The sequence below is a fragment of the Pieris napi genome, chromosome 11 (assembly GCF_905475465.1).
Source record: "Pieris napi chromosome 11, ilPieNapi1.2, whole genome shotgun sequence".
Lineage (NCBI taxonomy): Eukaryota > Metazoa > Arthropoda > Insecta > Lepidoptera > Pieridae > Pieris > Pieris napi.
In genome coordinates, this window is record NC_062244.1 from 10734804 (window position 1) to 10977546 (window position 242743).

The 242743-nt window shown below is 33.7% G+C and overlaps 8 protein-coding genes across 13 annotated transcripts; 1 reads left to right on the forward strand and 7 right to left on the reverse strand.

Annotated features, from left to right (window-relative positions):
- Window positions 1-9721: 9721 nt before the first annotated feature.
- LOC125054159 (putative polypeptide N-acetylgalactosaminyltransferase 9) lies at window positions 9722-153181 on the reverse strand. Of its 5 annotated transcripts, none has more exons than XM_047655890.1 (14): window positions 153018-153181; window positions 116988-117035; window positions 35773-35802; window positions 21557-21583; window positions 20545-21069; window positions 19322-19366; window positions 17553-17745; window positions 16549-16718; window positions 15510-15674; window positions 14546-15009; window positions 14288-14470; window positions 12618-12722; window positions 11990-12118; window positions 9722-11392 (listed from the first exon to the last, which is right to left on the reverse strand). In XM_047655890.1, exons 5-14 carry the CDS (start codon window positions 20774-20776, stop codon window positions 11231-11233), a joined length of 1848 nt encoding a protein of 615 aa, XP_047511846.1. In that variant the 5' UTR covers window positions 20777-21069; window positions 21557-21583; window positions 35773-35802; window positions 116988-117035; window positions 153018-153181; the 3' UTR covers window positions 9722-11230. The 5 variants fall into 5 exon arrangements, with proteins under 5 accessions (XP_047511846.1, XP_047511843.1, XP_047511844.1 ...); XM_047655887.1 differs by lacking the exon at window positions 12618-12722 and adding an exon at window positions 13206-13313; XM_047655888.1 differs by lacking the exons at window positions 12618-12722; window positions 116988-117035 and adding an exon at window positions 13206-13313.
- LOC125054160 lies at window positions 71916-73958 on the reverse strand. The gene is made up of 2 exons (XM_047655892.1): window positions 73282-73958; window positions 71916-73003 (listed from the first exon to the last, which is right to left on the reverse strand). The coding sequence occupies exons 1-2, from the start codon at window positions 73640-73642 to the stop codon at window positions 72462-72464; spliced, it is 903 nt and encodes a 300-aa protein (XP_047511848.1). The 5' UTR covers window positions 73643-73958; the 3' UTR covers window positions 71916-72461.
- A 41486-nt stretch (window positions 153182-194667) lies between the features above and the next one.
- LOC125054234 (cuticle protein CP14.6-like) lies at window positions 194668-197336 on the reverse strand. Its single transcript, XM_047656001.1, has 4 exons — window positions 197207-197336; window positions 196366-196560; window positions 195307-195411; window positions 194668-194865 (listed from the first exon to the last, which is right to left on the reverse strand). The coding sequence occupies exons 1-4, from the start codon at window positions 197207-197209 to the stop codon at window positions 194764-194766; spliced, it is 405 nt and encodes a 134-aa protein (XP_047511957.1). The 5' UTR covers window positions 197210-197336; the 3' UTR covers window positions 194668-194763.
- A 6757-nt stretch (window positions 197337-204093) lies between these two features.
- On the reverse strand, window positions 204094-206122 carry LOC125054233 (larval cuticle protein LCP-17-like). The gene is made up of 4 exons (XM_047656000.1): window positions 206058-206122; window positions 205643-205840; window positions 204572-204676; window positions 204094-204276 (listed from the first exon to the last, which is right to left on the reverse strand). The coding sequence occupies exons 1-4, from the start codon at window positions 206058-206060 to the stop codon at window positions 204163-204165; spliced, it is 420 nt and encodes a 139-aa protein (XP_047511956.1). The 5' UTR covers window positions 206061-206122; the 3' UTR covers window positions 204094-204162.
- Window positions 206123-209503: 3381 nt separating this feature from the next.
- Window positions 209504-211691, reverse strand: LOC125054232 (larval cuticle protein LCP-17-like). Its single transcript, XM_047655998.1, has 4 exons — window positions 211563-211691; window positions 211149-211346; window positions 210038-210142; window positions 209504-209734 (listed from the first exon to the last, which is right to left on the reverse strand). The coding sequence occupies exons 1-4, from the start codon at window positions 211563-211565 to the stop codon at window positions 209573-209575; spliced, it is 468 nt and encodes a 155-aa protein (XP_047511954.1). The 5' UTR covers window positions 211566-211691; the 3' UTR covers window positions 209504-209572.
- A 7078-nt stretch (window positions 211692-218769) lies between these two features.
- Window positions 218770-221166, reverse strand: LOC125054235 (larval cuticle protein LCP-17-like). Its single transcript, XM_047656002.1, has 4 exons — window positions 221032-221166; window positions 220651-220848; window positions 219235-219339; window positions 218770-218939 (listed from the first exon to the last, which is right to left on the reverse strand). The coding sequence occupies exons 1-4, from the start codon at window positions 221032-221034 to the stop codon at window positions 218841-218843; spliced, it is 405 nt and encodes a 134-aa protein (XP_047511958.1). The 5' UTR covers window positions 221035-221166; the 3' UTR covers window positions 218770-218840.
- A 2839-nt stretch (window positions 221167-224005) lies between these two features.
- Window positions 224006-227472, reverse strand: LOC125054231 (larval cuticle protein LCP-17-like). The gene is made up of 4 exons (XM_047655997.1): window positions 227404-227472; window positions 226528-226725; window positions 224511-224615; window positions 224006-224241 (listed from the first exon to the last, which is right to left on the reverse strand). Exons 1-4 carry the CDS (start codon window positions 227404-227406, stop codon window positions 224077-224079), a joined length of 471 nt encoding a protein of 156 aa, XP_047511953.1. The 5' UTR covers window positions 227407-227472; the 3' UTR covers window positions 224006-224076.
- Window positions 227473-238676: 11204 nt separating this feature from the next.
- On the forward strand, window positions 238677-241113 carry LOC125053999. 2 transcript variants are annotated; one of them, XM_047655647.1, is made up of 3 exons: window positions 238679-239909; window positions 240108-240137; window positions 240571-240680. In XM_047655647.1, exons 1-2 carry the CDS (start codon window positions 239258-239260, stop codon window positions 240122-240124), a joined length of 669 nt encoding a protein of 222 aa, XP_047511603.1. In that variant the 5' UTR covers window positions 238679-239257; the 3' UTR covers window positions 240125-240137; window positions 240571-240680. The 2 variants fall into 2 exon arrangements, with proteins under 2 accessions (XP_047511602.1, XP_047511603.1); XM_047655646.1 differs by lacking the exon at window positions 240108-240137 and having other exon boundaries at window positions 238677-239909; window positions 240571-241113.
- Window positions 241114-242743: the final 1630 nt, after the last annotated feature.

Below are 242743 nucleotides of genomic sequence, written 5' to 3' on the forward strand. Positions count from 1 at the left end.
TTGTCCAAAAATAAATATTTTAAAAAGGAATAACTTTTCAGGCTGGTTGAAGATCCTTTCCCGTTCTGAGGAAAACGAACCACACATTTTAAATATCAACTTTACTTATATAATATTAAATATTATATAAGTAATTCTTGTAAGAGATTCTTTTTATTTCTTTTAAGAATCATAATTTAATTTAATTCGATTTGTTTTGTTATTATTTAATTGTTTCATAATGTATAATAATAACTCAACGAATAATAGTACCAATACTGTTACGACCAATCAGAGCCGAGCAAATGCCTCGAGTGGAGTCGAGGCGCCATCTTGACTCTGGACAGTGCGTTCAGAGAACGCAGGGTAGTTCTGATTGAGTATTTTTAGTTTAGTTATTTAGTGGTGTTGAGACGTTGGACCGAGTTGGGCCTATGTGATTTATGGTTGAGTAGATTGTGATTAAAATTGTGATCGGTGCCATGAACCCACTGCTCATTATAATTTAAGCTTAAAGTCTTATTTGTAATGTTAAAGAATCAATCTAAATTAAATACTGTACGATCATTATTCGTGTCTGTGCTCGCACTTTACCCACATGACGCCCACTAAGCCCGCTAATGACTATGTACTTATCGATGGAGTGACGATCTCTCCGACATACTTATTAAAGTTAAGATGTTTGAATGAAAAACCATGATTGTCCGATTGTATACCCCTTTTACTCTGAAAAACCAATTTGCAAACTAAATAAGTATTTATTCAAAAATTGTAAATTAAAATTAGTATCACCATTCCCTGACAAAATACCACATCTAATTGATATTTAATGATTGTACGAAAACTGAACGTTATACTTGTTATTGGAAGTTACGTAGTTGCCTTGCTGATGGATTGTACTAATTTAAAATGTATGAGGCTAGAAAATAATATTCCCTGCCGCACTACATCAGATCCTCATTGCCGTGAACCAGAAATCCCTCCGGAGGGTTTGTGAATAAAAATAGCGGAAAAGGAAATACTAAAAACGCTGAATTTCAGGTCAAAGCGGATAACATTAATCCCTAAAGAGCGTACTATGAGTTAATATTAAATCGGCGTACCAGTGATTTTGAAAATATATTTAATATTTTAATATGTCCCAAATAAATTTTACCTCAGTTTTTATGCTGAAAACAGAAGAATTATTTAACTTTGAGAGTTGGCGGTTGAGACATATGACAGGTCAGAATTTGTTGCCCTCAATAATTAAATATGTAGGTTCTATTCTATCATTTTCAAATGTTAATTACCGGATATTCGTAGGCAAGAATTCTTAATTGATTCGCGTCATTATATGTTCGCATCAATATATGTTATTATATCCTTATTAAAACCTAAACATAACAATGAAATATATAGTATTGACAATTTTCTAAACTTACATAGCTATCATAAAATAATTAAAAATTAATAAAAAGAATATAAAAACCAATTTAAAAAGTTTTGTCCCTGTGGCAGTATACCTTTAACGCTGGCAGCATTTCCTCGCTGTATTGCGATAATTATTCGTTGAGCGAGGAAAGCACCAGCTAGGGTCACCTGTACTATCTACCAGGCGCCAACTTAAATCTTTATTTGGCGCCTGTGCATATGAAACCCAAGAGTCTCTACTCCAAAGGGAACAAAATCCAAGTTGGAGGAAAAAAAAATATATTACTTTTAATTTCATATTAAGTATTTATAATTAGTTACTGTCCAACTATAATGACGTAACATATTGTCAAGATACCAAAATAAATTCCCAGCCTGTTTATAAAACAGACTTTTTGTCAAAGCGCACAAGACTAGGTTGACTAAACATTTGTTAATAGAGGCTGGCGTCTTGGCTATTGTTTTCCCATATCGCCCAGTAGTAAAAGCAATTTTCTATCAGATTTCTACCGACTCATAAAACTCATTGTTCTGACAGCGACACGTCGGAACATAAATTTAGGTCCCCCAAGCTATAAAACTTGCTACAAACAAAATTGATTAGCGGGAATCTGCTTATCCTGCTATTTTGAACCCTCATAAATTATGGTGCCTCTGAAGAGTCGAAGTGTTTCCATGGTTTAATTATAATTGCAATATTTGGATGAGGTAAATTAATTTTACAATAACGTTGCAATACCAGATTGTATTAATATCAATATTGTTACGATTTATCACCGATACAAAAAGCTGTTAGATTTTGAAGTGTCTGTGTATAATGTATATGTTTTAGGCATCGTAGCTGGAACGTTTTTTTTTGGCAGAAACTTTACGTCGAGGTAACAATGAACAAAAATTAACACGGATAATGGTTCAATTCTTTAATAGAACACAAGAACAGGGTGTCTTTTAATATAGACTGTAAGTAGTGTTATTGGGCACTTTCTTATGTTAAATATTCTTATTAGTAAGAATAGGTTATAATTAAATTACTTATTACATAATGATTTAAGGTGTTTTTTTGTAATATTTATCTTTGTAAACTTATCTGGCAATAAACTCTCCACCCACTCTTTTTAATCGCCAAGTTTTTTGTTTTCCACAACGTTTGTAAGGAGCTGCAACCATTACACCACGTTCCACATGACATCTTAAGTAATTAATAGTTAATTAATAATAATAAAATAAATTAACAACAAAGATGTGGCCTCTATCCGCAGGAAGCATAATGAAATAGGAGCACACACTTACATTCTCGTGGGAACAACACGCAAATACATTGTCGAAATAACTTACATTACCGCATACACGAATTCAAGTCCGACCAGTCACCACAAGTAGCATCACCTGATGTTAAGTCGCCGCTAATGGACACTCTCAATACCAGAGGGCTCGCGAGTACGTTGCTGGCCTTTGGTCCGCTCTTTTCTTGATGGACCCTAAGTCGTATTGGTTCGGAAGTACTTCAGTGGGCAGCTCGTTCCACATAGTGGTGGTACGCAACAAACACTGTTTTAAAAAACGCTCGACGTCGAGGTGATACGGGTGGAATTTTGTATTCTGCCTCGACGTTCGATGATGAAACTCAGCTGCAGGTATTAATCCAAACAACTCCTCTGAACCCTCTCCATGGTTAATGCAGTAGAAGATGCAGAGTGACTCGTATGTGTTTTGTTCTATATATATAGAAAATTTAACATATAATATCTTTAAAATTTTAGTGAAACATCAATATACATTACTTAAGCTCAAAGTCACACGTAAAAGGTATTTTAGTTTGACTTAAGTATTTAAACGTTTAAAATTAAATTAATTGATCGGTAAAATATTGTTGATATTAATCGAGACTCTCACGCACTTGTTCAATATAATAAACGACGATCGATTCCGGGAGAACTCTTGATTCTGGCTTAAAACGATTTCCTAAAAAAATACTCTTAACCTAAAGTTGTTCTCTTCGTAATTATATATTAATGTCGTCTGAAAGCAGTCTGAACCCATATAAATGCTTCCCGTTTTCTTTCATTTAAAATTAACTGCCTAAATTGCCAAAACTCCGTTGCCCAATTCACCAATTCAAATCTACTAAATAAAAGTGTGTAGTGCTCATGCGTTATTCATGCTTCAAACGATTCTATGAGAGACTGCGGGCTGCATCTATTTAGTGAATTAAATCTATTTTCCGTTTCCAAATTATTTATTCAGATCCATTTGAAAGACATCAATATGCTTTTAAATGGGACTTAAATGCGAATACGATATTGATTTCTACCTAATGAGAACTAATACGCGTTGTGTTGTATAGGTGCAATCTATTTTTAAACTACTGGTTTGGGCCTAGTAGTGCTTTTTTTTATGGCTCTAGCACGAGTTGTGCATTAGCCAGCGTCAAGTATAGGATTTTTTTATAATTCGTGCTTGTCTTTTTAGAAATTCGACCGTGTCCTCCATGTACGGTTTAAGCACTCGCCCGGTACCGCACAATCCTCCCAAAGGCCGAGAACAAATTTAAATTAAATTAAAACTTGCCCTCGAACCGGGAATCGAACCCGGTACCCCTCACCTAGCTGCCACTTAATAAGACCACTAGGCTATGAGGCCCCTAAAGATAATCCCTAGTAGTGCTTATAAATTTATTTATGGTAATTTTTTAACCCCAGAATCCCAGGTCTGCCTAACACGTTAATACCCCGTACGAGAGAATGCTAATAGAACGTTTATTAATGTTTTCCAATGCACAGCCGGGGTTTGAACGCACTCATGATTAAGTATAACACAATTAAAAGTTAGTGATAGGTTAACCCAATCTCGATAGTATTTATAGATTTACTTAATTAACCCACACATAACTGGAGCACGCGATCGTGACAAATGGGGGTATGCCTTCATCCGATATAAGGTCCTTCGTGAAGAGGAAGATTAGAAATAAGAAACATAATATATATAAATTTATATTAAAACAAAACGAAAATTAATTCCACTTAAGGTCCTTCAAGAAAAGAGCGTACAAATTCTTAAAAGGCCGGCAACGGACTCGCGAGCCCTCTGGCATTGAGAGTATCCATGGGCGGCGGTATCACTTAAGATCAGGTAACCCACCTGCCCGTTTGCCCCCTGTTCTATCAAAAAAATTTTTTTTTTAATTTTAGTCCCTCTGGCAGTTTAATGCAGCATTTCCTCGCTGTATTGCGATACTTGTTCGATGAAGCCCTCTATGGAATCATTCAGTCCTTTTACGTGATTTTGATAATCTTTTAAAAACTATTTTAAATGTTTGTTTTGTAAAACGCCTCTTGGAACTTTTTTGGCGTAAAAGGTAAGTTAAGAAAATTATAAATACTCTATTTGATTGTTAAGTTTAGGTTTTAATAAACGATTATTATTAAAGTAATACATGGATATTATAGACTCAGTTAAGTAACAAAATAATGTGAAAGCAAATAACAAAGGTATTTAGTATTTATTTTGTGCTTTAGTAAGTTTTACCCTATATTTTAGATATAATAATTACCACATGCTATTATTAATAGCAGAAATAAATATTTGGCAATAAAACAAATCCTAGTTGTTGAACGGAGCAAATATAATATTACCATACAATACGTAATCAAGCCGTCATTCTACGAAAATCCCTCTAAAGTTAATAAAAGATTTTTTCCAATTCTTCCATAATGTCATTAATTCAGTTGGAAAGCTTAAAAAATCCTTAAAGCCAAAAGGATTCGAATGGATTCCGTGCAGCGTCGACGTTCATATATTATTCAGTCGGCGTCCAAGGGCGTAAATGAAAAAGTTTTCGTATTCAATGACTATTGGAACACCACCAAAATACTCGTAAACTGGGAAGTTCTCAAGTCAATCCCGCCTTACAAGTTTGACAAGTTTCTTTAGCTCATTCAAGCTCTGAACGCTTGCAGATTGCAAAATATTTGTCAACAAAATGCATACAGGAAATACTCATTATTTTTAATTTAGCTTGGAGAAGCCACAACAAACGTGTTGGTAGATTTTTGTTCGAAAGTGAACGTTATGTTTAGTCATTTTACTTATATTGCCCAATATACACCAGAAAAGCGTGGAACAGTTTTTCCATTTTATCCATATAATTAAAAAAAATTCAATTACATTAAGTATTCGGGAGTATGTAATCGTGCTAAAGAGACTAAAACAGTTATGATAATTGTTTATAGCTTTTTCTTTATTAAAAAAAAAACACAGAAATTCCTGTGACGGCGGAATACAAATTGCTCAGAAAATTTCCGTCCACCGAAACATCGACATTCATTACTTATAATACTTAATGAAATAGTGTATTTCCATGGTCTATAATGTTTTTTGTTAATAAACCGATACTAATTTAACATAATATAAGATATGTATTATTATAAAGTGAAGATAACACTGCTCGACTTTCAATATCTTTAAGCCATTTATGATAGGTTACGTCGTTTTTTTAGACTATCAGGTCTAACTATAATTTATTATAAAAGCCTTTTAACCATGTCACCACCTGTGCATCCATAACACAACGCACACAGTTTCAAGAACCTCCGTTCACTGTAACTTTCAATTCGCGGTTGCAATCCGACTTCAAATTTCAGTTTTTGAACCACACGATCTGATGGTGGTGACATCAGCGCTACTGATAACGAGATAACTACATTGAACTTGCATACAAAAACGTCTATTGGAAGTTACAGAGCACTCTGTTACTGGGCGCTGGTCATACTTATCGAACTCGATAGCTCAAAACGTTAATTATACATTTTGTCTCTATACATATCCTACTTCCAATAATTTGCTAAATTTAATACAGCGTTGCTAAGATTATAGCCACTAAAGATTAAATCTATCTAGTTACCAAGTCCGGGTCGAAATCGGTCCGGCAAGGAAATTCATTTTGTCGCTTTCCGTCGCCCCAATTTGATTACCTCTACGTTCGACAAGCGAACATTGTGAAATATATAGTATTTAATCATTGATTTTCTCGTATAGAAAAGGGTATCTGTTCGTGAATGCCTCCACCGATGTTGTACATACAGTTAAGTCAATCAGTAAGGAAGCAAATGGATCTAAGTCGTGATTAAATTAATCTACTTTAATTTCATTAATTTCATTTTTATTCATTTACACACACAATGTACACTTAAGAACGTAAATCATGGAATTCATATTTAATGCTGAATGCTTCTAATTTTACATTTACAGTTCCCAAATCAAGGGCGTAGAACGGAGGAGAAGAACTGGCAATAAACTCTCCGCTACTCGTTTTAATCGCCAAGTTTTTTGTTTTACACAATGTTTGTAAGGAGCTACAACAATTACACCATGTTCCACTAATAAAATCACACAAGAGCCTGTGGCGCTATAACCTCTAAATTGCCCTCAGATTTCATACCTAATTCGTGATAATTCTTCTTATTAGAGACTAGCCGTTTCGCGCCCGCTTTGCTGGACGAATTAAAATAAATTTTATGTTTCATTATTTAATTTTTTTTCATATTTTTATTATTCTTCTTTTTAACTTCCCGCTAAGAAAATTGAAATATTTCGAAAATCGAGTTTTTAACAGATGTTGACGTTTAGAGGTTCTAGGAAGCCTCCCCGAATGTTTCCGCGGTGAAGTCCGTATGGATAAATTATGGAATTTAATAAATAAATAGCCATAAACCATCTAGGAAAAATTTCGCATCGAATGGTGGTAGTTTCATGTCGATACGATCAGTGGTTTAGGCGTGATTGAGCCTCAAACGAAGACCATTTTCATTATATATATATAAAATAAAAAGAAGTAGGTAGTCAGCCTTTTATGCTTGAAATACGCCGTAGATTGTAGCGTCTAAGGTTGGTGTTACTCTTTCATTCACCGTACGAGCGCGTGTTAATGCCCACATAGAAATATTGGTGCGCAGCCGTGATTCGAACGCACGACCTCAAGAAGAAGCCAATGCTCAAGCAACAATGCCAAAACTACTTGCAGCAATAAAACCATATTAACAGTAGATCAAATTAAAATATTTAAGTAAGCTACGACAATCTTCGAGCTCCATTATAAGAGGAGCGCAGTAGTTGGTTGTTTGAAATGTTAAGTCATATATATTTGGAAGTTCCTGCCGCAGCTAATAAAGAGCTGGGTCATCGCCTGAATAGATGTTCTGAAATCTCGCTTCAGTTTTCTGACTTTACAAAACCATTTGGACAGCACGTCAAACTTAAAACACTTTTAATGAAAGTTTGTATGTTTGAGCAAAGACAACTTGCGTACAAAACACGTTCTTATTGTTGGTACATTTGTAACGTTTTATGTATATATAATCCGCTGTTATTTGTTAATCAAAATATATAAATAAGATTTGACTGTTTTTATACTTATTCATCTAATATTATATTTATAAAAAAACAATATGTATGCTAAACAATGCATTGCTTTTGCGTTGCCCTAACAGAGCACGATTCGATTTAAAATAAATAGACCACAGAAAATTGTTTTCATTAGTCTAAAAGCACGTGCGCATTGTTTTTAAAATATGTTTCCTTTCTTGTACCTTTTAGCCTTATTCTATTTTTAAATTAAAACTGTGATGGCGTCACCCTTTAGTCCCACTGAAAGTGTTTTCTGCGTTAGTTTCGCTACTCATTTTTATTAGAGAAGTACATCATAGCGTAACCACCCAGATATATTATGATACACATATCAACATACGTTTGATAGGCGCCAAAATAGGTGCCGAACACATTAGTAGTTACTTGTTTATATTCAAGAAATAAAATTATTTTACATTTTTGAACGCCAATTTAATTAAAAATACTCTAAATTCACTGCCACTTCACTAATCTAGAATGTAGTAAGTACTCTTTGCTAGCCTATTTAGGATTTAAAGATAAAACTATCTTTCAGTGCCGGCAATTCACCTATACTCCTTCAGGCGTTACATGTGTCCATGGGCGATAGTTAGCATGTCTACCCTGCTCGTTTAGGCCTAAGAGAAGTATCATATGCCTTTATGAATGCCAATTTAATGAAAATACTCTAAATTGACTACCACTTCACAAATTGAGGATGTACTCTTCTACCCTTTCTGGGGTTTAAAGATAAGAATTATGTTTGAGTACCGGCAATACATATATACTCCTTTCGACATTGCATGTGTCCATGGGCGATGGTAAGTATGTCTAGTTTAGTCTTAAGGGAAGTTTGTAACTATAACATAGTAGAACCATGTTTATTTATTTTACCAAATGAGACATATTATTATATAACCTTAATAAATATAAGCAATAGTAAAATGTATTAACCTGTTTTATTGACATTATGTTTCATTTTCATCGTTTTTTGAAGGCACGTTTTACATTGGTCATTTATGTTACGGCTTGTCCGAAATTTATGTTCACCATCGTAAAGCTAACGTAATACATAATAAATGTTCCGGATACACTTATTTAATTGGGTTATACTTTAAAAGGCTATATGTAGCTTCAAGCCTTCAAAGGACGATTTTATCACCGTCAATTGACAGTCCTGGGAGAGATGTTATATAAATATTTCTTACGTCTCGAAATTATCGTTTAATATTTTGTATTCGATTTTACAAGTACATACTCTTTTTAAGCGGACAATTTAGAAATTGTGGATGGCAACCATTATATCATAGTGTGTCATTATACAAATTTTAGCTCTTTCAATGGAAATTTCTTATTTCAACTTCTAGTACGTAGAGAGAGGGAGAATCAATCTGATAAGTAATACAATAGAGATTGACAATTCGACAAGCCCTTAGCTAAATTTGGTCTTTCTGAATAGAATTTTAAAAAGTCCTCTGTATAATGTTTAAGTGGGCGTTTATGTAACAATTATATGTCTAGCTCAAAATCAGTCATTCATGAAAAGGTTTTATACAAATATAATTGGACAAGAATATTTTTAAAGACGATATTCTATTTTCATAATATAATAGCTGATCCGGCAAACGTCGTTTTGCCATGTATATAATTTATAATAAAAATAGGGGTTGATCGTAGAGGGATGAAAAAAATTGGGGTTGTATGTACTTTTTAATGCTGTATCATAAAAAAATAAAACCATAAAAATTTATCTAAAAATTAAAAAAAATGGGGTGGACTACCCTTAACATTTAGGGGGATGAAAAATAGATGTTGTCCGATTCTCAGACATACCCAATATGCACACAAAATTTCATGAGAATCGGTCGAGCCGTTTCGGAGGAGTTTAACCACAAACACCGCGACACGAGAATTTTATATATTAGATAATTCAAATAAAACCACAAAATAAAAATCCAACATAATGCTTTATTTTACAAATACTACTACCGCCATCTATCGACAAGATACATTTAGAGTCATTATATACAGAAATTTAACATGAAATACGTTACGTAAATATAAGGCACATTTAATAACATCCTAACTTAAATTTTATACATTTATGCCGTATATCATATTATGTACAGAGTAAAGCTACTTAAAACACTACTTTTAATTAGTTATGGCTAACAAACTATACAACGTCAACAATTTCGAAATTACTACAACAATTTTTCTATGAATTGCAATTGTGTAATAAAAAAATACATAGATGTGAAAACCAAGATATTTCGTGTATATGATAAGTCGTATTCAACAACGTACTATAATCCTAAACTTAATGATTTTTTTGCGTTTGTAATAGTGATATGTTAGTCGGATAAATTTCACACTAAAAAATAAATTCTAAATAGGACCTAGAGTCGTTAAATAACTGTGAGTTAGGCCATTTTGTATATATCACTGCCATAACATTTCTTACGGCTTTGTTAAGTAATCGGGCTGTAAATTTAGTAGCAAACATTTATATATATATATCAATAGATAACTAAATCAATAGGACGAATATAGTATAGAACGTAGATGAATACTTTTCAATCAGGTACGAAAAAAAATAAACACGGCACATTATAATACATAATATACTTATTTAAATATAACAGAATTTATACATTACTGGCAGTATTAAGTATATAAATAAGATATCACAAAGAGGAATGTTTAAGATAAACCACCTTGTTCATAAAAACAAATCAGCACTCTCTCGTCTCTATTACTCAAATTGCGTTTATGCTATGATGAAGAGAGAGATGAGCACAAGCAAAATATATTTCTATGAATAAAGGGTTAAGAGTATCAATTTAATATCAAAAGAGAAATTCCGACGAAATATACCGACTAATTCTTAAAACACTGAAAAGTAGCCGTCTCCTTCCTTCGCAGCCTTAACATAATTTGACAGAAAGTGACCTACTTAGTTGACTTGAATTTAAAATTCTCATTTCTAAAGATGTGGGAATTGATTCAGAAATTCGAAAATAATTAGATTTGTATTCAGTTGAAAAGTGTATGAAGAACTAAAATACAATACTGTACATTGCGACTTTTGCACTTTCAATAGTTACTATATAGTTTTAATAAAAATCCTTAATACAGCAATTACGAAATGTTCACTTCGTTCCAAATCACATACAAATTTCAGTTCAACTAATTTCTATAATAAATCTTCGAAACGACAAAACAAAATAAATTCTTTATAAATATAAAATTTCTGTATTCTGGACATTTATCTAGACAGATAAAATCTAATATGTAGTAGATATGTACACGTTACAACTAAGAATACGATATGCAGTCGTAAAGGAAGTCCCTAAAAAAATATATTTAGCTTAATAGGCCTAACGGGGTCAAGCACAAAGCACGGAACAAAGTTAAAATGTCTTTATATGAATAGCAACTCGTCATAGGCCTCCGGCTACTCGCCCAGGAGTTCTGGACTGAGTCTGTCCGCGTTGAAGTTCTCCATGTTCCACATTTGTCGCGATTCACCCTCTTTACATGACTCCATCACAATTTTGTCTTTATTCCTGTTAATCGCCATGCATTTCTCACTCGAGCCGTGTTTTAGTAACTTTGTCTGTAAACGAAATTTGCACGGTACACATGGAGTAGAAAAATGATGACATTTCAAGTGATTACATTACATTTGAACAACATTCCTATAAGATTTCATTTACATCTGTATTTATGGAACATTAAAAATTTTACACATTAAGTTCCGTAACACGTGAAATTTGAAGTTAATAAAATGTATAACAACAAAACGTAATACATTTTATTAACTTCAAATTTCACGCAAACCTTTGACCAGTGGGTCGAAAACTACAATTTTACTATATTAACATACTATATTTAACAACATTTTAACTGCCTTAACCTATACGCAAGTTAAGCATTCGATTAAAACAAATTTATGTACATGACTAAGAGACATTAATAACTTTACAAGCTATGGATAATATGTGTATACGTGTGTATGTGTGTGTGTGTGTGTGTGTGTGTGTGTGTGTTATACATGACAACTCCACACTTCATTAAATAAGTCCCAATTCTATACCGTAATAACATTTTCGAATTAAAACGTAAAAGGTCGTTGTACTTTATTATTTACGCTTGACAACATCGCAATTTGTCGATGTTATATTGGCATGTTAATAAATACCCATTAACTTACGTTGGGGTCGTACAGCCATAATTGGTTGCCCTTGGCACCATGACACGGATAGAGGACAACATCATGGCCCGAATAGTCGAGGCAGGTTTCGTCACGACGTATTTCACCGTTCTTCGAATACATCCAGTACTGAAATTATTTACGACAAAACACCTTTAGCGCCAACGCTTTCAAGCGAATTCGATTTGAAAGACAGATCAGAATCCCCATAAAGAAATAGAATTGTAAATTAAAACTCTAATCCCGAAAGCTAGTCAAACCGCAATTGAACGGAAAGCTCATCAATTATGAAAAATGTAATGCATAAATACAATGATATTATTAAAATGGAAGCAGAAAGTTCATTACATACAAATACTTATAAACTAGATATTAATATTCGTAGCGGCAGTACCAAGAATACTTTATAAGTAAAGTGAGAGTATCTGAAAATGTAAGTAAAATATCACCCCTATAATGGTTTATAAATTTAATACGATGTATTAAAGCTGTTTCGTTCCAATGCACATGCATTATTATCGAATACATGTTAAAACGATAATGAAATTATGGTTAAAAATAGATGAATTCCATACGATAAAATTACATGATAAAGCAAAAGCAATTTACAGTCTCGGCATTCACAAACCTGATTCCCGTATTCTCCATGACAGGGCCAGACGTTAACGGGCTTTTTCATATCTTCCGGTCCAGCGGCCGAGTCGAGGCACATATCCGAGCCGGAATTCCCGATCTAATGCCATCCAAAGTTAAAACAAACGTGCCACAACAAGCAAGCGTGCAAATATAGTTATCGTTTGAGAAAATTTTAAATCTAAATCTCAAACAACAACTAAAAAGGTGAAAGTGGTTCACTAAATCTAAAAATGGATTAATCAAAGAAGCTGGGAGGTGGAGAGAAGAGGCAACTACCCCGTAGATTTGTCACACGTATCCAATTGTGATACCTGGTTGCCACCACCTCGATGGCATGTGTGCAACATTAACACGCCTGGATCCTCTTGAGTATCATCAAGAACCTCGCCGTCAAGGCAGTAACGGCGGTCGAGCGCTTGATTCCACATCTAGTAATTAGCATTATAAAAACGTTCATAATCGTGCAAGGTGATAATAAATGGGACATCCAATCGTGCTATAATGCGAGTGCAGAGAGATCGAAACAGCCAAAACAAAGATCAAAATGGTACTGCCGCGCGAACTCTAAGATTTTAAAGACCTGGTTTCCTCCTTGCCGATGACACGGATAAATTCCGACTGGTTTATGATGGTCTGACTTGCGCGTCGGCGAATCCAAACAAGTCTTTTGGAAGGCGACATTTCGAATCTGCACGAAAATTGGTACACAATTTTGAAAGATCACATTTTACATGCACTCGTAATGGTATTACTAGACAATCATATTAATTGCTGCTCATAAATTATATAAAAAGTAAAAAATAAATCAGTGGCACTACAACCTCTTTAGGTCTTGGCATCAGATTTCAGAATCTGTTTCATGATCATTTATAAATCTAATAGGCAAGTAGGTGCAATCAGCCTCCAGTGCCTGACACACGCCGTCGACTTTTTGGGTCTAAGACATTTCGGTTTCCTTCACCGTTCGAGCAAATGTTAAATGCGCACATAGAAAGAAAGTCCATTGGTGCACAGCCAGGGATCGTACCTACGACCTCAGGTATGAGAGTCGCACGCTGAAGCCACTAGGCCAACACTGCTCGAAATTATTGCCTTTCATATTTTACTGCCATAAATTATTTAACATCTAAAACATATAAATTAAAAACTTTTTTTGAACGGATTGAAGTTATGTATTATTATAAATTTACAACTATTTAAACATAATTTTAAATTTAACCGACGTTTCGCGTGCTTTACAGCACGTGAATTTTCCAATTTCAATAGAGAAGACGGCCTAAAATTGTCAAACACCTGGGATCCAATAATATCCAAATTAAAATCTCAAAAAGAAAAACAATCCGCGAAAATAGAGGACACCGTGAGCCATTTTTGCCAAAACCCTCCATCTTTTAGTCGATACCAACTCCGGGGAAATAAATACAGATAATGCAACTTTCTCTGCAGCTGTGATACTTTTTGACATTCAACATCTTTTGTCTTCAGTCACCGTGACCACGCACGCTGTAAAGCACGCGAAACGTCGGATAAATTTAAAATTATGTTTAAATAGTTGTAAATTTATAATAATACATGACTTCAATCCGTTCAAAAAAAGTTTTTAATTTAAATGTATAAAAGTTATGTCAATCAAAGACAATACTATCTAAAACATATACATACCTCTCCATGCGCTACAGATTCGCCGGGAATAAATAGCTCGGGGTATATATTCTTCAAATACCACTCAAACGATTTACATCCGAGATTTTCTCGTAGCGCTAATCGGCTGCTAATGTCACCATAATCACCTTTGTCGTTACCTACTCGTTGATAATAATACTTAGCGTAGTCGTCTAGCCAAACCTGTGAAACAAAGATTGAATTTTCCTAAAACTTCTAAAACTTGAATATTTTATGAAAATCATTGAAAGTCCTTACCTCAGCCAACCTAACAGAATTCTTCTTGAGCACATTAACGCCCGTTCGCCATTTATACGGCGATCGTTTTCTGAATATATGACCTACGTGCGAGCACGGAACGATTTCTAAAGTTCCGCCGCACATCCAAGTTTTGAAAGATAATTCTAAATTCTCTCCGCCCCATATATCGAAACCGCTGTCATAGGTTCCGAGTCGTTCGAAAAACTCTTTGTCAATCGCGAACAGGCCTCCTGCCATGGTCGGGGACCAGACAGGTTCTGCTGTGTGTTTGTGTCTCGATCTCTCTTTGGCGGGCACCGGGTGCCAATTGAACTGGAGATTCCAGTCGAAACCACCGACATTGACAGACGTTGAGTCCCTGTAGTGATACTCGAGTGTGTTGTCGTCGATAACGTCAATTACAGGACAGACCACAGTTGTCTTGTTACGAGCAATCCTATCGAGTAAAGGCTCCAACCAACCTGAAAATAGCCATACGGTTTTGTAAACGACTAATGGCTCGAAGGACCAAATTTTCGGGGTAAAATTATAAAGATATTTAAAGAGAGAATTTTTTTAAAAACTGCAATGGACTAAACTGAGGGTGAGGTGAGATTGGGATTACAGTCGCGGCCTGTACGACGTCTGAATGCAAACTAACTTAAGTGAATATAATAAAAATGAATACACTAGCAAATCTAGCAACTATTGCATAGTGGCGTTTACATTGAAATACCTAAACCGTACATATACTACACACTGCAAGTCGACATAACGGAGAAATATGATCAAACTTGTTATAAATTAAAAAAATTGCAGTCAGTAATAAAAGGCTGTTATATAATTGCATATTTAAAAAATAATGAGAAAGAACCAGAAGTATGCAGAAAAAACGGAAAAATCAAAGTTATCATAACGATTCACTGGTGTTGTGAAAGCCACGACCTATTCAATTCATCATATTTATCACAAAACTACATACCTTCTGTACATTCACAATGACTGTCCAGGTAGGTAAGGACGGGCGCAGTGACGTATCGGGCGCCGAGCAGTCTCGCCCGAATTAGACCCTCCCGCCTCGTCGCTCGCACTATACGCACTTTGGGCAATGCTGACATATAGTCATCTAGTTGTTGCATTAGGTGTGCTGTAAAATATTTAACATGACTTCACTATGTTATTAGGCGAGGCTTTATCATTCAGAATCTTAAAAAAACCAACGGAGCTACAGAGGCGGTAATTTTCCAGGAACATTTATGGCTTTCCGACTTTATGGAAATATTTTACCTCCAACATCAAAGCATACTTTTGTACGCGATAAAATGTCCCAATGGTATATCTGATATCAAAGGCATGAATTAATAAAGAGTTCTTTATAAAAACATTTTTTCTTTAATAAATTGAAAATTCCATCAAAATGGTAAAAAACGCCCACTTAGTACGTATAATCATATTACCAAGCAAATCAAAAAGATAACTTACAAGTAACATATTGAAATTAAACTGAATAAATGCGTTACGCCTACATATTGGATATTTATATAAAATTTAATTTCTAATAATTTGATAACACGATGTACTACTTTAAATTTAAATTTTCTAAGTGAATATAATTTTGAAAACTATAGTATACTAGCAGACCGGCCAAGCGTTGCTGTGGCTAAGGTTTTTGATATATTACATAGTAGTAAACTATTCAAGGGAAACGGTAGGAGAACTTATGTGAAAGGTAGATAGCTTATGTGAAACGTTGGTACTTTCAACACAGCGCTATCTGTTAGAATTGTGTCAAATAATAAACAAATAATTTGCAATAAAATTGCATTGCGGGTTTAAATTGAGATGTAAGCTATCCTATCTTTTAAGTTGGATCAAACTACACACGGTGTGCAAATTTGATTGATATCGGTTCAGTAGTTTAGGAGTCCATAGCGGACAAACAACGTGACACGTAATTTATATATATTAAGATGTAAACCGAAATATCAATCTTTACATGCAATTTAAATTTGAATACTAACGCATATCGGAGAAATCGTCTACGAGCACGATCTCCTTTATTAAGTGCGGAGGCGAGCGGTCGATGACTGAATGCACGGTCCTTAGAAGCACAGACCAGGCTTCGTTGTGGAAGCATATCACTACAGCCGTCTGCGGCAGGTCCTCTAGATAACGACCCGGTTGCTTACACCTGTGGGAAATTGCATTTATTAGACATCTTGAATTTTAAAATAACTTTATGTTCGAAGTTTAAATTGTGGGTGGAAATAAGTTCTAGAATTGTATTCTCAGGAATGGGTGGTTGTCAATTGTCAATCCCACAGATTAAGAGTAGATATTGAGCTTAATTCTCTATGAGATTTATATAAAACGATGTCATTTTTGTTAATTTTTTTAATTTGATATTGGTTGATGCAACATATTTTTTTTTTGGTAAGTGAATAGGTATGAACAGTGTTGGCCTAGTGGCTCTCATCCTTGAGCTATTATTTTATAATTATATATTGGATCCAGTCTGTGCACCAATGGACTTTCTGTCTATGAGTGCATTTAATATTCGCTCGAACAGTGAACGAAAATATCGTGAGGAAACCGGCTTGCCCTAGACTTAAATAGTCGACAGTGTGTGTCAAGCGCAGGAGGCTGATGACCTAATCGCCTATTAGATTTAAAATTATCATGAAACAGATACATAAATATGAGGCTCAGACCATTTTGGTCGTAGCGCCAATGATTTTTGTTGAATATGTAATTTTACCTGTAACTTAAAAAAAAAACACTGCCTGAAGAAATGTATAATTAAAATCGGCATACAATCCAATCAGCAATCCGTTGTTTACAGTTAAAACAGTCTCGTTAAAATCAACAAACCTTTCCATTATATAAATTACATCCCTCTACAAATCGACAAAGACATTCATATTCATTTTACGACGTCACATCCACTGAAATCTATCAACCCACGCTATTTCTTATGAAATTCCATCCACAATCCTCCTATTACCCACATATCAAGAGGACTTACCACTCATCCCTCGGGTCGGGTAGTTTCCGCCTAATCGATATCAGGTCACTCACGTACTGATTGAACGCATTCTTTTTCCACCCTTCGGAGACCGCGGTTTTAGCCTCTTCGGTCATATTCTTAGGTAATACAACCGGTTTCCCGAGCTCGCCGGGTGCGTTATCCGATCCTGGCGCGGCAATCACTCCTAACCCTAAGAATTAAAATTTGAGTCTTAATAAAAAGTTAAGGAATGTTATGTCAGGTTAATTTGCGGTCACACATGGACAAACATTCATTAGCTTCTACGGCTGTTCTTTAGAGCTATGCCTTTCACTATCTAACGTTCTTTTGTCTTCAATTATAAAATAAAATATATTTTATATATTTATTACAGGTACTTAACCCATTATTTATAAAGACCTCAATTTGCAGAATGAACACTTCAGTTAAAACAGTGCACTTAGACTCATTTAGTTTTTATGAGCGTGGGGTTACACTTTATTCAAGCAAGATTGTTAAATATATTACATAGTTTATATAAGTTAATATACGCAACTTCGATAACGTGGAATTAATTAACGATAACTGCCCTTCCTTCCTGGACTTTAAACATTAAAATGACTAAATGATTTCAAAGTTGCTAAATAAACTTTCAATCAAAAAAATGTATTTTTATGAGCTTACCTTCATTCAAAGAAAACCTTTACATAATTATCTATATACGTGAATGCACGTCGAACAACATAGCTATTAAGTTAAACCATTAAATCTCATGTAAGTTATTATTTTGAAGATTTGCGATTTAACAAGGTACTCTTTAAGGTCTACGCAACATCTAAATCGATCGAAACTCAATGCTATTTCAATTATTAACGTGCTTCTAATCGTCGCATAGACGTGAAAGTAAATAGCTCGGATGTTGTAATTCAACTGATATGTGTGAACGGCGGGCTTGTAGTAAATATAGACATCCCTTCAATGCATGGGAACTGAGCTATAATATTTAATAAACCTATTAGGTATAATGCTAATCACATTCAGTCATATCAAATGATGTGATTTCTTTTGTGCTAGCTTTATTAAAAATACAAATTTAAATACAGGTGATGCACTTTTGTTTTCTATGCATTCTAAAGGTGCACTGTATGGATAATAAAACAAATTATTTATTTGATTAGATGTGCAACAGTGACAAAGAGTGATTGAATAAATTTGGTACGATAGTCTTAAATACCAGCTTTAATTAAGTTAACGTGTTGACTTAGTAATGACGATTTAGATTTGGGTTACTTTGATTTATAACCCATAATACGTATAGTTTATTTTATAATCCGCACAATGCTCCTAATTTTCTCTATTCGCGTTGGTACGTTATCGGAAGGGCAGTTATCGAGAAGTATTAGTACAATAATAATGAGATATATTCATAAAATATTAGATTTCTCATATATGTATTATAAACTTTACATAATAGACAGACTGTACCCGCGCTGATATTTTCTAAACCTTAATATAGATAGCAATACCGACTTTAACATTGAAATTTTTTCTTTCGATCCCAAGCGCTATCACACCTTGTAAGAACTATATCAGTTAAAAGAAATCAATACGGACAATAAATAATCCCTATTTTTATCGCTTTCAACCGCACAGGTAGAGCTTGGGTCTTAAAATAGCAAATTCAAATAACAACCTTCAGATACTATTATGTACAATCGTGTAGGAAGATTTTACTTATTTTGTAAATGTTCAACAATTAATTAATATACAAATGAAACATGCATTACCTTCGATGCCAGCGATGCGACCGATCCAATCGACCCGAGTTCGTGCTGTGATGGATAAATGTAAGTTATCATGCAATATCACTATACATAGATATACCATTTTGCACTTAACATATAATCAATTTATTCCAAATAAATTGGGACCAAAGTCCTAAAGTAAATAATAAAATTACAACAAGTCTGCCCTGATAATGTTTTATAATTTTGGAACAAAAGATTGTTAACCTTTTCAGTTCTAATTATAAAATAAGAATCATTATTTTGTATGGACTCATTTTACACATTATTACTATTAGTAAGTCTTTTACTTAAAAATTCTTCTTAACTAAAATATCTTGTGAAAATACCTGATGTATTTAACGAGATAAGATCTTTAGTTTAGTGCAAACAGGTATACTGGTTTATCCATACTAATAAATATACTAAGGCATCTTATCACAATTTTATATGCGATAACACTATCCCATCACCATGTATAAAGCTCGCGAAACGTTAGAATAATTTTTGATATTATAATTTATATTATCAAAGCTGTATTTTATTAGTATGTATACATTCTCAAGCCTCAACTAATAAATGTTTTGTCGCGTTTATTTAAAAACACAAGTGATAACGACAAGCCATTCAATATCAATTTGAGGTTGAGCAAAACTTCATTTTGTTATTAAGAAAAATCGAGTGGAATTCTTGAATTTTTCGACCCATAAACACGCTTATAGGCAAACAATTTAAGCATTAAGATAAAATATAATTTGTGTTTTACTAATGCAATCCGTAATTGCGGTCGTGATCAAAACAATGGCATGCAAAGTGGCTAAGACTTCGTCTAATGATCGTATTAGATTCTCAACTCCTAACTAAGAATACAAAGGGGGTTCTCGAATGGAGCCATTATTTACAAGGGTCATAAAATCCCAACAGGCGATGGAGCGTAACGGGAAAACGTGGCATATAAATTTTAAAATAATTGCATATTTTATTACGGAAAATTCACAGCGAACCACTGCGAGGCTGCCACAGTTTTATATCCACATGGGCGAATTCACTTCGATAACGAAATGAAAAAAGAAACATTATTTTCATCGATTTTAATGTGGTTTTCTTGTTCAGGCGTAGCTCGTAAAATCGGAGAGAACGATTATTGGATTTTAAACTGTGGGTATTGTTTAATCATGCAACGTCTTAGTACCAAAGCGCATGCAATTTTATACAAAAAAACGTACCATCAGAGAGATTATTCCCATATGATTCGCTTTTCCTCTTAGTGGCTGTCGGCTTTGCCATTTTTAACGGTTTTGCTTCAGCTTCGTCGTACTCAATGGGCGCAGCGCCTATAGCATTCCTCGTGGCTCCATTCGTACTCAACAGCGCTACCATGAACCACACCGCTGTCAGTATCAATACAGCTTTCAGGATCAGAGTCCTTCTCCGTAAGAAAAACATGCTGTACTTCATCGTCAATCCACTTTCTATATTAATTTCTATCTAGGAATACTTTTTGTAGATTTTGAGCAATATCGTTTACTATCTATAATCACATATAGGTGACTAGCATAATGAGATATGTCCAATGATGATTCTCTGATATGATACAAGATATGATGATTTCAGAGCTTAATATACTTTACATGACTTTGGCTTTTAAAACTAAACTATGGCCTATTTTCGCTAAAAGTTTCTTCCTAGTTCTCAAATTCATCTCTGGCCATTCCTTCGTCTAACGTAGTCCATTTTAGCTTTCATCAAATCTGTAACAATAATAGAACGTAAACACAAATAAAATTACTATTTTGTAATTGCGCTGTCAATAAGATGACGTCATAAAAAGAATTCGAACAGACTAAAATAAGACTCAAAAAACACGCCAAGGGTAGATAATGAACAGATGAAAAGCTATCAATGTTTGTATAGTCACCGATTTTTCGTTAAATTCCCGCCCCCGGGTATATCAGTTAATTGAGTGCTTGTGATGATGAAAAATGGACCATTAACCACCACAATACAGGTCATATTTGCGTGAAGAATAAATTTTCATAGATAGATAGAGTAATAACGGCTAAAATATGAAATTTCTGATAGCATCTGATTGCATCGATGCAGCAATCTTACGCTTTTTGAACACAAAATGCAAAATGATATCAACATTACAATATTGTATTGAAAAACGAAATCTTGCAATGCTTGCTTTTTTTTCATATAAAATCAAAATAAAACGGACAATTTGAACAAACTTACGCTTTGTTTATAGGAGGTTGTTGAAATCTGTAACAAAGAAAATATAGTTTAAAAAATATAATTAGTAGCATTATTTATTTGGTGCAGGTATAATTATATTAATTACAAAATGAAATATTTAGTAATAATAATAATTTGTCCCAATTAATGAAACACTGATCCTTTTTAGTTATTAAGTAATAGGTTTTAGTTTTAGTTTAGTTTTAAGGTTTGTTAATATTAAGAATATCTACAATAGACTGATGACAGATGTAATATAACATCGATACAAATTAAACTATTTTTATATGTAACAGGAGGCAAACGGACAGGAGGCTCACCAAATGTTAAGTGATACCGCCGCCCATAGACAACACCAGGAGGCTCGTAAGTGCGTTGCCGGCCTTTTAAGAAATGGTACGCTCTTTTCTTTAGGGACTCGAAGTCGAATTTGTTTGGATATACCAATTACCGGAAATGTATACCTTACCTAAGAATATTCGAACTGTTATTACGACTTATTTAATACGAAAATTTTAATTAAAATCAGCTATCATTAAAATAAAAAGCCTTTCCATATTTTTAAAATATCTTTCTCGAGTCCAAAACCGCGATCCGCTTTAATTATTAAAGAAAATAGCTTTATAAGCAAAATTCGACAGGTGGACCTCCTTGAATAATTGCTTGATGTCTTTAATAAATTAGAATTTTATTAAAATAACCTGATATTGGAAAGTAAGGTTGGTGTTGAAATTAAAACGCGCTTCCAACCTTCTTTAATTGATTAAAAATAACTGTTTATGTCGTTAAATATTCAATTATAACTGATGAAATAAAAATAAATCAGTGGCGCTACAATCTTTTTAGGTCTGGACCTCAGATTTCTGTATCTGTTTCAATCTAATAGGAAAGTAGGTGATCAGTCTTCTGTGCCTGACACACGCCTTCGACTTTATGGGTCTTAGGAAGCCGAATTCCTCACGATGTTTTCCTTCATCGTTCGAGCAAATGTAAAATGCTCATATAGAATGTAAATTGATGCACAGACGAGGATCGAACCTACGACCTCAGGGATGAGAGTCGCACGATAAAGCGACTAGGCCAACACTGCTCATGTTTTTACATATTTTAAGGAAAAACCTTAACCACTATATTTAGAGTCAATCATTTGTTTGTCAGTCTGTTTACGCCTCACTAAAACAGATATTAATTTCCCAAAACCTTGAAACACTTTTATTCGCCAAACGTTGCGAGTCTACTTAATACTGTCGACAGTTTTTGTCAAACAAAGTATATTTACACCATATTAAAAAGGAAAAGCCGAAAAGTTTAGCAATTTTTTTATGAAAATGTCCTTATTTGTATGCCGCTCACAATTTCGTGAAACCACCCTTTTGATATCAAAGTTTTACCACAAAAATTACGTTCCACCTCTGAATTAGGATACTTCATTTAAAAATCTACCGCAGACGCTAATATAAAACAAAACTTTGGGTCTCTTGGTATTATTGTGTTCTGTAAATATTACAGTACTCTGAATTAAACTTTTCTTTATTAAAGTTTGTTAAAGATACTGCAGTACTCTTACAATACTACCTTAAAATTATGAAAAGTAACAGTAGGTACCTCCGTTACTACTAAAAATTATACACAGCGCTTCATTCTCTCGTGGCCGATGGCTGGCCATACGTCATGCTCGTGAACGGGTGCTACTTGTGGTCGTACTTGAATTCGTGTATGCGGTGATGTTAGTTATTTCGACTATGTATTTGCTTGTTGTTCCCACGAGAATGTAAGTGCGTGCTCCTATTTCACCATGCCTCCTGCTGATAGAGGACACATCTTTGTTTGAATTTATTTTATTATTATTTATTACTTAAGATGTCATGTGGAACATAGTGTAATGGTTTTTGCCTTGGGAGTTTATTGCCAGTTGTTCTCTTCCGTTCTACGCCCTTGATTTGAGAACTGGCAGAAAATGTAAAATTAGAAGCATTTAAAGTTTATTTATTTTTTGACGTTCATAAGTGTATATCGTGTTACTATGAATAAATTATTTTGATTTCTGACTTTTGACTTTTATGACTCAGTACGAAGCTTCAAGAAGAAGCTTTCATGATATCGGCATTCCATATTTTCTAACTGAACGCCTACGCGAGCTGACTGAGCCTTCGCTGTTGGATCTTATGCTGACTTCTCACTTTGACTACTACGAGGTTACTGTTGGAGGAACAATATCAAAGGTCAGTCAACTTTACCAGTTATAAGACGTAGCCTTTGACAATTCATGTCGTTGACGTGACTTTATTTAATTTAATAATAATGATTACAGTTTTAATGTAGAATACTGTACTATTATAATCTATACAAATATAAAAAGTAGTATTTAAATATAATGGACACAATACTCTCTAGTTATTTCTATAGATCCAAAGTTCTTAAATACCAAAGAGATTGCAGGAACGTCTTACTTGTTATCTTTAGTTTCTTTTCACAAGACTTTCGCTCCTACGAGAGCATCTTTTTATAGCAGTTTTTGCATTTATTATCCACGAGCGTACCTGCATATTCCTGCTTTTATTGTATTTTAGTTTCGAAAAGGTAAAAAAAAACCATTTGATTACTCGTTAATTTTTAATCACCAATTAGTCATAATAGTTAAATTTTTAATTACAAAAAGTACATTTACGGACTTTACGACCGTCAGTATAAATTGTTTAAGTTTTTTGACCATACAGTAGGCACACTCCAGTATCTATTTTATAAAAAAAAATTAGGGGAAATAATCAGCCAAACTGTTACAATAAATATTTCGTCGGGAATCGACAAAGTCCTCTGGGAATATTTCTGACAATATAACATGTTAGGGTATTACGTCTTATCTTGTCTTGTAGCGAAATGTCAACAAATAGTCTAGTATCATATACAGTAGCAAATCCAGTATAATCTGTCACGTGACCTTATTGTATGGAACGTTTCTGAGAAAATGCAATATGATAACGATCACGTCTCCGTCGGAGTTTAAACAGAAAACAATAAAATCTCTTAAGTAATATCAATCTTGAAGACATAGATGACTTGAAGAGTTAACAAGTTTTTGAAGTTATACTTCTTTTGGCGCGTTAGGGAAAAATGATGAGAGTAAATTTTTACGATGCGCGCGCACACCGTCACAAGAAACCGACACCCTGAAGTTAGCTATAGTCAACATTTTAGTTTTTTCTATTGTTAGTGTAACATATTTTTATCTTGTTACGCCAAAGAAGTACTTCTTACAACTTCAAAAACTCGTGAAAAAAAAGTGTGTGTAATGATACCAACTGTGTGACGATTACAACCGTCTAGTAGTAATATATATCGAATGTTTCGTTTTTATTATTAGTAGTCACTAGGATAAAAATGCGAGATGAAATTTTGAGCATTCTAAACTACTAGGAGAGCTAGGTTTAGCGTGCGAATCTAACCACTGAACTCCAGCGAACTGGCACGGTAGTTCCTTCTCAAGCAGAAATTAACAATAATGATGAACATTATCAAATACATTCTTAATTTTAAATGAGTAAATGTATATAATTTACATTTTTGACATTAATTTACAACTAATCTAACTAAATAAGAACTTTATTTCTCATTACAAAAAGAATGTATTAATAACGAGATACACGTCGCCATCAGCCGTCCCAATTTTAGTCTACTAGGCTCATTCTGATAGGTATCTCTAATGCCTTGAATTGGTTAAACGCGCGAATATTACGAATTTTAGACAGTAATTGATTAAATAATTGCACACCCTCATGCTTAATTGACTTCTTCAAATAATTTGTACGCGAATTCAGCAAGATGAGCAAACGTGTAGTGGTGTGTTTTATTTTTTTAAATGATAAGCTACTATGGAGAGACTAACTATGGAGAGAATAGACTTGAAACACACATTTTAAAAGATATCATAATCCATTGCGTTTTACCTACTAAAGTGCCGGTATTAAAGCCATCAAATGAAGGTACTAAAGTAATTAAGTTTAATATAAGGGACATTTAAACTTGAGGCTCAACATTAATACGGCCTAATGGTGTTCATTTATTTCGTCGCTCCGAAGGGACGTTCAGTAAATGTTGGGATTTGTGTTACCTATTCTATTAGTTAGACTCATTCCTATGTAGACCCCAATGTAAACAGTATTTTAACTATTTAAGTGGAACAAGTGCTAAAGCCTATTAAATCGTGTGTAATTAATTATTGTTCGTACGTAATAAAAATAATAAAATCGTTTATTTTCTAAGATAGTGTAGTACAATTAGATCGATTAATTATAAAAATCCGCACATCAACCATACATAAATAGTAATGCAAATGTAATATTAATTTTTATAATGTCATATAATAAGAAAATTATCATAATGTCATAATAATAAATCTAATTTATTCTTGAATTGAAATTTTATAAAAAAAACAATCACCACAAGGGTTTAACTACTTTGGCCATATAGCCAAAAGAAAACCGAAGTCTCGACAAACTGGGAGGAGTGGGTACCAGAAGACGTCGAGGTCGATCGCCTAACCTCGTTGGTCTGACCAAATTAAGACAATTATGGGTCTCAATATCCCTAAATCTTTGGGACAAGAAAGAATAGAGTGGACAGAGACAGCAAGACAGGCACGACCTTCATTTTAGTCTACCATTCTATGAACGGCGATACAACTTACAATAATATCATTATTAATATATACACATCTTTTTTTAGCCCGCACATCCGAGAATTGCAGAAGCCTGCAGCGAGTTCAATGCCCTAACACTAATGACATTTGCAAGTATTAATGCCATACACGTCTACTTGTAATCCATTTTATTTGTCTGTTAATCCACTTAGTTGTTGCAGTCCAGTTAATTCCGCAAAGAAAACAACAAAAGCTAAGGATTTTAAGTTTAATCTTATCTTTGCGCAATCTTCACTGTGTACACAATGTTATTGTGTCAGTATTTTATGTTCTTTATAAGAAATACAAAAGATGTTTTTAATATCAAAAGTAGTTAGTAAATATTAATGAATTTGTTAATTAACACCATAATTATTGGTTAGGCTACAGTGTAATTATCAGTGTATGTATCTAGTTATAATTATTACCATCAAAGTGATGAATTTTAAATAGAACTAGTGGACCCCACAGACGTTGTCCTGCATGATATTTCAAGCTATTAGGATATTAAAGTATGAAAGTACCGACTGCAGCGCCACCTGCCGGGCTGATTTGTGAATCTAAACCATTCCCAGATCCCCTTGAACACACACAAAAAATTTCATCAAAATCGGTCCAGTCGTTTGAGAGAAGTTCAGTGACATACACTCACAGAAGAATTATATATATAAAGATAGGCCTACATTTCGACAAATTATCACGGGTACAGTGTTATCTAAGACTATTTATTACCTTGTTTCATTTGTTTTATTAAATTGTTTCGTTATTAATATTTAACTACTAAGTTGTTGTCCGAAGCGTTAATTAAGTAACGAACTTCTGACGGTTCGAGAAAACTTTGCACGATACGAATAATGAAAGATTAACTACAATATTTACAATCTGGATATAATAATTTAGAATTCGTTATAACTAATAAAAATACTAATAAAAACCATCCACGAAAACGTAAAATTTTCCAGTACATTCGCGGTCAACACGTATGACGAGCGCTCCTGGACCTATTGGCTGTTTCTATAGCGGGCCATAGACGGACCGCATGTTGCAGTCAAGACCGACTGCAATATGCGGTTTGCTCAAGAACTGCTCGAGCGGTCCGTGTATTGCGGATATGAATTTAGTATGGAAACTGCAGATCGCCGTGCGGCGACCGCATATTGCAGTCGGTCTTGACTGCAACATCGTCTATAGCCCACTTAGGTTAAAAAGAAATAGGGATGTTGTCGTCGGTCAGACAGTAACGACTGACTTCACCAGACGCAATATGCAGGCTGACTTCATCTGTAATACATTAAATAGGCTGCTAAATATCTACCCGCTCACCGTCGGCAATCTAAATAAAGGACTAGCTTATGAACAAACAACCTTACGCAGAGATGCTCCTGAGACCTAACATGTCACTCACTCATTCACCCACACACTCACTCATGCACTTACGCGTGTTACGCGTCACGTATAAACAAAAAAACAATTGTTAGGAATTAACTATTGAGTTTGTTATGGAAGAGCTGGGACTCGGACGCAGGTATTTTTTACTTAAAAGGATTCCAAAATTTTACACATTATAATGCAGTGTTATGATTAGTATACACTTTTCTTTATTTTTTCTCGATAATTTTATTAAATTTATTTGTATCATTCGATCATTCACATACCTTTGTGGAAATTGTATTCGTTTTTACAACAAACTCCCAAGCGAAATTAGAGAAAAATACTTTTTTACTACTTTTAAAAAAAAATACTTTTTTTTCCTATATGAATAAAGTTATTTTGAGTTTGAGTTTACCATCTATTTTTCTTTATGGATGCTACTCATGTCTAACTTGTAAATCATAGCGGTACAGGAAAAATCTCATTAAAGAAAAAAAATAAGGTGTGAAAGAATATTCATCCCGAGATTACATAAAGCTTTTAACATACGTTAGCTTAATCGACCGTCATATACTACAGAGAAGTTGCGATGCAAGCAAAAATCCACGTCCAAAAATTATTCGCTCTTTCGCAGGAACGTGGAACTTGCATAATTCATACGATTGGAAAGCAAGCGCGATTCTCTTGATTTTTCCAAAGAAGCAGGATGATGTATGGAAACTTATTCATGGTTATCTGATGCTATGACGAGCGGGGTTGAGATACAGTAGTTTTATATGTAGCTTCAATATTCAATGAATAATTCTTTCCCCACTTAGCAATGTTTCTATTAATAAATAGTTATATATGTTACAGTTAAAACCGGTTTTTAGATAGAACGCGTTATTCCTAGTTAGAACGCGTTTTTACTAAACGCCTTTGTTAAAACTAGAATTAACTAATGCTCACAATTGAATATCAGTTAAAACTAGTTATTATTAGACAAAACGCGTTTTTTCGAAGTTAGTCAGTTAAAACTGTTCAGACCAAGACTACTTTATTCTGCGTATGTAAGAAAGGATGTATGTCAAAAAGGTGTCTCTGCAAGAAAAATGGCTACCTTTGTAATTCAAAATGCCACGATAGTTTGTCTTGCAATAACAAGTAGATCGTCATCTTTTTTAATTTTAAGGTTGTTTGATTATTTTTTTATTGTATGTTTACCAATATCCCTTAAGAATATTATTATAATGTTCCTTTTTTAAATTTTATGGTTGTATTCTGTTGATTTGTTTGATTATTTTATTTACTTTTAATTAATGTTGTCACCTTGGCAACTACTTTATGCTGATGTTCCCTAAAATGTTCCTTTAGTGTAAGTTTTTTTTACTAGTACTATGTTTCTATACCCTAGATCTTTTTAATAAATACATATTTTTAAAACTTTATCTTGTTTTCAATCCCAAAATTCAAATTAGTTTCTCTAGTGCTACTTGTAACTAAAGCTCGGAGTGACAACTAGTTTTATCAGAAAATGAATTATATCAGTGGTAAATTCTAGTTTTCACTTGTTATTTCTAGTTTTGACAAAGGCATTTAGTAAAAACTATTTTTAACTAGGGAAAACGAGTTTTAACTAAAAACTAGTGTTAACTGTAACATATATAAATAAAACTTCTATAAAATGTTTTTTTTATATAACTAATGGGCTAATCTATTGTTAAGTGATACAGCCGCCCTAGGACACTTACATTACCAGAAGGCTCGTATATGCGTTGCCGGCCTATTTGTTTTATAAATAAAACTCAGTTATTATATAATCTCGCTGACATGACTGCAATACTGTTTACAAAACTATCATAAAAAGGTAAAAGTTTATCAAGCTTTGAACCATTCGATCCAGTGACTTAATTCTGAAAGAGTAAATTTCTTATGAGACACCATAGAGTATAGACATATCTCTTGTATAAGGTTATCTGTCGTATTCTGCTTTAACGTAAAGAATTTCTGAAAATTCAAGCCAGCGAACTGGAAACAATGCGGCACTGACATGACGGGATCAGAACGCTTAATGAGACCGCAGATGAGCCGCAACGAGTTGAAATTGCCCATGCATTGACTTCAAACTCACCTAAGTTATAATTTATATTTATATCCAACACAAAAGCATACAGTATTATATATTCTTAACCTACATAGTAATAACAAAAATATAAATAAATAATTAAAACAAATTTAAAAAGTTTGGTCTCTGTGGCCTTTAATACTGGCAGCCTTGCTATTATTATTGCGTATCGCGACATCGTTTGCGATATACTCGTATTGCGATACTTATTCGTTGAGCGACAAAAGCACCAGCTCTGCGTACTATCTACCAGGCGCCAACTAAAATCTTTAAGTATATATTCTAACATTCTTTCGTTTGTTGGCAACAAACTGGAGCAACCAATCGCGGACTTAGAAGAGAAATAATAACGACAACTGAACAAAACATTCAATTCTTGAAATCTGTGTTAAGGTTGGGTCAAAAAATTTACTGCATCCAGAAAAAAAAAAGATTTTTTTAATATAACAGTGGAAAACAAGCAGAAGGCTCACCTGATATTACGTGATATCGCCGCTCATCCACACTAACATTGCCAGAAGGGTTACAAGTGCGTTGCCAGCCTTTGGTGGACCCACTAAAACCACCTCGAGTAATTCCTACAAAGCCGTGTTACAAAGGCTCTGAGAGATAAATATAACCTACAGTTTAAACCAACTATCTGCATTAAACTGCTATCAATTGCGATTAAAGTAACAAAGACTTCAGTAGCACAGCTACATCCAAGACGAAATGATCACGTATACAACAAAAGCCATAAATAAAATAAATACTGGATACGCGAGTCTGCGACAGACATTCTCTTAGCATAAAATATTAAACGCCACATATAAATTCTTCAACCCGTAAATTCACCGTGAACTCACCTCTACTTATTTAATTCAAGACTCTACCGCATTTTCTCAATTGTTTTCTACCAAATTGTACAATGTTTTATTGAAATACATAAACATTCACGCCACATAAGTGTTAACATCTGCGGTTTTATCACAGAGTAGAATATAAATTCTTTGACGCAGTGGATAATGTTTGTTACACTTTTCCATACCAAAGTATTATTTTTTGAATATAGAATATTAAAAAAAACATTTTTACCACTTCACAGCACTTATTTAATGTAAGGTTAGTAATGAATTCATAATTCCACTTTAAACTGGAAAAAAATAGTCAACTAAATGTGGAAAAATTCAAGATTACCTATGAAATAGGAAGACCTTTTATACGATTCTATCTATGTAAATATATTATTAGCGCGTTTAACCAATTCAAAAGGGCATTAAAGATACATATCAGAATGAGCGTAGTAGACTTAAATTAGGGCGACTGATGGCGACGTGTATCTCGTTCGTATATATTAAGTTTCTCATGTAAAAAAATTTTTTTTGTAATGAAAATAGAGTTCTTTCAACTTTAAAGAAAGTAAAAAAGTAAGATAATATTTAGATTTTGTCTGAATAGAAACAAATAAACAAAAACAGTATGAATGTCCACGAGTACCTACCTATTATTAAACGAAGTATGAAAGATGATAGCAGGAGTGATGGCCTAGTGGCTCCAGTGTGCGACTCTCATCCCTAGGGTCGTAGCATCGATCCCCGCACCAATGGATTTTCTGTTTATGCGAATTTAACACGCACTCGTATGGTGAAGGAAAACATCGTGAGAAACCCAACATGCCTTAACCCAAACAATCGACGGTGAGTTGACGTCAGACACAGAAGGTTGATCACCAATTAGAAATGATGACAGACCAGATACACAAATCTGAAGCCCCGAATTAAAGGACCACCTAAAAGTACCAATGGCGCTACTGTATATGAATCATATACTATTCTCAGCTAGTGCTAGTTTCAGTGAAAAGGAAAGTGAATTTTACTCTTCGGTCATTCGTCAGTCCCATTTATGTGAAAGCGGTTTATTTGATCTTCGATCAGTCCCCTAGTTTCCCTCATCGCAGATATCCATTACGCGTTCGCTTTCTAGATTAGCCATTAATAAAGTCACGTTTTACATTTGGTTTCTAGAAAAATGTTTTATTGGCTGTCAAGTATAATAACAATCTAGAGGCGGTCTCCTACAGTCTGTAAACAAATCTATACCCTAATCATTTATAATTTTGTAAGTTTTAAGATTGTTTTTGTTGAACCAAACACTAAACGAGGCTTCCAAGACAACCAAACTTTGGGAATTGACATGAGTTGTTTTTTTCACTACGCGTCACTATTTGACAGAATGCAATGCAATATCGCTGCTAGCTAGAAGCAATTTTAGCAACCAACGGCTTGTGGCGAGCGAACAAAATATTATTTCTTTTCACTTGTCATCTTGTCTTATATTACACAAAACCTCATAATTTACAAAATTGTGCTTTTAATAGCATATACCTACTTGACTCTATCAAACAATATTTCCAAATCGATCAACTCAACATCTATCCTTTTTGGATATACCAAAAAGGTCGTATAGAATATTTGTATCATTGCCGAGATGAGAATATAATTTATTAAAGATATTTACATAAAAACAGTAAGACTACATTAAGAAATCATAAAACCGGAAAGTACAGCAAAGTCAACATCCTATCCAACAATACCGGAAATTCGGGAATCTCGGCATCTCTATTTTATTTTTCTTACGTTCGGGGAGAATCGTACTTTCACAAAAGTTAGGTAAAGAAATAGCCCTTTATTTTCCGACTTCGGAATCCTTTATGTCTATATACAGTGAGTTTTTATTTAAGTAAATAAAACTTTATAACCAAAACAATCCAGTTCAAATAAATTATTTATAAAACGTGGTTCGAAAGACAAATTATATAAGTCAATGATGATGTCAGTTATGGGATAAAAGCGCGATTTTGCATTACTGGTGTACATTGGCACCTCGGCCGTTTAATAGTAAGATTATTAAAACAGAATAGGAACTAGAAATCAAAGACCCATAAGGGATTGTAGCACCAGTAGATTAATATTAAATTCAAATAAAACTTCTACGGATATAAATGGTAATTAATTTTATTTACTTCACGTAATGTACTCGACGCTTCGAACGCTTTACTTACTACTAGTAAATAGATATTAAATTAACATGTTTGTATGTATAGGAAAAATTGTAAACAATTTAAAATCAATTAATTAATTGAACGTGACGAGAATCACGATGTAATTTTTATTATAGTTGAGATCATCCGGCGTGTCTAAAAAGACCTTCGTATATAGTGGTTTAAAAAGCAAAAATTTACTAAAACTATTTGTAAGGTTGACCTTTATATTAAAATCTACGCGAGGATATTAAATAAAATAGCACTGATATTAAGACCTTAAAGTCGTGATACCCGCAACATTATTTCGGCTTATAAAGAGCTAAATTTTAAAATCTTTTAAGAGGCGCGGGATAGGAGTAGAGTCAGCTGGGGGAGGCTTATGCCGTAAAAAGGCAAACGGGCACCGATGTTCAATTAATTCAACCAATAATTTGCGTCTAAGTAACGGCTTTTTTAATTTATTAATAAGTTTAAGTACAAATGACAGAGCAGTGTTGGCCTAGTGGATTCAGCGTGCGACTCTCATCCACGAGGTCGTAGGTTCGATCCTCCGCTGTGCACCAATGTACTTCGTATAGTTCCATTTAGTTAGTTATAAAAAAATAAAACACCAGATAGTTTCCCGTCCGTTTGCTCTATAAAAAGCAGATTAGCTTAGATTAGTCAACACTACCGATTGGAGTGCAAATATAAGAATTGTACGCAAAATAGTTAACTGACCTTTTCATATTTTAAAGCTTTAGTAATGAACGTTTAATTGTTGAAGCTTTCAGCCAAAATACATTGAACGAAATATACAAAAGGCAACTCAAATGATCGTGAATAAAATGTTTGTCGATTTTAATATTATTTTAACTTTATGGTTGTTGTTTGAACACAAGCCTGCTTTTGGCAGGATGCAAGCGGTTAATGTATCGTTATTTTAATAATTATAATGCTTTTAAAGCGTCCCTTATTTGTATTCCTAAAATTCGTCTCGATATAAACGAAATTTACATTGTACTTAAAAAATACAATCTGGCACTACAACTTTTTTTAAAGACAATTCACACCAATTGACCTAGTCCCATGCCAAGCTGGTGAAGCTTGTGTTATGGGTACTAGGCAACGGATATACATACATATTGATAGACATATAAATACATATTTAAACATCGAAGACCTAATCGCAACACCAAATGCTCATCACATCGATGTTCGTCTCAGCCGGGGATCGAACCCGGGACCCATGGATTCGCAGTCCTAGTCGCACCACTAGACCAATGAGTCGTCTTTTTGAGTACGGGCTTCGGATTTCCGTATCTGTTTCATGATCATTTGTAAATATTATAGGCAAGTAGGTGATCAGCCTCCGGTGCCTGACACACGCTGTCAACTTTTTGGGTTTAAGACATATCACCACCGTTCATCACCGTTCGTAAATGCGCACATAGAAAGTCCATTGGTGCAGCCGGAGATCGAACCTACGACCTCAGGGCTGAGAGTCGCACGCTGAAGCCACTAGGCCAACATTGCTCGATGTCAAATTAATAATATAACTCGATTGAATATAATACATTTCACCTACATGAAGTTTGAATAAATGACCTAACATTTCTCGTTCCTAATCGCGAACGGCTCATAATTACGCCTTAACTCATTACCAATGGATATCCGATAAATCTATAGGGGTCGCATCGAGACCATTTCCCCATTAGTCCCATGCCCCAACACATTAATATCCTTCTAGTAATTATCCCGAGTTCCGGATTCTACTTTCAAATTGTAAGGCTATTTATACAAAAGTAACTACAGTAAAAATTGTTAGCAAAATGTGGTTTGTACTACGCAACAGTCTTTAATTACGTACAGATATTATAAAGTTACTAGCTGACCCGACAAACATTGTTTTTCCATGTATATTATTTCTAAGAAACATTGTTTTAGTTCAATAAAAATAACTATCTGCTATAATAAAAAAATTGGGGTTGATCGTAGAGGGGTGAAATGAAAATGTAAAAAAAAAAAAAAAATATTTTTCTGGGGTGGACACCCCTCATCACTTAAGGGTTTGAAACATAGATAGTAGCCGATTCTCAGACTTACTGAATATGTATAAAAACATTATAAGAATCGGTTGAACCGTTTCGGAGGAGTATGGGAACGAACATTGTGACACGAGAATTTTATATACACATATATTTAAGAAAATATATATTACCTTTACATAGTATAAAACAAGTAGTTCGCTCTATTTGTACGCAATTTTAAACTGGGTCTAAAAAAATATTTACGAAAGCGACAAAAGCGACAAAATCTCAGGCCGGAAGTTAATCGTGTACTTCAGAATGTTTGTATGTGGGCTTGATAAATACTGATTGAAGTGAGCAATTTACTGTTTAAATAAAAAAGATAAAAAGCGTCTTTTAAATTTCATGACGGAGACGATTTGGCCAAACAAAGTGGAGTTGGCAAAGAATTAATCCTTTTTAATAATGTATAAATTTTGTGTGTACGAGTATAAGAAAACACTTTAAAATCGATTTTTATTTAGTTTTTTGTAATTTTTTTTTGTTGTTTAATAATTGTTTTGTTTAATATTAGTATGACCTTTTCGTGTAGGTCATGTTTGCCTTCAAGTGCTTGTCACATTCATAAAATTTGTATTTTGTGGTTATTTTACCAATGTATCAGCGTGCCGAGCGTTGGCAAGCTTTTATCAATAAAAAAAAGTAAAAAAAATCATAGTTTTAGTTTTTTTTTTAATTAACTAGTTGTATATAAAACGGTTGAGGTCGTCCACATAACGGCTACCCACACCCACACAGAATTTAATCAATCTGTACCGGAACCACTGAATCTAAAATCTGGTAACCCCTAACAGCGGGTCAATTGATTGAGTTCATCGGCCCCGTCAGTCACAATAGGTGAATTAATGGCTGAAAGAAATGACACCAAACAGGCCCCTTTATTGAAAATGTTTAATGGTGTTTTTCTTGAAAATACTTTTCATTCTCTTCCATTAAGTACGATAATGTGTTTTCTCGAAGAGCCGAAAAGCTTACCTTTTTGTTTGAATCGCCGACGCACCGTAACTGTCGACAAAAGAAAAATGTTTATAGACCTTTTGTTCGGAATGAATAATTTATAGATAAGAAATCAGAACGTAAATAAAACATATTGTAGACTAAATTGACTTCATATAGAAATTAGATGAGCCTGAGTCGCTCATGGGTTTTTCGACCTTTTTCCTTTGATATCAGAAAATCAAATACGCGTAATTTAATATCATAAGGGATACAAATCCGGCTTAACCCGATCGCTGAGGCAGGTGGCTAAAAGTCGTGATGCACGAATCACGGTACAAAGGGCCCTTGAGACATAAATTTCCTGTATACTATTTTTATGTTATTTCCTTCTTAATTCAATTTCATTGGTAGATTTAACTTCTAATAAAGAGTGTGAGGAAGCTGTAGTTGGCAACGGGAATTGTTTTGCGCGACGTTAGTAGTAAATAACAACACGCTTTAGTTGTGTTTTTTTTTGGTATGTTTTTGAAGAAATGCATAATATCCCATCAAAAGTGAATGTTTCGTACCGGAGTATTCGCTTTTAGGCTGTAGGTACCAAATATAATGTCCATACTGCAAGCAAATTACGGCAATCCTATCGAACTAAACCAAACAGAGAGAACCATTAATTGGAAAGATATAGCACGAACAACGACCGGAGTCTATTGCTGTATCAAATTCCATCGGGCTGCAATGAGTTGGTAGAGATTATTTTTCTACTAAGAAAAACATAATAGAATAATAAAATTAAGTAAAACTTCTTAGAATTTAATAATAACAATTAAACTCTCGAGATTTCAGTGCTTTTTAGTACGTTCTGTCCTATTTGATAGATACATCAATTAATAATAGCAGTGTCAAACAGGTTTGAGACTAAATTAGTGTTTGTACTAGGTTTTTCCATATGAATAGACTATGCGGAACATTTGTTTGGACGACTGGTTCGACCAATACTTAGACTAAATTCATTGAATAAATATTATGAGGCACTAGTAAGCAACCCAGTCAAATATTCCCGAACCCGCTGCCATGCTTTGTTAATTAAGCTTCGATCAGAACCTTCGCTATGAGGCGTCTTTGTGGGGCACAATATCGCTAATTAATATTTTGCTCTGAATAGATAGATACGTCTAACATACCTATTTGTGATAGGATGTTTATTGACCACCTAAATTTGAATGGCTTTTTCTGAAGCCTCATTCATACGCACATCCTTCAATTATATTGACATAATGAAATATATAATATATGTACATTGTACCTATATGAATTATGTCAAATGAAACGTAATAAAACAATTTACACCCCACTCAACTTGCCCTCTGGCAACTGTCCACGGGCGGTTGTATTACTTAACCTTCTGCCTATGTGTATATAAAAAAAACTCCACATTATATTGAATAAATAATTTTTGACGTCACATGATGTCTCAAAAAATCTTTTTATAAATTCGCAAACACGGTTAGGGTTGAGTGGCACTCAATGATTAACGGATTTGGCAACCCTGTCGATGCAATCTCAAGGGTACTTCGGACCGCTCGTTACCTCGTACGGCCATTAGACCAAGAGAGACCGCGGACCCACTTCCAACCCATCGCGTCCCTAAACACTTACACCGGCCTGGGATGCAGAAAGTACTTTATAGGGTTAACTTGAGGATTTCAATTACATCGATATATTCCGAGTACAGTAAAAATGTAGAAAAAAAGGCAATTCTTAAAAGGCAACGCAGTCGCGAGCATTCTGGCATTGAGTGTCCATGGGCGGCGGCATCACTTAACATCAGGTGAGCCGCCTGCCCGTGTGCCCCTGTTCTAAAAAAATGTCACTCGAAAGCGGCTGTAGAAAATCAAATTCAAAAATTCAACGCGGTTTTCATAAGTGTTAAAACAGACATACGGGTTCTAGATAAGGTTTTGGCCTCTTGGTCCCACCTTGTTAGACATATACGTAAAAATATATGTATTTTTATAATTTTTTTATGTTTTTTTTATTAATTTTTTTTGTATCATTTTAGATTATGTTTGGTGATTCTATAATTCTTTTTTATAAGATTTGGTTATGCACTTCTTGCGCTTTACTCATTATATTTCTTTGTTTTAGTTTTTTCCCTTACCTAATAGCTTTGCCTGGAAGATCTCGCTTGTTAGCGATAAGACCGCTCGTTGCATCCCTTATAATTTTTATGTATTATAATGTTTTATTTTTCTATATATACACTCGGCGTCAAAAAAATCGCACCTTTCTTAAAATTCGTGTCAAGCGATTATAACTTCTGAGATCCTTCCTGTACTCTATCATTATTAGTATCATTTAAAAGCTCAATTAATAAGCTTTCAAAAAAATAATCATATGTTTACGGAAAATCAAAAACCACAAATCGCCAGCACTTTGATTCAAAAGTGGCGATGTACGCGTTTGGAGGCTCACTAATTGTACCACCCTGGACGCGTATAAAACGAAGGGGTAAAAGTCAATTATGGGTTATTCGCTATCCAGAAGTCACAGAGGTCACACCTGAAGAGCTTTGACAAGAAAAAACCCAGTGAAAATGGATACCATGGCAAAGAAGCAGCTCAAGTGGTGGCCGTACTACAAATCGGACTGCGGCAGGTTGAAGTTGCTCGGCAACTGAAAATCAGCCGATTTCGAGTGCAACGGGTATACCAACGGTTCCAAGAGACTGGAGGTTACATCAGGAGACATGGATCCGGGAGACGACGCTGCACTACCGTCAGAGGTGATCGCTCCATTGTGTCGACGTCTTTGCGGAACCGCTTCTCCAACGCTGTGGAGCTGCAGCAGCGGCTTTGAGCTACTCGAAGGACAGCTGACAGCGTCTCCACTATCAGACGAAGGCTGTGAGAGAAGAATTTGCTGCCCCGGAGAGCTGCTACAGGCCCCCAATTGACTGCCATCCACCGGACGAAAAAGAAGCGATTTTACGAAACGCACGTGCCGTGGACATTCGACCAGTGGAGGAATGTCCTGTTCTCCGACGAAACCCGAGTGTGCCTGTACCCAACAACATGCGTAAGAGAGTCTACAGGCGACCAGGGGAGCGTTTCACACCAGCCTGCACCGTGGAAACTGTCGGGTATGGAGGAGGATCCTGCATGCTCTAGGGCGGCATTTCTATCGACGGCAAGACAGACCTCGTGTGCGTCTCCAGAGCAGGAGATGGTCGCGGCCAGGGGTCTCTGACTGCCCACCGGTATATCACCGAGATTTTGGAGGAGCGTGTGGTCCCATGTGCAGGTTATGTCGGCGCCAACTTCGAGTTCATGCAGGACTACGTCCGGTGCCACACAGCCTTGATTGTCAAGGACTACCTACGCCGAGTTGGCATCAAGGTTATGGACTGGCCAGCAAGAAGCCCCGACCTCAATCCTATCGAGCACCTCTGGGACGAGCTGAAACGGCGAGTTCGGGCCCATAATCCAGCTCCTGCCACTCTCGATGAGCTTCGAGATGCCGTCATCGAGGAGTGGGATAACATTCCCCAGGAACACGTCGTGACGCTCATCAGGTCCATGACTGACCGCTTGGAAGCTGGTCGGAGGGCTAGAGGAGGCAAAACTAGGATTTAAAACTAATTTTTAGGGATTGTCATTGTTTATTTTTAATTTTTGTATTGTTCCTTTTCTTTGTAATTTTGATCAGAATACACATTGTTTCACATTTTCCCAGAATTTTCTTTTTTATGGGGGTGGTGGCCAATTTCCTACCGTTTTCAAATAAGGGATTTCATTAGCTTTCAAATGGTACTAATAATGATAGGGTACAGGAAGGATCTTCGGAGTTATAATCTCTTGACACGAATTTTAGGAAAGGTGCGATTTTTTTGACGCCGAGTGTATGTAACAGAATGTAAATAAATAAACTTTTTATTTCTATTAAGTGATACACACAGCAGTGTCAGGGCAAGTTCTATAAAATGTTTGCCCTATTTCTTTAAACAAATGGACTATTGACTCGTCGAGCTTTTCATGACTTTACTAGTTAAATAATTCGCCAAATATTTTAGAAACAATAACTGTTTTAGGAAACAACGATTAAAATTTTTACACTACCCTCTACACAGAGGCCTAACCATTTCCACATTTCCTATACCCCCGAAATAAGGGCCTCGACGCCTAATTGACTTAACATTGAATTAATAACGGTTCCAGCTAAAGTACGCTTAAGTGTACCGAAATATCATTTCCCCAAACGTTTGCGACGACCGCATCTGTAACAATATTTAATTATAAACCTTTATTGCGGGAATGGGCATATGGTGAACTATTTTAATATCTCAAAGAGTCCATTAAACGAATTGGGATACGGTATAGTAATATAAACTTCCGCGGCACTGAAATTAACAGCTGTTTCATAAGTGGGGTATTAATAGCTATAGGGACTTATATTGAACCGATATTACTATTAACGCTGATTTAATAATATTAAATAAAACAGGTGGCCGAATTTACAATTCAATTAAAAAAAAAGAAATTATAGAACAGGATATTTTGCTAAATGGAGAAGGCTTACCGCGGACATGCCGAGTGCGTTGTCGGCCTTTAATGTATTTTATTAGTAAATTTTCAGTACTTACTAAAATTTAATCCTGTTACTTATACCATACTTGTTTATTATTTTATTTATTTATTCACACTTCGTTAAATTAAAACAAATAACATAATACATAAAAATTATAAGGCATGCAACGGGCGGCCTTATCGCTTACAAGCGATCTCTACCAGGCAACCCTAATATTCAATTCCTATTATAATTCCAGAAAACCCTATTATTTAGACCATCATACTATTATTTAATAATTTCTTTATAAATGGAAATGCTACCACGAAGTACACTTAAAAGTGCTCAAAACGTCAGTGCACAAAATTTTAGCAAAATTTCGTGGTTTTTTTTTATGGCTCTAGCACGATTTGTGCATTAGCCAGCGTCAAGTATAGGATTTTTTATAATTCGTGCTTGTCTTTAGAAATTCGACCGTGTCCTCCATGTACGGTTTAGATACTCGCCCGGTACCGCACAACCCTCCCAAAGGCCGAGAACAAATTTAAATTAAATTAAAACTTGCCCTCGAACCGGGAATCGAACCCGGTACCCCTCACCTAGCTGCCACTTAATAAGACCGCTAGGCTATGAGACCCCTGTGTTTTATTTAAATGTCTTACTCACCTAAACCAAAAACAATCCTAGAGCACAGAAAATTGCCAATATTGATATCTATAGTTACTTAACAAGATTGTTACGGCGCCTCCATTTCAAGTATTAAACAAGCTACAATCCACTTGTACAATGTCCATATAATCCCCTTTCTTCAGTTCCCAGACAAAGTTTTAATCACGAAATGCAAGTAGCAAAGCGGTGCAAACTTGGCATCCGGTCTCAGCCTTTCGCTTTTAATAGTCAGACAGTATACTTGGCGCGCGATTGTTAGTTATTGAATGCTAAGCACTTACTCGTACCGGGCGTTTTGAGTTTGGCCGTGAGAAAACTTGGATGAGAGCCTTTTGGAATTCACCTGAGGCTAGTTCCATCGTATTAATATCTTAATAATTGCAGAAAAGGTTTCAAAGCAGAACATTGTCTTAATCTAAACTAATCTATATATTTGTCGGTGTTTAATTTAGAAAAAAAATGCATAAATCTTCGAAGGAACATTTCACAAACATTTAATAACACCATAAGGCAATTTTAATCTAACCTAATCTATCTTTAAAGTTTTTTTTTTAATTCGGAATATTATTTATTCATGCAACTAAACATAACAATCAAATATACAGTACTTACAATTTTCTTAACCTACATAGTAATAATAAAAATGATAATAAAAAATAATTAAATTGTCATTGATAAAAAAAAAACTCTAATAATAAGACTCTCATCCCTGAGATCGTAGATTCGATCCCCGGCTGTGCACCAATGGACTTTCTTTCTATGTGCGCATTTAATAATGGAACGGTGAAGGAAACCGACATGTCTTAGACCCAAAAAGTGGACGGCGTGTGTCAGGGACTGGAGGTTGATCACCTACTTGACTATTACATTTAAAAATTATCATGAAACACATTCAGAAATCTGAGGCCAAGACCTCAAGAGGTTGTAGCACCACTGATTTATTTTTAGCTTATATGTATATTATAGAAATAAAGTTTCTTATGAAACAGCTGGGGACCCTGCCACAGGTATTTTTTACTTAATAGGGTTCCCAAATCGTACATATTATAATGCAATCTTATAATGAATAAACATTTTTATTTTGCAAATCGCTCTTCATTTATAAATTCAAAAACCTTTCATAAAAACGTAAAAACAGTGAGCGTGATACAATCAAAATCGCTCACGTCACGTGATATCCATCTGCAGACTGCCTTCATAGTCGAGTCACGAATGTATCATTACGGGGCTTCCGTGTGATTCCCGCCACTCGAGATAATCTATCGACTGAGATTACCGCGTCCCAATATGTTGCGAATGTTTCTCGATTCATCGACTATCGTTTCATCGCTTTTATTTCTATCAGTTATCCATAAAGAAACAAACACATCCATTTAATTTACGACATAATTATTTATTTACAGTGTCTATTTGCGGACCCATGCGACTTGTGTGCGGACTGCTCGATTGTGTGTCTATCTCCTTTTACTGTCGCTTTTCGTTTCATCGACTTTCAAATCACAACGATGCTAAAGAAGTATTCACTTCAAGAAATTAAAAAATAAAGAATCAATACTTAGTTTTATAAAAATAATTATTGTTAATAGCATAATTATAATAAGAGCAGTGTTGGCCTAGTGGCTTCAGTGTGCGACTCTCATCTTTTAGGTCACAGGTTCGATCCCCGGCTGTGCACCAATTGACTAACTGTCTATGATGTGCGCATTTAACATTCGCTCGAACGGTCAAGGAAAACATCGGGAAACCTGCTTGCGTTAGACTCAAAAAGTCGAAGGCGTCTGTCAGGTGCAGGAGGCTGATCATCTACTTGCCTATGAGATTGACTAATGATCATAAAACAGATACAGAAATCTGAGACCCAGACCTAAAAGCATTGACATAGTTTAAATACGACGTTACATATTATTTACACATTATCGGATCTAATAATAATTTAAGACAAATATTTTTTAAATAACAATTAAATACGGAACATTTTTCATTCATATTGAAAAGGTTATGAAATTAAAAATTATAAACAGCAAGTTTACGTCTTTCATAGAACCGAGCTTCCTAAAAGCAAAAAAAAAAAATATGCCTGTTTACCTATTATATTTCAATTATCCTAATAAGCAATTAATTTAAATATCTTCCAATTAAAATACAATAAGTGAAGAGAACTAAACAAAGACTGCTTATACAATTCAGTTCGCGTTCCCACATTATGCAATCTCCTCTAAGTTTTTGCCAGTAAAAAGTCTGCACCGGTGATAGATTACGACATCCAATGCATTTGCATAATGCAATCAATAACGAAGTACGAGTGTATTTTTGTATATTAAATTAATAAAAAATACCGTTGACATTGGTCGGGATTTTGTGGATATCACTTCATTGTGCTCATACTTCTATTCCTTTTTGAAGTATACGATTTCATATCAGTATCTGATATCAAAAACGCTTCGTTTTCTATATATACTAATTATTTGTTGGTAGTATTCTATTACGTTACTATATTTGTTTTTCCGAGAATTGCGATTTGTGGCATGAGGAGACTGCAATGTATCAAGTGAAATTAAATATTAATAATATCATTAAAATGCAATATAATTGATAATTTTGCAACATTGATCGAACTTGATAATACAATTTTATTAGATTAATGGTGTACAAGGTAATGTTATTATGAAAAAAATTCTTATCTGTGAAACAATTGAAGGACACTTATAAATATGTATATATTTTTTTAAATATTGTATTTGTGATATCTGTCATGTTTTCTTATTGAGAAATAAATAAATAAATTCTAAATAATATATATAACGAACAATTAAACAAATACTTTACTAAAGCCAATTAATATAGAATTACAAAAGAAATGTGTAATCTATAATTTTCTATTAAAAAAGTTAACTTTCTTAAAGTTTCTTACAAATATCTTGATTAAAAGTATATCAAATGGTTACCTATCAATATAATACAGTAGAACCTCGATAACGTAAACCTCGGTAACATAAAAACCTCTGTTACTTCAAAAAATACTATGTTCCCTTCCCATCAGAGCCCAAAACCTCTATAACTTAAAATACGCAACCTCTATAACTTAAATAAATAATCTCTGTATAGGCCCTCAGTAACTAAAAGAAATGTTTCCACAACCTCTATAACATAAAATTGTTTGTGAATTTTTGAAAGAACATTTTGAAGTGAACATTTTGAAAGAGAGTCAAAACAAATGGTTTCGGTATTTATTGCTTGCACGTGTTTACTAATGTATTGTTAACGTAAACAATACATTACCTATTGTTTGCTTTATCTAAATTCTTCAAAGCTTTGCGGCGGTTAGCTTTGTGACAACGACTTACTTGCATAATAAGTGTATGTGTTAATGTATTCTCTTCTCTATTTGTCATTGAAAATCAAATCGATTTAGAAACAGTGAATTTTTTAAAACAAAAGAAAATCACAGATTTTTTTAAGTAGACTAAACCTTTAGTTGTTGTTTTATTTTTATGTAATGTGAATAAATATGATTACATATTTAATTTTCCATCCTTCTGATGCATTCAAGTAAAAATGGGAGCAAGGGTACATAGAAACATGTACATACCTCTATATTAACCTTTACCTAACATAGAACCTTGATAACTTAAAACCTCTATAACATAAAATATTTTGTGTTTCCCTTGGACTTTATCTTATCGAGGTTCTACTGTAATATCAATTGCTCTCACTGAACATGATTTCTGAAAGCACTTGAAACGTACTTTATTTTTAATCACGATAAAGGGTAATAAATACGTTAACAAAGTTCTCACGTAAACGAAAGACAATGAATTTAACCACATTCGTACAAAAGGATAAATATTCTAAGTGGACAAGATTTCCTCAGAAGACGTCATACATACAACATCCTTTCAGAATAGTCGGTACCAACAGAATAGTGATATTCACGTCGACAATGTATTGATAAGGAATCATGGCAAATTACCTGCGACTAACATCAATTCACCAGAGATACAATAGCTCAAACATACTGCTAATCAGTCCGATAGCAATCTCCTTCGACAGCTCCTCTGAATTTATAAACAGTAATAATTTAAGGATATAATATTGACACACACACACATTATTTGTTAAATTATGTGTTTGTAACTAAGTAATCTAATATATAAAATTCTCGTCACAACGAACATTGTGACACGAGAATTTTATACATTAGATAATGTTTATTTAGCATCTATGCGGTAAATAAATAAATAAAACGATTATACATATAAGGTTTATATGTCACCACGCGGGCCGCTATCAAATTATAGGATTTAATTAGCCACACTAATCGATTTCCTAGTTAAATACGTCTCAAATGAGGTAAAAGAAGGGAGGCAATTAAGCTTGTATAGAGGGTGGCGGTATCGAGCATCGGGGCGGGGCCGGAAGCTGATCGCTTGAGAATAATGAGCTCTTTGTAGCTTTCAGTTTCATTATACATTAGCACTTAATAAGCGTGCTTAGAGAATTTTATAATGTACTTCAGGGACTACTTGATACTAAGTAAAAGTTGTTTTACGTGCTATAAAAGTATAACGGGATAACAATGTATTTTTGTTGCCTTTTATTATATTTGTGTAATTTTATAGTAACTTGGAAGACCAGGGAAGAGAAATGTGGGAAGACCACAAAAGTAATGGGCTGACTGAAAAGTTCTAGGGAGAAATAGATGAAAAAAGGAAAAACCAGATGGAGGACGAAAAACCATACTGACAAAACGAACACCATTAAATATAAATTAAAAAAATATATTGTAAAGTGGATTTATTAATTTTATAAAATCTTTTTTTTAAAAGGACGTAGAAAGCGTAGTAAAACGAAGACGAGGCAAAAGTTCTAGTTGCAAAAAAAAAAATTGAATTCATATAATTATATAAACTCTAATTTTAGTCCAAAATCTTGTAAATTAGTTTCTATATAAAATACAAATCTTCCTCTTAATGATGTGTATGGGAGTAAAGAATACCTACATGCGAATAAAAAAGTATATAAAAAATAAATACCTATAATAGTATACCATTTCATATTAAAGTTAAACAATTCGTCCTAGCACGATATTTTCCTTCTTCTAACTACATGACTATTACCTACCAGGGATATACCTACCCCGCATCAAATAAACTTAGTTCGTACCAATACAAATACCTTTTAAAATATCAGTTGATATATTTCGTAACTTTCTGCAGCTTTGAAAAGCAATATAAACGCGGTCAAAAAACCGCACCTGACTACAGCGCAGACGTTCAATTCTTTCAATTTTCATAAGAATTTGCATGGTTTTGGCGGCGTTTTCCGCTGAGTCAATAAATCAAGCGGTTCTGTCGAGTAAGCGCTTTTCATCTTTTGATCCGTTGCGACGATTTAAACTTACTTCCACCTGGCAGAAATATTGTTATGATAAAAATAACATTCTCTTATAGAATTTTTCTGCAAATGTCAAAATCTTGGCAATAGTGTTTGAGTGATGTTTTTTTTCTATTTCCTTTCACCTTGCACGTGTTGCATGAATTTTTTTCATTTAATAAATATATGAAATATACTTTAAGAGTTATAACAGAGGTGTTACACATTTTATAAGTACTCACACTCATTGGATATGAAAATTTGATTGTAAATACATTGATGTAGTATCGAATTAAAGTGGCTTTATTTTTTTATTAATCTGCGCGGTTGTTTCTCGTTTCTAATAGTTTAAAATCAAAGCGTAGTAAAACGAAGACGAAGCAAAAGGTAGTTTCCAAATAAATAATATAAATTATAATTTATCTAAACTTCACTTTCACTTGCTAGTGTTAAATTTAGGTATGTACACTGTCTTGTATTTTTATGAATTAAAGCAAACATCGGCCATGTCCGTACATAAGACCATTTAAAATTTAAAACTCACGAATTATTCTAAGATCAAAATATTATGATTATGATTATATTAACTTAATGTTATAAAGAATAATACTAAAACTAAAAAAATCCATATCTACATCGCCTTACAAAAGTCTTGTCGCAACAGGCAAGAGACCGATCTTATTAGTCACGTCGAGATTTATTGTAGAACCTGATAGTGTTCTATTAAAATTCTATTTCGATAAGGAAACGATTTACGTACGAATCTACCATGATCCCAATTCGGAAACGAACGAGGATTCTTAGCATGAGTCGTCATCGAAACGTTACTATCACGATATTAACAATTAAATAATAAGATTAGACGTTCGTCCACCAAAAATTAAATATGGAAGCGAGTTACAAATAATTTTTAGACATTTCTCTAATGCAATTATTCTGTACCTGTTAGGAAATCTTATCCGTAAAAAAATCCGTATTGTGTCTGAAGAGTGGGTTAACGGGATAGACTCTTATTAAATTAACATTAAGCCAAGTAAGTATTTCTCAAACTATTATAGTTATCCTTATAACTGTAGACACCACGTATTCGAAGTCATGAGAATGGAGTCTAGTAATTGTGGAACATTCTGCTCCTCAGCATAATGCTGAGCCAGGGCCAATTACAACCACAGCACACACGCATTACACACTTGAAACGAACCGAATCTCATTATATTTTATTTTTTCCTTGATTATTGTTACTTGATTCTATCTATGTCTAATTTTGTGTTTGTAAATGAAAGCCTGAAGACTTGTCTCACGCGAAATACTTACCCATTACTGGTAAATTAATAGGTAAGCACATATCGGTACACCGTTACATTTTGTGCCGGAACGTTTGTCATAGAACGCAGAGATTAACTCGCATTGAAACAATACTTTAAAAACCTTCGGTAAACGTTGCGTTCAGCTCGTACTAGGACCGCAATATATCGGATACACGAACATTTTTCTAGCACGCGTGACATTTTAGAGAATTGCATTTGCAAGGCGAATTTCTTTCCTCCCGGGGCTATTAAACCTCTCGCTACGTGGAATGACAAATTGTTTTATCATCCGTATCCAAATTGTAATACAACGTTTCCATATACCACGTTCTATTTAAAACTTGAAATAGGAAGAACTGAATGGCCTATTGTGCTTTGCGATGGCAACATAACTTGCTTATAAAACTCTTTAAATTCTGGTCACGCCATGTACCTGGTAACACAAGGCACTTTAAATTCCAGGAGAAGCCATTATTATTTTTTTCATACAGAACTGGACAGACGATTGGCCACAATTCCACCTGATGTCAAGTGACATATAGCCTATTGGAGGGCACGCGTGTCCAGGGTATACAAAAAAAGGTTCAAAGAAACACGCAGGGATCAGTTTGCCCCACCCCTTGAGGCTAGGACACTAAAAACCGCGAGTCATATAATACTAAACTATGTTGATCAAATAAATAAATAAATGTCCGGAAAATTTACTATATTTAACCAGAATACAACATTTATAATAAACACATTACAACACACAAGAAACAGGTAATAACGAAGATACAGGATTTATTTTAATTCTTGTTTAATAGTCCGTTTATATTGACGAACTGGTTCACTATAGACCTTGTCATAGTTCTAGATCAGTGAATTCCACGGAATCATATATCATAACAAACTCTAACATACGATAGCCGTCCCAGTTTGTTAATCATGTGTTATATTATATCAAGGCCATCTGCGAAAATTATTATTAACAAAACTATTTGTTTAAAGAGCTTTTTAAGAATAACAGTTTAAATTATAGGCCATCTTTAATTATAGTCACATAAAATTCATTAAATGATTATTCGTAGTTAGTAAAATATTATAAATAATCTTTATATAAACAGACTATTTAGTTATCTGCTTATTGCTTAAATTTCCACAACATTTCAGCTGTCTATAATTTCATTACTAGAGTTGCCTGGAAGCGGTCCCTCGGTAGGGCCAAATTGTTTCCTAAAACATTATTAAGAAATAATTAAATAATGGACCCCGGAATATATTTCACGAAAACGTAAAAGTATCAACTTACATTTTCGTAATTGAAAAAAAATAATAACTTTGTTATGGAACTAAGTATTAGGTTTGTTAAGGAAGAGCTGGGAACCATGGCACAAGTATTTTTGCATTGCAATGTTTTAATTAATAAAGACATTTTTATTATTTAACAAATGCGCTTATTTTATTTATGTCATCGCATACAACTTCAACTAAAAACACAAAAATCCATCGTCCTGCCGACGCGACGGATGACATAACCAAGCACTTGACATAATTTGCCGTGTCAACTCTCGCAACAACAAAGCGCCGCCGCCTCACACCAGTTAATATTTTTACAGAGCCGTCACAGCGTTTCAGGAGTCAATAAGGCCGAATTCGTAACTATAATCCTGAATTACAGATCAACAGCGGAATAATACTAATTAGCCGATTATTTAACAAAACAATAAAATGTTAAATAAAAAACATGTGTGTACTCTTATGTACACGCGTTTGAAGTTATACTTTTTGGCATAACAAGATAAAAATCGTTTTAAACATTTTATTCTACGTTTGTAGAAAAAACTAAAATGTCTAGCTATAAGCTAAGCTATAGCTAGTTAGCTTGCAAAAAACCGAAACCCTGAAGTTTCCGGTGTGTGACGGTGTACGCGCGCATCGTAAAAATTTACTCTCATAATTTTTCCCTAACGCGCCAAAAGAATAATAAACTCAAAAATTCCATTTTAAATTTTTGTTACAGTACTATATTTATGACACTCATCAATAGAAAAGTCAAAATTTGTTTTATTGATATGTGATTGAAATTTAGTATAAATTGTGCTAAAAATCTCGTATGAACCTCACAGACACCCTTCATCTCTTTCAACGATATTTTGTTAAGTGATGACCAGCTTGTGACTGACATTTAGTCAATATTGGGGATAAGGACTATTTCCTTTGCCAAGCAAGTGGCGCAAGTCATTCATTTAGCCTGGTCTTGGGTGAAACGTACGACCTCCAAAAGATACCACTTCTTTTACCCATGAAATTTGGAGGACTTCTTAAAAATATCCATAAATAAGGATACACAATGAAGATCTTAAGGGATATAACCACAACTCAGTTACAAAGCCGAGATCCTTACCGCAACACCAAGTTCGGTCCCAAATACGTTACGGCATTAGTAAAGCCAACGGAACGCAAAAGGTAAGCTGTGGCTTATGAAAATGAAAACATATTACGCTAGCTGATTCTATGTGTAATTATTGGGTGCGTTACCAATTTAAAGGACGGCGGCACAATGGTGAACCAGCAAATTAAATGAAATCGAAATTCATTTATTTATATTGGCATGTATACATCAACTGATGCCCAAAGTACAATAAACGCAAAAGAGGAAGACAAATTAAAAGGTGGATAAATTCGATTAAATAAACAGCAGGTAGTAGGTACATGGCAGAAATGGATTTGGATGTCTAGAAGAGATGATATAAATCTTGATGTGAAGTATCGTAAATAAATAATAATTATTATTATTTACTTAAAAAATCTTCTATAATTATAAATTATATATATATATATATATATATATATGTATTTTATTTTTACATACATTTTCATGTGATGTTTCCTAATTGATAAATAAATAAATATCACAAATAGTTTTATCAAATTCGGTAATAAGACTATTAATGTACGAGGAAAATTATAGTATCATAATACATATTCGTGTCAACATTTTTATTAATAAATACTATAAAACAACACAGTAGAAATGGCACATTATCTTACAATTTAATTTGTAAATGCACGGGCGTGATTTGGTAAAAGCCTCCATTTCCAGCCTCCAATATTCTGAATAGAGATCACGATGCCATCGATCGTGAGACTTGATGTTGAAAATAGTTCACAGATATTTTGTTATTATAACTAGAACAATTCAAATAAAGGTCATATTGTCTCTTAGAATTTTCCTCTCATTGTTTTAATAATATTTTTTGTTATTCTTTCGAGTATATTTGTAAACGAATTACGTTCAAAAAATGATTTGAATAAGATTGAATGGCCTTAAATTATTATTTTATTTGAAGAATACGATGTGTAAAAAAATTATAGAAATAACATAATTTTAACAAATTTCAAACATCTCGCATTATTTATTTTTTGTATAATTTGGCATTATATGCTTTTAAGTCCAGAATACAAGTTGTGTTAAGACGTAATTGTTTCTACAGAACGTTTAGGCACTTTAATAGAGTATAGAAGTTTTGTATTTGGATAGCATCTCGACGTAATAACAGAAAACTACGTTACCGTAGACACCATATTGAACTGAAAGTACGATGTGCAAAAGTAATACAGGGAATAAATCATATACAAACCCTCTAGAAAACACATACCCTTGCACATATTTCACTGTGAGCTTAGCGATTACGGAACTTACAAAAAGCGAGAACACGAAACGACTTTTAGTGGATGTTATTCGCTCATAAAAGTTATGAGGACAGAATAAGAATGGTATATAAAGACTGCATAAAACTTGTAAAGATACGCGTCTAAAGTTCTTGATATTTGTGAGGGTACAACCAAAAATACGAATCCTAAGGAGAAGCATAAAAACTGAATTTTATAAGATACATTTTATTTTATAAGAATTTTCTATTATCATGCAATGGATAAATGTTGGATGAAGAAGGGTAGAAGCCGCAATTTCGCTACACTTATACAGCAAGTATGATCTACCGACATTTCACATTAAAATTCACTACGTAGAAAGTAATGGTGAACGAAAGACACTAGTCCCAGAACCAAAATCGACCTTCAAAATCGTATTACCTATTTTATTATATCTCAATCGATCAATATTTAATTTCATTTACAACCATCATGATTTAAGAATATAAAATGACAACGAAGCAAAAAATCAATATTGCAGGCGTAATCACGAAATAATTTAAAAAGACGAAGTTCATAGTGTCATCTAATATTGAAGTAGCGCGGCTATATTTTTTCATAATAATAGCTCCGTCTCCCGCTGAGGCTGTATACACAGCGGTAGCTATAATGCAATAACATGTCTAATGAAATTGAAGGCGAGAGTGCCTTGTTCAGTTCACAGCTTGTAGAGAACAACATATTGCTTATAAGTAGAATTATCAGATACATATTTAATATAATCCTACAAAACACAAGTACTCTTCAGAAATAAAGTGCTTGAATGTAAATATATAAGACAATCAAGTGTATGTAGCATTCAACTTAAAAATTAACATAAATCAGTGGCGCAAAACCGTTTTAGGTCGAGGCCTCAGATTTCTGTATCCGTTTCATGATAATTTTATTTCAGATATTAGGCAAGAAGGTGATCACCCTCTTGTGCCTGTCACACGACTTTTTGGTGCTAAGGCAAGCTGGTTTCCTCACAATGTTTTCCTTCACCGTTCGAGCGTATGTTAAATGCGCACATAGACAGAAAGTCCATTGGTGCACAGCCGGGGATCGAACCTACGACCTCAGGGATGAGAGTCGCCACTAGGAACTAGGCAAACTGTTTGTGTGGAATTGTGTGGAACTGGAGCAATTCATTGTTGTATGTCTATATTGTCCTCCATCAGCTGTCTATAATAATGTTGAAAATGTATTAGAGGAGATATTGTGTAAATTAGTAAAGTGTAATAAAGGGCTAATTGTGTGTGGGGACTTTAATGTCAATTTACTTTGTCATTCTAATTCAAGTGTACGCATACTTAGTCTTTTTCGTTCATACAATTTAATAAATCAATTTCATTCACCCACAAGAATAACAGCTAGCACCGCAACTTGTATAGATAACATATATAGTGACATAGCCCCTTTGAATGTTTGTATTTTCAATAGATTTAAATCTGATCACACTGGTCAATGGTTTGAATTCCAATTAAGGAAACAAAAAACATGTAAAAAGAAGAAAATTGTGATAACTCCTATTACAAATGACCGTTTGGACAGATTTAGAGAAGCATTGGTCTATAGAATGCCATTTCTGTGTGGCAACTCATCCCCTAATAATTTATACAATACTTTTTTTGGATCATTTATTGATGAATTCAAGAAAGTATTTACTCAAAAGACTTTATTGGTCTCTGAGAAAACAAGTTTCTGTGACTGGGCAAATGAGGAGTTACACAGGAAAAGGTTAAAATTATATGAAATCTATGACGAAATGCAATATAACACTAGTGTGGAATTTAGGAAATATGTTAGGTTGTATTCAAATAATTTCAAAAAAGATTGCAAAACTGCAAAGTCTCAATATTTAAGTTCAAAAATAAAAAATAGCATGGATAAAGTAAAAGCTACCTGGAAAATAATAAATGAAGAATCAGGTAAAACGTCTGACAAACGAACTGATTATATGTTAAAAGTTAAAGGGAAGTTAATAAAATCTGACCCAGAGGTAGCTTCTTCTTTTGAAGAGTTCTTTACAAATGTACCACTAAATACGACCAAGTCCCTAGATTCTTCACCTGCTGCTGCGATCTCATTGCTAGAAAAATGTGTACCTGAATGTAATATTAAATTTCAGTTTAAACATATAACTTGTAATGATATCGTTAAAACTTTTAAGCTTATTAATTTAAAAAAAAGTAAAGATATATGGGGTATGTCAACAGTCATTTTAAATTCCGTTATTAATGTAATAAGCTCTGAATTGTCTGTAATTTTTAACAGCTGTATCGATTGTGGAGTCTTTCCGGACGAAATGAAATTAAGTAAGATTACACCGTTGTTCAAGGCAGGTAGTGAGTCTGATCCGTCAAACTTCAGACCTGTTTCCGTGCTCCCTGCGTTGAGCAAAGTTTTTGAAAAGATAATGCTAGACCAGCTTTCTTTACATTTTAATAAAAATAAACTCTTACATAATAAACAGTATGGTTTCACTAAGGGTCGCTCCACAATCGATGCCGGTGTGAAGTTGATTTCGGACATATTTAACGCCTGGGAAGAATCATATGATGGAGTCGGCGTCTTTTGTGACCTGTCAAAGGCCTTTGACTGTGTTCATCCTGATATACTCGTTGGAAAGCTTCAACACTATGGCGTTGATGGCAAAGCTTCCAGCCTGATGAATTCATATTTAAAGGGAAGGATCCAAAGAGTTCATGTCAATGGAGTCACCTCTCCGGGTTCGCAGGTATCAATGGGCATCCCCCAAGGATCGATTCTCGGGCCTTTCTTATTTTTGATTTACATAAATGACCTCCCATTCTTTGTCAGCGAAGTTCATGAGATGGTATTGTTTGCTGATGACACTTCACTTCTATTTAAAGTGAATAGGAATAACGTATTATTGGACGATGTAAACAATTCTATCTCTCGTATAGTTAACTGGTTTAATGTAAATAACTTATTGCTTAATGAGAATAAAACAAAATGTATTAGATTTACAACTACTAGCGTAAAGCGAGATATTGGTAACCTGAAAATTAAGGACAGTGAACTAAACTTTGTTGACAAAACTGTTTTTCTAGGCATAACAATAGATAGTAAACTCCAATGGGGCCCACACATAGAGACTCTTTCGAATAGGCTGAGCTCTGCAGCATATGCAGTAAAGAAAATCCGACAGTTTACTGATGAGGACACGGCTAAAATTGTGTATCATAGCTACTTTCATAGCGTTATGTCGTACGGCATTTTATTGTGGGGTGCTGCTGCAGAGGTTCAATCCATATTTGTGCTGCAGAAGCGGGCTGTTCGGGGTATTTGTTGTGTTTCTCCGAGGGAGTCGGTACGGAATAAGTTTAAGGAATTAAATATTATGACACTATCTGGTCAATATATTCTTGAAGCCTTGTTGTATGTCCAAAAAAATATAAACGATTTTAAAACAAATGGTGACTTTCACCAGTATAATACGCGAAATAGAACTAATTTGAATGTACGACCAACCAGGCTCCAAAAGATAAATCACTCCTGATTTGGAAATTGTATTCGTTTTTACAAGCGCAATTAGAGAATTATCACTAAATAAATTCAAAGTCCTCGTTAAACGAAAACTAATCAACAAAGCTTTTTATAAATTTGAGGACTACTTAAATGATCCTAATCCTTGTGATTGAATTGCTCCAGTTCAAACAATTTGTATGACAATACTTGGCGATTAAAAAGAGTGGCGGAAAGTTTCTTGCCAGTTCTTCTTACCCGCTCTACGCCCTTGACTTGCGAACTGGTAGTAAATGTAAATTTACGATTAATTTAACTTGACTATTCAAAAGTGTACTTAGTTACCTACTTGAATAAAGATATTTTGAGTTTGAGTTTGAGTTTGAAACACTTCTCTGCTATCCACTCAACTCAGTATAGGGAAATTTAAAATATAGTGAACGCTATCTGTCTAGTACAAAGGAAACTGTCAATCTTAACTACTGCTCAATAGCATCGCAGTCGTGAGCAAATGTTGCCTTCTCCTCCGGGGAACTAAAAACCATAATATTACAATAAGCAAGGAATATGATTCATATAGACACGCGCATTTTCTTGTAAAACAGTTTCCAATAGTATTTGTACATTTTCATACGAGTTCCATCAAACAGCTATCGGGTTCTCAAAGAGGCAGTCAACCCCTCACTTTAATAACATACCTTGATGTGATATTTCATCCCTTGAGCTGCAACGCAGCATCTTTGAAACTGAGATTTATGGCACTAAGCACCTTTGGTATCGCGTTCATGTTTCTTCGCAAATCTAATAGTTTTGTTACTTTATACGTTATTTATACTAAATGGCAATTTGCTAATTCTCAATGTTTATTGCTCTGTATCTATTTCAACACAAATTTATCTAGTCTTTATTCAATAATATATAGCACATGTATACGGAAAAAATATGCTTATTTCCGTTGTTATAGTCATTGTTAAGTCAATATTTATTAAAACGTAGTATTATTTTGAGACTTATAATTTGAGAAGATCACGGTCTATTTCCCTTAAAAAATAAAAATAAATCAATGGCTCTACAACCTTTTTAGGTCCGGGCCTCAGATTTCTGAATCTATTTCATGATCATTTGTCAATCTAATAGACAAGTAGGTGATCAGCCTCCTGTGCCTGACACACGCCGTCGAGTTTCTGGGTTTAAGGCAAGCCGGTTTCGTTACGACGTTTTCCTTCACAGTTCGAGCGAATATTAAATGCGCACTATTGAAAGAAAGTCCGTTAGTTTGTAGTTATAGTTGGTGCATAGCCGGGGATTGAACCTACGACACTGAAACGCTGAAGCCACTAGGCCAACACTGTTACTTCCCTTTTACAAAACCTTAAAATGACTACGCAAAATACAGAATAACGTACTAATTGATAAAAAATCGAATCAGAAAACAAAGCACTACTATCTATATAGCAATAACGAAGATTGTTTATATTGCGAGTGAAGTTCGTAGCACCTGGGCCTCAAGTCGTAAATATACGCAAACGGGCAAAGTTGGGAACAACGAGGCCTGTAGAGATTGAAAGTGATAGTAACTTCTGTTCAAGAAACGCACCTCACGTCTTTAGAAGATATATTAGACATTTAACAAACGTAGATTTACAATTATTTCCTGTAAAATTACATAGTTAGCTCTAAGTATTTCTGAAAGTAATTTTATTTTTTTATTTTACGTCTAGTATCTTTGGCAAACTGTGTTTTCTTACTAAGACTAAGTGTTCAATAAATATAATTTAATGTATTTATATATCCACGCCTTTTTCCTGAAGGTGTAGGCCACCACAGATCTCCACTTCTACGCCCCTGACATATGTCTCTCGCTTCATCCACTTTCATGAAATTCACCATGCATTCTCGTCGGTTATGGGTACTTTTAACTTGCCTCTTCTCTAGTACCTCTTGGTATTTGGTCCGACCCAATCCGACCCGACCATTCAATTCCGGAGTCATAAAAGTTATCTTGAATTAACAGGGCTAAAAAGTCTGAGGACCTTGCTAACTTGTCGAAAAGTATCAATGAAATTGGAAACAAGATAAAAATCTCTCAATCATTACCCAAAATGTTGGTGAAAAATTTACGACTTCTTACTTCTAATATAACACATATGCATTTAATAACTTCGGGTATATTTTACAATTCAATATATTTTCTCCAGCAGCACCTGCGTAATAGCTTTAACAAAATGAAATAACATAAATTTTCCTTAAATTCCAAATATTCGCTGACTTGGCCTCCACTTTCTGTCCTTACGTAATTTCATTTCTCAGTCAAAAAGTGTACAATTGGCATACGTAGTCGGTCCCAAAGTTCTGTCATAAATGGAAATAAAGATAAAAACAAAACTACTTATCAGTTTTTAATGAGTGATATATCAATTCATAGTACATTAATTAAGGAATAGAAATAGCATAAAAATATTCGAAATGACCTCCCTTTTTTTTAATACTGGCCCTTAAACGCCGCGGCCAGTCATCTATCGCAACACGCACGATATTCATGTCGATTTCAGTCTCTGATTTTTTTAAATATGACTTCAGAATCTCCAAATTTTTATGTGGTATAGCACAGACCTTCCCCTCTAAGACCTGCTAAAATTTATAGCCCAAAGGATTAAGGTCCGGACTGGAGTAAGGCCAATCCTCATGTATAATTAAGTCGATGTTTTCACGCTCATACCAGGCTTTAGTGGTCTTGGCTTTGTATGCAGGCGAAGAGTCCTGCTGGAACACGAAGTGATGTCCCGCAAATAGGGTGCTGGACAGGTCTTTGACAAGGCGATCCAAAACCGTCTCTTGGTACACTTTAGCACTGGTTTTGAACCCCTTTTCGCAAAAATAAACCTCAGTTAGCCCGGATAGGACATTCCCAACTAGACCATTACTGATGATAGATGATGACCATGTTGCACCCTTGGAAGTTTATTTTCAGCTTCTTCAGAACTCCTAGCGTACACTGTATCATTTTCTTTATTGTACTCGTCTTCAATATCGAAAATTTTTTCGTCCGTAAAGAGGATATCACGGTGTCGGTGTTTCGCGTACCGCTTATATGACACCCGCGATCTCTTAAGCCTTATTGCTTTTAGACGAGCATTAAGTAAGTTCCTACTCTTTTTTTGTATGCTCGTAGACCAAGGTCTTCATTTAAAACCTTTTTCACTGTTTTCCTACTGACTCCCATCTGCATAGCCATCAACTTCTGATTTCGGACAGGATTTCTTACTATCCGCGCCTTGATAGCTTTGATTACTGCTGGTGTTCTTGCGGAGCGTGGCTGACCAGTTCTTTCTCTTGTACTCAACACTGGAGACTTCAAGGTACCTATCAATAGTACTGTACACAAACCTAAGCGTTATATTCAAATTTTTGAGCAACTTGAAAATGGTACTCGGCGAGTGCCCACAGCGGTGCAACGCAATAACAACTATTCGGTTTACTTTCAATGTCCACTCCATCGTGAAAAATTACGGAAAGTTATTGTTTTTTGTTTTAAAACAATAGTCAAACATTCCAAAATAGAATGCAATAATTTTTTTATAAAATCCTCCTCGAAATTTAGAAATAATGTGCCAGTGACAGAACTTTGGGACCAACTACGTATATATCGATGTTATTTTTTAAATTAAATGGAAATACAGCTGTATGATGAGTAAAAAAAGATTTTTTTCCGTAGAATACGGCTAATGTACCATAATCATAGAGCATACTGTTTGCCGATATTGTGCATTCCTGTAGGATTTTTTTGAACTGACACTATTCCAGGATCTGTGCTGAGCTCAGGGAGCCATCTAGCAATACCAATTTAAATCTAGATTTACAGACAATACGTACATATTAGTATTAAAAATAAATATATACTTTAAATGCTATAATTAAAGTGTTACTGACACGAAATATGTATTAATAACTATGCATTAAAAGAATAATAAAAACTAATTTATTGGTTCATTAAAATGTTACAAGCAATAAAACACACTTTACATTTCAGGCTCTTGAAACGCACCCTTAAAAAATATACTGCAACCAATAATTGCCTAAGGATCGAATGTTTACTTGATATGAATAAAAACTGTTTTTTAGGTTTTTCCGTGAATTCCAATATTAGTCTCTATAAAAAAAAATCTGAGAGAATATTTTGGGATTCATTTTTATTGATATAGATGAACGCATTAAAAATCGCATCCAAAGAACATGATTAATACAAAATACCATCCGTATCACCTCGACGTCCGTCGTTCCACAACAGAGCGTTTTCTAAGGCAGTTTTGCCGCGCACCACCACTATGTGGAACCAGCTACCCACAGAAGTATATCCGAACCAATTCGACTTAGGGTCCTTCAAGAAAAGAGCGTACCAATTCTTGAAAGGTTGGCAACGCACTTGCGAGCCTTCTCGCAATGTGAGTGTCCATGGGCGGCGGTATCACTTAACATCAGGTGAGCCTCCTGCCCGTTTGCCTCCTATTACATTAAAAAAAAAATGACTTCATAATGATTGGAAAAATTCACTGGACTGAACAGGGCTCACCAGAGGTACAAGTATTATTAGTTCTCCTATAATAAAGACATTTCGGGCTGTCTTTTTACGTGTTTTCAACTAATGTTCGGCGTCAACATGGTGGTTCCATTTTTATACAACAACGAATTGAAAATTTTAATCTGAAAATATTACCAAGTTCATTTATTTCTAAATAAGAAAACATAACAGACATGTCACAAAAACAAGATATGTAAAAAATATATACAAGTTATAATCATAGAAGTGTGAATAAATTGTTTCACAATTTTTTTTTTAATTTATGAAAATTTTATAGTACATACACGATAAACGGTCTTTCAAGCAAAAGTCGGTCTTAAAAGAGCGTACCAAGTCTTATGTACCGGCGACACACTTGCGAGCCTTCTGGTAATGTGAGTGTCCATGGGCGGCGATATCACTTAACATCAGATGATCCCTCTGCCCGTTTGCCTGCTATTACATATACAAGAACGATTTTGAAAGGCGCTTGAAAGCAGTAGGGGAGCACAATACATTTTTTGCTGGTAATTCATATTTTAATTAGCCGTCTTATAGATAATAAATTAAATACAACGAAGTCCTGAACGCCATTAGCCTGTAATTAAGGATTTTAGTAAGGGAAATTTTCACTGACGTAAGATAAACATTAATTACGCGAAATAATTACGTCGCAACTGTAATCAGTGAAGAACACTTCCACATTTTGAGGGTAAAATTTGATTTCTGAAGTATTTAATATAAAAGCGGTATATATTTGAATATTAATTTAATTTTCAAGGACTAACACATTCCTTATATTTTTTAAACATTAATATATATAACTAGTTGTCCCCGCGAACTTCGTTTCTCCTTAATGTGATTTTACTTAGCCTACCTTTTTAGTACATACCAAAATGGAACATTTTGTTATGCTAGCTACCCCAGAGACTGTTTTGTTTTCTGGAATAAAAACTTTTTAGGATTTTCTGTGATTTTTTCTCTATATAAACCTCAGAGTTCAAGTCATAAGTTTTTAATTAACAAATAAAAAATAGGGGTTGATCGTAGAAGGTTGAAAATTAAGGGTTGTCTGTATTTTTGTATCATAAAAAAATAAAAACAAATTTAAAAAATAATAATAGGGGTAACCCTTAACATTTTGCGGGATGAAGAAGAGATGATGTCCGATTCGCAGACCTAACCGCATGCACACGAAATTTCACCAAAATCGGTCGAGCCACTTCGGAGGAGTTTAATTACAAACACCGTGACTCGAGAATTTTATAGCTGCTGAAAACCAATAGGATTTGGAATAACTAATAATAAGGAGTAATTTGAAGAACTACATTTTATATGCAGTTGTCGCGCTTCTAAACAAAACTGCTATTGTTACATTTATACAAACCACAGTGGGTTTCAATGTAACTTACCATGATTATATTATCTTCTAAATTAATTAAAAAAGCTACGCAGTTTATGATAATTGAAGCACAATCTGATTGGCTACTAAGACTGATTGGAGCACAGCGCGTAGACATTTCAACTGTCGCCTAATGCTCTTTATGAGGCCTCTAATCAAAGGCGAGCTGGAAAAGAGCCGATTGAACGTCAATGATTAACGGAAATGGTTGTTACGCTTCGTCTTCTTTATATTGACATTAAGTCAGGTATGTATGATGTCCTTTGGTGTTTATTGGATACACATTAGTACCTTATACGCAAATAATCTTAATATATAAAACAAAGTCGGGATAGTTCAAACACCAATAATTCGAAAACGGCTGGACCGGTGGTGTAATTTGTTGTATTTCTCTTAAAAATAAAAGAATAAAAAATATAATTAGTATTCTTCCATAAAACCTAATCTAATAAATCATAAATTTAGTCCAGGTTTTTCAAATTCCTTGACTGTTAGGCGGTAAGAACGAGAAGAAACATTGGTAAGAAGAGGTCAGCTAATAAGTACTATTTAGGCGATAATTGAAATAAAACATTTTTATTTAGGTAAGTATTAAAATGTCGAATACTATTCTAGTAAAAGAATGTGTATGAGTTACGTAAATAATGTAATTCGCGTCAAGATTTCATTGAAATGTGTCGTGGTCGCGTGATTTAAAGAGAGCAAATACTTAAGTTTAATATTAATAACCTATCTCTTCTTGGTCTAAGATTTTCGTATCTGTTTCTTTATCATTTTTGTAATAACAACTTTTTAGGCCGGTTTTCTCGCGATGTTTTCCTTCACAAATTAGCGTTAAATTTGCTGGTAACATCCATTGGTGTCGGGATTCGAACCTGCGACTATTAAAAATTATTATTATAAAATACTGTTAGTCTAATAGCGACGAACAGATAATTCTAAGTGCCTACATTGTAAGGAAACCCGCATATTCAGGCGCGAAAATCGACAACGTGTGTCAGAAGGCTGATGAATAAGCAAGACTCATAACGATTTGTGTACATTTGATGTGAGTAGAAATTTTCATCTCAAACAAGGAAGCATACTATAATCTTACTAGCGTTCAGTGGCGGCTTCTCACGGCTGGATATTTATTTTATTAAATATATAGTATCCCGGACATTTTTGTCAACATTGATGTCTTCTATAAAGCTGTAGTAGATCACTTTGTTTTATCGTCAATAGTTTCCGCAGCGTACGTATGGATATTTTATTGGAATTTTTTGACATCTTGGATTACATTATCGATACTTAGGTACATATCACTAATTTTTTATCTATTTTGTAGCCGATATTCATCAGGCATAATGTAGCCTATTCTTTAATCATAAGGAAAATATTAAAAAGCTTTATATTTCCGACATTTGGGGTATATCCTAATGATCTACCAAAAATGGGAAGCCGTAAAAATAAGCACTGCGTACCTTTCAGTTACTTAAAATTTAATAAAAAAATTCGTTCTGCTTTCGGTAAAATTAATTACAAGGGTTATCAAGGACACAAAGCCTGATTGATGCTAATATTAATAACGTCTTGGTTTCACGTAAGTCGGGGGAATTAGGACTAAATCTAGGCTTTTCGTCTTACAAAGGCCGAGTCTTCATATTGGGTATTGTGTACATATAATGGATCTTTGTTCTACTATTCGCTATTCAGTCGTGTTAAAATAATTTAATTACATAAAAATAATCACTGAGGTGCGCGTATAATATAACTATTACAAAATTGGTGAGATGCTTATATGAAATTCAGGTGTCACCTATTAGGCTTCTAAAAAAACCAGCAAGTACAACGAGTATTTTATCTAAATTTATGACAGCTAGTAACTTCTTTGAGTGTAAAATATTAAATTATATAGACGCGTTTATCTTTAAATAAAAATTTAACTTAAAAGTACAAAGCTATACCTAGCGCGATGACGCATACACAAATTAACTCGAGAATATGAAGTTTTAATATCTTTAAAGTTTTTAACAGCATAAGAAAAATGTAAATAATGCTATATGTGAAACGACGTTAATATTCTTCTACCATTATCATCGCGTTGACAGGGCGTCAACGCGAAAAACGCATACAAGTGTTTCCACTATACTAAAACGATCCGTAGCTTTGATGAAAGTTCGATGGCAAAAAAAGTAATAGAATTAAAACGGGTCATGACAGGACCCGAGAGTATCACTGGAAAAAATAAAGCTGCTCGAATATTGGCTTCCTTTACCGGCTTGGAGCGTGTAACGAGGCAAATGGATGGTAAGTAATGAGGTACTGAGAACGAATAGGATAATTTAAAATTTTCAGTACTTCGCATGCGACTCTTTGAAGTGAGGTAATGTGAAATGCATATCTAAAATTGCACAACAATATATAGTTCTCATTTTTATATTATATATGTATTAACATATTATTTATCTGTATTTGCGTGAACTTAAGGCAGCTTTTGCCGCGCACCACTATATGGAACCAGCCATGCCCACTAAGGTATTTCTGATCCAATTCGACTTAGGGTCCTTCAATATTTTTTTTGATACCGCCGCCCATGGTCACTCGCACTGCCAGAAGGCTCGCAAGCGCACTGCCAGCCTTTTAAGAATTGGTACGGTCTTTTCATGAAGGAAGTGTATTACATGCAAGTTGGAGCTGTTTTAAGGTGTAGCCGTGATTCGAAAAATTTACCAAAACCCTTAATGATATCGTTAACCATTTTGTTTATTTCTATAATATTTAATAGCAATATTAAAGTACTTACACAGTAATTGTGTTGATAAACTTCACGTACCTGAAAAATAAATATTAATAATCAGAAAACATATAATCAAATTATGTTATTAACTGCCTATGGTATCATTTACTGTAACGCAAAATAAACGAAGAAGAAAATACAAGAAACAATTTACAACTTCACATTTTCCTTCGGATTCATTAAAGCGCAACGCGATCTATTTTTATTGCTTTCTCAAAGGGAATAAACACTTTGAAACCCACTAAGAGAATAACAGGATTCTCGCAACATCAATAAACTTGATTGCAGGAACAAGTAACGCTACAACGACCATCTCCACTCTTTCTTGGAACGTATAATTTGCATCATTTCATCAAAATTACTAGGCTAGCTTTGTACAATCTTTGCAAAACATCATTTCGCGATTGTTAGGATTTATATTTTAATATTGTATTATATATATAATTCAACAATAGTAGAGTAACAATTTAATACGCGTTTGTTGCAATATGGACTTCGTAATATCGATTTTTCATTCGCACAATAAACCATATTATATTCATTAATATATTTATGTTTTGTAATAATATTTATTATTTTTACTATTTTTTTTAAGTAGTAGGAGGCAAACGGGCAAGAGGCTCACCTGATGTTAAGTGACACTGCCGCCCAGGAACACATTGCCAGAAGGCTCGCAAATGCATTGCCGGCCTTTCAAGAATTGGTACGCTTTTTACTTGAAGGACCCTTTATTGGGTAGAAATCAAACCAATTAGGCATCAACAGTAGCTATTAATCAAATTATAATCACTGACCAAAATAATATGACGTATATAATATGCATATCAATGATGTGCAACTACATAGGTATATAATTCATTGAATAAATTCCTAGTTAAAAATCTCGATAAAGATATACTATACAAATGGGTGGCTAATAATACTTATTCTGCTTCAACATATTCACCTCATCATATAAAAGAAATGCAAGATTAGAAAATGTCATATTAACTCCAAAACAGCCTGAAAATACCGCACACGTACATTCATCCAGACAATATGACATGACAAACTTCAAATTAAACCCGTAGGTAATTCCGTCACGTTTCAAATGTATCACGTAAACAAAATAAAAAGAAACCCCTAGTTTACAAATCTAACAGGATTACAAAGGCGAAATGTATAAAATTACGAATGTTTTGCGGTAGCGTAGGCCGGTTTTTACTGTTTACGAGCGCATTCAATAAGAATTTTATTCACAGGTTTATTGAGACGGAAAAATGACACTTAAAAGTTTGGCGTAGGGCATTAAATTGCGCAAATGTAATTTTATTGCCACTTAAAATTTCTTAAATCGCCGTGTACACATAAAAAAAATATTTTTCGCTATCTAGCTATAAAAACTGTAGCTGGTCAAAGTCTGAACACAAAAGAAATGATTTATAACAGAGATAGAAAAAAAGAACAATAATTTATTAATTATAAAAAGTTTGGACATATGCACATTTATAGCCACACTTGCCCATATTCAGGCGCATCCTTTATCTACTATATAAAAATAAGTCGGGTTTTCCTTCCTGACGCTATAACTCCAGAACGCACGAACCGATTTCCACGGTTTTGCATTCGATGGAAAGGTCTCGGGCTTCGTGAGGTTTATAGCAAAGAAAATTCAGGAAAAATTTCAACAGAAAAGTGGGATCACCAAACGAAATTTTACATCAAACGCAGCCATCTGGTGGCGAAACGGAGTTCGCCAAGTTTGCTAGTTATATATAAGGTCTTACTAATTTTTTTATTTAATTAGATTTAACATTAAAACTTTTTCTTTAAAATCATTACTATAAATCACCTAAATCAACCTCCTTTTGCTTTAAACATACCATGCACCACGAAAGACCTATAATGATCTATAACCCACAAGTTGTGGACAACAACATCCTCTGAGTCAGATAAATTTTGTCACAACCATATTTTGTTATCAATTAATTTGATTAATATTTGCGCTATATATCACTCCCTACTTAATGTTTAGGGTTTTACTATTACTATTGAAATTACAACTCAAAATAACAAGATTTTCCTACGGTTTAACGATATTATTTACAACGTTTCGAGTACTTTACAGCAGTCATGGTCGGCGAGCGTTAGAGATCGTCCAAGAACTATTTAATGTGTATGCGTAAAACCTAAGTACGGCGCCAGTTTTTATAACGCGTGCCCCAAGGTTGCGACTTCTTCAGTCGCACTCTTTATTTCTGAAGGTCATGTTAGTAGCGCCGCACAACTTCCTCCACTCTCCCCAGTCTCCGACAAGCCTCTGCGCCCGGGTGATGGTTAAGACCCGTAATGGCCTTTACTTGATCGATCCAGCGAGTACCTTGGCCTCGAGGTCTGGTGCCTTCCATTCTGCCAGTCACGATGAGATTTTCTAGGCTTTCTGGATCTCTACGTGTTACATGTCCAAAAAAACTCAGGATGTGTTGGTAACAAAGTACTTGTAACCGTCTTTGTATAGACACGTTTGCTTCCTTAGCTGTCCAGGGAATCCTTACAATCCAACACCACATTTTCATAGCATCGATTTTTCTCCTTTCAGATGTCTATAAAGGTAATGGTTATACTTCACAACACAACAGCTTCACCGCAACGAAATGACACCTCCTTCGTATCATCTAAGTAGACGAGGCGGGGCAAATTACGTCATGACAGTGTCAAAGATAACCGAGGAATACTAAACTAATGCCTTCAACCTAATAACAGTGACACTGATACCACAGAGTCAGGATAATTCCCCAGTGTTAATTTTGGTTAGTGGAGACGGAACGTGACAAGTAGGCAAAACCACACGTATTGTACATATATACCACTTAACACGACATTGACTTTATAACAGATAGGCTTTATATAAACGCAATAAAGCTGTATCAGCTCACCAGGTCCAATTTGTCTACAATCGTTCGGTTTCAATCCGGATATAAATCTATAATGCTCTTTCCAAATAAAATAGTTAGTCGTTTTTGCTCTCCATCCTGAATTAGCCAAAAACCTCATACTAATGGAATATCGAACTGAATTAAAATTCTTGATGATTATAATTTATTGATACATAAATTCGTATTAAAAAATCTATTATTATTTATATATTTATAATAGTATTTATTAACGTTGTAGATCAATATTTACACTTCCTTTTATAAAGGAAGCTTTTGTAAAAAAAAATTGAACGATCATAATGCTGTGTAAAAACAAGAATTTTAAACGAAAAAGATGTACAAACTTAATCAATATACCAAAACCCCGGTTGCTTTGTATCGATTCATTCTCTTTGATGGTCTAAACACTGTAAACAGACAACAATCCAAACTATCCGCCGTATAAAGGAGATAAACGAAAAATAGACAAACAAGAATTTGATCGAACAATTCGAAACTATTTAGATAAAACTCATTTAACAATCTTTGATATAAGTTTTCGGATAAATGCTACGCGACAAGAACACACGTAAAATCCGAATTTACCAGATTCTTGAGCAGATTGCTCGCTAACTTTGCAGGTGTTTCTCGGTGAATTTTCGTTGGAGAAAATTTATCTAGCGAGACAGTGCTCATATTGTGAATTTAGAATATCATATTCCCTAATGCTGTGTTAAGCAAATTGATGCACATTAGTTGAAGTATCCATTATAAAAATGTCTTTCCTCGTAACTTTAGCTGTTGTGTTAAAATAAAAATAAATGGATAGTGGTCCATCATTTAGCATAGTTCAGGTTTTTGAGAAATAAAAGATCAATGTTGGCCTAGCGGCTTCAGCGTGCAACTCTCATCCCCGAGGTCGTAGGTTCAATCACCGGCTGTGCACCAATGGACTTTCGTTCTATGTGCCGATTAACAGAACGAACGGTGAAGGAAAACATCGTGAGGAAACCGGCTTGCCTTAGACCCAAAAATTCGACGGCGTGTGTCAGGCACAAGACGCTGATCACCTACTAGGCTATTACATTGACAAATGATCATGAAACACATACAGCAATCTGACCTGGACCAGCCAGACCTAAAAAGGTTGTAGCGCCACTGATTTATTTTAATTTTAAAGGTACTACTAGCTACATATCGGTACGTACCTTACCAATGCCAAAGCTATAAAACAAATTCTGATCGTATTAGTAAAAGTATCCTTTTTCAGACAAAGCAAGTGTTTATTTTGCGTCCGAAATTCCCGAGTAATTAAGCTATACCAACTTATTCTGCGGCTTCGAAGCTAATAATGTATCTAATGTTCTCTACATACATGAACACTGAACAGGTATTGAGAATACTCCAAAATCATTAATATGTCAAATGGAAGAGTCTAGCTGCCCACGACTCAAGGAATCCTAGTGTAGGCTAATGCACTTTCTGTTATCTTATATATATCCCTTTGTATTATGTGTAATAAACTTGATTTTTCTTTTCTTGCACTACCAAATTATCGACATCAATATTAGTATGTCTATAAAACGTCATAATAAATAAATATAATGCATTACTTATGCAAACGCCGTTCTGTTATCGTTTAGTAGAAAATTCTCGCGATAAATATTCCACTTTCTCTTAAAATAATAATCCCATCCACGTATATTTATGGCATCAGGCCGTTCGATTACCTTCCACCATAAATATTTATGGCCGAATATATGCCACTGTAACTTATAGAATAAATGCAAAAGAAAAACTGAAAAATACGATAGATTTTCACATTTTTATCGCATATTATTACTTTTTGTTCCACGAGTGAGCGTTTTTTAAAGCAGTTTTTGCATGCACCACCACAATGTGGAACCAGCCACCCACTGAAGAATTTCCGCACCAATTCGACTAAGGTCTTTCAAGAAAATAACGTTTTCTTTCTTAAAAAGGCCAGCAACGCACTTGCGAGCCCTCTGGCATTGAGAGTGTCCTTGGGGGCGGTATCACTTGATAGATATAAAATTGTAAATTAGATGAGAGATAGACGTTCTAAAGTCAATTCATGAAGTTAATTCGAAAGAATCACTTGGGTTATTATATAATATTAAAATTCCAAACGCATTACCTTTTTACAATTAACAATTTCACTTGGTTTATATGGTCTGCCTGAAACTCGATAGCGAGTGTGTTATCAGCCTTTAATGACTCTTCAGACATATGTAAAGTAAAGTGTAAAGTGTGAAGTGTTTTAATTTATTAGATCATAAAGTTTTGGAATACTATGATAGGTTATAAAATCTTACAACTATAATAATAATAATAATAATAATCTTTATTGACATATTTGTAATTACAGAAATCCTATGAAGACTCTGACACCTAAACTAGGCTTTAGTGCCTGTATCTCAGGAGTCAGTGGCTTCTCCCAATATAATTCGTAACAAGTGTCAAGAGAGCTTATTCAAAATTTTACAAGACAATACTTTTTATAGACATTTGTAAATTCCAGATATTACATCTAATTATCCTCTTACACATAATATACTTAAACAAAAATAACATATATTAAAAAAAAAAATGTTTCAGTATAAATTACAATGAATATAATAGGTAATAAAATAGGTACATACACATAAAATACTAAAATACATAAATATACATAATACATAAATATACATAATTATACATTTTACATATGGGTATATGTAACACTAGTATAAATATATAAATTATACACATAATTAATGAAGCAAAAATAACTAAAATATTATTGTAGCATGTTAGTTAAATAGATCTTCTGTTTCCTCATAATTTAAGGACAAAAGCCAAGTCTTAACAATTGATTTGCAGTCATGTAGTGAAAGAGGGTAGAAATTTAATTTTTTGTTTATTTTATTATATAGAAAGACTGAGAGATATGCTCGTTGTCGCCTTGCGAAGGTAGTACGGAATTTTGCTGTGGGGAGTACATTTGGTATACAGCGTTTGTTACTGCAAACCTCTGGGTTATAAGGGGTATGGACATGTTGTTTGGCTATTATATTAAAGACGAATAACTGTCTAACACTGAGGAGCTCACACTGTTTATATAAAAGTGTGGTTGAAAATCTGTAGGGTTTGAAAGTCATTACTTTTAGTAAAGATCTATGGGCTCTTTCAAGCTGAATTAGATGTGACTTGCACGCTCCACCCCACACGCTCACGCAGTATCCAATAACCGATTTTACTAAGGCAAAGTAAACAGTGCGGAGTAGTTCAAATTCCGCGGCATAACGTAATTTTTTGAATGTCCAGATTAGTTTTCGCGTGCGTGCCGTTATAATCTCAATGTGAGGAAGCCAACTCAATTTATTATCTAATTCGATACCGAGGTATTTAATGGTATTGGATTTTGTTATATTAATGCAAGTACAATTGCGCTCAGAGACACATATGTGTATTTTAAGATTAATATCAGTCATATGGGAATTAATAGTTTGGAACTGAATATACGAAGTTTTAGAAATATTTAAAGTAAGTAAATTTTCCCTGAGCCATCTAGCCACCTTCTGCAGTCCGCTTTCGGCAATATTTTGTATCTCGGTCCAGGTGTCCCCATAAAAAACTATAGCCGTATCATCGGCATAGGTAAACAACCTGCAACTAGTTAGGGACATATTACATAGGTCGTTTATGTAAATAAGAAAAAGACTTGGACCAAGAATACTGCCTTGCGGAACTCCAAAAGTTACATTTGCGTCGGAACTAATATAATTATTAATCTTAACCCTTTGCACCCGACCACTAAGGAAATCTTTAAAAATAAGCAGGGCTGAGTCTCTTATTCCAATTCGCTCCAATTTGTCCACAAGTATAGGTATTGAGACGGTATCAAATGCCTTGGCAAGATCGAGGAAAACACCAAGGCACTTTTGTTTCCTGTCAAGTTTTTCTGTGACAAACTCAATCAAGCTACCCACAGCGTCTTCTGTTGACATACCCATTCTGAAACCAAATTGTGAGCTGGACAGAATATTGTACCGATTTAAAAACTGTATTAACCTCACGTTAAGCATCTTTTCTAGGATTTTTGATAGTGCTGTAAGCACAGAAATCGGTCTGTAGTTTGCAACACAATCCCGTGCCCCACCCTTGTGAACAGGAGTAATGAGAGACCTTTTAAAGACTTTTGGAAAGCAGCCTTCCCTAAAACATGTCTGAAACAAGATAGTAAGCGGCGATACAATGACATGTCTTACCATTTTTAGAAATCGAGCTGGTATAGAGTCCCAACCAGTGGCACAATCATTTTTTAAGCTTAAGATGAGAGATTCCACCTCAACCTCATCTGGTGGCATTAGTACGAAGGAGTTAGTCAAGCAATTAGATCTTGTACATATGTAGTTATACTTACACCCTGTAAGTTTTTCAGCTAGCTCTCTACCAACATTAGAAAAATAACTATTTATGTCCTCAACCGCATCCAATGCGTTACAATTCCTAATTAACTCATCGGCAGAAGATTTTTTACTTGAACTATCGGTGACATATTTTATTGCAGCCCAGGTTTCTTTATTTGATTTTGCACTTTTTAATAAGAATTTATCGTGTTCGCGCTTCAATTTTCTAAGTAATGAGCAACAAAAATTCCTGTACCTTTTATAGGTTATTTTAAGAATTTCATTTTGGGGGTCCCTTTTTAAATTAAGATGCAGTTTATCCCGGTGACGGATACAGCGAAGTAGGCCCGGAGTCATCCAGGGCTTAAGAGATTTTTTGCGCCTGGGTACACGGACTTTTTCAGTGTTAGCTTTAATAGCAGATGACAGAATTTCAACAAATCGAGTCGCAGCAGACTCGGCGTCTTGCTTGTTAGTCATAAAAGTAAAATCAGCCAATTCAACATATTTTATAGCTTCACTAAAATTTACTCTTTCAACAATGGAAGGGCACTGAGTATTAGTCCGTTTACTGTTAAGGGATAGATTTATTAGAATAGAGTCGTGATCAGTTACGGTGGAATTTATAACTATAACACTAGTTTGTAAAACAGTTTTAACCATTACATGATCGAGACAATTGCTTAATCGTGTTGGATATGTGTGGCCTGGCAGAAAACCCAATTCGCTGGTTAAATTTAAGTAAGAGTTACTGTTTCTGTCACCGTTTCCAGGTTTTATATCGATATTTATATCACCTATTAAAAATATATTCTTAGATTTTATAGATTTAACAATATCATTCAAAGCATTCAAAAAGCGCTCAGTGTAGTAAAAGGATGGTGATCTATAAATAGCTAAAAGTACAATATCTGGTACTATTTTAGCTAGCAGAAAGTTAGCATCTTTAGGATTAGGTTCTTCAATTTCGCAATTTATATTTTGTTTAGCATAAATTATAATACCGTCATTTTGATTTAAGCATTTTTTTGTGAAATAAGAATTATAATCCTTGAGACTGGGTATGGGTTTATTATCGTTTAACCAGCATTCAGTTAAAATTATTATATCTGGATCAAAGTACAGACGAGCTATATGGGCCAAGAATGCATCAATATTTTTGTAAACGCTACGGATATTTTGTGTTATAATTTTTAGGGAGTTTCCTGATTTTTTTACTAAATCATTACAATTAATTATATCACAACTGTAGGCAGTTGCCACTGTTATATTATCAATATCATTATTTATATTATCAATAAATCTAGCCATTTGTAAAATATTAAGCTTTTTGTCGCAGCTACTCGTGTCTGAGAAATGCTGACATTTTTACAAAGATAAGATCTCGATTTCAACATGATCACTAGACTAAGAATGTATGATTTTTTAGTTATGTAAAATACAATACAATGAACAGAGTATAAGTATGTATATAAAGTAAAACAATAATATAATATATAAAAAAATAAAATAATATCTATAAAAACAATAATTAAGTGCTGGATTTTCACAAACAGGAAAGTTATCGTAGGCCGGCGGAGTTTCCTGGGGGCCTCAAAAAGTCATTGTTTTAGACGAAGTTTATTTAAATCACCCTCACTATCAATTCTAATATGCCGTTTACCTTCATCTTGTCTCAGGTAGGTTCTTCCAAATGAGGTCCAGCAGAATTTATATCCATTTTCCTGAGCAAATGCACGAGCCAGATAATTTAATCGTTTTCCGCAGGGTGATAGACATTCTGAAATAAAAAATGGCTTTGCTGGTCCTTCCAAACTTAAGTGTGCCGTGTTCAATTTGTTAGCAGAATTCATTTTGTTAAATTTGCGTGCCTTTTCAATAATACCATCTTTCAATATAACGCTGCCCAATTCCACAATAATTGCTCCATGTCCAGTTTTACTTTTTGTACGATAAATATCCTTAATATCCTGTTTCTGTATGGGAAAATCAATAACATCTGCAGCTTTTGAAGCAATTTTACATAAACTATCCTTATTTTCACCGGTAATCTTAGGAATATTTCTTAGTTCAAGTTTAGTTGAGGCAGACGTTCGTTCCAGCGACTCGATTTTCTTTTCAAGCTGATCAATATACAGACGATCTGACTGATTTGACGACTCATTGGTCTAGTGGTTAGTACCCCTGACTGCGAATCCATGGGTCCCGGGTTCGATCCCCGGCTGAGGCGAACATCGATGTGATGAGCATTTGGTGTTGTTCTTAGGTCTTGGGTGTTTAAATATGTATTTATATGTATATCTATCTATAATATGTATGTATATCCGTTGCCTAGTACCCATAACACAAGCTTCACCAGCTTAACATGTGACTAGGTCAATTGGTGTGAATTGTCTTTAAAAAGAAAAAAAAGAAAAAGATCTTCATTCCTCTGTTTTTCCAACTTCTCGTATTTAGCTTTCATATCTTCGTACTGCTTAGAGACAAAAGCAATGGAGTCTTTTATTTCTGTATTTTGTGTCAAGATTTCTCTCATGGAGGATTGCAAGGAGGTGAATTTACTTTCATTTTGAGAGTTTGCTTTAGCAAGCATATCCTTAATTTCGGTTATGAATTTTTTAATATAGGACTCATCCTGCTTGCGCCTCATAGTTACATTGCTTCGCTCCTCATTAGATAAATCTGGCGCGGAGCCCGAAAAAGAAGCTTTCGGCGCGTTCAACCTAGCTTCCTTTAAGTCTTCGGGAGTGGGGGTGCTGGGAGGTGTGCGCTTAAGAGGCATATTTCTGACAAAAGATGACACCAGAGTACACGAAAAAATAAACTTGGACCAGCCCCCTATAAATTTCCGCTACCCGCTATCGCTTATGAATTACGGCAACTTACAAAGCTTGCGTATCGATGATGCGCGCAGACGGAGCGTACAACTTAAGCTGTCTCACAAGTGTTGTCCCGTTCGCACAGATGCACTTACTGCAACGCAACTCATGCGCTCCTGGTACACACCTTAATTTATTCGCACGGAATTTATTTTTAATTTGATTTTTAAGTTATAAAACAAATAGAATGCACACGTCTAAACGCTTCCGCGGTCCAAGGGGGAGAGGAAGTAGTATTAGATTGACAAATGATAACGAAACATATACAGAAATCTGAGGCCCAGGCCCTAATAAGGCGTCACGGATTTATTTATTACTTTTTGTGTGACTGACATTTATAATGTATCCAAGAAGGGTGGGTTTACATGTCCAACTAGGAACATACATGGAGTACTTTTACAAAAAAGCTTTGTTTTAGGAATTGATTCTTCATAGAAACTTTCCTATATTATTTGTAATTATTTAATGTATATAACATATGTATAAAAGTACGCGCTGTAATATTATTAGAATTGCTTTAGTAAGTATCTTCGTAAAAAAGACAGACGATTATAACGTCAACATATTTCAGTAAAAACTTTCTTATTTTCAAGCGCCTTCATAACTTTCATTGCATACCTACACGAACTTTATTAAGTTTACACAAAAACAATAAAAGCAAATACCATGATAAAAGATTCACAGCAGAATGAGGTCAGCGCTCAATATGTGGCGCGGCGACCCTAACGTCGGGCCGTCACCATTATGCTAAGTAGATAACGGTGCTGTATCGGCTCACGGTATTTCGGAGTTCGGACCACCTACACCATTTCGTTAAATTTTATCGAAGGACCGTGAAGAGCTATTGATATCTAGTTTCCTATGTACAGTACCTATAAAGTCGCTGCAGATAATATTTTGAAAATCGAATTGTTATTGTCATAGCAACGCAAAGTATGAATAAATTTTAGTAGCTTACTTCTTAGTGGGAGAGACGAATTCCGATTTCTGGTTGTGGTGACTCTGCGCCAAAGCCGAAACATATTTAAAAAAAAAATGAACTACCTACCACCAAATTCAATAAACTTATGTATCTCCTGTGTTAAATTGTATGTAAGATATCACTAGAACTCTGAATGGTTCGCGAATGTGTCATCAGCTTTTAATGACTCTTAAGACATGTTATACAAGATTAGATCTTTCATTACAGTTTTGTTTCAAATCAGTGTCTTACATGCATGTGTGTTTGATAATAGTGTTTAAAGTGTGTCATTTTAAATAAACCGCTAGCCACCAAATTCTAATAAACTTATGTATCTCTATGTTAAATTATATGTCAGATAATACTAGAAAGGCAACACAAATATGATTCCACATCAATTAAAACTATAACCCGCTTCCAATTCCAGAGAACCCTCGTAAATAAATAAAACGCCACGCCACTGACTGGCACGAAAAACCTTAAAATACAATATTTATTCAATCCGGCTGAGCGCGGTAGCAGAAGGTTCACGTAAATATTCGTATCGAATCAGCCGAGGTATGTATCGAATAAAGTCGTCTATCGGCAATCGATGACACTCCACTTTACGACCTCGCTACCCAACTAGATATCAGACAGGTAACAACATTCCAGCTGATACGGACACAGAATATATTGCACAGTGGATACACTATTTATTTTAGATACAAATATTGTTTGCTACAGAGTATTAAAATTGTTATTTACACCTCCATAAAAGAATACGTTACAAGGGTAAACCTTTTAAAAGATCACAAGAAAATGTGTTGGACATTAAAAAATATACCATATGCTTGCCAGGAGGCAAACTGGCAGGAGGCTCTGACGTTAAGTGACCCATGGACACTCACATTGCCAGAAGGCTCGCAAGTACGTTGCCGGCCTTTCAATAATTGGTACGCTCTTTTTTTGAAGGACCCTAAGTCGAATTGAGGGTAGGTTAGACGTTAGAAACGTAATAAACGTAAGGTTATTATCATTATTTTTTTATTTTTTTAACAAATATATTAACACGTTAGTGGGACGACGCAAATCTCTCTCCAACTATCTAACTTTAACTGGTATAATTGTTATACATTGTATAAAGCATATTAGCATTGTATAAGCTCATTCACACTAGAATAGCGTACAAAAAATATTAATCAAATAGAAAATTAGCCCTAACCATACCATGTGAAAAAAAATACAAAATTTGTATTGAGAAAAAATAAATAAGTACTTTAAACAAAAAAAAACAATACGTTTAGGTAAAAAACCTCTAATTTTTGACAAAAACCTTTCAATTAATTCATATTAAGAAACCTATATGGGGTTTTCGTACCCAATAACAGTTCAATACAAACACTTAGCAAGCATATTCTATAGACAAATAGCTCATGATTATCCTTCGGTACTGCTAATTGAAAACCCGTATTCCAGAGGTGAAAATTCCTGTCAAAGGTATTGTCCCGAATCCGGCAGTATTGGCTCTAACGAGGCGTAACATATCGATCATGTGCTAAGCCACAGTATGTCTGTGCTATTATCTGCTTAAGCGTGAATGGCCCAATGGCATAAGTGATCGTGAGTTCAAATCCCGGCAGTGTATCAATGAACCTTTCTTTTTAAATAGCAATTAGCAGTAGCTCGTAAAGTAAAGGTAAACAGTGTGAAGAAAACGGCATGTTAAAAGGCCGGCAACGCACTTGCGAGCCCTCTGACATTCTAGGTCATGTCTGTCATAGGACATGTATCACTTAAGATAAGGTGAGCCTCCTGCCCTTTTGCCCAAAATTTACAGCCCGTATCAGGCAAAGACGCGCTGTTCTCCTTCTTGTCTATAATAGAAAATTATCAAAAAGCAGATGTAAACGGAGGCCAGACTTAGGGTTGTAGAGCCCCTATATATAACAATATCAATTCTTTGGAAATCTGATCTATAAAGTGCATGAAAAGAAAGATCCCTGGGTAAATCCCAGGGTTGCCATGATCCACTGGGCAAACACAAAACTTGATTAGGAGTGGGTGACATCTAGAGAGAACAATAAGCCTATCAAAGGTATAATAAAGATAAAATGTAAACAATAGATAAACTTTCACGTTAATAACTCTGATTTTGGGCGTTCAATAACCTTGGAACGATTATTTATGAAAATCCGTGTAATTTTATCGGAAGCACGAAACGATAATATTGATGTTAACATAAATTTGTAAGTTTACAGAAACGGTTTATTACTGTTAGTATGTTGTTATGAACTGAGAATACGTTCTTAATATTAATAATTCATGTTTGATTCATCATATTTACACAATTTATGTAATAAATTCACGAACAAAGTTAGTTATGATATTTGATGTCATTTATTTAAATGGGTATATTTATGTTAACTAATTAAATAACGTATCGCGATTATATCTGATTAAACAGTACTTATCCGGAGCTTGGTATATTCGGTTAAGTGCCTATCAAATCTTGTACCTAATCCGTTGTTTTGCTGGTATTTTTTTTTTGCTTAACAATAAGCAAACAATATATTTATTTTATTTTATTAATGTTTTTACTGTATTTAAATGTTTCGTAACATGTGTTTACCAGAACTGTCATGTATTTTAGATAAGATAGCTTTTAACATAATTATGCTGTAAATATAGTATTATGTATGATGTGGTAAACTTCAATAAAAAAAATAAGTATTGCTTTGACATACGAATGTTATATTTAGCTCTATGTGTCGACTTCTTAACAAACTTGGGTAAATACAAATGTAACTTAAAAATATTTGAAAAAAATATATTTTTTAAATTCCTCTTGATATGTTACAGATACGCATTTAAGATGCATCATATAGTATGTAATTACAAATATTACATTATTATGAAGTTAGAGATTCAAACACTACTTAAACTACACAAAAATGTTTTTTTAATATGCATAATTATTTAACTTACATTCTCTTATAGTTAAATAGATAACCAACTATATATTTTTAATGTATATACGATAGTATAAAATTTGTATAATTATATATCTCATCTTAAAGTGTATATATTATATATGTGCAATGCTAAGAACTATACATTTTCTATACAGTACATTTCGTTTTCTAAGGCAGTTTTTGCCGCGCACCACCACTATGTGGAACCAGCTGCCCACTGAAGTATTTCTGAACCAATTCAACTTAGGGTCCTTCAAGAAAAGAGCGTACCAATTATTGAACTGCCGGCAACGCACTTGCGAGCCTTCTGGCAGTGCAAGTGTCCATGGGCGGCGGTATCACTTAACATAACGAGCCTCTTACCCGTTTGCCTCTTATTACAAAAAAAATACAGAAAAAGGAAGAGGCTCAGTCGTAACAAACGTTCAATTAACAGTTATTTTACAAGAAAATTCACAGAGCTAGGTTATATTGAAACCACACACGTATTATAATTGCCTTGTCATTGTAAATTGCCGTTCGATTCGCGTAATTTCACATGACCGCGAGCGAGTGACATTATTGAGTAGCCGGAAAATGGTGTAAATTTGAGCGACAAATTTGGAAACAAGTTGGAAATTGTTTTATTAGATCTCGCATTTACAATTCTAATTATATATTTATGTGAATAAATAATTATACCGACCCTATACTCCCGACTATATGGGACCCACACGCAATGAAACTGGTGATAAAACGACTTGAAAAAAGTAGATTATCTATTGAACCTGCTTTAGAATAAAACAAAAAAGGAAACTATTTTAAGGCTGGCCTCGCACTAGCAAGCCCTCTGGTAATACGTGTATCTATAGACGGCGATATCACTCAACATTATGGTGGCTGTACACACTCGGCGAGAGCCTCTCGCCGAGAGTCTCGACCGAGAGGACCGAGAGAAGAGCGCAGCCTGTACACACTCGTTACGTTATTTGTATTTAAAACACCGTTAATAATGGACGTGGAAACCGCTGCTGCTGTTTGTCTTTGTGCAATAAGTTATTATAATTTTCTTCACGTTTACCATAAAAAAAAATAACGAAGCCATGGCGAAGAAGAAGATGGTGGATGGTTACTATGCACCGCAACAGAAATAGGTAATTAGGTTCATAAAGTTACGTCCACGGTACGTAGCCATGAGTGAATCTCGCTTTTTCTTTAGTTCCTCAATTGGGATATCCATCGGCCGGCTTATTCGCATCCAAGCATCATGTAGAGATTGTTTATTTTTGTGTCCTACATCCTTCGGATTCCATAACAACGATTCCCTTTGGTAACACTACAAAAACTCTAATTCGCGTTCGTTAGACCACATTGTGCGATACGTCCTGTCACAACCACAGTCATCGAGCAAGTGATTGAACGAGTGTATACAGGTCGCTCTCGTTTTACTCGCGAGATCCTTTGACTCGTGCGCAAAAAACCGACAGGCGACCGAGAGAGGCGAGACCGACTGCGAGGAAGCGAGGCGAGACGAGAGCTCTACTGTACACTCTCGCCCTCGGCCTGTCTCGGGGTGTCTCGCCGAGTGTGTACAGCCACCATTAAATGAGCCTCTTGCCCGTTTCCCTCCGTTATTTAAAAAAAAAATATTAGGCAAAGTAGCTAAAAGTATTCTTTGTTATCATTGCTTTGGGTTAACAATTCGCGCGGCTTCACCGGTACAAGCTGCTGTTCATTTATGGAAGTAATTACTGAGGCTTTCTGTGACTTTTTAAAAAACCTTCTTTGGCCAAAAACTCGGTGCAATAAAATAATTAAATCAAGAAACTCTGCCCATCCACAGAGGCATTCCAACCGCTACACACAACGTTAATTCTTTTTTAACTCAATTCTCCACACAAACGAGATAAATTCGCTTAGTTTTTGAACTGTCATTGCAATTGTTTTGTTATTTTATTAAAAGGTTAGTGGCTGACATCTGTTTTGATAAATATAACATTTTATTATGGACTAGTTTTTCAACAATTTTTTATTCAAATAGATTGTTTTACAAATCAACAATTTTCAAACTATAAACCAGCGTACTTCCTTTAGGTCGAACTTTAAGCCAACTGATCAGGTCCGTATGTGTTGTTACGTAGGTCAAGATAGACTTTAATCTCGAACAAAACATATATGTAATTATATATCACTCGCTGCCCGCGCGAACTTCGTTTCTCCTTGTGATTTTACGTAGCCTACCTTTTTAGTACATACCAACATGAAATATTTTGCTATGCTACTACCCCAGAGACTGTTCGGTTTTCTGGGATGAAAATTTTTTGGTTTTTCTGTGAGTTTTTCTCTATATATATAAACCTCTCAGTTCAAGTCGTAAGTTTTAAATTAACAAATAAAAATAGGGGTTGATCGTAGAGGGGTGACCATTAAGGGTTGTATGTATTTTTGTATGCTGTATCATAAAAAAAATAAAAACAAAAAGTTTTGTCATTAAAATAAAAAAAATTGTGGTAGGACTACCCTTACATTTAGGTGGACAATAAATAGATGCTATCCGATTCTCAGACTTACTGAATATGCATAAAAATCTCTTTTAGTACAATATTGCCTATATTTTAAGTACAAAATAAGCGCATCAGTGCGGTTTTAGGTATTCGGTAGGTCGGCTTGAATTGGCCAACACAGTAAATGTCAACGAAGCGGTGTGGTTAGCATTGTCGGATCTAGTAGGTCAAGGGGCCTTTAGATTGTCGATGTTCACGGTATCTGTTTTAACTAAATTCCGAGCTAGTCTAATACAAATGCCTAATTAATACATAATACATTATCCTGTCTTTTTTAAATAAAATAAATACGAATTATTATACATTAATCACTCGAAGTTTTAAGAGTTCAGCAGTAGTATTTGCAGCAGCGTTATTAGTTAAAGTTTTACTCATACACAAATTATTGTCCAGATAATTTTTATTAATAAAAACTTAAACTTGAATCCGAAACTCGGCTGCACAGAGATTTATTCCTTACAAATATTAGGGATAGCATCTTTCGACTGCTTTTCTAGATAAATCCTTTTTTACATTTATTAATTAAAAAATATTGTTACATACGCGTTAAATATGATGCGATTACATAAGCTAATTGACATATATACATTATACATACAACCCTTTGATTTTTTTAAATTTTCACTTTTTTTTTATTGATAAAAGCTAATCAACGCTCGGCACACTAATACATTGGTAATACAACCACAATATTAAACAAAAAATTAGTAAACAAAAAAAATTAAATAACAAAAAACAAAACAAAAATCGATTTTATAGTGTGAGGGGAGCAACTATGGATATCCAGACCTAGCTCGTTTATTCACAAATTTGGTGATATTCTCTGTAAAAGAAATCATAATTCTGGGTCTATTTTCTTACAATATGTTGTTTATATACGTGTTAATATGAACATACTAAATCTATCTGTACACGCCAATAGACCTTAAAGTTGTGAATCGCGTAACCACACTAATTGCTCACAATAATAATTGACACAATGCACGATAAAACTGTTACAAATTACGACAATGCAGTACTTATAGTTACGTGTATTGCATGGACAATATTGTCACACTCCACTTCCACGCTGGGTAAATAGCGCTCTTATTTACTTGCAAATTAGCTGCTGGTTTCCGCCTGCCGACATAGATTTCGAGTATTTTGGCTGTCTTTTCATCAGTGATCGTTATATTTTAGTCAATTTAAATAAAACACTTGAGCAGTTGGCCTAGTGGCGTCAGCGTGCAACTCTCATCCCTGAGGTCGTAGGTTCGATCCCCAGCTTCAGTGAGTGCAGTGCGACTTTCTTTATATATGCTCATTAAACATTCGATCGAACGGTGAAGGAAAACATCGTGAGGAAACTGACATGTCTTAGACCCAAAAAAGTCGACGTCGTGTGTCAGGCATTACCTATTAAATTGAAAAATGATCATGAAACATATTCAGAAATCTGAGGCCTAGACCTCAAGAGGTTGTAGCAACATTGATTTATTTTTTTGATTACTGATACTACCCGAGGTATTGTAAAGTTATATATTAATTATGTTATTTAGCAACTTCTGTTTTTTTTAATATCCTCCAAATGTTGCAGGGGGATGTGGGAGTCAACCCATAACGCCACTACCGTCAGACCGCCGAAATATGCCAGTGTACGCGCGTCCGGTTTTTTGAAGCGCGTATACTAAAACGACCGTATACGCGCAGAAAAATACGCTAGTCCGAAACCGACCTAATCCCAACTGCGTGAGTCAACATTGACATAATTAACGCACTCCGATGGCAACATTGATGAAACCTAATGACCCTTTCCTTAGCAAATGGCATTATTATGCCATATGCGGTACCATCGCCATTGGTGTGGTGCCAAGCGCTAAGGGTTATGCGTTCACAGCTCGAATCCAATTTATAGCTTGGCAATTGCTACGTAAACATAACCCTATATTAGTAAACTGAAATGAAGGCGCATAATAGCTATTAACGTTCTTGACCACCGGTATTGTAAAGTTATATAATAATTATGTTATTTAGCTACTTCTTCTCTTTTCATTGAAGTGAAACTTTTTTAGGCGCATGAGGGTAAATTTTTTAAAAAACGTCACTAAGATGTGCAGTCATAGAAAAGGGAGAGACCGATTGAGAGAGAGTGAGAAGGGTGAATCACCTTATAGAAATTCTATTTTTAATAAAATTTCGTAAAGAGATTTATGGATTATTTTTCCGACCCTAATGTCGGCCAATAGAATTGCACCATTCGACGTCACGTGGTACAACCTACATGGTATTATACTGAAAATTTTTTGTGAAAATTTTCTCTGGTCGTTGCTTCAAGAAAAGTATTAAGTAGTTGTTTTATTCATTATGAAATTCTTATTTGTTAACTGTACATTTCGTCTCATGGTGCAATTCTATTGGCCGACATTTGGGTCGGAAAAATAATCCCCCGAATACCACGCGAGCTTCAAAATTATCTGGTATTTCCCTCAAGGTTCGTTGCAAACAAATATAGTCGTCATGACGACTATATTAATTGTTTTCAACGAACCTATCGGGAAATACCCGATAATTTTGAAGCTCTTGTGGTATTACATATGAATATTTTATATTTTATGCAAAATAATTTATTGAAATCTCAAATGACGAATTTTAAATTAAAATGTATTATTTGTATTACTTCCTTATTCCCTCCCTCTAAGTCTCGGAAATAAAAATTAGTTTTCCAAAGAAGTTTCACTTCTGGCATGTGTACTTTGTACGCAAGCACTTTTTTTTAAATATACGAGGTGAAAATGAATTTGCACATCCCCTTCTTGCCTCTGAATGTTGCAGGGGGATGTGGGAGTCGACCCATAACAAAATCTTGGCTGTTTAGAGACTGGGTGAAAACCACGTCGAACCTACAAAGCCACGTTACAGAAGGGTTGCTGGTAGATTGCGACCGGGTTCAACAACCTTTACCCTAGGTGCACTAAAGAATTATAAATATATTATTGAAAAATAATTAAGCACGCCTATTTCCATCATCTGACATCTTTCCATATCAATATAGCGTATTGTGGTTATGATTATTATAACCCATATTAGTATATTTAAAGAAGTTTTATTTTTGCCGGCCTATACTACCTGTATAGGCCGGCAACGCACTCGCGAGCCCTCTGGCAGAGTGTCCGTTGTTGTCCGTTGAGTGAACTGGCTTCGTATGTTTGCTTTGTTTCGTCTGTAAGTTGTATTCACTTATTCTGCCCTAAATTGACAAGAATTTAGGGTCGCCCGTTAGGACAGGAGTGTTTAGGATAATAAAAAAAGTTTGTAAAAAAATATACAATTTTTTGTCTATAGCTTCGGGTAATTGTGCTAGTGTTACCAGTGGTATAAGCCCGGGACTCGATATTATGAAGACGCTCTTAGTGCAAATGTCGTGCTTTATCTCGCTGAACGGATGTATCAAATACCTTTTATTGTATGAACTTTGTGACTTGCCTAGAATAAGAAGACATCAGGTGTAATTCTTGATTTTTGCATTTAGAAACGTAATTATAAACTATTTCCCGGGTGACTTCGCGTGATAGTAAATTGTTATTTAAATATATAGGCGGAAAAGAAGTTTGTGTTAGACCAATTAAAGTTTTAACTACACAGCATACTATATAAATCTAGATTTTCTGTTGAACTTTAAACATTATTTGGAGAGATATAATCTCTGCTAACTTGTACTATAAATATTGTTAGGGGAATCTTTACATTACAATTACTCCTTCAAGAGCGTACCAATTCTTGAAAGGCCGGCAACGCACTTGCGAGCCCTCTGGCAATTTGAGTGTCCATGGGCGGTATCACTTAACATCAGGTGAGCCTCCTACCTGTTTGCCTCCTATTACATAAAAAACAAAACTTCACAATCACCTATGTCTAATTACCTATCAAATCAGCATGGCAAATCAAAATATAATTAAAAACAATTAAAACATTTAGAATGTACACGCGTAAACCAACGACACTATTAAAAAAATCATTCTACATCAATACCATAGCAATAGCAAGTATTGACTCTTCTTTGATATACCTTTCAACCTCTGGATGAAGTGTGATCTGATAAAAATATTTATATTAAACCTTAAACCGCCTTCAAATACCTATCAATAATATTTACTCCTAGATACCTATACGTATATGTCTCGTTCTCTGTATTGATGAAACTGGAATAATATACCCTTATCTGAAATGCCCGATTTAAACCATCTTGATATGATTTTTATACCAAAATTTAGCACACATGCTCATAATCCTAAACATGTTTTGTTTTTATAGAACCGGGGGCAAAGGAACAGAAGGGTGACCTGATGTGTAACCGCCCATGGCTTACAACCCGGCCTTTTCAGAATAAAGAGTAAAAATAAATTATAATACTCAATTATCAAATTCTAAGAATATCACTTACCCGTAAACCTCATTTTTTGTCATTTGATTTATTACACGGCTACCAATACGGGCTGGGAATATTAAACCCTCAGTTACTGTACTAAATATCTGACTTTCGATACAGATTTTGTGCAAACCGCATGTCCCGAACCAAATCCATTACGGCGAGTCGCACATCTGAGAGTGAGATTGCTACTGTGGAACGTGCAACCACAAATTCTTTCGAAACTAACAATATTTAGTAACAGCATTTGTTTTGTTAGTTGTTTACATTTAGATCCTTCAAATTTGCAATACGCAACTACACTAATGGATATCAACAGAAAATATGTTAAATTGATTCTAAATTTACATGTACTACTAGTTCGCAAGTCTATGGCGTAGAGCGGTCAAGAAGAACTGGCAAGAAACTCTCCGCCACTCTTTTTAATTTCGTTTATAGACATATTTTTTTTATTAATTGTCTCTGCACACAAACGCAATTTAACATTACCATCTAACTTAAGAGACTAATAAGTAATTTAAAACAAACCTTAATTACCAAAAAGGATTTTTAACATTAAGTGTCCAATAACACTACTTACAGTCTCTATTGAAGACCACTATCCACTTACCACTGTGCACTTAAAACAAATACTAAACATTTTTTAATATATTTTTTTAATTTTAATTTTTACCAAAATAAGCTACCATTACAGTTTACTGCACTGCGGCAACTATTTAAATTAATACACATAGAAAAAATAATATAAACAGAACATTAAATATTTACAAAAAACTTAACAAATTTTTAGCTATCAAAAGTTTAAATATGATATTAGGTACCGGAAATTATAGACAAAACTTGTATTAAGCGTCATGATTGCTAATTCGATTCAATTTCATAAAAACCATACAGGGAAAGGTAGAGATGAATTTTCGCAGTCTATTAACGAAATTAATATTAATCTTTGGGTACTTGGCAAACCCACGTACAAACATTAGTGTGAAAGCATGTAAATTTAGATGAATAAAAAATGAAAGTGCAGTAACACATTTAAAGGTCACAGATCATCAACCTCACGATGGCACAACCTGCTTACCTATCGCTATATGCAATCACTTTACCTTCAATATTAATATAAATTTCGTAATACCCATATGTGTTGTCATAATGACGATTTCAATTATTATAATTAGGACTTGTTGCAATCTCAATTTGTTTGAATAGAAATGTTAGCCTGACTCTCGATGGCCGTGCATTCGGACCCCGGCCGTGTAGAACATTTTAGTTTTCTATAAATATGTGTAATTCATAATTACTCATTCTCGAACGAGAACGGCATGTCAAACAAAAAAGAATGATCGCTTTCTTGCCTATTCATCAATAGTTGTAGCGCCACTATTTTTTCCCTTACTAAAAACACATTGCTTTATTTGACAGTTATTTTAAAATTAAACAGTGAAACATGAGATTCTCGTAGATAAATCTGATATTCATTACTTAAAAGGGATGTCAAATCTTACACATGGTACTTACTACTTATAATGAATAAACGTGCGACTCTCATACCTGAGGTCGTAGGGTCGATCCCCGGCTGTGCACCAATGGACTTTCTATGTCCGCATTTAACATTTGCTCGAACGGTGAAGGAAAACATCGTGAGGAAGCCGACATGTCTTAGCCCCAAAAAGGCGACGGCGTGTCTCAGACACTGGAGGCTGATCACCTACTTGCCTATTAGATTTAAATATGATCATGAAACAGATTCAGAAATCTGAGACTAAGATCTAAAGATTTTGTAGCGGCACTGATTTATTTTTTATTATTCATTAAAACTAAACCAACCATTGATTAATAATATATAACAATTAAATTATTTCAAAATCAAACACAAAAACAGACATGATATATGGCAACATCTTACTATTTCTTTAAACACGGATATTTTACCAAACCGTTTATAACCGGTTAACCCATATAAATAGCCATGACAACAGTGAGAGCTTATTAACACTTTGAATCATAGCTTTGAGGTCATTAACACCTCACGTCACGTCACGAGTAGTGTCATTTGTAATTAAACACACTTAACCTGTTACTATTTTAACTCCTTTATCATTTAACGAGAGTAAATGGAACGTGTCTATGATCGTATAAAGGTGATAGTCATATGTTTTGAGATATTTGCGTAAAATCAGATTCGACGATGCGTTTTGTCTCATTCATTTGTTTATTTTTTGGCACCAAATTAGCTTCATTATGAAGCTCTCATCTCTCAATCTATAATGCTACAATACAGAATTAGATTATATATTAAAGAAGAAGATTTTAAACATTATTTCAAAAATAACTTAATTTAAACATTAACGTTAGCCATTAATATATTAATTCCTTTTCGTAAAGTTTAGTGCTTTTACGTATATATTTTATAAAATAATTTGCCAAATCAATATTTAAATATATATAGTCAATTATCACAAAGCAAAACGCTATTAAAAAACTTTTACTATTAACAGGAGTTATGAACTATCACTTTGCCTACGAGACAATACAGATCTAGCCACGACCCAAAACCGAAATACCAGAATTCTTATAATTCATGCTTTTCACAAAAGCGCCCAACTTTTGCGGAGTCAGAATTTAGTTAAAATATTATAATTTGCTGGCACATTATGTTCACGGTCCACTCCACTTAATTTTGGAGACGCTCCAAGGAAAATGACCTCGTAATTTAAAAAATCTAGCATGGACCAGCTCCTTCTAGAGAACTCCTTTGCATAAGATAAAAATGAAATAATTACAATATTATCTTATATTTACGTGAGTATATATATTATAGCAGCCTTGCTCACAGCCTGACAATGATTTGCCGCATTAAATATATATATATATATTTACGCATATATATATTATATATGTATAACAAATATACTTCACTAGATTATAACCATATTGTGACATAGCTTTGAAATCAACCATGCGAAACAATTTTAAATATTTTGATTTCATTGTTAAACTATAATGACGTCTTTTAATCCATTAAAAAACTTTTCCAGATAAATTGTACCTTAAATAAACCAAAGGTAACTTAAGCGAAGACATTGTAAATACTAAAAACTATTTTAGGATTGCTATTGCGCATCACAAGCCATTATACCGTTATCTAAACTCGACTCTGCTTGCTGACAGTATCACATAACATATGCCATCAAAAAGAACGACCCACCACTTACCACATAGGTTTTCTATTCACATAGGTCTGCACATTTACCTGCAACAAATAAATACTAGATTATAATTTAAGACAAACTATGAATTTCTAAAAAACATTTTGTAATCTAACAACAGATTAAGAAGGGAGAAAATTAGGTTAATTTGGTTTTGTTTAAAGTATAGTCAAGTTATATTAAATGAATATGATTATATGATTAAAAATATAATGCATGCATGAATTTTCACATGCATCAGAAACAAAGCCATATCCCCAACATACATCATTGTCGGAGAAACATTTCTGCGTCAGTTTCATTTATAATTTACTAGCGAACCCACAGACGTTGTCCTGCATGATATTTCAAGCGATTAGGATATTAAACAAAGTATGAAAGTACTGACTTCAGCACCATCTGTCATGCTGATTTGTGAATCTAAACCATCCAGGGCTCCACCCATACGCATACAAAATAATCATTCAAATAGCCGTTTAAGAGGAGTTCAGTGACATACACACGTATATTAGAATTATATATATATATATATATATGTAAGCTATCCTATCTTTTAAGTGAGATCAAACTGCACACGGTGTGCAAATTCGGTTGATATTGGTTAGGTTGTTTAGGAGTCCATAGCGGACATACAACGTGACGCGTATATCTATATATATATTAAGATTAAGACAAGTACGTGTGTTCTTCTGCACACTATACAAACGGGCACACACACATTGTAAATATCAGAACCAAATACTAGAAGACATGCCGGTTTCTTGACGCAGTTTACCATCACGACCACAACTTAATTGCATATAGACACAGAAATACATTTGTACATAGCCGGGGTTTAATTGCCTAACTTGCAGAGCGTTGATTTGTTGGACAGGATATATTTATCTGCATCCACCCACTGCTCGCGATAATCACTCTGCCGCAATCACGACATTAGTTTTTTGTGAACAGTACTATTAAATTTCTATTTCAACATATGATAAATGGAATAATTTGAACGCGAATGATGCAATCAAGATTATCTTAACTATTGAGGTAGGTTAGGGATGGTTCGCGGTGTTTCTGTTATACCGTCCGCCAACACAATTTTTCATTTCAAATGGTCTTTAAGATACAAAATAAAATAAGTTTAAAGTTCAAAATTTTTTCAGTCACTTCCATATTAAACATAGTATATAATAAAATGTGCTAGTAACAAACAGGAAAGTTCATCTTTTAAAAGCAATATTACACATAAATGTAAATAAAATATCATTGAAATTCTTCGTGAATACAATAGAATAAACGCTACTAGGTGCTCGTAATACAGAGTTTGATATAAGTGGGCTGATCAATTTAAAAAAAGCCTTTTTAGCACATATTGGGTACCTAATCCACATCAACCGAATAAGCAAGCATTTTTAAATAGGTAATTACTAATTAAGTAAAAACTCAAATTTTTGTGATATTTTTCTTCTCTATTCTGCAAGTAAATTTTTTTGTGAAATTTAAGTTCACCATAATTGCAATGTATTTAGTATAAATAGATTTTAACTCATATTGTAGAAAATGTGGTATATATATAATTTTGTGTGCTTTAAAAATAAATAGAATATCATGGTTACACTCCTTCACTCCAACTAAAACGCGTTTAACTTTGAAACATTTTAATCAGGCATATAAAAATTTTAAAGGTATATTTTCGTAGCTTCTGATCCGGTTTTTCGTAACAGAGTTCCTTATCTTTCATTTAAAGTACAGAATAGTAAAAAATAGACAACAACAATGTCTATTCTATTTCCGGCGAAGTCTTGACAACACTTCTAAGACTTCAAGTTATCTAACTAGGTTAATCGTATACTTTAAGTTAATATTTTAAGCGATATACATAAACCGACGTTTGTGACCGCATAGAAATAGCATATCCATATAGCTGTCTATAGTTAAATCCATCTTGTTTAGCCTGCCCTCGCTTATACATACGAGTATGTTAGTACAATGACGAGTTAAGATAAAAAACATAATAATTGTAAAAGATAAAATATCTCTTCTATATTTTTTTAAAAAATTAAACAATATAATTGTGGTCTGACTCTTAATTGGGTAAGATTTTTGATGGGTTTGATTTGAAGAATTGGGTAGTTATAAAAAGGTTCAGGTTTTTGGATTTTTTGTTTTCTTTAATTTTAATATTAATAAGTTTTCTATTGTATTAGTATTAAGTTACTGTAAAATTAGGAAATAAATAAAATATATTCATTGCTTTGCTGCCAGTTTCCTCACGATACTACTTTCATTTTCCGTTGCACATAAAATATGTGTATAGGCGCGCTGCCGGAGTTTGTACCCCCAAAACAGGATTGGTACCTAATTATAGGTTACAAAGATTAACTAAACAGGTGGTTTAAATAATTTGCAAGTACAAAAATTATACACAATTGAAACTTTAAACCGGGTCACGTAAGCGCGTGGGAAAGCCATTCTCCAACAACTCATTCCACGATTCCCCGCCATTGTTACAATGTAAACATTATGACATAATTATTACGTACAAAGTATAATTTAGAGTGCCATTTTGGAGTGGATAAAATTTTAAATAGTGCTTGCTTTTATTCATCTGTTTTATATGCTTTCAAACTCAAGAACTTTTTTTTCTATAGAACGGGGGCAAACGGGCAGGAGGCTCAACTGATGTTAAGTGATACTGCCGCCCATGGACACTCTAAATGCCAGAGGGCTCGCTAGTGCGTTGCCGGCCTTTTAACTGGGGAACTTTAGAAACGATGATAATTGTGCGCCTAGGAAAACCGAAAACGTATTAGTTAATTGAAAAATAATTTTAATAATCTCCAGATGTATTTTATTTGAATATATTATTAAAAAGGGCAAAACTTTATACCCTCAGCTATTGTTATTGAAAAAAAAAATTGTTGTTTTACTAAAAACAACGTCTAACAGCAGCTTACCTGCTCCTACCGTTACTGTTACCAGCAACACTGATTTTCAGTCTGACTACATATATACGTTATACAATATACATACTCTAAGACTGACATCAACATTTATGTTTAGTCTGTACATACACATAAACAGTAATGTAACAATTTAAATTAAAATAAAAGTTATTTTAAAAAAGAGTCAAAATCTAATTGCAAACAAATACATCTTACCTAATGCATATTTAAGTTCGTGTATAATATAGAAGCTTAATATAGTTTATTTTATTTTGTATGGAGACATAAATATCATACATTTAGTAATTAGAAAAACAATAATATTACTACAATTATTGATGTTTGTTACGTATATAGTTCAATGCATCGTTTACTATTATGTATGAAAACTTGAGCACATTTCCTAACATAAGGTCTAAAATTAAAGTTCTATGTATAAAGGTCTATCAGGAATCGAACCATTTAGAAAAAAAGGCTTAACAGACAATTTCCTCAACATTTCGAGCAGAAAATGGGAATCGTCGTACTTGACACATGATACTTACTCAATAAGGTGTCTAGAAAATGTTTGGAAGTCTACAAACAAAAATGTTTAGGATTACAATAGTTCATGGAAAGAGAATTAGAAATTGAATTTTTTGGGATACTAACTAAATGTTTAATTAATTATCTGACGTAGTCTTATAATCGTGATGTAAATTCTGGCATATTTTATGAATTCTTTAAAACCGATGTACATGCCCAAACAATAAGAAGTAGTCGGCAATAAAGTTTCCCATTTTATGGACAACAATGCTGGCCCGCACCGATCTGGTTACGTGGAAGGGTTGCAATATTAAAAACGTAGAAAGTGAAAATATATCACGCCGCCATAGTACGTTATTACTGGATCGGAGTCCATCTACCAAAACATCTTCTTTGGCATATTCGGAACGGGTCTTTGGGAACCTTAAACAAGAAGAATCCAAACAATTAAAGAAAAGGATTTTACTATTTTTGAAGTAACCATATCAAGTTTTTTTTACTTTACAATATCTCTATTTACAAATCAGTAACGTATTATGTATGTGCATTGTGCAAATATTAAGTAAACACTTAAAACAAATTGCAATCGACTCCATAGAAAAAAAATCTTTAAAAGTTTGAGAAAGAATATTATATATTCAGGATTTATGACCTGAAGTTACAGTTAATACAGAAGTAATTAAAATAATTGTATTAAGAGATATTGGATGTACTGATAATTCTCACGCCGTTGTTATTAAAATTTATTTCCGAGTTCATGATTACAGGTATTAAAATGTTGAATATTCTGAGCAATAATACCAAAAAAAATTGCAATCGAAGACTATTGTTCCATTTTCATAGACACAATATGTCAAGGGCGAAATACCAAATTGAAAACTGAAACCCAACAAGGCAAATGCGCATTGTGATCTTGCGGTAAATACGACTTTAGCCCGCGACTTTGTCTGACCTACTTTATATGCCATAATCTATACATGTATCACAAAAAAAAACAAATGCAATTCAACACATACATATACAAAACAAATAATTCGTTGGCCCCGTGCCTCATAAATACAAAATAAAGAACTCCGAAATTTTAAAAGCAAAACATTTACATACTTCCCTATTCTTAGCTTGTCTTGATAATCATAGTATTAAAAATAAAATTAGGAGATTGATTAAATTGTTTAATTTAGTTTATGTATTAATTTAGTTAACGAATTACATAGGTTAACGGACCTTTTTCATTGTCCGTTGAGTGAACTGGCAAAAGTTCTATTATTTGTTAGTTCCTATAGTAGTTAGTAAATTTCTTGTATGTTTTGTGTAATTTTGTTTTTCCTAATTAATTTCGTATGTTTGCTTGTTTTGTTTCGTCTGTAAATTTTATTCACTTATTGTTCACGTTTCATTTAAGGTCGCATGTTTGGGCGTGAGTGTTTTTTTATAACTAAATAAAAATAAAATAAATCATAAAATTTATATCCCCAACATCTTAAATACATGCACCGCCACATTAGCATCTTGTTCAAAATTGTAAGTTGACAAGTTAAGTGACGAAGTAAGGAATCATTAAACTGTGAAGAAGCTTCAGCGAGGCTTGCTGACGGTGCGCAATGCGTAAGTAATTGAGCCTAGTTTCCAACGTCTTGCAAGCTAATTTATACATTATCATTCATAGCTTTCAAGTATAACTTAAGAATATATCAAATTTACAATTAATTTATCGACCGAATTCGGACCCTTAGGTGTTAAAAAAAAAGAGCGTACCAATTCTTAAAAGATTAGCAAAGCACTCTGGAGTCCTCTGGAATTATGTGTCCATGGTAGAGCTTCTAATAGTTTTATATAAAAAACTAGTGGACCCGACAGACGTTGTCCTGCATGATATTTCAAGCAATTAGTAAAGCAAAGTATGAAAGTACCGACTGCAGCGCCATCTGGCGGGCTGATTTGTGAATCTAAACCATTCCCAGATCCCCTTGAACACACACAAAAAAATTCATCAAAATCAGTCCAGTCGTTTGAGAGAAGTTCAGTGACATACACACTCACAGAAGAATTATATATATAAAGACTAGCAGACCGGCCAAGCGTTGTTGTGGCTAAGATTTTTGTTATATTACATAGTAGTAAACTATTCAAGGGAAACGGTAGGAGAACGTATGTGAAAGGTTGGTACTTTTAACACAGCGCTATCTGTTACAATTGTATCAAATAATAAACAAATATTAGTAATAAAATAATATTGCGGGTATAACTGTCGCCGCACACGGGCCACACGCCACAGCCACAAACGCCGCCACGAGAAGCTAGAAGCGGCTACAAAGGTAGCTGAAGCGCGCGACAGCCACTTGTGGCCGGTGGTCGACACTTGCGGTCGGTGGCTGCTACTTTTTTTAACCCTTGCCTGCAGTATCATAATGGACTCTGACGAAGAAGGTTTAATTGCGCTATTTGCTTTTGATATAAAGACGTCGTCGTAGAAGGCGAAACCATAGTTATTGGATACACAGAAAGACATTAAATATCCCCTCACCACGACAGGTCGGTAATCGACAACAATTAAACTATACATGATGAAGCATTTGGCCTCAGTGAAAATATGATGAGGCCATATTCTGGAAAATATTTGGACTTAGACAAAAAAGTTTTCAATTACAGGTTAAGCCGTGCCAGACGTTGCATTGATTGTACCTTCGGCGTACTAGCAAACAAATGGAGAATATTACACATCGCCTATTAAACACTTCTGTTCATTTCTCGGAAGACATTGTGAAATCTTGTTGCATTTTGCACAACTTTATTCGCAAAAGGGTTGGTTTCAATTTTCGTCACACTTTGAAAATAGTGGGTCTCGAAAATATACAAAATACAGGCTGGCCAGTAACACGAGCGTCTACTGCAAGAGATACGTTAAAAGATTATTTTATGAATAAAGTAGCAATATCGTGGCAAGAAAATAGAATATATAGAATATTTTGAATCCCAAATCGCAGGACGGGATTGTATCTCTGATATAAATAATTCTATATCCATATTTATCTACCTATATGAAACACAGACTACGTGCGTGCGTTTCCGTCGACTTCAGGTTAACTGAGGTAAGGGAGAGAGGGGCGCGGAATCGTGCGAGTGGCGCTTTTTGTGTCGGCGTTTAGTGGCCGCTGCGAGTCACAAGAAGCAAGCTGCGACGATTTGTAGCGTGTGGCCGCCACCGGCGCCAACCGTGTGCGGCGAGTCCATAAAATGTATGAAAATTACAGGAAATATGCCAGTGGCGGCGTTTTGTGGTTGTGGCCGGTGGCCCATGTGCGGGGACTCTTAATTGAGATGTAAGCTATCCTATCTTTTGAGTTGTATCAAACTACACACGGTGTGCAAATTTGAATGAAATCGGTTCGGTAGTTTAGGAGTCCATAGCGGACAAACAACGTGACACGAAATTTATATTATCACTTAAATTGTGACATGTTTTAGTTATCTTTCCACTATAGCAACATATTTTCTATACTCGAAACCGTTACTAAACTAAGGATTTTTAAGTTAAAACCGGGTAAATTTGATCTCTCCGACTCGTACCGATCTAGACCGACAATGTTTTACTGTACAGTATAACTGATACTCAGTAAACTGATCTTCTGTTTAACCTAGAACAATATACAAGTGGAAATACTAACTGCAATTCAATACTGATATTTGATGTTAGTCAGTATGTTCTTGAATACATACCATTTATTATCATATTTATATATTTTCTTTGGCTAATTCCCCGACTATATTGTCGTTGGAGGTAACGTATTTAATTCATAACTAGTATGATTAAGTATTACTTATTTCTGTTAATAGCACAGCAGGCGGAAAATATAAACGGCTCAAATATAAGAGTCTTTCATCCAACATTGATCTCGTTCCCTTTAGAGTAGACACTGTTGGGCCGTATGTTAGTGGACAGGCGCTAATTAAAGATTATAGTTGGTCACCTATAATACTTGGTAGACATCTGGTGCTTTACTCGCTCAATACGTATCGCAATACAGCGAAGAAATGCTGCCAAAATTAATGGTATGCCACAGGGACCAAACCTTTTAAATTTGTTTTATTTACTATTTATTAATTTTTTTTATTATTATCACTATGTAGGTTAAGTTATAAATACTGTATACAAAAATTAAAATTTAAAACTTTCGTACAGCATTATTTTTTTGAAGTTTGTCTCTATTTAATTCCTATAATTTGTTTATGTACCTATCATGTATATGACTAGAGTAGAAATCTAAAATAATCGGCACATTACGAGGGCTCAAAATTTATTGGAGCCATTCAGTGCTTACTACCTACTAGTAGATCATGATAGACCACCACAAAGCATTCAAACCTCAACATTATGTACAACTGCAGAACATTTCTATTTAATTTCCAATATTAATTTACCATTACAGTTACCTGTGAATGTCTCAACGGATCGCAGTAATTACACTCCCGCGTCACGTCCACAATAATCTTCTCACATAAATGGGATTATAGTGGCTCCCTGATTGATGTGACGTACCAGCACCGATGTAATCTGATCTATCTGATGTAGGTTATGAATGGACTCCTTACTTGCATTCTAATGCGCAGTATGTTTCCATTCTGTTTTATTGGTTGCCAGTGCCTATGGCAAAAGTATAAAAGTATTTATCACATTTCCTAGCTTAAATAGGATAATAATTTTGGCTATATTTTAGTTAGCTGTAGGAGAAAGTAAACGAATAGTCAAGATACTTATTATTATAAGTACATGGATGTGGAACCCAATGGGCACCCATTTTAGTAGTCGTGTTGCCCGTCTTGAACGGGGGAGTTATTTTTTTTTTAAACAACTGGAGTTCCCTTAGGAATACTGGGAGTCAATTGTTCGCTAGTTCGCAAAAATGTCTAGTGAAGCGGATCGTGAAAGACTTCAGCTGTCAAGGTGATGAAATTTTGATTCAATACGGCTCATAGGTGATGAAACGAGGCAGGAGGTATCAACCCAACCATATAACGTTTTTATTACTTTTAGACTGTATCTAGTTTTGTAAAAAACCTAGAATAGTGCTTCATTAAACCTTAGTTATTCCCTAATTTCGAAATTGATTACAAAAATACCATCCAACGATTTTTAGCTTCTATCAAGAACATGACTCAAGCTCTCCACGTGTTCAAACCACCAGCTGGCCTTGAACTGCCCTGGGTTTTACATATTTTTAGCATATTTAAAATAAGATAAGAAACTATTTAATTGGCTGGTATACTACAATCTCTTTATGACGGGAAAAATTATAAATAAAATAATTAATTAACGAATAAACCGATAACTAGAGGAGTAAAAATAAGGAAATTCCTTATGTCGTTCTAACAAAAAACACACTAAACTAATTTCCATACATTAGGTAAACAGTATCAATACATTATTTTAAGGTACTTCTTCTAACTAAAGTACCTATATTCGACTATTACGTTAAATTGTTACGTTGTAATAACACAGATGATGCAGTGGTTTGTCTAAGAGTAAACAATATATAAAATATAAATGATATTATCTTTGTTCACAAAATTTTAAATAACTTGGTAGATTTACCAAATGCCTTCAAGTAAATTTCCTCAGAAAGAGAAACCCAAGAAAAATATCAGTCCTTTTTTACGTTTTGGCAGTGAGGGACCAACGTCGGTTATAATGCTCCTCTAAACAGATCTCGATCTGCAGTGAACAACGCTTTGAGTACATGCGAGGAAGATCCATTTATAACAGTCTCCATGTCTTTAGGCGTAAGATGCTGCAGCCACTGTTGATCCGTCACCAATAATAACAATTGCAAAGTATTTAATTTTTAAACTGCATATTTGTATTACTTAATTTAGTTTATTGTCTTTTTTTTATTGTATAATTTCTTTTCTCTTTGTATTGTAATGATTCCTTCTAAATGTTTTGCACACTTGTCGTTGATAATAGTTTTAGATTAACAATTAAGTAATAAAACATACACAGACACACACACACACACATACACACAATTTATGCATTCACACATACCCCATATGGTTTCCTTATATGTGTATCTATATATATATATAAATATATATATATATATATATATATATAAAATATCCCATGAACGTCCTACCGTAGAAAAATATAATGTATTGGTATGTCTGTGTACATGTGTGTGTGAAGAATTATGTTTGACTATTTACTTAATAGAAAAGTTAATTTTTTCTCATAAATTACTCTAAGAGTTTTTACAACTAATGTTATTGATATATACAAGATATAACAAGCCATGTTGCCGTAACATTATCTCTGCATATTTAGTTATAGTTGAATGAATTAGTATGTCTTGCGGCAAGTGTTGTAACTTATAATCAATTTATGCAGGTTCAATTAATTTTACATGTGTGCATTTGTAATTTACCTATCAATAGTAGTTAGTAATGTATATAATCAGGGACTTAATAAACTCTAAACCAACCTTTAAGATTAAAAACAATAAAATCAGTTAACTTGAAATATCACGGTTTACGTATGACTTCTTTTTTATAGAACAGCAAACGGGCAGTCCGCCGCATACTTCCGCCCACGGACACTCTCAATGCCAGAGGGCTCGCGAGTGTGTTGCCGTGCGTTTTGTACGCTCTTTCCTGGACCCTAAGTCGAATTGGTTCGGAAATACTTCAATGGGCAGCTGGTTCCACAAAGTGGCGGTGCGCGGCAAAAACTGCCTTTAAAAACGCTCAGTAACGGCGGACGTCGAGGTGATACGGGTGGAATTTCATATTCTACCTCGTCGTCCGATGATGCAGCTGCAGTTATTCATCCGAACAACTCAAATATTAAACCTACCAATGAGACAGGTTTAATGTTTTTTGACAGTTTAAATGTTTGTAAACGCTCTATTACGTCAAGTATTTCTCGTCGTTGTATTGCTAATTTTTTATTTGTTATGTTGACAACACAATTACGTGATAAAGTTATCATAATAATGAATAAAAAAAATTAAATGTATATAATTATTGTTATGTAAGTCAACGAAGCTAATAATAATTATATCATTTCTTGGCGATTAAAAAGAGTGGCGAAGAATTGCCAGTTCTTCTCTTCCGTTCACCGCCCTTGATTTTAGAACTGGCAGTAAATGTAAAATTAGAAGCATTTAAAATAAATTTCTTTTTTGACGTTCATAAGTGTACATTGTGTTACCTATATTAACGCCTCTTATATTTCCTTCACAGACTAGTTGTTTGGCTTAATGAGACTATCCCGAAACAATACCAAGAAATGGTTTGTTTTATTAAAATCTGATTAAACTTAAGTTAAATGAAAAAGTACATAAAATTCATATTAAAAATAAGGAAGGATTTATTTAATGATTATACATTCCTTTAGGAATATTTTGTATTAATATTTGGTATATGCATAAATAGATTTATTACAATATACATAATATACATAGTTATAGAAAAACAACAAGATTATTTTCCAAAATTTTTAGTTTTTTTTTTAAATTTAAACTTCGTATAAAAATAAAACCCAGCCAAAATGAAACCTGCGACAGTACTCCACGCCAGCCGCGACCCCAAACAATATAGTCGCATATTGGTTACAAAATACAGCAAAACAGCTATTTACGTTAACATCCTCCGAGTACCCGCCCCATATTATTAAGAGGTTAGTCGCACTACGGGTTTTTCGCACAATAAACGCAACAAAGCGATATTTTTTGGGAGGCAAACAAGCTGGCGTGTGAGCAGCCCATTGACATTCGCAATTTCAACTCTTGATATAGCAATTTACATTAAAATCATAACAGATATCCTACCTATTAATAATTATATTTAAGTACTCCAACAAGTGATTTTTGATTCATTTGCACGTGTACAGGGAAAACCGGGGTTTCCGGGCATTTGAAATGTTTTTAGTGAAACATCATTTAGTGTAAAGTACCTTGTACGTTATCAAAACCTCCTTGTCTGAAAAAATCAGTAAAAATTTAAAAAAAAAGGTGCGTGCCCCTTTTTTTTTTTTTTTTTTTTTTTTATATCCGAGGTGGAAATGCATTTGCGCATCCCCTGAACAGGGGTATGTGGGACTCGACCCACGCCAAAATCTCTGCTATTCAGAGACTGGGTGAGCAATACCCACTAAAACCACCTCGAGTAGTTCCGACAAAGCCGCGTTACAGAGGCTCCGGGGTCGCTGTCGCATTCTACCGGGACCTCAACGGCATGTTTCACTCAGAAACCTCTGGTGCAGTATACACTACATAGGAGGTAGGATATGGGCATATCTTCTCCTATTTACTCCCCGTCTTCTACCCCTAGGATTCGTCCTAAAGCGCTCCCTCTCTCGTTCTGCTGTCTCCTTCTGTAGCATGACATGCTCACAGAAGGATACCACTGCATTCCATACCTCGTCACTGCCGACCATTTTTTGTACAACACAAGGCAAAGCAAGGTTATTACCCACCACAGAACTAAGATTATGACGTAACTGAGACCACTGCGGACAATCCTCCAACGTATGCTGTGCAGTATCATCATTTGCGCCACACTCCAAGCAGCTCAGTGTTGGTTCCCGCCGCACGATGTCATGCAAGTATCGCCCAAAACATCCATGTCCTGTCAACACCTGCACAAGACGAAAAGTAAGGGCACCACTTTTTCTATTTGCCCAGTCACTAAGTACAGGACGAATAGCCTCCACCGTTCTATGCCCCGCTGCTGGGTTAGCTAAGTCTTGGTACCATTTTTGCATAGTAGCTGATCGCGCCAAACGTCTTAAATTCTCGACTTCCTCAACACCAGGGTAAATACCTTCAGCCCTCGACTCCATCCGGTGATTGTATACTAAAGTGAGAGCCTCAGCCTCTAACTCCCAAGGTGGAGTGCCAGCCAATATACAACAAGCGGTAAAAGACACCGTTCGGTAACAACGGACTATTCTTCTTGCCACAACCCTTTGCGGCCTCCGTAGAAGGATTTTATTGGTTACAGTGAGCGAGTCTTGCCACACTGGGGCTCCGTAAAGTGCCATGCTTCGAATGACCCCACAGTAAAGCCTCCGACACCGTTCGTCAGGTCCACCTATATTTGGAAGCAGACGACTTAGTGCCCCTGCTGCACCAACTAGTCTCGAACCAAGGGCTTTAAAATGATCCTCAAACTTCCACCTACCATCAAGAATGAGCCCTAAATATTTCATATTACGACCAACCGACACTCTAACTTCATTAACAATAATTGATGCTCTAGAAGGCGGGCCACCTCTTGGCCCGTGAAACAAGAGCGCACTAGTCTTTTCAAGAGCAACCTTGAGTCCTAGTAGACCAATCCTATCAACTACTAAAGAGGTCCCAACTTCTACTAGACGTACCACTTCTTGAAAGTCTCTTCCTTGCGCTACAATAAGGGTATCATCTGCATAGCAAAACATTTTTAACTTAGGTAGCAACGTACCCCTAAGCACCCAATCGTATCCAATGTTCCATAAAAGGGGGCCCAGTACCGAGCCCTGAGGAACCCCGCACTTCATTGGCCACCGAACCAGCTCTCCTGAGTCATTTACATACAGAATCTTACGATCTTCTAAATAACTTCTGACAAGATTCTGAAGATATAAGGGCACACCGTGGAAACGGAGAGCCTCCATTATGACTGTAAACGGCAAGCTATTGAAAGCATTAGAAATATCCAAGGAAACTGCCAAGGCCTTACCTCCACTACGGACAGCCTCCATAGTGAAATGTTTCAAGGCGCCAATCGCTTCTAATGTTGATCGCCCAACTCTAAATCCGTACTGAGCGTCTGCTAAATCTGGACCAACAACAGATATATGTTGACTTAAGCGCCAAACTATTATCCTTTCTAAAAGCTTACCCACCTCATTAAGTAAAACTATTGGGCGGTATGCTGATGAAGTGTCTTGCGGACGACCGGGCTTGCGCAATAAACATAGACGACCCTCCTTCCATAGTTGCGGAAATTGTCCAGTAAGAAAACAAAGATTAAATGATTCCCGCATTTCACCCTCTAGATATTCAACAGCAATTGCCAATACACGGCCGTGTATACCGTCTGGACCTGGGGCTCTCCTACGCTTTTTTAGACGATCCACTACGTTTGCAAATTCCACATCACTAACCAAGGGAATCTCGCCTTCTATTTCTGGTCTTATATCAGATGTCATCCGTGGAGGAACAATGTTGGGGTCAGCGGGAAATAGTTCAGATACAATTCTGGCGACAAAGTCTGACCGGAGTGTCTCAGTTAGTGAAGGACCTCCTGCCTGCAATTTATTTCGTACAAGACGGTATGGGCGCCCCCATGGATCCTGATTGAGACTTTCGAGAAACTCACTATGTGCCTTATCCTTAGCCTGACTAATAGCCAGTTGTAGAGCCTTCTTATGTTCTACAAATTGAGAGTGAAGTCGTTGTTCTTGAGCAGCATCACGCTGATGTCTTCGGCGATTGCGAAGATATGCTCTTCTAGCACTGTTGCACATTTCACGTAAATAAGCAATATCCTCGTTCCACCAATGAACCATTTTACGTGATGGCTGGCGCCTCCATTTTGACATGGAAGCGTTTGATATTGCTTTTGCCGCATGACGAAGACGACTAGCTGCTTCATTAACGTCTGTAGGCCAAATAGCGGGTGCACACCAGGCTTGTACAATAGCCGCCTCTTCTGCTAGATCCTTATTTAGACTGCTGAGAACCCAGCGTGGGAATGCCTGTCTATTAACACCCACTTCATACCGTCTCTGGGATTTAAAAATATTGAACCTAATATAGCGATGGTCCGACAGAGTCTCAATATCTTCCGCAACTTTCCAATTTTGCACCGAGGAGGCTAAACTTGGTGAAGAAAATGTTAGATCCACCAAGGATTGCCCTTGCGCCCGCACACAGGTTGGAACGTTCCCTCTATTAAGCAGAAAAAGTCCCAATTCTGTATACCATTCCTCTACAGCTTTACCTCTATCGTTAGTGAGGCTATCACCCCATATTTGAGATCGGGCATTAAAGTCGCCTAATACTATCACTGGCAATTGTGCTCGTTGAATTGGGAGACATAAGTTGTCCAGAAAAGTAAGAAACTCCGATAGTTCTCTGTTGGGAGAAAAATAAACAGCAACTATTATGAGACCGTTCCACTCAGCCACAACATAACCTATTCCACGATCCTTTAAAATAAGAGGATATCCACCAGGTCGAGCAATTATACTGACGAGGCCACTTAAATCTTCTAACCAATGAGATGGTGAAGGTACAAAGTATGGCTCCGAGACAACAGTAATATCAATATCCCATTCAGCCCTAGTCTGCAGGAGAAGGTCCTGTGCCCTAGCGCAGTGATTTATATTTGCCTGAAGAAAGTTAATATGTGCCCTACTACCCATTATTGAGACATAATATCAGCCTCCCGAGCCTGAGCCTGATTTACAGTGCTGATCCCTCTACCCAAATGCGCCATCTTTGCCTTCACAACAGGAGGATTACATTTTCTTCCCCTCATTATGTGGTCCGCTGGCTTACCAGCATCGCCACAGACAGCACAGTGCGCTACAGCCGCTGTACATGTTGCAGATTGATGACCATTCTTTCCACATCGGAAACATAAAGTGCTACGATCCACTTCTGACGGACATTTCACACTAATATGGCCCAAACCTAGACATTTGTAGCATCGTAGAGGGCCATCTTCTATCACCTGAATGTGAGCTGAACTCCAACCTACAAGCAAACGACCTTCAGTGACTTTTTTAGCTGCAGTGACTGGGCATTGTACAAAAACTACATTGTTTCCACCCTGGCCCCTTACAAGAGTGCTCGCCTTTATTAAATCCACCTCACATTCACCCTTTGCAGCTATTGCTGCAATGACTTCTTGGACAGACACAGAGTCATCCAGGCCCCCAATTCGAAGAGCTGCTCGCTTCACCGGCGTATCCACCCTAACCTCTTCTGCAAGAACGCTGCGGAGTTTCTCAGCAAGTTGGCTAGCCTTTTCTGCACTTTGAGTTCCGGGTATCTCAATAATTCGGGCTCCTGTTGCAGTCTCTCTAATTCTGACTTCAGTCACGCCTAAGTCAGCTAATACGACATTGTCCCTAGCCTTTTTTAATATACCCGCATACGTTACACCTCTATCTGCGGCCTCCTGCTGCAATTTAATGACAACCGCAGCAGATCGCGGTGCAGAAAGTTTAGCTTTTTTTCGTGCTTTCGACACCGCACTTGGCACAGTTGCCATCTCCGCAGGAGTAGACAATATCTTACTTTTACGCTTAGGATGCGCAACAACTGACGTCCAGGCACCATCCTGCTCCTGGGAGCAACTTGGAGTAGGGCAAAGACCCTCAAGCACCTGAATTGGATTATCAGTGGCACCTGCATCAGGCAGCACATTAATGGAAGACCCCACAGGTCTCGCATGCTCCCTTTCTTTTGAAGCTGCAAGGGGCGGACGAATAATACTTGCTGGTAATAAGCGGTCCTCCATTCCCGCCAATTTGGCATCGATCATTGCACCCACCGAGCGCATGACCTCACCTTGTATCTCATTTGTTATAGTCTTCAAAAAATTTGGGTCTTGTGAGGGGTTAACTTCGGAAATAGCTGATCTTTCAGAGAACTCCCTTCGCAGTGCCTTTAAAGATCCTTCCAGATCAGCAACATGGTTTCGCAGACGTTTGTTATCCGCCTGCAGGCGGCGAGTCTCCTCTGCCACTGAACGAGACGTTAAAGATTTAATTATCTCCTGCAAGTCTTCTGCCGCCTTTTGCAGATCGTCAGAATGAGGTTGAGTAAGACTCCCTGGATTTTTAGCAAACTCCAGAAGCTTAGCCGTTCTTATCGCCGCTCTCTGTCGTATATCTACTGCGCCCAGAGATTCAATCTCTTCATCGAGAAGATATGACGCTTTAATCAGAGACTTTTTTCCGGCTTCCTTGCGAAAAGTCTTACTCCGTAAGTGCCTCTCAAAGGCAACTTCCGCCGCTTCTTCTTTAGCCTCCTTAAACGCTTTCCTGGCTTTTCCAACACCAATAGAATGAGAACTCGGCTTTTTCTTAACAGTTTCCCTCCTTGAAACCGATTGTTCTGTCTCAGTATCAGAAGCAGATATACAGTCGACATTCAGAGGCTCCTTGAAGAAAGACCGTTTACGGTTCTTAGCCACCCCAGATATGCTCGATTCCGAGCTACAATCATCCATTTTGAACAAAACCACAACACTTATTATCAAACCAAGATATCATTACAAAAAAAAAAAAAAAATAATAATATAATAATAATATATAATATATATATAGAAAACAACAACAGACACACACACAACGACACAAAGATTAAGAACCACGAATACTTTAAAACCTATTATCCGAAGACTGCGGAAATTAATCAACGCATGACCTTGAACAATTATACCAAAACCAATAAAATAATGCGGAAATTAATCAACGCAAGACACAAAATCTCCTCTTCTTCAAGACACAAACGATTTCTTCAAACCAAAGACGATCAATACTCGCGAAAAGTAGGTACGTCAACGCATAGCAATAACAGCGTCTGCGCTTCACAAAAGACACGTCCGCCTCGGTCGAGAGCTCGACGCGCCTGAATCAAGGTGCGTGCCCCTAGAAAAAGATTTCAAAAAACAATTACACGCCCAATAAACTTGTATTAATAAAAACCGCAAGTGGCTTAGACCTCAGTCGTCATTCGCGAGGAAAAACCCCTGTTTAGCCGCAGTGCGAGCACAACATTAACTGAATAAGGCAGTTCAAAGCCTCGGTTAACATAATTTGGCAAGGCCATATGCGAGACGCTCCTTATAATACGCCGTTTTCTCCAGGAATATTCTGAGCCAATCGAGTGTATAGTCATTGAATACCGCCATTGTTGAAATCGGATTATAATATTTCTTTTAAAGTATTAAATAACGAAAACGAGATTTTAATTGTGTAGAACCATAGTTTAAGTTTAACATATTTATTAATTTAGTACATATATTATTATTACTATGTAGGTTATGACTATTGTTTAAAATGTATATTTGTGTGGTAGAAATAAATATATTTGCAAATGCGTTTATCAATTTACTGGTTGTAGTTTTTTTTTCTTTGTGTACTCAAAATAATATAATCATATTAGTTTTTGCCTTAACTATTTTAATTCATATTCTGTTATTATGAAAATTGGCATACAAGCTATTATCTTGTATACCTAAATGTATAAAGGGTTTGTTTTGAAAAAAAATAATAACATAAAATTACACAGTTCTCTAGAAAAATTAAATTTTTCTATCAAATCCGTCACTTTACCGACTGATTAATTTAAAATTCAAAACACATGGATTTTTTTGAGTGTAGCTGTAATATTAAGTCAATGTGGTATCCAAATATACTAAGATTTACTTAGATAAAAAGTGGATTTGGTTATTTTTCAAATCCGACATTGTTCTACGATCATGACGATACATTCGGGTCTATATATATACTAAAAAAAAACGCAGTCAGGTCACATATACATAGTAAAATACAGCAATAGACACACAACAATAAAAAATAGACCATCATAATATCTATAAACATTTTTATCCGTAAAATATACACAAACTATATACAAAAACTACTTTCATAAAACAACGAAGTCATTCGGCGTGAAATCAAAATTGTGTCGTCAAGTAGCAAGTAAAAATGCAACGTCAGCGCGCGTCGCCCCAATGAATATTAATAACGTTTTCAAAGTCAGACTCGGTCGTAAAATATTCTAAGGATTGGTAAACATTACTACTCACCGAACCACCGAAGATCGATAAGGCAAACACACGTGACACAGTTCCAATGTTTTTGGGTCGATTTATGTTTAATTCAATCAAAAACGCACGTCTTCATTAAATTATGATTACTGGACCTGTCCTATACAATGTAATAAATCCAACTGCCAACTATTCCTTAACGATACTTTCTTAATGGTATTTTTGTAAATCAAACTGTTTTTACGTATTCTAAGGGCCAGAAACAAAGCAGCCTGTTGGAGGCATTTGACAACTACAGGCACAGAAACTTTGATATTAAATAATGAATATTTATTATTTTTAAAGGCAATGTAACATTCTTTTTTTTCTATACAGTTTTTTTTTTTATTTTTTTTTCTTTCTCGAAGGTGACTTCCTCGTCAGTTATTTGTGGACACGGTGGTACGTCCTGTATTCGTTCGAGGTATGTACGACAAAAGCAGTGTTGGCCTAGTGGCTTCAGCGTGCGAATCTCATCCCTGAGGTCGTAGGTTCGACCCCGGCTGTGCATCAATGAACTTTCTTTCTGTACGCATTTAACATTCACTCGAACGGTGAAGGAAAATATCGCAAGGAAACCGACATGTCTTAGAGGCTGATCACCTACTTGCCTATTAAATTTAAAAATGATCATGAAACAGATACAGACATCTGAGGCCCAGACCTAAAGAGGTTGTAGCGCCACTGATTTATTTTTTTATTTTTACGACATGGCCTACTTCACCACCGTTGCCTTGTATACTTGTTAACTACTTCTCAATCATCAGTTCTATCCTAAGCATTCGCTTCCGTATTATTGTCACTACGTCTTATCAAAATACGTACACAAAAAATCGAATCATAGAAGCACAAACGATGTGTATCAGACGGTAAAAATCTAAGAACTAAAATTAATTTTCGACTTGAGAAGTCGCGTTATTAATTTAATCCTCACCGATGCAAGGAGAGGCAGTTATGAAACTCGACGGTTCAACTCTCCCGTGCAAGGGTTTTCATTTTCTTTTATTTCATAGAAAGCAATCAAACTGAATTTTCTCTTGGTATCTACCGGGGAACTCAAATGAACATTTCTTACGTTTAAAAATAATTTTCTTTTCACCCTTGTGACGTTTTTCGCTTATTATCTTCGTGTTTCGCACTGTAATGTTACTTTTACGTATAATGAGTTCTCTGTTTGAATGCTTATTGATAAAAGTATGCACAATTCAAAACATAGAATTAGATTGAAAAATATTAGATAAACAATCTTTTTCTGGCTTAACCCAACTAGCAGAATACTAGATTAATAGAATATCAATAGTGTATTTAATTAAACATCAATTAAAACATCGCTTCGATATTAATTAAGACACTTTTTATATTTTATTACGTGTAAAACTAATTAGAAAATGCAATTACAGTAGTATTTAGAGAATAATATAATTAATGCAAATAATTATTTATGTTTAAGTCCATTAGACACAGGTTTTAGTCACTTCCTATTAAATATTTTACGAAACTGAGTCAACTGAAACTTATTCGGGTTTAGGACGTCTTAAAATTATAAAATTAGGTTTTCTGGCCGCGTCTGTTGGTTGTATGAACGCAGAAATTACCAAATTCAATAATAGATAGTATGGAATGTTTTGGTGTAGAATATTTTTGTTTATGTAACAGGGGGCAAACGGGCAGGAAGCTCATCTGAGTTTATGTGATGCCCACGCCCAAGGACACTTACATTGCCAGAAGACTCGTAAATGCGTTGCCTACCTTTTAAGAATTGGTATGCTCTTTTATTCGAGGGCCCTAGGTACATTGGTTCGGAAATGCTTCAGTAGGCAGCTGGTTCCACATAGTGGTGGCGGCAAAAACTAGCTTAAAAATCACTCAGTTGTGGAACGACGGACGTCGAGGTAACACGGATATTTCGTATGCATGCATGCTGCATCCGACCATCTCTCTTGAGACTCTCTTCTTTATGTCAACCGATAAAAATATATTCGTTATTGTTGAAGAGGTCTCTATCTTGCCAAAATAATTGCTAATACCTAGAAGTTAGATATATAATATTAATAAAGCCCGTTTTATTTCCAATCATGACAAAAGCAAATTATAGTACACAGCTTAGATAATTTTGCATTTTTATATTTTTTTTTATTTTGCTTGTTATCCTATATATATATACTAGCTTCCTTCAGTACCGTCGATCGGAACCACTTCACGGGTAAAGGCCTCGTTCAGCTTTTTCCAACTGACTCTGTCTATGGCTCTCTTTCTCCATTCGTTTTCTGCTACCGCTTCTATTTCTTCTAACCACCTTTTTTTTGGGCGACCTCTTCTCGTTTTTCCTCTTGGTCCTTTCCATACCGTTGTCTTTAAGGTCCATCTATTATCGGTGTATCTTGCTACCAAGGAAGTTAGATATATGGCAAACGGAAATCATCAAAATACTGATATCCTAGTTCTCTACTTCTCTTTTCCGTTTAGCCATAAATCATATTAATGAGTCTCATCATGCCGATCTTATCAAACACTAATTAATTCGCCTCTTTCATAAATTAACATCGGTATACAGCTTTCAAAAGCACTTTCTCTGTTTCAAATGTCAGAGCTATGAATTTAAATTCGTTGTTAATGGCGAACTATATGTTTTCAATTTGCATAATTTAAAAAAATAGAAATTGATTTAAATTAATGTATAAATTGCTCGTTTATGCCATAAGAGTACGTAAGGAGTGTTATTTACTTTTATACGAACTAACAGTGATTGTAGAATGGGAAAGAAAGGCGTTTTTAAAGGATGACCAGAGTTATCTATATAATATATATAAAAGTTATGTTGGTTTGTGTACGCTTCAAAAACTCACAAAGTTCAGCACCGATCGAACTGAAATTTTAGCATGATATATAATCCGCATCAAGGATTGGAGGCAATATAAGTGTCCATAGACGGATAACATCAGATGAGCCTCTTACCCGCGTGCCCCTGTTCAATAAAAAAAATCGGTTGTCTGCAAAGTCGGTTTACTGACGATAGTTGAACGTGACAACGTCATAAAAAAATATTGATGGGATGGTTGCATTTTTCAAAAAAAAAAAAATTATTTAATTTGTTTGATAGGTATTTTGTATGGATATAGAGAAGGAGGTAAATGGAAATCACAATTGAATTGATCAAGTTACATTTATTTGTACGCATAAATACAATTATGTCAATTTTAAATGGAACGCCTCAGAGTGAGGTAACGCCGCATGAGTTATGTTTTTTCTTGCGTGCAGCCGGCTCCATCGAATTATAAGACGTTGTCACGTCAAAAACCCAATCACGGTTCTCGGTTCGGTCCAGTTAAATATTATTTAACGAAAAACAATGCATGAATTCTAACCATAATAGTGAAGTTCCGGTAGAATCGAAATTATATACGAAGAATATTTGACCAGATATGGGTCCGTACTAAGCTGTGAACGGCATTATAGTGAGCATCAACTCTTAAGGTCTAGAGAAATTCACTATACCTATTACATTATGAACTCCATCATCACATACTCCATACTTGAACAGTTCTCATCGCATGCGCCAGTTATTTAGGAACAATTTAGAAAAAATGCAAGATTTATCTTTGGGAGCCAACAAACAACTTGTACAGTAAAATAAAACGCCAGGCCAAATCGAGGTGTTAAATCCGAAAGCTAATCACGTACTAGTCTATCGTCCTTAAAAACGATCTTCAGATATCTGAGGTCAACATCCTGTAAGGGCTGTACTGCCAAAAATTTATAATTATTACACACATATTCGGACTCTTCCTACTGATTGTGTTGGTATCAATTAATATAAACCCACCAACTAAATTACAATTTCTAATATATATACCTTTATAGTAATAAATATTTATATGTATATTTTTTTAATTGTAATAGATTTCGGAAGTAAGTGTTAATGTGTTTGAAATACTTGCTGCATAAGACCAGCGCCTTTTATCAGTATCCTAATTGCGACAGCCCTACGTTCCTGCGTTTTTATGCAAATTCAATGTAGTCCTCCCATCCGTCGCGCTAAAGCCATGACCTTGGTAAAGCGCCGTACAAAATCTCATTATTGAGATTAGGATCTCTAAATTTACAGAGTAAATTCTCTATATACAATATTTGTAACTTATATGGCGCAAGCAATAGATAGGCATGAATAGCTATTTCCTATAAAGAATAAAAAAACATTTAGTGTTACCGATATATGATTGATGCGTGTATTGTATAAGCAATTAATACAGTTACATTACAATTGCATACGCGTTGTATAACTTAAATCAATCTATTTGCGATTATAACTAAACAAGAAACATACACGTCGAATTTTAAACATCGTATTCTTTATTAGTTTATAAACAAAATTTACAAAGAAATCATAACTGTACGCCTAAATTAGCTACTGTATATATATGTTTGACCTAATCAGTCTCAAGTATTATGTTAATATTAATTAGAAAAAATGTAGTTAGTATTGGAAAGAATTGTTTTTGAATTTTTGTAACGAATGAATCCAAAAATCCTGGTCCGATATCTAAAGTTCATTAGAGTCCTAAAGTCCAAACATTTCCATTTTTTTTTCTTTTATATAATATTTTCCAGTCGTGGATAACCATTTGTAAGGAAACTTGCATGGTTAACCAGTTGAAGGTAGGTATAAGGATGTGAATAAATTATTTTGTTAACGCAAGTTAAACCACGAAGTTAAACCAATCACATACTAAAAAGCCGCAATTTTATATAATGATTTAAGCGGTTATAAATAATTCATCAAGATTAAAAGTCTATCTATATAGGTCACGATACAGGCTAAGTGATAAAGTAATTAAACTTTGATTATTAAAAAAAATCTAAATCTTATGCGTCAAGTCAAGTTACAATAACTCCCAACGCATCTGAAACCCTAATCGAAATGTTACAGTTGTAGAATCTTCGTTGTATAATCAAAAATGAATATTAATTGAACTAGTATTGAAGAAGCGAAATCAAAAGGTCGCGCTAATAAATTAATTCTAAATGTCAAATTATGACCCCTAACATCAATCTCAATTCCATGCCTCTGAAGATAAAATTTGTATCTTTACATCAAAGCAATAAATTACCATTAATCACGGAATTGGAGCATGATGAATAAATAGATGATATAAGATATTCCGATATCCATCGTATCGAACTTGGTTCGATTAAAAAGCTCAGGGTTCAATTTCAAATTAAAATGCTTTGTATAACTATATTCAAGGAACATCGGTGGATTTACCAGCACGCTGAACAGGCTGGAGCTTAGGCCGGCAGACTTTCGGGGCGGCAAATTTGGATACCGAATTATTTTTGACACTTCATAGAAATCAAAATGATTTCTATATGACGGTTTTCTGATGTTATTAATAGAAGTCTGCGACAAATTTTGCCAATGACTTTCCCGACTAACTTGTCATTATACATTATGTCTAGCAAACTTGAATATTCTAGAGTAAAACAGCTAGTTCATCGCCATCAGCAATCAACCTCTGCGTATTCAGCTTACACTTTGAACGAGTGAAATTGCAGAAAATGTGTTTCATCAACCCATACATATGCGGCAAAAACTACACAGCCTATACCTTGAAGATATGTAAATCTTCCACTGTCTAGATAAAGCCTGCAGAAAAAACATAGAGTTCATTAGGAAGGTAACGTACCGTTAAGGTAGCAAACATGTGCAAGAACAACACCACCACACCAACAAATAATGCTTACTTTATCTTTCGCCTTCTTCTACGTGTGTAGAAAAAACGACACTAACAATAGAAAAAAGTTATTTAATACATTGAAAGTTTTATTATAACGCATTATCTAGTGAAACAAAGTTTATTTAAATATAACAAAAAAATATTTGTACTCAAATTAAAGTAATGGACATTTTTAAATGTTCACTATGCTAACTTCAGGGTGTTCGTTTTTTGTGACGGTGTGCGTGATTTTTCCCTAACGCGCCAAAAGAAGTATAACTTCAAAAATATCAGTCATGACTTATGGATTTAGAGACAACTAGAAAATATCACCTTTTTAGTTAATTTAAAAAGAGTGTTTCATGAAAATTATAATGAAAGGCTTTAAACAACTTTGATGATATTATTACGTCATAGCCGGAGCGATGCAACCCGACCTTTGCCGTACCTTCACATCCGGGTCAACGATGGCATTCTTTGTATATGAATAACTAGTTTCCTCGTAGTGCACATTGACAAAATATCATATCACACTTATTTATTTAATTATAAGTAATCTTACAGCTAACATACATATTATAAAACAAAACACTTCGACAATACAAAAAGCCAAAACATATTACATAGATAGGCAATATACACGAAACAGAAAACAAATAAATAATTAATAGACAAAAATATATATAAAAAAGAAAACTAAAATTTATCATTTGAATAATACTTAATATTTCAAATTACTGCTTAAACAAAATTAGTCTTCCAGCCTCTTCAAATACTTTCTCACATCTTCTTTGGTGAGGTGGTAAATATCAATATCCTCACTTAGGAGACTGTTTCTACTCAAGCAATATTTTAAGAAAACTTTACAAAGACTCTTGTCTCTGACTCTTTAATTAACGTGGTTTCGGTTCTTAAAGAAACAATACAATTAGATTGACGAGTTAATTTGGAAGTTAGCGTTTCTATCTTTTGAAGATCTATATTGTTTTCACAAAATACGCAAGATCTAGCCTGCTTAATTTAATGAGTTAGTGAAAGGATTTACACAAGCAGTTACATAATACTGCATATGAACTGTTAAAGATGTGCACAGTATTTTAGCGTTTCGCTACTTTCTAATAACACAGCGCTTAAGAGTGTAATTTTATTTCAAAGTGCGCTGAGTCAATAGGTTATTACAGCGTTCTTCATATTCGAGCAGATACTCGCTGTGGTTAGGTTAGGGCTAGGGCTAACAGCCATCTTAGAACATCTGTACCACCAGGAGGCTAGCAAATTCTGTCTTTAAGGTACGCTTTTCTCTTTAATGGCTGTAGTAACAGAAATACCTGGCAGCTGGTTCTAGTAGGAGCGTCAATAACTGTCTTTAAAACGATTCGCGGTGGAACACCAGACGTCAAAGTGATTTTTTCACTTTGACTTAAAAGTCCCTAAATTACCAATATTGGAAAAATATACCATCCACGTGTATTTATCATAAATACGGTAATAACTGCGCTTATAAGAGAACAGGTGACAAACCCGAATTAAAAATAACGATGAATTATTAAAGCTAAAGCATGCAAATACAGGGGTCTAGGCTCAGAATATGATTTTGTCCCAATCGGTGTCGAGACCCTTGGTCCGTGGGTACCTAGCGCTTTAAGGCTTTTTCAAGAAATATCAAAAAGGTTAGTCGAGTAGTTCGGTCTCCTGTGATAGAGATGGAAGATCTGGTAGCTACCTCGGACAAAGATTTAGTCTCGCTATTCAAAGTGGGAACGCTGCCAGTATCTTCGGAACCTTGCCTAAAGGACTCCTTTTAATAATATATTTTAGTTATTATATTTTAAGGTTATTTATTCATTAGAACCCTCTAATTTAATTTAATAATATCAGTTTGTTAGCATATCGTATATCTAATATTATATTATAAGTGTTTCATTCTAAATATTATATTATTAAGTAAGATATAATATGATATAGGGCATTTACAAAATTAAATAACAAAATTAAATAAAGTTATTAAGAAATCAATGTTGACGCCAAATACTTTAACCATTTAAGTACGTCCATCCACATCCAAGTAAGCGACTTATTTGTTTTAATTTAAACGTAATGGAAATATTAATTAAAAACTTTAAATGTCTAGGTTTTTTTATTCGACTTTTGCCTTTTGTGAAACCTACATTCTTCATAACAAAAAACTTTGTTAAGTTCAAGAGGAGTTAAATTGCCGTCGCATTTCTCATAAAATTTACACTAGGACGCCTAGAATTGCAGTGAAATAGAATTAATTTTTTTTTACGTGTTTATAAACCAGTTGTTAACACAAAAAATTTTCTTTGTTTTATGCATTTATTTGTGTTTTAACTAGACTTTATTATATACATACTATATATACTATTTTTCTACACGTCAAACGCCATTTTTCGATATAAAAGACTGAATACTAAAGTGTTTTATTAATTTATGTGTAATAATTTTATTATTTACCTAGATAAATCTTTATTATTATTTCTTAAGAGGTTCAAAAGATGTTAATACAATTAATTAATAAGTCAAAATAATATAAATATAATAACCATAATAATAATAAATTATATTTCAGGTTTTATGGGTTTTTTTTAGCACAAATATTCTGTGCTACACTTTACTACTTAAAAACCTTTTAAAACAAATAATATAACTTTCTAAACAGTGCTTGCAACTAAAACCACATAAAAAAATAACTAACATTTGTGGACCTCAGCAAAGTATAAAAACTGTTACTACAAAGAGGCCTCTCTAGTAGGTCTCAAAGCTTTACGATAATTTGAACAAACAAGTTAGCGTGTGATATAAAAAAGTGACCGCTAGATAAGCTCACGGCGTTATCAAACTCACGGGCATAAAGAGGAAATCCACGTTACAAAATGTTCGGTAATCGTATAATAATATTTTAATTCATAAGTTTAGTAAACCTTCATATCATACATGTGGCATAATATAATTTTTGCTTTAATAAAATTATTTTTACGTTAATTTTTCTACGTATACTACTGGTATAATTTAAGTAGTGTATTTATTTTGATTGTATGTAGAACTATTGTTTTTCAGCATGTATGTCCAGGGGTTGATCGTGTACAGCAGTGCGAGCGACCCTAAGGCCTCCTTGATGCAGCCTTATTGGAACACGAAGTGGTTTTAATGGGGATTGCACTTCTTAACTCTAACTAAAGATTCTAGTGTGATTCCGAACCTCACATACCCCTGCTACTTTCCAGAGTAAATTAATTTAGTTTTTATTTATTCATCTTAAGTTAGGCTAGATCGTTATGTTACACGTGTATTATTTTTTTTTATCAACGCTTCAGAATGCTACTATTATAATCAAACAAGCACTATTTTTTTTATTTTCCTATACATAGCAGCGAAAATGGAGTCTAATTATATAATTTATTTTGCACATTCTACAAGATTATTTCTGTCCAAATATTATTGCGAACTCGCGCACGTACAGTATACAAATAACTAAATTCATAAAATCTACTTAATGAAGATTACCATTGCAACTTTAACCTACCTTCACGCTCATTTTAATGCAACATTTAATTAAAACTGCATAACTTTTCGCAGAACGCTTTTTCTATTAAAAATATAGTATGAGCTTTAATGAAAGGAAACATTTTAAAACTCAATTAATACTGCGCTGCATCTAATCGTTTAGCTACTGTTTATTAATTTTTGTATTGTAATAACTATAAGAAGTCAAGTAGTGCAATGATGGCCTAGTGGCTTCAGTGTCAGCCGGGTCGTGACTTCAAATCACAGTTTGGCACTGGAGTTTGCTTCCTGAGCGTTCAAGAATTGCTTGTACGTTGGAGAAAAACTTGAGGAAGTTATCATGCCTTAAACCCACAGACCGATGTCAGGCAGAAAAGGCTAATAAATACTTGCTTCTTAAAAAAAAAAAAATGTTCAAAAAAAGAATATAAATAAAAAATGTGCGTGTACTAGTGTACACACGTTAGTAGTGAAACTTCTTTATGACCTTATTTTTCGAAAAATTATCTATAATATGCAACTTTACAGAAATTGGTTAAATAAAGTTAAATTAGATAAAGTTTAACAAAAGGCTTTTAATATCACAGACTTGAATACAAATAATACAATTATTTCATTTTACCTTATTACCACTAAGATTATTTCAGAATTTCATAAATTGTAATAGAATTTTTAGTATCATTGTTATCGATATTATACATTTTTGTTATTAATGGTTTAGAATCTCTTTGAATCAACCCTAGAAGGGACAAGAAAAAGACGCGCGTAACGGTCAAATGTGACGCGTAACCAAAAAATGTGACGCGTAACGAAAAAATGTTACACAATTTTTTTTCCAACCCCGATAAAGAAGTTTCACTTCAAAATCTGTGGTCTATTCTATTGTTTGTCGTAAGTTATCTACATGATCATCGTGACTTCCAGAAGCAAGAACTCATATAAACACGTTAAACAATAACTTGACCTAATGGCGGCTATAATATCATCGGTCAATGTATAACGTTAACTTATAGTCATCAGCCCGTGGTGGAAATTTGTGCATATAATATTTAATATAGAGAAAGAAGAAAGTGTCCAACGTCCAACAGTCTCTATTAGGGAATGACACTGTTCTTGTGTTGTGTGTGTGTTGTATTTTCTATTTTACACTAATATTATTATTTTTTTTTCTTAAATAACTAAAAGTCGATAAAATTTGTTAAGTCACGAACCCAGTGTGACATACATTTGTGCACCTGTGTCATTTCTACTTTGTAATTGAATAGATAATTAGATTGTCTTGGGTTCATATATTCAACAATTCTTGTTTCAATCTCTTTCAACTCAGTTCCTCTAATAATCCACAGTTTTCAACTAAAAGCTCTTCTTTACATCTAATTGTTATTTTTGTAAAATTATAGATCTATTTAAAAAGTACATTATAATTCCAAATTTAAATATTTTCCCGATTTAACGTTTCAAATTGAAAAGCAAATATAAATTTATTAGAGATCGGCTAAGCTTATAAACGAGGTCATACTGTCCTAGCTCGAGTTGTAAAAATTATATCTTACAAAATGCCGCTTCTACGCTATTAAACGAATAACTGAGTTATTAATCTTGTAATTATTTTTAACACCGGATGCAGTAGGTAAACTGCATTTATATAGATTACATTCATCGTGTACATACCTTATTTATGACGTCAAGTTGAACTCAAACCAATGAAGTCGTGTGTTCCTGCAATTCAAACAAAACAAATTATTTTTTTGTTCTGTGACTTAAACAATACATAGTAGAAATTCTCATAACAATAAGTATTTTTTTAAAAAACACTTTTGTAACGGATTGAAGCTATGTATTATTATAAACTTTAATTATTTTACATAATTTTAAATTTTTCGCGTACTTAACAGCGTGCGTGTTCACGGTGACGTGACTGAAGACAAAAGGTGTTGAAAGTCAAAAAGTATCACAGCTGTAGAAAAAGTTATATTATCTGTATTTATTTCCCCGGAGTTAACCGGCACGCGAAAAATTAAAAATAATTATAAGTTTATAATAGCGTCAATCCGTTCAAAAAGTGTTTTCTTTAAATGTGTAAAAGTTATGCTAATAAAAGACAATACAATAAGCATTTTATTCAACAAAATTTTTACGAGACTATAGCGCCCTTGGCCGAATGTACTTTTAGTGAAATAACAAAGAAAGCTATCTTCAAAACTTGTAATGCAAAGCTCGTACATTTGTGGTATGCAGTTCCATTAGCAAACGGCATGGTCTATTGTAGTCGAGACCACAAGTCCCGGTGGCTTAAAACTGCCACAGATTATAATATTCGCTTAGAAAACCTGAGAATAACCTCTAACAATACAACCTTTTCTACGTTATTTAGTTAACCAATGGTGTTTAGATTCTGTTTGGGAAATCAAAATATCATTAAGATATCTATATTTGAAGGCCTAAACAAACTTGTTACCAATCGTGGTCTTCATACAAATAAAACCATTTTTGGAAACATAAGTTTTGCTTTATAGTTTATAGCACTATATATTGTATTTCTTTTTAAGTGTTTCCTTGATTAGGAATTTAAAATTGTACTAGTGTAGCCCTTCAGGTACTAAGATTAAACCCATTAGTGGTTTTTTGGTGTTTTATGTACTATTATTTTTAGCATTAATAAATATACAGTTAAAATCTGTTATACCGACATCTAAGGGACTATTCATTTGGTCGTAAAAACCGATAGTCGTAACAGCCGATGACGTTGCTAAGTACCTAATACAATATAATTCTGCCGGGACCTGTGACTTTGGTCAATATAACCGGTATGTTGTTCTAAACGATATTGTCGTAAACAATTTTGGCTATATTTAAAAAATAACTATACTGATTTTACAGCTAAAGAACATTTTAGATGCATCTGATCAAAATCATGTAACTTTTCCCAGTTGAGTCTATAGAGATATCACTTTACATAACGTGAGTATGAACACGAGTGCCTACGTGATCTAACGCCCTATGGGATTTATTGCTTACACGGAAAAAATATAGCTCGCATTACGAAGACGCACTGTTCGCCAGTTATCCACGATGAGCATATCCAATGTGCTAAATTAGAAAATAACTGGCGGTGAACGTTTGTCAATGGCAAATAAATGAGGCAATATTGAACAACAGAAAGCAGTAAATTAGACCGAATTTTGTTCTATTCTATGTGAGTCTATATTCTAGGTGATTTGATATTTATAAGTCGTGTTTGTTAATTGAATGTTTAACGAAACCTTATTTAGATGATATAATATGATTTTTCCTTGTAAACTTTTGTCTTTTAACATATTTTAGACGCAATACACTCATATACTTAACCGCATATGTGGTATAAATGCTTCGGAGACTTAACGTGACTTGAAACGCAAAGGTGTTGAATTTGATTTTCGGAAAAACAATATTTAAATTGCAAATTGTCTGTTAATTCTACACTAAAAATTATAAATGTAACAGGTATATATTCACGTCATAGTGGGGTATAAAATAGAGAGCTATTGTATATATCCAATACCATCTCATAAGTGCTTCATTCATGTGTTTGTAATCCTACGATTTCTGTTTGGAAAGCATCAAATAAAACGTGTGTGTACTAACGCGTGTAGCTAGAAGTTATACTTCTTTGGCGTAACAAGATAAAAATCTTTTCAAAAATTTTATCTTTCGTCTTATTCTAAGTTTGTAGAAAAAACTACACTAACAATAGAAAAAAAATTATTCCCTAACGAGCCAAAAGAAGTATAACTTCAAAAAAACTAAAATGTTGACTGTAGCTAACTTCAGGGTGTCGGTTTTTTGTGACGGTGTGTGCGCGCATCGTAAAAATTTACTATAATTATATAATTTTTCCCTAATGCGCCAAAAGAAGTATAACTTTAAAAAAATATCTATATAGAGATAATAATAAGATAATAACAAGTATCCATATACATTATATGGATACTTGTTATTATCCCAGTCAACCATTATATCGGAAAACACGTCAGTCTTTGAGAGCTTTACATTCCAATACATTTTCGTCACAAATACTCAACTTTCGGGTCACCGAGTCACGATACACGAGTAATTTGGGTCAAGAGTGGCAAGTCGATAAAATGACCCTCTTTAAGCAGCTTTTTTCTTATATCCTATTAATATTAAAAATGCGATCTCTGTATCACTTATCAGACTTTCACTCAAGACTACTTTAAATAAAATATTATATTTCTAATATAAGGTAAGCATTGTCTGGGACTTTCTTTATAAATAATGCATAACTATTACATTATGATAACTTTACGGTTTTAATAAAACGTTTAGTCACGTCTTGACTATCAATGATAAAAGCTTGAATCTTTGAACTAACTTTCAATATCAAAATACAGTACCTACCTACCCACCGCTCGATTCTGGAGCTATCTGTTTTTTTTTAAATCCTTATGTGTTAGCGATAGATTGCCTTTAGAAAATTAGCCACAATTACCTGTTGAAATATTTGTATAATTCATTTGCTAATATAAATTGCAACTGTATACGTTTTATTAGATTTTACATCATTACAAAGAAAATAATGTAAAGAATTTAAAAAAATTGTTGCCAGCTATGTCATCCACGAGTGTTGCCAGATGTAAACTGGTATATTTATCAATTATTTCCAGTTATCATAGTATCCAGTTAAAAATTGGCCGCAAGGAGAGGTTGCCATGCTTTCAATAAACGATTCTAGCTCGCATAGTCCATACGTTTCCTCTTAAATTCAACTGCTTTAGACACTTATTTTATCCAATTTGTTATCTGTTTCATTTTGGCATACACATTTAAGTACCAATAAAAGTATCAGCCACCGTATACAGTTTCCAAAAATGTTATTTCATTTGGCGATAACAAGACCTCATATTTATACGGTAACGAGACTTCAAGTCAGTATCCCTAATAAACTAATATATTTAAAACTCGACACACAAAGCTCGTACATTCCAGAACCTCTTCCAGGTTCTCTTTTTAACAATGATACCTTATTCTCTCTTTCTTCCGTAGAGTTCATTCAATTTCCGATATTTAATTTGTTAATGCTCCATACAACCAATATACTCCTATTCGAAAGGTCAAAGGTTGTAGCGAAAGCGATGGCTTTCACAATGACTCGGCCATGCTTTAATGTCATAGATGAGCTGGTGAGAGCTCCGTACAGTACTGAGAAGAATCGAACTAATGAATCTCCTTTCCTGCGGAGTGCAATTCGTTTTATGTCAGCAAAAATCTTTTACTGACACTCGACTCCAATAAATCTTTAGTTATAAATAAGATTATATTAAGTAGAATGGAATTCAGGTATAAAAAGGTGTGTACTGTGTAGACGTTGTATCTTATAAACGTGGAAACATACATGCCAGTCTCATATAAGGTTGAAATATTCATTTATAGCTGTTAACTAAGCTGGAACGAAGCTGTCAACCAAATTCTCTCGACTCCAATAAATATTTAGTTACAAAAAGGATCTTTACTTATCTCTATGATTGAAGCAATAATTTTTAAAATAAATTTCAGGTATAAAATGATTCTAGAAATGTCTATAGACATGGAATCATACATATTCATTATTGATATCTTAAGGCTCTATCCCAGCACGAATTGCTGTGTCAGTATCGATCTTTCAAAACGGATACATAAACTACTTAACTCCACCATATATTTTTTCCATTCTCCCTACTTCAAGAAATGATAACGAAAAATGGAAAGAAACAATGTACTTTTTAGGTGACCATATAGGCCCTTAAGCTGAATCAATGCTGTCAATAGACATACATAATGTTACAAACATATTAAACTAAAACATGTTTCACATAGTTTCACAACAGTTAACACTGTCGTGTCTATATTTAAATAACAAAAAACCACAATGTAACATAACACATAAAGAAAACGTTTTCCTAGTCATAAATGTCGCTCCAAAGTACCGTAGGCAAAATAATCTGATAATCGAATTGACATTAGACATTTACGCAATCGAAAATATCTGCGCTTTAACGAACAAAAGATGGAATACGACTCGCATTGTGTTCATAATAACTCGACCGCAATGAGAACATCCCGCCGTTCGCTATTCGATTACTCAATTGGAGATGATTGCGGACATAAATCTGTGCATGACAATCAATGCGAAATGTCATTGGGCTGGTGACTTTTGGGACTCAAATAATATTACGTTGAGTATCATGTAATTACAGCGACGTCCGTTGATTAAAAACCAGTTTATATTGCATTTTATCAATTTAATTGTATGAAAAAAAAAACAAATCAAACATCGCTTTAAGCGGTATTTAATATTTCGTACGTAAACATAAAACAGACCGTTTACCGTTCTATTTACCGTTTTTTTATAAATATTCCAATGTGTTGTATCTCAGACTTTACAAGTAAATGCATGTTGAGAAATATACATTATACATGCAAACATTATTACATTATAAACAGTCACAATGTTGTAATTCATAAAAATAAAGTATAAGTAAAAATTCATAAAAATAAAGTACAAGCAATTTCAAGAAATTCCGATAGAAAAAAAAGGTAAGAAATTCAACCGGGGTTTTTGCTATACGCCTTATACCTTTCCTAAATAAGTTATTCATCCTGCCACAATATCAATCAGCTGTCCCATGGACGAGGTGGGCGCAGGTCAATGACCGTGCGTTATCCAATAAAGGCGAAGCGGAGATGCCACTAATCAAAGACCTCGATAGCGGTGAGATTTTAACAGGTTTCCTAATGCGCTGTGACCGCTGACCGTGTGTTGTATAACGAAGCCAATCATCACGGGAAAGTGAATATCGGAATTCTTTTAAATGGCGAAAGTTATGATGACAGGTAATTTACAGAATTAAAATTTTTAGGTATATATACAGAAAATAGTGAGCAGTGACTAGCGGCTTAAGTGTGCGACTCTCATCCATTAGGTCGTAGGTTCGATCCCCGGATGTGCACCAATGGACTTTTATTCTACGTCTAACGGGGAAGGAAAACATCGTAAGGAAACCGGCTTGCCTTAGACTCAAAAAGTCGACGGCGTGTATCAGGCACAGGAGGCTGATCACCTATTAGATTGACAAATGATCATGAAACAGATACATAAATCTGAGGCCCAAGCCTGAAAAGATTGTAGTGCCACTGATTTATTTCTATTTCGTTTTATACAGAAAATAGGTGTACCGTGGGTATCCAGTTTTAACAGGAAATTGGATGCAGATAATATTTAGTTGCTATTATTAGTAATCAAATGTCTGCAGTGTATTAATCTAACGATAATAAGAGTATAATCAGGTCACATAGACAGGAAGGAAGTTTTATAGTCATAACTCAGTAAGGCGATCACAGTTATTATAATAATCTTTTTCTAGGATATAATTTTAACTGCTAAGTTAAATAAAAGATAACTTCATCATAATACTGCCTACCGATGTTGTTATAAAATTGAAAGTGTATTAACTATTAAATACGTAGAGGGAGATGGGAGGTTACAAAGGGCAACTTGAAGTGGAATTTACGTTTTATAATCCTGAGCACGGCGAATTTAAATTTATTGAACAAGAAAACATCTGATAACGCTGTAAATATTTGCATTAGGCTACTCCATAGAGATTCCATCACAGGCGCTTGACTGGAATCCTCAAGAAAAGCGGAAATATGGCAGTGCCAAACAAACCTGGTACGGCTTGCAGATGAGGCAAAGAGATCCGAAAAAACTTGGAGCGTGATACGCATGAGAATAAATGAATTAGACGTAAAACGTCCTTGACTCAGACTTAAGTTAGTAGCAAATATTGAAAACACCGGGCCTCGTAATAACATAAAATAAGACCACGATCAAGCTACGGTCAATGCCATCGACCATGAAGCCCGTGGGCATGAAAACAACGTAACATTTAAGCATTTATTTACGTAATGTTCCAATGCTTTAACTGACATTCATCTTAATGATAAGAATAATACAAAAGAAATCCAACAGGTGAATTCGAAAAAAACAACATTTTCTTACGTAGGACATCTTCAAAAAATTATATTAGTAATGCTCTAGATATTTTTAACAAATCCTTTGGTTCAATTAATCTTTGGACTATTATCAACAGACTGTTTGGACAATTATCTTTCAGTACCGTTAAAAAATTACATCCAATCGCAAATGAAGTAAAGCAGAAATAGACAATCGCCACACAAATCTTCACGAATCACGATAAAAACAGTTATTCATATTTCAATACTTTCAAAAACAATGCTGTTTATATAAATGGTCAAGAAATAACGGTCGGTGACCCGACGAAGCTCCAACCTCAACATACTGACTGTAACGGTCCGGAGGTTTTTGTTAAGAATTGTCGGACATCTTGTATGGCAATTTGTTTCATTCCGACGTCATTCCTAGAAAGGAATCATAGGCTACGTACACACCGGAGGCTGCTAATAGGCGTTAGACAACGTAGCTACTAAAAAAACGTGTGTGTACTTATGTACATACACGTTATACTTCCTTGGCATAACAAGATAAAAATCTCTTCAAAAAAATTTAGGTTTCGCCTTATTCTATTTGTAGAAAAACCAATACTAACAATAGAAAAAAAATTGAATCTCTTTTTCCCTAACGAGCCAAAAGAAGTATAACTTCAAAAAACTAAAACTATAGCTAACTTTAGGGTGTCGGTTTTTGTGACGGTGTGCGCGTACATCGTAAACATTTACTCTCATCATTTTTCCCTAACGCGCCAAAAGAAGTATTTCTTCAAAAATAACAGACATTATAGAAATAATATATTGTACTAGAAGACAGGTGTGCTGTTACATTTGAATTAAGAACATTGTCAACTGGCTAAGTCAACTGAAATTTGTTTGCGCCATTAAGGCCTAAGGTCCATAATATACAATGATTCATCTTTATGAAGCAACCAATTTTAGTGTCATAGCTGATTTCACAATGTAAAATTACCAATACAAAAGTCACCAGTACTTGCGCAATTAGTGAATAATAATATAATTTCAAAGGCCGGCAACACACTTTCGAACCTTCTGGCAATGTGAGTTTAATCACTTAACATCAGATGAGCCTCCTGCCGATTTTCCGAATGGTACAAAAAATAAACATTAACAACCTGCCAGTACGAATGTACCCCGAGTTGACCTTTCATGAAGATTCTCGTTAATCAAGGCTTTTTATGAATGCTCTTCCGTCGAGGTTTTATATCTAGCGATCTATTCTAATCAAAGTACGCATTAGAACGCATAACCATTACTTGGCGGGTGCTTTTAACCTCGACCTCTTTCTAGGTGTTGTGTTGTTTTTCTTTTTTTTTTTTTTATAGAATAGGGGGGCAAACGAGCTTGCGGGACGACCAAAAAGGGCAGTCCACGCAGCCCATAGACACCCATTTTTAATGCCGGCCTTTGAGGGAGGAGTAGGCTCGTTTTTTAAAAATTTGGAGGTCGTATCTCTGAGGGAAGACCCCTCCCGGGAGCCGATTCCACAGTTCGCTAGTTCGCAAAAGAAAATGCCTTGTGAAGCGGACCGTGGAAGACCTCCAACCATCAAGATGATGCTGGTGAAATTTAGAGGTCGTTCGGCTCGTACGGTGATGAAAAGAGGCAGGAGGGATCAACCCAAACAATTCTTCCGAACACTCTCCGTGATAAACTTTGTAAAAAACGCAAAGAGACGCAATGTCTCTGCGTAGCGATAGAGAATCAAGCCGATCAGTAAGACATTGGAGATTGACAATTCTTACTGTATTAAAGCAAAATCAGTCTTACCCTAGCGGCTAATAGTAACTTGAACGTGATGTCTAACCCAGGACATTAATAGCTTTTTATATTCTTTTCAGTTGTCTTCTTCAGTGCTGAAGGTCGCGTCAATGTACTGCCTACTGCTCTGGTAGTATATTTATGTTACAGGATGCAAGAAGGCAGAAGGCTCACCTGATGTTAAGTGATACCGCCGTCCATGGACACTCGCCAGAAGGCTCGCAAGCACGCAGCCGGACTTTTAAGAAATAGTACGCTCTTTTCTTGGTGGAGCCTATTCCTCATTGGTTCGGAAATTCTTCAGTGAGCAGCTGGTTCCCTAAGTGGTGGTGCGCGGCAGAAATTGCCTTAAAAAAACGCTAAGTTTTTGAACGACGGACGTCGAAGTATATATATATATCTCTCTACCTCTATCAGTCTAGCTTACCTTAGCGCAACTGTTTTATAATATGTGTGCAAATATTAACGCTTTTTTGTACGGCAAGGTAAGGTATGGATTTTGGTCTAATTCACTAGCTTACCTCCTTCTCTTATTAAAAATAAAATAAAAAAATCTGTGGGCACCATGATCAATGTCACTAATAGGCAAGTAGGTGATCAGCCTTCTGTGCCTGACACACGCCGACTTTTTGGGTCTAAGGCAAGCCGGTTTTCTCACGATGTTTTCCTTTACCGTTTGAACGAATGTTAAAATGGAAATGGAAAGAAAGTCCATTTTTGCAGTCAATGCAATAAAAAAATCCCTTCATTCATTATTTCTCATCGTAAGCATACTCCAAAGGATTTATTGGAAGAAAACTTAATTGTAAATACAAATACAGTACAATATTATTACAAATAGTAAGAAAGGACCTCCCTCGATAAAATTACTTCAAATTTACATAAGGCGTTTATATTATTAAAACGAATTGACGCTTAATTTAAACAAAGATGCAATTTAACATACAATAAGGTGGTTGGGGGTTTCCGTACCAATTTATCAATTGACCAATGTACTAGACCCTACTGTGAAACTATTCGTATTGTTAAATGTAATATTATATGGTTGCGTAGAGATGTGGGATCTTTCTGCAACTTCTATCGCATTCACCATAGAGAGTTTCAGAGGATTATCGGATTAATACTTGCAGCTAAGTTTCATTAGAGGACCTCGAGGTAGGAAACGAAATTCCACCCGCATCACCACCATGTGAAACCAGCTGGTGCCCACTGAAGTTTTTCTAAACCAATGCGACATAGGGTATTTCAAGAGCGTGCCAGTTCTTAAAAGACCGGCGACGGCGACGCACTTGCGAGCCTCTTAGCATGTGATTGCCCATAGGCGGTATCACTTAACATCAGATGAGCCTCCTGCCCGTTTGTCCCCTGTTATATAAATAAAAAAACGTCCAGTATTTAAACAATGATCTGTAGTTGAAACACTATAAACTCAAACAGAACCTTAAAATACCCTTTATAACAATATAACACCAAATATTATTTATTTAACTATTAATAAAACAATATACGCCTTTCATAGCTCCAAATATCGCCTACAATAATAAACCATCTATTCCCAATTGAATTGTATGCCTATTATCACAATAAATTACACATCACATATTCATTGAATAGAATGAATCATTATTTTGAAATGGTTTTTGATAACATACGTAAGAGAACAATGAAGATGACGGTTTAAAAGACATAACAAAAAACGTGATGCCATTCATAAAGCAAGGGCGTGACTTCGCTTACATTTCAATCAATTTAGTTTTTTAAAACTTCTTTACTAATTCCGGTACCTCCACGAACTTTTCATATCGTCAATACGATAATGTTAGTTTTTATAAGAAACATTTTCCATATAATTATTATTCATGAGCTTCCCGAGTCCCAAATACGCCCACAGAACTTAAGTTTTACTTACAAAACATTACAATTCTATTGGAGTGACTTTTCAATTTAGCAAAAAGTTACAAATAAACAAAAAACTAAGATAAGCCATGCTATCCCTCAAAAACTGGATTCTAAACTGTCTCGGGCTATAAACGTTTCAAATACTCGTATGTATCCGAACGAACAGGTCTGAGTAGAAGTACCCTCTCAGGAGCTATGCGTTCCTGGTACTTTTCGTGTAAATATTTGACTGGACATTAAACAAACTCATGAGTTATGGAATATTTTTTGCACCTACATACGTTTGGCCTTTATGGCAATTCTTACAGAATCAACCATCTTGCAAGGCCATTAATCGGACTAAGTCTTTGTTTCGTAGAAAGAAGAAAAATTATGATCTAACTAACTTGGTTTGATAAACTTATTTTCATTTCAATCGACCACTGTCTCTGAATTGCATATAAAATTCTGCATCGGGCAAAACAAGTATATTAATGAAATGTATAGATTGAAATACTTATTCTGGCTGGATACTGAGGGCCCTTAATAAACCATGATTTCACATATCCGGCCCGTGTGCAGGAAATTCGATTATCTTCATTCGCTAATTAGACAAGGCAATAATTCACTGATAAGGATATAAAGTAATTATCGCTTATTCACGTTTCGTCACAGTGTCTTAAGTAATATAACTGCGCGTAATTCATTAGTATCGCCGTTTATTAGCAAAATGGTTTTGATAAAACTCTTTTAATACTTGGTCGGTCACAACTCAACTGATTTTAAACAATTTATAAACCTAATAATAACTCTAGCAGCTGCAGAAGATGACATCATACCCATACCAGATGATGATATTAGCCACTGGAATCTTTGGGACTAGTGAGTCTATAGAGCAATCAAGGGTTCTATAGGTTGGAGCACCACCAGATAGACACCTTCTTCCTCCACATAATACTTGTATAAGTTATGCACAAGTTTTAATTGGGTAGAACATACGCGTATTTTTAAAAATAGCACTAAACCTATCGAACGCAATGAGGTAATTAGATTTAACTGGTTTTTGAAATAACTGGTTTCATAAAGGTTTTTCCAACCGTCGAATCGTATAAGAACTGATTCGGTATTTGTTTGATATTATATCTCAATAAAGTTTATTTCTTAAGTTAAAAAACAACAAAAAGCTTAAAAACATAACAATAATATTAGAACATAAAAATGATTAAATTAATTTTGTTTGTGGAAAATAAAAACTAAAATACATAAAAGTATACCTAAGAAATGAAAATACTATTTCGCCTATACATTGTGTACGCACTGAAATGCAATATTAAACTAACAATTAAAGTAATAATACCAGAAATACTGTAAAAATAAATATAATAAATTCTGGCTGCAATGAGCCGGCCACTGATTAGCAGAAATCCTTGAAACTATATTTTAGTCTAAGGAAAAATTCAACATTTAATTATTGCGAAGTTTCCTATAACTATACTCTATTTTAATAGTCTTTAGTATTGCTTATGACAATGAATGTGAAACAATATGAAATCAACGTTAATCTGCGATGGGCCTATTTTTCGTTAACGTGTATTTTTTTTTGTGAAACTTCTTTAAGTAATAAGGCTCGGAAATTTAAAGTTTTGATAAGAAAGATATGAACAAGACTTAATAATTAGTTTGCCAAAGAAGTTTCAATCCTGAGATGTGTACTAAAAAACTTTTTTTGTGTAAGCGACAATAATCGAATAAATATTTCTTTCTTTTCGAAGGACCGTCTAAGCACATTCGAATAAACACCAAATATGGTATATCTAATTCTAATTTATATTTTCTAGCTAACGACTATGTTGTCGTCGGAGATATTAAATAACTAACGTATATGTACAACTTAAGTAAATGATATTGGTAACCCGGATGATTAAACACTACTACCTATTTCTTTTAACATCTTTTTGTATAACATTCACAGCAAATCCCAGAAAGATGCCTCTTAACGTATTGTTAAACATTATTTATTTTAAGTTCCCCTCTGTTACTTTTAATCCCATAGAATTACATCTAATTCTAATAAAACGAATTTGTTGAATATCCTAACTCCAGAACCAACAAAATCTACAGTCGCAAAGTTTGCAACATAAAACATCTTCATTAATTTCAAAAAATAGCAATTTACGAGTACCGCAGCCAGACATAATTGTGAACTTTTTACATTAAATAAACGGGAACAACCTAAAAAAGTTAACTCGGCGCAGAAAGCATGCAAGATAAAGCTGTGTTTTTGTAGGACCGAGGTCACGGTACTAATTAATAATTAACATTTGCTTAATTAATATTTTTCTATTTCGGCATCACTTATTATGTAATTTGATAAGAGTTTAGTATATTAATCACTTGTTTTTGTGCGCAACGAGTTGACAAGGAAGACGGAAACATGTGAGGCCTTTAATATTTTTATAGAAATATTGATTATTGATTAAAATTGCATTACAAGTTAGATAGAATACGGATACCGGGAAGCGACTTGCTGTTTTGCGATTATTGGTTATTGATTTGTGGATTCAGTTTTCGCACTTAGACTCTCAATAGGTCAGTTGTGGCTAAAGTCATGGCTAACTAAGCCAGCCCAACTCCTTCCGGAGCGTCCTCACTGTTCCTTAGATTCTGCACGTTGTTTAGCCACAGCCTCGCATTCTAGGACTACGTGGGTGACTGATCCCTCTGCGCTGAAACGACTTTACGACTACTGGTAGTAATAATATATCCGTCGTTTCACAACTGAGCGTTTTTTTAAGGCACTTTTTGCCGGGCACCACCCTTATGTGGAACCAGTTGCCCTTTGAAATATTTCCGAACCAATTCGACTAGGACTAGGATAGGGTTATCCTTCAAGAAAAGAGCGTACCAATTCCTAAAGGCCGGCAACGCACTCGCAAGCTCTCTGGCATTGAGAGTGTCTATGACCTATCACTTTGACCCCTGTTATACAAAAAAAAATACTAAGAGTGAGCCTAATCGCCAAAAAGGCATACAGGCCAAAAACTAAATCTTCTCTTATATCCTGTTACGGTAATAAAATCAGAACACTAATTGAAAGATTGGACATTATTGTTTCGTTTTATTTATAGAACAGGTTGCAAATAGAACTCACCTGTCGTTAAGTGATACAGCCCATAGAGACTCACACTGCCAGTACTTGCTTACGTTGCTTCCTTCATCTTTGTAATATATACGAACATACTTTAATTTTTTTATACTATTTAAAGATGAATTCTGGTTTAATTGTATTTATATTAAAAAGTAGGCAACTGAATTTATAAAGACGGAGAAATTTTAGTTTTTGATATATTTTTGTGTGATTTGTTTTTAAACAATACACACAAAAATATATGTTAGTAAACACATCTACAGCTGCTATTTTAACTGTCGGAAAATAGGACATTTACATTTGACCGATTTTGATGCTTTTAGTATGCTTTAGCAAGGAAATGTACGACCCCGTTGTAACGTTTCATGTTTTGTTCCATATATGGCCTATTTTTGCAGAAGTTATTTTGTAAAGCTACATTTAAAACAAGAAAACGTTTCATAAAATCCACTCCAATCCACTTTACAAAATACACAAATCTTGGATCTTGACAGTGATCATGATAAAGATTTATCTTAACAGCTTGGAGTTGTTTCTTACATTCAGTTTTAATTATTAGAAAAACAAATAATCCTGAATATTATTGCATATGAGACGGATATATTTTTTTAAAGACAATTCACACCAATTGACCTAGTCCCATGCTAAGCTGGTGAAGCTTGTGTTATGGGTACTAGGCAACGGATATACATACATATTATAGATAGATAGACATATAAATACATATTTAAACACCCAATTCCTAAGCACAACACCAAATACTTACCACATCGATGTTCATCTCAGCCGGGGATCGAACCCGGGACCCATGGATTCACAGTCAGGGGTACTAACCACTAGACCAATAAGTCGTCAAAATATATTAAGTTAGTAATAAATATATTTAGTTGCACACTGGCTGAATTCTCAAGAGTTGCTTTAATTATAAAAACGTTAAGGTATTTATTTTTTTAGTTTAATTTTTATATTAATAAGTTTGCTATTTTATTAGTATTAAGTTAATGTAAAAATAAGAAAATACATGAATATTTCGCTACAATTTCGGTACTATACCCGCGGGAACTGTCAAATCCCAACATTAATTACACGCCAAATAGATCGCTATCCATTAGTTTGTCTACATTTAAAGCGTGTAGATAGGAACGGATAACTAATGATGTTTTGGGGTCAATATTTCAGTTGTCCCGGGACATGCTATAATGGTCGTAATTGGTCCCCACACAGCAGCGTAGCGACAGAAGTCACGTCGGTAGAGTTATAGCGTTCGATACGTACGTGGGGTTAGTCCCTGTATGTAAAATGAATATAAGTTTAGGCGATTTTTCTTAAATTTTCTAAAATATTTCCTCTATGGAAGACAATTATATGGACTATCTTAAGTCTCTTTGTGCGTTTAACGAGTCAAAGAACAAAAAAAAACACGTGTACAATTCACACGTGGTAGAAGTGAAACCGTCAAAAATTTTGGTCCCAAGATAATGAGACAAATGTAAGTTTAATATAAATTATTAATTCTGATAAAAACTACAATAATAAAAAAAGTTTTTATAATGAATAATATGAAAATAAGACTTTTATTCACCATCGAAATGTAGTACTTATTAGACTTTTCTTTAAATATTGTTTTTATTTCAATTTATATTTTAATATTTAAGTTTAATATCAATATTTAATGTTGATTAAAACTAAATAAATAATTTAAAGTTTATACACTATATAATGCTTGCTATCTGATTTTCTACTACGTTAAATCTTATGAATTTATGTGACTCTCTTTTTACTGTCGCTTTTACGTTTCATGGACTGTCAAATCACTGCGATCCTAATGAAGTACTCACTTCAAAAAAATAACAAAATAATAATAAATCGCTATCTAATTACAATAATGCTGAGATTTTCATTTAAGAGATAGTCTTAGCGAAATTCTCACATCAAAATCAATATTTGGACATAAATATAATAAAATAAACATTGCATTACTGTTAGAATAAACAAATCCAAATAAAGATTGTACAACACGATCAAACATAACATAATGGCCCAAAAAGGAACAACATACACGCTGTCAATTCATTAATGATTCTTTTACTTAGAGACATTTCGATTTGTCTCTTCAAGTTAATAAGTAATAACCCCAAAAGCTATAATTCACTGACACACGACGCTATTTGAAAACATGCCACTTACACGAAAACTTTCCTATGTTAGCGAGGGCATTAAACAGGAGTTAAAGTTCGTCCCTCAAGCCTTCATTTAAATTACAACCCACAATACGCTTCAGGTTAACTTTGGACTGAGAGATTTTAATCAAGTTTTGTAAGTTCATCAAGACCTTACAATGAACAACTACTGTATTGACAATAAGAAACAAACAAATTATTATACGATAACTGAATCATATGTTGTACACAAGTAAGCTTTTTAATTTGTTAATTTGTTTTGCGTCGTTATTTTTTAAACTTTGTACTGTTTAGTTCTTCGTTCTTATTGTAAACTAATATAGGAGAACATTATACATTTACATTATACAGAATATTTCCGTTCATTTGTGGGATAGAAGCACAAACCCATAGATGCCACGAAACTATGTTTGAGTTCGATGGAGATCAAACCAGGAATTTAAATTTCAAACAATGTGCGTTCCACGCAACAATTATTACATTAAATAAAAACTAAAGACGACTCTTACTCTTATTATCTTATTCTTCTCTTCCGTTATACGCACTTGACTTGAGAACTGGCAGTAAATGTTAAATTAGAAGCATTTAATGTATCTTTCTTTTTTGACGTTCATATATTCGTTATATTTGCTACTCCATATGCCACGAATAGACGTGTCATATGCTACGGAGCTCCCATGAAAAATGGAGCAAAATATTGGCGAAACCCTAGAGACGGAAAACGAAGAAGAGGCCGACAGCGCAAAAGATGGGAGGACGAACTTCAACTATCAGCAGGCTACAACTTGAGAAGAGCCGCAAAGGATAGAGAACAGTGGAAAGGGATAGAGAACAGTGGAAAGCGTTAGAGGAGGCCTTTGCCAAGAGGCACACCGAACACAGAGTTTCGGAATATAAAGGCTAAATTATTATTATTGTTATTATTCCTCGTATAAATAAAGTAAAAATGCCTTAAACATGTTTATTGGTAAATTAATACGCGTAGTAATAACTAATGATATATTATATATTGCTACATATAATTTAAAAGCTTGATCATCATCATCAACCCACGATGAGGCTACTCTATGTGTAATGACGCAAACAGCTTGAAATACAATTAGATAATCGCATAAACGCTGTTACTCCGATTAAGGCATGCTGGACATAATCTGCATATATAAAACAATGCATCATTAATGTACATTAGCCGTATATGGTTATTGCATGCGTGTTTCAAACAGTTAATGGCAACCGGTATTAAAAAGGAGATGGAAATAAAATATAAGCAATTTTATACAGGTATTTGTTCTTATATGTTTGTAAGTAAAAATCAGTACAGTAGGTAGCGATTTAACGTTTTAATTGCCACTACTAGAAAGCTGAGTTCCAAACACTAAATTTATTTCCAAAAAAAAAACACAATGTGGCCCATTTCCATATTGTTATGGAATTCTTAAATTTAGTAAATTCTTTAACTGATTTATTTAATCTAGCAACTGATAGATATCATAGAGGAAATTTGAATTAAACCATAGAGAAGAGTACACTCCAAAAGATTTTGTTAATCATTTTCAGTAGACCAACATACACGATATTCTTAATGGGCGGATAGGTAGCCCCTATTTGCTGTCGTTAATTTCTCTAAGAATCCCTCCACCGTATACGACAAGATACTCACAATTATTCCATGTGCCTCGTACGAACACGAATTACCTTTATAATTCGCCAATGTATCGAATTTTATCTATGACACTTATAATGAGGATGTTGATATTTTCCACCTCACCAAAGAGGATGTTATATTCGAAGAGGCGGGAAGACTTTGACTTTGTTTAGCAGTAACAATTTAGTTTTTTCATTGAAATATTGAGTATTAAGTGTCGTTTGTTGAATGTTAAATTTCAGTGGCTTTTTGTCTATTAATGTTTATGTTCTATGTTTCATTTATATTGTTTGTCTATGTAATCTGTTTTGGCTTTGTATATTGTTTAAGTGTTTTGTTTTATAATATGTATGTTAGCTGTTAAATTACTAATAAATAAATATTTTCATATATATGTCCTAACCTAACCTTAACTTACAAACAAAATATTGCATAATAAACATGTATAGAGATAGGAAAAATTCAACCATTAAAATGTAGGTACCAGGATCTCAGAACTGTAGAGGAAGCAGTCAGTACAGTAAACAGAACAAAGTGGACGAGCGGCAATCTAACCGGACCGTTAAGAACAAGAAACGATGTCATATATCAACATCACACGGGGAAGATACCAAACATGCTACAATATTCTGAGAATAAGCCTGCGGTGTACAAGGTATATGCATTGAATTAATATGTAAATCTGAGTAAAATATAAATAATAATTATATTAAGGTAGATTTAACAACACACTCACATTGTTCTCGTAATATTCAAATAGGTGTATTACGTATGCGTTTGCTTAGAAATTTAAAATAAAGTATAAAGTTCAGTGCTTCTAATATATTGTTAGACATTTTAAATTCATTAAATAAGCCACAGTCCCTAAAAAATACAGCACCTACTCATTGGTTTTTTTTGCATGGAATCTCGCTGTCTTCCTGCCGGCCTTGAACGCCCAGCTCGGGCTGTTTTGGTGAGCGTAGCTCCGCCGGAATGGGATTTTCCCGCGACTAACGCAGTAGTGTCCTACGAGACCCGGACCTCGGCTTGGGCCGTCGCATGGTGGTTAATCGCCTGAAGGGCAGAACGGAAGCTCACTGGAGTGAGCGAAGTACGTAGTAATTGAGTCCGTCTTCCCCGGTGAAGGTGGATTTTTACCCTAGACTGATATTCATTTTGTATTGCCGCGCGAGCGTTTGTCGGCACCTACGCAGTGCCATTCATTAATAGTATGTAATCATAAAGCATTTTATTTTTTATATCATAAAACCATTCGCAAGCTACAGGTCTGTTCTGTACTGTATGTATTTAATTTCTAATCTACCATTAAAAATTATTTAATAGACTATTCTGAGTAGCACTATAAAACTAACTAATTTATATTATAAAATCAAATAATAGTATTGTCTTTGATTGACATAACTTTTATTCATTTAATAAAAAACTATTTTGACCGGATTGAAGTTATGTATTATTATAAATTTACAACTATTTGACATAATTTTAAATTTATCCGACGTTTCGCGTGCTTTACAGCGTGCGTGGTCACGGTGACTGAAGACAAAAGATGTTGAATGTCAAAAAGTATCACAGCTGCAGAGAAAGTTGAATTATCTGTATTTATTTCCCCGGAGTTGGTATCGACTAAAAGATGGAGGGTTTTGGCAAAAATGGCTCACGGTGTCCTCTATTTTCGCGGATTGTGTTTCTTTTTGAGATTTTAATTTGGATACCACGCACGCTGTAAAGCACGCGAAACGGCGGATAAATTTAAAATTATGTCAAATAGTTGTAAATTTATAATAATACATAACTTCAATCCGGTCAAAATAGTTTTTTATTAAATCAAATAATATTTTAGAAGACTTGTTCTTGACCTACAACCGGCAAATGCATACAATTTAAATTTACTAACCTTACTTCATGACTCACTGCGCACTTGGAAACATAAAATTGGTCATTGGATAAACAACTAATCGTAATTAAATGTACCTGTAACAAAGATAAGATATGTTTAGTATAAAAAATATTAATACAATTAACTTTTTGCGAGAGTTATTATATAAGTTAAACCATAAAGTAGTTTAAGACTAGTGGTTCAATGTTCGAGTCTCAATCACGTTAGAAAACTGGCATGTTTTAGAACGAAAAATCGGCGACGTGTTAAAAGTTCACATGTGTAAAGTTTGATGATAAATGTATGGCATCTCATCAGCTATTTTAAGTTTCAATAAGTAATTAGCATAAATTGGTTTTCACTTAAAAATTGTATGGTTAATTAAAACTACATAAAAAGATAAGCCTAATAGTCGTGAATAAAACGACTTCTTTTCTTTTTCGTGTGCTAAACAGCCTAGTCAAAAAAGTAGTAGCAGTATTCCATATAATATGTTTGTCTATCTATATATTTTCCGTGATCAACATATAACGCAATATGCATAAAACAAAACATTGCTCCAACTAAGTTAACTGTTATACTTATGTTTGCTTTTTTCGTCGGTTTATCACTCGTAGTACCTACTAGAATTTCTGTTAAATAATTTAAAAAATGAAAAATATTCATTAACTTATAGAGATACCTATATCTCTGCTAAGCTACCGATTCAATATAGTATAAGATCCCGATATACAACGACCTTCACCGGGATGATTATTTAATGAAACGTATTTTATATTTAATTTAATATGTCAATAAATATAATCCATATGGGTTGCCTATCAAAATTCAGTCCAGAGTATGTTTAATTAATATTTTAAAAAAATATTTTTTTTTATAATTTGCATGTAGTACATTTTTTTAATTTTTTTCAATCAATATTTTTAATCAGGGTAGTATTATATATGTTTCACTATAACTTTCATTTTTACTAAAGATATACAGTCGACTCTCGATAATTTGAAACTCAAGGGACCAGAGATAAATTTCAAATTATCAAGAGTTCAAAATAACAAGTGTTCGAATAACCACGAGGGGTAGGGGCGACTGAAGGAAATAAGAATTAGATCAAAATTTGTTACTTATTATTTCTATATTCTTATTATGTATTAACAATTATTCACAAATTTTTATTTCGAAAAGAAGTCTGTAATCTTTTTTTGAGTGAGTGACTCATTTATGTAAACAATTGACAAGTCTGTGTATGTATCTAACAAACGACAGGTATGTGCATGATAAACGCTTCAAATTATAGAGAGTAGGGAAGACCGGATTTCAAATTATCGCATGTTGGCGAGCAAGATAATACTTTTTCAACTTCAAATTACCGAAGGGACCAATTATCATTGATTTTATTCAATTTATCGAGTATTTTTCAAGGGACCGGAAAAAATATTCAAATTATTGAGAGATTCAAATTAACGAGTGTCAAATTATCGAGAGTCGACTGTATATATATACTTTAGTGTCACATAAAAAATATACACATAAATAATTAATTGATTAAAAACAACCTAACGTTTGCATATTCTATGGGCTTCATACTTTCGATTGGTATAGAATTTATCTAATAATCATACCGGTGAAATGTTTAATTTTTTTTTTTTTAATTTTAATTAAAATACTCTGGACTGAAATTTGCTAGGCAACCCATATGTATTATATTTATTGACATATTAAATTAAATATAAAATAAGTTTCATTAAATAAGCATCTCGGTGAAGGTCGTTGTCTACGGGATCTTAGACCAATAATTACTTTATAATTGGTACAACAACAAAAATGTCGTCTTCTAACGACTTAACTTTATTTCGAAGCTATTTCAATATCAGTCGAATTACGTAAAGCGAAATCGCAGTATTAAGATCAAAATCGGCTGCACTTACGCGATAAGTTTCCATTTAATATGCCCAATTACCTTATGGGCTTTAAATAATTTTAATTACGGCCAAATATACTAAATACATGTTTTGTAATTATCATGATAAATACATTTATCATAACCCAATATACAACAGTTTCACTAATTATGAAATGACTATAATTGAATTTCCGTATGATATTTCAGTAAATACAGCCTCATTTGCTATAATACAATTAACCAATTTAGTGATTGGACTTTCCATAGGTATTAAAAAATATAAGGATAAACGCGCTAATTTATTTATATTACTTGTTATTTAAGCGAGTATATATAGAGATCTATTACTACATACTAATAATTAGTGCAATCTTTAAAGGTATTTTTTCTAGATTATCAGTAACGTATGCCTGATACACTAAGTTCTAAGGCCTGACGTTTTTACGATGTTTTCCGTACGTTGTTAATTACTATATAAAAATAACTACACAATTATCCTTAATGTTAAATGTAATTTATTATTTGCGTTTAGTTAGGTAGAAATAACGAATATTGTTTGCTAGACTAATGTATATTATATAAGTTTAGTAACTCATACATAACTGTTCACAACGAGGATACCAAGATTGAAATGGAAATGGCTGGTCATATAATACGAGGTATAGAAAAGTGGAACAAAAAGATCATATATTGGTACCCAAGAAATAAGAAAAGAAAACGAGGTAGACAGTTTCGAAGGTGGGAAGACGAAATAAAATCCGTAACTGGGAAAATATGGACATGGAAAGCTCAGAACAGAGCAGAGTGGAAAGAAATGGAGGAGGCCTTTGCCAAAGTTGGGCAAACAGATGGGTTGTCGGTGTCACCGACTCACTAGCGATAATAGTTTAAGTTTAAAATAATGTAAAATTTTCTGTCTGCTTTTATTATTACATAACCATTCCTTGCTCAACAAGAGTCACCAACAAAGTTACAAGTAATAAAATCAATTGCAATATAAAATCAATAAAAAGCTTACATCGATTTCAAAGCAAATATATCAGAAAATTACAATAAGAGCGTGGAAACTCATTTTTCGCTGGTTTTACAACAAGTTACATTGGTTGCATATAATCGAAATGCATGTGATAAGAATGTTATTGTTACTTCGCCGTACGATAAACACAATTTGTAATACGGGTTTATGTTTTTTTGGGATTGTATAGATTTATATATAAGAACTTACATAAAAAAGTAAATCAATCAAAAATCAGTGAAGTTGCACTTTTTAACTACTTACGTCATTTTTCAACAGAAAGAGACGAAGAATTATTTTTTTATTTTTTTATTTATTAGTTAAATTACAGCTAACATACATATTATAAAACAAAACATTTAGACAATATACAAGGCCAAAACTAATAACAGATAAGCAATATATATGAAACAGAAAACATAAGTAAATTAATATAAATAAAAATATATATATAAAAATATATATATAATATTTTAGTTAAATGAGTGCAATTAGGTCTATTTTAGGAATGTCTAATGATTTGTTATAGCGAAGGAGGGCAAAAGAACTTGCAGGAACGAACACTGCCGCAGCATATAGACACAACATTTAATACAACAAATGAGTGCGGTGCCTAATGAAAGTATGCTTATAAGATTGTTTTTACTTTAGGCGAATACTACACATTATAACAATTTTTATTATATACAAATATTACATTATTATGAACTGAGGTTCTGTACTGCAGGTTGTATTGGACGTCAAACATTTGTTAAATTAAAATCATCACATGCTCTGTATAATTTATAACAATTAAGAAACTTGTATTGTAACAATTTGAAAATTAAGAACTCTTGTCCATGTAAAAAACAAAGAAGGTATCAAATAGTCACTTCTTCATTGTCTTTATCCTTCTGTGTAACATTATTGTTTAGCTTATAAGCTCATCCAAAACACAAACGCCTCTTAGAATAATAAAAAAATAGATTATTAACAACCGTAAGCAACTCAAATCACTTAAAAGAAGTTTTTATTTCAATTAGAGTATGCTCTCTCATTGAAATTTCTTTTTGAAACCATGCCTTCCTATTCGTAATAGCTGTAAAATGACCTGATAGCAAGCATCACCGAAACATAGCCTTTATATCGAACAATTATCCGTTGTATTTGCCAGTGCGTTACCTTTTATAAAGGCCATTAGCTCGTTACTCCTGCATAGTTTGCTAAATGTTCTATGAATAAATAACATTACATGAATGCAATTCTATTGTATATACCATGACACATGTTATTGTAATTGCTTTACGAACTCTGGGTATATACTATCGTGTATACCTTTCCAAATTTGACTAACAAAATAGCGACTAAAACCTATAAACCTGTAATAGTATGTAGTATTTAAATTTTTTCAGTACTTATTACTTATTGAGTATTCACTCATGAAACATCATAATAATAACCCAAAGTTTTACACATTATTTAAACAATTAATAAAATACTTTAGCGTAAGTTAGGTATACAACACTTCTCAGCTGCTTGGCAGTGCATGTCCTACTTTAGTTAACAGTGGCGCTACAACCTTTTAGGACGGGGCCTCAGATTTTATGTATCTGTTTCATTATTTTTTCTAATAGGCAATGAATTTCTAATCAGCCTTCTGTTCTTGACACAGTGTCCGTGACACACACCGTCGACTTTTTTGGTCTATGGGCGCACACATAGACAAAAATTCCATTGGTGCACAGCCGGTAATCGAACCACGGCTTCACGAATGAGAGTCCCTAGTCTGAAGCCTAGTTCAACGCTGCTCTTTTAGAGTAACTGATTAGATATTGATAAATAGCTACATCGTATCAAGACAATCTAATAATGTGAACCGCATACATTTTTTATTGGAACGAGCGTATCTAATCAATTAAGTGGCGTCTTCGTAATTTCAATTCATTAGTAGATTGGCCTGCAACAATTGCCGCAACGTGATGATATCATACATATAGATTATTTATACTTGTGACCTTGCTACATATATAAATTATATTAATCGTTAAAGAAAGTGTTACAATGTCGATGTAATAATTAGGGTTTATTGTGGATATTTTGACAAGGAACAAAAGAGATTTTTAGATGACGCAATTTTATTTATGGGACGTGTAGGGGGGGGGGTCAATACAAGCTTTAACCCAAATTTGTGAGGTTGGCACCCTTGTCCCCCGGCCGCCATCTTGGAAAATGGGGTGAAAACACGTTTTTGGCTATACCTCCTAAACTTTCCATCGTACAAAAAATTTGTAAAGACATATTTCGTAGCAAATCGCTTTGCCTACAATTATGTCCTCTAACAAATGTTCAGTTTGGCCCTAAAATTGTAACATTTCAATGGACTAATAGTTCTTGAAGTAATGTGAAACTATTTATATCCGAGGTGGGAATGACGTTTTCACATCCCCCGACCCACAGCACGAGGGTATGTTGTACCCAACTCACTCTAGGTAAACCCTCTGTTACTCAAAGAGCCGGGTGCGCAATACCAACTCGGGTGCTTACTACAATGCCGCAATCAAGGGCTCCTACGTACGCATTCGCCTTCTACTAACCAACACCAAGCGTTTAAAACTAAAACATTAGCATTACAATATTAATAGATTCCCTAAAAGCAAATGCCTGTAAAATTATGAATACATAAGCATTACATTATATGTAACAATCTGAGCTCTTAAATAATTACTATTTCATAAAACGCTGTAATCGAAATATCACTTGAAATTATAATTAGACAGATAGAAAGCGATTTTTTTATAACAGATTCAACTTATAGCAGAAATAATAGCTTCTATGAATTCTCCTAAGTATATATCAAGTTGGTGTATATTTATTCCAAAACCTCGGATAAAAACACTACTAGACTTTGTTGGGCCTCAGATTTCCGTATTTTTTCACATTATCCGTTATAGTCAGTGATGCTAGAAGGAATTTAGATTGAAATATAGTAATAGCTTCGATCCTGTGCTAGGTAGCACTGTGATCTCAAAAAGGTTCCTTTAGTACTCACTACGGCAAACGTTACTAGAGAAGATCATGTAACTGATTATTGAGAAGTAAATTTTAATAGTCGCGTGTAAGTAGTAGAATCCCGGGAACATATGTTAATTATTACTTGTTTTATACAGAATAATGTACAATCTATATACTATATATTTGTGAATATGTGAACACCATGTATCTACATAATAATTTAGTTATCTGCTGCATTGTTTTTATAACACCATGCGTCTATCATTTTAGTATAGTAGATTTTTACATTTATACAAAATACTCTAAAAACTATTTTAGCATACTTAATCTAAGTATGGAGTTTCTTGCTGATACTTCTTCATATGAAACTATCTTTTGCAAGGGGCAACTACAGTCATTTCTTTTTTAATATTTTCAACTTGTAATTTTGACTTTCAAAAGTGCATTTTAAATAGGCCTAATTGAAATAAATAATTTGACTCTTTTATATAATATATAAATGTCGTAATAAGCAGTCATAAAATAACAGATTGGTTAACTATTGAAATAAAAATATAGTTGCAATTTTCTTATAATGGAATACGATTTACCTATATCAATATATCTATGAATGCCTAAGGTATAAAGCTTACGGTCCACAAGAGGTGAATGCACACGCCTAGTGGTCATACAAACCAGTTTCAAGTGCGAGTCTGCAAAACTCTTCCTTTTTTGCTTGAGAAGTACGAGAATAAAAATAATGTACGTGAGGTATTTTAGATAATAATTGTCTTGGTTCTATTTTGCTGCACCGTGGATCAAGCAACGCTGCAACTATTTATGAGCCCTACAACCCTTCACATATAGCATCTGTTTCATTGATAATTATCACAAAATAATTATACTAAAAATACAAGTAATATTGATGATAAATTATTTTGTGTTTATTTATTTTATTAATGTTTAAATATTTAACTTAATGGTTTTCGAAATTTTAATCATCAAATACTAGAATTTGATGCATGGACACGGCTAGGAACTGACGTTTGTATCATTTAAGGAATGATATAAATAAAATACTTTTTTGAAATTTATACAAGTCTATAGGTACATAGAAACACCTTTATTCAGGTCTATTAATATTATTATTAGTACAACTGATTTAAATAGTTGAGAGAAAATTTCTGAAGACATAGAGTTGCACAATATTTATGGAATCACCCATATTAGTTTTCTATTAATAGAAATGATCAATATTCTGTGCCTGAGAAATCTTCGATTTTGGATTTGGGCCTTGTTAGGTTTTCTTACGATATCTTCACCGTAAACGTAAGTATTCATTGCTCACATACAATGAAATATCAATTAAAGCACGTGATTAGGCAGCATGACAACGTAGGCACGAATTACTTCCGAATATAATGGATAAATATATCTATGTTTTGCAATAAAATGTTCGTTTATGAATACAATGACTTACTGAAGTAAACCGCGTATATTAAGATTTTTTGTCGGAATGTGCGAATTAATAAATAAAATATTTTATCTAGAATATAAATCTCAAGACGTTTTAAAAATTCCTCAACCTTCAATTTTCTTTGGTTAGCCAGTTAAAAAGTTGTGTTGACAGCATTCCTTCGATACTTTTTGTTTCTTTATGAGGATAAAAGGCTAAAAATAATAAGTTCTAGACTAGCCAAGTCTATGGACATTGATTGTTCCAGTACTGACAGCAAACTCTTTTTTGTGGTTATTATGATAATATATTTTATTTTTCATAGAGCAGAGGCAAAACGAGCTAAAGGATCACCTGATGTTAAGTGATACCGCCCCGCCCATGGATGATCTCAATGCTCGCGAGTTCGTTGCCGGCCTTTTAAGAATTGGTACGCTCTTGTATTTTCTTACCATATCACTATTTGGTCTCAGCCTATGCGTAAATAAAGCCAGACTATTCAAGACAAGCAGTTTTAACTTCTGTATGCAACTCTCATCGCTGAAGTCGAAGGATATACCCCGTTCACCAAAGGCCTTTCTGTCTATGCATCCTGAGGAAACCGGTATGCCTTATACCCAAAAAGTCAACAGCAGGCATTCGACTCAAAAGGCTAACATGATAACAAAACATTTACATAAATCTGAGGCCGAGACCTAAAAAGATAGCGCCACTGATTTTTTTAAATAAAATCTTTTCACATGTAACTAATATATTGATTTATTTACTAATATGTAGGTACTCTGACGTAGATACCTTTTTTAATCTTCATCAAATTGATGGGTACCAAGCAATTAAAGAAGAGATTCGTAGAAGAACTAAACTAAAGTCAATGGCAATGGTTGGGGCATATTTCCCGAAGAACGGATGGCCGATGGAGCGAAAAAAGATCTGGAGTAGAGGCCGAAGACCGGTCCGCTAAGCGTTGGATGGCCTCCCTCTAGGTGGACAGATGACTTGGACCTGGAGGGAAGGCGTTATGTGCAAAGCTAGGGGAACCGGTCGTACTGGAAATTTAGGGTGGAGGCCTATGTCCAACAGTGGACGTCAACAGGCTGAAACAAAAGCAATAATTTACGAAATATTGCAAAAGAAAAACTGACGATATTGCAATTTTAATTTTTTGGCGTTCTCAGCTTCACGTATCAGAAGACCTCGAATTTACTATTAGTAAATTAAAATCTTAATACATTTAGTTAACATATAAAAGTATTGGTAAATATTTCAAGATTACTTGATCAGGTGAGTTTGCAGTTCGTACCTTTGACCGTATCTTGCCCGGGGCTCCGAAGACCGTGGGAAAGTTCAAACTTCTAAGAAATGATTGTTCAGTAACAAAGTGGTACGAGAGAATTACTTGATTGAAGTGGACATCAATGGATGGCCTCGTTAGAGATTATGTTTATTGATGATTAATAATTTTACCGATGAATACTTATATATAATACGGCCCCGTGTATTGATTGCACAGAGAAATCAACTAGCTATTAAAATCTTACAACATTTTATGTTAACGTTTTTATTATAGATCTAGAATAATCTACATTTCCCCGTATTTGTCAGTTTAAAATTGCTGATTAAATTATCAATAAATTTGTTAAGTTTTGATTGGATTACAAATTAATAATACGGTGTTTGGTAAGTGTTTTCAAATATCATTATTTCTTTTCCACATAACCGCTTATAAACTGATCCGCGTTCAACATCTCTATATATATAAAATTCTTGTGTCACAATGTTCGATCCCATACTCCTCCGCAACGGGTCGACCGATTCTTATGAAATTTTGTATGCATATTCAGTGAGTCTGCGAATCGGCTATTTTGTATATTTAAACCTCTAAGTGATAAGGGGACCCAAAAAAATTTTTATTTGTTTTTATTTTTTATACATACAAAAATACATACAACCCTAAATTTCCACTCCTCTACGATCAACCCCTTTTTTTATAGTAGATAGTTACTTTTATTGAACTAAAAAAAAGTTTCCTAGAAATAATATACATGACAAAACAACGTTTGCCGGTTCAGCTGGTTTTTATATAATATAATGTACTTATTAAAACAGTAATAAACTTTCCTCAAATTCTAATATTCCCCGAGACGAACTGGGCCACAGATCCAAGTTCTTTGTTTCATAATTATGAAATAAATTTTAGTCCTAGAGTTTATTCAAGACATGAAAGGGAACGAGTGTAAATACGTTTAAATAAGCTTCATTTTACGTAAATGATTCAATGAATGTGTAGCAATCCCTTTCATTAGTTATTTAAATTACTACTGTATATTTAAATATATGGTCTCTTATAGCAATTGATACACATCTCTGCCCTTAAAATTATAGTTTCATTAAGTAATCGTGTAGGACGATAATATAATATATCTGAGGACAACATAAGGATGTTTTCCAAAATATGGCAACCTTTAGCAACGGCCAGCTCACAGCGCCCTAAATGTTGTCATACAGAAATCTCCGCAAAACGACGGACTTGGAGGTGTTCCAATCAAGGTGCCCCGAGACTCCTGCATAATCAGTATCATCAGATTCAGGCGACCGATTTTAAGATCGTTACCATCTATCTATTTGTTACAATTCATTACAATTGGATTTTTCATTCGAACTGACTTCGCGCGCATCATAAAAAAACATGTCCACACAGGAAGTATATTAGACCAATAATTGACGCGACATAACGTTAGTTAATAAAGTGTAATTACATTTGTTATCAAGTACACACATCTGTTGTTAAAGTGACTGTTGTATCAACGCATTAATAACCACCTAATCATGACACCATGTCGGTGTTAAAATTTTCTAAAAAAAGATATTTCGATTGCCCGCATATATAATCGAGAACCTCAGTTCCGTTGTAATAGAGCATACATTCGTTTCTTTCGTAAAGGCAATTTCCCTTTTCCGATGCCCTCACATTAATCTACATCGGAAGTTTGCCCGCGATTACGAGTGGCGACGATAATGGCCGAGCAACAATGGTCATTCGTCGACCGCCTCGTTTGGTTTGTTGGCTTAATAAAGAAAATCGTAAAATGCATTTCTGATGAACAACTTGTCAACATTTCGACGAATCAGTACATAAACTTTTGTGGAAAAAGACCAATTCTTATTACAACGTATTTAGCCGGTTTATGCTTTAAAAATTTTGACTGTTTTGCCACTATTCTATTTCGCGTAAAATAATTATACAATTCAAACAAATTCGGGTTTTTTGAACACATAACTCAAGAACGGCTAGACAGATTTCGATGATTTTTTGTTGTATTTGGCTCCGTTCCGAATAGGAGAATAACATTGTAAATTGACAGAAAAAATCTAATACACAATGATCATGGGTAAGTCACAGATTTAACGTTCAAACAGTGAAATCTCCTGTCAAATTAAAGAACGGTTTCGAATCGACAAGATATATATCCACAATATTCAGATAATGGAGTACCTATTTACGATTTTTCTAATGATAATGACAGTAATGAAAAAGTATAAATATATTAGTTGTCCAATATTTATGCGTGCGTTTAGTAACACGACATTCATGATTCAATGATTGACGGTACGAAGGTAATGTAGTTTATGTTGAAAAAAAATCTGTATTTTCATAGTAAATAACTTTACACGAAAAACCTTTATTGCATACGGAACAAACTTCTCAGTTTATAGTAGTATCTGTGTGGATCTCTGCAGATCCACGTAGTGATAAAAAACAAATAAATATATTTTACGTAAAAGTTACGAAATACATAAAATTGAACACTGTATGCATCAGGATACGTATTATCAGTGGGACTTTGTATTTCAAAATGAAATAGCATGTTATCATATCATATTTCCGATAATTTAACACTAATGATAAAACTAGAATGTTTGTTTAGTTAATTTATTACAGAGAAACAGTTTAGGTTGCTGCGCAATTAATATTAAACATGAAGTATACAATTAATTCATTAATACTTTAAAAACAGCTTGTGATACTGAATTCTAGAAAAATCTTCTAAATTCTATTCACTGAGACATCAATAAACATTACGATCTAGCCTATCTTTATACTAATAAATAATTTAAATCTAGCCAAGCCTGGTTTTAAAATATATATAATATATATAGACATTATTCTTAAAATCTTTGAATTTTTAGTAGTTATCCAACAAAAACAAACGTATATACATACCTCTTTCGTAAATAGCGATACTTATATATATACATACATATTTATTAATTAAATATATCGACATATTGATTTGATAATAAATGTAAGAAAGTATTATTATAACAAATATCAATGTTCTAAACAAGGATACTTCCGCTAATAGTAAAAATTATGATTCAATAAAACTTCGCGATAGAACGGTAAACCAGAAGTAAAATAAATATATAAACTCCGCTATTTGTGTTATATTATAATACAACCTGTTATTCCTACTCAAAAAACTTGGCGATTAAAAAGAGTGGCGGAGAGTTTATTGCCAGTTCTTCTCTTCCGTTCTACGCCTTTGATTTGACAACTGGCAGTACCTAAATGTAAAATAAGAAGCATTTAATGTATATTTCTTTTTTGACGTTCATAAGTGTACACCTATATGAATAAATGATTTTTGAAAAAAATATTAAAATATAACAAGAACAGTGTAGGTATCAAAATATACAGAACAAGCGCAAATTATTTCACAAACACAGTCTAAAGCTTGCGAATCTGAAGGTTCGAAGACCTAAAAAATATTCTTAAAAAACCTGTAGAATGTGCAATTAGACAACCATTAAAGCCTAACAGACGATAAGAGGCAGGAAACGTTGGCAATAAAAACAAATTCTAGTAAAACTACAGCGCTCGCCGCAAATCGTCTAGTTGCAGACCGAAGAAATTAACGTTAAATTTCAGAGGAGTTTCTTAAACGTTTTCATCAGGCTGTACTATAAATATGTACTATTTTAGTACAGTCAAGACTAATCAAAATAAAATTCTCAGGAATCCCTTTCGCCCAGTCCTATACTTCCCAAAAGTATAATGACACTCCCAAAATGCCATTGTTATGTCATTCGTTAGATTATTATATATAAAACAATAATAATTCAATGGTTGCCTGGAATAGGTCGCTCGAAAGCGATAAGGCCGCCAGTTGCCCTCCTTTTCATTTAATTATGTCCCTTTTATTATATTTCTGTATGCAACGAAGTGTTAATAAATAAATTAAAATAATATTTCTGCTCTCTTACTTTTATACGTTCCTTAAGGTTACATTAACCTATACGGAAAATAACAATATGATTATATGATTCCACGTAAACTCCTGACACTCCTCACTACATGAAAAACTAACAAAAATACCAAATATAATCTTAAGAACTACATTGATGAACTATAAAAAAAGTATTCGTAATCTTCTTTTCAATGTCTGTCAATAACAGGTTCCTACTGTCGCATTTTGTACCTATCACCTAAACATTGTAAACCAATTATTATAATATTATTGCAATCAATGTCGACGCTTCGGTGGACGGAGAAATTGTCACCAACTTATGTTCCACTGTCACATAATTTTTTGTATTTTTTAAATAAATGAATGCAAGCGATAAGGCCGCCAGTTGCCCTTCTTTTATTTAATGATGTTCAATTTTTATATTGTAATGCAACGAAGTGTTAATAAATAAATAAAGGTATGCTAGAATTAGACAAAAAATAGAAGCATTGTGTAAATTTATTTAAATCCACCAGTCTATATATAGTATCGATCCGGCACTGAATTAAAACAAATGGAAAAAGATTAAAAATAAGCCTACATCCACAATTTCCCACGTCAATCGTTCCGGGTGGAAACGAAACAATTCTTGCTACGTATACGCGATAAAATACAGTGTTGCGTCGTCTCTATTGTTTTAATTAGACACTTTATTGTAGGTTTAGAATTATAACCTGGTTGCAACGTAATAAATCAATTCTGGGTATAAATAATATAAGTGTAGTAGAACAATGCTATTAATGAAATATCACTTACACTCAACTAAAATTACAACAAGGATTTGATGAAATAATTGGAATTTTATATTTTAACATAGATTTTTTTTTATAGAACGGGGTGCCAACGGGCAGGAGGCTCACCTGATGTTAAGTGATACCGCCGCCCATGGACACTCTCAATGCCAGAGATAAGATGTCAAAATTTTACTAGACGCTTTTGCCGACGTATATTTTGCAAAGATGCTTATTCGTCAATTCATCAGGCTCGGTCCGAGTAGTTTATTATATTCTAGTTTTCTTGTCATAAAATTTTACCTTTATTCCCTAGTAAGTAATACGCAAATGTTGGTCCAATGTGCATACAAAGCGACCTTCAACATACACGCAATTAATTAGGTATTAAATTGTTCGTAACATTAATCTCCGGTGGGAGATTAGAACGTGGGTATTTACGAACTTTGTAACTACCCACGTTTTAGGATGCATTGTATTGTATAATTAAACACAGGCTTTATATCACAAAGCATTGTACAGCTGCTATAGTCAAAACAAAACCTAGCGCCGAGTTGACATTAGAGAAATACGATCGCTATGCATAATTTTGATTGCCCCTTAAACAATGAGCGCCAAAATTAAGCACCATACTTCAAATTAATCTGACGCAAACTTGGGCTATTAAACATCGAATCATAATAAAGCTGTGTGCAAAATTGTGAAGGTAAGTTAAATTTTGAAGCGATATTAAGTTCTAAATTTGCGGTAATTTAAATTTCTAATAAAATCTCCTTGTCAAGAGAGAGAGGTCAATAATTATTTATGTCGGCGATTTAAAATAAATTATGGTTATGTTAAGTTTAAAGTATTTTAGAGGCTTCGTTGAAATAATTAGAAGCGTATATTTCAAGTATAAACTTTAAATACAAACCCAAATGAAAAATAATGAACTATCTATAGAAAAAGTAGTAATTCATTTTTACTGATAAGTAAATAAAACTACTAAAAATTGTAGTCACAGAACTAAGTGGGATACAGCTTTTCTACCGTAAAAGCAAGATTGATAAAACATGAATTTTGTACATTGTAAAATACATCTTAGTACAAAGAAATAGACCATTACAATTTTAAAAAATCACGGATTATTTATTTTTGTCTACTGGCAACTCTATAAATATTTAACTTATTACTAAATTATTCCAGAAACGTCACTCCAACTTGAATTTAGTTTCAAGACTGTCAAACCATATTTTTTCAATTGGAAATTTGACATTATCTCATAAGTTATGGATTATGGAATACAATTCAAGACTCATAATAGGATAACGCCAACTAGAATTGTATTTCAAAACTAATATGAGTCAAATAAGTTTTGACATCTGTCACCTGACGTCAAACCTAACTCGGTTGACAATTTACCGGGCATTTGCACTTCCTAATAGCTTTCAACACTAAGAGACCCAACATGGAAAGTAACAACTTTGCAAACTATTTTCAACTTGCTGCATCACTTCCTCGAAAATAAATTTAAATTTCCTGTCATCATTATTCGTCGGAAATGTTACGATAAATCCTGTCTAAATTATGATTTTTAAAGTTTTAAACCCACAAATTTTTACTTTCTATTTAATTCAATTTAATATTTGTCATAAGTCGTGCGTCGGTGTCACCTAAGCCATAAATATTTTCTTAAATAAAAGTTTTTATTAAGCAGAAAGAGCACCTGAAAGCTAGCAACTGTAGTGAAGTGGCACAGGACGGTGTAAGTGTGTGACTGCCTTTAGGACGAATCCTAGGGGTAGAAGACGGGGAGTAAATAGGGGAAGATATGCCCATCTTCTACCTCCTATGTAGTGTATACTGCACCGGAGGTTTTTGAGTGTAACATGCTGTTGAGGTCCCGGTAGAACTGTTTGTAGTCACTACTCGAGGTGGTTTTAGTGGGTATTGCTCACTCAGTCTCTGAATAGCAGAGATTTTAGCGTGGGTCGAGTCACACATACCCCTGCAACTTTTGAGGATCAGGGGATGCGCAAATGCATTTCCACCACGGATATAAATAAAAAGTGTGTGACTGCCACACGACAAACATAGGTAGAGAGGACTCTACCCACTAAGTTCCACTTCACCTAGATCAACACTAACTATGCAAAAAAACTTGATTTTGTATCACGCAGCCCGGACATCCAACGACCAATATCTAAGCCTTGACTTGTTTAAGCTATCGAAATATGGCTCAAATGAGTATTAAGAAAACCCATAACGCAAAATCACCTGCTTCAGAGCATACCCCACATACACACCTTCACGTACATATCCTCACTTTTACACCATCAAACATCACAGCCAAATCAGGTATTACTTAGTTAAGGGTATTGAATAGATTTTATTGTTTTTTTTTCATTTTGTAAATGTTTGAACCTTTTTGTAAATTATTATGCTATATTTTAGTGAAATTGTTTGAATATATATTTTTTGTTAGCTAAAGCTACGAAATCAAAAAATAAATTTGATTTAAGTATAACACAATATATAACGTGGCTTTAACACATGACTCATTTCTGCATATAATCAAAAAAGTAAATTACAATATTAACTCTTCTTTTTTTATAATTAATTGTCTCTGAACAAAGACATCATTCAATATTACGATCTAGCCTAACTTAAGATTAATAAGTAATTAAAATATAAATAAAATACCTACAGTATCTATAAGGGGAAGACACTTTGTTCTTGTGTAATATTTTTTCACTGCTTAGCACTTAAGACGTGCACTCACACTAATTCACTAATTATTTTATTTATGCGTGTATAAGTCATTGAAAAATTATAATTTTCTCCGGAATAAATTGCATTTACCACACACAATTTACATTCTATATACACGATACTTATGAGGTGACAAGGCTCACTGTGAAGGCTCCATGTTAGTTTAATAGATAAAAATAAATAAATGTATTTTATATGTAAATCAGGTAACGTGTATTTTATTTTAAACATAGTATAGAAAGTCTGACATGTATATATTCCTTTTAATTTCAGCTAGGTACTAACAAATAGCTGAATTTAAAATACCCAACACTATGAATTCTTTATTAACAGTATTAGATTATTTCGAACCCAAGGATGCTAATTAAATATTGTTTTTCCACGTCAATACTGCATTCACTTAAGCATATAAAAAGGTATTTCCGATGACGAATCGGTGGCCTTTGAGTTCATTATGTACTTACTATCTACTGTATTATGTACCAACATAAATAAATCCAACCAAGAATAACGAAGTATACGGTATCAACATTCTTTTAACTTATAACCTGTTGGAAAAATATGTAAATATTTGTATATCGATACAAAAAAATCTTAAATTGCGAAAATAATTAAGCAATACTACTTTATATGAATTAATAATTAATTAATGGAAGATATCTGATGTTAGTGGGTATCAAAAATGTATAATCATTAAAAAAAGGCGATAAATTGGAATGTTATTAATTGTAATAACGAATCTATCGGAAAACTTTAAGGATAAAAAGCAAAAAAACTAGTCAGTAATGTATAAATTATGTAGGTACATATTAAAGTAAATTCTAATGAGTTTGATATAAATCTACAGATATAAAATACATCATATATTATCTGCACTATCTAATCAAAATATTTGGATTACTATCGGCGTATAAATTCGTATTTATGGTATTTCTTAATTCACCGTTACATAAGGGTCAATAAACTAAGGTTAGAAATAAATCAGCCGATCATAATCCTTCAAGTTCAACATCATAAGGACCGGACAAGTGACATTCCGTGTGCAATCATTATTATTCGCAATGTACTGACCTTGAATTAAATGCCGATGGACACAATCCAGAAGGTTTTAAAACTTATTGTTTTAAGCACATGACACTATGAATTCACTTAAATTCGAAAGCTCGCGTACTTGATAAATACGTTCGCAGCGTACGTCCACACGTGACGGCGCGCCGAGTACGACTGGCGAAGCGATGATTCAAAGATACACCCGATTCTCGAGGTACGGAGGACGGCTGCCTTATTACCTTTCTAGTGACAATCACAATCGCTAATTGTACAATTTCTGAGGCTTTACGAATAAAATACGGATAGACTGAGTTTGTTTTTCAATTTTTGTTCTGGCCGCGTCACCAACATTGCATTCCACACATGCCAAATCTAGAAGTCTTTTTTTATATAATTAAGATGACCAACTATACTCATTTACTGAGTTTTGTACTCTTTTTTCGCAAACCATACTCTTTTCAAATCCTGTAGCTACTATGAAAGTACGAAAGTCGAAGAGTAAATTTATATTTAAATGAAGAAAGATTGAAGAAATGGAACGATGAGAAAATATAACGGAATCTTTCGGCATTTAGAGTAGAATATATCCGACATGAAAATTTGAAAGTTTTAATATAAATTTTCTTATGTTGTCCAGACACTAATGCTCTGTTGAAAGGGTATTTTCACTAGGGAATGATTATTGGAGCAGTGAGTAGTCGCAACTTTCTGTAAAAACATTATCTGCCGTCTTAACAGCAAATTTAATATGCAAAATGAAAGTTGTTTGGATGTGGCTACATTATTAGACGAACATCTTTATTTAGCAAAAAAAACCTCTCCGAAGAAAAATATGTTTTTAAAAGAAAATACTTAATGTTTTTATCGATTTCCTCTTTCTCTTTCTTCGTTTTTTTCACCTATGAAATACTTGCAAAGTGAGTATTTTTTGAACAAAAAATAGTAAAATAATCACAATTTTGTCCTGTTTTCGAAATCGCATTTTAGCGTCCTTTTACAAAGAGCTGAATTGTATTACATAGTCTGTGGTGTGACCTGCTTGGTTTTATTTCGAAATAACCCTATCGAGGACGGTAAGGTCGTTAGCGATTGGAGGAACGGGATGCGCTCGGCTTCCGTTCGGCTCATTTGATTATTTTCGTACTGGAACTTAAGTAATTGCCACCGCAATGTTATTACGCGTTAAGCACTAAGTAGTATTTCGTTTCATATTGAAGAAAATAGATTATATTTAATAACATTATACTCAGGCTTTTCCATACAAAATATTGGAAAGCGCAAATATTACCAGTCAACGTTTGCTATTATTTTGAAGTGAAACTTCTTTATGGGGTAAAGTTTTAGCGTTTTTGTCGAAGAAAAGGGAGAGAGCGATTGAGACCGATTGAGAGAGAGTGAGATGAAAATAATAATAATTTAATGAGATCTCAAATGACGAATTATAAATTAAAATGCTACGTGTTTTTATTATCAAAGAAATAAATTTAAAAAATCTAAATTTATAATGTGTATTAATTTTCGACACTAAATATTTTAATGATAATTTAATTCATTAAATTCCTAACATATCTTCCTTTTTCCCTCCCTCTAAGTCTCGAAAATCTATGGTTTTAGATTTGTATAAATATGAACAATACATAAAAATTAATTTGCCAAAGAAATTTCACTTCTGACATATGTACCTACTTTATACGCACGCACGTTTTTATCGTATTTTTTTTCTATTAAATTTTCAAGCTACTCTCCGTCTGTTGTCTGTGAAAAACTGCTCTTAGCTGTAAAACCGTTCTTGTACATATTTTTGTAATAAAGGAATGTTTAATATTAAATTTGCCTTTGCAGTGTCAGACATTATTAACTTCAAAAATGTCTTACAGATGCGTTTTATATTTCAATGTTGTTCTTTACCCAGCTGTTATTAATAAAATAATGGCAATAATGATGGCGGCACTTGAGTACACAAATTTAATAAGCATATTGCATAAAATATATAAAAAAAATCCCTTGTCTCTTACATCCAGCTTTAAACAGGTTGACTAAACAACATTTCAACTTTTATTTCTTCCCATTGCACTTATGCATGCATTTGTTATCTATAGGTCAATTAGGTTCATTAACACTCCTCGCACACATAGAATATCAAACGACACTCGTTTGTTTGTTTAGGACATATACCATTGGTATTTTTACACTTATTCAATTACTGTTCAACCAAACTGAATTAGTCTCTTCTTTTAATTGTTACGAGAATTTTTATGATTACACAAAGTATATAATAAAAATTTAACTAATTTTTTTCAACGTAAACAGCGTTTATAACAATATACATACGAGATATATATATATATATTGTAGTCAAGGTGTACAGATAAAAGATGGACAGTACAGTAACCTCCAGGAAGGAGAATGTAGGAAGACCACAAAAGCTATAACGTGACGACATAGTTAAGGTATCTGGGGAGAAATGGATGGAGGAAGCTAAGGACAGATACAAATGGAAATTTCAGGAGGCCAAAAGGGGTTAATACTACAGAATACAAAGTTACCGAAATAACAATCACTAACGTGGACCAAGAGTAAAAGAAAACTCACACCCAAAACAAGATATGGAATTTTTTAACAGTATCGATTTATAAAAATGTTGCTATATTATTGTAAATAAAATACGTGGTTCCTGGGTAAAGGTTTACACATAAATAATTTTAATTTATTTCCAAGTACAACTGATTAAAAGCTATTTAATTAAATGGTATAAAATTCTGAAGACAGAGTATCTCCGTTTGGCTATTCACAGGGCGTAACTCCAACGATTTAGGTAATCGCCAAGCTTATAAAACTAAGAAAAGTTGGTTGTGCAAAATGTACAGCCATTGTCTTACGAATAAATACAATATAGATAATGACAGCAGTGATTTTAATATTATCTACAAAAACAGAAATCTATTAAAAACTATAAAATCGTGTTGCTATTACCTAAATGCAATAAAAATAAATTTTGTTACAAGCTTTAAGCTAAATCTGTATTTATGGTAAACAATTAAATGTTCGTGTTATTTTAAAATATATAAATATAGATCGGTCTCACGCTGACCACTACTGCGAAACGTCGAGTCATGTAAATAAAAGTTCGGTAATGAAACATAAACAACTCAGAGATCCAAATAAAAATTTAATTAATATTAATATGTATATACATATATACATCGAATATTCGTTCACTAAGGATAGTTCAAGCATACGTCTAAGACAGCTGATGCCTTATCATTTATCTGCATCAACGTATTTGTATTTAACAAACAACTACAATGTGTTTTCCATTCTGAACTATTATGTACAATTAATAACCTCGAGGGCCTGACTTGGAGGCCTGACTATAATACATTTGAGCAAGAAAAGCTTTCATCAATGAAACAGACACACTATAAACATACATCAAGAATATCGCTTGTGTCAGTCTAACACTAGCTTTCAAAAACCCTTATGAATGATTTCTGTAATTGAAAAGAAATTATTACATTATAGTGTGAAACGAAAAAAGAAAAATTTTCTAGATTGATATTGGACTTTTTATAGAACAGAAGGCAAACGGGCAGGAGGCTCACCTGATGTTAAGTGATACCGCTGCCCATGGACACTCATCGGAGGCAGAATACGTAATTCCATCCGCATCACCTCAACGTCCATCGTTCCAGAACAGAGCGTTTCTTAAGGCAACTTTTGCCACCACTATTTAGAGCAAGGTACCAACTGAAGTATTTCCGAACCACTTAGACTTAGGATCTTTACACAAAAAAGCGTACCAATTCAATCAATTCAAAAGGCCGGCAATGAACTTGCAAGCCTTCTGTCAATGTGTCTATAGTCGGCTTAAAATCCGGTGAGACCGGTAGGGTTTTCTCTTGTTCTATAAAAAAAAAACGACGACGATGCATCTTTCAATCCATCACATCAAACGAAACACCACGCTCTAAAAGAAGTCACGAAATTTATCTGGCATGCGCCACGCAATAAAGGGAAAAATTAAAAAAACTTTAAGGCTTTTCCATGGTTCATTAAATTTTGGACATAAAATTTGTACATGAAACCATATTAAACAAACCTACCCTGCGATTCTGTAACTCACTTTTCGAACTCACACAGCGGTTTTCGCATCGGCGGTCGCTCTCAAATCAGTCGTGAAGCAGTCATTTTATGATTTGGCATTCTGAAAAGGTGGGAGCTTGTAGTATATTGTTTATCAGAATGCCAAATCATAAAATGACTGCTTCACGACTGATTTCAGAGCGACCGCCGATGCGAAAACCGCTGTGTGAGTTCTAAAAGTGAGTTACAGAATAGCAGGGCTGCTCGTAAACTACACTACCACAGTCAAATATTATTCCTGAAATATTAGTATTACAACGCGAAACGAAACAAAACAATTTACGTCAAGTTCCAAAAGAGGTCGGTAAACAATAAAAGTTGGCGAAGAAATAGGCGCTTATACGAAAGGGGTCTAGAGTAATGAATAATATTGATAAATTATTCAGAACGCAATCGCATTACATTCTCTTGCCTACATTTTATTACTCTAAAGTTTCATTTTCGCGGAAGTTCCTTTATTACTTCAAACGTCACCGGAATTAATTGTCAAGTATTAGAACGGGTGACTTATTAATTTTAATTAATTTCTCCGTATATTTGTCACTTGTTTTTGAGCCTGTTACAAAATAAAATATATTAATTTTTGTATTATATGTACATTTTTTAACAGTAAATCTAGTATTTACATAATATTATATTTTTGTTGTATCTCTCTCCGTACAATGTGTCTCTCTATATTTATTCTAATTATAATGGAACATTAGCTCGAACGGTGAAGGAAAACATCGTAAGGAAACAATCTTGCCTTAGACACAAAAAGTCGATGGCGTGTGTCAGGCACAGGAGGCTGATCACCTACTTGCCTATAAGACAAGTGATCATAAAACAGACTCAGAAATCTGAGGCCCAGACCTAAAAAGGTTGTAGCGCCACAGATTTTTTTTAAATAATAATAATAATAATAATATATTTTTGCTTCTCTGAGCTGTTTAAGAATAGGGCTTGGTGTAAAATTTAGATGTTTTGTCACCTTTATTTATTTGCATAGTGACACAAGAGCAATAAAGACAAAACACTAAGTAACACTTAAGGTATGTCATACTTAGGAATATACGATGTATATCACTACCAAATATCAAAACTTTTTTCGATTGTTGCTCGAAGGTCACAGTGGACTACGTGCGTAATCGCATCGTCGTGTCCCAGGCCTTTTTGCGTTGAGGGTTTGAAACCCTCTCCACGTTCTCCTTAAGTGTCATGACGGCCTCACAGAACGTTTTGAAAGTGTTCTTTCGCTATGACGGGAAGTGACAGAACCGAAGGTGGCGGTTAGGGAGCTACGTTCAGAACTCCACGCAAGAACTAAATACCAAAACCTAAGACCATTTTGTTTTTGATATACACATAAAACTTGACACGTATTACAGAACTCTCTAGGGAACTTTGCAATCGTGGAAAAATAGAATAATCTCATTATTTTTCAATTTCCTTATACAGTTCTTAGCTTACGCGTATAATTCAATTCAAATCAAATCGTACAAAGGGAGAAGATCAAAACCAATTATGTTTGTAAAAAGAAGTCGGTCCCAATTGACTTTTCTATTTATACAAAAATTCTATTCTCTAATCGCTCGACCCGGCTTTGTATCGGCTTATCGGCCTTGTTATTGAAGCAATAGTGGCTATAGCTGTAAAAATAGTGATTTTTTTATTTAGCCGTAAACTGTACTGTGAACTTTAAAATATATAAAAGTCACTCAGATAGTAGCGTTCTTTATTATTCTTAATAATAATTAAATTAAACATCGCATATGATTTTGCTACTTAATGATTTCCTCTGTTCTGCACCAGAACTTGATATTTGTGACAAGTTTGTTAAGACTGAGAGGTGAATGTAAGATATTTTAATTTTTAAGTAGGTACTAATTAAATGTTTTATTAGTTTAGTATGTAAGTTTATATGTTAGTGCCTATAGTAATTAGGTAAAGATTTATTATGTAATTCTTAACCTTGTGTTTCCTAGTTAATTTCTTATGGTTTTTTTTGTATCGTGTGTATTTTTTCATTGGTAATGTTAAATTCTTGTCAATTTCGGGTCACCTGTTAGGACAGGATTATGTTTTCTGTTAATAAATAAAAATATTAAAAATACATATTGTTCTGTAGCATCTATCGTGTAATTAAATAAATAACGTCATCGTGTAATTAATAATATATTATAATTTAAATTACCTAAATATCTCTATGTCCTCAAATAGGTCAGAGACTAGTAGATAGACAATTACTGTAGCAGCACACATCAGTGTATTTGACAGCGGTGTTTGGGAGCTCGTCTTCACCATACAACTTTAAAACTAAAAAACTTTCGAACTCGACTTGGGTATACCAGCTATTCGCAAATGCATGGCAGGCCTACTTGTACCGCGAACCGAAAACCACTTTCAGTTTTCAACGGTAGATAATTTATTTCTATACAAATAAACACATGATAAATGATTATTTTATCTTGTTTCAGGGCTGATACCATTTTATTACACTTCAGCTTCAAGTGCCACACTTATACTTAGATTGAAACAATTCAGAGATTTCATTTTGACATTTACGTCCTTATGTCGTTTCATTTTTCCAATAAATGTAATAGAACACTGTTTAAAGGTGGGCTTATATTATTTGGTTGAACCCTTTATTAATAACATCACTATATGCTAGACTGATATCTAATGCTATTTCGCCAGTTGACCTGTGAGTAACATACGCAAAACGTCGGTATATTTGGGATATGATATATATATTATCAATTCAAATGTAAAATTGTGTTAACGAATCGCATTTCAAAACATAGTTCTTCTCACATTGGATGATATTATTTTTAGTTTTAATGCAGCCGTCAGCTATATAAATACGAATAAAACAAAAGAATATCGTTTCAGAATTTTATAAAAATCGACCGTATACATTTTGTGAAAGAATACAAAACAACAAATTATAGCACATTATTTTAAAGTACCCAAAAAGGGGTGAAAATAACTTTCTAAAATAGTTTTTCGTTAATTTTTGTATTTAATAAGTAAATATTGCTTTTAAAAATTAATATATTAACAAGAATACCAAAGAGCGTACCAATTCTTAAAAGGCCGGCAACGCACTTGCGAGCCCTCTGGCATTATGTGTCCATGGGCGGCGGTATCACTTAACATCAGTTGAGCCTCCTGCCCGTTTGCCCCCTGTTCTATATAAAAAAAAGGTTACAGAAAGCAATATTGAATTTATTTAATAATTAAATTACGTCACATAATACTTAGTAAGACTCAGAGTCGACACTTAAGGGTAAGCACAACTATCGTATGTCGATTCTAATATGCTTTATTATATTAGATCATAATAACCCAATTAATTTAAACCATATTTAATTCTAAAAATATAACGGAACCAAATTAATTTTAACCAAGTCACAGTACGTTAACAGATAGTGATCTTAATGACTACAGAAATTAGAAACAAAATACATTATGTCTAATTGCGATTTGATTTGTTACGATGATTTTGTATAAGTGATGTATAAAATACACGTCATTAATGATTATTTTTATAGGCAGGACTTGCAAAGCCCTATGGGACGAATACATGAATAGGTTTTTAAGAAAAATCTTTGGAAAAATTCTCGAATAAATCATATTGGTTATGAAATATCTTGGCAGGCAGCGGTTATATTTAAACATATTTATATATATTTATCAGCTGACCCGGCAAACGTTGTTTTGCCATGAATATATATAGATTATTTGCCATGTATATTATATCTAGGAAACATTTTAGTTCAATAAAAATAACTATCATTAATAAAAAGTTGGGTTTGATCGTAGAGGAGCGAAAATTAAATAAAAACAAAATTCTTTATCGAAAAAATAAAAATATTTTTTTGGGGTGGACACTCCTTATCAATTAGGGGATTGGAAGATAGATAGTAGCCGGTTATCAGACTTACTAAATATGAATATAAAATTTTAGAAGAATCGGTCGAGCCATTTCGGAGGAGTATGGGAACGAACATTGTGACACGAGAATTGTATATATTATTAGATTAACTTGTGATAAAAGGTTTTTGCGGAACTTAGTAGAAACATAGTATTATAAGCTGCTAAGTATAGTTATCTTAGTCAAACAAGGAACCTGCTTCGTTTTTAGCATTTCTCTTCCAATCTTTACACAAAATTTTAATTCTATAGATTTTCCCGTCACAAATTAGACTTCAAATTTCGGTCCATTTACGAAAAAAATAAAATGTACGATTTAATAATACACAATTATCCAAAGCGATATATAACCATTTTATAGTTTTGCATACAACGCTCCAATACTTTCTAAATAAATATTACGTACGTATTTGGTTTCTCAAATAGTAGATTTTTAAAGGGCCTAAAAATAGCCCTTCCTTATTCAAAAAGTATACTGATCAGAACTACTAGTTAAAAGTACACTTAAAACCGCTGCAGTGCGCGGGCATTTCTCGTTATAAAGGCTGTATAGCCTTTAACCGCAGCCTCACGAGTCACGACCTCTCGCAAATAACACCCATTAGTATTTCATTTAGTTCAGTGTGTAACGCCTTTGCGTTCGCAGTATAAAAAATGAGCGGTTTTACTGGAAATGGGTTGGATCTGAGTCAAACTTTTATTTTTGTATTGAAAAATATACATTGGAGCGAGTATCAATGTATGTGTTATTTGAAGGCTTTCAGCATATTCGTACAATTCTATATCCGATTCATCGATTACGTAGATATTAAATTTGTAATTAAAACCAAAAAAAAAATTGTTTCGCCAAGAATTAAACCCAAGAGTTTTCTACACCATGGTGTATGATTACTGAGCCTGAGGAAGCGGTGGGATTACAGTCTCAAACACGCAATTCAACTAATTTCGACACAATAGATTTATCATTTAGCTACTATATGTAATGAAAAATGGTTTCAAGAAAATTAACAGATATGCGTGTAAATGACAATGTTACGGCAATTTATCTAAAATGTTAAAATGGTCCTAAACCTGTAACTTTGTCGTTATTAGTGTTTTATCTCTGTAAGTGTTGTTCTAATTTTCATAATTTTTTTACAGTATTGCTATGTCACACTCGACTCTATATTTATAAAATAAAAATATTGTAGTTCACTGATGAAATGGATAAATATCCAATACTTTTTAATGCCACAGGAGGCAAACAGCAAACTGCTCGTTTGCCTCCTGTGTGCGCCGCTGTATTTACATGGACACCCGGACACCAGGACCTTTGCAAGTGCGTTGGCAGTTTTTGCCGTGCATCACTATGTGGAACTAGCTGCCCACTGAAGTATTTCCGAACCAATTCGACTGGGGGTCTTTCAAGAACAGAGCTTAAAAGGCCTGTGCAGGTGAGCCTCCTATACTGTCCGTTTCGCTCCTATTACATAAAAAAGTGCGTTGCCAGCCTTTAACGGTCCAAGAATCAAGTGTATCAAGAAGTATCTTAAAAAGCGTTTTATCGTGGAACGCCAGACGTCAAGGTGTTACGGGTAGAATTTCGCATTCAGTCTTGAAGTCCGATGACGAAAATTTGCTACAAGTACAAATCCGAAGAGTTTGAACATATCCCATTATATGTGTTAAATAACTATCCCCTCAAAATAATATACATACCAAGTTAAAGTTACCAACATATTCATTACACTACGTTGACTAACGACTTCGTCTTTGACGCCCAGTTGAGCTTAATGTGCTCCGACTTGCATTAATGTTGCACTCATAAAGGTGGATGACACTTGCGACGTCGTGTTACGATTCTCAGAGCTAGTGCGAACTCTCTTAGATAAGATAGAAATAATTAATATCCGTTTCATTAACAACTATATTAAGCTGCGTGCGAATTTCCAGCCTAGGGGCGTTTAAATCCTATCTGTCGTTATGTGCTCATTTAACACTTGCTTGTACGATAAAGTTGGACTTCGTGTATGAAATATTTCTAGCATACCTACACGCATACAAGAAACCATATTACAAGAGATACAAACTGTATCACGATAAATTAACATTCGCTATTTTTATAAATTTTTAAAGGTATGGTGCGAGTATTTATACCATAAGTTTGACAACAATTATAAATAACTTTTTATTATGACAATATATTAATGTTCCTATTAAAGAACTTTATGAAAATGAATGACATTTGACATTTATTTATAGGTATTTGGCTGATTGTGCGGATTTATATAATTAATCGATCTAAATCCTTGCAAATAATAATTATTATTCTATCTGTATGTAATCCTATCTATAGATATTATTAAAAAAAACAAAGTTAAACAAGATCGGGATATGGACGAAGTTTTATGCAGTCAATAGGTACGTAATCCCAAGAAACCATACATATAAAATTATTTCCATATGAACATCTTACACATGCGATTATTTCACTCAAGCAAAGACACACAACAAGTTGTCAAACAAAGAACGCGACTTAGCCAGTTTTCGTCAACTCTCTACTCTATACACTGGCGTCGATCGGCCACAAACTTTACAGCACCTGTTTACGGAACCATTCATTATAAGTTATATCGTTAGTACAACTTACAAGGGACATGTATAAATTGGATGGTTTTATCCAAGAGAGACTTTTCAAATCTTATCAATAATTTAAACACTGATTATAGGGTTTTCTTTCGACGCTTTTTTAACACGCTCTTTACGGTGAAAAATAAACATATTAAAACACTAGTAGACTCGGCCAAGCGTTGCTATGGCTAAGATTTTTGATATATTACATAGTAGTAAACTATTCAAGAGAAACGGCAGGAGAACTCAAATCCACCATGCTTTTTGGTGGTTATGCCATTAAATTGTAGCTTATGTGAAACGTTGGTAATTATTTTGATAAGGATCGATACCTAGGTACGAATAAATAGCCTTTTCTAGCGGTCGTATTTTAATTTAAAAAAAATAATAAAAGGACGCTTATTGTGACGTAACTATAAAAGATAGAGACATGCTGTCGCGACATTCTTTATAGATAGTGATGTGTCCTGAAAAATTGTAATACATCATTTTGTTCTATCATTAATAGTTTTCGCAGCGCACACGATTGAAGGGAGTTTTTTGTTAATTTTTTTACACCTTGGGTTAGATTATTCAAGTTTTAGTAAGCATCCCTAATTTTTTGAAATGAAAATGAAACATAGCCTATGTCACTCGGGAATAGTGTAGCTTTCCAACGGTGAAAGAATTTTTGAAATCGGTCCAGTAGTTTCGGAGCCTATTCATTTCAAACAAACAAAAAATCAAACCTTTCCTCTTTATAATATTAGTATAGAAAACCTCTTCACCGAACATAAGCCGAAGGCTCGAGCGAGCCTATCCACGACTGCTTTAAAAAAGTAATTGTATTTTACAATTACATGCCTTTAACTAGATACAAATGCAAAAAGTGAAAATATATTGAATGCGTGACAAAGGTCGCAGGTGATCAACATTCTGTGCCTGGCACATCTGATCGATTTTTAGGTATGTCTATTCCCTCACTGTATTTGCCGATTTGAGATAGTATCAGGGGCGCAAAAAGAAAGAAAATTCTTCCCTGCACAGGTTTCGAAAGCTTTCAAAATTTGCCTTCAATAAAAGAGAATATATGGAGATCTAGTATATAAAATTGTCGTGTCACAATGTTCGTTCCCATACTCCTACGAAACGGCTCGAACGATTCTTATGAAATTTTTTATGCATATTCAGTAAGTCCGAGAAACGGCTACTATCTATCTTTCACCTCCTCAACCCCCTAAGTGATAAGGGTTGGCCACCCCATTTTTTTTTTTTTAGATCTCTTTTTTTAATAATTCAGCATACTAAAATACATACAACCCCAAATTTTCACCCTTCTACGATCAACCCCTATTTTATTCTCGTAGATAGTTATTTTTATTGAACTAAAAAATGTTTCCTAGAAATAATATACATTTAAATAAAAAACTTTTACCTGTATCAACATCTTGTGTCTTCATTCACCGTGACCATGCACGCTGTAAAGCACGCGAAACGTCGGATAAATTTAAAATTATGTTAAATAGTTGTAAATTTATAATAATACATAACTTCAATCCGGTCAAAAAGTTTTTTATTTAAATGTGTAAAAGTTATGTCAATCAAAGACAATACAATAATATACATGGCAAAACAAACGTTTGCTGGGTCAGCTAGTATATATATATTATGTCAAACTACTTTTATAGTAGAGGGGGCAAGCTTACAGGACTCCCATTTAATTAATGGATATTAGAAAACAATTACACCATTAATGATAGCATACAACCATCCTATTTGGTAGCATACGAGATTATGTAACTTAATATTAAGATACAACTTCCAGTATCCAAGTTAGAAACGCAGAGTGCAACCGCGCTGCGCATTGATTTATTCACAATAACATTAAATTCCCAATAGCTATTCGAGAAATTAGTACGATCGTACTGAAATTACACGAATCAGTAATTGCAATAGTTCTATTTCTATAACAGGAAATAATCAGAAATTATTTAATTTAAATAGGTACAGTAACGACATACATACAAAAACACAATACACGTGTCCACAACATTTAGAGGGAAACATACAATGATAAAAGCGAAAAAACTAGTATTTGGGTACTGGTATATTTATGATAGGTAATAACAATCCACCTTTGTAATCCAAGCTACAATATTTTTGATTCAATAATTTAAAATCAAAATACAAAATAAACAAGAACCGGGTTGAAACAAAAGCGTAGGAAACAAATAATATTTTCACTCACTTTCAAATACGCATTTTAATATAAATATATATATATATAGAAACATCTAAAATATAGAGAAAACCTTTAGTAAATATCATCTTCATTTTCGCTGATCGAAGCGTCAATTTTCCCCCCGTGAAAATTCATGAGAGCAGGGAACATGAAAAGATAATCCGCAGAACACTCAGGCCAGCGTCTTTGGGAGCTTATACCTGTTCTAATGTAAGCACTTAGGCTTAGCCCCCAAAATATTAATATTAATATGGGTGGAGCTATTTAGCACTCAGTTTTTGCGACATCTTTAATAAAAAATATTATTTCTTAAAATTTTTGCCAAGAAAGAAAAAGTTTCAATTTACATAATAATCACGACGTTTTTATACAACAAACATCTGTTTATTTTTTATTCATGCATTTTGTTATACAAGGGTGTTTTTTTAATCTTAAACTCGTTTTTTTAAATATAATATGGGGCAAACGAGCCTACGGGACGCCCATAAAGAGCAGTCCTCGCCCTCGTCATGGACATCCATTTTTAGTGGGTGCGTTGCCAGCCTTTGAGGGAGGAGAACACTTGAACACATAGTGTTATTTTTGAAATTATATAATATGAGAGTGTGTTTATTAAATTACATTTATTAAGCTACAATCTATCTTTTCTAAAATTCATGACAGTTACTCACTATGACTGTGCGACATGACTATGCTCACCGTGCATAAATTTTACTGAAAATAAAAAAATTATACAAATATTACACTTCCAACTACAAGTTTTAGTTTTTACTAGTAAAACCTATTTTAAAATACTTAATCATCTAATACTTATTTGCTTAACAATACGGATTAGGTATCCGATAGGCGCTTATAACGCTTTTTTTACTCTTCTTTTCACTAGCTAAGTTGATAAACCAGTTGTTCGTTTACCTGTAAGGCATCTGCAGCGCGAGTATACAAAAAAACAAATATTTTAAAGCTGACCAATACAACTTGACTCGTGAAAATATTTATAGCTTAAGTACTGCATTTAATACAAATCCAAAAGAACCAAATCATTCAAAATTTTAACGCCTGCAAAAAAATATAAGCAATGAAATCTCAAAGCTTATTAAAATGGTTTACGAATTGCATGAACGTAACGAACACAATGTTAGTGCAAATACAGATACCGTTCTAACGAAACTTTTCACGTTTAGACTATTTGAAAACTTTAAACTTCACAAAACTCAACAAATTGGAACAGCCTGCAATCTGAATTCCGGCATGTGATTTTGTAGATTAAGGTGGAAGTTCACGGACTTTTAACTGCTTTTTTTTCTTTTAACATCAATAGAGAATGGATGTTTAAAATACCACGCATGGGGTATGAGGAATTCATACGGGTTTATAATAATTCATTGCCTTAAGACCAGATAAGACGGGTCTTGGTTATCAGTACAACACTGCCGCAACAAATTATCACCGCGAATCAAACCCAGTGTCAGATTATTCACCAGCTTGCATTGGCATATATACATATGAGAAGGCTTCTTAATTCAAGGAATGTTCATCTTTTTTGGTTCCACTTTATTGCCAACAATTGGCTGTTAACAACTAGAATTGCCGGGTATATTGCGCTAGTCTAAACAGCACCTCGGCGGATGTGATGCCGGTCTGCTCTCGTACTTTCCGCAAAACCCACTTCTCTTATATCAGCTCATGTCTTGCTTTGAATTTTGCCCATCATTACAAGCTGCAACAAGTCGTATCGATGATAACGCAAAACGTGTCCAACGCATGCGACTTTCCGTGATTTCACAGTCTGCATAAACTTTCGTGTCGTTCAGATTCGTTGAAGGACTCTTTCATTCGGGGAATGTTATTTAATCAAATTATTAATTTCTATTTTAGTTGAAAATGGTACGTGTTTAGCTCATTTTACTATTGATATGATCCCTGTAAACGCTACACTACTACAGTTGGTGAGCTTGATAGCTTGAGAAGTGCAATAAATATTAATTTTAGATTATTATTCAATAAGATCCTCCATATTTCAGGTATAAAAACATTTACTTGAGTGGAGTGTTACTTAACTTAACAACACCGCACTTAAATACATATAAGCATTTGATGCACTTCCTTAGTGATAGAAGTAACTGATTTTTAAAATGTACTTAAAGTGTCTTCTGTATTAAAACACCAGGTTTACCTTGGTCTAGTTTTTGTTTTTGGAATCCAAGGGCGTAGAGAGGGCAAGATGAACTGGCAAGAAAGTTTCCGCCACACTTTTTAATCAATATCAATATGAAGAAATATAAATATGCAATTTAAAAATTTAATATATTTCTACTTTCCAATTGTTATTATCGGTGACGGAACAACACCCAAGACCGAAGAAAGAAACCGAAGAGTTTTTTTAGTGGTAGGCAATATCTCAGGAGCTTCTGGCTTAAATTGAAATTTTCTTGTATTATAAGGAGGAGTATAAAGCCGGTTGCAGACCGAAAACTAAGCTATGCCAAGGCTAAACTAAGCTATGCCAAGCAAGCTAGGCTAAGCTAAGCTAGAAATAAATAGCGTGCACACCAACAGCTAACCCAAAGTTCAGTCAGTGTTGCGTAGTATGTGCAAAGGGTGTGCGGGGTAGCGGGAGGGGCTTAGCTTAGCTCGTGTAGCTGCGCATCGGCATACACAACTAACTTAGCTTCGCATATTTTAGTTAGCTCACATAGCTTAGTTCGCATAGTTTGCGGTCTGCACAGACGTATGGAAAATTGCGTCAGCTATGCGAGCTAAGCTAAACTAACTTAGCTTAGCTCTTGGTCTGCAACGCGTATAATTATTAGGTACGCTACGAAAACGTGAATCACATCTAATTGCACAGAATATCAAATAAACGAAGAATATTACTTAATTCAAAGGCAAAAGTAACTTTTTTTTATTTTTTTTCATTTAATAATACTTTTTTAATCCCAAAACACTAGTTCACCAATGGTGTGTTACGCATATCGCGAAATACGCCCCGGCTATATAGGTAATATTTTTACAATATTCACAATATTTACAATATTCATGGGCGAGCCGGGGCGCAGTTCCTCGTCAGACCCGCTCTTTAAGTTTTGTTTGCCGCCTTTATATATTTAACCATTTTTTCGCAGAACCGTTCCAAGCACGGTATGTGCTTTATTAACATGTCTTGTAGGCCATTACGGTCTACAATCATCTGCATTTGTTGTTCCAAGTCGTGCCTGGACGATGCTAATATAGATGCGAAAGTAACAATTTACATCACATAACCTTACTTCAGATCCTAAATCCAAACATATTAGGGACGTAATGAAGTTATCTATTTGTATATTACTCAGCACTTTTATGCAAGGGCCCGCCATTATCATTGCTCGCTTATCTTAAAGCTCGTTAAGGTGAGCATTTTACGAGGTCTTTTTACAGGGGAGCCCTGATTTTTAAACGTTTCACTGATAACGAAGTTAAAGTACCTAAGTGTTTCGAGTTTAGGATCTGATAAGAGATTAAAGATTTTCATAAAGTTAATTTATTTATTAGTTAGTCAAATTATTTTTAATTGCCTATCAGGAGCACGTAACTTCAATGGGAGCAAATAAATATATCATAAATACATATATATTATTGTGATGTGATGTGATTGATATGTGATGTAATGAAAACATTAAAAAATGAATTCCCCCAGCCGCGTTTGTCTGTGTAATCGCTTTCCACTCAAAAACTTCCGAACTGGTTTTGTACGAGTTTCACCAATATTGGCGTAATCCAGGAAGATGTATAATTTATTATAGTGTTATATACATTTACTGAAATACTAATGCACAAATTGCTTAAAAGCCCGGCAACTCTGTTACAAGCCACCTGGGACTGTATGTCCATAGAATTTTCCAAATTGCGTCTTCAAAAACCAACCTAGGAGATCAGGCACCTCACATTCGAAATCTTCGCCAATATAACTGAATAAACACAACTAATCCAGTGATTGATAATATCAATATATTATATTCAATATATCTAATTGGCTGATTAATTTAAAAAGAAGCATTGTAAGTGCCTATCTGATACCTATTCCGCGTAAGAAAATAGTTACTAGTAAAATCGAAAATTGAAAGTGTATTTTTTTTTCTTTGTAACTTTAATGTTCACCATACTTGTCATGAATTTTAGAATTAGCTTGTAACATATACTGTAAAAAGGTGGTAAACAAATACATAAATAAACACCAGGTGTGAAATTTGCCCCCTGTACTATAAAAAAAATCTATATAAATTCAAACATAGTTTTACCCAATTATTTCATTCAAAAATCAAGGCAGCCTTGAAAATTTAATTACGACACTATAGAAGACACCATCCCTTAGAAGCGTCAAAATGAATTATCGTACTTCATTAAGCTGAAGTGCTGTCTTTAGTGACTAAAAATGTTTCCATTATAACGAAAATGGCTGACTCTCGTTACTTCAGTTCTTTATTTTCATTCGATAATAACATTTTTATTTTTTAGATTTAAATATACAATATACACGTCACACAGATAGACATAACATTTTTAATGGTACTTAATATCTGATGCAACTCAGCTAAGAGTTACGATTGAATTATTTTCAGTAAGCAAGTGAATTACCCTTTTTTACTTCTGTTAAATGTTACATTTATTCCGCGCCGATAATATAACAAATATCTATAATTTCATTTCCGATTCCGACTTCAAATTTGAGTGTACCTCGCGATCCTAAATTATGACAGCAGCGCTACGGATATTGAATGAACTACATTAAAATTTCATATAGAAACGAACGTTAGACGTTACCATTGGCCATTGGGGCACTTCTTTACGAAATATGTAACCGTTAATTTACGAACGACTCAAAGAATTTTGGCTTAGAGCTTAAAAAAAGGCTTGTTTGGTGATATTAATTCTAGATTTTAAACGCCCAGCACGTATAGCAGCAAGAATTGTTACATAATTGTTGTGGACTTTGCACTCCAATCTTGTCAAGATATCAGTATACCACCGCGCGGAGTGTAGTCAAAATATTTTGGAAGAGTAAAGTTTAATTTTACAATCATTTTAATGAAGAATACATATATATTATTTTGGATAACCGCAGCAACCATCGACCTATTTTATCGTTAGAGTAGCTAAGTGATGCCAGCACACACACGTATGCTTTGCTGAGGACTTACACAGATGACAGATCTTCGAAGATTATTATGGTGGCATCAACGAAAAAAGAAAGAAAAGAAAGAAAAAAGAAAGATCACCCACCAGAAGAATGATCCACTTTTCTCACGAGCTGTGTGTGTATGTGTGTGGTATGGATACGGCTCTCAGTGGAGGTCTTCCCTAAGAGAACTTAGACCTAACTTCTTTTACTCCTCCCTGAAAAACCAGCACTAACATTGTTGTGGAAACTGCTTTTTATGGATGGCTCGTAGTTTGCCCGCCTATTTAAAATAAAAACAGACACAAAATTACACTGACAGGTTTTCTTTTTGTTTTGATAATAAAAAATGCTTAGGCGCGTATTTTGCCGTATGAGACGATTTACCCCTGACACTGCTCAAACATTCCCATACTATCCCATTAAAACGTACAAATCACATGCCATTTTAGGCGTAAATACCTTGTAAATTTGGTCGTATTTCCTCTGTACACTCCTATCCAATTTCTACTTAGCAATTTAGCCAACTTTTTACTCAGCACATTTTTCAAACGTATCCTAAAATTTATTGTGTTATTTTGAGGATTACTATGCTTAATTATTTACGTTAAATTACTTTCTTACATTATTCGTTACACTTATGCCGCGTAAAGTCAGTATTGAAATTATTTTATTTTCGAGGATACGGCAGTTTAGTAAAATGTAGTCACCATATTATTTAAAAGTTATTCAGTCTTATGGCGATACAAGTCTTTGTGCAGCATCCAAAATAAAAGTACCCGGTGAACCTTCGAAAAACCATAAGACTAAAGCGTTTGTCTCCTTCTGTTTGTAAATATAATAGAGAATAATGTTTAAAACAGTGTAGTTACGAATTAAATGAGCGTACCAATTCTTAAAAGGCCGGCAACGCACTCGAGAGCCCTCTGGCAATGAGAGTGTCCATGGGCGGCGGTATCACTTAACATCAGCCCTGCGATTCTTTAACTCACTTTTCGAACTCACACAGCGGTTTTCGCATCGGCGGTCGCTCTCAAACCAAACGTGAAGCAGTCATTTTATGATTTGGCATTCTGAAAGGGTGGGAGCTTGTAGTTTATTGTTTATCAGAATGCCAAATCATAAAATGACTGCTCTCACTGAGCCTCCTGCCCGTTTGTTCTATATAAAAAAAAGTTTGGTTTTAAAAGACGTTTATAAGCAATCATATAAACTGTAATAAAATTTACGCAGGCATCTGATGTCAATAAGATGTTTTCTGGTTTTGATAAAATTAGCTTTTAATATCCCCTTTTAGTTTAATTTGTGGTTTAAATTTACATATAATTAGATCGCAGGTGTTCAAAGACTTCGTTTTCCATTGAAGTTAATTAATTTCAATGGCTTCCCATAATATTCTAAGAAATCTCTTGTTTCCCCAAACTAATCAATTCTAATGACTTAATAATTAAACGTTAATTAATCTTAAGTTAAGTAAACCTACCTACCTAACATAGAGTAACTTAATAACCGCTTAGAAAATGTTTAGTAGGTATTTTAATTGTTATTATAAATTTCATGTTTATTTGGTAATCCTACTGCTAACATAAATTATATATATATAACAAAAAACAATTATACTGAAGATATAGCCAAAGATGGAATACATAATATATATACAAAAAGGTTAAAAAAATTGTCAATAGTCAATCCAATTAGACCACCTAAAACGACACTTTTGAACGTTGAATATAATGGTAGGGGAGCCCACGATGCTAAATGGGGATTTACTCGAGCGTCGTAGAGACCTATTGGGATGCAAAGCTTAGATAAAAAGAAGAAAAAAATGTTATATGATAAATTCCTTTTCATCGGTGGGGGAAGCGGCTATAGATAGTTAAATATGTAAAAAAAAACTGTTGCATGGACATCCTCGAGCGCGTCAGATATTGATAGCATCTATGCCCTACGTATTTTTAATAATGTACGTATGTTAATCTGATCGTTTGCATGATGCGGGTGGTTGTATTTAAGGGTTGAAAATTAAAAAAAAAAAATTTATCGAGCGCGTCAGATTTTCTAAGGGAGTGTTAAGTGCACCAAAAAAAAGCTCTCATTGACTAATCTGACGATTTTGATGGGACGCAAACCCACAGCCATTTTCTTAATTTGCAAAAAAAAATCGCAATTTTGAAATACTCAAGCGCGTCAGATTAAGATATATGTGGTTCATCTTTATGTTCTAAACGTACTGTCTCATAATCTGACGATTATCTAGAGGGATTCGCCTGATCTGACAAAAAAAAAAATAGAAAAACGGTTCACCTAAAGGGCCATCCCTGCAACTTCCCGCTAATTCCATTCCTGGGCGCTTAAAATTGATATTTTGAGCTCGCTGAGTTCAAAGAAATAACATTTCTATGCATTTGAGCTCTCCCAGCTCGAAAGTCTGATAGAAGTTTCATAGTCATATTCTATTTTTGGAATTTTCAAACCGCAATAACTTTTGAATGGATCAAGCAATTTTCACGCGGTTGGCGGCATTCGACGCAGTTTTATCATCCTCATAAGTAATTTTGCAATTTTAATTGATAGAACCACAAATTTCGGAGTAATCCCGAAAAAACACTTTTTCGGGTTTCTTTCGTTCACGATATCTCTCGAACTAATCAACCGCTTTTGACGAGCTTGGTGGCGATCGATGTGGTTTTTCAAGCTCAAAGGCGGATTAGTTTTTGAAGTTGATCAATAAAGAAACCACTTTAAAAAAAAATATTTCTTATTTTTTTAAGATTTTTCGAAATTTCTCAAAATCTATCGGTCCGAATCGGTTCAAATTCACAGGAAATGTAATTTTGAGGGAAATATTTAGAACGCCGTTTAGTAGATTCCGATCGGTTTAAGGAAATGTAGGCATCACGCAGCTGCACGCATTTAACTTTATCGACGAATTTTTGTTATTTCGGCTTGCGGAAATCGTCAGATTATATATTTTTCATTATTCTTGAATTATTTCCTTCAAAATAAAAAAAAAATTAGCTACGCTCGAGAATGTCGAGATGACATTCTTTGTTGATTTACAACTTTGTTGCCCTCCCTTTTTTTCCGTCACTCTCAAATTGTCAGATTAGTGGAATATACACTTTTTAGGATGTAATTAACTCACCCTACCTTAATCTGACGCGCTCGGGAATTTCTGATGGTCAATTTTTTTTTACTAAACTGATCCTGTCTCCTTCACGTGCGGCCTTATATATGGGCCTCATATTTTGTGGAGGTACTTAACCGGGTACAAGGTATCCCCCTATATATTAATCTGCCGCGCTTTAGTAAATCCCGAAATCCCCTCTTGGGCTCCCCTACCATAATATAAAGATGATTCTAGTTGCCCCTACCAAAAGGTAGTTTCGTGTGGAGAAGAATGAGCAAAAAACCCCACACTTACTCTTTTAAAATAGGTTTAACGATATTTTGTATACATTAGTTAAATAATTATATGTCAAGACAATGTACTCCAAGATTAAAAAAAACTTTACTAAATTAGGCACAAAGTATAAAGCAATGCAGCGGATAGGTCAATTATTGTATTGTAAGTATACTTTTTCCTCACATATTTACAAATATTGAAACCGTAGAATATTATACATTAAAGAGTAATAATAAAAAAATAATAAAACAGTGTGTGAGATAAAAATAAAATACTACAAGTATTATAAAATAACAAAAATATGTAACATTATATCAGCAACAATTAAAAAAGGAAAATATCAATAAAAAACATTTAACTAGGTAATAACGGCTGTGTTGTGTGATGGTGTGAAAGTGAGGGTATGTACGTGAGGGTTTGTATGGGTGTGTACCTATTGTGTGTAACTATAGTTGATATTATTAAATTGTATCGTAGCATACTACTGTTGGAGAACGAACATAATTTAGAAATTATCACGATTCTTGTTTGTCTGGAAGAGCTGGAATTATTACAGTTTGTTACAAATAATTGAAAATTTTTTTTGATTTCTCATTTCTGTATTGAAATCCCGAGCCATTAGATAATGATAATGTCTTTAAAATATCCAGAGGCGCGGCGTAATCAAGCCCATAGGGAAACGATTCACATGTCTGCAGAAACCTATTAATCAGAATGTTATACCCGCAATGGCATATTGTAGGGTTAAAGAGATACCTACACAGCGCATGCAATGAAATCCCTTACGACTGATTATAAATAAAGATTATACTCCAATGGAACTGGATAATGAATTTCCCTTTTTGACTTTGACATTAACGATCCTTTCCTTTTAGTGTTTATCGCATATAAGGTTGTTTTATTTGAATTCCAAGAATAAAATATATTAGAATTCTAATTTCTAATTAAAGTCTTATTCATAGACTACACCAAAGGTCTTAATTATTAAATATCTATCACCAATTCAAGAGATTTTGATAAAATATTTATTTATTTGAAAATAATGAATATAAAGCAAACAAACAACTATTCAAGTGCACAGGCGCTAATTAAAGATTTAAGTCGGCGTCTGGTAGATAGTACCGGTGACCCCAGAGCTGGTGCTTTCCTTGCTCAACGAATAAGTATAGCAATACAGCGAGGAATTGTTGAAGGTATACTGCCACAGGGACCAAACTTTAAATTTGTTTTAATTTTCTTTTTATTACCTAATTATTTTTATTATTTCAATTTTAATTTTAAGGTTAGGAAAATTGAAAATAATGGATATTTGATTGTTATGTTGTATTTAATAAACGATTTACTAACAACTATCTAACAATTAACTCACTCTTACATTCAAATTCATACATTTGTATGATCATTTAAAAATAAAAAAGGTGTCTATAAAACCAGGCTATCAGCCTGTATGTGCCTGACACATTGAATTCTATGGCTAGTGCGCGCAAGTGTTTTTGCAAAGATACCAAATCGCCACACACAAGATTTGAACACACGACCTCAGATTTAAGGATTGCATTGCAAGGTCGTTGAAATATGTATGAAATAATCCCTTTGTGTGGTGCTTGGCCGCTAGTGCGCTATTGCCCTTAAACAAGCGTTAGTAAACTAGACTTAATTCTTAATTGACTAAATACAGCAACCATCCCAAATAAGGTTCCCCCAGTAGACTGAGTTTTCAACGTTATTATACAAAATTGATTCCAAAAATAATTACTTTAAGCTCATATTAAAATTATCTGTAGGCTTTAAATTATCCTATCGGATGGCTCAGCATTTATTATCGTGCCAGTTTTGATTTATAATTCATTTAATAAATCACTGTACGGATATCGTTTACACTAATTGAAATTGTGTGTGGCCAAAATATAATATATTGTGTTAATTACAGAATTATTCAGTTTGTTTTTTTGTAACGGAATTGTATTGAATAAAATATATAAATTAATTGTTATGAACATATTATATTTTATTTATTTAGGTGTATTCTCAATGACATCATAGCGTCTACGTCTTTGTAGCATGAAGGGACATTAATATAATCATGATTAAAAAAGTGAATGCTTGCATTGTTACATAAATATAAAAATTTTACTTAAAATTAAATTTCTTATATAAAATTTATATTTTACATGTATCCTATTGAATTTATGGAAACCTTTGGGTAATCTAATATTTCACAAAAATTTCACTTCCTTTACTTAGGTCAAGGTTTCCATAAGGAGTTGCTTAAAGTTTTAAAAAACTATATAAAATTAAAATAAATCAGTGGCGCTATAATCTTTTTAGGTCTGGGCCTCAGATTTATGTATATGTTTGATGATCATTTGTCAATCTAATAGGCAAGTATGTGATCAGCCTTCTGTGGCAGATACACGCTGTCGACTTCTTGGGTTTAAGGCAAGCGGTTTCATCACGATATTTTCCTTCACCGTTCGAGCTTATGTTAAATGCGCACATAGAAAGAAAGTCCTTTGATGCACAGCCGAGGATCGAACCTACGACCTCAGGAATGAGAGTCCACTATATAATATATACCTAGATTGTAAAATAATTGTCTTGAAAAAATATTTTGATATATGACAAACACAGTATCTCTATTGTAATCAATTACATAGAAGAATTAACGTGACAAGCCCTTATAGGCAAACATACCAAACACGAAGAGATACAAGAAATATACCAAAAAGAAATATTATAAAATCTAAAGATAAATTGATTTCAAAGTGTGAGGGCAGCAACTAGGGATATCCAGACCTACCTAGTTTATCAGAATGCTCAATCTGGATATCGGTAATTTTTGCCCAAAACGCGTTCTTCTGCAAGGAAGGACAAATGGGATGATGGGATGCCTGGGGAATCTAGAGGGTACACGAAAATTAAATTTTATTAAAAAGTTGGGGCAATCAACCTGATTCTTAAAAATCTTAAATATCTCAAACGATATATCAATAAATTTTCAACGATTCTTCAATGACAACATCTTTAAGCAAGCTAGCCTGGTTTCGTATGTTGTCAACTCTTTTCGAGATGCCACTGGAGAAAAGTAGATGCCACGAGGTGCATCTATAATCATCTATACTATATTTAAAAATAGCTTTTTATAATTTTGTAACGAATAAACTTCATAACTACCGGATCAAATTAATTCACCAATTGCAACGTGAAAATCTTTTGAAAATAAATACATGCAACAATTATGGTGAACAGAAACACTATATAGTAATAAATGCCTTACTAAGTTTGTCAGACCACTAATATTGAATAAGCTTAAAGTAAACAAAACATTACCAAGTAAAAACAATAAATTAAAATATAAACGACCCCGATTTAATTTTAATTTATATTCATATTCGGTTTGCCGTTCGGATGCACTCCCAAAAAATATTCAATGGTTTCAATTATTGGGCTCCATTGATTACTTGTGGTTATCCGGCTTTTGAATTACCTGATATTTATTTAAACTGTTAGGCTTTTGGTTATTAAACTTTTGTAAACTTTGCTATTTTAATTAATCAAGAGTTATGTGGAAATTACCGAGATTTTAATGTAATCTGAATTTACAACTTTTTTTGGTCTCCGATGTCTGCCTCAGTTTTTAATACTTTATTTATAAGACTTATGGTAGCCAAAATCCATAAGTTCCTGACATGCGGGAGTCATACTCAGCGCTTAGTTTTAATTTTATAATCAGAACCTAGTTAGGTTTTGGGTCTAAAAAACGTCGGTTTGTTCTGTTTTCGTCGAGATTTTTTTCAAGTAGATCAATCGACACGCTCATTTTCATTCTTAGCGTATCCGTGCTTTGCTGTTCCTACTTCAGGAATATAAAAGCATTCTCAAGAGAACATATGTCACAATCTAGTGATATGTTTGACAATCTCTGCAGTGAGAAAATAAATTTAGACATATGATGGCACGGACTTCTTTGTAGATTCTATAAAACGATGTTCATCACTTTGCTCTACTGTCAATAGTTTCAACAATGTCCACTATACAGGGATTTCGACTTTATTTTTTCACATCTTAAGTTACATTATCAAAAATTTCTTACGGATTCCTTATTTTATTTAAAACATTCAATAGCCTATGTTTTTTTTCAAAGTTACTGAAACGATATGAAAAATTATTTCTTCTTGATTTTTTTTAAATCATCAAAATCATTTATATATAGGTAACATAATGTACACTTATGTACGTCAAAAAAGAAATACATATTAAACGCTTCTAATTTTACATTTACTGCCAGTATATCAAGGGCGTAGAACGGAAGAGAAGAACTGGCAATTTCCTCTCCGCCACTCTTTTTAATCGCCAAGTTTTTGTTTTACACAATGTTTGTAAGGAGCTCCAACCATTAAACCATTTTCCACATTGATTAGCCTCCAAAACTCGTATGATACTAATATGATACAATAAAAATAAACAAACAATCAAATCTTTCCTCTTTATAACCAAAGATGGAATACATATCTATATCTTTAGTATAATTATTTGGTTATATGTAATATATAAGTTAGTTGCAAAGATACGAAATAACATTACTGTAGATTTTAAGTAAAATATAAGCAAAGTTAAAACAGTTAAAAAAGTCTTGAAAGATGATTTCGTCAGACCAAAAGCATATTCATGTAAACTCCAACAAACGAGGCTTAACCAACATTGTCAGAATATTGTATTCTTATCTCGACTTCGCACATAAAACTTGTGTAGCGTCGCTGACATCCTCGACACACTACTTAAGTATTTTAACTGCCTTACTTACGACTTTAATTTTAGATAAGTTATTTTTAGTAGTTCTTACTAATTTAATGAAACAACTCAAGAGGCTTTTCAACGCACTAAAAATATATTAATATGTACAGTAATCTCCCCTATATAGCGGTTTCGTATTACGTGATTTCCGTCGCCCATAAAACGCGGTATTTGCGCCTTATAACGCGGAAGTTCTATTTCTTTAGTGTCAATCTTATAATTATTTGTCAAGTCCATAATTAGTTTTGCGTATGTTTTAACCTGTTTAAATTGTGTTGTTATAAAATTAAACTAAATTACTTTAATTAATTCGTGTTCCTAGTTTTTAAATTGTTAAAAGATTATCCTACCGCGTTATATCTTATTACTGTACTTTGTAGCTGCTCTTTGAAGTAATTGCTAACCAATTCAATCAAGAAAAGAGAAAGAGAAATTCTCAGGCCTATTGGCTATACAAGTGACCATAGGCGCGGTATTACTAGAAAGGTGTGAGGTGAATCCCTGCGTGTTTGTCCCCTGTTCTATAGAAAATGACCGCCAAACATATACAAACTTTTCCGTTTCAAACAATGTCTCTAACTAAAACTATATACGTCGAATCAAATTATTTTGTTGGACACTTGTGATATCCCCTGAGCCATTCGCATTCGGATTAGTTTGTTGTTGCGACTGTTTGCATTCGACACACAACCTCCAAAGTTGCAGAATTAATATGTATATCATTAGATCGACAATAATACCACGAAAGCGAATTAGATGAATCAAAATATTTTTTTTTATAAATGAGTAAAATTAATATTTCTTTTTAACATCATATGCATATTTCTATGTTATCAGAGATCAGATATTCAACCTAAGATATTTTTTATAACAGTGGGCAAACGGCTCTTTTCTTGAAGGACCCTAAGTTCAATTAGTTCAGAAATACTTCAGTGGGTTATTGGATCCACATAGCGGGTGCGCGGCAAAAACTGCCTTAAAAACGCTCAATTGTGGAACGACGGACGTCGAGGTGATACGGGTGGAATTTCGTATTCTGCCTTAACGTCCGATGATGATACTGAGATAGCGTGGAAGTATATTTTTGCTATTATACATGTAGAATTTTCAGTAGATTTACCTTAGAATGGATGAATGTTTGCTGTTTTAGGGTGAGAGAACATTCACTAGGGATATACTATTATCCTTCTGAGAATACAATAACAAACTATACGATGTAATATCTTCCCTATAATAGAACTAAGTTTCTATATTAAATATATTCTTCAGGAAGAGCAACTTTATCTTCAATAGCACCCACTCTCAATTTTCAAGGCACTAAGATAATAGGTGTAATTTAATAATACGGGAAGAAAATGCAAACAAAGTTAACGCCTTATAAAAATGTATTGTTTAGAAGCATTTTCTATAAAAGAAACAAGAGCGCTCATTGCAGAAAAATTATGGAAAATAATTTCTTATTAGTTACCTCTTGGAAATTCACTGAAATATTGTTGTTAAGTTTCCAAGCTACATTGAAAAGTTTGCAAAATGTTTATTCAACGTTGGATAATATTAATTATATAATGAGCAAACAGTGAAAACTGTATTTGTATTATAGTCAGGTATAGTCAATGATCTGTGCACGCCATAGATTTTTAGTCTATGACATGAGTCTGGTTTTCTTCAGAACAAGTGAAAATTGCGGACAAAGAAAGCGAAATCCGTTGGTGGAGAGCCGGATTTGTAAAAAAGCAACATCTGGAGGCTGAAAGTTGCACCTGTAGACTATAAAACTTATGTTTATATAAGAGACTGTGCGGCGTCTATCTCTACTATCCTTTAATGTACCCAACATTGTCTTAGGGATGATTGGGTACAATAAATTGGAAACCAGACGGGACTTACAGTTGGCCTACTATGTACTGAAAGTCTTGAGGGTAGTGTACAACCCTAGTGTGCTCCAAGAACTCAGATTCTTTGTACCTATGGGATATGTGCGAAGGCCAAGGTTGTTTGCGATATCAAGGGCCTGAACCAGTCTGTTTCACAGATCCCCGTTATCAAAGACGTTGCGCCTACTGAAGGCTGTCTCCGACACTATCGACATATTTATATGTTAGCAAAGTGAATTCACAGTAGCTATATTATATATTATGTGTTTAATATTATATTGTACTTTATTTTTTCTCAAAATTGTCGTATTGGCATAGTCTATAATGTATGTATTTCTGTAATGAAAAAAAATAAGAAAAAAATAATAACTTCATAACTATTCTCAGTGTATATAAACACATACTATATGAATCTATGTACTAAGCACTTTTCTTTGATTATTGTTATTTTGTGTGTTTATGTGTGTGTGTGTTTTTGTTAGTAATAAATGTTATGTATGTGTCTATGTCTAAGCATATATCATATATATATTACGATCTAAATTATTCACTGCGACAGTATTTCTGTAGTACATCAATACTTTTTATTCCCACAGCTTTATGATGATAAATCAAAGGCGAATCTTTGAAATATGGCTACGCTATTTTATTAGCGCGGTACGCATTAATTAAACATGCTAATAAAATTCATTACTACGGGCAGTTTCATTCATCAGTTATGCAAATGAGAGGTAAATAAAGAATGAAACGACCAACCAGGGACCCGTATTTCCTATATTCAATGGCCATTTCTTCCAAAACTTAGGCTTAAATTATAGGAATTACAAAAAAACAACAAACTCGGACAAGATTACACGACGAAAATTATTAATCAATTGTTAATCATTGATATTACCTAAGTAATTTCTTAACCCCCACCAACCCTGTCTGAAATCAACTGCCAGAGGTATTCCTGAAGACATTCAACTTAAGGTTCAAATAAGTATACCAATTCCTAAGAGACACGCAAATCGCGAGCCTTCTAGCATCATACCCTTGGGCGGTGATACCCTGTGAGAGTCCGGCCCGGTTAACACCTGTTCTATAAAAACTAATAGCTTTTACAGAGTATATGAGTTACCTGCTTCTTCTTCTATTTATACTAATACATAAAGATAAAGAGTTTGGTTGAACGCGCCAAGCTCAAGAGCTACCTGTTTGAATTAATATTTTTATATTGCTCTGTCATTTTATCGAGAAAGCCTTGAGGCTATACAACACGCTAATACCAATTGAAACGAATGAATAAAAACATTGCTTGTTGAGACTTTCCGATGCTCACATTTTTAATCTCTATTAAATCTGTTCCAAAACAATTATTTTCTTCCGAATTTGTTTAATCACATTATAAATACATACTTTATAACGAGCTATTTAATTTAAAGTAATGGTAAAAATGGATGCGGATAAAACCATAGGAAACAGCCAGTAAAAATATGATTCAAATTGAAATAGTAGTCTCAGTGCCGACAACACGTACGCTTTATCAAAACGATCAAACATTACTACCCTATCTGACACATGTAATAAATAACAGAATGCTCTGTTATTTATGGTTACCTATTACCATAGATACAAATGATAGACGGATAATGGTTGTGGGGGAAAGGCTTTCAGACGCATTAGTGCATAGGTGAGTAATTATTTTGGGTATGATAAAACACTGTATGAAACTTTGTTTATAAAAGAACAATATGTTAGAATCGATCAACAAAGGCAACATTATTACTACAGGCAATTTAAGTTGAAAGCGTATCATAATTTCTTTCACATTCATTATTCTTATTTGTTCAATTTATAACTTAATCTTTCGGCACGAATAAATGACCTTTATTATGTTTATTCATATTTAATTCCAAATTTTGGGAAGATAACTTTATTAGCTAAAATTCCTCAAAATCAAATAAGCTAGCAAGAATGATTTACATGTCGCATTACTTATTATCCATATTTTGTGACAGAACTAACACAGTTATTGGTCCAGATATCGGTGAAATGTAAGAAGCACTTTCACACCCATTAATCCAAATAAACGAGAAACAAAGAATTGTAAAACCTAACAGAAAGTAATTAAAACTTTTCCTTGAAATTGAGACGGTCATGTTGCAACTAAACTATTGATCGTATCAGCGGAAACGATACCACGGGAACTATTCCAAACTTAGTACAAGTTAAGCTGCAATCTAGTCTTAAAATAACTTATTTATGTCGACTAGCAGATACTTCAATAGGTAATTCGCCCAAACAACGTTATAATACGAAATCAATAGAATCGTACATCTTATATTATCTTTCCGTACTTTATTGTATATTGTGTTGACTAAATGGGAGTGAAACACAAATTAATTTTTGGATAAAATAATAAAAAAAAATTAACTTCTGGAGTCTAACGGGGCCTAGAGATCCTGTGCATTATCTGTGACTGTGGAGGCACGGCTGTGATTATCTGTGAAATATCCATATTCTCGTAGCATAATCAATTGTTTAATAGTTTTATTTTGTTTCTTGAAAATACTTCGTCTTTTAGTTAGAGTTGCATTGTACATTAATGATTTAAAAAAAAATCGTTTCACCATTTAGCCCTTAGAAGCTTTCAAATTTTTCCGCTCTAATTACGTGATGGCTTTATGTCGTCCGCGTACAGAATTTATAATTAATGAGGACAAAACGTTGATGCCCAAAACGCAAGGGCCATGCAAAAACGCAAGAAGCTTCGTCGTTATTTATTACTTTCGGCAAAGGTTCAACAAGAAAATGCGGAAAATAAGACATCCATGTCATGTCGGCCATTTGAAATTTTGCGGACCGTTGGTTTTTGCTCGTCGCGGTCGTTTTGGTGCATTCTCAAATGTTTTTGAATTGCCATCGGCCTCGAGACATTAGCATAGCCAAACTGTTTTTGTGTTTTATCTCTGCACTTCAATTAGCAACGGTAAATTCTAAACGGTTGTTAAAAATATTGAAGGAAATTATAACTCTCACACATTACCAACCACATTATATCTATTAAATCATTTATCAAGTAAATTGATATTTCCAACCTGTCTCGACTTCGTGCAGCTATAACTTTTTATATTTTTAAAATAAATATGGTGAGAGAAATTTTTATTTTTTATTATCATACACAATTACAAATCGTACCTCTTTTATTAGTAAAACAAAACATCACCTCATCATCAGAAACGAAACAAATAGAGTGACATATTAACGTATAATATTCAAATAATATGTAATATAAGGGAAAATATAATTAAAAATGTTTAAATGCCTGGCAGTATAATTATTTAATGAATCAGAATACATTAATTATTGCCCATTGGGTTTCAAAGGCGCAACTAAAGTTTGTACATAAATATTCAAGTCCGTTTGAGACATTGTGTAATAGCACATTTAAGGCCCAAATCGTGTCTACTATACCAAAATGTGTTACTTCAACATATTAAATTGTAAACAGTATTCCTCGCTATTCGGTTTAATTATTAACAGTCCACGAAACGATGAATCGGTAAAGTATTTAATTACAGATAATAACTGTGTCCGTCTAAATAAAAATCAGTGGCGCTACAATCTTTTTAGGTCTGGGTCTCAGATTTCTGTATTTGTGTCATGATCTTTTTTTTGTCAAACTAATAGGCAAGTATGTGATCAGCCTCCTGTGCCTGATACACACCGTCGACTTTTTGGGTCTAAGGCAAACCCTTTCCCTCACGATGTTTTCCTTCACCGTTCGAGAGCGATGCGCATAGAATGAAATTCCATTGGTACACAGGCGGGGATCGATTCTACGACCTCAGGGATGAGAGTCGCACGCTTAAGCCACTAGGCCAACACTGCTCGATCCGTCTAAATATGTTTTTAATATGACAACGATAAAATACGTATTGGTATTCCTTGATTAATTAATAGACAAATATATTCCCTCTCTCCCTCTAGTATTCTCCTTGTTTCCGACAGAATTCAGATATTTGAATACAATTAAGGCGCCATTTAAATGTTCTATGTACTATGTTAACCAAAGATCTTCAATACATTTAAAAAATGTTTTTAAGACATTCTACCATTTAACCAACAATCTTGCTTACGAAAGAATTCCATATATCAAGATGAACAGATACAAAATTTATAAGAATACTTATTCCCGCTCACATCAAAAATTTAATCAACTAAAATATTAAAACCACTCGAAAGTTCATGCTTGTATGTCAAAGTTCACGAAGCGCGACATTGCCACGATCGCTGCTCGGCTTAGTCGCTTATTATGAAACTGTGATATCTACGCTCGAAAAGCACAATGCTTTAAGACAAAGTTATAGTTTTCCACTGATTGAACGTGGTAGGACATTATTTTCAGCTTCATTTTCTTAAAAACCCCGGGTTTCATATATGAAATTGCTATTATATAAAAAAAACGTGTGTGTACTTATGTACACGCGTTAGAAGTTATACTTCTTTGGCGTAGCAAGATAAAAATCTTTTTCAAAACATTTATTCTACTTTGTAGAAAAAACGAAACTTACAATAGAAAAAAGTATTTAATACATTGAAAGTTTTATTATAACGCATTATATAGTTAAATACAGTTTACTAAAATATCACAAAAAAAAATTCTACATAATTAAAGAAATAGACATTTTTTATTTTAGCATGAAACTTGGAATCAATCGTAAAAATACAGCTTTAATAGTTGTATAAAAAAACTAAAAGTGACGGTGTGCGCGCACATTGTAAAAATTTACTCTCATAATTTTTCCCTAACGCGAACAAAACCCATTAGGTTCTAAAGTAATAGACTTGTAAGTCTAGGCCTAATAGGCAAGTAGGGGATCAGCCTGTGCCTGACATGTGGTCGACTTGCAGGGTTTAAGGGTTTTCTCACGATATTTTCCTTCACCGGAATAGACACATAGACAGAAAGTACACACCCGAGATTCGGACCTACGACCTCAGGGATGAAAGTCGCACTCTGAAGCCACGGACGAGCTCTGCTCCGCATACAAAGCATTTTATTACATTTATCAGCCATAAAACGTCGCTAACTCAGCGCAAAACGTAAAAGACCGCAAAGAAACCTAACGCAAAATTAATAATCAAACTGACTTAATTTCCCAAACGCAATAGTTGCATTGTAATAAACGAGTGGCAATTTGTAGTGTTCCGCTACTGTACAATAAACCACAACGGCACTGAATGTGCTTTACATTTGAGCATCACCGCGAAATTAGCCCGTGCTATCGTTTGTACACAGACCACAATGAATCGAACTAATTAGTTCAAACAAAACCATTTAATATTCACTCCTTTTCCAGACTCTATCAGATCGGTTTCTTTAATGTTAAGAAATGAACTGAAAAGCTAGAATTGAAAACTGCTTATAAAAATATTTAATTGGATTTAGGATTACCTCCTATAGATATTTGTCTTGATTTTTCGAATGTAATGCAAATATATATTGTATAAATAATATCGAATTTCGGCACGCTATATTGCTATTTTAGGTTAATGTGTAACGGAAATTTCGCGCAGTACGATTATTTGTATATATTTGTTTATTAATAAAAATCAATCATAACATTAAAAACTCTAATCAAGCAGACTGTATGAGATTTGTAGATCAATTTTCTTAAACACACTAAGACTTACGTAGGTTCTGGTGATAATATGCTCGTATCATTTAAAAATGACAATAATGAAACAAAAAATATTTTTACCACTTACCTTTGAGTCGCTAATCAGCCTTTAGTAGATTTACACAATTAACTATATTTTAAAAGAAACAGAATCAACACAATAATCACAACAAACAATGTTTAAACTAAACATAACCTATTTCGAACTCACATCAAAATTTGCAATGATTAACTAAAAGAAATTCTTTGAAATTAAAACAACATGAAATAAATCATTAAGAACAGCGTAATTTAAGTGTTATTTGAATTTAATAATTTTTAATAAACAATGCGACGCTTCACGCATAGACTTTGCGGTTGTCATGTCAGACTGTCAATTGTCGGTAGCCATTGTTTTTGCACATGCGCATTGTGAGATTTCATTCAATATCCGACGTTTTGCGCAGTAAGTTCACGCATATATTCAAGGCGGCTGATTTATTTATCAGTAGTATAGTATGTTTACTATTTGTAAAAAGTTTTTAATATTACGTTTTTATAAGAATATTTTTGTATGATAAGAAGTACCTACTTTCGAAATTCCCGTCCCATATTCCCCATATTTGATGTTAAGTAGGTATTCGTGTGGTGAAAACAAATGGAAAAATCTAAGAATCCTTTACAATGGATATCTGTATTAGAGTACAAGTTAAAAAAGTATTCATTACAAAAATAAGATATCTAAAGAATCAAATTTATAACAATATCAAAAAGAGGTAAAGTTTGTGAGGTTGTAGGATCTCTGGATCTACCGGGTATATAAGTCGAAAAACTTAAAGTTTTTTTCGTGGTAGTTGGATTTGCAAAGTCGGAAAAAAACCCGTTGAACGAAAACATTTCTTACGAACGCTGCCTTAATGCCGAGACTCGAGAGATATATAATTGAGTTCTAGAGAAAAGTTGTAGTGCTGGATAATTTCTACAAAAATTCAACGATAGCATATTATTATGTCTACTTATATATTATACAAAAACAAGTCCTCCGCAGAGCTTGTATGCTCTGCACGGAATTTATTGCCGTTTTCATAGATATCTAGAATGATTCATGGGTTTAGGTATGTAATTTTTCAAGGTGTAAACCCGGGACTATAAAACTTTATGAATTTACATACGACGTAACTTAGCCTGTCGTAACAAAACACATAACACAACCTTTTGCGTTAATAAACCCTCGTTTCGCATAAAGCTAAAACATTTTGCCCTAAAATCATCTAACTTAAACCACTTAAAGCCCTTGTAATCTAATAAAACTGGCTTAAGCCCTGCAGGTAACCAGGAAAGTGACTTATGGTAAAACTTTTTGAACTAGCCCGTTGACGATACTGTCTTAAGTTTTAATTAAATTTTGTGAAGCTCACTTTTTTCATCCAGGGAAACATTTATTTAATTAACGAAATATATTGTTAAAGTCTGAAAATATTAAAGTTACCAAAGGATTTTCTGCGTTAGAAACAGGAATTGTTGACGTTATAATATGAATTAAAAAGTAGCTTTATACGTGCTATAGAACATTACCAACGCTACTGTAGTTATTTTTATCTTATACATACAAACAAACAAATTGGATGTTAAGCAGAGTACCTTTAACCAATAATAATATAGGTATATATATTTTTTTTTAGACAATTCACACCATTTGACCTAGTCCCATGCTAAGCTGGTGAAGCTTGTGTTATGGGTACTAGGCAACGGATATATGTACATACATATTATATATAAATAGACATATAAATACATATTTAAACACCCAAGACCTAAGCACAACACCAAATGCTCATCACATCGATGTTTGTCTCAGCCGGGGTTCGAACCTGGGACCCATGGATTCGCAGTCAGGGGTACTAACCACTAGACCAATGAGACGTCATATGAAACATAAATTCATTAATTGAAATGAAGATTGAATTAACAAGCAAATATACATTTACGAAATTAAACACATCTCAATTACACGGTGTTCAAGTACCGCGCTGTACTAGAGAACATATTACTAATGCATCTTGTCCAAGATACTATTGGTTTAAGAAGTTTACATATTATATTTTGGTAGGGGAGCCCAAGAGGGGATTTCGGGATTTACTAAAGCGCGGCAGATTAATATATAGGGGGATACCTTGTACCCGGTTAAGTACCTCCACAAAATATGAGGCCCATATCTAAGGCCGCCCGTGAAGGAGACAGGATCAGATTAGTAAAAAAAAATTGACCATCAGAAATTCCCAAGCGCGTCAGATTAAGGTAGGGTGAGTTAATAACATCCTAAAAAGTGTATATTCCACTAATCTGACAATTTGAGAGTGACGGAAAAAAAGGGGAGGGCAACAAAGTTGTAAAAAAAAAACGTCATCTCGACATTCTCGAGCATAGCTAATTTTTATTTTATTTTGGAGGAAATAATTCAAGAATAATGAAAAATATATAATCTGACGATTTCCGCAAGCCGAAATAACAAAAATTCGTCGATAAAGTTAAATGCGTGCAGCTGCGTGATGCCTACATTTCCTTAAACCGATCGGAATCTACTAAACGGCGTTCAAAATATCAAAATTACAAAATTACATTTCATGTGAATTTGAACCGATTCGGACCGATAGATTTTGAGAAATTTTGAAAAATCTTAAAAAAATAAGATATATGTTTTTTTTTAAAGCGGTTTCTTTATCGATCAACTTCAAAAACTACTCCGCCTTTGAGCTTGAAAAACCACGTCGATCGCCACCAAGCTGGTCAAAAGCGGTTGATTAGTTCGAGAGATATCGTGAACGAAAGAAACCCGAAAAAGTGTTTTTCCGGGATTACTCCGAAATTTGTGGTTCGATCAATTAAAATTGCAAAATTACTTATGAGGATGATACAACTGCGTCGAATGCCGCCAACCGCGTGAAAATTGCTTGAACCATTCAAAAGTTATTGCGGTTTGAAAATTCCAAAAATAGTGTTCTATGAAACTTCTATCAGACTTTCGAGCTGGGAGAGCTCAAATGCATAGAAATATTATTTCTTTGAACTCAGCGAGCTCAAAATATCAATTTTAAGCACCCAGGAATGGAATTAGCGGGAAGTTTCAGGGATGGCCCTTTAGGTGAACCGTTTTTCTAAATTTTTTTTGTCAGATCAGGCGAACCCCTCTAGATAACCGTCAGATTAACGTTTAGAACATAAAGATGAACCACATATATCTTAATCTGACGCGCTTGAGTATTTCAAAATTGCGATTTTTTTTTGCAAATTATGAAAATGGCCGTGGGATTGCGTCCCATCGAAATCGTCAGATTAGTGAATGAGAGATTTTTTTTGGTGCACTTAACACTCCCTTAGAAAATCTGACGCGCTCGATAATTTTTATTTTTTTTTCATTTTCAACACTTCAATACAACCACCCGCATCATGCAAACGATCAGATTAACATACGTACATTATTAAAAATACGTAGGGCATAGATGCTATCAATATCTGACGCGCTCGAGGATGTCCATGCAACAGTTTTTTTTTTACATATTTAACTATCTATAGCCGCTTTCCCCACCGATGAAAAGGAATTTATCATATAACATTTTTTTCTTCTTATTATCTAAGCTTTACATCCCAATAGGTCTCTACGACGCTCGAGTAAATCCCCATTTAGCATCGTGGGCTCCCCTACCATTTTTATAACTGTATAATATTATAGTATAATATAACTTTTTTAATATTGTAGTAATATGTCGGGAGCAAATATTGGTATTATCAATGAACAATGTCAGAACATCAGTTTGTTGAACCCGTTAACTCCATTTTCGTATACTTATTTTTTCATTACTGCTGCTTAATTACTAATCAAAATAATAAATTACAATTCTACAACCAATTTGTGTATTCAGATAAAGAGACATCCGTTGCCATTCAAGCTGTATTGCAGGCAAAGCGTTGGGACAGTTATGACTCAAAGCGAAGTATGGAATCTATCCGGAAGTAAGTAGGTAAAGTAATAAAAATGTAATGTGAAATGTCGCATGATGTCCAGACACGATTTTTCTCACCGTACGATATCGTAGTTCATATTATGGGCTTTAATAAAAAAATAAACAATAAAAACTTGACAATACAACAAGGACTGATGTGACGTTTTTGTTTCGAAACTCACTTCAGATTGGTTTACCCGCGGAGTATATTTCCGTAGTAGAGGTAGATTGGAGACAAGACAGCGTGGAATTGCTTAACTATACATAGATGAAACCTGGAGTAAAAATCATTTGTATTATTATGATTAAAAAATATTATTGATTGATATATGGCCATGATGAATTAGGGCTAGTCGACAAAAGAGAACTGTCCATTATTTCCTTTGGTAAAGTTACGTAATTTGACAAGGATTTTACAGTGGGGGGATAGCATCTGGCGGGTGACAAAGACAAAACGACGGCCTGTTCCATTTGTTTCTGAATGGTCATAACGACTTTAGCCTAACACACGCGACATCATAGTTTTGTTTGTCTGTCGTTACATTCTCACCCCCCAGATCATCCCCCCCCCCTCTTCCCTCTTACGTCGCATTTCACGTGTCGGCAACTATCTTTCCCTATTGCTATATGCTTCAGTTCTCTGAAATATTAATCAGAATGCCAGAAAAAGTTACTATTGAATTTATAAATTCTAGACATTATCTAACACTTAGTACAACGGAAATAAGCTGAAAAAACTTGAAACGCAATTTGTTCCAAAGTTAGATTGAAGACGGCGGAAATAAACTGATTTCAATCAGGATATTTTCAGTCAGACGAATTTCCCGATTTCACCATTCGCAAATGTGTATCGGAGATTTGCCGTAAAGTTTTTAATAAATACAATTGATTTACAAATACAATTATTGATGTCTACTGCGGCTTAATGTGACATTCACCGGATTTGATTTTGGAGATAGATAGAATGCTGTTGTCCTCTCCATGCGCCAGTTGGGAGCTTATAATAATAAAAAAACACTACTACAATATCACACAGGAAAAAGGTCCATTGATGTTTGCAGGGTTTGAACGCACAACAAATTTTTACTTTATTGATATTTCAATCGATGGATCGTGTTTATAAAATATCTTTGAATTCGACCGTTCGAATTTTGACATTTATCAATCTAAATTTGCGAAAATCTGGATTGAAAATAATTTTAGATCGTATATAGAAAGCGGCCGTAAGGATGAAGTACACATTTTTTTGGTTTTAACGCATAAATTTTTATAAAAACGTAACGAAAGACTTTATTTTATACTTTTTAAAATGTGTATAAAATAAAATGTTTCGATAAATATGTAGGTATTATTTAAATGGAGGGGTAATTATTTAATCAATCTGTTTAATACTCACGTAGTCAATTGTTTCTTTGTAATTAAATATAATGCTAACTTGAACCAGAGACTAATTACTGGTCATTGATTAAATCTCACCTAAAACCATAGGTAGTTTCAGCAGACAGACGCTCTAAATACGCTCTGAAATAAAGCTCTAAATATACTCTGAAACAAATGTAGTATTCATAGGTGGATTTACCAGCAGACTGAGTAGGCTGGAGCTTAGGGCGGCAAATTTGGGGTCCAAATTTTTATCTAGCTACCTAATAGAAATCAAACTGGTTTAAACGTTTTCTAAAGTTTTTCAGATCTTCACTAAATGTTGTTGATGACTTTCACCTCTCACTTGTCATTGTTAATTTGGTGTAGCAAAATTCCATATTTTAAAGTAATCCACCTCTGCGCCGTCAGCTCACAGTAAGAGTACCATTGCAGAACAGGTCCCCTCTTCCCTCTATCCACATATTATACTGTTAGCGGACTAACGCCATCTTGTAGCAGAAACCTATATAAAGCGTGGTAACACCGGCGTTGACTCACTTTTATTTCGAGACTTCGTGCGGAACGGACTTGTTACTAACCTAACCTCAGTAGATTTTAAAAGTCTAAAGTACCTACGTCCTACACGTTCTAATCTTTTTTTGTTACCTAATAATACAATGTACATGTCAGTTCTACTACTGGTTGGAGGCTTCGAACTGAATGGTTTGTGTATAATCTGAGCTCAAAAATCACAGCCAATTTTTTTTCAATTTCAACGAAATTTTTCGATTGTAAAAATAATCTAGGGCATGGCAATTGTAAAGGCGAGGACTGCAGAAACTTCATCACCTTGAAAATTCATTCATTCTTCAACCGAGTAGTAGCTTTGACCTAATACAGCTAACGGATCGAGTAAAATAAAAGTCATACAAAAACTTTATAATTCAAGAGTTGATTGAAAAGGAACTAATTACTCTCATTAGCTATGAAGGCTGTTGGCGACGGGACAATATTTGTCCTGCCGTACTGCAAACACTGTTGGGCTGCAATGAACCCATTATAAATGAGAGTACTCAATTAAAATTCTATGAGGTTTATATTCATTGTAAAAGATATACTATTGTTTAAAAATTCTATAATTTTATTATCCTGTGAATTTTTCTTGCTCTCGATGTTGAACGAGCAACTTTTATTCTTCAGGTTCGACCTCTGCCTATGCATTTTTAATGTGCGCATTTAACACTCGCTGGTTCAAAGGAAACATCGTGAGAAAACCAGCAAGCCTTAGAAACAAAAAGTCGACGGCATGTGCTTTGCCTATTAGAAACAGAAAAAACAGACATGATATCTGAAGCAAAGAACGATCGTTTCTTGTTTAAACATCGAAAATGTTGAACTCCTTGCCGCAATCCTCTTCTAAATCTAAATCTTTAATCCTGCTTGGCGAGTGTAACATGGGCTCCCTAAGGGCAACATCCCTTACAAACATATGTCGGAGCAATGGCGTTACTGTCAGTCAACAATGAATATATCTTATAAATTACAACGTCAAACCGTTGACAGCTATTGCTCTGACATATATAATAAATAGCATCTGGTGGTGTTACGGCCAAATATCTGTATAAAAAAAGTGCGTGTACTTATATACGCGCGTAAGAAGTTATACTTCCTTGGCATTATTAAAAATAGTTTTTGATTGCATGCAAATAATTAATTACAATTAAATAATCATAGACTGGAAAAGGAGTCATTAGAGTCAATAAAGTTCAGTTTACATTTGAAAAATTAAATGAATAAATATTTATTATTATTTTCGAATATTAATTAGTATTGATTTAAATATTCAATTTAAATCACTTCTGATTATAATTCAGACGCACATATAAAATTCGCACTTGTATATTGAAAACACGTTTTTTAAATGTAGAAACTCATAGCATGTGGATAAATATTATAAATATAAATACGCAGTGAACAGAGAACTTTATTCTGTTAATTTTGTGTCACTGTGCGCGCGCATCGTAAAATTTCACTATCATCAATTTTTCATAACGCGCCTAAAGAAGTATAACTTCTCAAGACGATAGGGCTTTTTGACAGATACTTAAATATGTGATCTCTGTCTCTACCTATATAATATATACAAGTCGAATACTTTTGATAAAGCTTTGAACGATACAATTACATAATTAAATTAATAACCTCGTTCCGAAATTTTGTGTGGCACTTTGTTTTAAATTCATTGTGATGTCGACATTGCGTGATGTGAACATTTTTCGGAATATAAATTGGTGAATCATTAAAAATAGTGTTTTTATTATCAGATCAAACTGAAATATTAATATTATTTCACCACCTGGGGAGACCATTTCTTTAATTGACAATAATTGTTATTTAATTACATGTAGGGCTGCCTACATAATATTCATATCACGTAACTTAGTAAATTAATTTAGTTAATTCGTTTTTTCTTTAAAAACTGTCGATCATTTGAAATCCACTGAATTCAGTTGAAAAGATATCGGAGTTAAAAATAAAAGTATAGAAATTTTTGATAACCTTTTATTGCTCCATTAAAAGGGGCGACTAGAGGTAACATTAATATTATAGGCAGTGTCTAATGGTTTAACAGTTATTAACTAATTTACAAAGGCTTGGCAACGGATTTTGGTGCGTGGGTTGCGATGTATTCAAGAGCTCTCAAGATGTAGTCTGGTACTGGGACTGGGGTTGGGAGATGGGCACCCTGAAACAATAGAATTACAGTTAGTATTGTGAACACAAAAAATCTTCCAGACGAAAACTATAACGTTTATAGTTAAGCTTAAACTAAACCGTGAACGGTATTACTCGTAAATTACTCGTATTGTGAAGTATCAATACAACTATATTACAATTAGACTCCTATTTGATAATCTAGCTATTCCTAAGCACATTTGTAATAGCCATACAATGCTGTATGTACGAACTGGAATGTCAACTTTGCAATCCACGTGGGCGAATCATCTTTATTGCATAATCAATAGCTTAAGTTACCTTGGATGCGAATTAAAAGATTTATATTCTTTGACGTCATTTAGTATTTCGGCTACTACATGACCTGGGTGTTAAACGCAATCGTATGAACTGTGTACCCTTTAAATAAATTTTGCTATAGTTAATTTCACTATAGTAACACAATACTTACAGTGGGCTGGTATCCGTTCTCGTTAGCGACGTAGTTTACAGCGTATACTTGACCGTCAGGGCCGGTGTATGAGTTTGATCCTTGAGTTTCAATAGCTTCGTTCTCCTGTAGAAACAAAACATTATTATCCGCTATTTGTGTAAACTGAATTTTGATATCAAAGTTTTGATAATAGTTGTCAAAATAGGTTTTTGTATAATAAACTTAATATTATGAAAATCTCTGTACGTAAAATATTTTTTTCATTTTTCTTAATTTACCTTTAAAAATACTTGAGAAATTCCTAAAAATGCAAGAAGTGGAAATACTTAAATAAAAAGCTTGGCAAGTGAAATATTTTTTATTTATAGGATTTTTAAAATGTAAGGTAGATATATATGAGATAGATATGCCAACTGAAGGATATGTTTTTATAATAAATTATTTCCTAATCACCTATAAATATTAATGTTATTAATTAATGTCAAACGAACAGGATTGTCTACATAACATTCCGATCATCTATAAGGTCACGATGACACGCGGTAATAAAGTGAATTTTTAACCTGACCCGGCCTTCAACAAAATACCAAGGTCAAGTTTTTATATTCATTAACATTTAAATATTTCGGAACATTGCGTAGAGCGAAGATGTGATGTGATTTAAATGTTAACGTTAGGAGATTTGTTAAGTGCTTTTTTGTGCGCGAACCTAAATGTCTTAACGAAAATTTGATTGGGACTTTTGTTTTACTAGATTTATTAGGAGCGCTAAACAATAAAAGCCTTTTTTGACTATTAAATGATTCTTATTTACTCACGCATAAATTGGCGGGTTTTCTAGAATATTTCGTAAAATTACTGGCTTATATATTTTAACTAATAAGGAGCTTAGTTTTATTAATCAGAAGATAATAGTTACTTATTTTATATTTTTTCCTCTAAATTATAAAATGTATGATATTTAAATCAGCTTATTTTTTTAACGGGTCTCTCCTACAGGACGTCAAACTGTGTCTGTCAATATCTCAAAAGGAGCTCATCCAAATAGATCAAAATCCGTCAAAGTTTAATACTCACGAGACCAGCGTTCTTCAGTACTCCACTCTCTTGGGCCTTGATGCCGTTGCTGGTCTCGTAACCGTATTTGTACTGGTCTGGGAAGACATCAGCATCTTGGCTAACGATTTGGGCGTCAGTGTCGATGTTGCGGACGATGTGGGACACATCGGCGGCGGCTAAGGCCACGAAGGCGAGGATGGCTACGAAGGATTTCTGGAAAATAATTTATTTATTAACTTAGTATTATAGAGTACGTTATTTAATAACGCTAGGTACTCTCGATTTGGACTCTGGATTTCCAGTTGATATAAGAGAATGAATGATGAGAGTCTAGTGGCTTCAGCGTGCGACTCTCATCCCTAAGGTTGTAGGTTCGATCCCCGGCTTTAAAATTTTAAAATTAGCTCGAACGGTGAAGGTAAACATCGTGATGAAACCGACATGTCTTAGGCCCAAAAAAAAAGTCTACGGCGTGAGTCAAGCACATGAGGCTGATCACCTACTTGCATATTGGATAAAAAAAATAATGTTGAAACAGATTCAGAAATCTGAGGCCCAGACCTAAAGAGGTTGTAGCGCCACTGATTATTATTATATTATATAAGAGAGTGATAAAATCTTTACAGAAAATGCTGATGAATGTGTGAAATTCATTATTAAAGTTCAATATTTAATGAATTTTCAAAATGTTTTTGTAAATTTAAGAAAATCAAATATTAAAAATAAAAAAAGCTAAAAAGTTAGTAAAATTTTTGAGACATATTATTCAGTTAAAATTAAAAGTTTATAAGGAATAAAATAATAATAATAATTAATTGTTAAAAAATCGATGAAATAAAATGTTGATGCGTTTGCTTACCATGGTATGTGTCAAGTTAACAGGCAATGTCAAACTATGATTGTAAGATAAATGTGCCGCGTTTTATACCCGACCGAGATGATTCGATTATGGCTAAGTATCGTAATTTGCATTATTTTGCAAGAAAGAATTTGATTTTGGATGTTACAAGGTGAACGCGATATTGGTATTTCGGATGCTACCCGCCGCGACTACTGGTCTTAATAATAATTCATATTAAATAAAAATTAAAGTTTCTAAGAAAATTTAATATTGGTTTTAGGTAATTGGATAGTAAATCGAGAATCGCCATGCTTGTAAATAAAGAAAATTCGCCAGGAAATGCGGCCAGTATTAATGGTACCTACGCTGCCACAGGGACTAATTAAATTTGTTAACATGTTCAATTTATCATGGTTAATTATTATTATTAGTCTGTAGGTTAAGAATGTTGTGAATACTGTATATTTGTGTGTAGGAAATAAATATCTACGGAATAAAAAAATAGTGTTATATACGCCATGCACGTGTATTGGCGAAAGAGAAGTAAAATTTTGAAAGGTACGTAGATTCCCGCCCTACAAGCTTTAACAATTACATTTATTAATTGAGTATATAGCTTTTTTACTTTTACTCCTATACAAATAATAGTTAAAATAATGACGTAAAATGAATCATAGTAATTTGTGTGAAATATCTACTTTTAACACGAAATCTATGTATGTAGCTTTCGTCCTTCATAGCAGTTTATGAAAACCTATCCATCACATAAGTATAGCAATACTGAGAAATATTGTGACTACCGGACCAGAGGAGCTGAACCACACCCAAATAATCCAATAGTGTTTCCAACGTGGGGCCCGCGCCCCACTTGGGGCAATTTGATTGTTAAGCGGGGTTTAATTTCAGTTTTTCATTATGTTTTTAAAATCCAATTACTGTTTAGTCATCAATTCTCTTTTAAATAAAATTATACATGTGATATGGGGGGCATAATAATTTTAGAAAGGCTAACTGGGCACGGCACAAAAAAGGGTTCGGAGATACTTGAATTGATAATTGGTTTTTGAGGCTTAATGTTCGTTGAATTACGAAACAATATAATATTATAAACACGTAAAATCTAGAGATAGAATCCTAATAATGACACATTACATTACACAATACACAACCATTGTAAAGTGCTTAAACACCAATCATCCATTAATACCACAAAAGTCATAAAAATAGAATGGGGGTGTTAGTTTTTTGAGGGCATCAAGACAGGGTACTCATGATTTACTGGCTATAGGTCGTACATTCATAGAGGGCACCCTAAAAAGAGGCGAATAGACGAAAAAAAAAAGAAAAAGATAAAGATAAATTCCATATTTGGAAAAGCTGGAGGAGGCCTTTACCCGTGAAGGGGTTCCGATCAATGGTGAAGGAAGTTAGGATATTAGAATAACAAGAAAAATATATAACAAATCTAAAGTGTATATTCTAAATTTGTAAAGATTGGAAATAAATGGGTTTAATTATTCTTATTATGTCGTGCATTACATAACTTTTATATAAAATATTGTTCTTATTTTTTTTGAAGTTTAATTATTAAATTATTAATGTAGATAGCTTTATTAAAAAGTTATTAATAAAGCTATCTAAAATACAATTTATAATTGTGTCTACAATTGCGTGAGTTAATATAATCGCATTTTTTATAAATGAAGTATCGTTAACTGGCGGGGCAAACAATTCACCTTCATTCATCGATTCGAGTTTCCTTTGCCTCAACACGGAATCTAAATTTCCAAAACCTGGGAATCGAACTAAGGGATTCCAGTTAAGCTTCTTAGCACGGCACGGCAAATTTAAAAGGATTTTATTCTCTGTAGTAATTTATAGTCATATCAGGTGTCAAATAATCCATTTATGGTGGTTTATTTCGCAAGGTGTTCTTCCAAATCGTTTTATCGTATAAAACACTTTTTGACCTTAAAACACCTTGCGAAACACTTTTTGATTTTTATGATCCAAAAAATATATTTCCAAATATTATAAATGGTAAATGTATGCGAAATATAAGTAAATTTTTGTTTGTTTTATTGTCAAAATTGCTAGACAATAAAGGTTTTTTACTAATTATTTTTCTAATGTTTATAATAGACTTTACTGTCTGACCTACTGCTAGTAGAGTTTTTTATGTTTTTTCCAAATCTCAAACTAGAATAAAATCTTAATCAATTTCAAATTTGATTTTTGTGTTGACCTTTTATTGTCTACATGATATCTCTTTTTATATATCCTTCAACATATTTTTTATCTCATTAGTTTCATATATCCGTTAAGTTTCCTTGTAGCGATGAATATATTCCAATATTAGAAATAATAATTTGAATAATTATGAATTCCATGAACGTTATAAATTTAATAGCGTTAAACGGGTTTAATTTTTAAATTTTTGTGTCTCTAGATATTAGATAACACAACAAGGTCGAACTCTTTTAAAATGCCTTCTACTCGTATGTTCACGTGTTATGGATTTATATTTAATAAATAAAAAAAAATATTTATTTTATTTCTTACAGCTTATAAAACAAGAAGTTAGATTAGATTAAGTTAGTTCACTTACATACAATTATTAGTTTTGTTAGTAATTAAGTTTGGATACTAAATTTACTTGTGTTAGTTTTTCCTCAAGCCTATACTATTAAATTATTATTCTTCATTAACACACAATATAAGTCTTTCCTAAAACTTCGATTTTGTTCCCTTTGGAGTAGAGACTCTTGGTCCGTGGGGTTCAAGTGCACAGGCGCTTGTTAAAGATTTAAGTTGGCGCCTAGTAGCGCCTAGACCCCAGAGCTGGCACTTTCCTGGCTCAACGAATAAGTATCGCAATACAGCGAGGAAATGCTGCCGAGGAATTTTCTATTTCAAATTAATTATCACTCAACGATTAAATCATATAGTGCAGTGGAGCCTGCAAATTGATTCGTCCGTAAACTTACCCATTGTATAATAAATTTGACATAATGACTATGTAACTATAAGAAATACCGGTTTTGTAGGTCATAAAGGAACGATCTTATGCCGAAGCGTTTTTAATAAAAGCTTTATTTCGATATCCCGAACATAACTGCGATTTTTGTAGTGGTCTATATTTTTAATAACATAAACACTGCCACAGGGACCAAACTTTTTTAAATAGTTCGAATTTTCTATTTCAAATTAATTATCACTTAACGATTAAATCATATAGTGTGGTGGGACCTGCAAATTGATTCTTGCGTAAACTTACCCATTGTATAATAAATTAGACATAATGATTATGTAAATATAAGAAATACTGGTTTAAAGGATAGGTAGGTATAGGATAGATTATAAAGGAGCGATCTCATGCCAAAGTGTTTTTGAAGCTTTGTTTCGATATCCCGAATATAATTGCGATTTTTGTAGTCTATATTTTTAATAACATTAGTTACTTGCTGTAACAGTAGGTAAAATCAAGTTGTTCTTCTTTTTAGAAATAAATTTTAAATAAGTTAAATTATATTGTAGCCGTTTTTAATTGTTATGAAAATATTCATCACGACTGCATGATACAAGTTGCATCATACAACTTTTTCCAAAATAATTTCGGAATATTTTAAAAACGCTCCCTGATATCCATCATTTACTAACGACCGCGTCGTGCTGAATACAAGTAGTGATTGTATGAAAATTTTGTACGTTAACCATCATTTGGATGCAGACAGGTTCTTGTCATTAGAAAAGCTTTTGATGCAGCAATGCATTCATTCTGATGATCAGTTACGATGTAATAACTTTTAATATAAATTACGTGTCACGTTGTTTGTGCGCTATGGACTCCTAAACTACCGAACCGATATCATTCAAATTTGCACACCGTGTGCCGTTTGATCTAACTTAAAAGATAGGATAGCTTACATCTCAATTTATACCCGCAATATTATTTTATTGCAAAGTATTTGTTTATTATTTGATAGTCACAATTCTAACAGATGGCGCTGTGTTGAAAGTACCAACGTTTCAAATAAGCTACAATTTAATGGCATTACCACCAAAAAAGCATGGTGGTCCCCATGACTGGTGTTCTCTCCTAACGTTTCCCTTGAATAGGTTACTACTATGTAATATAACTAAAACCTTAGCCTCAGCAACGCTTGGCCGGTCTGCTAGTAACTTTTAATTTTCTAAAATGTTTTCGAATCAATTCGACGTAGGTAGGTACCTTCAGAAACGAGCGTAATAATTAAAAGGCCCGGAACGCACTTGCGAGCCTTCTGGTAGTGTGTCTCTATGGGCACACTATCACTTAACATCACACCAACCCGTTTGCTGTATAAAAAAAACTTATAGTTTTAATCAGAGCTTTTTGTTCTTTGTGTAAAAACAGTAATTTTATTAAAGAAGGTTAATATAGACTAGCCTATACATTTATATATATGTATATACGATTTGGCACTTACCTGAACCTGACATATAAGTATCGTCTTTATTTACAGTCATTGTAGTTAGTACTTAGGTATTTCTACTTAATTTCATACTTTTTTGGCTTATACGTATATATACATTTCTTACGAAGATACCGGACTATCGACAGATAATTAGAAAATATTAAGAAATCAGCTTCGATGTAACTCACACACTGTTTGACTGTAGGTTAATTGTTTCTTTTTTCTATAAAGTATAATTTAATCTTTAGTTGTAAGATTTGCATTGTATTTATATCCACCTTGCACCTTTTTTATTTATAGTAGTTTTTTTTATTCTTCACAAATAATTATCAAATCAATGTATACAAAATATTGTAAAAACTATTTTGAAAGAGTAAGTATATGGAGTTTCTTGTCCATTCTTCTCCATATGAAGCTACCATTAGGAAGGGCCAACTGTATAATGTAATTTGTATGTCCAAAAATTTAATAAGTGAGAAATTTCAGATTCGTAATTCCCTAAAAAATCTAAATAAGTTTAACTTTGACACTTCATCACTTCAACTTGAACACTTCATCAATTTTAAAATATAACGAGTTAGGAGTACGAAATAATTAATTTTAAAAAAATACCATAAAGCTGTTTTATTTCATAACACATACAATTAACATATCAAATGGGTGTTTTAAATCAGTTTTGTTAATACTTACTTAGTCTAGGTTAGTTATTGTTATTTCATGTCTTGGAGTATAAACCCCTTTTGGTTAAAAGCCTCCTACTGAACTTTCCATTTGGATCAGTTTATTGCTTCTTCCATTTCTCACCGGTTTTTTTATATACGAAATACCGCTAGCCCTTCCAAAGCGAGGTTTCGGCGGTTTATTTCCGGTATGTGTCTGGCAATATGGCCTGCCCATTTCCATTTAAGTTGAATGGCGTCAATAACGTTAGTAAGAGAAGTTCAAATAGCCCGTAAACTTAGACATAATCACAGCCCAACTTAATAACTATGGCATTCAATTTAAAAATATCTTCATTCTGACGTTATTGTTGCCGGGAATTGAACCCATGCGAAAAGCCTAAGTGAAAGGATATAAATTATTTCAAGAACTAACTCTCTTAAGATCTCTAAACTACTTATGTATCTCTTTCTAACACACCATACACACCATTTGACAGACAAAGATAAAAGATTCGTCTCTTCAATCATCATCAACCATTCACTGCTTGAATGGTTGATGATGATTGAAGTAACGTATAGTGTAACAGTAAATTTTATAGAATGTTGACTTCTATGAGACCATACTATATTTATTAGAAGTTATTTCATAAGTAATAATTAGTATCTTCGTAATTAATTCAGCCTGTTTATTTCTAATGCCAACGAGATTATATCATGGTTTTCTTTTATAACAGGAGGCAAAAGGGCAGGAGGCTCACCTGATGTTAGTACATGGCCAGAAGGCTCGCAAGTGAGTTGTCGGCCTTTTAAGAATTGGTGCTCTAAGATTAATTTTAAACGTTAACCATCCGGTTATTTGAGATCATAATTTAAAATTATAAATCAAACGTCACCTTCAGTCTGTTTTTTGAAATAATTGGTAGATTGCTTTTTTGCTAATACAAAACATATAAATTAAGTAAAAGGTCAAATGTGAGGATTTACACCTAACATGACATTACAACACTTTGACACTGATGATTAATTTATCTAGAAAAATATTTGCGAGATCAGTTGTATATCTATCCTAAATTTTTAGATTTTTAAATTAATTATCTTAATTTTACATATACTATTTTATTCAAGTAATAGCAGTGTTGGCCTAGGGGCTTCAGTGACTCTAAAACCTGCGGTTGTAGGTTCGATCCTCTGGCTGTGCACCAATGGACATTCTTTCTATGTGCGCATTTAACATTCGCTCGAACGGTGAATTAAAACATCGTGAGGCAGACTCAGGAGGTTATTAGAAACAGATACAGGAATCTGAGACCCAGATCTAAAAAGGGTATAGCGCCACTGATTTTTTTTTTAAATAACAATACCTAACTATTGACAAGCTGTTGTATATTTGTGTATATAAAAAAAATATACATAAGTGACAAGAACGCTGTTTTTAAGTTTAAAGTTCTATCTAAAACAATATTAAGACTTTTTAAATAACGTTACAACTTACATATATTGAAACTTAAACTACCCTCATTATTAAACATCAAAAGTAATAACTTGTACAATGTACATGTTACTTGAATTTGTTACTTTAAATATAAGTCAAATTGCAGAGCCTATCTGCACCCGGTACCCTTGTGGGGCTAATGCTCAAATTAATTTTATGGTATGTTTTATTATTTTATTTTCTACTTTAATAGGAATAGTAAATGTATTTAACTTTTTTAACTGTGACACTGCCGTATATTGCATATATAAATATATGTACTGCCTATGCTTTTATACCGAAATAAAACGATGCTTAACTAATTAAGACTTTATTGCAATAATTTCACGTGACAAAAATCCAGACAAATTCCTTAAATCATGCTTAGCGCTTCCCTAGAATAGCCTTAAGACTGTTTTCTGGGACTTTGGGGGCGTGGCTGGCGATGTACTCTTGGGCGCGGAGAACGTGCTCTGGGACTTTGGGGACGTGGCTTCCCTGTAAAAACATAACTAATTGTAATAATCCAGGGCGAACCCAATACGGGTCTAGTTGGTCTCTCAGATTGCAACCGTTTCTTTGATCATTTTTTATAGAAATGTAAGTGTATCTGAAAAGTAATGTCTGACATTTGTCGACGTTGTTCTGAAAAAAAAACATTATTGAGACTCAAAAACTTAACTTACTTTAACGATAGTTCTGTACGTATAACATATATCGAAATTACATTGTACTTTTCAGTAATCTTGCTTAAGAACAGCCTGTATGAGTGCTAACATTAAGTAGAACTTACGGTTGGCTGGTATCCAGCTTCGTTGGCGATGTAGTAAAGCTCAACTGGGGTACCGTCAGGGGCTGTGTATTTCACGTTTCCTGTAACTTCGAGGGTAGCGGCTTCCTGCAAAAGAGAACACAGTGATTATGCAAGGCAACCGGGCAGATCTGCTACACACGTAAAACCAGTAAATTTTGCGTATTTGATTATGCATTATCTAGTATAGTAAGTATGATATAGTGTTTTTAATTTTAAGCTTTTTCTGACGTTAACTAGGTTAGGTTATTATGTAATGTGTTTGCCAGATATATCGTTGTAAATAAAGTCAAAAATGTTACGAATCACTCTACTCATAATTTGGAATAAATCAAGTCAATTTTTCTCCAAGATTAAGAAGTATTACGCCATCGTTAACAAAAATTATCAAACAAAAACCATATATATAATATTTTACATACGCTCCGTAGATTACCATTGAAATCTTTGTTTCATCCTTGACAAAGAAAGGGCAACAATTCAAATAAAATAAACAGTAAATTAACGACTTAAGCTCTTCTCTACTTATTAAGGACTTTACTGTGTTTGAGTTTCGTTTATAATTAGATAACTTTCTCAATCTGTGGAGATTGAGTTTATGTAAGTTAAAATTAAATCTACAATTTCTTAATGTCGTGGCGTTTGAAATCCTGAAGGGTTACTTACACCAATCACCGCATTAGAGAAACCGTTATTTATTAGAAAAAACTGTCTACTTCCAATTGCATTTTTTAAGTAATTTTTATTTGATACGTATATAATACAGACGTAAACATTATAAGTTAGTCCATGTATAAATAATCTGTGGAAATACTGAACCGATCCTTCGAACCTAACTCCAAAAACAAGATCTTTACGCACACTATTATTCTTAAGTGATGTAGGTAAATTTTATAGATCTGATTACGAGAAATTGCAGTGTATTTTCCCTCTAAATTGAGTTTTAAACTAATCTAAGGACTTGAAAAATTTGGTCAACGACACACGACAATTGAATTAGAAAATTGTAATTTATTTATATGTGAGAATGTAATTTATTTTAACAAGACTTACGCTATTGGGGTTCTTGACAACACCTTGGGCTTCCTGGACGATACCGTTGCCGGCTTCGTAGGCGTAGTTGAATCCGGTTCCATCAGGTTTGCTGTCAAAGTTGGACTTGACGATGGGGACCTGGTAGTCGGGGGTCACGATGTGAGACACATCAGCGCTGGCACACGCCACGGCGACGGCGAGAACGATGAGGAATTTCTGTAGAACATTTAAAAATGGGATTTTTTAAATTGTATTTTCAAAAATATATTTGTACATTTTGAATTAAAATTACAAATTAATGTATCAACAAAAAAAAGTTGACATATTTATTAACTTATAGAACAATTTTTTCTTTTTAAATTAAGTATTGATATGTATCAATAAAATTGATTTAAAATATTTAATTAAATATAATAAAACTTAAAGCTCATACCATAATGTTAGTTATGAGAGCTCGTAATGAACAGTGTCTGATCGAATACACAGGACACCTTTTATACGTAACCCAAAATCTAGAATCGAATTTATTATTATCTTGATATATATGCGAAGTTGTAGCGTCTCGTCATAGACGATTTTGCACAGATGCACCTACGTTCTTCAGTAAAACAGTATTAGAATATTACACTATGACTTGTATTTGTTATTGTTTATTATTTATAGAAAGGGCAAACAGCCAGGAGGCTCACATGATGTTAAGTGATACCGCTCCGCAATGGACGCTGTATTATCAATACTGTATTATCTAAATGTTGTTTTTAAGTTTTTAAAAAATCAAAATCTTTAAGTACTAAAAAAATCAGTGACGCTACATTCTTTTAAGGCTTGATTTCTAAATCTGTTTTTTGATCATTTGTAAATGTTTTCTTTATGTTTTCTTGGCAAGCCGGTTTCCTCAATTAACTTTCTTTCACCGTTCGAGCGAATGTTAAATGCGCACATAGAAAGAAAGTCCAATAGGGAACAGCCGGGGATGACGACCTCAGGAATTAGAGTTTCACGCTGAATCCACTAGGAAACACAGCTCCTGCCGTGCTTATAATTTAACAAACTACACTATTCTTCAGCAGTACTTAATATACCTAGTTGAAAATATAATTTATTTAGATTTTCTGTCACTTATTCAACGTAGAACGGACAAGAATAATTGCCTAGAAACTCTCTGCCACACCCTTTTATAGTAAAGTTTTACTGTTTTATATATTTTTAAGGAACTGCAACCACTGCTCTAAGCTAGTCCATATGACAGATGGAAATACTGCTATTTTCGCTTTATATTAAAGGGAAAAGGCTATCTGTCGAAAACAACAAAGGTCGTTTATTTCAGCTATTTTCATAGTATTATGTCATATTATAGTGTTATTTTGTAGGGTAATGCAGCAGATATTAAATCAATATTTGCAGTGAAAAAGCAGGCTATAAGAGCGATTTGCGGATTATCTCCACGAGAGTTAGTTCGAAGGAAGTTTAAAGAATTCCATAGTTTGACTTTGGCAAGTCATCGTAGACATTTATGAGAATATTTTGTATGTGCGGAAAAATATAGATATCTTTAAAAAGAAAAGTAGTTTCCATAATTATGGTACTCGTAATAAAGACAAAATTAGTGCACCAACGACAGGGCTGCATAAAACGAGTAATTCTTTCCAAGGCCAATTCCAATTATGTAGGTAAGGTTTTTTCAACAAAATTCCTTGTGAGATACAAGTGTTGTCAATAAATAAGTTCAAATCGTACGTTAAAGAAAAGCTACTTGATAAGGCCTATTATAATACAAATGAATATTTAAACGATCCTAGTGTTTGGATAATGGATATGTCAGTCTACCGTATAAAGAAGTAACGCGACTGAATCTCTCGGCTGCATTTCCAGACTCTGCACTGGGGCGATCGTCAACATCCAGAACTGTTTAAATGTAAAGTGGGAACAAACTGTGATACAGGTACCACCTGTGAAATTCTTTCAGTATAATTAGTACTACTATTATTTTCTTTTGTAGCCAAGTTCACATTTCAAGGATCGTCATGCTCGCTTAAATATTGTTGTTCCTCTTGGGAACGGGTTGTCCCTCTCCCTAAAATATATCGAGGAGGCCGATGGCTGGCCATGCGAAATACTCGTGAACGGGTGCTACTTGTGGTGACTGGTCGGACTTGTATTCGTGTATGCGGTGATGATAGTTATTTCAACTATGTGTTTGCACTTTGCGTGTTGTTCCCACGAGAATGTAAGCGTTTGCTCCTATTTCACCATACCTCCTGCTGATAGAGGACAATTGTTTGTTTTAAATTTATTTTATTATTATTTATTACTTATGATGTCATATTGAACATGGTGTAATGGTCGCAGCTCCTTACAAACATTGTGCAAAACAAAAAACTTGGCGATTAAAAAGGTTGGCGGAGAGTTTATTGCCAGTTCTTCTCTTCCGTTCTACGCCCTTGATTTGAGGACTGGCAGTAAAAGTAAAATTAAAAGCATTTAATAAATATTTATTTTTCATAAGTATACATTGTGCTTTATGAATAAATGATTTTGATTTTGTTTAATTAGAATATGTTTTATCCTTATGACTGTCGTCTACTTATATACTTAGCAAATAAAAAAAACGATGACATTATTCATAAATAGTTGCTCCCCTCACACTTTGAAATCGATTTGCGTTTAGTTTTTATATAAATTAAATTATTGTTTTGTTTAACTTCTTTTGATTATCTCTTGTTATTTTATTTTATTTTTCTTGTACCGATGTATCAGTGTTTCGAGCGTTGGCAAGCAATAAATAAATAATTAAACCGAAATCGATTTCAAGCTCACAATCAAGCTATTGATAATAGCCAACACATAAATTGGTAATGACCGTATCTGGAGTATTTTTCTTTGACGGAAAGGATATTATTAACTAAGTATGTGATATTTGAATACATTCAAACAAATAGAACCCCGAAATTATGGTACTAACTTAAAGTAAAAGTGATGAATAAAAACTTGTCTTTGACCTTTGATGTCGTAAAATTAACTCTCAAGTTCAAAGTTGTATAAATTTTTGATGTTTCAGACATGTCTAGCTTTTAATCAGTAGACAAAAATATATGTAGTATTTTGGTCGGTGCTCAAAGAGGAACTGGGATTTCCACCAATCTTATATGCCATTCTTAAAATTTTATTTTACTTCAGCCTTGCGATTCTGTAACTCACTGTCTGATAAGGAGGGAGATTGTAGTTTATTGTTTATCAGAATGCCAAATCGTAACTGCTTTACGACTGATTTGAGCGCGACCGCCGCTGTGAAAACCGCTGTGTGAGTTCGAAAAGTGAGTTACAGAATAGCAAGGCTGAATTGTTAAATTTTTGCTATATTTCCTCATTAGATCCCTTTAACCAATTTATTTTAATGAAGTGTACGTACAAAATAACAATACCTAAATATTGACTAGCTGTTGTATATTTGTGTATATAAAAAAAATATACATAAGTGACAAGAATGCTGTTTTTAAGTTTAAAGTTCTATCTAAAATAATGTTAAGACTCTTTAAATAACGTTACAACTTACATATATTAAACTTAAACTTAAACTACCCTCATTATTAAACATCAAAAGTAATAACTTGTACAATGTACATGTTACTTGAATTTGTTACTTTAAATATAAGTCAAATTGCAGAGCCTATCTGCCCACGGTACCCTTGTGGGGCTAATGCACAAATAAATTTTATGGTATGTTTTATTATTTTATTTTCTACTTTAATAGGAATAGTAAATGTATTTAACTTTTTTAACTGTGACACTGCCGTATATTGCATATATATATATATATATATATATATATATTATATATATATGTACTGCCTATGCTTTTATACCGAAATAAAACGATGCTTAACTAATTTAGACTTTATTGCAATAATTTAACGTGACAAAAATCCAGACAAATTCCTTAAATCATGCTTAGCGCTTCCCTATAAGAGACTCGATACTTGTTCTGCCGGAAATGCTGCCGAAACCGCCCCCTGAGACCTTAAGACCGTTTTCTTGGACTTTGGAGGGGTGGCTGGCGATGTACTCTTGGGCGCGGAGAACGTGCTCTGGGACTTTGGGGACGTGGCTTCCCTGTAAAAAAACATATATAAATATATATTAATTAATTGTAATAATCCAGTGAGACCTCAATATGGGTCTTGTTGGTCTCTCAGATTGCAAAATTGCAATTCTTTGAACATTTTATTATAGATTAGTGTATCTGACATATGTGGACGTTGTTCTGATAAAAAATTGTGTAATGAGATTCAAAAACTTAACTTACTTTAACGATAGTTCTGTACTCTTATGTATAACGAAATTACACTGTAGGTACTCTTCAGCAATCTTGCTTGAGAACAGCCTATATGAGTGATAACATTAAGTAGGACTTACGGTTGGCTGGTATCCAGCTTCGTTGGCGATGTAGTAAAGCTCAACTGGGGTACCGTCAGGGGCTGTGTATTTCACGTTTCCTGTAACTTCGAGGGTAGCGGCTTCCTGCAAAAGAGCACACAGTTATAAAGGCAATTGGGCAGATCTGCTACACACATAAAACCAGTAATGCTGATCGCATTATCTAGTATAGTAGTCCTAAAATTGTTAAAAAGTATGATATAGTATTCGACTTTTAGGCTTTTCTGACGTTAACTAAATAGTATAAAGATATATACGACTGATACATACATAGGTTATTATGTAATGTGTTTGCCAGATATATTGTTGTAAATAAAGGCAAGAATGTCACGAATCACTCTACTCATAATTTGGAATAAATCAAGTAAATTTTTCTCCAAGATAAAGAAGTATTACGCCATCGTTAACAATCATTATCAAACCAAAACCATAAATAATATTTTACATACATTAACGCTCTGTAGATAAATTACCATTTAAATCTTTGTTTCATCCTTGACAAAGAAAGGGCAACAATTCTAATAAAATAAACTGTAAATTAACGACTTAAGCTCTTTTTCTACTTATTAAGGGCTTTACTGTGTTTGAGTTTCGTTTATAATTAGATAACTTTTTCAATCTGTGGAGATTGAGTTTATGTAAGTTTAAAATTAAATCTACAATTTCTTAATGTCGTGTTGTCTCGTAATGTCTCTACACCAATCACCGCATTAGAGAAACCATTATTTATTAGAAAAAAATGTCTTCTTCCAATTGCATTTTTTAAGTAATTTTTATTTGACACGTATATAATACAGACGTAAACATTGTAAGTTAGTGCATGTATGAAATAATCTGTGGAACTACTGTATTGGTCTTTCACCGGTAGAAAGCTTAATTATTCTTAAGTGCAGTGTATTTTGTAAGAAATTACAGTGTAAAATACACTGTAATTTCTTACAAAATACCCTCTGAATTGTGGCTTTATGTAATTGAATAATTGAGTTTTAATCTAAGCCCATAGGGCTTAAAGAATTTAGTGATCAGGTAGTTTATACAGGCCTACACGATAACTGAATTAGAAAATGTTATTTCTTTTAACAAAACTTACGCTGTTGGGGTTCTTGACAACACCTTGGGCTTCCTGGACGATACCGTTGCCGGCTTCGAAGGCGTAATTGAATCCGGTGCCATCAGGTTTGTTGTCAAAGTTGGACTTGACGATGGGGACCTGGTAGTCGGGGGTGACGATGTGAGACACATCAGCGCTGGCGCAGGCCACGGCGACGGCGAGAACGATGAGGAATTTCTGTAGAACATTTAAAAATGGGATTTTTTAAATTGTATTTTTCAAAAACATATTTGTACATTTTGAATTAAAATTACAAATTAATATATCATCAAAAAAAAGTTGACAAATTTATTAACTTATGGAACAACTGTTTCTATTTAAATTATGTTGATATGGATCACTATTATTGATTTAAAATATTTAATTAAATATAATAAAATTTAAAGCTCTTACCATAATGTTAGTTATGAGAGCTCGTAATGAACAGTGTCTGATTGAATACACAGGACACCTTTTATACGTAATCCAAAATCTAGAATCTAATTTATTATTATCTTGATATATGCGAAGTTGTAGCGTCTGGTCATAGACGATTTTGCACAGATGCACCTACGTCCTTCAGTAAAACAGTATTAGGATATTACACTATGACTTGTATTTGTTATTGTATATTATTTATAAAACAGGGGGCAAACGGGCAGGAGGCTCACATGATGTTAAGTGATACCGCTCCGCCATGGACACTGTATATTAAATACTGTATTATCTAAATGTTGTTTTTAAGTTTTTAAAAAATCCAAATCTTTAAGTACTAAAAAAATCAGTGACGCTACATTCTTTTAAGGCTTGATTTCTAAATCTGTTTTTTGATCATTTGTAAATGTTTTCTTTATGTTTTCTTGGCAAGCCGGTTTCCTCAATTAACTTTCTTTCACCGTTCGAGCGAATGTTAAATGCGCACATAGAAAGAAAGTACAATAGGGAACAGCCGGGGACGACCTCAGGAATTAGAGTTTCACGCTGAAGCCACTAGGAAACACTGCTCCTGCCGTGCTAATAATTTTACAAACTACACTATTACTATAACTACACTATACATGGTGTAATGGTCGCAGCTCCTTACAAACATTGTGCAAAAAACTTGGCGATTAAAAAGGTTGGCGGAGGTTTATTGCCAGTTCTTCTCTTCCGTTCTACGCCCTTGATTTGAGGACTGGCAGTAAAAGTAAAATTAAAAGCATTTAATAAATATTTATTTTTCGTAAGTGTACATTGTGCTTTATGAATAAATGATTTTGTTTAATTAGAACGATACCTCCCACGTAAGTTGTTGTATGCCACAAAAATGCTATTTTGCTTTTTTGCTGAAAAACATCCTAATATGGATTATTATATCCATTCAAAGTAAAAAAACAACAAAAACACTATTTTTAAAGGATTTGTCAGACGCATAATGTTGTAATTTTCAAACGCGAACGGAGTAGACCAATGTATATGCCTATGCATTTGTGTACGCGGGGCGCGCGGTGGGTAGAATCACGCGCTCGCGCCTCGTATTGGTTACATACAACAGACCACGCCGGACTTTCAACCAGCCGCATGCCCGTTGCCATCGCATATATTATTTGATAATTCATTAACGTAATTAGTTTACTTCTTATTTGTTATAATGAAACGTGCAAGTATTATATTATCAAGAGGGCATCGAACATGTGATTTGCTGAATAATGCGAATATACAAAATAACAACTCCGATACACCCATTGAAAAGGACAATATTTCATTAAATGAAATAGAATTTAACAGTTTTTCTGATTCAAACCTACAAAATATTAATAATAAGTTTCTTTTTGTATTATTTTAGTCGCATGAATTAGATTACTAACGCTTTTCATGGTGGCCCCAACCTAAACTATTGTATAGATTACTTATAACAATATACGCCGGTGAGCGTTCATCGAAAATGTTGTATGTAATACATACAATATTTTACGTCTTCGTTGAAGTTAAACATTTTGTTGTATCTAATAAATACATCGTTTTACTTCGGAAATCGTTCATCAAAATGTAGTTGTATAGTGAAATGCTATATTTTACGTTGGATTTACTTTTTTTTTTACTGAAAATTTACGTTGTAAGTCAAGTCATCAGTTCAAAAGTCGATCTTTAAATGGTAAGTCCGACTGCTTCAATAGCCAGATGCATATCTAGTGCATTGTTTTACAGCAGATACCTTTGATAATAACCTAGAAGTTGCTTCAGATACTGATACTGCAAATCTCGAAACATCGCACCCTTCTACTTCTTGTGGTACCAACCACTTGGACTACGACTGTGATAATGATTTCTGCCCTTATTATATACAAAAGGAAAACTTATCAACTTTTGATATTTTGCCCGTACCCTCACCAGGTTATCTGTCTAGCTGCTCAACGTATACAACAATAAACAATTATAGTCCGCTGTCAGATATTTCGAGTAATAGTCCTAGCACAAGCGATCGCCGTCGTCAACCAAGGAAAGATAAAGGTAATATAAGAAAAAAGACATTTTAATGAATGGATAGACACTAAGAGAAAGAATTAACGTAATATGGGAAAAGAGTACATGTCAAGAAATGGTAAAATTCAAGCAAAGAGAAAGATGGGGCCGCCATGTCAATGCCGCAAGAAGTGTTTTGATAAATTAAGTGAAGGAAAAAGACAGAAGATATTTGAGAGTTTTTGGAATTCGGCCAATCGAGAAAAACAATGGATGTATATAGCCAGCTTAGTAAAAAAGCAAAATAAACGCAGAGTCTACACAGATACCACATCAAGACGAAAGTACACGTTAAAGTACTCATTGCCAGTAGATCATGGTGAAGATAATTATGTGGATGTATGTAAAAAACATTTCTTAAGCACTATTTCCGTCAGTGATCAGGTTATTAATAAGGCCCTAGAAAAGATGGCTGCGACTACTGGAGTATTAATTCCAGATCAAAGAGGTAAACACTCAAACCACCCTGTAAAAAAGACAGAGTCTGTTATAACCAGTGTGTGTGACCATATCAAGAGTTTGCAGCCAGTTGAGTCACATTTTACTAGGCAAAGGTCAAATAAGTTATATTTGGATGGAGATTTAAATTTTCATAAATTATTTGAAATGTATAATGAGTGGCTTCAATCTAATATATATTATGAAGAGAAAGCTAAATCGGAACGTCTATATTGGGCCATTGTAAATGAAAACTTTAAGCTCAGTTTTCATATTCCTAAGAAAGATCAGTGCAATCAGTGTCACATCTTCAGAAATATTAACGGAATTATTTTATATTACAAACGGAAGGTGTCCGTCTTTAATTTTACTTTGTTTGATTTAGCAAATAAAAAGGGTCATTGTTATATGTGGCACGAGGGAGAAGCCAAACGTGGTTCTAATGAGGTATCAGGCTGTCTTTCTCATTATATACATAAAATTCATGAACAAGGTGCAAAAGAATTTAGATTCTGTGATTCTGTGTCTGACAATTGTGCCGGTCAGAATCGCAATCGTATTGTGTTTGCGTTTTATGTTTATATTGCTCATAAGCTATTTATTACTAACTAACATACATTTCTTGAAAAAGGTCAGGCAAAAGGTGATAGCGTACATAGCGTCTAATAGAACGTTCGTCCAAAAATAAACTTATTTATACACTTACGATGACTTAATAAACCTGTGTCATACTGAAATTATTCCAGCTACGTATCACGACTTTTTCAGGCATTTATCTTTCGTTGTTGGCGTTAATAATGACGCTGAATTTTCTGATTCAGAATAGACATTAGTCTTTTCCAAATATTCCGTTTATTTTTCTTTTTTCTATATTGCCTTTGATTAAGCATCTCAGGTTTTAATATTGATCTCATAAAAATAATATTTATTTGTTTTACATTGTTTTAAGGCTCCCATAAAAGCTAATTTTAGGTTTGTTAGGTGGACAATTAACACAATTGTTTTTATTTTAAAATTTCTTTATCATTATTATAAACCAATAAGTACATGCCAAAAATTATAAATGGTTACCAAATTACTACTTTGATTTTAAGCTGATCTCATATAAATGATTAATTAAGTTCATACTTTTATTTTTTTATAGTGATGTTGATTTTTGTAATTCTATTTGATTAGTTCTTAAGAAGAGTTTGTAACGTTACCTATTCTATAACTTTGTACTTGTTAACCGTACTTTCAAAGATTTTCTGATTAGCTTTTTAACACTGATGTTGTTTCTAATAAAAAAAATTAACCTTAATAACATTTCTTTTTTATTTATTAACCTAAAAAATTAATCACTTTCAAATTGTACATTTGAATTATGTACCTAATATAAATATAATTACCACATACAACAGAGTAAGACTTATGTTTTTCAAAGTATACAATTGTAACAATCATTTACCACAAGTGATGCTATCTGGGCGCCGCGGTATAATGTTGTTAGTATCAGATGCAACAACTGGCATAGCTTCTACTCCGGAGTAAAGTGTTGTATGAACAATATCTCCGCAAATAGACATATTACTTAAAATTTCTTTTAACGTAGTTAAGAAGACTAATTATATTACATTAAATACGAAATTTTAAAAAGATACAACAATAAATGCAGATTTTGGGTTAGTTTGAATCTTTGAAACGCTCTACTGTAAAATTGCAGTTTTGGAGATACAATAACTTACGTGGGAGGTATCGAGAATATGTTTTATCCTTATGACTGTCGTCTACTTATATACTTAGCAAATAAAAAAAACGATGACATTATTCATAAATAGTTGCTCCCCTCACACTTTCAAATCGATTTACGTTTAGTTATTATATAAATTAAATTATTGTTTTGTTTAACTTCTTTTGATTATCTCTTGTTATTTTATTTTATTTTTCTTGTACCGATGTATCAGTGTTTCGAGCGTTGGCAAGCAATAAATAAATAATTAAACCGAAATCGATTTCAAGCTCACAATCAAGCTATTGATAAATAGCCAACACATAAATTGGTAATGACCGTATCTGGAGTATTTTTCTTTGACGGAAAGGATATTATTAACTAAGTAATAATCTAATCTAAGAAATAATAAAATAATATACATTGAAATAAATAACTAAACTTAACATTAACTAAAATATATCATTAAAAGCAGTCCCTTTAGCCAAGGTTCCGAAGATACTGGCAGCGTTACCCCTTTGAATAGCTAGACTAATTCTTTGTCCGAGGTAGCTGCCAGATCTTCGGTCTCCTGTGATGTCGACTACCCTTTTTGAAATTTCTTTAAAAAGCCTTAAAGTGCTAGGACCCCACGGACCAAGGGTCTCGACACCGAATGGGACAAAATCATATTCAGGGCCCAGACCCCTGTATTTGCAAAATAAATAATAAATAATACTTTTTAACTAAGTATGTGATATTTGAATACATTCAAACAAATAGAACCCCGAAATTATGGTACTAACTTAAAGTAAAAGTGATGAATAAAAACTTGTCTTTGACCTTTGATGTCGTAAAATTAACTCTCAAGTTCAAAGTTGTATAAATTGTTGATGTTTCAGACATGTCTAGCTTTTAATCAGTAGACAATAATATATGTAGTATTTTGGTCAGTGCTCAAAGAGTATAATCTGAGATTTCCACCAATGTTATATGCCATTCTTAAAATTTTATTTTACTTCAGCCTTGCGATTCTGTAACTCACTGTCTAATAAGGAGGGAGATTGTAGTTTATTGTTTATCAGAATGCCAAATCGTAAAATGACTGCTTTACGACTGATTTGAGCGCGACCGCCGCTGTGAAAACCGCTGTGTGAGTTCGAAAAGTGAGTTACAGAATCGCTTGAAGGCTTGGCAAGAATTGTTAAATTTTTGCTATATTTCCTCATTAGATCCCTTTAACCAAAATTTATATTTAGATATCGGACTTGTATGCCTCGTAAATTGCCTTAAATTTGACAAAATAAGAATAATAGCCTTTATTCAGATACATTTACATTTAAACACATTTCTATTTTGATCCTCGATTCAACTTGAGCTACGTATTCTATAATACTATTATTTAACGGTATTATTTCCTTTCTGGAATCGGTCATTACTCGGTATTCATTCTAAGACCGACCAACCTGCTTTCCGTGTTAAGATCTGTGACCAACTTCTCCAGATCATCAAGTGTTGAGGCAAATAAAATCAGATCGTCAAACCTTAAGTGGTTCAATCTTTCGCTGTTTATTATTAGTCCTTATTTATACCAACTTAGTTTCCTCACTCCTATAAACCTTCCTTTAACTATAATCTTTCTAAATTTATCCATTTTTATTCTAGTTTTTCAATTTTAATTTATATTCCTAATTGTTTTTATATATGTATTGTTTATCTTCTGACTTTGCAAGGCTTGCCATATTTTTTCATGTTCCAGAGAGTCAAACGCCTTAGAAAAATCAACAAAACAAGAAGATTGGGAGATTCTTTGTTTTTTTACATGATTTGCCTTACTACGAAGATATGGTCTATTGTCGAATATCCGCTCCGGAAACCTGCCTGCTCTATAGGTTATTTTCATCTAAGATTTTACTAAGTCTATGTAGAATTATTTTAGCGAACACTTTGTATATATTTTTTATAGAGCTTATGGGCCTGTAATTGTTGATGTCACTCCTGTCCTTTTTTATGTATTAGTGTTATTATAGAGTTTATCCATTGTTCCGGTATTGATTCCGTTCTGATTATTAAAGAGAATGGTGTAAGTAGGTACCAATATTTCCTTTTCGAATAAATCAAGTCAATTTTTCTCCAAGACTAAGAAGTATTACGCCATCGTTAACAAAAATTATCAAACAAAAACCATATATATAATATTTTACATACGCTCCGTAGATTACCATTGAAATCTTTGACAAAGAAAGGGCAACAATTCTAATTAAAATAAACTGTAAATTAACGACTTAAGCTCTTCTCTACTTATTAAGGGCTTTACTGTGTTTGAGTTTCGTTTATAATTAAATAACTTTCTCAATCTGTGGAGATTGAGTTTATGTAAGTTAAAATTAAATCCACTATTTCTTAATGTGGTGGCGTTTGAAATCCTGAAGGGTTACTTACACCAATCACCGCATTAGAGAAACCGTTATTTATTAGAAAAAACTGTCTACTTCCAATTGGATTTTTTAAATAATTTTTATTTGACACGTATATAAAACAGAGGTAAACATTGTAAGTTATTGCATATATGAAAAAATCTTTGGAACTACTGAACCGATCTTCCACCGGTAGAAAGCTTTATTATTCTTAAGTGAAGTGTATTTTGTAAGAAATTGGAGTGTATTTTAAACATAGTCTTCTATTACTTCTCCTAACCTCCAATCTAATGATTTCTGTTATTAGCTCAGTAAGGCTTTTTCCCTTTATTAATATAGTTGCAATACATATTCGCATTGTCTTTTTCGTGATAGTCTAGTTTGAGCGAATTATTTATTACTTTGGGATTTTAAGGGTAATAATCTTCTTCCCCCACGGTTACTAGCCGGAGCGGTATGTATATTTACACCTTTTACAAAAGCGATAATATTACTTCTATACAGAAAATTACCTCGAAACTGCCGTACATATACTAGCTTCCCTGTCTTATTATTATATACCAAAATAAAACGATGGTTAACTAATTCAGACTTTATTGCAATACTTCAACTTGACATAACAATCTCGACAAATTCCCTAAATCGTGCTTAGAACTTCTTTGCTGCAGCCTGGACAAATGGTGTGTGGCTGGCGATGTACTCTTGCGCGCGGAGAACATGCTCTGGGACTTTGGGGACGTGGCTTCCCTGTAAAAAAATATATGTAATAATTAATTGTAATAATCCAGTGAGACCTCAATATGGGTCTTGTTGGTCTCTTAGATCGTAACATTGCAATTCTTTGAACATTTTATTATAGAAAAGTGTATCTGACATATGTGGACGTTGTTCTGATAAAAAATTGTGTGATGAGATTCAAAAACTTAACTTACTTTAACGATGGTTTTGTACTCTTATGTATATCGAAATTACACTATAGGTACTCTTCAGCAAACTTGCTTGAGAACAGCCTATATGAGTGATAAGATTAAGTAGGACTTACGGTTGGCTGGTATCCAGCTTCGTTGGCGATGTAGTAAAGCTCAACTGGGGTACCGTCAGGGGCTGTGTATTTCACGTTTCCTGTAACTTCAAGGGTAGCGGCTTCCTGCAAAAGAGAACACAGTGATTATGGAAGGCAAGTGGGCAGATCTGCTACACACATAAAACCAGTAAATTCTGTATATTTGATTATGCTTTTCTAGTAAAATAGTCCTAAAATTGTTAAAAAGTATGATATAGTATTCGACTTTTAGGCGTTTTCTGACGTTAACTAAATATTATAAAGATATATGCGACTGATACATACATAGGTTATTATGTAATGTGTTTGCCAGATATATTGTTGTAAATTTGTTTGACGACTCATTGGTCTAGTGGTTAGTACCACTGACTGCGAATCCATGGGTCCCGGGTTCGATCTCCGGCTGAGACGAACATCGATGTGATGAGCATTTGGTGTTGTGCTTAGATCTTGGGTTTTTTATTATGTATTTATATGTCTATCTATCTATAATATGTATGTATATCCGTTGCCTAGTACCCATAACACAAGCTTCACCAGCTTAGCATGGGACTAGGTCAATTGGTGTGAATTGTCCTTAAAAAAAAAGAAAAAAAAAAGGCAAGAATGTTCGTGACATTCTCGCTCTACTCATAATTTGGAATAAATCAAGACAATTTTTCTTCAAGATTAGGTCGCCCATCACAGACATAATATTTAATATCAATAATTAGGAAGTATTACGCCATCGTTAACGAAAAATATCAAACCAAAACCATAAATAATATTTTACATACATTAACGCTCCGTAGATTAATTACCACTTAAATCTTTGTTTTATCCTTGACAAAGAAAGGGCAACAATTTTAATGAAATAAACTGTATAATAGCGACTTAAGCTCTTTTTCTACTTATTAAGGGCTTTACTGTGTTTGAGTTTCGTTTATAATTAGATAACTTTCTCAATCTGTGGAGATTAAGTTTATGTTAGTTAAAATTAAATCCACTATTTCTTAATGTCGTTTGAAATCTTGAAGGGTTTCTTACACCAATCACCGCATTAGAGAAACCGTTATTTATTAGAAAAAATTGTCTTCTTCCAATTGCATTTTTAAGTAATTTTTATTTGACACGTATATAATACAGACGTAAACATTGTAAGTTAGTGCATGTATGAAATAATCTGTGGAACTACTGTATCGGTCTTTCACCGGTAGAAAGCTTAATTATTCTTAAGTGAAGTGTATTTTGTAAGAAATTTCAGTGTATTTTCCCTCTGAATTGTGGCTTAATGTAATTGAATAATTGAGTTTTAATCTAAGCCCATAGGGCTTAAAGAATTTAGTGATCAGGTAGTTTATACAGGCCCACACGATAACTGAATTAGAAAATGTTATTTCTTTTAACAAAACTTACGCTGTTGGGGTTCTTGACAACACCTTGGGCTTCCTGGACGATACCGTTGCCGGCTTCGAAGGCGTAATTGAATCCGGTGCCATCAGGTTTGTTGTCAAAGTTGGACTTGACGATGGGGACCTGGTAGTCGGGGGTGACGATGTGAGACACATCAGCGCTGGCGCAAGCCACGGCGACGGCGAGAACGATGAGGAATTTCTGTAGAAAATTTAAAGTTATTTTTATACGGCCGAAAGAATTAAAATTACAAATTAATGTATCAACAAAAAAGTTGACATATTAACTTAAAGAACAACTTTTTCTATTTAAATTATTTTTATATGTATTAATATTAATGATTTAAAATATTTAATTAAATATAATAAAACTTAAAGCTCTTACCATATTGTTAGTTATAAGAGCTCGTAATGAACAGTGTCTGATTGAATACACAGGACATCTTTTATAGGTAATCCAAAATCAAGAATTGAATTTATTATTATCTGGTTTTATGCGAACTTGTAGCGTCTGGTCATAGAGGATGTTCCACAGATGCACCTACGTCCATCAGTAAAACAGTATTAGGATATTATTCTATGAATATTTATCTTCATTTAAAAAAATTACAATACACTTTTAGGCTAAGATTATATACATAAATGATGTATTATCTAAATGTTATATATCATTAAGTACGTAAGACTATTAAAAAAAGTCAGTGGCGCTACAACCTTTTTAGGACTGGGCCTCAGATTTCTGAATCTGTTTATTGATCATTTGTCAATGTAATAGGCAAGTAGGTGATCAGCCTTTGTGCCTGACAGAAGCCGTCGACCTTTTTGGCAAGTCGGTTTCCACACGATGTTTTCCTTTACCGTTCGAGCGAATGTTAAATGTGCACATAGAAAGAAAGTCCATTGGTGAACAGCCGAGGATTGAACCTACGACCTCAGGGATTAGAGTCGCACGCTGACGCGACAAGAAAACACTGCTTCTCTAGCGTAAAAAAATAATTTAACAAACATACATACATACAATACACTATTCTTCAGTAGTGCTTAATATGGTTGAAAATATATTTTTTTTACATTTTCTCGTAGGCGTAGAACGTACAAGAATAATTGCCTAGAATTTCTCTGCCACACCCTTTTATCGTAAAGTTTTACTATTTCCTATATTTGTAAGAAACTGCAACCACTGCTCTAAGCTCCATATGACAGATAGAAATACTGCTATTTTCGCTATAAGAGCGCCCTTCCCCGTCCGACGAACGGCAACGAAAGCACGGCCAAAAAGCTTGTTGTTTCATCCAGCGCAATGTCAAAACAAGAGGTAAAGCGAAAAGAGATAGCATAGATAGATAGCGAGCCATTAATAAAAATGGCTAACAAGCAAATGAGAACGCTATAACATTGAAAGAAAAATAGTGTGCGGAAATTTCATAAAACTTGTTCCAAGAAATACGTGTTTTTTCGTAAGCCTTACAAGATTATGAAAAAAAAAAGTTTTACATTTAGAAACTCCATTACATTTGCAAGGTTTCTATGCAAATATTTATTTCCGGTTACAATTAATGAGTACATTATAAACGCCCAAACTTCATATAAAATTTGTGCAAAAAGGGTGATTTTTGGAGGTTTGTACTGAATTTGTTTCTTAAAATTTTGATTTCGCTTTTTAATAGAAACCTAGATATAGTGCACAAGATGCCTATTAGTTCAAAAGTATCAAAGAAATATCTGTTACAACGCCATAATCACGTACGAGCGTTTGTATGAAAAGATAGACGGGTTGGCCGCTCTTAAAGGGAAAAGCCTATCTGTCGGACAACAGTAGAAAACAAATCGCACTGAATCAACTTGCTTTATTAACTTTACAGAGCCACTGTGCTGGGTACGCATATATACTCGTACCTATTATATCTTTAGAGTTTTTACTTTATTCAAAAGTGTATATATTTAAGAAAAAAAATCTGTTTGTTCAAATAAGTAGAATACGTTTTATAATTATTACTGTCGTCTACTTAAGAATTAAAAAAAATACGATAACATTATTCATAAATAAATAGCCAACACATAAATTGGTAACGTCCGTATCTGTAGTATTTTTCTTTGACGCAAAGGATATTATTAACAGAGTATGTGATATTTGAATACATTTAAACAAATAGGTAAATGGACCCCGAAATCATTAATTCAAGGTCCATCCTTACTATCATAAAGTAAAGGTGATGTGCGAATAATAAAAACTTGTCTTTGACCTTTGATGGCGTAAAATTAACTTTCAAGTTGAAACTTGTATATTTAGTTGATGTTTGAGACATGTCTAGCTTTTAATCAGTAGTCAAAAATATATGAACACTTTAGTATTCTGGTCGGTGCTCAAAAAGTATAATCATTTTTACATGACTTCCTTAAAATTATTTTTTATTTCCCTTGGTCCGTGGGGTCCTAGCGCTATAATTATTTGACGACTCATTGGTCTAGTGGTTAGTACCCCTGACTGCGAATACATGGGTCCCGGGTTCGATCCCCGGCTGAGACGAACATCGATGTGATGAGCATTTGGTGTTTTGCTTAAATCTTGGATGTTTAAATATGTATTTATATGTCTATCTATCTATAATATGAATGTATATCCGTTGCCAAGTACCCATAACACAAGCTTCACCAGCTTAGCATGGGGCTAGGTCAATTGGTGTGAATTGTCTTTTAAAAAAGAAATAAAAAAAAGAAAGGGTTTTTAAGGAAATAACAAAAAGGATAGTCGACATCACAAGAGATCGAAGAGCTGGCAGCTACCTCGGACAAAGAATTAGTCTAGCGATTCAAAGGGGAACGCTGCCAGTACCTTCGGAACCTTGCCTAAAGGGACTCCTTTTAATAATATATTATAGTTATTATATTTAAGGTTAGTTATTGTTTTTATTGTTCTTCTTTTTTGTGCATAAATTGTGTGTAGAAAATAAAGAAATTTTATTTTTTACTTCTGAATATATGTATTGTTAAGTTTGTTGAAATATTAGCTATGATTATATTATTTTATAACTCATTTAGAATATTCTTAATTCCATAACCTGTATAATCCAGATCTATTTGACGATTGTGGCTTTAGAGACTGGCCATCTGAAGAGAAGATAATATGTGTAGAATACATGCAAATTCTATAGTATTCATAGTTCTAATAGCCTGACAGATACCCGATACAATCGGGGTATTGTGTCAGTAGAACTTAAAGAGCTTTCATTATTTCGAAATATTTGGTGCAAATACAATTTGGACTTTGTATATTTTCATCTTTTACAAAAGCGAAAATATGACACTACCGTACATAAAGCTTCAGTATCGTATCATTTTATATCAAAATAAAACGATGGTTAACTAAATCAGACTTTATTGCAATACTTCAACTTGACAAAACAATCATGACAAATTTCCTAAATCGTGCTTAGCGCTTCCCGAACACAGACACGAAATCTGTTGGGGAGCCAGAGCCGCCGCCCAGCCCTGCGCCTTTAACGGCTTTGTACTCCTGACTGACTTTGGGGGCGTGGCTGGCGATGTACTCTTGGGCGCGGAGAACGTGCTCTGGGACTTTGGGGACGTGGCTTCCCTGTAAAAACATAACTAATTGTAATAATCCAGTGCGAACCCAATTTGGGTCTAGTTGGTCCCTCAGATTACAACCGTTTCTTTGATCATTTTTTTATAAAAATGTAAGTGTCTTTGAAAAGTAATGACCGACATTTGTCGACGTTGTCCTGATAAAAAAAATGTGCAATGAGAAATGTTATGTATAACATATATCGAAATTACATTGTACTTTTCAGTAATCTTGCTTGAGAGCAGCCTGTATGAGTGCTAACTTTAAGTGGGACTTACGGTTGGCTGGTATCCAGCTTCGTTGGCGATGTAGTAAAGCTCAACTGGGGTGCCGTCAGGGGCTGTGTATTTCACGTTTCCTGTAACTTCGAGGGTAGCGGCTTCCTGCAAAAGATCACACAGTTATTAAGGCAACTGGGCAGATCTGCTACACACATAAAACTAGTAAATTCTGTGTATCAGCATTATCTAGTATAGTAGTCCTAAAATTGTTAAAAAGTATGATATAGTATTTGAATTTTTTAGCTTTTTCTGACGTTAACTAAATAGTAAAAAAAAAAAAAAAAAATAAAATAAAATATGTTTATTATGGAACGTAAGATACATGTATCACTTATTCCACGTCATTAAATTTATATAAAGAGAAACTATTAATTATTTAGTATAAAGAGATATACGACTGATACATACGTAGGTTATTATGTAATGTATTTTTCAGATATATCGTGTAAATTAAAGGGAAGAGTGTCACGAATCATCACCCATAATTTGGAATAAATCTAGTAAATTTTTCTCCAAGATTAAGAAATTATCAAATTAAAACCATAAATAATATTTTACATACATTAACGCTCCGTAGATTACCATTGAAATCTTTGTTTCATCCTTGACAAAGAAAGGGCAACAATTCTAATAAAATAAACTGTAAATTAACGACTTAAGCTCTTCTCTACTTATTAAGGGCTTTACTGTGTTAGAGTTTCGTTTATAATTAGATAACTTTTTCAATCTGTGGAGATTGAGTTTATGTAAGTTAAAATTAAATCTACAATTTCTTAATGTCGTGGCGTTTGAAATCCTGAAGGGTTACACCAATCACAGCATTATAGAAACCAATATTAGAAAAAACTGTTTACTTTTAATTCGTAATTTAATTAATTTTTATTCGACACGTATTTAATAGAGACGTAAAGTTTGTGCATGTAAGAAATAATCTGTGGAACTACTGAACTATTCTTTCACCACAGCTTTATTATTTTTAAGTGATGTAGGTAAATATAGAAATCTTGTCTTCAGTCCATTTCTTATAAGAAGAACAAAATTGTACGGTTCCTGGATCATCAGGGGTTCGAAATAATAGAATAAATTGAACTTACTCTATATTTATCACTCGCGTTATACAATAGAATATGAGCGAAATAATAACTATTATGTTAATTGCTATATAATAAGTGCAATCTAACAAACAGAGAGAGTGCCTACGTCTGGCTATGCTCCCGGGGTGAAACTCCTATGACTTGCGAATTACATTACGAATGACTGCATAGTAACAGTCGAAGAGAGTGCCTGCGTCGGGCTATACTCTCGGGGCGTGACTCCGACGATGTAGGAAATCGTCATGCTTATATGTGAACAAACTGTACAGCCAGGACACGTACTTACATGAGACAAACATCACGCTTGTAGGTGATTGGAATGAACGAGCCCTGGCACGTACTTACATAGGAAATCATCACGGTTGTAGATGATCGGAATGTACGAGCCCTGGCACGTACTTACATAGGGAATAATTAAGCTTATAAAACTAAGGAAGCCTGAGCGAGTAAAATGTACAGCCTTGGCTCGTACAGTTCTGATTACGAGATATTGAAGTCTCTCCAGTTAATGTAATAGAATAATTAAGTCTTAGTCTAATTTGTGGACTTGAAATATTTGGTGATCACACATGACAATTGAATTAGAATAATCTAAAGCATGCAAATACATGGGTCTAGTGGGAGCTCCGCTTTTTAAGGAAATAACATAAAGGTTAGTCGACATCATTGGACATCGAAGAGCTGGCAGCTACCTCGGACAAAGAATTAGTCTAGCTATTCAAAGGGGAACGCTGCCAGTATCTTCGGAACCTTGCCTGAAGGGACTGCTTTTAATAATATATTTTAATTATTATATTTTAAGGTTAATTATTGCTTTTTGCTTAATAATTTATGTTAGCTGTAGGATTACTTAATAATTTCTTATGTGAGGTAATCTACTTGATTTGTATGTGAGAATGTTTTTTGCATTTACGACTTACGCTGTTGGGGTTCTTCACAACACCTTGGGCTTCCTGGACGATACCGTTGCCGGCTTCGAAGGCGTGATTGAATCCGGTGCCATCAGGTTTGCTGTCAAAGTTGGACTTGACGATGGGGACCTGGTAGTCGGGGGTGACGATGTGAGACACATCAGCGCTGGCGCAGGCCACGGCGACGGCGAGAACGATGAGTAATTTCTGTAGAACATTTGAAAATGAAAATAAAATGCGTTTAATGTTGATTTGGTACTTACGTATTAACGCCACCGCAGCAAAAATTTAATGGTTATTATTTATTGTTTGGTTAGGTTAGGTTAGTATATTAATATTTTATTTAGAATAATAACCCCTAACCACTTTCACGCACCGGAAACAGTTATTTAAATAAAATATTAATATGCTTCTTCTTATAGTGCCATCTCCTTGCGAAGGTTGGCGATCATCATGGCTATTTTAATTTTGAATGCCGCGCTTCTAAACAATGACTTGGTGCTTTGACCAAACGATTGTCTCAAGTTTTTCAACCAGGACGTGCGTCTGCGGCCAGGTCTCCTTCTACCTGCCACTTTGCCTTGTATGATTAGTTGAAGGAGCTCATATTTTTTGGAGTTGCGTAAAACGTGTCCGAAATTAATATACTAACCTAATCTAACCAAATTAAATTATACCGTACCGAAATTATATAGTACCGTTTTTTTGTACACTTGGCAGGGAACAAACTTTATAAATTTGTTTTAATTTTCGTTTTATTATTACTATGTAGGTTAAGAAAATTGTAAACACTGTATTTAATTGTTATGTTTAGTTACATGTTAATCACATCACTTTTGTTGATATTAAATATATAAATAAATATAATAAAACTAAAGATCTTACCATATTGTTATTTATGAGAGCTCGTTCGGAACAGTGTCTGATTGCATACACAGGACATCTTTTATAGGTAATCCAACATCGAAAATTGAATTTATTATTATCTTTTGTTATGCGAACTTGTCTAGTCATAGTTTTTGCACAGATGCACCTACGTCCTTCAGTAAATAGTATTAGGATATTGTACTTTATATGTATATATTATTGTACTATGTATATTTTTAATGTTTATATTAATTAAGTACTGAATGTTCTAAATGTTATTAGTGGCGCTACATCCTTTTTAGGGCTGGGCCACAGATTTCTGATCATTTGTCAATGTCGCCTTTTTGGTCTAAGGAAAGTTAGTTTCCTCACGAAGTTTTCGCGAAGAAAGAAAGTTCATTTGTGAAAAGCCGGGGATCGAACCTACGACCTCAAGGATTAGATTCGCATGCTAAAACCCCTAGGAAACACTGCTCCTCTAGTGCAAATAATAATTTAACAAAATAGACTATTATTTAGCTATATAAGCATATAGTTCAAATATCTTTTTTTTTATTACACTGCAACCATTGCTCTATGCTCCATAATATGTAAATACTGCTATTTTCGTTTAATCTTGAAGGGAAAAGTCTATGTTTCGGAAGCAACAGTGGAAAACAAATCGTACTAAATCAACACACATTATAAATATTATATAGTACCTATTTTCTCTTTCGAGTTTTATTTTACTAAAAATTATATTTACATTCAAATAAGTGTTTAATGCGCAATTAGAATACGTTTTATCCTTATGACTGTCGTCAACTCAGTAATTAAAGAACACGACAACATTTAAGCTTACAATCAAGCTTTTAATAAATAGCCAACACATAAATTGGTAAGGTCCGTATCTTTAGTGTTTTTCTTTGACTCAAAGGATATTATTAACTGAGTATGTGATATTTGAATACATTTAAAGAAATAGAACCCGAAATCATTAATTCACGGTCCATCCTTACTATTTTAAAGTAAAGGTTATGAATAAAAACTTGTCCTTGACCTTTGATGTCGTAAAATTAACTTTCAAGTTGAAACTTGTATAATTTGTAGATGTTTCAGACATGTCTAGCTTTTAATCAGTAGACAAAAATATATGAACACTTTAGTATTCTGGTTGGTGCTCAAAAGTATAATCTGGGATATCTACCATTTTTTTTCTATTATAAGTAAGTATACCACGTTTACTTGCCTTAAATTTGAAATAGTGATAGATAACTTAATAAAAATATTTACGACAGTAAAACCTGAATTACCTAAAATAATTTGAATTTAGAACATGGCTAATGTTCTAAATTCAAATTATTTTACTTCAAAAGATAAACCAATTTGCTCTGTTATCTGTGCAAAACTCGTTTAGAATGTTCTTAATTTTATAACCTGTATAATCCAAATCTATTTGACGACTGTGGCTATTGATACTGACCATCTTAAGGGAAGATAATATGTGTAGTATACATGCATATTCTATAGTATTCCAATAGTCGGATAGACCCGATACAATCGGGGTATTGTGACAGTAGAACCTTTGGAGCTTTCATTAATTCTAAATAAGTTAAATTAAATTCTGTTTAAGGTAACACATACGAAAAATTTTAATCAATTCTTATAAGCAAAAAAATATATTCTATCAACGCAAAACACAATTATAAATTGGTATATGAAAAGGTCATGTATTGAAAATATATTTTTGAAATAGTTGATTTATTTTAACGCTTAATTATGATTTATAAGTCCCTTCCGCAAGTTTTTGACGAAGACTAAATGTTAATTTGATATAAAACTATTTTTATATATCTTTAACAAAAATATGAATTTAATGAATTTCGCTAGGTCAGTAACGGTTGATGAATCCTGGGTGTATACGAAACAGGGCTGTCCTAATACTCTTCTTTCTATCCTATTTCTAATTAGACAAACACTCATAACGAATTTTAACTTTTTTTTTACAGGTTCAGCTGATGTTAATTAGTGATACTACTGCCCTGTGCCACCATGGACACTCAATGCCAGAGGTTTGGCGAGTGCGTTGGCGGCCGTTTCAGAATTGGTACGCTCTTTTTTTAAAGCATTCTAAGTCCAATTGATTCGGAAATTCAGTCCACATAGTGGTGGATCCATATACTTTTTTTATTAAAAATTTATGCTCCAATATTTCTGTCTCCTATATTTTCAAAGTTTTTTTTTTATGTTACAACTGTTATAATTGCGTTTTTGTTGTTTAGTTTATATAGCTTACTATAACTAGCCGAAGTAATAAATAAAAAGAAAAATATCCTCATACGGAGAATGCACCAAAAGTCCATCATTTTTTAGGCCTTGACTTGACGAGACAGGCTCGGAAGGCTGATCTTGCTACAGTTATTATTGATTTACTGAGCTCTTTTAATATCAATCAACATTGTTTAAACCTATTTTATTACTAGATGGCGCTACGCTAAGAAATATTATGATTAAAACTTCTTTAAGTAAGCTAGCTAAGATATTGATACGAATTAATTTGGAGAATGATTTTATTAACTTCTATATCGTATAGTCCTAGCTACCAAAGCTTCCGTCTTTTGTTTAAATTACCCAACTTTGAGTAAAAACAACATTTAGCAACATCATAAATATCCTTCGGCTTTCAAATTCGAAGAAAATTATTTGGTTTTTGGGCTAAATTTGTTACGAAATTCTATTCATATTCTGTAATACGTACATTTCGTATTAGGATAATTCAAGTTGAAAAAGTTGCTGCTTTCAAACTTTGGTGAAATAAATACTATCAAGAAAAATCACAATATATAATATATACAGTAATATAATTGTGACACTCGTATGTAAAAACTATTTGGCTTTTAACATACAGTCATAGGCTTGTTTCTGAATCTCATCTTTAATGAAAAAAAATGCAATGAATACATACAGCCGTGATACTTAACGCAAGGTAATGCAACTGTTGTTTGATTAAGGAACTAAGACAGTATTTCAAAGCATAAAACTCTTTAATGTTTCAAGAACTCGGTTTCAAGAAGAAACTTTGAGTACTATGTACTGAAAGTCTTGCGGGGGGTAGTGTGCAACCCAAGTGTGCTCCAAGAACTCGGTTTCTTTGTACCGATGGGATATGTGCGACGCCGAAGGCCAAGGTTATTTGCTATACCAAGGGCAGAACCCGTCTATTGAACAGATCCCTTAACAAAGACGTTGCGCTTACTGAATGCTGTCTCCGACACTACCCTAGTGAATTCACAGTAGCGATATTGTGTATATTATGTGTTTCATATTTTATACTTTTTTATATTTTTTCTCGACGTTATCGTATTGGCACAGTCTGTAAGGATAATGTCTGTATTTCTGTAATAAATAAAATAATTATAAAAAGTAATTAACTTATTTTAGACAAGAATGCTTGGAAACATGCTGGTCCTGCTCCATAGGACAATCATAGAGCCTGGACAAAATCAAATTGGTTGCTGATCTTATTTTACATATTTTTGTAATTTTTTATTTTATATATTTTATAATTCTACAAACTGTAATTATTTTATTTTTATCTCACACACTGTTTTATTGTTTTTTTTTATTACTCGTTAATATATAATATTCTACGGTTTCGATATTTGTAAATATGTGAGGAATATGTATACTAACAATACAATAATTGACCTATCCGCTGCATTGCTTAATTTGTAAGAAATATTTTGTGCCTATTTCAGTATAGTAGTTCTATTCTAGGAGTATATTGTCTTCACATATAATTATTTAACTAATGTATACAAAATATTGTAAACCTATTTTAAAAGAGTAAGGGTGGAGTTTCTTGCCCATTCTTCTCCACACGAAACTACCTTTTGGAAGGGGCAACTAGAATCATCTTTGTACATATTTTACTAGCTGACCGGGCAAACGTCGCTTTGCCATTTATATCATTTATAATAAAAAAATAGGGGTTGATCGTAGAGGGGTGAAAGTTAGGGGTTGTATGTATTTTTTAATGCTGTAACAGAAAAAAATATCTAAAAATAAAAAAAAATATTTAGGGGTGGACTACCCTCAACATTTAGGGGGATGAAAAATAGATGTTGTCCGATTCTCAGACATACCCAATAAGCACACAAAATTTCATGAGAATCGGTCGAGCCGTTTCAGAGGAGTATGGCAACGAAAACTGTGACACGAGAATTTTATATATTAGATTAGACGTTCAAAAATGCCATTTTAGGTGGTCTAATTGGAATAAATGATTTGACTTTGACTTTTTGACTTTAAAAGTTATAACTGCAGCAATTGTCCGCACACGAAATTGTGAAATTGTTTCGTTGGAAGGTACTTCTTCAAAACCCAATTATGCAATATATCAGTGTGATTATCTAACACTTAACAGTTACATTTAGAATTAATATTTCAATAAAAACAGTGTTGTAAGCGGCCACAGCTTGAGCTACGTAAGACACAAAAAATAGAGATAATTGCCCATCAATCATATATCTTGTTGGATGTGCAACTTGATATTTATTTTTTCTAAGTGTTTTTGTTTGAAAGTTATTAACTAGACCGACCTACTTAGCGAAGATTCGCATCAAGTTTTCTTTGTATATGCGAAATAAATTTGTTCGTAGAGAAGGAAAATATGTAGGAATATTTTATAACCAAAAATCTACGGTTTTTTTTCTACAAAATTTGGTTAAAACTTACATTTTTATGTCCTAAATACGCTGTAATTTATTTGATTTGAAATATTAATTTTTTCACCTTATTTTCAATTAATATCTAAAAAGCATCCTAATTTTCAATCGAAAATTCACATTCTTTCATTCATTTTCTGAGAAGATTTACTATGGTAATATTTTTTTTTCACCATCGGAAAGTAGAGATTTGAGATTTCAAAAAAACATTTTTTTTGGTTTTTTGACATTTTCACATAAATTTTGAGGTTATGTGAAAAACTTGTAAGTACAAAAGTTTTAGATCTGTTTATTATCTACAACTTTGCGATTTCACTTTTTTCCGTAGGACTTTTAGTTTCGCCGGAAATCGAGATAAACCGTTTTTTACCCTTAAAAACTCACCCGCTTCCCCTTCCCGACCTCAGATCGCCCGTAAATTATTTTTCCTTTCATTTTTATATTATTCTCCTCCTTTTCCAATGGGTTTCATCCTACTTTAATTTTTTTTCACTTTTCATTTAATTTTTAAAGAAAACCCTGGTCTATTATAGTAAACTCTAATTATATTTGCTACTGACTAAAACAGGAAGGGCGAATTTTCTGTAGACTATTTTTCGTAGTAGGTATAAGAGGCTCAAGTGGAAGGAACAATTATTAGCAGTATTTTCAATCATGTATATGTTTTTATCTTCGTCATAAGTAGGTATACAATAGTCACCAGAATAGCGTACAAATAATAGTTTTATCACAAATAGCAAAGCTGTAATAACTATTTAACATAGAATATAAATGATGTTTAATTTACAATATGTTTATATTACCACAAAGGTCAATGCTAAAATCCAATGTGATAAAACGAAAAAAAAACATGAGTCGTTAATAATATATCTAACAGAATTTAAAGTCTAATGTCTTTTGTTTAGTAATATATCTATGTACGGACTCGCCTGTATACCAGATGCCGATAGCGAATGACATAATATTTCGGCCATACAATACGTAGAGGCGAGAAACTGATCGTTGTTGGTAACACAGAAGGCAAAAGATCACGTGGCAACCAGATGGACCGATCAAGTGAAAGACTCATCGTTCTCAAAACTAAACAGATTGTCCGCTACAACTGTTTCCTTGCTGACCTCGACGCTCAGACATGAGCTACAGAATGAATAGAGAAAGAGAAATATATAAATTAACTGTGGGACAATCGCTATAAAGAAACAAACGAATGACAAAACTCGCAATGCCAGAAGGCTCGCAAGCGCGCTGCCGGCCTTTTAAGAAATGGTACGCTCTTTTCTTGAGTCGAATTGGTTCGTTATAATAACTAACTAACTATATCCCTACTCTAACTTCTTTGGCGTAATAATTTTCTTCGAGCACGTTTCTCTCTTCGAATTGCATTTTTCTTGTCCATTTTAATGATCACTTCCAATCGAAGCGATATAATATGTACTAATCATGATATTTTACAACAAACACTATGTTTTTTATCACATCGGAACGGGTTTTCTCGTATAGAAATCATTTTTTTGGTTTAAATAAACACGACTCTAAAAAACATTACGCCATGACAGACTTGTCGATAAAACAGAGCAAGCGGCCCAGACTGTTTTATCGACGTTTGAACAGACATTAAATTCTGGTACATAATATGATTAATTTAACATTGTAGATAGGTGATCAGCCTTTTGTATACGTGGTGAGATAGCGTTTTTTACTTCAGCGTAGGTGTATTTGTTAAATTTGCACAAATAACTTCATTGGTACACATCAAGGATTCGAAGGCATAGGAGTATCAAAATTAACAACTTTATACATCGGAGACTTTTACTTATAAACAAAATTTACATAACTATCGAGTACCAAACTGATACCAGGTTTCATATTTCGTAAGATACAATATAATCTTTATAGATTAATATAAATATAATAAATAAAAATTAGAGAATTATCACTGAATAAATTTAAAGCCCTCGTTACACGTAAGTTAATCAATAAAGCTTTTATAAAAACGAATATATAAATGATCCTAATCTTTGGGATTGATTTGCTCCAGTTCAAACAATTTGTATAACTCAAAACTTAGCGATTAAAAAGAGGGGCGGAAAGTTTCTTGCCAGTTCTTCTTGCCCGCTCTACGCCCTTGACTGGCGAACTGGTAGTTAATGTAAATTTACAATTAATTTCACTTCTTTACTGGCGTTCATAAGTGTACTTGTTTACAAGAATAAAGTTATTTTGAGTTTGAGTATATGTGTTGTATGTATACTCATAGTTTTTAACTTTAAGCTTCTGGAATCTTTTTCCTTTTCTTTGAGAGCCATTAAGAACTTAACCTCAAAGCCTTCCGCGATCGACGAAAATTTCAGTTCTAGGTTAGTGCCTTGAATACCTTTGTCTTTGAGTTTCATGAACTTTTCTGAGCTGAGCTTCCTAAGTAAAATAGAATTTTATCTAACCCCTAATAAACTATAAAGCTGAAATACTTGTAATTCTAATTTAGTGAAGCTTTGACATGGCCAATTACCTCACGATATTTTACTTCACACACAGTAGAACAATTCATTGGTACACAGTTGTAATTTAAACGCGCGACCTCAGAGTAGTCAAGCCAACACTTCTTAATATTTTTAACTGAGGAAAATGAATAGCCCATTATCATAACGCAAATGCTGTCTTATTGTTGACTTCGCCTTAAAGAAAACGTACGTTTGACGTTGTTGAAATATAATATGCAACATTATATTGTCTTTAATATAATCTCTTTGAATTATACCTTAATATAACAGTTAAAATGTGTTCATAAATTTTCTCGTGCGTAAAATAATATTCATGAATACAAAAGAAATTTAATGGATCTTGTCTGGAATAAGAATATGAATGATCCGGTGCTGGTGTTACGTCTTTTGTTCTTTTGATAGCAGTTATTTTAGTCTTTCTTTAAACTTGTCATAACTCTACATTTAAAATAAGAAAAGTGCGTCCAAACTTAATTGGAGTGCTCGGAATTGGATATTTTTCTTTCGATATGAAACTCTTTTGTTAAATCTTATGTGAGCTTTTTAAGCAAGTATTTTAATAGTGGTACGGCATACTACTTAATAAGCATTAAAATGGCTATTAAAATTGCTTGTTTGCTAATCTATGATAATGTCTTGAAAAACATATTTCTATGTTTACCCGACGCATAATTCCAACCAAACATATTTATACACTTATACTAATAAGACTAAATTATTTGTTCTTCTTCTGCTGGTTCCACTTTATTGCTAAAAATTGGCTGTTAATAATTAGAATTGCCGGGTATCTTGCGCTAGTCTAAAAAGCCTCGGCGGATGTGATACCGGTCCACTTCAATACGTTACACAACCACGACTTCTCCCTTCTACCAGCTCTTGCCCTGAATTTTGCCCATCATTATAAGCTGTAACAAGTCGTATCGATGATGAAGCAAAATGTCTCGGAGATATGCGACTGTATTTCAACAGTCTGCTTAAACTTTCTTGTCGTCCCTATTCGTTGATTCGTTTATATTTAATCTATTAAAATACTACTATTCAGGTTACGAAACACTTTTAATATTAGAAACGTATTCAAGATTAAATTGAGCATGTACAAAACATAAGAACTAATTGGTTGCCTTTTAGTAAAAATATATTTTCTTCAAGGATAAACGAAAACGATTTGATGTCACCGGCTAATCTTTCTTGAGACCGGCCCTATACAAGGGAATTTCAATGATCTGTGCTCAGACACAACAGCTCACTGTGCCAACTATTGCAGCTCGATGCGATTAATGTGTCAAACACGGCAAAAACTAAAGCGAGCTACTTGCAGACCGATAGCTTAACTCATCTAAAGCTATTCAAGCAACATAGAAATATTTATCCCACAGGGGCAGAAATATGAAAACACTAGTTGGTGGACTTCGTCTGCGCTGGATTATTATTTCGAGTAGCTAATAAGAGTAGTGTTGGCCTGGTGGCTTCAGCGTGCGACTCTCATCCCTAGCGTAGGTTCGATCCCAGGCTATGCACCAATGGATTTCATACAATGTACACATTTAAAATTCGCTCGAACGGTGAAGGAAAACATCGTGAGGAAACCGGCTAGCCTTAGACCCAAAAAGTCGACGGCGTGTGTCAGGCGCAGAAGGCTGATCACCTACTTGCCTATTAGATTGAAAAATGATCACGAAACAGATTTAGACATCTGAAGCCCAGACCTAAAAGAGGTTGTAGTGCCACTGGCTTTGAAAAAAACTACTAAAGATATTGAATATTTAAGATATCGATCATATATTATATATGTGTAACTCTAGCGGTTTTAGCAGCGCACGCCAGAATAGCTCGCAGATGGTAGATCTTTTCCTACTTACTTGATATTTTAGACAATTCACACAATATCTTTAAGCCTGATGTTTAAGCTATCTTATTGAAAAGTTTCATTGTAGTCCATTCAGTAGTTTTTACGTGAAAGGGTAATAAACATCCATCCATACTTACAAACTTTCGCGTTTTTATTAGTAGGATAAATAAACACTAAAGCTTTGCTGCCTTGAAGAGTTCCATCACCACCAAATAACTATGATGAGGCACTGGTTTACAGCTCTTGCCTAAGTTAATATAAAAAAAACCCAACTGACGCTAAAGTAATAGGAAAAATAAAACACAGCTCACTTAAGACTAACATTGTATTATTTCTGGTTAAGAAAATTGTTTTACATTACTATCAATTCCACCCGAGTAAACCCAAGCTACATATTCACATGCCACATTCAATAGTTGAAAGAATATAATAGGTACTAATTTAATGCGCAATTTTTGAATGAATAGATAAAAAAGAAATCATGAGACATCAAAATGTTTCTGATTCAATAAGGTATAAATTGAGTGATATCAATTCGTTCATTATGTTAGCATTCAAATTCAAATTGGGAAAAATCCCTTTCAATTTGAAGATTTATGATTGGCTATTGAGGCCTATTTCCGGCCAAAGTGATAAAATCAGTATGAAATATTTGTCATTCGAACTTGAATATGGCGAACTATTTAAAATAGCAGTCAGTCTCTCTATTTACCAGAAGTGTTTAACAGTAGTTGTTCGCTAACTGGGAAAACATAATTCCTTTGTATATGTGATTTTTTTTACATGTTTTCTAGATAATTCCGCGACTATGTAGTCGTCGGAGGTATTAGCTTACGTAAATGGTATTGGTACTACCTATTTCTTTTGACAACTTTTTGTATGACCCTTATAGCAAATCCTAAAAAGATGCCTCTTAACCTAATATTGAACATTATTTCCTTTAAACTCGTCTCTGTTACTTTTATGCCCATAGCTTATATATTTTATACCAGTCGTATCCGTACATTTAACAGTCGTTCAGAACATGCAACACTGTCTCTTCAGCTGTATCGTCACATATGTGAATATAATTATATCATATAATATGGTCAAGCCGGTTCAATATATATCCAGCGTTTGACGATATATTCCAACTATCGAACTGTGGAATCTCCTAATGGGACCTTCATTCATAGGGACCTCATCCACCTTACATAGGAGATTCCAATTATTTTAATTGACAGCTTACTTCTTCCTCAAAGGCCAAGAACACACCAATGAAAATTGGTGTTATAGTCAGTAATAAAATAATAAAACGACAAACATAATAACTCATTTCCCTCACTCTTATGATAATATCTTTATGAATAAAATAATTTTGAGTTTGAGTTTAGAGATCTCAATGAAGTGAACCCGTTATTTTTTTAAAAATACATGTTGATTTAAGTGTAATTTTAAGCAAAATTAATATTTTAGATATAGTTGGTCATACAATGAACTGTACAATCAGGCCACGACTCATAGAAATAAAACTCCTTTTATAATACTTAGAGAATGTTTGCTAATGCAAAATTACTAGGAGCTTCATATTTTATGTAAGCAGCGCTTAGTAGTTTAATAACGACATATTTAAATAGGAGTGGAATAGTAAATTCTAAATTTGATTTAATTTTTTAAGTAGAAAAGTGTGCATTGTGTATGATTTCAATTACTACTAAGTAAAAGTACTGTATGGAGGTTGAGGAGAAACAGGTTATACCTCTAAAGACTTACCAGAACTTGAAAGAAGCATTACAAATAATCTTGAGATAAATTTCACAATGTGTAACGTCGTGTGTGTGTGACGTGTGTGTGTGTGACGTTTGTGTGTGTGACGTGTGTGTGTGTGAAGTGTGTGTGTGTGACGTGAAATATACGATTCACGGAGTGTTAGTTCAGCAATAAATCTAGGTACATCATGCATTTTATTTACGTATTCAATTATATATTTTCATCCCGTACTCATGCTGTCGACACACTGTAACCATTAAAAGATTTTATGGCACTTTTAACTTCTTGAAAGTTGAATGTTAAAAACTTTGAGCAGTACTTCCTTATTTTTTTTCCTTAAGAACATATATTGTGTATATTTCTTTGGATATTAATAGATTTTAAAGGTGTTGTATTATTTATTAATAAATTAAGTTATACTCTTCATAGTTTTAAAAAAGTTGAATATTTATCATTTCATATAAATGGTAAATTGTTTCTGTGATGCATTGATATTTTCTCGGCTATTTTTCTATTAATCATCAGCCTAACATGTCCTGCATATTGATTAAAAATAACTAAAGTCCACAGTTAGAAGTGGACGATAACTAAACAAACAGAGATAAGTATTGATAAATAATTCACTTTCTAAAATGTATTTGTCATCTACACTTGTATTATTATTGAGTCAAAAATGTAATAAATTGTGTTAATATAGAATTGATGGTTATAGATAGTAATTGAGATATCTATCTAGACACTTTTGTGGCTAAGTTTATAATACATAAGGTGTTGAAGAATTAATTAATTTAATACGTGGGTTAGCGTTCGTTGGTCCAATTTTGACGCGATCTATATCACAAAAGTAGTACCTACGCCCAATCATTAATATTGCATAAAGCTCTTCCCCTGTTTGCACATGCGCAGTAGTAGCTTTTTTCCATACAAAACAAACGACAGACGTGTTTCACTAAAGAAAATTACAAATATCAAACAGCTAAGCAAAACTGAAATTATTAGTATTGATATAACCATTCGTGAATTCTAATGGAAAGTGCAAACCAAAACAAACAGAACACAATGTAAACATGAGTGAGCATAAGATATTGTTTTGTATTTTCTTTCTTATTATTTACTGCTTCTACAATGTTAACATGTGGTTTACGGCTATGAACAATCATGTTGAAGAAACAAAGATCGAGCCGGTCGATAAACAGCCGAAAATAAAACGAAGTTTTTCAGTGAAAATCCCAAGGCACAATACAATTCCATTGTTCATGAAAGACGCATGCAGCGTTTTGGACATCTTCACCAAACCGGATATACACAGGAAACCACATAAAAACAAAATGGACTACGATAATGGTATATCTACAATCGGTATAACCGTGTTTCTTGTGATACTTGTTTTGACCGCAGCTATGGATGCATTTAGAGAAAAATCAGAGATGAAAGAGAAAGAAAACACAGAAGGTAGACGGCAGTCCCTCGCAGAGTTTGCCAATAAAAAGCCATTGCGACGTGAGTCTAGTAGATTCGGTTTTCAATTGTTTCAAATTTCTGAAACAGAAACGAAAACAGAAGAGAATCAAACTCGCAAAACAAGACCATACTTAAGAGGAGATTCGATAAATTCTTATCTAAGTGACAAGAAGACTAAATCAGAAACTGCCCCAGCATCAATTGGAGATACAAATGAACCTAAACTATTAAAACGTCAATCTATCGCTAGACTCATTGGTAAGTAAATACTCGAATGTTGTATACGCTTTATTTTTCGATTTTATAAATTTTAAATGTACTGTTTATAAATCTGTTGTGCTGAATTATACTAAATTAAGTCTGGGAACGCAAATCGCAAGTAAATTTAGTATAATCATTCGAATGTTTATGTATGTAAACGTATAAACTTTCCTCTTCTTATTGTTTTTTTACAAGGTCTGTCTGACGACTGAATTACGCATTGAGGTAAGATTCCATACATGTTTTTGCCTTTACACCTGCAAATGTTTTTTATGCACGCATCACAGTTCTGTTACTGCATAATATTTTTGTTGTATTCATGTTTTAGTATGACCTTACTTTTAAGGGATAAAATACATATTAATTAAATACTTATTTTAGGGATCGATATGTCCAGCTACAGTAAATTATACTTTTTTTTTAAATATAAAGAGATAAAATCGACTACCAACTATCGGAGATTGTGCTATGCGATACGTGTATTGCACATTTTAAATTATATTCACAAATTCAAAATTCCTTTAAATATCTCAATACAAACTTAAAGTCTTGATTAATCCTTTTTTAAACCGATAAATTGTATCAAGACTAAATTTGTTTGTCAAATCAAATACGATTTATGTCGTATAAAATCTGTTACACCTTCCTTTGTTTTTAGGAGCGCGGCCAATTCCAATGGTACGCCGTTCATCCTTCCCAGTTCTTCCCTTGAACCCCGAAGTCCATGCGCTGATGCACCCCAATCGACAGTCATCATTTGACAGCGACGATGAAGGAGACGGAAAGTGTCGAAGAGTCAGAATTATTCGCCGATACTAAATTAACAATTGTATTATTATTTATGAACATTTCAAATTTTAGTCGGTGTCATACGCTTACTTGTTTAAGAAAATAATTTTAAGCTAAGCTAGGAGAATCGTCAGAGACTCTTACCTATAACATCTAAGCCATTCTTTGCCCCGATTAAAACACCCTGCTGTCTCATCAAAGCGTAAACAACACGACGGAAAAAGCACTTAAGTTAATAGAATGAAATTTGTTTAAGTTTTTATGAATAAAGTGGTATGTGAAGATCGTGTCCTGACTTACGAAACTAAAGTCAGTAAGAAATTATAACAAAACTGATAAAATTATTTTTCAAACAGATTATCTTTTAATGTGAATTCGGTCGTAGGATATACGGCTTTCTCAATAAATACAACACAAAAAGAACTGTTTAAATAACAAAAAACTAAAGGGTCTAGGCTCAGAATATGATTTTGTCCCATTCGGTGTCGAGACCCTTGGTCCGTGGGGTCCTAGCGCTTTAAGGCTTTTTAAAGAAATATCAAAAAGATTAGTCGACATCACAGGAGACTGAAGATCTGGCAGCTACCTCGGACAAAGAATTAGTCTAGCGATTCAAAGGGGGAACGCTGCCAGTATATTCGGAACCTTGCCTAAAGGGACTCCTTTTATTGATATATTTTAGTTTATGTTAAGGTTAGTTATTTATTTCAATGTATACTGTTTAAATTGTTTAAAAATATGTTCAAGTTAGGGGAAGCTACTGAAATTCTTGGTTCAAATCTAGGCGACTAATATATACCTATTGTAAATAACTCGTCTGATTTATTATTCTATACAATTTTAGATCAAAATACATGTTGAATATTAAAAGTATTGTTCCGCTAATATATTGTTAGATAAAATTCTGTATTCTAGTAAAAACACTATCTACTAATAATGAACAAAACGTGCTATTGAATGAAAACATGGTTGGTGAGGCCTTATCTTTGGAAAGAGGTATGAGATTGATATATGACAAATTTGACAAACAAATTTTTTGTTTGTATTATATAAATTAAAATTAGTTTTGGTTATATTTAGTTTAGCGTGGAAGCTAAAGTTTATTATCAGCCGTTATTGTAAAGAGTCTAAACCGTATAATTATACTAGCTACCTTTAATTTCGGTTAGAAATAAAAAAAGTTGCACCCCTTTGTTGCCAATCATTTTTTGTATACATACTTAATGTAATTCTATCTAGTATTTTATTTCATAAATGAAAGAGTCGTTTTAAAGTAAGCTCAACTTCATTAAATTATTGTTAAAACTTATATTATGAAATGTTAAAAATAATTTCATTATAACAGGGTTACCCTTAAATGTATTAAAATATTCTGAATTAAATAATAAAACTATTTTCTTCAACTATTTATCTTTAAAATTTATTTTCGACAAATATTATGTTCCAGAAAAAACACTAACATCTGAAATAAGGTCATGCAACCGTTTCGGTGATTTTGACTTTCCTATATGGAAATAGGTGACTGCTTTTCAGTGCAAGTTCAAGATCTTCAAGCTCTCTGTATCTATAACACATAATGTTTTTAATACATGGTCATCAGAAACCTTAGTCTGAAATGTCCACGGATTGGCTTAGACACAAACACGTACTTAATTAAGAACAATGATAAAGAAAACAGAAATCTGCGGCCAATAAAATAATAATAAAGCCACTTTTATTAAATTGTATACTATAAAAATTACAAATCAGATAGTTATTAGTTTTGTTATTATACAAAGTCAAAAATAATTTATTCATATAGGTTACACAAGAACGTCAGAAAATAAATATACATTAAATGCTTCTAATTTTACATTTACTGCCAGATCTCAATCAAGGGCGTAAAACGGAAGAGAAGAACTGGCAACAAACTCTCCGCCACTCTTTTTAAACGGCAAGTTTTTGTTTTACACAACGGTTGCTGCAACCATGTTCCATATGAAATATTGAGTACTAAATAATAATAAAATAAATAAATTAATTTATTAAAAATCAAGATTTGT

What these genes read in the sequence shown, in the direction of transcription:
- LOC125054159 (XM_047655888.1), bottom strand. Translation starts at nt 20,776, where the DNA reads ATGAAGTACAGCATGTTTTTCTTACGGAGAAGGACTCTGATCCTGAAA. An exon ending in TGGGAATAATCTCTCTGATG is followed by an intron (nt 19,367 to 20,544) that starts GTACGTTTTTTT and finishes TATCCATCACAG; the next exon opens with CACGAACTCGGGTCGATTGG. An exon ending in CCCGACCCGAGGGATGAGTG is followed by an intron (nt 16,719 to 17,552) that starts GTAAGTCCTCTT and finishes AATTTCCCACAG; the next exon opens with GTGTAAGCAACCGGGTCGTT.
- LOC125054160 (XM_047655892.1), bottom strand. Translation starts at nt 73,642, where the DNA reads ATGCCTCTTAAGCGCACACCTCCCAGCACCCCCACTCCCGAAGACTTA. An exon ending in GGAAAAACAGAGGAATGAAG is followed by an intron (nt 73,004 to 73,281) that starts ATCTTTTTCTTT and finishes CAAATCAGTCAG; the next exon opens with ATCGTCTGTATATTGATCAG.
- LOC125054234 (XM_047656001.1), bottom strand. An exon ending in TACTGAAGAACGCTGGTCTC is followed by an intron (nt 195,412 to 196,365) that starts GTGAGTATTAAA and finishes TTGTTTCTACAG; the next exon opens with GAGAACGAAGCTATTGAAAC. An exon ending in AGAACGGATACCAGCCCACT is followed by an intron (nt 194,866 to 195,306) that starts GTAAGTATTGTG and finishes CTATTGTTTCAG; the next exon opens with GGTGCCCATCTCCCAACCCC.
- LOC125054233 (XM_047656000.1), bottom strand. An exon ending in TTGTCAAGAACCCCAATAGC is followed by an intron (nt 204,677 to 205,642) that starts GTAAGTCTTGTT and finishes TCTCTTTTGCAG; the next exon opens with GAAGCCGCTACCCTCGAAGT. An exon ending in AAGCTGGATACCAGCCAACC is followed by an intron (nt 204,277 to 204,571) that starts GTAAGTTCTACT and finishes ATGTTTTTACAG; the next exon opens with GGAAGCCACGTCCCCAAAGT.
- LOC125054232 (XM_047655998.1), bottom strand. An exon ending in TTGTCAAGAACCCCAACAGC is followed by an intron (nt 210,143 to 211,148) that starts GTAAGTTTTGTT and finishes GCTCTTTTGCAG; the next exon opens with GAAGCCGCTACCCTCGAAGT. An exon ending in AAGCTGGATACCAGCCAACC is followed by an intron (nt 209,735 to 210,037) that starts GTAAGTCCTACT and finishes GTTTTTTTACAG; the next exon opens with GGAAGCCACGTCCCCAAAGT.
- LOC125054235 (XM_047656002.1), bottom strand. An exon ending in TTGTCAAGAACCCCAACAGC is followed by an intron (nt 219,340 to 220,650) that starts GTAAGTTTTGTT and finishes TCTCTTTTGCAG; the next exon opens with GAAGCCGCTACCCTTGAAGT. An exon ending in AAGCTGGATACCAGCCAACC is followed by an intron (nt 218,940 to 219,234) that starts GTAAGTCCTACT and finishes ATTTTTTTACAG; the next exon opens with GGAAGCCACGTCCCCAAAGT.
- LOC125054231 (XM_047655997.1), bottom strand. An exon ending in TTGTGAAGAACCCCAACAGC is followed by an intron (nt 224,616 to 226,527) that starts GTAAGTCGTAAA and finishes GATCTTTTGCAG; the next exon opens with GAAGCCGCTACCCTCGAAGT. An exon ending in AAGCTGGATACCAGCCAACC is followed by an intron (nt 224,242 to 224,510) that starts GTAAGTCCCACT and finishes ATGTTTTTACAG; the next exon opens with GGAAGCCACGTCCCCAAAGT.
- LOC125053999 (XM_047655646.1), top strand. Translation starts at nt 239,258, where the DNA reads ATGAGTGAGCATAAGATATTGTTTTGTATTTTCTTTCTTATTATTTAC. An exon ending in ATCTATCGCTAGACTCATTG is followed by an intron (nt 239,910 to 240,570) that starts GTAAGTAAATAC and finishes CTTTGTTTTTAG; the next exon opens with GAGCGCGGCCAATTCCAATG.